Source organism: Pezoporus occidentalis, unplaced genomic scaffold (assembly GCF_034315485.1).
Source record: "Pezoporus occidentalis ecotype Australia unplaced genomic scaffold, CSIRO_AGI_Poc_V1 ctg38, whole genome shotgun sequence".
In the NCBI taxonomy this organism is placed as follows: Eukaryota; Metazoa; Chordata; class Aves; order Psittaciformes; family Psittacidae; genus Pezoporus; species Pezoporus occidentalis.
This window is the reverse complement of record NW_026915702.1, coordinates 84,471-345,269: the sequence shown is the minus strand read 5'-3', so window position 1 is coordinate 345,269 and position 260,799 is coordinate 84,471. Positions and strand designations below refer to the sequence as shown.

Below are 260,799 nucleotides of genomic sequence, written 5' to 3'. Positions count from 1 at the left end.
GTTTTCCAGGACTTTGGGCTGGAGGAGAAAGAGGAGAATGACAGAGGTGAAACAGGACAGTGGAAATTTGGGGACTGTCCTCTTTTCACCACATGCCTCTGTTGTGCTACTTCAGTCACTGGTTAAACTTTTGCAAGGTTTGTGTGTCTCACCAGAGCTGAAGCAGATACTTCAGGTGCTCATCTGCACCCAAAAAAGCACCTTCTGTCCTTAGACTATACAATAGGATTTGATGGGTTTTTTGAAAGTCGATGCTTATAGAGCAAAGTACTGTATAGCATATATATATATAAAAATAATATAATATAAAATCAGTATTTGCTTATAGAGCAAATAAACTGTATAATTTTCTTTTAAATCCCAAGCACTCTTCTGATTTAACAAACCTACCTGGGTAGTTCAGGAAGAACCATATAGTAAAGCACGATTTATGGAGAGCAAACCATGTTAGCAGCTTTCTCTGCTCCTTAACACCCAAACTGTTGAGAAAAGAATGACTTCCATATGTTTGAACAATAATTTAAGGAAATAGCCATGTTACTCTGTTTGGGTTTGAGCAGGAGAGGTTTTCGGACCAGAAGAGCACAGTGGTGTTCAAAGCTGTATCAATAAAGCCCATTTCTAATACTCAAAACTTCTCACCAAGCTAGGTAATCTCTCATTAATGATGCAAAAGACCCCAAATTAATTGTGGAGAGCAGATAAAATTGACAAGGTCTGTCATTCTTTCTCATAATAAATCCAAGTAATTGCCAGGAAAATTCATTTTCCTTCCCATTTAACCCCAATTATTTTCATTTAATCAAAGAAACGTTGCTATTTTCCTCCAGACCAGACCACTTTGTGTGTGAAACATCTTTTCCAACATGCACTTGGTTATACATGTTTCTAATCCCCTCAACCAAACACGGAGAGCAGCACAGCATGTCACAGCATACATGGCACGGATAGGAGGGCTCAGTATCTCTGGCTGCCTCAGCAGGAAACCAGACCAAGTCGTCCCAGCAGGGACTTTCCAAGTGGCATTGGAGCTAATGCCTGGGGAAGCAGGCACAACACAGAGGTAGAGGGGCAGGAGTGATGCTGTCTTTCTGAGGAATCAGCTTTTGGTAGGTCAAGGTTTGCTGTAGATGATACCAAGTTGGGTGGGACCTGGGGATGCTGATTGATGGAGCTGAACATGAGCAGCTTGTGCCCAGGCCAAGAGCATCCTGGCCTGTATCAGCACCAGTGAGGCAGCAGGGCCAGGGCAGTGATTGTGCCCCTGCACTGGGCATTGGTGAGGCCGCACCTCTAATCCTGTGTTCAGTTCTGGGCCCCTCACTGCAAGAGAGACATTGAGGTGGTGGAGCAGGGCCAGAGAAGGGCAACGGAGCTGGTGCAGGGCCTGGAGCACAAGTGTGATGGGGAACGGCTGAGGGACCTGGGGGGTTCAGTATGGAGAAGAGGAGGCTCAGGGGGGACCTCATCGCTCCCTACAACTGCCTGAGAGGAGGATGGAGCCAGGAGGGGGCTGGGCTCTGCTCCCAAGGAACAAGGGATGGGAGAAGAGGAAACGGCCTCGAGTTGTGGTTTACGCTGGATATGAGGAAAACGCCTTCACCACAAGGGTACTGGGACAGGCTGCCCAGGGCAATGGTGGAGTCGCCATCTCTGGAGGTATTTAAAAGACGTGTGGTGCTTGGGGACATGGTTTAGTGGTGGACTTGGCAGTGCTGGGGAATGGACTCAATGATCTTACAGGTCTGTTCCAACCTAAATGATTCTATAATTCTATGACTTGGTTGGTTTTCCATTCGATGGGCTTGGTGGCATCACGCCACTCTCAAGGTGCCTGACTACTTCTGATGAGAGTGTCCTAGCAATCACTTGCTGCTTTGGTTAATGCTAGTTGTCCACCATGGCATCTCTCACTCTGGTTATCTGCCTACGAATAGTGTCTTTTTTTCTTTTTACTGCAGTTTTCCAGAAACAAGGAGCCATTTCTCAGAACAAGGTGGTTGTGCTGAATAATTGTTTAATTGTTTTGCAACACCAAATTTAATCCAGGAAGAGACATTTTCTTTGGCAGGCTCCCACTTTGGAGTCATGACAAATTTGGCAGAAGTCCGCTCACATCCTTATACCCTGCTGCCCCAACAGAAACCAGCAGGAGGCCTTTGAAATGTCTTGGTTTTGCAATGCACACATGCTCAGCAAAGCTTTGCAGTGCTTCATGGCTAAAAACACAGCAAATGCCCTTAATGAAGCTGAGCCTGTCCTGGGTCATCATTCCAAGTGGACAGCCGAGCTGCCACAGACAGCAGCACAGACAGCCCATGCCAGAGCAGATAAACCCAGGTTTTTATTGTATCTCCAGCTCAAGGAGGCCTCTGCAGTGTGCTGGGGCTGGGACCTATGCTGGGGAAGGCAATGGTCTGTGCATGCAGAGAGCTGCCATAAGGACAAGGGTGCTCCAATGAGCTCAGAAAGGTGATCATAGAATCATAGAATGGTTTGGGTTGGAAAGGACCTTAAGATCATCCAGTTCCAAACCCCTGCCATGGGCAGGGACACCTCACACTAAACCATGTCACCCAAGGCTCTGTCTTACCTGGCCTTGAACGCTGCCAGGGATGGAGCATTCACAACCTCCCTGGGCAACCCATTCCAGTGCCTCACCACCCTCACAGTAAAGAACTTCTTCCTTATATCCAATCTAAACTTCCCCTGTTCAAGTTTTAACCTGTTACCCCTTGTCCTATCACTGCAGTCCCTAATGAACAGTCCCTCCCCAGCATCCCTATAGGCCCCCTTCAGATACTGGAAGGCTGCTATGAGGTCTCCACGCAGCCTTCTCTTCTCCAGGCTGAACAGCCCCAACTTTCTCAGCCTGTCTTCATACAGGAGGTGCTCCAGCCCCTGATCATCCTTGTGGTCTCTTCTTCACTTGTTCCAACAGTTCCATGTCCTTTTTATGTTGAGGACACCAGCACTGCACACAGTGCTGCAAGTGAGATAAGGAGTAGCAACAGGAAAGAAACAAACTGGAGCCCTCTTAGGGCCAGAACTTGTCTTACAGAGATGCTCAACAGTGCCTAGATGGGACTCTTGCAAAAAGGAGGGTCATTTGCTGTACACTGTCCATCCAGGGTCTGCATGAGAGAGCCTGAACAAAGGCCACCATTGGCAAGGGCTCAGCTGTGTCATTGGCAGTTCACTGAGGGAAGAGGAGGTATTTGGTTAAAAACCAGACTGGCAGAGGACTGGGGAAGGTCGAGCTCACTGCAGCCCTTTCCAAAGACCCCTTTATCATTACTTGTGTTTTGTATCAGCACACGGCCAGGAGCTGCATAGCTCCAGCTCTAGATCCAGGTAAAGCATGAGCATGGACAGCAATGAATAAGTGGTCACTTCTGTGGTGGGAGCAATCCAGGCAAGCTTGCTGCTGATTTGAAAGGATTGCTTTCAGGTGGCAATTTGGCAGCATGGTGAAGAGTAAAGGTGAGCTCAACCCATGGCTGCCAGCATCCAGAGCACACAAAGTGGCCTGGCTCCTTTTCTCCATTTCTAATTGCTCTTACAGGCTCTTGGGATCTTTTCTGCAAGAAAGGGAGCTGAAAGGAAACCCAAAACCACATGGTTTTGGAGGGCCACCAGCTGCCAAAGCACAGCCCATAGATCACAGTCTGGGAACAAAGGCAACTGTATACTTCACCTTTCCACTGACTACCTCGTCTCCTTAATGTACTTAAAATGCTTTAAGCAAGGCTTTGCATGATCCACTCTAAGTGAAGCAAAGGCACCAAGACACATGTAAATCACTTAACTCATATGGCAGTTCAGTAGCAGACCTACATAAGAAAATTTAGGGATCCTCAACTTTTGCCCTCTGCTCTAGTATCTAAATGCCAACCGCACATCAGCGAGGGGATGCAGCAGCCTGCAGAGGATGAACCAGAGTGGTCTGTGTTAGGTGCCAAAATCTGGATCACTTTTTCAGACAGGATCACATCTAGCTGAACAAAAGCAATGAGACAAATGTGCTCTTGGCTGGAGCAAAGCCCAGGGAGGTCTCTTCTGCTCCTCAGCATCAAGAGCTCTTTCAACGGCCTTCTGCTATTAAAAGTCCCTACACAGAACCCAGGTCTTTCAGGATACTGCCATAGGTTGGCACTTCTGATAGGCCCAGGCTGCCTGGGAGAAGGCAGACTGGGGAATCCGTCATGATAGAAACCATGGGGATGTCATCCCTTTGCTGTGGCCATGCACAGAGGATGACTAGCTCTTGGGCAGGGAAGCCACCGCCTGCAGTCTTCCCAAAGAGCTCTCCAAGCGCTCCCCATACAAGCAGAGGCTGGAAACCCATTGCTTTTTCTCAGTGTTTCCTTGCAGAGGAAACAAGCTCTTTGCAGAGCAGAGCAGAGTTTTGACACTTCTGTTTTCCCTATTCAGTCCTGTTTACCTCAGCAGATACACCTTAATGCAAGCCATAATTTTTACAGGACTCAGTCAAATCCAGTCTCTGATGTTTGTAAGTATCTGTCCTGTCACCAGCTCTGCTCCCTCTGCCCATGCAGACATCCCACAGGCTTCAAAGGGAAACTTTGCTTCTGCCAGGGCTCTGCTCAGCTGAGTCAGTGATGGAGCCTGGATTTTGCTCTCTGCCCACAGCCTCTCTCACAGCCCTGGATCTGCTGATCGCTCAGTAAAGCAAAGCTGCTCTGTGGGTATGAGGCCTTGGGCAGAAAAATGCCATCAGAGAAGTTTCATTGGCTTCCCACAGAGCAACAAGGGGGCTTGTGGGCTGTCTCATGAATTCAGAGAGTAGGAGGGGAGCAGCAGCCTGATTGAAAAGTGTTTCAGGTTATTCATAGAATCACAGACTGGTTTCGGTTGGAAAGGACCTTAAAGCTCATCCAGCTCCAACCCCCTGTCACAGGCAGGGACACCTTCCACTAGAGCAGGTTGCTCCAAGCCCCTTCCAACCTGGCCTTGAACACTGCCAGGGATGGAGCATTCACTGTTTCCCTGGGCAGCCTATGCCAGGGCCTCAGTACCTTCACGGGGAAGAATTTCTTCCTAATACCTAATCTAAATCTACCCTCTTTCAGTTTAAAACCATTACCATCCATCCTATCACTGCACTCCCTGATGAACCGTCCACCCCCATCTTTCATGTAAGCCCTCTTTAAATACTGTAAAGCTGCTATGAGGTTTTCCTGGAGCCTTCTCTTCTCCAGGCTAAACAACCTCTTCTCCAGGCTAAACACTTTCAGCCTGTCCTCACAGGAAGATGCTCCACCCCCCTGATCTTTTTTATGGCCTTCCTTTGGACAGGTTCATGTCTTATACTGGGGGCCCCAGAGCTGCACAAGGTAGTCCAGGTGGGGTGACAGGACATCTGAGTAGAGGGGAAGAATCACCTCCCTCAACCTGGCCACATTTCTTTTAACATTCACAGCACCATTTCTTCACCCAGGAGGAAAAAGTGGGTCTGATGGTTAGAGATGATCCCTTGGGGTCACTGGTAGCTTGCAAAGAGGAGAGAGGGACCCTCATCAGGGCACATGAGGCAAAGGCTGGACCAGCTGAGAACGGAGGAGGAAAGTGCAGATCAGCAAGTTGTCCCAACCACTTATTTATGTCTCAGATGACATTTCTGTTCCACTTCGCCTGCCCAGGGAAAAGCAGAGAGCCTCCAAAGCAAAAATGATTTTATCTGCCATGCCAGTAAAGCTCAGGCAGACGATGGATGGGATGGGATGCCTGATCTCTTCTCACCGTCTGAGGACAAACACGAGTGCATCACAAAGAGGTGCTCCCTTGAACTGTTCCCATGCATTTCCATGGGAACCGGGCAATTGTTTGGGTTTCTTCTTTTTACTATTCCTTTTATGATTATTTCTGACATACCCTGCTAGCTGGAGACTTGGCCTCGAGAGATAAGGAAGAAGAAATGTCACAGACTGTTGTCAATAAATTATTTTTCCCATTTCTTGATGCCAGGAAAAGCAAAGTCCTTTCCTTTGCTGGAGGAAAACAGATCATGGGTCATGCTGTCTTCATATTATTTGTTTCAGAGATGCTAGAAGTTGCAATGCACCAATAGGTACAGCATGTTAGTTGGAAGCTGGCAGCAATGAAAACCTTTTCAGTAGTGAAAGAAAACATCTCATAACTTGATCTCTCTTCTCTTGTGCACATGTAGGTGATTCCGGCTCTGTTTTAGGATTACAGTCTATTCTTCCTCTCCGTCACAAAATGAAGGCTTCAGTTTGCTCCCTACAAACAAAAGACAAAGAGCTAATTCCTTCTTCAAGAAATGAATCCTATAGTTGCAGCTGGAAGCAGAACTGCTTGCCAGGAGAGCGGGACAGCTGTGATTTTACACCACTTCCAGTAGCTGTATTTACACTGTTCAGGTTGAAAGTTTCCATGCTGCTGCCATTCTCAGCCTCCATGCATGGAAAAAGTTGTTTCCAAGCTGTCAACCATTGCTGGGGCTCTCTGCAACTGAAAAACATTTTATTTTCCTCTAAATATTTTTGCTGACTTTTTTGCCATCTCCATCCTTGGAGCAAAATGCTGGAGCCCAATGCGGATATTTTTATGTCAAGTCTGTTATTTCTGTGGAAAATCCACCCCAGTTCAGGCAGGTTATAATGAATGGTAAAGATTTCTTCAACTGCAGACAGCCAAGTCTTACTCTTAACCAGGTTCACTGTCCCACTCTTATGGACCACACTAGCACTGGCCACTGATGGGATTCCAAGCATTGCACCACAGCTCAGAAATACAGTGAAATATGATGGTCCAAGTGGTGCCACTTGCTAAAAGTCTCTGCCAGAGTATTGCTTGTAGATGCATTCTTATACCACTAGGGAAGCCCCTCCTGTGGCCACACACTTGTGTGTGTGGAGATGAAAAGCATCACAGACCTGGAATTGCTCCAAGATGGAGAGTCTGGTCAAAAAAAAACAAAGGTCCTGGCTTCATTTCCATTGAGATCTGAGGGAAAAAGGCTGTTTCTGTGCCAGGAAACCTCATCTCACTCAAAACCCCACCTCCTATTCTCTTTTGTGTCTATGGCACAAGAAGGCATGGCAGTATCAGCTGCTTTTGCTCACAGCCCTGTTGTTTGAGATGCTATCCTAATAATCCATGTGCTTCCTACAACTAGATCATGGTTGCACCAAGCATGACTCTGTGGATGAAGCACTCTATAGACAGATAGGAACAGCTTCATGCTCACAGGCCCTTGTTCTCGTGGGGGACTTCAACCACCCTGACATCTATTGGAGGGACGGTACGGCCTGGCACAAGCAATCCAGGAGGTTCCTCGATTGTGTGGAAGACAACTTCCTTCTGCAAGTAATAGAGGAGCCGACAAGGACAGGGGCCATGCTTGACCTCGTGCTCACCAACAGGGAAGGGCGCGTTGGAAATGTGACGCTCCAGGGCAGCCTTGGATGCAGCGATCATGAGATGGTCGAATTCGAGATCCTCAGGACAGGGAGAAGAGTGTGCAGCAAGCTCACTGCCCTGGACTTCAAGAGAGCAGACTTTGGCCTCTTCAGGAACCTGCTTCAGAAGGTTCCATGGGATATAGCCCTAGAGGGCAGGGGGCCCAAGACTGTTGGTTGATATTCAAGGATCACCTGCTACAAGCTCAGGAGTGTTGCATCCCAACTAGAAGGAAGTGCAGCAGGAGGGCCAGGAGACCTCCTTGGATGGATAAGGAGCTGCTGAGGAAAATTCAGTTGAAAAAAGAGGCTTACAAAAGGTGGAAGCAAGGACAGGTGGCCTGGGAAGAGTACAGGGGTGTTGTCCGGGAAGCTAGGGACCAGGTTAGGAAAGCTAAGGCCCAGTTAGAATTAAAGTTGGCTAGCGATGTTAAGGAGAACAGGAAAGGATTCTATAGGTACATAGCGAATAAAAGACAGACTAGGGACAATGTGGGCCCTCTCTGGAAGCTCTCAGGAGAACTGGCTACCCTGGATTTGGAGAAAGCTGAGGTTCTGAATGACTTCTTTGCCTTGGTCTTCACTGGCAAAGGCTCTGACCACACCACCCAAGTCTTGGAAGACAGACGCAGGGACTGTGAGAATGAAGACCTTGCACCCACTGTAGGAGAGGATCTGGTTCGAGACCATCTTAAAAATCTGAATGTGCACAAGTCTATGGGTCCTGATGAGATCCATCCGCGGGTCCTGAAGGAGCTGAGGAATGAAGTTGCAAAGCCCCTGTCCATCATATGTGAAAAATCATGGCAGTCAGGTGAAGTTCCTGATGACTGGAAAAAGGGAAATATAACCCCCATTTTCAAGAAGGGGAAAATGGATGACCTGGGGAGTTACAGACCAGTCAGGCTCACCTCTGTGCCTGGCAAAATCTTGGAGCAGATTCTCCTGGAAGGCATGCTAAGGCACATGAAAAACAACAAGGTGCTTGGTGACAGCCAGCATGGCTTCACTAAGGGGAAATCCTGCCTGACCAATTTGGTGGCCTTCTATGATGGGGCTGCGGAACCGATGGACAGGGGTAGAGCAGTTGATGTCATCTACCTGAACTTGTGCAAAGCGTTCGACACTGAAGTTTGCCGATGACACCAAGCTGTGTGGTTCGGTTGATATGCTGGAGGGAAGGAATGGCATCCAGAGGGACCTTGACATGCTTGTGAGGTGGACTGATGCCAACCTCATGAAGTTTAACCATGCCAAGTGCAAGGTCCTACACCTGGGTCAGGGCAATCCCAGGCACAGCTACAGGTTGGGCAGAGAAGAGATGCAGAGCAGCCCTGCGGAGAAGGACTTGGGGGTGTTGGTCAATGAGAAAATGAACATGAGCCGGCTTCAGTGTGCGCTTGCAGCCCAGAAAGCCAACCGTATCCTGGGCTGTATCAAAAGGAGCGTGACCAGCGGGTCGAAGGAGGTGATCCTGCCCCTCTACTCTGCTCTTGTGAGACCTCACCTGGAGTATTGTGTGCAGTTCTGGTGTCCTCAACATAAAAAGGACATGGAACTGTTGGAACACGTCCAGAGGAGGCCACGAGGATGATCAGGGGACTGGAGCACCTCCCGTATGAAGATAGGCTGAGAAAGTTGGGGCTGTTCAGCCTGGAGAAGAGAAGGCTGCGTGGAGACCTCAGAGCAGCCTTCCAGTATCTGAAGGGGGCTATAGGGGTGCTAGGGAGGGACTCTTCATTAGGGACTGTAGTGATAGGACCAGGGATAACGGGTTCAAACTTAAACAGGGGAAGTTTAGATTGGATATAAGGAAGAAGTTCTTTACTGTAAGGGTGGTGAAGCATTGGAATGGGTTGCCCAGGGAAGCTGTGAATGCTCCATCCCTGGCGGTGTTCAAGGCCAGGTAGGACAGAGCCTTGGGTGACATGGTTTAGTGTGAGGTGTCCCTGCCCACGGCAGGGGTTTGGAACTGGATGATCTTAAGGTCCTTTCCAACCCAAACCATTCTATGATTCTATGAACCACTGCATACTCAGTGCAGTAATGACACTGCACTTAAATTGCCCGTCATGAAACACAGCTTTGAGCCAGAGAGTGGCTGAGATGAAATAAATTAATCCACCTCCTCCATGAAAGAGAGAGCTACTGGATGGGGCAGCAGGAAGATACATAAAGGTGATGCCAACAAGGCAGACAAATTGGTAAAAGCTGTTTGAGAGAAGAACCTTTAATCCCCCATGACAGATGTCTCCAATAAAGCACATGGATCAGATGTGTCATGACAAGGTCCTGAGCATCAGTCAGACCTCATGAGTATAACAAATCCATCCAAGACCCAGAATTACATGCATCCCGTGTATCAACTCACCTCCACAAGGTAGCTGTGATATTGCGTCTCTGAGCCCTGTTGCAATAGTAGTTGCCATACTGATCACAGGGAATGGCACACAATGAGCTGCTAAGCGCACTAAGGGATGCTTAGCTTATGATATGTTATAATCTCATGTTTCCTTCAGTCCTCCAGTGTGTTTGGTAACTATCACTAAAGCCCAGCCATGCAGGCACATCTGGAACAGGATAGCTGTTTAACAACCACTTCAGCAGCAACAAGGTCATTTAAGACAAGAAATGAGAAAGGATTTCCCATTGATTGAGATCAGGAGCTGGTTATGGGAGCAGATTGCAAACCCCACAGAAAAGATATGGGGACTGATGAAGAGTGTTAGGGTTTTGCCAGGGGCTGGGCAATGTTAGATGGTCAGTGCAGGCACTGAATTGTTGGCAGTAAAGGTCCTCCCAAATTGGGGATTCCCCTTGCAGAAGACAAGACCCTGCAGAGCCAGACTGAGCTGCTGGGCTAAACCCTGCTGTACTTGTGCATTCCAGCAGAGCCTTGGACGGATGATTACCCAGGCATCACCAAGTGCTTTCATAGAGACCATGTAGAGGGCACAGTTGGCATGGGTGGGCCCAAGCAGAGGCAGCTGCCACATGTCGTACCTATAGACAGATGCAGCTCTCTGGGACAAAGGGACATCTGAGATTACTGGGATAACTTCATTTTAGTGGGTTCCCAAGGAAACAAAATGATAAATAAATACTATTAAATAAAAGTAGAATAAATAATAATAAAAGTGAAAAGTAAGATAATAATAAAACAAAATTAAAATCAGCAGTAGTGGCAAAATCAGTTGTAGTAAACTACAAAATTGAAATAGTAGTAGTAGTAAATATATCTGCTTAACACAATCTAATTATATAATAGATACAATAATCTATCTTTTTAAAGTATAAATATTTTAAAATATCTGTAACAATATAGTTGTTTTTAAAAGCCCCCAAGGTTGGGGCCAGCCAATTCTGCCATCTTGGTGACAGGGCCTGCTTATAATACGTGATCTAATATGCAATTTAGCAAATGGCTATGCACACATGAACCATGGGAAGCTAGAAACCATGGTTCAACACCCTCCTCAGCATCCATCCTTCTCACCAAGCTGTCCATTGCAGCTGAAGCCCCAGGCTGGGAAGTAACCATTCACCCAAACCTGGAGTAAAGCTGTGAGAAGCATGGCTTTGAAGCCTGGTGGCACCAACACTGACCAAAGCAAGGGAAACCTTCACAGCAAAGCCCAATTCAGGTGCTCATTTTGTGTTCTTATTAAAGAACAATTTAAGGGGAATGAGCAACATCCAGGGCCAGGACTGGCAGCTTCCAGGTGAGGGCACATATTCAGATGAAAATCCTGAAGGTGCTGGACCTGGAGGATAACATACACTGATGTGCTGCAACACGCATGAATGCTTCAGCAAGTATCTATACTTATGCTGGGCAAGTATAGACAACAAATATCCGACCTGTTGAGATACAGCCTGAGGCAGAAGACATCAGCACCACTAATGAGGTGTTTGACATCTGCCAGGAGCCTTCACAGCCTGTGCACAATTACTTAGGCAAGTGTAAGGAGGAGATAATACATGGATTGACATGGACCTATTGAACCTTAAATGCCAGATGCAGGGGCTGCCCTCCTTGCAGGCGTGCAGGTTGTCAGGTTATCTGGGGAGGGAAATGGTTTTCATACATCCTCTTACACTGGATCCATCTGGTTCATGCTCATCCAGGCAGTGGTCCTTCATACCTCCAGCAAAGCCTCACCAGTGCCTTGGCATGCAGGAGAAAAACCCCAGGTTCAGAGCACCTTCACTGCACAACTGGCCACAGGATGCCAGGCAATAGGTGGCTTTCCAAGACCTCAGACATCTCTTGCCTGGCTCCATCCTTGCAAGTGCAATCTTACATGTCCAGCCTTGCAGCTACATAAGACTCACAAAATACCATATCCCTCCCAGAACATCTCTGGCATGGATGCTGTTTGCTATGAAAAGCCAGCATGTTGTCTCAACTACCTGCTATTGCAGTCATGGAGCAAAAGCAAGCCCATCCTCCCTTCATTTAATCATAGTATCACAGAATGGTTTGGGTTGGGAAGGACCTTAAGATCATCCAGTTCCAACCCCCTGTCATAAGCTTGGACACCTTCCACTAGAGCAGGTTGCTCCAAGCCCTGTCTGACCTGGCCGTGAACACTGCCAGGGACGGGGCAGCCATAGCTTCTGTGGGCAACCTGTGCCAGCACCTCAGCACCCTCACAGTAAAGAACTTCTTCTTTATATCTAACCTGATATAAGGTTATAAATAAACTTCCCCTGTTTAATTTTAAACCTATTGCTCCTTGTCCTACCACTAAAATTTGTTCACACAGCTCCCAAACCACATTGAGTAAGGCCCTCACACAAAGGCAGCAAATATGAAGCCATCATGCAGTGGACACAAAATTTGCCCACTTTGTTTTCCAGGCAAAACTAAATGACCATGCACTGCATTGGCTTTGCAAATATAATGTATCTATCATCTCCTTCTGATCTGGTGGGTCTGACCTGGTAGAAGGCTTTTTAAACCACCTGCAACTGTCTTAAAATGCATATTGTGAATTCAGATGCAGACAGCTGACTTGCACTGAGGCAGCTAAGACTGCACGGCACTACAGTTAGAGCTATGGACAGCCTAGGGACAGGCTATCAGGGTTCCAGATCCAGCCCTGGTCAATGGAGAGAGGTTAGGGCTGTACTCAAGAGCAGCCATGACAGGTACCTTGTTCTGTGCACTGATTCAGGGGCTAAATGGGCTGGAGAAAGGAAAAAGTAATCACACTGTTTTAATTAAAGACAGTGGAAGCTTTCCAGCCCCATCATTACAGCCCATGCAGAGACAAAAATCCCTGTTCTACTAAAGGGATAAAATAGAATGCATTGTCACCCTGGGGATCAAGCTGATCTGAACTTTGTATTCCTCATCTGCTATATGATTACTTCTCATTTTTAATTGACTGCAGATTTACTTTGGTTTCAAAACAGATTCTTTGTGTTCTTTATAGAAATAGGCTTCGGGGTGTATGAGTAGGGCTGGCAGGGGGCTCTGCACTGCTGATAGGTAATGACAGTTTCTCTGCAGCAGGAGCCAGGGTAAGTGAGACACAATGTATGGTCTTCACTGATGAGCAAAGAGTGGGAGGAAGCAGCATATTTACAGCCATAAACCAGGGGGACATTAAGAAGTTACAGGCTGCTTTGGCAACACACAGCTCATTAGCCCAGTGGGTAGGAAATGCATTGCAGATGCAGCAGCCTTGCTGGAAATCCAGTGGGGAAAGAGGTTGTAAGGACCTGTGCAGGCAACAGGCAGGATGCCATGGAAGACAGGAAGGAGAGAATGACCCTTTCCACAGGTACTGCTGAGTCCTCTGCCCAGAATGTTCATCTGGTCACCAGGCTGCTGGGAAAGAAGAGACAAACTTTTTGTGACATGATAAAAGACCTAAAAACCCACAGAGATTTGGGCTACCAGAGCAGGAGGGATTCCCAGAGAGTGCTGTAGCATTGGGCTGAAGTTCATTTTTGGGATCTAAGTAGGTTTTTAGGTTGTCTCCTAAATTACTTGCATGCAAAGTCAAAGGAAACATCAAAGGCAGGAACTGGAACCCGGGTTTTAGTTTCACAGTTTGCTATTTTCTTCCATCCATCCTTTTTCTGTTTTCTGATGTGCTAAGTTTTCTTTTTGTGAGCAATGTATTTGGAGGAAGAACGACACTGCAGATTGATTTTCTGAGTTTCAATCAGACTCCATGATACAAGTGGCAATTCAGTAGGATAAGCTCATTCCCTTTTCACTTTTTTGTGGATTTCATTAAGAAGCATGAACAGGTGAAAATCCCTCTAAGCAATCATATTACCAGCCTAATTTGCTAGACTTTCATTAAAGCAATTAAAGATAGAATGATGCAATGACCCACTTCAGGACCCAATTAAGACTGAATCAATAAATCATTAGGTTTAAATCACCACCATAAGGCCATAGATAATCAAAACAAGTTATGAGGCTGATGCTAAACAGAATTACTGTATTAAAATTGCCACAGGAGAACTTAAAGAATGAAATACTTTCCAATTGACATCCCCAGCTCATCTTATTAGAACCAACTTCGTAGTGATGGGCACAGCCCGATACAGATACATCTGCCTGCTGGTGAGCACTGCTTGGGTGCACAGCAAAATAGCCCTCCAAGGCCATGTGCTAGCTGTATGTAGCCCTGGACATGGTGACTTCCAAGCACAAATGTCAGGACCTTGCCCATCTCTTCAGCCACATTTGGAGCTAAATCATCTCACTGTCTGTCACCACCTTATTTGCACAGGTAAGGAAAGCCCTCCAGTGTCCTGCTAATAGATCCTTCTTAACCCCAGCTTGAAGGTGTTTGTCTTTTTTTCCAGTGGAATTACTGAACATTTGGATCTGTCCATAGCTTTAATGTGAACCATTGGTAAACTCAAAACATGTGGCACCTGATGCATAATGTGACTTCTCTACCCCAAATGATGCTCTAGCAGTGTTGTGGCAAGTTGTCCTTGAGGAAAGCATGTAGACTGCTGACTTTATCAATACGTATTTGCACAGATGGTCATTTTCTCCATAGAAAAAAAGAAGGAAAACAGAGGGTGAAGGTTTAAAGGAAAATCTGAATTCCTCTTTTGTTGCCTGGGATGTTTAATTAACCTGGATTTAACTATTTGGGTTTATTAGCAAAGGCTTGGTAAATGTTGCCCTGGACTGGTGAAGCCCACAACCAGAGAGTAAGTTGATTCAGCAGTGGACTCTGGTGTTGACATGTTTGGTGGCAGTAAAGTTAAACACTGTCTTAAGAATTCAGTCCTAGCCTGATCATAGCTGAATTCCTTCTCTAAATATTGTGACCAGAAAGTACCTGAAAGATTGTCCTCTTTCTTCTTTCCATGCTTGAAATACATGATAAAATCCTACTGTTTTGAGTACTGAAAGACATAGTAGCCTAGTCCCAAATCTTCAGTTTATGCCATGTTACCCCTATGCTTTGGTCTGACAGAGATATTATAATAGTATAATCTAGTATAATATATACTGTATTGGTAAATGGCATTGTATGGTATTACATATATTACAACTGTAGTATGTGTCCATCGCATACCTATGTTCTATCTGTTGAGAACAGGAGTTTATCCATCAACTCCCATCACCAAAGTTACACTTTCCATCCCAGTATCTGATCCACTGCAGCTCAGCACAGCACTTAAAATCCCTGATCCACCGTGGGGAAAAACTGTGCCACCAAAGTTAACCATGACAGACCCATACTGACCTTCACTTAAGTGCTATGCCGAGCTGTGGTTGATCAGAGACTGGGAGAGAAAGTTACACTTCAGATGCTACTTTGAGCTCTGCTACAACTGTGATCTGTGACTTTCCAGTATGGAGGGTACCTGCCTAGCTGGCATCTAGCAGAAAGTGTGTGTTTGAAATGTATTACGCATTTCTGGTCACTGCTAGACTGCAAGCTGAGGCATGGATGTGAACATAGCTCTTCCTTCTGCCCTAAAGGAAGAAAATGAAAAACATACAAAAGCCTACATGGCGCCAAAGAAAGCATAAAGCTCGTGAGTTTGATGGGAACACCAAATTGCCTCTCAGTTCTGTTATTATTATTAGTTTCCTTAAAGAAAACACTTTCATAAAGAAGGTAAACGAACCATTAATTGACCACAACTTTATCAGAGTATTTCAACTATAAAATGAAAAAATGCAAGGATAAAAAGAAAAAAAAAAGAAAGAAAAGAAAGGAAACTTTTGAATTCAGGATAAGTAAACAGAGTTTGGAAGTCAGGAATTTATTCCGATGTAATCCAGAGAGCCCAAATGCCAAACAATCTGGAAATACTCAATTGAATACTTACAGTGCTGATCCAGATGGTCCTTCTTGCCCACCCCCACAGTTATAAGAAACGGTTATCATCACAGTAACTCAGCATTGTTGAGAGGCCCCACCAAAACAGGGACTCAGATGTGCTGGGCAGGCCACATTCACAGCTGTGAAGGTGGACCTTTTCCCTGAGGGTTGTCCAGAGGTGGGAGGAAGAGTAACACAATAGGAACAGCATGTCCCCTTTGTCCCTGTGGTGGCTTACAGTGTCCTGGGATTGTGCTGGGGCAGCGCAGGTCCTTGTTCTCTCCTCATGAATTCTCCAAATGGATCCTCACAAAATCATACTTGAAAATATGGGTTTGTGGCTGCACAGATAAACTTGGGAATAGGCTTTGCTTTAAGGATGAAATTCTGTGTAGGCATAACCAGACAAACTGTAGCACTGTGTCCACTGCAAGGAAACAAGTGGTGTGCAGAATGTCTCCTCTCAGCATCACCTGGCCATGAGGGCCCTAAACCACAGGGGGTCTATCCTTGCTCAGGTTGGATGGCCTTTGAAGTTGGGCACCTGTACATGCTCTGCTTCAACAGCTGTCACTCATGCAAAGCTCTTGACTGTGAAAGAGCTGCCCATAGCCTAATGATGCCCATTGGAGCTCTGGTTCTGCTAAGGGATAGTGCCTAAGAGCAAAGGAGCTGAGAAATGAGCTTGGTATAGCATGAAGAAAGACTGTGGTATGGCATAAGCGACAGCCTCAGTGTATACCAACACCCAGAAAACCTTCAAAATAAGGACGGTCCCCTTCCCTTCATTGCAAACACGTCTGTGGATCTTGGTGAGGTTGTAAGTGTATTTTCTGTAGCTGCATCTTGGTCTTGTCCCTTTGGCTTGTCTGTACTGACGTTTTATCTCATTTGTTGCTGAGCTCATAACAGTGAAAAAAACACAAAGATCAACTAAATACTGAACATGACATCAAGAGCCCATCTTAGAGCACCAGGATTTCAGTGCTCCTGTGGTCTTCTGCCCTGTCTCAATGGAAGCTAGGAAAAGTTTAGTGCACACTGGGTGACCACTGAGCCTACAGAGGAGCTCCTGATTGTAAAATCAGGACAAGAGAAGGTTTTTCTGGCTGAGATCTTAATTTCATAGTGAAATGTGGGATAGACCTTCAGCTACCATAAGTCTGCAGAACTTGAGCCAAACAGGGAGAATTTGAACCAAACTGACTTACACAGGTGAGAGTATAGTCCTGAATATGAAGGGATGGTCAGAATTCAAGTTTGTGTCATATGGGAAAACTGTAGGGTCTTTCTACAGGATCTGCTGCTCCTCCTGACACTGCAAATCATGTGTCTGTGCCTCAGTGTCACACTCCACCTCCAACACACCCCCTGCCAGTCTTTCTGTACAGGGATGTGCTTTTCCAAAGATGTAGCTTCCCATGGATGTGCTTTTCCAGAGCAAAATGAGAGGTCATCTCTCTTCTGATACAGCCCAGCATCTAATCTTAGTTCTGTGGCCACAGTTGCATACCACAGCTCTGAAATAGTAATCAGATTGGTTCTGGTGGTTGTTTCTTCATTTACATTGTAAAAAACTATAGAAGTCATTTACCTTTTTATTGCTGTGAGTTGCCCATTATCACTGTTGCTTGTTTCAGCTCTGTTAGTGAACCAGATTCCTAAAATCACCTGGCTTTGACCTCAAGCATGGGCCCACCTCCCAGCTGTGTGCCCAACGACACTCGTCTGGGTGTAGTGATTTTTCCAGCTATTTTTAAAGGGGAAGGAATTCCTGTGTGTCAGTGAGTGACAGCAAGGAAAGCAGAAATGAAAGTGGGGAAAATTTAAATAAGAGGGAAACATAAAAAAGCAAGTCATAGCACACTGGGAACATGTTTGAAGGAAAACAAAGCCCATGATGGAGCACACACAACAGCATTTGGAGGCCACTGCTGAATGCAAAGGGGCTTGGAAACACTAGCACAAATCCTGCCTCCTTTCATGATTCCCACCACAGGCTGTGTAAGTCACCATGACCAGCTCAAAGGCAAAGGAAGTCTCCAACAACTGCATCTCCTTTCCCTAGCCCCACACAGACACTCTTAATGCCCATGAGACAGCCACATCTCCATATGCTGACACTCAGCATCATTTCCAACAGCAGCTTTACAAAACACCTGAAGGGAAAAATCTGTTTTATCCATTTCCCTATGGAGTGAACTGGGGAGAAAAAGTCTCACCACCCTCCTTTGGGATATGAAGGGACATTGTTGCATAAAATACAATGGAGCAATGGAGCAGCCATAGGAATGATTCACTCCCTTTCTTGCATGTGGATGGAGACTCAGGCACTCAAAAACATCAGACTTCACATCAAGGTGATTTAATTGGATTTATTAGAGGAAAACAATTACTCATCCCTTTAAATTGTCATCATGATAGAAATCTCGATATGTATACATGATTGTCAAGGCAGAGAACCACTTGCAACGTAGCCCCATTAACAATTTGCAGTATTGCAAACTCATTATGCAGATAAAACTTTTGCGATGCCTTAAAACATGCACGGAGTAAATACACATTCTCCCTTCTTTTTGGACATGGATGCTGTTATGAACTTGTATCAATCACAAGACCTGCAATACTAGGCACACTGACATTCCTTGATTAAGATTTAAGCCTTTGTGGAAAACATGCTTGCGTTTTCATTGAGTGAAACCAAGATGTTTTGCTGTTGGGGATATCTGGGGAGTCACTACTCTGGGCAGACCAGGCTTTTATTCATTGTTTGCTGACCCAAATCAACTTATCTGTCTAAAAAACGTCCAAACTGACCAAAATGCTGTTTCTTAACTAGGGGCCAGTGTACGACAGGACACTGACATTGTGTTGACCAGAAACATGAGTCACACTGTATCTCCTACTGAGCTACAACCTTCCACGCTCTTCATTTTGGGGGTCATGCTACAGCTTGATCTAGTAAGACATTGCATGAGTGATGCCATGCTTGCTCAGGGGATGCAGATGACAGATGGAAAAGCTCAGAGCTACTCTGAGCACACCCCTCGAAGCTCCCACCCACCCAGAACCACAGCACACATCCACCTCTTCATGGAGCCCTGCACCACGTGCTGCCTCAGCAACCTGAACTCAGGCTGACTTACAGCCATTAATAACGATGATTTTCCTGCTGCCATGCAGTGCTTCTGCAATGGCACAGCATCCTGGCTGAGCACCAGCCTTGAAGGTGGGCTCAAGGCTTCTTGGTTCTTTCAGCCACCATGGAGCAGTTCTTGCATAATTCCCAAGGACTGATACTTGCTCCCTATGACACCAGTATGATGCTTTCTCTCCAGCCCTTCTGCTTGTCATGTCCTTGCCAAGAATCCAGAGCAATTTTGCAGCCCTTTCAGATGACTCTGCTTTGAGTACTGGGAACTTGAGTATTTCCCGCACTAACACAGCAACCACTTAGGAGCTGGGACCACTGCCCTGCTGATACCCATGAGAGGACTGGACCAGAGCTACTACAAGTAAGTACCATGTGGCCATCCTGTACCCTGCCTTAGGAAGACCAGCACAAATTAAAATGTGTCAATGATCAAGGAAAGAGGAGGCAAGGACATGTGGAAGAAAGAAAAATACCATATCAAACACTTCCATGGATAAATGGTGGTGCTACATGGAGATTCAAGGATCAAATGCTAGTGTGTTAGTGGTGATGCTTTGGAAAGGATGGGATAATTAGCTCAGCTCTCTGCCCTATTTTGTGCAGGCAAAGAATCACAGCATCTTGGTCCCCAAAATGCAGTTCATTCTGCAACAGGTGAGAAAGAACCATCTTGTAGGAAAAGAAAGAATACTAAGAATTGAGTGGACCAGTCTAAATTCTGACTAAGAAAAACAAGACAAAGGAAAAAAGAGAAAACAAAGAGACACACCAACATGCTTCTTGGTAATCCTGAGCATTAGCAGCCCAAGGAAGGAATTTTTGACGCAGATCAAGTTTTTAAGCATTATATTCAAAAAGGGAACCTCCCCTCCCCGACTCCCTGTTTCTAGACGTGTACATGACTGCTGCATAGTTTTAAGCTGCTCTGGATGGTGACTCTTCCTGTACATGCTGCAGAGCATTCAACAGAAAGACAAAATACATTACCAGGCTTTGCACTATCTTGTTTACAAAACATCAGCTTTTGCATTTACTCAAACTTAAAGATGGATTTTGAGTTACAGATACATTGAGTCATTTAAAAGCAAAAAGTAGAAGTAAACCCCTCAAAGAAAAGGTTGGGTTGAAGGTGAATAAAGAAAAGGCTTGGGAAATACAGAAACAGTGAACAGCAGTTTAATACATGCAGTGCAGTATCATGCATTTATTGGACATTTGTGTCATCATTAGTTCAGCAGTGATTTTTTTCACAATGCTTGTGAGCATACATGCCCTGATTCCACTCTGGAGCGTGGAAAAAATGTAAGAGCCACTCTTCTGACCTTATCATTTACGAAGAGGGGCTAAAAAATGGCTACCTGAACAAACCAGTGGCACAGTTCGCGGTGGGAAGGGGTTTTGAAAACCAGAGTCTGGGCTAAAGATCCTTTATCCTGCCCTACAAACTATTTACACAGCTTTGACCCAACCATGCAAAGTCAAGCCAAAAACCCTGAACCAACTCCTGATCTCCCACCAGAGGGATCTGTCATCCCTGGGGCCACAACACGCACACACACACATACATGCACACACGTGCATCACGGAGACCAAACCACCCCAGCGGACAGGATGGGAAGGCAGGACTCAGCTGCAGGGATGCAGGGTAAAATTACAGGGATTGTGTAAAACTTGCTGCTGGGCCGGAAATATGGAATGCCTGATTGACCAGGGGAAGCTGTTCATGCAATGTTTGTGAGCAGGTTGCTGTTTCCTCACTCAGCCGTTGCTGGCAGGGATCTGCCAACTAATCCTCCACGCTTGGTTTTGATGCCGTTTTCCTTGGATACCAACGTCTCTGTGTGTTTCCACTTTTTGCTTGAATGAGTGTAACACTTAGCATCAAGTTTCTGGTGCAAATAAGCATGATAATGAAGGCAAAACTCCCTTCCCATGAATAATTTCTGGGATGCATTCAGGCACCAATTCAGATGGATAAATACGCATGGGATAAAGAACGTAAATAATCCCACTGAATTCTGTACACTGAAAGGAAGCTACTTCTGCACCTCAGGGCTCAGTCTAGAAACTTATTTTGCCAGTAGATGAATCCCTTGGCTCTTTGGAAAGAGCAAAAGCAGCAGGTTACAGTCTGCATGATCTTGTTGGCAAAGTCAGTCTGGTGGTTTTATGCAGTGCTCACCCAGTGCTGCTCAGGCCTGGAACTGTTATCACAGGGGGAAATAACAGCACAGGTTTCCCTATATCTGATCGAGCCAATGCCAAGTTCAGATCAAAGGACAATATTCTCGCTGGCTGCCAATGGCTGGAAGCGATCTGGCTTTCCTTGGGGATTTGTTTCCCTAAAAATATGGTCACACTTAAGGAAGGGGAAGCCTGACGATCAGCTCCACTGCATTTCTAGGGCACCCTGGAGGTCCATGTTCTGGTTTGCAGAGGATTTGGGGAGAAAAGTCAGAGATCAAGGGCTGTGTTGGCTCCTGGGCCTGGGAAAAGCTTTGGACAAGCCTCAAAGTCCCTCAGGGCCAGGCAGGGGAGAAGAAGTGGTTATAATAAGAATGCGGTCAATCACTGTGGAGGTATGGAGGACACATACACAGTGGAAACCACTAATCCCTACTGCAGAACTACGTGGAGGTGTCTACCAGTGGGCTGACACCCTTTCTGTTGTTTTATTCATTTCAAGAACGAACCTCTATCACTGCTTGGTTTTATTTCAGCACCACAACCATAACAGACACACAAGGCAGAGGCAAAATCCTACTTGTTTTTTTCTGTACCCACTACTCTAATGGAACCTCTACAATAGCAACCAGGACAAAAGAAACATCACCAGCAGAGTAACACAGTCTCAGGAAAGCATCACTGACAGGTTTTCCCTATACTCCTACTTCCCCACTTAGCCGTGCCATGGGGCCAATATCCATTCCATGCTGCAGAAGGGGTGATCCAGCAGAAAGTTAGGATGTACTGGGAATGAAGTCACATGCAAAATCAGCAACAGAAGCCCCTGCCACTACAATACTGACTTTCAGCTCGCAGAGTTCACACGGGCAGCCTGTCCTCAACAACTTCTTCTGCAGGCTAAGGGGCCAGCTGGAGGTTTTCTGGATTTTGGTTTGCTTGTTTGCTTTCCCAGCAAGTGCACTGCTGTTGGCATCAGAGATGGCCTCTGTGACTCTGGAGGTAAAAATCAACAATCAAAGCTGCAAGCAAAGAAAAAGAAGGGGAAGGAGCTGAGGAAAATGAGTTACAAAGGAAAAGCACATTGGTACCAGTAAAGTAAAGCAGGGAAGGGTAACAGACAGGTGAGCCCAGGCTGAAGTCCTCATGTGAATCACAGAATGGTTTGGGCTGGAAAGTACCTTAAGATCATCCAGTTCCAACCCCCCTGCCATGGGCAGGAATGCCTCACACTAGACCATGGCACCCAAGCTCTGTCCAACCTGGCCTTGAACACTGCCACGGATGGAGCATTCACAACTTCCTTGGGCAACCCATTTCAGTGCCTCACCACCCTCATAGTAAAGAATTTCTTCCTTCTATGTGAGGTGTAAATCACACACTGTTTAGTAGGATGGTCCATTGGGAAAGAGCCCAGAGGGATTTTTCTACCTACACCTTCATGACAAGGCCAGCTGGGGATTTGATTTAAATCTTCTCCTTTGGGGCTCTTAGCCCCTTCTCCACATGCACACATTACTGACTTCTGGCTTAGCATTTGTGTGTGAGAGTGGCTGAGCAGAGGTGGACTGGAGCAGGGGAAGGACACACAAAGGCACTGGAGCATCCCTGGCAAGCAGTGCTGGAGTTTTTGTTCTGCCCCCTCCATAAATCGGGCCTGGGTGCACTTAACAGATTTACCCAGACTTAAACTAAGAAGTTTTAACCAAGAGATACTTCGGGACTCAGTGGAGAGATCTCTAAGCATTTGGTGAACTCCAGTGAGGATTCCAGCTGTGTTTCACTGATATAAAAGCAGAGCTTCCCAGCACCCAAACTGTAGCAGAAAGAAGTAATTTTGCTTTTAAGTGCTTCTGTTTCTTGTGTTAAGATCCCAGCAGTTGATAGTAAGCCAAAGAGAATGATGATAAATTACACAACTAAGGCAGAATATTACTTGCAGGAGGGAAGAGAAATCACTCTAATTCCAAGTGTGGAAGGAAAGAATACCCTCCTAATAAAAACCAAGGGAAGCATCCAGCAAGGAGAGGCAGCATAGCATACGGGAACAAGCCCTCCGCATCTGCAGGACAGCATGTCTGCCTTTGCTTCCATCACTGCTCTTTGTTTTGCAGATGGAAATCCATTTGCTTTCCTTTTTTCCTGCAAGATACATTTGGAGGCTGTATTTTGATTAGAGGCCTCAGCAACTATGTCAAGTTCAAACCAGACCTCAGGTTTCAGAAGAGAAAGCAAAGAGGAAACGCTTGAACCTGAATCTTTAAAACCACTCTAAAATGACAAATTATTGCCTAACCAAATCCTGCTTTTGGTTGCACATGTGTAAACATGGGGAACTCCACTGATGCTAAACTGTGAGACTGCCTAATCACATCCCTGCAACTGGAGAAGAATAGGGCCAGCCGGGCTTACAAAATCATGGGGTTTCAAAATAACTTCAATTTCTTGGGAGAGGAGACTCTCCTAAACTAAACCTTCCTTACTGAGCCTGCCAAAATAAAGTGGCCTTAGAATGACTTTAAATTGTTTTATATTCTTTTTCAGATACCTTTGCAGCAAAACGTAAAGAGCTCTGACGGTAAATACCAACCAAGCTCCTTGTTAGTGGGCAGGATTATATGATGGCAATGGCCAGGGGATAGGGTCAAGGAGTGGGACTTGCATCAGGAAGATCCCTTGCCCTTCAGTGTGCCCAAATCTCAGTCACAAGTTCTCAACAGAGTTTTGCTGCCAACCCTCAAGAGACCACCATGTGGCATCTTTTCTGAAATCACAGAATCATAGAATCACAGACTGGTTTGGGTTGGAAAGGACCTTAAGATCATCCAGTTCCAACCCCCTGCCATGGGCAGGGACACCTCACACTAAACCATGTCACCCAAGGCTCTGTCCAACCTGGCCTTGAACACTGCCAGGGATGGAGCATTCACAGATTCCCTGGGCAACCCATTCCAGTGCCTCACCACCCTCACAGTAAAGAACTTCTTCCTTATATCTAACCTGAACTTCCCCTGTTTAAATTTAAACCCATCACTGCTTGTCCTATCACTACAGTCACTTGATGGAGAGCCTCTCTCCAGCATCCTTGTACGCCCCCTTCAGATATTGGAAGGCTGCTCTGAGGTGAAGGTGTTGAAGTTGAAACCTTTCTGCAGGAGCATCCATGCCATCTGCAACATGGTGGGGGGCAACCAGGGCTCCCAGGGGCTCACTCAGATTGCCACAGCCCTCTGAAAGTGGGGAGCAGCTGAATACTGTACTTTGGTACAACAGGTGTAAGTGGCATGAAAGGACTGGCTATTTAAAAGAGAATCAGTGCTCACTGCCACCTGCTTTTCCAGCTTTCAGCACTCAAAGTATGATGGATGAAATCCTGGCTCTGCCAGTTGAGGCCAACTGACTGAAGCTGAAGCAGGATTTTGAAGACTCAGTGAAAAATGCTTATCATCTTTTCCCAGCATGGTCACTATTGCCTGATATATTCAGCTGTGTCTGTGTTTGACTTTCTCAATTTCTTGTGCAGGATAAATGAGACAAGCATGGCAGTGGAGCATGCTGCAGGGAATGGCACAGGATGGACCTGTTTGGGGTGCAAGAGGCTCACAGTGGCCAGGGAAAGCTGCCTGCCTCTGCTGCCTGCCTCCCTTCTCTCCTCCTCAAAGGAAAATCACAGCTGGGAATGGTGTAGAAGTAACCTGGAGCTTTTCTGGGCAGATTTTTCTCTCCTTTCTGTTTCATGCTGCTTTAATGCATGGCTGCATGACAGTTACAGTGGCTGTTCCTAACGGATGCACCAGCACATGGAGCTTGGGAAGTGCATGTACCTAGTCATTAACAGGGAAGTTGAGCTTGCTTTTGTCTATGAGCTTCAAGAGAGGAGGAGGAGGCAGTGCCACCACTGCCCCTGCATGTGCCCAAGCCTTTTGGCAGAGGTCCTGCTCAGTGCTCCTTGACAGCCCTCAGACAGCCTTAGGCGTGATGGAGCAATGCTACACCAGATCCTGCACTGTGCATCCAAGAACCTACCAGTGCTTCACAGAAGGGTGCAAGCATCTCCCCTCTCCTGGGGGTGAAACCAGGCACACAGAGATTGAGGTCCAAAGTTTTCTGTTTGGTTTCAATACCCAGTTTTGGCCTCTCTGGGAGGTGCTGAGCATCAGCAATGCCAGGCAAAGCCCTGAGAAGCTGCAGGTGCTCAGCACCTCTGGCACTGAGCCCTGGGACTGGATGTGCCCCATACCAGAGGCCAGGCTGGCAGGAGATTGGTGAATTAAATGTCTTGCCGGAGGGCAAATGAGTCAGTGGCAGGTGATGAAAATGGCTCTAGGCCTTACATCTTCCTTTTCTTTCACCCTGCCCATAACTCACAGTGACTCGGAGGAGATAGGAGCTGTAGGATGAGACTGTGCTCTCTCATTTCTTTTGCTCAGCTCTGGTTGGCTCCTGACTGGTACCATGTATCTGCCTCTCTGCTGAAACAAGGGTGCTGCAGATCCCCAGCACTACAGGAATGAGGCCAAGATGAGCTGGCTCCCAGCTGGTGGCAATTTAACTCTCACCATGGCTTTCAAGAAGGACGAGGGGAGGGAAAGCAGCAGTTCTTTAATCTGAACAGTAACAGCTCTGCTGAAGCCAGACTTACAGCCCAATTTGAGGAGCAAGAAATGGCATGCCATTGAAATACTCCCATGTTGCAAAGGTAACGTCAATTCCTACCTACAGAAATAGCCTATCCTCCAGCAAAGTGGAAGGAGGGACATTACTGGAAGTACTTTTTAAAAGAAAAAAAAAATATAATGCTCAGAAAAGTATCTATTTAAATAATCCAGTTGAGATGTTTGTAGTTAATGGAAAAAAAAATACAACATATACTGTTACCTACACTGAGAAAAAGAGTAAATCAATGGGGAGAAGAATGAGTGTTCATTGGTTAGAACATCGCTAGACTCACATATATATATATTTATATATATATGTATATATATGTACAGCACCAGAGACTGTTAGATCCATTCCCCCTGGAGTCATTGCAGTTTGTGATAAATGAAACATTTCAGAATTTGCAGTATAAAATATGGCCATAAAAAATCTTCTTTCTTCTAGTCCTTCGCAGAGCGAGCACCGCAGGGTGGGATGTGCAGGGGCAACCTGCCAGCCCCGCTGCCTGCCTGCTCCTCGCCGCCCCAGCTCTCACTTGCTCCCTGTGTGCACTGTGGTCACTGTGGTGGGTCTGGGTCTCCGGTCCCCTCCTACCGCAGAAACGCCTGAAGAAGCAGATGAAACAAAACTACAGAGAGTGGATGGAGACATACCTAAAAGGAAAGCCAGAAACACAGTTAGAAATGTTATGGTTGGAGGTGGGAAAGCTGAGTTTCTTTCGTAGCACGCTACAGAGCAGAGGGAACCGCAGCTGGAGACGGCGCTCCTGCTTTTCCTGCAGCGGTGGCTTGGCTGGGTACATCCATGGGGCATCTTCTGCCCTCCTAGCCCAATGGCCATTTGCCTACTGTCACCACCAGCAGTTGTATGCATGTCGCAATGAATACATGTCCAGCTTTGGTATGAGTTCATCCAGACTGATTCCACATTTCTGGGGCTGAAGACAAAGAGTTGTGGGATTCAGCAATCTCTCCGGCATTGTAGTGCTTAGAATAATTCTCCCTGTGGGCATGCTAAAGATGGTTAAACTTCTCATCATGGCCATCTAGCTAAACGAACAGACTGTGCATCTGGACTAAAGAAAGTTCCCCAGGCATCGTGGAAAGCTGCTGATAAAAAGGTACAGTGGGTGAAATTCACCGCTGAGTTCCAGTAAACCTAAAAGGAATGTAAATCTGTGGGATCTGGCCATTACTCTAGTGACAGCTTATGTTGCTCCAGGTTTTGCTGGTAGTTCTCCAGGATTTCCAGCTAAGAGATGTAGGTTGATGTAGGTTGAGTATCTGGACTCATAATTTACCCAGGCAGTTCCTTTTGAACTCATCAAAGACTTCTTACAGATATCTTTCTATGAAAAGAAGGGGTTTTAGCAAAAATAAAACATTCATAGAAAGTGTCCGCTTCCTGTGGACCCCTCACCACAGCTCTAAAAACCAAACCTCTCCAAAGCATAACCCCTGAAAACCCAACGCAAGCTGGGTTTTGAATGATAGATTCAAGATCCTGCTACTCCAGCATGTCAGCATTAATGAAGAGAAATAAAATACATCATTACTAGAGCTTTCTGCAGGTGAGCTGCCCCTCTCCCAGCAGCTGTGGAGACCCCACAGAGATGATCCTTAGACCTTGCTAGCACATGCAGCTCTTCATGCAGTTTGCAGCCTTCAAGGCACTGATGTGCAAAGGTAGCTCTGGTGCATGAAAAGCTGCTGAATGGGAGACCTGGCACAGTCACTTTGCTCTGATAAGATGCAGGCTCACAATGATTAGAAATACAGTTCATTTTTCCTAGTGAATAAAGGGCAGATGAAAAGTACATTAATATATTCTTGGACTGGAGTTTGATATGGCCCCTTGACTACTTAGGATTTTTTGATACTTGTTACGACTTTTAACTACTTTTCCGTGCTTCAAGGTTGCATTTCAACCTCAGGGCTGACTATGTGGTACCTACACTAGTGAACATCCTGCTTCCCAGTAGTTTTGACATTTGACAACTTGGCTTCACGTTGCAATTTATCTATTACCTTAAAAACACAGAGATCTAGGTCCTGTAACTAACCTAGCCAGTCCAGTCATGTCTTAACAGAATAAACCAAGCACAGGCAGAGAATAAGGCAAATACACTTGAGAATTCCTGACTGATTCACTTAGACTTTCTTGACAGGTAGCATAATCCAGCCTAATGCATCATCTTTGCTTTGCCCTAATACAGAGAACAGAATGAGGATGCAGCCTGACATAACCTACTCTCAGGCGAAAGCTGTATTTAATTGTCTTCAGTGATGTGAAATTACTGCATCTGAAATGATTTGGAGAGCTTATTAAATGCCTATTAATAACATTAGGCAGCTTTATATTTTGCAATGGTGGCACAGCTGTTTTGTGTAACTTGCCACATGGGATCTATCTTGTGCAAGAAATCTGTCCCAGAGGAAACCACTGAGAAAGGAAGAGGCAGGACAGAGACCTCAGAATCCTCTCAACAGGAGGTACTTGGTGGACTGCATTGGATATGTCAGCTCCCTCTTAACGTCACTCCTGTATTTCCTGCTAGCTCTTCTCACTAGTTCTCTAAGGCTCCAGCATCTCCTAACTCTGACTACTTTGAGGAAGGGAGGCTCTTCCATATTGTCTGCCAAGCTGGTCTTAACCTGGGATGCTTGGAAATCTTTCGATACTTTTCTGCCTCATGTTTCTGACATGAGAAAACTTATCTTAACACATTTGGTTTTACCCTTTCTATGCTTGCTGATGTCTCCATCAATACAAAATATGGCTGGGTTCTGTACAGAGACCTGCTGGATTCTGTAGTGGTTCAACACACTGTTCTGTTCTCACCCTTCTTGTTCACAGATGTTTTTCCATTACTCTTCATACTACGCAGTGCTATTAATTAACACCATTTGACATTAATCAAATGGAGAGAAATTAATCACCCACTAGTCTAACAGCAAAGCATGCCATCAGATATTCTAGATCTAACGGGGGTCCAGCTTAGCCATACTGCAGCAGGAACTAAAATAAAGTCATGCTTCTCTTCTGTAAAGGGTTTTCTACATTGCTGCATTGCCAGTGCATGGTTTGGAAGTGCTTTGTGGCTGGTCAGCACTTCATCACCCCTTTGCAGGTGCCAGACGTGTGCCAAGAGCACAGTGATGATTTTCTGGCGGTAGCTGTAGGATTTGGCACTGGGCATGAATCCCCATCAGGCCCAGGATGCAGAGGGAAGGGGCTTTCCTCTGGCTCAGCTACAGCCCAGGCTGGCAAAAACATCTTGTGCAGCACCCAGAAGGTAGATCCCACCCCAACTGTACCCATGATAGGAAAGAAACCACAGCTTCCATAAAGAGCTGTGGGGACTGCAGATGGTGGCATGTCCTCATCAAGGAGCATAGACTGGCAAGAGGCAGGGGAGAGGCAGCACTATCCAAACTCCTTTCCAAATAGTAGGTGCTTTCAGCTCCAGAATAGTGCAGGGTATAGTAAAGAAATGACCACTTCAGTCCCCAGTGAAGCAAGTACTGACTTCTAACTCCACAAGCTATTAGGATTCCTTTTTGTTGCTGAACCTTAAAATAATCTCCTCTAATTGTAAAGTCCATATCACTCCATTTTTTGATATAAAAATGTCTACAGATGGATGGAAATAAAAGAAATGCTCAAAAGCCAGAGATTATACAGGCTTCATTGCAAAAGACACATTTCTATTTTCCCTTATGTCTCCTTCCCTGGCATCCAGAAAAGACGTGTATATCCCAAGCATGAGTCCATCGGGCAGCTTGCACATCTCAACTACAGCATATAACAAACAAGGCAGGAGGCCAAGTCCCGCTGTGGTGTACAGAGCCTGAGTCCTGCTCAGACAAATGAGCCTCTTCGTACAGGAGCTTAGGCTGGCTCAGCCTGGCAGGATCAGTCTCCTCCATAGTAAACAGAAACGGAAAATGAGCCAATTTTTACAGAAAAATGTCTTATCATAATACTGGAAACTCAACCATAAACAGTTTGAGTAAACTTTTTCAGTTTTCAGCCAAATACAGAAATTCTTTTTCTGGGTCTTTTTCCCAAATGAAAACCTTTTTTCTTCACAAGAAACAGTGTTTTTCTCTAAAAACTGAAAGCAACCAAAACCTTGTATTTAGTGCATAAACTTCTGGCCAGCTAAAATTGAAGGCCTCTATTCCTTTTCAGCCCTGATTTAAACACCTGCTTGCACAAAGCCAAACCAACTGGCAGCGAGGACTGCAGCCTGGGGGTCAAAGGGGGAAAACGGGTATCCCGTGAATTTCCTTGGGAGCTTTCCTGGGATGTTGGGTACTCACAATCTTTCCGTGTGGCTGCATCGGGAAGCGGCGCAGCGAGGCTGAGGGTGCTGGAGACGCTGGTGCTGGCACTGTCCAGGCTGCTGCCGAGGTGTAACCGCCTCATGTGCCGCACGACGGCTGTGGCATTAAACGCTTGCTGGGGAGAAGAGAACAAGAGAGAAAGGATGACAACATGGGAGGTGGAAGGGCTGCTGCTGCTCCTCTACCGGCTGATCATGGCTGTCAGAAGTGAATGAGCACATCATCTGATTATTCTTCCCCCAGTGCTCAGCTCTAGGACCCCCAACACAAGAGGGATGTGGACCTGTTTGAGGGGGCCATGAAGATACTCTGAGGGCTGGCGCAGCTTTGCTCTGGAGACAGGCTGAGAGCTGGGCTTGATCAGGCTGAAGAAGAGAAGGATCCAGGGAGACCTTGTAACAGTCTTCCAGCTCCTAAAGGGGGCCTACAAGAAACCTGGAGAGGGACTTTTTACAAGCACATGTAGGGACAGGACAAGGGGGAATGGCTTTAACCTGAGAGAGTGAAGATTTAGATTAGAAATTATGAAGTTCTTCCCTGTGAGGGTGCTGAGGCTCTGGCACAGGGTGCCCAGAGAAGCTGTGGCTGCCTCATCCCTGGCAGTGTTCAAGGCCAGGTTGGACACAGGGGCTTGGAGCAACCTGCTCTAGTGGAAGGTGTCTCTGCCTGTGGCAGGGGTTGGAACTGGAGGAGCTTTAAGGTCCCTTCCAACCCAAACCAATCTGTGATTCTATGATTCTACCTTTTAAACTTTTCTTGATTTCTAGTTTCTAAGCTAGAAACAACAATATCAAACCATATACATTTCTGCTCTGGTCCTTCTCTGTGTTGTCCCTTCTAGCACTCGGTTGGGATGCTGCTTCCTACAAGGAAAGTCATATTCAACACATTCTGCTCTGCACCAGCACATGGGGGGTCTGCATTGCATCATGTGTCCTGTGGTGCTGACCCCAACTCCACATATAACAATGAGTGCTTTAGCAGCCCCATTATTTCATTGTCTTTATATAGAATCATAGAACAGTTTAGCTTGGAAGGAACCTTCAAAGGCCATCCAGTCCAACACCCCTGCAATGATCATGGACGTCTTCAACTAGATCAGGTTGCCCAGAACCATGTCCAGCCTGGCCTTGAACTTCTCAGGGATGGTGCATCCATCACCCCTCTGGGCAACATGTGCCAGTGTTTCATCACCCTCATTGTAAAGAATTTCTTCCTCACGTCCAATTTGAATCTCCCCTCTTTCAGTTTAAAACCATCACCCCTCATCCTATCACAACAAACCCTGCTAAAAAGTCTCTCCCCATCTTTCTTACCCCCTGTAGGACCATGCAACTGAAGTCTGGGCTGAGTATTTTGACCAAAATTTTGTGCCACAAACACACTAGCATGCTGAAGGGGTGGTTGTATGGCTGCTGCATTAGCAGAGTTGTGTGTCTAAGTGTCATCCCTGAGGATATGTTACTTACTCTCCATTTGCTTTTTGCAAAGTTCTTCCGGATCTGAGCGCTGACTGACTCATGGATGTTTTTGTTGAGCGCTGTATCCCCAGCAATCCTGAAATGAACAGACCAGACAAATTGTAAGCCATATTTTGCTCTCTTTCTTTTTCTTCTCCTTAACCGAGAAGGCCGGCCATAGGTGTGATTTCTCCTTCAGGGATGATGATTTCATTCACATGAGGGCTCAAACTTCCCACCACTGTCTCTGCTGGCAGCAGTGGTGGAAAATCTGGGGCAATAAAAGCAAATGTAGATAAGGCTTGTAGGTCTGGCAGCTACAAAGAGGTACAACCTTATTCTGTTGGTGCATGGCTGCTTTCTATCACCATTACAGCCCTAGATGAAAACATTCTACCTGTTTTTTTCTTTACATCTGAGGATTTAACATCAACAGGCTGGGACTACTTTTAGCCTCAGCCATGCAGCAGCTTCCAGAGCCACTCCAACCTGTCCGATTTCTGTTTGCACTGGAGATTTTCCTGCACCCTGCAATACACATAGCCATTCATCATGACTGATGTAGATTTACAGTAGAGCAGATACACGGATGGTCACTACAGCAGCAGCACAGGCTGCACAAATAGCTGAAGGTGAACAACACTTAACCTAAAAAATTGACAGATACTGTATAGTTTCTTTAACAGATAAAGACACATTCAAATCTCCACTAACATGATTATTTCAAGGGAATTTTATTGTTTCATTTAACTCCTCAAGGCATGAGATCCACTGGAAGAGTAAGCATCAGAGTGAACTGACTTTGCACCATGTGCTGGGGTAATGCTACCTAACTTGGGTGATGCCAGTAATAAAGATTACATTCTATGTTGCATGTGATGTTTTCAGAAATCAATTTTTTATCCACAGTGTAGAAAACCAATGTCCATTAGCAATAAAAAACTATAAGAAATTGAATAATCCATTAAGAATCTCCCAGCCTGGGGACCTCCAGTAAAATAATCAGAGGATGTGGGGGACACAGTGGTTACCTCATTCTTCCTGTCTCCCCCCAGCTCTGTCAAAATAATTCTGAGATATATATGCCTAACTAGTCCTTGAAGATCTCCAAAAGACGGAGACTCCTCAGGCAACCTATTCCAGTGCCCCACTGTCTCCCAGAAGACATGGAAAATAGTTTATTCTTTGTCTTTGAAGCATCCTTTCACATATTTGAAGACTGTTATCATGTCTTCTGTCCGTCTTCTCTTCTCTAGACTAAACAAACTGAGTCTTTCACTGTTTCTTCATAACTCATATTTCCTAATCCTCTGATCTACTGAGCTCCTCTGGACTTTCTCCAGCTAGTCCACATCTTCCTTAGAGGGCAGTACCTAAACTGTTCGCTGTTTTCCAACTAAGGCAGCAGAATGGTAGCATTGCTTTATGTTTCTTCAAAGATGAAACTTTGCTTACATACCACAGCCTGCCATTTCCATTTATGTGTCCCCTGAATTGGAGACATTCCTTTCATTTTGTGAAGACCATTCCAAACTGTAACACTGTTCTTCAAAGGACATGCAGATTTTTCTACCTTTGTGTCAATGGCACATCTAACAAGTGGTCTCTGGGACCAGTCTTCTCAAATTGCTCTCCTCCTTCCTGCTGGCAAAACTCACCCAGGATGTCAGAGAGATGAGAGGAACTACTTACTCTTGGGAAGAAGAGGGACTAAACTGCTATCTCCCAACAGTGGAGAGCCACTAATCCTATCCTGCTGCAGCTAAGTGTTGAGTTATTCAAGAGTACTGGAGCCTGCAGGATTGTGGGCAGGAAGGAGCAAGGTTTCTCATTCAGGGTAGCCCACCTCCAACTGTTTGTCTAACTGCCACTGCTACATAACCTCTATGTCAAGTAGACAGAAAAACTGGTACCATGAGCAAAGCATGGCTCCCAAATGGCGCTTGACATTCTCTCTTGGGTCCCTATGCTGTTGATGGAGATTAGGGGGTGTTTGACAGAAAATTGGGAGATCTTCAGTTCTTGCTTCAAAAAGGATTCCTTCTGATCTCCTCTCTGACAGTAAGGTAAATTGGTCTGGATTTCCCACTGGAGGAAGGCAGATAAAATCTTGTGAGGCAGCATCTAGGTTAAGCATCATGTTCACTGCAGACAGGCCCTAGCAGAGTTTCCCAGTGGGAATGCAGACTGCGAGTCCAAAATGCCATGAACATTATGCTCTGCCCAAGAACAGCTCCTCAGTGAAGGCAGGTGCCCTCAGCACATACCATCTGGGAGCACTGACCATCATACTACAGATCTGTAGATGAAAGAACATTTTCCCTCCAAAGGAATGAAGCATTTGGCTTTATGAACAAGTTGGTTAACAAGATGTAAAAGCACAGATCAAGTTTCCCACTTGTCAAATTCTATTTTGGAAACAGAGACAGAACAAGTTCTTGGGGCATGATAGCCTTGCCAGCTCTTCCAGAAGATCTTTCCTGTCAGTCTCCATACTTGCAAATGCATTTTTGCTATATGAAAATTTTCACTGGGTGTGTAGCTCAAATACAGGCTAGATGTTTTAGGGATCATTTTTTTAAATGCTGATGGTTTCTATAAGAAACTGCTGGTTCCAGTGGTTCACAAAGTGTCTTCTTCCTCCACTAACTCTATGTTCACTATGCAATTCTCATAATCCCAGAAAAAAAGTCTTGGTGTTTCCCAAATAGGCAGGACAGTACTTGTTTACTTAAGAACGAGATGGACAGACAGTCCATGAAGCCCTCAGATGCTACAGTGGTGGGGACCATCCTACATCTAATACCTCTTCAGCAGCATTAGCACCTTGCAGATGCTAGTTTTTAATACGAGCAAAATAACATCAGTGTTGGGTCTAATTTGGTGTAGCAGGATCCATTCAAACACATGCTGGTATGACAAACAGCATGGCTTAAAGCACAGCCCCAGCTGCCCAAGCTGGCTGTGGGATTGTTCTCCAAGCCACCTTTGAAGAACCGTCCTGTTAATGGTGCAATGTTGTATCAGGAAGACTGTGCTTTTATACTGTATTCTGTACTTGAAGGATCTTGAAACTTACATAAAATACTTGCAGTATTATAGTGTTTATAGTGTAGTTTTGCTTCTAGGAAAACAGAAGAAATGTTAACATTCATTTGCCATTGATGTTCTGCTGGAGATGTGGTGCTTTAAGGACAGAGGCAAGAGAGGTGGAGGTGAGCAGGTATAATTCGTATCTTCTATACATCGACTGGTAGAGTTTGAAAACTGAGATAAGCTTTTGGGCACAGAAACCTACCTCGAGGTGGGTTTCATGAGCGCTATCACATCTATACTGAAGGTATTTAATCATGAACTCCAATTCCCATGCTGAGAAGATAATGCATGAAATTTAATAGAGATACTGGTTTTAGAGCACATCACAATCACCCTTCCACCTTTCTCTAATTCTCCAAGTCCACAGGCTATAATCCATCTTGCTTTTCCTTTTAGGGCAAAAAAAAGTTAGCAACTTTCTTTTTAACTCCCTCCCCTGGACAACATACGCTTCTCCTTCAGGAATCGGCTCCATTTTTCCTGAGAAACAGCCACCACCTTCTGTTTCAGAGATGATCAAACTGATGCATATCTAGTCAAACCCTGAGCAACAGTTCCTGGCTTTCCGCTTAACTTGGAAGATAACTGTCAGCATGGAAGCTTGCTTTTACCAACTATTCCAGTTGGCCAGTAAGAGATACTACTTCTACCTACCACACACATCTACAAACCTAAAATTAAACAGATCAGAATAATGCATGATTCACTATCATGCTGAGCATCATCTAGAATCAAGCAAGGATTGATGAGCCCAACTGGAACATGTTTTTTCTCTCGGTGTTCCCATTTTGCAGCATGTGAAAGCAGCTACATCTTAACAATGGTTAGGGGAACTTCATGTTGAAGCTGGTTTTTCATCCAGTTGTAAATGTATGTGTCTCAACACACAGAATTGGATACCAAGAGCCACAATCTAACAACCCTCTGTCACAAATACTTCCACTGAAGCTAAGAAGAGTATTTCTCATGAATAACAGTAAGAAATCTAGCCCTGCATGCGGGAGGCATCTAATCTAATGATCAAATATTATTTCATAGTATCTAATTTATTATAACTTTCTATCTGGGTTCAAAGCGATCACAGCGATTTATCAATGTATTAGTATTACCATACTAATTCTAAGCTTTGAGAGGAACCTCCAACAAAGTCCCTCATCTACCATTATTTTCTGAACATTCATACTGAAGGCAGCAAACTCAAATGTTGTGCTGGCCAAACAGTACTTGGAAATACTCTTGAGCATGATGACAGGAAACATGGAGTTAGCTGTAATGGATGATGTCGGAGGATCGTAACTCTTCTATACATACACACGCACACATATATATATATACACATACCCCGCATGCATGCGTATAAATATACACACGCACATACTCTATCAGTGATGCTCCAAAATAAATAGAGTGCAGGGACAAGCTTGATAAGAGTTTGATTTAATGTTGTAAACATCAGCAGTTCCCTTCAGGAAGCCCTTTTCACACTTCAAACAACATAGTCTGAGAACTGAGCTCTTTGTAAACCATGTCCTTTCCCTGGGTGGAAATTATTATCTGGCTCACGCTCTCTGGCACATAATAAACACTCGGGGTCATGGTCACAACTTTCAGAGGCTCAGTCCTTCCCAAAGCTTTGTGATTCTTCGGCATAGGCGGGATGGATGTCGGCAGGTCCCAAGCATCTGCTCCCCGCCCTGCACAAGCAGTGGGGAGAGGCGAAGGCCACACTTATACCTGCGGACATAAGTGTCTAATTTAGGTGCCACAATCTCCTTTTCCCCTTTACAGTCTACAGGGAGACAATACATACAACACCCTTTAATTTAGATGTCCCAAGTTGCCTTTGATGCCATAATGAGCTTCAGCACACAGCTCTAAATCCCATTTAAGGTCACTTGGGTAATGTGTGACAGAGACAAATTCATGGAACACCTAATTCCTACACTGGCTTCCTAACTGTTGGACTTTTCTCTTCCCGCCCCCCCCAACTGTTTTCTCTCCCTTTGACCTGAGCCTGGAGGCTGAATTTGGGGCTGTCGAACCCAGCTTGACCTGACAGGGAGCACAGTGTGATCCTATAGCTATGGAAAAAACAGGTCCTCAGCTTCCTGCTGCTTGACCTTAATCACTGCAATCTGAGCAACTGCCCTAAACAGAATGTGGGCTCTGACAAGGCAATATATTTAATAAACTTAATTGCTGCCATTAATACAAGCTAGGGAAACATTAAAATGTATCAAGCTGCAGCAAAATTACCCCACTCTTTTGTTACCTTCATTTTCCACACCCTTTTTGAAAAGTCACAGTGGAACAGCTAGTCAGAACATTGCACCTCTGCAACACACCATAAACAGTGCAAACGTCAGTGAAAGATATGCTATAAAGTAAATAACTTTTCCAATGGAAAGCATAAGTCACCTGTATATTCAACTGGAGAAATCTGTATAAATGGGCAGATTGTACAGACCGGGGTGTAATCATTATACCAATAAGTCTTACACATTGTACTGTTTCCACTACAATACTTCACTGCAATTATTAGCCTCCTTTTCTGCCAACTCCAAGTTTAACATACCGTCCCCCTGCCAAGGTCTTTTGATTATAAATAGCAAAACATCACGTAAATGCAAGCATGTGGGGAGCAGATACAGCCCAGAAAAGTGGGCCATTGGGAAGAAGTATTTACTTTTTTTAGGGTCTGATCCTGTACAAACATTTCGTCATGTGAATAACTGGCTATTCGAGAGCAGTTTCCCAAAATTCAAAGAGATTATTAACCTTAAAAGCACAAAAGTAACATCTTGCAAAATCCAGTTCTTGCAAGCCTTGTTTGGAAGTCTTAATAGAACCATGGTAATTAAAATAAGAGGTATGTTTTGGAATCAGTTTGTTTTTCACAAATGTTACATATTGAAACAACAAATTGTCATGCAGTTAACTACTTTATCACAGTAAGATTGTGATTAACATGCATGTGTTAAGTACTTACAATTTAATAGATTTCTTTCTAATTTGTGGCTGATCCCAATGATCTGATACTGCAGGGGCAGATTTCACAGGAGGAAGGAAAAGGGTAAGCTGGAAAATGTCACTACACAGAGTCAGTTCATCATATACATCCCTGGCAGTGTTTAAGGCCAGGTTGGACGGGGCTTGAACAACCTGCTTTAGTGGAAGGTGTCCCTGCCCATGGCAAGGGGTGGAACTGGATGAGCTTTAAGGTCCCTTCCAACTCAAACTATTCTATGTTTATCTACCATTTGCACAGTACCAATGACTTGGGTAGATGTTCTCTGTTCTGCTGGTGAGACGGGGAGACAATACCCAACTCAGTGGCAAAACTCCCATTAACCTCAGTGGAATCAGGATTTCACTTCCTGCAAACTCTAGGGTTCAAAGATGCTTCTCCAGTTACCTTGATCTACAGAACCAGTTTGTGCAGACACCTCTATGAGATGCCATTAAGTGCTACTTGACACTGTAGCTGACCATTGAGAAGAAGCATAGAGCTGTCTTCCTCCTCTACCAAAAAGGCCTTCCTCTCCTTCAAACAGGAGGATGTCATTGCAACAGATATAATGGCTAGAATAAGACAGAAGCAGTAAAAACCTCATTATTTCCTGGCATAAGCAATCTGGGTAGAAAACGTTTCTTGAGCAATGGCTTGGCAAAAGGAGATCCTATCACTAACTCTAAAATAACAGATAATATCCAGGTGAGTAGCATTGATTATCCAAAAAGGCATTTATCACTGTAGGATCCAAACCCTCCAAAAAATCGCTCTCCAGAGATGTTGATAACTACAACACTAGTGTTACAGGAAGCCTTTCAGAGCAAGGGGGAATGAGACACTGAGTTCTGTTCAAGAGCATACTAGGGAGGACAGAGGCAGATCTGAAGCTTTATCTTTGGAAACCTCCACTTTGCTTTCACTGGACAACTGTCCTGTAATCCAGTGGCACATACTGTCTCTGTGTTGAAGGGAGGCGGATTTGGGATATGAATTGGAGATGTGATGAATATCTTAAGGCTCCCTACTGCAGTGCCATTTGTATGTCTGGCACTTCAAAGGCTGACCCGTGATTTACATGGCTGGGAGGTAGCCCCGAATGTGAACCACTGCCTTGCAAAGTCAGCCCGGCAGAAAACAATCCCCTGCCACAGAAATGGGGTAAACCCCTTTTTGGGTGAGTTGTTTTTAAATGGAAGATTTGATTTTGTAGAAAATATAAAGAATTATGGAGCAGTCTGTGAGTTTCCATTGGCTCCTGGCCATGAAATGCAAATGAAAAGAAAAAAAGGGGAATGAAAATACTTTTTATCATTTTGTTCCTTTAGGAGGGCCCAGAAGCTGTGTGTGTCACAAGTGCCACGTTTCTTTGTTGCACTCCAGCAACCAACACAGATGTAGTGGGGCCAAGAGCTGGATGCTTAATGTTTTGTGTATCTTGGATGTAAGGCTTTGGAAAATCTGCCTCTGAGTTCTACAAATGGTCACCTCATTCTCTGCTGGGAGTTGCATTCCCATTGTTTATTCTGTATTTCTAATACTGACTGTTGTAACTTGTTTAATTTCCTGAGGCTCAGGTCAGTATCATATAGAAATGTCTTCAGTTGTTGGGGTTAGGCTTTCTTTTTGTTTCATCTCATGAAACCTGGATTTCATTTCCCAAATTTCCTTTTTGTCACACAGACAATGGAGTTATTGATGGGACAAGGGAAAAGGGCAGGCCCAGGCCTTGACTTCTCATCTCTCGTTTGTATTGATGCCAGGCAATGATGCCAGCTAAAAAACATCTCTTTTGTTTCTCCTTGTCATTGGCATGGGGGATGGAAACCAAGAACCTTGCTTTTCTTAATGACTTACATTGCATTCTGCATCACAAGCCTTTCCTAAAACTTTTTAATTGTTAAAGGCTGAGGCTAAATCTTACCTTCAGCCTAATTTGTAATCACAGTGACAGTCTGCAGTCAGACAGTGGTACATCATTCCCACTATGAAGAAATCAGTGCCATTTCACTGTATTTCTACCACTTGTGTAGTCATTACTTACTGACCACCTTCATGAGTGTCAAATCATTAATTAATGATGGGGTAATTCATCAGCAAGCCAGAAGGTAAAAACCTGTGAAAGGATTTACATCTAGTCCCAGGACTGAAAACAGCAATGAGACAAGACAAATCAGTGAGTGTCAGAGACAGAAGCATAAACCTCTGAAACCACAACTAAGTACTTGTTCTAGAGCTACAGCCATTAAGTTTTACTCTGCTTTGAAATTTAATACAATTTTAAGCTGGGTACCAAGTTCTGTCCCTTCATGGACAGAAAGGTTGAGGAGTGTATCCAAAACCCATGTCTGTTAAGGAGGCAGAAATGACAAGAGCCCTGCTGATATATCTCCCCAGACTCAAAGGGATGCAGACTCCATCCTCCAAACAAATGTCTCCATATCCCAGCAGAAAGCAGTGCTATCTTAGAACACACTGACAATTTCTATGCCTGCGCTTTTCTTACCATGCACTTTATACTCAACTACACTACTTGAGGCTTATCTCTGTGCTCAAATTGCATCACGAAGATGGTTTTGAGGTCCATCAGGCTGTAGAGCTAGTTATGACTCTGGTCCAGTTGCTTTTCTGAGAGGCTATGGACACTAAAGAAAACCTGTTGCCCTGAAAATGCACAGCCTAATGGTTTTATCCAGCCAGTGCTCCAGAAGCTGCAGAAAGGAAATGGTATTTGTGGTAACTGTGATAACATAAAAACACAGTCTAATGTGCACCTGGGGTGAAAATGTCGTGCCATTGATTCCTTTCTGTTGCCACTATTATAACAACCAAAATAATATCAAGCTTCATATATAATGATCCCTCTCTAAAAGGCTTACATCTAGAGCCCATTTGCAGGTGCAGCTGGTAGTGTGGGGTGATACTCTTGTCACTCAGGGTTGGTCAAAAGTACATGAGCCACTCTTCCTTCAGCTACATAATCCTTGGGTAACTTTGGTGAAGTCATCCACGTGCAAAGGCACCATCTGATTTAAAGCACTTAGCTAAGGTCTAAATTACAAATACAGTCAGACCACGTACTTTTCTGTAGTCCCTGCAGAGAGATAACATTGCTATATTCAATTCAGCCTCAGTTTATCCCCCCTTTAGGGTTTCCTATCTCCCCCATTCGACAAGAGAGAATAACAGCATGTGAAATCAGCCCCCTGCTGCAAGGAGGAGGTGTACTATCACCTGTGAAGCACAGATGAGGACTTTCTACTTCATGGGGTGCTCTTAAGTGCTCTGATACTACTTTAGCAAGGACCTCAGGAGCAGGTTGATACCCAGCTTGCTGCACATCTGCAGACTTTGACCTTTTGCCCCACAATATGATTTCTCGGTTCAACCATTTTGGCATATCCCGCTGCTCCACTATAGTCAACATACATAATTCAGCATTTCACTGAATTGTGGTACAGAGACTCAACAGGTTGGTGCTTGAGGTTAAAATCCATCATGGTTTTCCAGGAAAATCTGGAGGACAAAAGTGGGGGTTGTAAGAATAAAAACCCAGTGTTATTTAGTAGAGGTTAGCATACTACGAGACAGACGTCACTTCCACCCATGAATGTAGAATGATGCTCTCTGCTCTGAAGGGTTTCACACAGCAGACTATAGCTTACCAAGGGTGCCGTGCTGCTTGCTCACAGGTGTATCTTTTATTAGGGTCCTTCTCCATCAAATTTCGAATGAAGTCTTTAGCTGTAAAAAAAACAGAATCATTTAAAGCAGTAGGTTTGGTGCCCAGTTCTGCTGCCATATGACCAGCCAACAGCACTGATCAGGCTACCAACTGCCATCTGGCCACAGCACCAGGAATAGCCCTGAGTCATTTGTCATTTATTAGCATAGATATAACTGAAGTGACTTAGGACAAAATCCAGGCTATTTAGTATGGCAGATGAAACCTGAAGGCATCTATGCCTGCAGGTATATTTAGGAGTGGGATGGATAATACAGAGTCAGCAGAGTACAAGCCTGCCAGCTCCCTGGTCAGCCAACTGCCTCTGACCAACTCTGTGGTCTGAATATGGCCACAGCTGTTGGAGATGCTGATAAAGAGTGGGAAAGGCAAGGAGAACACCACAATAAGAGGCACTTCTCATTGCTCACTCCAAGCTATCACATGCATTGGCAGCTTCAAGGACATGTGGCAGATTTAAAAACAAGTTACTGAGGAAAACGGACTCCCTTGAGCATGAGGTAGTGTGCTTTTAATCGACACTCTAATGGAAGGAAGGGAGATTGCAGCATGGCATGCATCCAGTAGTTTCAGGAGAGAGCTCCTGAAAGAGCCACAGCAAAGCCAAATATGGGAGGAAAATCTTTGTGCTGATTAAGGTGATGGACTTTGCCCCAATATGCAAAGGGGTCTGCCAGCAGACCTTCATACTTTCTCTGAAATCCCTTATGGGCTTAAAAACACTTCTCATCACATATAATTTTAGGCAATCCATCACAGCGATATCTGGACAACAGATGCAAGCAGCATGAAAAGTTGTTCTATGCTGAGATAACAGGATATATAATCTTCAAAATGAAACACTTCTTTTTATATCTCCCCTGCTTTAATCAGTAGTATTAATGCATCAGAAAACTGCATTTTTAGGGTTATTTCTATATGATAAAATATTCCTAGAATTCATTTCTTCTGCATGAAATGACAGACATTCCCACGGGTTGGACAAAGCAAGGACACTGAGCTTGTGTGACCTCTTGGAGACCACACACCACGTCAGTGGCACATGCAGGGTGCAATGCTGAACATGTCCCTGATGCCACATACAGACAGCGATGCTGGTAGACAATGAGCCATGCTGGAGCCAGAAGCTTGTATAGGCATATTTGCCTGTAACAGGTTGGTGTATCTGCCTCTCTGACAGACTAGAGCCAGGGCAGGCGGGCACTATGGGTTCATAGAATCATAGAATGGTTTGTGTTGGAAGGGACCTTAAAGCTCACCCAGTTCCACCCCCTGCCACAGACAGGGACACCTTCTGCTAGAGCAGGTTGCTCCAAGCCCTGTCCAACCTGTCCTTGAACACTGCCAGGGATGGGGCAGCCACAGCTCCTCTGGGCACCCTGTGCCAGAGCCTCAGCACCCTCATTGTTAAGAATTTCTTCCTAATGTCTAATCTAAACCTACCCTCTGTCAGTTTAAAACCTTTGCCCTTGTCCTATCCCTATAGGCCCTTGTAAAATGTCCCTCTCCAGATTTCTTGTTGGCTCCTTTAAGGTATTGGCTACATGTCTTCTGCACTTGGCAAGCACATGGGCAACTATCTGGATCCAACCACGCAGACAGCAACCCCAGTTTCTGAATGTGCTTACCTGCTTCATTTGGAAGCCATTAATTTCTTGGGTTCTTTGCTGTATACACTGCAAACTTGCTTTGGACCTGCAGTGCAGCATCAGTGACAGATCCAAACCAGTTTGCCACCTTATTATTGACACATAAACCTCCTGGTTTTTATTTGGATATGATGAAGAAATTAATCTGCTTTGTCTTCTTGGCAGTCTCCTGCTATCTCCATCTTCTATTCCAGCTATGTTTAGTGCTTTGTGTGGGGCTGGACAAAATGGTACTTAATTTGTTCTCCTGCAAAACTATTTCAGCTGAAAGAAATGTACATTCCCAACAGTTTTCAGTTAAAAGAAGCTCCACAGATGGTGGATGGTGCATTCTCACACCCAGAGGAGGATATCTGCAACAGGCACACATGCATGCATGGCTGTTGCAATTACATGAGCAGTAGCTTCTTACCAGACTCAGAGATGTCATCCCAATACGGAGAGTCAAACTCATACTCCGCCTTAAGGATCTGCTCAAAGAGCTTGGAGTCATTTTCGTCGTAGAAAGGGGGATACCCACAGAGCCTAATGGAGGACAAGAAAAGAGAGATGTGACCCTTGGACCTGTCTCTGCCCAGAATGTGAGAAAGGGGGAGGGAGAAGAAGGAGAAGTTCTTGTTTAAGACTTGTCCCAATAAGTTTTCAAGCAGGCAGGCTCTACCATGACAGAGTTTTGTTCAGGGATGTGTAAACCCACTTCTGAAGAGTGGCCCTATCCTGCACAAATTGGAATTCTGCATGGTAACCTGGTGCTGTTGATCCTACACTGACATGCAGATATCCTGGCCTGCCTCTGCATGCTTTTCGGTGTTTAGTCAGAGGAGCTATTTTACACAGTCAGGAGCCCTTCCGTCCTCTCCTATACATGTGGTAAGAGGAGCTTTCATGAGCTACACCCACAGGGCACCAGTGGCATCAGGCTGGCTTGGAGCACAACCCATGATCTCAACATTGTGCAAGAGACCACAGCTGTATAGGAATGTTTGCTGGGCAACTGGGGAGCCACTGGACAACGCATGGACTTCTTGGGAAGGAATAGCTGGTGAAAAGCAGGACAAGGAGCCACATAGAGCTATCAGACAAAGGGCAGGCTACATCTGCAGGTTTTGCTGGGCTCTGCATCCCCAGGGACAATGAGGATGATGTCTGGGAGTCACTCCACCTCTGCAGAAGAGCCTTCATGGGCTGCACATGGACCTGCTGCTTCTGCTGCTGCAGAAGTACATGGAGAGCCTCTCCCTTTCTCACGTCTGCAAGTGATTTTGTTGCCCACACCTATTTGCCTATCTTGCCTGTGGCTAACCCCAGTCCTGTCCTGGTTTTCAGCATTTATAGTCAGATTTCTCAGGACACCTACCCCAGGACAAGCAGGACATTGAAAATTTGCCAAGTTTGAGCTAAAATACTCAGGATGCATCCTCCCAGTACTGCAGACAGCAGGATAGTCACTGGGACAATATAGGGCTCCTCCAGTCATGGGAAAATCAGCCATAAAACACATGTGTTGGAGATCCCTCATGTCCAGCTGATGCTTCACGCCCCCTCTGTACAGACATGCCAGCAAAGATACCCCTTCCTCAAACTTTAATACCAACCTTGGTTAAGTGCCAGATTTACCTCTGAGGCTTGTTCAAGGTTTTAGCAAACCCATCTTGCTCACAGTTAACAGGCCTTTCTGCCCCTATTGTCTCATATAGAGATGATGCATTTTTTTCTCTTATCTCTAATCCATGGTGCAAATCATTCTTTCACATACTGCACTGATACTGAAATGATTTTCCCCTATAGTTTTCTTAAACCCTGAATTAATCAACCTCAACAAAGCATTTCAGTGGAGAGAGCCAGCCATTATAAACAGACTGAAGATCTAGCTGAAAAACTACACTGTAGCAACAACAGAGCATGGGGGGAGAACTGTAAGAAATGAAATACTTAAGTTATTTATAACCCAAAGCCAGCTGGCTGCCCTGGAGGTTACTTGAACCAACTCAACACTTGAGGGTGAAAGGAGCAATGTTTTGTTAGCCCTGAAGAGCCAGTGTGCTTGATAAATAATTTAAATACGGAGATGTTGATCTGCATCTGGTCCATATTGACCTGGAAGACCTCTACTGAAATCTGCACCATTATAATGAAACTCTGTGATTCAAGTGAATCAGAAATGTCTCTTTTTCTTGCAAAGCAGATGAGCCAGTCCTCGTTTGTGTCACACTGGATGACTGCCATGATCAAAATAAAGTAAGATAACCTCATGCCAGACAACCATTTACATTCAGAGCAGGGCTGCATGCCTGCTTAATGGGCACAAGCTTGTGTATGGGGCTCAATGCAGCAACTCCTACGTGAAGCCCGGTGGTGGAAGTGGCGTATAAGAAGGTCCATTAAAAATGGTGCATTTAAGCAAAAAGCCACTATACATCTGGATAATGAAGGAAAAATCTGGAAACTTAATGAAGATACTGGATCCACAACCAGGATTCAGCTCTGTAGGTAGCTATAAAGAAACTTGCTTCAATGTAATGAGTATCAGCCCTACAGTCTTGTGGGGGAATGCACAAACTGGTTTTCACCTTCCTCCTCTTTTGTCACAACCCTCAAGATTTTGGGTGCTTTACTGAGGGGTTTGGAAATGCTGGAGTTGACAGCACTGCAGCTGAATGGCCACTGGGGTAGAGATGCCAGGGATGGAGGAAAACAGCTCCTCCAAAGGCACTGGGAGCCTGAACCTCTTCCCTGGGGAACTCAAGGGGCTCTGTATGAGAAGCCTGACAGCCCTTCATTAATTCCTTGCCTTCCTCAGCACTTTATTTAAACAAACCCAAACTGCTCTGATAAAGCACTTTACGGCGAGCAGACAGCGCTGTGCATGCCCAGGCACTGGCAGGCTGCTCCAGAGAGAGAAATAACTCTCTTAAAATGTGCACTGTGCTAATTACCTTGGCAAAGGTACAAGAGCACAAGTTAGGGCTGCTGTGATTTATACACACTCGTGGCAGCAAAAGGTAGGCGCAAACCACTGAGCAGCACAGAGCTGCAGGGCTATAACCCTGCTGGAGGGGAGCAGAGAGACATGAACCCCTGCAAAAGCCTCAGCCTCTCCAGAGCCTTTCAATCCTTTTCCTGCAGGCATCCAGCTCTTCCCCTGCTCCTCTGTACGGCCTGAGTATCTACACGTCTGGGGTATCTGAGTTTATTGCAGGTGTGTTTGCCGGGAAGGCTGATACATGAGGAAAGTTAGCGTCATGCAGGAAGGTATCCATACTGCTGGGAGCTGGGCACAGGGCAGAAAACAGCCTCTTTGGGCACAGCTTTTCCCTTGCTAGGGAGAGCTTGAGACGTGTTAGTTGCTATTACAGGTCATGGGCAGGGATATCCTTCCAAACCAGCCCCTGCCTGAGAGCACAGTGGTCCTAGCTTGGTCATGATGGGGTTGAACCTCCTGCATATGGGGACCCAAGGATGTTCCTCCAGGAGGCAAATCTCTGAGGACTTACATCAGAAAGCAAGTGAGAAGTGAGCAAGCTCCCTAGGACAGAGGAGGTGGCACGCAGAAGGGGAACACCAGGGCATCCTGGCATAGGGAGAGGTTGAGAGCCAAAGAATAGGCATTTTTCCCTTAAAACCAGAGTTCAGGGAGAGACTGAAATTTTAATGTTACTTACTTTAATGTTCTAATGTTACTGGCTTTGCAGTAAGGGATGGGAAAGCCCCAGTAAACTACCCTATCATGCAATTTATGGCTGGAGGAAATCTTGTTGGACTTCCAGCAACTGGGCCATGTTCCAAAGTCCATAATAAGCTTTTATTTAATTCTTACAGAATCAAAATCCCACCGACTTCATTTCCATCTGCTGGGACATTTCTGTGTGAAAAAAATGACCTCACTATCAGAGGTTCTGCTGCTTTTCTTCAGATATGCAGAAAGACAAAAATAACCCCTCTGTCTTCAATGTGAAAGAATCCTGCGTTGTCCTGGGGGAGCTTCAGCAGCTCTTGGTTGTCATCATTTTCTCGCAGTTCCTCCAAGTAAAAGCTTTTCAGGATTATTTAGCAACCTTATCGAATCAGCAACAGATTTTCCTTTAACCTTCTATTCCCAGTCCTGCCTTAAAAAGAATGGGATTCAGATAAGAAAAACAGAGGTGGATGTACAAAAGAAAGATATTGCCAGGAGTCATTTCTAGAAGCCATCAATGAGATTACAAGAGGAATACCAGAAATAGCTTCTCCTCATCAGGCAGAGAAATACCCTGCAAGCTCTCATTACATATTGGGGGTGATACTAGAGGCTAGATCACCCATTTGCATGGTCAGTGTACAGCCTGTAATACAAGAGGCATTGGGGTTAATTTTACAAACAATTTTATAGCGATTAAAGAACTCAGTAAGTGCTCAAAAACCTCAGATGTGTGGTGTGGGAAGTCATCCAAGTGCTATTTATAGGGATAAACACATGTATTTCTTCCTATTTTAGAAACAGACCCTCATACTGGCTGACACTGGTGCCCTTATGAAGCTGTGGACAAGGACATATTAGCATGGGGAATATAAAATAAACTAAGAAGCAAGCAATGAGGAGCAATCATTTGGGGTTGTCTTTCCAGCATCTGAGTTATCCTAAGCAATCCAACATGCCCATGTACATTTTACCACCAATAATTCTCCTTCCAGTACCAAACAAGTAAGTTATTCCTCACCTCCCTGCTTAGGCTTGTGTGTGATGCCAAGCAGGCAAGATGACTGATCAGCTTGCTCCAAAGTATGGCTCCAGGATGATGGTGAAAAATTCTGGCATAATACTCTTTGCACTGCCCTTGATTAATCCTTCCATACAAACATCACTGATGATTCATGCACATCTACTTGAAAATCAAAAGCAACTTGGTCACAAAGTGTGAAACTATGGTCCAAGATTTATCTCCAGATAGTCATGATTCATAAATAACAAACCAGCGACTCTCTGGTCCTACCAGTGAGCAAAATCAGGGGAAAACTCAGGGGAAAATGTGTTCAGCGTAGTACAGACGAGACAGGAAATGCTGACAATGAATAACCAGGGACTGAGGAAGAACATTTTGTGTAATGTTCCACATTATAGAATCATAGAATCACAGAATAATTAGGGTTGGAAAGGACCTTAAGGTCATCCAGTTCCACCCCCCCTGCCATGGGCAGGGACACCTCACACTAAACCATGTTACCCAAGGCTCTGTCCTACTTGGCCTTGAGCAGCACCAGGGATGGAGCATTCACAGCTTCCCTGGGCAACCCATATAGTGCCTCACCACCCTCACAGTAAAGAATTTCCTTCTTATATCCAATCTAAACTTCCCCTGTTCAAGTTTGAACCCATTACCCCTTGTCCTATCACTACAGTCCCTAATGAAGAGTCCCTCTCCAGCATCCTTACAAGGCCCCCTTCAGGGTGCTCTGAGGTCTCCACGCAGCCTTCTCTTCTCCAGGCTGAACAGCCCCCAACTTTCTCAGCCTGTCTTCATACGGGAGGTGCTCCAGTCCCCTGATCATCCTCGTGGCCCTTCTCTGGACTTGTTCCAACAGTTCCATGTCCTTTTTATGTTGAGGACACCAGAACTGCACACAATACTCCAAGTGAGGTCTCACAAGAGCAGAGTAGAGGGGCAGGATCACCTCCTTCGACCTGCTGGTCACGCTCCTTTTGATGCAGCCCAGGATACGGTTGGCTTTCTGGGCTGCGAGCACACACTGAAGCTGGCTCATGTTCATTTCCTCATTGACCAACACCCCCAAGTCCTTCTCCACAGGGCTGCTCTGAATCTCTTCTCTGCACAACCTGGAGCTGTGCCTGGGATTGCTCCCACCCAGGTGTAGGACCTTGCACTTGGCATGGTTAAACTTCATGAGGTTGGCATCAGCCCACCTCACAAGCGTGTCGAGGTCCCTCTGGATGCCATTCCTTCCCTCCAGCGTATCAACTGAACCACACAGCTTGGTGTCATCGGCAAACTTGCTGAGGGCGCACTCAATCCCACTGTCCATGTCACTGACAAAGACGTTGAACAAGACCGGTCCCAACACCGATCCCTGAGGGACATCACTCGTTACTGGTCTCCAGCCATTGACCACAACTCTTTGCATGCAGCCATCCAGCCAGTTCTTTATCCACCGAGTGGTCCATCCATCAAATTGATGTCTCTCCAATTTAGAGACAAGGATGTCATGTGGGACAGTGTTGAATGCTTTGCACAAGTTCAGGTAGATGACATCAATCGCTCTACCCCCGTCCATCAGTTCCGTAGCCCCATCACATTCCAGCTTTGGAATATGATTTTCTATTTTTTGCATAAAGTATCAATTTTCTCTGTATCAGGTGTGCATGAGATCAGTATTTAAGCTCCCCCATCATGTGACCCAGACAGATCCAAAATCCATCTGCTGGAAAACCAGTGAAGTTTCTTGCTCTTCTTATGCTTTATGTTTTTAAGCTGAACATGTTATCAGAACTACCTTGTGATAAGTAGTAAACCAAGCCCAGCAGTGAGGCTGTTTCAAATTGAGAAGTACTGCAACTGGAATAACAGGAAATCTGAGGCTGCTAAAATTAGTTTGTGCAAATAATAATTTCTCATGCAAAACAGGCTTTGTTAAAAACTCCACTGGTGCAGCCTCTGCAATCTGGCTGTCATTAACAAGCAGTATTAGAGACTGGCACTGAAACAAAGGTATTTTTTCCTAAGACATCCTTCACCTTGCACATCACAGAAACAAATATTTGTCTAGAAAGTCAGTACCACAGAAACAGTTTGTTCTTCCAGTGTCATAAACTGCAGGCTCTCATGTGAAACTGAGCTTGTGTCTGGAGGCACTGAAACCACCTGCAGTAATAATAGCTCAAAGCATCTTTAATTTATGCCTGGCTTCTGTGTTAGATTCCCTTGAGTTTCCATCTTCTTAAATGACAACAGTTTGTTCAGAGTGGCTGTGAGGATCTGTGGGAGAGGTGAGGAGGTGATGGAGGATGATGTGCTTGGATTGCCCCATGCATAAATAAGTCTCTGACTGTTTTGGGCATGTGCAAGTAGCTCCAACTGTGCTGGCTGTGGAGCTAGAAATGGTATCTCCAGATGGGTATGGTGTTATATTGGAATTAATAACTCCTGCTCAGGTCAGGATTAACCACCACCATTTGCACCAGGATGGCTATGCTGCTGATGCGTATGGCCCCATGCCGCACTATGAGTATGTTGGCTCTCCTACCTCCAGTGTCCTGAGACAGCAAACCTAGATGTTAAACCTGCGCCCATCACTGGTGGTATCAGACACCCCAGCAGGGCTACTTCCTTCTAGATTAGGGAAGGATCCCTCTTCCTCTCTATCTTTACTGTACCCTTGACTTCCACTTTCTTATGAGGCCATGTCTGCAGTTTCTATTCCTGGAAGCAAGGATGAGATCCAGTTCAAGATTAGAGCACATGGGATGCTGGCTGGGATTCTAAGCTCCCATTGCATTCAACAGAGATGGAATCAGTGGAGACTGGAAAGTGATGCAAATGTACCATAAAGCAGATGGAACCATGCTGTGAAGGCAGGGGTCTGAGTATGGAGCAGGATGTGATCCAGTAGCCTCAGCATGGTCATCTGATGCTAATCGACACAGTCCACAGTCTCCCACTTGGCCTCCATCTGCCACTCCAGAAGGAAGGTCTCTGCAATGGGTTACACTTGCCAAACCCATGTGGCTGTCCCGAACACCCCAGTGTGGCACTAAACATGTAATTCTTGGTAACTGAATGGCATTTGCCGGTGAAATGACTGCTTGCATTGACCCAGGCTGGGTTGAGGTGCCCGCATGTAGAGCCCAGTGCCACTGGAAAAGCTGCTGAATGCACAGGACCCCTGTTCCCAGCTGGCAGATATGATATGGGGCTATGCAGGGCTGGACTGCATTGGCCACAGCTTGAGAGCAGGTAGGACACTGTATGTGACTGAAACAGCACTAAGTACCTACATTAGGGTAACCAAAGTGAGCCTTAAGTGCCATTGACTGTTAGAGGAACTGAAGGACGTAGCTCACATGCAGAAATGTTTAGGGAGGTAGTTTGATCTCAGACACAATCCCACCCAAGGAGTAAAAGTCTGGCAAACACATTACCACGTTCCTTGTACAGCAACACATTATTGCCATTCATTTTGAGTGCACATAATACAAATCAAGTCCTTATTACATGAAGCACAGAAACCCTGAAAACCTTTCCTTGTCTTGCAAACAGGAATTCATAGGGACTCATTCTTATTAAACTGCATTAAGCCTTTGGGGTTGGGAATTCCCTGTACAAAATGGGGAATTTAGATTTGAGGAATTGAATTTAGATTTAAGGAGTGAGCATATGCCTTGCTTGACAACCCCAGCACACACTGACTTGGAAAACAGAGAAGGAAAAGACTGAGCTGAACCATGCAGTATGATGAGATTGAAGCCATCCACTGATCAAAGATGTGTTCATAAACTGAGTGTGGAGGACATATTACTTACCACTGTCTCACCCATATTCCTCAGCAAGACACATAAAAGCAACAAATCAAGTAACAAGAAGTCTGCCAGCAAAAAAGACCTTTGTGGCATGAGCCGTGGTTGAATGGGACTGAAAGCTTGGAAGAAAGCAAGGCCAAGTTTATCTCCAGGCAACCAGGATGCAACAGTTCACAGCCCTCCTGCGGGCTGCCAGATGGAGGCAGTTTTTCATGTTGATATTTGACAATAAATGGAACCTAGGCAGCAGTTGAGCCTGGAAGTGAGGCAGCATACTGCTCTCTTCCACCTGCATCCTTCTTCCTCACACTCTCTGAAGCTGGTACTCAGCAAAGTACTACAAAAGCAACACAAATGACTCTATCTGACTGTCCTGCCATGGCTTACAAGAACCAAAAAGTCAAAACCCCAAACCTTTGGCCTTCCATGCTCAGGTCTGCTTGTGGGAAATGGTAAGTTTGGGTTAGCACACACCATCCTACAGAAGAGAACTCAGGAATGTTGTGTGAAGCAGCCTCTGAGGTATTGTGGCATTCCTACTGTCTTCCTCCCAGCTGTAGCATGTCCCGCTGGGCTTTGCCGTAAAGTCAGAATCAGCACTGTTGATTTTTGCTTTATTTAGCAAAAGCTTTTTGCACCCTACTCTTCATGGCTGCTCCAAGATAAATTCATCCCCTTGCAAAGTTTTGTACTCAACGAGTGTCCTGGGTTCAGCAGTAGCAGTCATTTTTACCCTTCTTGGTAGCTGATGCAGTGCTGTGTTTTGACTTTCGGCCTGGGAACAGAGCTGATAGCGATGTTTTGGTTTGGCCAAGGACTTTGTGAGCCTCATGCTCTGCCAGGGAGGAGGGGAAGCCAGGAGGAAGCAGAGACAGGACACCTGACCCAAACTGACCAAAGAGGTATTCCATACCACAGCACGTCATGCCCGGGATGTAACTGGGAGTTAGCCGGAAGGGCTGGGAGACTGCAGGGTTGGAGGAGGTATCGGTCAGTGCTTGGTCGGGGCTGGGGGGGCGAGTTATTGGTCGGCTGGTGGTGAGATGTCGTATTCTCTTCCCTTGTTATTTCCTTTATCATTGTTATTACTGGTGGTAGCAGCAGTGATTTGTGTTATACCTTAGTTACTAAACTGTTCTTATCTCGACCCGTGGGAGTTGCATTCTTTTTGATTCTCCTCTCCGTCCCTCTGGTAGTAGGGGGAGGGAAAGAAGGGGGGGAGTGAGTGAACGAGTTACCTGACTGGGTTTAAACCACGACAACGAGTTTTCAAATATTCATGTAGGTTGGAAAGCCACTCATAAGGCTGATGTTTTTAGGCAGGACTTGGCTTTAAATACACAAACATACATGCAAATAAACGAAGCGTTCCTTTACTATCTTAATATATATATAAAAGCTACTTTGGGTAGCATATAACTTATGATCAAGACTAAATGAAAGTGTAAAGAATAAACATTGCACAGAGTGGATAATAGAGCAATGAAGTTTGTCCTAGCAAAAATAGTTCTACCACACCATCGAAAAGCTATTCATGTTCACAAGCCACTAAATGTTTGCATAAGGAGAAAGGGAACAAAGTAGGAATGCTTTAATGCTGTGCCTCACTGGAGCTGCTTTTTCCTCCAGTCTTGTGTAACTGTGACAGTTGTGTAAAAGGGAAAAACAGAAAAAAAGGGAAAGCACTGGTAACGCTGGCATGAAAAGACATTTGTTTCTGTGGCAGTCAACAGCTACACAGCAGCTCTGTGCTCTCTTGTACAAAAGGAACAGGCTTCTTGTGCACTACGCAGTCAAAAGCCTGACCTCCTCTCAAAGACCCACATGAACAGGTCCTCCTTCAAAGTCTGCTAGGCTATGTAGATGCAACCTATGCAACTGTTATTTGAATGATATGCATGGACTCACAGACCCAACAGCACAGACTACCCCATCCAGACAGGTTCACAGTCAGCAAGTTCTGCATTTCCTTCTCAACCCAAATACTAGCAGTGATTTCATATATTCATGCATATATTTCATATATTCATGCATACAGAGCTGGATTCAGATCATGGTGCCCAGAAATGTTATGGGCACCCTTCTCTGAACAGTACTAATGACCCTTGGTACCAGGGTATCCCTGTTACCACAATAGCCAGGACACATCTCCAGTCCTTCCAAGTTGTTGCTGGTGCAGGAGGTGGCTTACCTGCTTTCACGGCTTAAGTACTGAAGGCTGCCCTTTTCATGGGTATGAGTCTGGTCTTTGAAGGATTTCAAGACCCAACTGGATAAAGCCCTAGAGACAACCTGGTCTGACTTCAAGGCCAGGACTTCCTGAGGTTCCGTTCAATCTGAATTACCCTATTAACCCATTCTGAAGAAGGGTGGCAGGTACTGCATGAGGACAGGCACTAAAATCTCCATAAACACGAGTAGCGAGATCTATCCACCACTCTGGAAAATGCACAGAAGTCCTGGTCCTGTATCTTTCTCAAGCAACCAGTCCCCACTTCTGTAAGCAGCAAATAGCCCCATTAGAGGAGCAAGGCCATACTATTGCACATGGTTTAGTTCAGCTTTTGAAGGGTCCCGGCCATTTCCTACCACTTCTGTCCGAATTTCAGCCTTTGTGTAACTGGAAGGGTTCCTGTTATCTTGGGTCACAATTGCCAGAGATTAACATTTTTGGACCAGACTAAGAGGGGAACAATGTGGTGGAAGAGCATGTTACCCATGATTGAAAACCCAACAGATACTCACAGGATGTATGCGATGACCCCAATGGACCAGCAGTCCACAGCTTTGCTGTAGGGCTTCTGGGCCAGCACTTCAGGAGCTGAAAACACAAAGCCAAGTGAACACATGTTACAACACCAAGCATTGGAAAGTGGTCAAGAGGTAGGACCCTAAAACTTGAAGCTCCCTGAGTTGCCCTCCACATACAGCCCTTGGATTTGTAAATATCCCTAGCTTTTTGAAGTTTTTTTTAAGATATTCACAAGGACAGCTCCTGAAGCGGAGCAAATTCCCCATTTTCTGACTAAGGACAGAAAGCCAACCCAATAAACTACATCTGCAGGAGAGGAAGGAGAGCTGTCACCATACCTCCCAACGGCTGCCTTCCAAAGCCTGATGCATGTCAGACTGAGAGGGAGTAATTTGTCCTCTACCTCTGGGAACACAGACACCTCTCAAAGGAACTGAGCCTTCTGCCGCTATAGATTTCAGCCACCATAGTCTGAATTCTGCTAGAAGTGAGAGCCTGGGCATTTATTGAAACTCTCTGTGGGTCTGCTTTCCTATCTTACACCAGTGAGAGTTAAAAAGATGCATGTTTTTGTTTGGGAGCCTGGAGTATTATGTTTTCCCTGCTGGGACCTTTCAGTGCAAATGCTTAAACCTAAATTTTAAATCCTTGTGAGCCTATAATCTTTTTCATGTAAAGAAGCTTTTGCTTTATCCAAAGCAAAATGTCCACAACAATGCAAGAAATCACTGACTGTGGCATTCCTAATGCAGACGTGCCACACTGGGCTTTAAAAAGCACAGTATTTCCTCTGAGTACATTGGATTTTAAATGGTGCAAAGAAATCATGAAGGGGCAAGTCTCAGCAAAATATTCCTTTGGGGTTACATCTTTCTCTGCTAGGAGTCTTGCCAACATCAAAGCAGTCAGGTACTTGAAGGACTGCAAAACAGAATTGTGAAGCACATAAATGTATCAAAATTTGAGCCTCACATTTAGCTGCTACATATGCTTTGGTGTATTGGTAAGGACTCTTCAAAGAGTTATCTTTTTAAGCTAGACAAGTCAATATAACTAAGGTCAAAACTGCCAGCAAGGGAGGGAACAGGAAAGCAATAATGAGAAACAGAAAAGACTTTCTGGCTCATGGGCATAAGAATTTATAAGACTGAAGGGAAGACAGTGCACATGGAATGGGAATGATGGAAAGGGTGAAGTCACACTGAGCACACATTGTAAAAAGGAAGAAAACACAGGAGAATGTCGGTAAAAATATAACTGGCAGACAGATTATGACGACCTGAAGACTGGGATATGCCCCAATCTGTAACACAGGTTACATATGACCCCAGTTTTCAAATCATCAAGAAAACTGGGACCACTGCAGAAGAAGTTAAAATTATGGTTCTGTTCATATATTAATCCTAAACCACTGTTGTAATGTGTGAATATACTTATCCACTACATGCCAAAGGAGGTTTCTTTCTACTGTACCTTGCATGAAAGTCTCCTCACCTGGCCCTCGGTGGCAGAAACCTGCACCCCAATTCCTAAGAAGCCCCTGATTCCGTCCAGAACATGGGCATGCTGCTGTAATGCGCCAAGATAAAGGTTAAACGATTCTTGCTACAATAGGGGACAGAGTTGTGGAAATACAGAAGGCATCTACAGTTGCACCCAAAGTGCTGGTGCTCAAATGTAACTCCTTTCCTAACGGCTGGGTCAGGGTCTGTGTGTCAGCTTGCTGCTAGTCAGTCTGATGGGGCTGAATTTGAGGACAAACTTGGGATAGAAGAATAAAGCACCAAAGATCCATCCTGTTTGGCCTGCTACTGCCTCCCAGATAACCTGGCAAGCTGGGACAGTCTGCCAAATTTACATTTCTCCTGTATAAAATAGTTGTTGCTCAAAGTTGCTCAAGATGACCTTCCCAGACAGCTTTTGTGTCCCTTAATCTGACTCTTTCCTTCCTGATTCATCAAAATTTGCCTCCAAGTTTTCCTCTAAAAAGAATCCTTTTTTCAAAATGTGCATCAAATGGCGTTTGTGAGACTCTGTTTCCTTTTTGTTCCATTCCTTATGACTGAATTTTGTGACAAAATATGCAGACAAAGGGAGTTAAATTTCCCCCATCCTTAGGTGATCAGATGTTTTCGAACTCTCCACTCTTGCAAAATTCCCAATACTTTATTTACATATCACTTCTCTCTTTGACTGTCCGCTCGTGTTTGCACCATTTTCAAGACTGGTAAACATTATACATCTCCTATCCCCAAAGAAAATATTATGCAAATAGATCCTGAGCACCTCAGATCCTAGTGAGCTCCTGATATTATACAGATAGGGCACATTAACATAACAGAAAACAAATCTGAGACAAGGGGGTGTGAACTATATAAAGATTCTCCTTCTTAAAGCATCAAAGCTGAGCTGGGGCATTTCTCTCAGTTTTAAAGGAATGAAGAGCACTGAAACAGTTGCTGCTGTGGATGGTAGCTGTGAAGCAGGTAAGAACCCCACAGCATCAAGCCTGAAGCAAACATGAGGCTACTACATCCCCTTTGGTAAACTAAAATGGAAAAAAGGCAGGAGGTTTAAATAATTGTTTTAAGGCCAAATGTCTGCTTTTGATTTTTGTTCCAAGCAGCAGACATGCAACAGGAACAGGAGAACATAGCTAAACATCATCTGTCTCTGATATATGAAGACAGAAATATTTAATGAGCTGAAAAACAAGTCAAAGGAGCTCTCAGAAATGATGGCAGATCAGTGCCAAGAGGCAAAAGCAGAAGATGCAGTGAAAAAAATGCATGAGCTGATGACATTAAAGGATCAACACAGATGGCTGAGGAGGCAAAACATCAGTAAGGAGAAGGGGAAAGTCAAAGCTCCCACTTCTGGTGCTGGGGTGATGCCAGCTGAGCAAAGGCTTCCAATATTGCACCTTCCCAGAGAATGGCTGTGGGCTCAAATGCAACCCAATGGTCATCCAGAGACAGAGAAGTCAATGCAGCAAAACTGGACCCTTCCTTCACATTGGGGAACTGTGTTTCAGACCAAATCAGCATTGCTACTAGCAACATGTGGCAGGTAAAGTGTTGGGTAAAAGTCCCAGGGCCTCACCCCACCTGCAGGTACATGAAGATGTGCTTCCCAGGCCAAATGATGTGGTGTTTCACAGTTAGATTTTTTTTTTGTTATTTATATTATTTTTATATTTATTATTATATTATTTTTATATATAACATTTTTATATATTATCATCTTATTTTTATATTTGTTTAGTTATATTTTGCTTTTAACAAAAGAAAAAAATAACAAAAGGCTTGTTTCAAATGGAGGTTTTAAGAAAAGGCACAGAACAGGGACCTTTGGAAAACTTTCAGAGCACTGTGCCAATACCCCTAGTGAGCACAGCTATGCTAATAAGCTCCCTGAAAATGCAGCTGATGGATGCCAAAACCAGCAATCCATGTTCCTGCAAAAAAGCTGAGGTGGTGGGGATTACTCTGATACTTTAAGCCTGATGAACAAACTGTACAAGTCATGAGGGTGCCCATTCTCATACCAGCCTTATAGTTAAAAGTGATTCTCCTTCACTCCCAGGATGATGCTGCTCCCAGCAGATTTTGTTGTCTCATAAGAACTCAGTCTAATGCTATTTTCTGTGGTTTATATGCTTCCCACAAGCTGCATGCCAGAAGGAACCATGAATTTGAACAAAAGGTGAAGGTTTTGATGATCCCCATAGGAGTTACATATCAGCAGGCTGCCATAAACATAGGAGGAATATAAAGACCTAAATAGGGGTAAAATGGGCAGGCACATGGCTCAGTTGGCGACACAAATTGGCCTGGTGCAAGCCACAGCTGATGGTTCAGCTGGTAACTATTTTAGTGCCAGTTTCCATCATGTAGGCACATCCTGTAAGTAAAGAAGGGGAAACATGAGTGGGCTGCACATGTATGAGATGGCCAAGAAATCCAAGAGGGAAGATGAGAAACAGGCTGAGTTTGTAAGGGACAGCAAAGGGAGATAGTGTCAGCCTCGTGGTTTAGGACTCTAAGGTACTGCCTCAAGAAGATGAACAGAGAGGAACAACCATTGAGAAGAAGATTGGATGCATGAAAGGCTAACCCAGCCCCTCTCCTGAAGCCAAAGACGGTGCAAGGGCAGTGTGAGCTCCTCAGCCACAATACAAAGTGTCTTCCTCACAGTCGCAAACAGGTTAAGAAGCATATAAAGCAGCTTCACTGCCAGACCAGAGACCCTCTTTCACTGACTCCTGGGATGAAAACGACTTCTTTCCCTTTTTTCACAAAGTCCTCCAGTGTTCATCCTTTTCTGGTTGGCCAAGACTTTGAAGTTTGGAGCTGTTCCTGAAGGACAGCAGAGTTTCAGTGCAGCCTGAAGTTGCTGGCTTGTGCTTCTGTTGTCCCTGTTTCATGTTGCTGAGTCAGATCCAGATAGGTTTCATGGACCGTAATGCAGCTACAACCACATCAAGCAAACCCTCCTTCAGGATATGGCAATGGAGCTGAGCAATTCCACTGTCACAAGCTTGTGCCTGAGCAAACCCTGGTGACAGCAGTTCCCATGCTTTATTTTTTCTTTATTACTCATGTTACTGCCTAAACAACTCCTGGGGTTGCTTTTTGCTAATAAGGATATTTCAAAGGCTTATTAAATATTTTCAAACCATTGACTCAAAAGTATACTCAGTAAGTCAAAATTCAACATGGGAATCTAAATGCTTTGGTCTTGCACAGGGCTAAGAGAAATGCATGGCTCTGGTATATTCTGAAATTGCTACTGGAGTTCTGTCAGAGCTGACAGTTGTGAAATGACCTCACTCACTGCAGAAAATAAAAGCAGTGAGTGAGGTAGAGTCTGTAGTGATAGGACAAGAGGTAACAGATTAAAACTTAAACAAGGGAAGTTTAGATTGGATACAAGGAAGAAGTTCTTTACCGTAAGGGCGGTGAGGCACTGGAATGGGTTGCCCAGGGAAGCTGTGAATGCTCCATCCCTGGCAGTGTTCAAGGCCAGGCTGGACAGAGCCTTGGGTGACATGGTTTAGTGTGAGGTGTCCCTGCCCATGGCAGGGGGGTTGGAACTGGATGACCTTAAGGTCCTTTCCAACCCTAACTATTCTATGATTCTATGACAAACCACACAGCCTGGGTCCAGCCCAATTTCTACAACAGGGAAATGCAAGAATATTTTACTAGAAGTTGGGTTGGGAGTCAGAGCAAGAATTTTAAATCTCAGTAGGACTAAGATACCAGCCAGCCAAAAACACATAGTTTAGCATTTCTGCAAAGGAGATTAGGCTGCCCAAGACAGGCTTTCTATCGTCTTTTCCTTAGTTTTCAGTGTTCCTAAATGTCTTGCAAGTCTAAGTCCCACCTACAGAAGTAACTGAAGGTTTTAAGAGACCAGCTCTCACAGAAAGTCAGTCAGTGAGACCCAATTCCCAAGCAGCAAAATCTCTTCTGAGGAAGGAATTTGCTGAGTGACTCGATTCGCCTCCTGGTGAGTGCCCAACTTGACACACCTCAAGGATGAACTCACTTTCAGGTAGTTTTGAACACCTTCTTCAGGTTCTTATAAATGGTCTCAAGCTGAGTAGCCCAAATCTATAATGTTTAAACTCATAAATCATTTATGGCTTACACAGATCTTGCCCATAATCACACTCAGGGTTTTGAAAAACACCACTTCTCCAGTGTAAATGATGGGGTGGGATCCAAGCAAGCCACTCCACACACCTAATCTGCAATCAAATGAGCCACAAAAGCTGCCTCATCTTAACGCAATATAGGTGCTATCTAAAAGTTAGGTGTTTAGTCCCAACTTACCACCTAGACTCCTTCCATAAGAAAGAGAGTTAAGAGTGGTAAGCAGGCAAGAAAATGGAAGACCTTTTCAGCATAAGAAGCTGCATTATCAGACCCCTCTTCAGTGAGTAAACATTTAGATTGGCATCTTAACAAAAGTGGCTCAGCTAGTTGTGTTAAATTATCCTAACCATAATGGACCAAAATATCTGACAAAACTCTTGAAGGAATAAGATCCCTGAACTGTTGACAGTAATTTAATCTGTAAGGCAGAGCTTTAAAAGCTAATGTGCTAATGAAGTACAGATTATGCACATTATAGATATACTCTAATTTGATAAGTAATAATTTTGTCTTCAGAAAGTGATATTTATTGAGAAGTTTAATCATAATTACACTCTCCCTTACTCAGTGAATTTCTGAACCACATAAACAGGACTTTAGTGACTTGGGTACCATTATTCTTTGGTGGTGAAACCAAGAAAAGTTGAGTTAAAATCTGAAATAAAGAGTTGAAAGTACATCCTATTTGGGGAAATCGGCTAGAAATGACAGGAGGGTTTACACACTTGGAAATACTTGCCAGCAGACATGAGTTAAGAGCAGGTCTGCTACCAAGCCAGAAGCTTGTCCAGCACTTCACACAGTTGGATCTGACTGGATCCATTTCTGGAGATGAAGTATAAATAGTAGCAGATACTAATGACTTCCTAACAGAGCCCTGGGTGCCTTTGACATGTGATATGTGCCTACTTTTTTCCAAGTCATGGAATCATAGAATAGTTAGGGTTGGAAAGGACCTTACATCATTTAAAAGCAAACTGGTTAAACTGACAAAAATAATTAATTCGTCATGAAATATTAGAAAATGGGTGTTCTACATATCTGTAAAGAAAAGCATCAGGAAATGTGCTGTAAGTGATGAATCCCTGCGTGATACTTCCACCCTATGCAAAATGGCTTGGAAAAAGTCTACACAAAGGTGGCAGACAGGACACTGCATGGGCCAGCACTGTGGCATGTGCCCCAATCCAGATGAGGACACATATTCATGTTGTGTCATTAGGAGGAAGGACTCTTACTTTTACTTGGGGCATTAGGCAGGTGTTGCAAATTGGAGTGATGCTGGAAGGCAGGAAAGCTTTCAGACGTGGACAAACTGCAGGCCACGTATGCAGAAGCCATGTCACCAGGAACCACATCTGTGGGCATCACCACAGTGACCAGCAACAAAATTTTCTGTGTTTGGAAAATGTTGTCTGGGCAATCAATTATATATAATAAAAATAAATAATAAAGGCAGCACTAACAAGGAGCTGTCTCCTGTTCAATAAAGAAACAGAACAAATATTTAAAGAGGTTTTCTTTGTGAGAGAGGGGGAAAACTCCTGTCAGCACTTCAGAAATAAGCATCCATGACCTCTTGAACCATGGTGAATAAAATCCTGTGTTCAGTAAGGTAACAACAGGCCTGGAGCACTTGTGTAGCTATCAGCGACCAGACCATGAGTAATGGGTGCTCTCAAACCTCTCTCAAAGCACTACAATTTGTGTCACATGCTCCGAGAGCTTCCTCTCCAAAATAGCAAGTTTTGTTGAGTAAATGGCTACGCAGAGAGACCATGAGATCACCCAGTGCCCAAGCAGAGTCACGCTCCCTCATTTTCATCAGCAGATATCATCTGAGCTTCCCTGTGTCTGCAGACTTATTCTAGTCAGCGCCCATTTCAGAACAAAATCAAGTGTGTTAATTAAAGACAGAAGAGCTGAGAGCTAAAATTATGAAAACTGCTGCCTCAGCTCAATTCCTTCTAGTGTTTTGGAAGAAGATTTCCAGTCTGGTGTGATTATACATGACAGCTATTCAGGCTCTACAGAGTGCATCCTGACTCACATGGCTTAAAATAAAATGATGAGCTGATGGCTTCATAAAATGGGAAACCAGAGAAAACTGTTCCTTTGCCTGATGCTATAGAGTTTGTCTGTGCAATGTGAAGATAATGCCCAGAAAAAGGTATTCCTCAGACAAATTTGGATCACTGTGTCGTAACTACATAATCTTTTTGAGTTCTCATACCATGGTATCATCAGAGCTGTGAAAACAGGTGAGGTGGCAGCTGAAAAGCAAAAGGAGGCTCTGACTGCTGGAAAACATTAAGTTTTTCCTGCTGGAAAGGTATGAGACAGATCTATCCCCAGGAAAGCCACTGTAATTTTAGTTTCATAGATTTCATGGATACCCCTGAGATTCATTTTACAGCCTCAGCTGACTAGCTCAGTATCGTAGGAGACACAGGCTTTCCAGATGTCTTGTGCACAAAATGAGTCTTTTAAATAGCGTTTGCTCAAACAGACCCTTCTCACATTCATTTACTTCAACTTTTTAAAAGGATGCTGGTAAACACACTACTAATCAGAAGCCTGGTACAACCACTGCTGAGCGAACAAAAGAGCAAAGAATAAATGACAGGAAATAAAACATGTCTGAATAAACTGAAAGAAGGTAGATTTGGATTAGATATTAGGAAGATGTTCTTTACAGTGAGGGTGGTGAGACGCTGGCACAGGTTGCCGAGAGAAGCTGTGGCTGCCCCATCCCTGGCAGTGTTCAAGGCCAGGTTGGACACAGGGGCTTGGAGCAACCTGCTCTAGTGGAAGGTGTCCCTGCCTGTGGCAGGGGGTTGGAACTGGATGAACCAAAACATTTTATGATTCTATGAAATTTAGCTCTTACATTTTAATGCTTTCTATCACAGGAATCTGGATATGCTATCCTTTATGCTTAAAATAATATGTTACACTATGTAAAGCTTTTTGGTCTTCTATGTGCTTGCAGAATCAATACATTTGAGGCTATTCTTCATGTGTCCTGATTTAGTTACAGGGAGTGTCTTTGAGAAGACTCATTCTGCAATGGATAAAAATCATGGAAGTCAACCCTAGAAACGCAGAGCTGGATTGCAGGATTCTCCCCAAGGAGAAAAGACAGAAGACCAGCAACTTTTGGTATCTAATGAACATCTGTAAAACCTCATTTTCGTTATGTAGCGGCATTAGAAAACAAGTATTATTTCTTTTTATTCTGTGTCTGTACTGCAGCTGGGAGGAGTGGACAGACAATATAACCAAACCTCTTACCAACATAGCCAGGAGTCCCACAGGCTGTGGACATCACATCTCCTTTACCCTCCATCTTTGACAATCCGAAGTCACTGATCATGATTTTTGACTCTTCATCCTGGCTATAGTAAAGCAGGTTCTCGGGCTAGAAAGGAGAACAAACAAAATGGGGTTTGAATATTAAAGTTCAGTAATAACATCTGCTGGCTTATGTCCTGCATTTAACAGAATCCTTAGTTACATCATACACTAATAAAAATTGGTTCCCCTAAATCCTAAAAACCTGCTCTTATATGGAGATTCTCTCCAGACTTTTGTATGGCAACTAATGGAAGAAGCTGATTCCTTGGGCTTTGAGTAACTTTCCTGGGATAACAAGCTTCTCCTTTAGCACCTCAAGTAAGAACTAAGGCTTGTGCGTTGCCTGTGAGATGTCTGACAAATTATCATTTCATAATGATAAAATGGATTCATTTGAAGCAGGTAAATCCAGTAAATCCAGGTAGTGTAATGAAACTGGTTTATACAGCATTTAAGTAAAGGAAAACAGTAGCTATTACAGAATTCTTCTATCTTCTCCACTGAAAATAAACTGTTATGAGAGAGGAAATGCCTTTAGAGTTAACAGACTTGCATCAAAGATGTTTGAACTAGAGCCAATTAGGAAAAAATCCTACAGCACTAAGAAGTACAGCAACTTGTTTATGCTGAGAGAAAACAAGAATTAGGCCACAAACCCCTGCGACTTTATAGCAGCGTCAGGCAGGTTGGAGAGCTCAGCCAGCCTCCATTTGCTACACCATAGTCCTCCATCTGTAATACTACTGCTACACTACAAAGCTCTCGCTAGGTGTTGTGAGAGAACACTTCTTCCCCTACTTAATATCCAGGCTCACAAAAAGGTCCAGCATCTGTGGCACTCTGACAGCCTGCTGGTAACGGGGTGCCACTGCACCACCCAGACCTTGCGGTCTTCATCTATAGAAGTAATGGATACCCAGTATTTCAACATAACCCTGGTGTAGAGTTTTGCCCAGAAAATGATAAAAATGCACACTGCCATGCAACACATTTTGTCTATCATCCTGGTGTGTGCTCCAGCTGCAGCCACACAGCATCATCAAACTCCTTGGGACACATCCAAGCCTGGATTTGTAAGGAGGAATAATGGCAGTGCAACAGCACCAGCATCTGTCTTCCCTCCTCCATTGCCACAATCTCCTGCTCTGGGGAAAGGGGAGACGAAGAAGTGTCACGGTTGACACTGCCCCTATTCTACTCTGAGGTTCCCATTCAGCTTCAAGTGGAGGTTCAAGCACTCTCTGGCACCCCAGCCCCCACATGAACCCACGTAGTGATGGTTTTATCCATGTGACACAATGGCCATGAGAGGATCTACGAACTGCACCCACAGCTGTGAGCCAGCTGGGACTGAGGCTAACAGGGAAACAATTCTGTTCATAAAAATTAATATGATGTTGTGCCATTTATGTTTCTTTCTCATGATAGCTCCTGAGTTCAGTGCTTTAACTGGCTGTTACAATGCTGACACTGTTTTCAGGCACTGCATAAATCAGTTTTATGCCATGGTCTGCCTTTGGTTTAAGTTACTCCTGACCTTTACTAGTGCACTTCTGACCTACTGAGGGATCGGCAGAGCTGGTATTAAGTGAAAGACAATTATTTCCTAACAATTTTTTCTAACTCACCTCAGGTTCCCACTTATTCCTATATAGCTAGGCTAAGAAACCTACCCATTGAAAACCTAAACTTGTTTAAAACTGGTTTAAAACCCTCTGGTCTTTCAAGCTCGCTCATTCAAAAAGCATTAATGAAGTGGCTCTGTACCAAGAGTTGTTGCTTGAACCTTTCAGTCGTTTTGTACATTCTGGACTTCCCTGGACCTTATGTGCTTCCATCACTTGTTATCTGATGCTGTGTTACTTAGATTAGAGACTTGGAGCCCAGATCTGCTCTTCCCAGCTACATCAAGTACTATTTTGGTATCTGAATAACACATAATTACAATAAATAATTGTTATGGATGTTTTGTGGGTTGTATTTTTATAGAATGGATTCTTTCCCAGAAATTCGTTTTAGGGATCACAATTTGAAACTTATGCTTATCTTGGTATTTTATCCCTATTTTTGCCATCATGGTATGCTTGTGCTAACAGAAATTCTCTGCAGGTGTTCCTCATATACCATATTTTATGAGCCATTTTAAGAACTGATATGGTACTGACAAAGACTTGCAAACAAAAGAAAGAGAGAGAACAAAAGCAAGTCTTTGCCCCAAAATACCCCTGGAGAAGATTGGTTTGATCTAAATTCAGCATGTCCTTACATAAATTCTGAAAGTAATTTGTGGATGAGTCCACTTCCCAATTACCACACCTCATATTTTATTATAGGAACTTTTTAATAAGATTAATGTTTTAAAGTGGGAGCTACAGCTTCCCTTTAAATTACAAAGACAGGAATGCTATTAAGAGCTTGTACTACAGAACATCTGAAGGCCACAGCATCAACATCCAAGGAAACTCTTGCTTGGAGCATCCCTCCAAAACACAACCAGAAGTATTTTATTCACTGAATTCTGAATTTCTAGCAGTAAGCTTTGGTGGAATTAACTAGCTCAGGAACTGAACCCACAGTTTTCTTCTAACATTTGCATCTTTTTCTAATGTTTTCTGCTAATTAATCATTTAAGACACTAAAGATGGGGAGGCTTAGCTGTGTGTTACGAAATCCAAGCCTTCCTGCTTATCTTAATGGCAGTTTAAGAAGGAAACAATAAAGAAATAATGTTTTGGTTTGGGTTGGGGCTTTTTTATGTAATAACATGGTACAGCTGAAAGGAAAATTATCTAAAAATCACATTGGCACCCAATGATCCTTAGAAGAATCCTTGCTGCTAACAGTGTCTTTAAAAACACTGGTCCAAATAGCACAGTAGGAAATCATTCAACTTTCCCACACTGTTTATTGTTACTAATTATTATTAAGTAAAAGTAAATATAGCCCAGCAGATCTGCAAAATACTTTACAGCAGTAAACACTTACATCCCAGCTGAGTTTCCTGCCTTAATGGAACATTTCAAGTCTTAATGAATGACTTTTTCCCCACACGCATCTGTGCAGAACTCCCATTGTAACAGCATTAATTGCAAAGGCTTCATTAAAACCAATCACATGGGGAGGCTTCAGAGCATCCCTCTTACAGCAAAACCTTCCTGAAACAGCCAGTCCCAGGGGGGCCTGGACTTAATATCTTAGACTCATATAATTCTACAACCTTCATTAATATTTCTCAGAGGACTGAGTCACGCTGTGGTCTTACCTTGAGGTCCCTGTGCACAATGCCCATTCGGTGCAGGTAGTAGACAGCATCCAGGACCTGCCGGATCAGGGTGCTGGCATCCTTCTCAGTGTAGAACCCTTTCTCAACAATGCGGTCAAAAAGCTCTCCCCCAGACACTCTGGAAAACATGATGGGATGCAGAAGTGTGAGGATATGGTTTGCCATATGCTTTTTACCTTTGGAGCACTGAGTACTCCCCACTGTCCCAACAAGGATTTGGGTTTGGTTTTCTCATAGACCAAGGACTGGTCATGCTATAATGGAAAATAAAATCCATTGCACACCAGAGAGTGGGCAAAGACTCACTAGCACTTGCAGAGGGAAATCACAACTCTACTCTAGCAAGAGCCAGTGAAGCACACACTGGTTCCTACACTGTATAGGTGAATTTAGTCTGCCCTGCCCGCTGGTGCTGGCCCATGGAGGTTGTAAGGCTTGCTACTAGTATGATCCTTGGGGTTCACTTTTCACTTCATTGATCAAGGCTTGGGAAGGCTACAGGAGGAAAACCAGGCTGAATGGGGCTTTGAGCAACCTGGTCTAGTTGAAGATGTCCCTGCTCATTGCAGGAGGCTTTGAACTAGATGAGCTTTAAAGTCCCTTCCAACCCAAGCCATTCTATGATTCTCTTTTCCCTCTTTTCACTGGTGAGTGAAATGCATACGGTAGTTGCTGCCAATACCTATAGAGCATTAGCTTATTAAAGGATTCTGCTTCTCTGGCAATTTTGAACGCTTTCAGAGGTGCCCTTCCTTTACTCTTATATCTAAGCTCATCTATCAGCAGCACAGCCTCTGCCTGGCACTGGTAACAGACTGTTACTGAAGAGGGAGCACAGATTATCAGTGCAATTAATCATCAGATGACACAAATGGGGAAAGGATTCCACAACTCAAAAGAGGAAAGAAAATAAAACCTTGACATCCCACTACTTAATGTCGGCTATATTACACTTTTCCTCAGCCCTGCTAGAAATAACACATTCTAAACCCAACCTTAAATAAAGAATGGACACATTAAAACTCCCTGGAGGAGTATCTGGGGAAACAAAAGAGGAAAGAAATGTCTGAGTAATTGAAATAATAAAACTGTCAGCAAAAACCTGTCCTACCAGGGTAAATAAAAGATTTCCATTTTAACAAGCAAAACCTATTAAAAAAAATGAAATGCATGTGACAGGCTTTTTTTCAACAAGTTGCACCACTTAGCATATCATAAATAGCACAGTAAAACTTTCTTTAAAAACAAACCTCATAAAGGGAAAATAATAAATGATTACAGTCATTAAACACACATAAACTGGGACCTTGCAATTATATGAACACTGGGTAACTCAGCCACTCCAAGAAATAATCTGCTTGAATAATGCCATGAAGTCACTTCCTAGGGAAATTTGAAGCCTGAATGGGGGAGAAGGCTACAGCTGAAAATGAACACATTCAACTTCAAAAATTAAAAGCAACCTTGCAAGAAGAAATAATAAACCAGATAATCCTCCCATTATGTGCTAGGCAAACAAACCAAACAGCTTGCTGAAATATTGGCATTAAACTGAAGTTCTGCAGTAAAGGTGAAGTTCACCCAGGGTCTGAAGTCCACCCACGAGACCCCTGGCTGTACCAGCAGCCCTGGGGATTGCTGCTGGCAGAGAGAGGATGGAGCAGAAGCAGTGGGATGATAGTGGAGCAAGAGAAAGCCTCTGGTACCATATTGAACTGGAGAGCCCATGACTTATGGCACAGTGGTGAAGGAGGCATGGCAGAGACTGTAGAAGTGCCATCACACAATAACCTGCTGTGAGATGAACATTGCACAAGAAAACTTGAATTAGAACCCCTTCTTCACTAGCTTCTCACAACAGGAGTTGCATTTCTCACAGATATGCATATGCAGAGGGTATTGCTCCAAGCACATCTCAGCCCTACACCCTTTACCCAACCCATTGCGTGCCTTGCCAACGGCAGAGGCAACAGACACAACTCTGCCTCGCCATTCACTGAAGGCAGATACAGTTTTATTGAATCTGGCTCCTATTAGCTGGCTGTCTTTATAGTTCCCCTGCAGCCCTTTTGTTTCCCATGGATTGATTGCACTGAAAATGGAGCCCACGCAGTCATTAACATGACTGAATGCAACACATTTCCCCGTGAAAATGCAGTGCGTGCTGGTTTGCATTTCATACAGTTACTTTTGTTATAGTCAAGAGACACACTGCTTTAGTAGATACTGATTTACATCACGTGCTTTCCTGCACAAGGACTCCTTCAATGTTTGCAGTGTACGCTTCCACAAATTGCTTTTCATAAAATGACAGAATTTCCCTCCATGCCCGTTCACAACCCCCTTAAGCCTCATTCTTAAATTGAAAGCTTTTCTTAGTCAAATTGAGTCCAGTGCATTTACTGTACCCAGGCTCAATCTGCTTATAATTTTATTTCAAAACACGGAAAATATTTGCAACCACTCAAATGATGCATTGCAAACCAGAGCTTAATCCAAGGACTTGGGAGGAACAGGCGGTCAGTTTGCAGCCACTCGCTTATTCAGATTGAAAACAGAATTCCAGGTACATGCAAAGAGCCGAGGGTCCTGTGCTCGTATTTATTTGTGTTGTGACTTTGTGTTGTGGTACATGGGATTTGCACTGCATGTTTGCGCTCATCTATAGAGTCTTCCTGCTCTGAGCAAGAGAGTCGTGGCTGGGGTTCACCTCCCAGGGATGCTCTGCAACTCAGCACCCAAGGCCATGGCTACTTTCCATATGGAGCTTATGTCCATATGGCTTTTCTACTCCAAAAGAAGGTTAACTCAACCGTAATGTCATTGGGAATACTGCTCCCTGTATGGTGCCCAAGGACTGACGTAAATTAGTGCTGTTCCAGGAGCAAACCAGTGAGGGCAGCTGTGGGAGAGCATTTGAGCTCTAAACTCATGGTGGAGATGTGGCCTGTTTTGTCCAAAGCTGGTTTTAAGCCCAGCCCCCTCTACCCTGCTGAGACAGGACTTGGCATCCTGCTCTGAGCAGTGCAGGGCACTCACAAAGCAATTTGTTCGTTCCAGTCTTTATTATTCTGGAATTTTTTTTTTTTTTTTTTTTAATGGCAGCACAAGTTTTGCTCTCTCTATGGCAAATCTGAGCAGTGCACAGAAGGCAGAGTTGAAACTTCAGTCAGTAAGAGCAGAATTGGGTCTTTGTCTTCAAGAAATTTAAGACAGCATTTTCTGACCATTAAGAGAGGGTAGGAGGAATTTCTCATCAGTGCAAGAGGACTGCTCCTGTCTTGCAGCTGGCACTGGCTCACAGAGCTGGACACACTGCCCCAAACAACAGCACAAGGAACCTTTTTCCCTGCTGATTGTAGTCTTGGTTCCCAGCAAAGGAAAAGCCAAAGGAGGAGTAGCCAAATGCATTTACTTGAAAAGCATTTAGCCCTGGGAACAGCTCAAGTGTCATGCCATGATCCTGAGTTGTACTTGCCCTGCCTAGGGACTCAGAGCTGAGTAAAAATAAGCGAAAAGGCTGCCATTGCATCTTCTGCATGGATGCCTGATGGGATCCCCTGCAAAGTGTGTGTCTCCATCCAGTGGTCATTGCTTGGCCACCAAACAATGGCTATCCCCTGGTTCACCAGGTAGCATGGAGAAAGCCCAGCATTTGGAGAAGGAGCTGAGCTGGCTCAGACAGGATAAAAGGACCCCCAAAGAGCTCACAGTCCTCACTGCAGGTGAAGGAGAAGGCACTCTAACAGTGTCCTAATATTATTCAGTCCTTGTCATTACACAGTTCCTACATTTTTGCAACTCCTAATTTACAGATGTAACTGGGGAGAGATGAGGAAACATTTCATAGAATCACAGAATAGTTAGGGTTGGAAAGGACCTTAAGATCGTCCAGTTCCAACCCCCCTGCCATTGGCAGGGACACCTCACACTAAACCATCTCACCCAAGGCTTTGTCCAGCCTGGTCTTGAACACTGCCAGGGATGAAGCACTCACAACTTCCCTGGGCAACCCATTCCAGTGCCTCACCACCCTCACAGTAAAGAACTTCCTCCTTATATCCAATCTAAACTTCCCCTGTTTAAGTTTTAACCCGTTACCCCTTGTCCTGTCACTACAGTCCCTAATGAAGAGTCCCTCCCCAGCATCCCTATAGCCCCCCTTCAGATACTGGAAGCTGCTATGAGGTCTCCACGCAGCCTTCTCTTCTCCAGGCTGAACAGCCTCAACTTTCTCAGCATTAGTATTACACCTTTACTTTACATTAACCCATTTCCCCATCAAGTTCCTCAGGAAAGAACCAAACTGACAAAGAAAACAACCCCTGTTGCAGGTATGGAGAAAGGACACGATCAGCCTTTTCCTGAAGGAACCAAGTTCATTGCAGTACCATCAGGAAAGCAGAATGTGCAGAGTTTCAGAGGCACACTTTGATGAAAGATGAGCACCAAATAAAAACTCCATTGTAATTTAAGGCTCCTTCATGAAGACAAATCAAGAGCCAGTCTCTCTGGATTTCTGATGTTTTTGCCTGCAGTGAGAAACCTGCACCTGCACATTGCAGGTCACTACCAGGTACCTGCCAGATCACTATCACAGCCGGGCTGCCTGGCAGGGAGCAACCCTATATATGTTACGTTCAGGTAAATAAATATGTGAATGAATAAAAGAACAAATAAATGCTGAAATTAAAAAGATATTAGTCATGTATTGATATTAATGAATTCATGTTATCTTTATTTCTCTTGCTAATGCCACCTGTGTGTACAGAATATATCCTTTTATTTATTCACCTATGCATCCCCCACTGTTATCAAGTGTCGGAACCTTTCTGCTTGTTTTAGGACCTTAAAAAATAGCACCCTCTGAATTATCCTTTTGACTTCTTTGCCATTTGGCAAAACACTGATGCTTTCCTTTTCTCTCTCTCTTGGAGTACAGGCTGGAATTGCTCTCGATGGCTTACTGCTTGACAGTTTAACTGCTTTTTATCAAAAGTCTTCTTGATGAACTCATCAGTGACAGATTCAAGCAAAGAATCCCATTAAAGGTATTCAGCACTCGTAGGCTTTTACCTCCGGAAGTGTGTAAAGAAGCTCACCTGATGCTTTACTGCAGTGCAAGCCATCATCCAGCCTCCACTGGACAAGTCATGAAAGCACCATCACATTGGGTTAGAAGAACCAGCACAGAAGGGCAGAGATGTTTCTAGGGACCCACTAATACTGTTAAAACCAGCAGATGAGGGATGCCTAATGAAAAGAAATTTGGAGCAGGAGGCATCCCAAATCAATATGAAAAATAAGTTGAATATAAGCATTACCCTACAGTCGTGAACAGTCTACTGATCAGGAGTTACACATTCACAGTTTCTTGTAATATAAATCAGAAAAAGCACGTAATTCAGCCACCAGGGCATGAAGCTGTAAGTATGAGGTGATATAAGAAAGTCTGAAGGAACCATTCCTGGGAAGTTTTGGCTTTGAAAATTACTTTACTCTAATGAAGCAATTCCTATTAATAAAAATATCTCCATTTTGTAAATGTATTTTGTTTTCAATGGGGGGCTTTTTTGTTTGGCTTTAGACTTTCTCTGTATTGTGAAAATGCATGAGAACCAGAAAGCAAATCTGGCCAGCTCTCTGTTCAAAAGGAAAGAGAAACTGGCTGCCTTCATCTCACTGTTCAAACAACGTAACACATAAAAATAAAACGAGTAAACAGATTAATAGATTTTAAACCCAGAAAGGAACATTATGATTATTCAGCCTGACTGCTTGCAAATAGAAGTACGTGATTAAAATTCTCCTTGTGCCAATAATCTAAGGTGTTAATCAGGCAGGGACAGATGCTACTATAGAAATACTGCATATCCTACAGAGACTTTCCTTTTCCAGTATACATCTCAGCAAACTGCACTGGCTTTCTCATTTGCAGCACATCATAAAATATACAGCTTGAACAAGGCAAGGACTTTCCTTGTTATTATAGCTTTAAATCACCCAGTTTTAAAACTGATGGTAACAAAAAGCTCTAAGGCCTCCACTGAAGGAGAGCAGGATTTATTCTGGCTTATTTTTACTAGGACACAGGTGTGTGCCTGTGGTGGAGTGGGATGGATGGGTGTTAGCACCTGCTCCTTTGATAGTGCTGTTCAATGCAACATTGCTATGGGATTTATTCTGGGGGGGGATGATGGTTCCTCAGCCCTTCATCACCACTGTGATGGTGGCTGCACCAGCAGGATGCTCCACATCCTGAGGGGTTTTGGAAAAGTTTGGGCACAAATGTTGTGGTCGTCTCTCAGAACCAAATTGGGCAAACCACAATAGCTCCTTCCCTGCATTAGAAGTGCCATATGACATTTGCTGAGCAGCTGTAATGATTTGAAAGCAGCTGTGCTTTGGTGAATGGACCTCTATTTCCACTAGGACAAGACAGTTAAGTCTCTGGTAAACTCAGCTCAGGGATGTTATGGAGTTTGGCACCTAAAATCGTTGGAGGCCACATTTTCCTTCATAGAATCCCTACTGTTGAGGTCTTTCAAGGTCCATGATTTTTTGAGTTTGATGCTGTCTTGTTTTATTCAAAATTTTATTCCATATTCAAATATCTGACATTGTATTCAAAATTCTCCCTGGTTCCATCAGCTATAAATAGTGTGACAGAACTCATAGCAATAAAATGACAAAGGACATGAGGTTTTTAAGCTTTTGTGACTAAATGTTACTGACTGACAGCTTATGACAGCTCTTCAAATGCCAGCAGTCCATTTGCCTCCATCTTGCTTGTTCCCCCTGGCAGCCATGTGTGGAGAAGTCCTAGGACGTGCCAGCTACCAGAACACTCCCACAGTGCTGGCATCACTATTTATGAGGCACATCTCTATAGTAAAGCAACCTCTACTGATAACCCCACCACGCAATCAAATACTAAGGAATACTGTATCAGACTTTCACATCTCCGGCACTGCTGAGGTCTATAAATATAATGATGGGCACATCTTTTCCACTCTTTTGAGCTCTTATAGTTTGATTGGCACCTCCACAGGAGCCAAGGAATCATCTAGTATTAGCAGCTTGATTGCATTCAAGTGTGCTCCTTGCCATTTTAAAAAAGACCTATGGAGTTGGTGAAACAGAGGAACAGGTTGCCAGCAAAGTGGTAGATGCCCCCATCCCTGGCAGTGCTCAAGTTCAGGTTGGAGGGAGCTTTGAGTAACCTGGTCTAGTGAAAGACGTCCCTTCCCATGGCAGGGGCGTTGGAACTGGGTGAACTTTAAGGTCCCTTACAACCCAAACCATTCTCTGATTCTATGACATATATGCTGGCTATTCAGCCTGGTTTTCTTCATTGGTTTGCATTAAATGAAAAGACAGTGCTGAAGCTCAGCAATGGTGACTTTCAACTGTGCCCACTATGTCAGTCAACAGTTTGATGTCACCACATGTGAATCTATCCATACAATGGATTCACCACAGGTTGTACTGTGGAAAAAAAAATCATTAAAAAGGGTAATTGAAATATGCACAGTATCCATTAAACAACTCAAAAGCTTAGTTTTAAAGAAGCAATTGCTCTCTGATTTATTGATTTCCTTATTTGAGATGTCAGCAAATCAGCGCAATCACCCTTGTTCATTGTATGTACACGTTCATTGTATGTACATAAATATACATTTAAATAGATGCAATTTTGTTGCCTCAGTCTTTCTCACTTTGCTTCCAGAAAACAGAGAAGTAGAGCTCTGTAGACAAACCACCACACAAAATACATTTTCCAGTATCTGAAGGCTGGAACAATGTATTTCCTAACTGCTGTCATATTCCTCCAGCTCTCCATAAAGTAAGTGGATAGTTAAAACCTGGAGGAGATTCCTCACCTGACAGCAATTTAAAAGTAGGTCATGTCTCAGGACTAATAGGCTGGGTTTGTTTTCCTTATGACTTGTTTTCCAATGGAAACCAACCTCAATGTCCTGCCAGCATTAACTAGGAAGAACAGACCTAAAACTAATGAGAACCAATGCAATTGTAGGAGGAAACTGTAAATTAGCGTTGTATAGTAAACAACTATGAAATCCAAGATGAATGCAGCACTAAGAATTGACCTAATGCGGAACCCAGGACACCTAAATATCACAAAGGAGCACAGAAAAGGATCATAAAGTCAGTCTCAGATGGAGCTTAAACAGCTCAATTTTTCTTTGAATAACACTTAATAGAAATTTGCTGTTGTGTGCATATTCCTTTCTCTGAGTCTGATTTCCACATGCTTTCTCACAAGTAAGTTTGCAGGCAGATGTCATCACGGAAATAGCCAGTGTTAAGATAATATTGAGTAACGCTTGCCTCAGTGCAGAAAGAGCTCTGAAGTTACAACTGTATATATATTTAAAAAGCCATTAATGTGTTCTTCAACTTTTGAGAAAGTGTGGGGAAACTTCCAGGGAATTGATAAAGAAAAAACAAAATTCTAATTGCTTATAATGAAGTATTCTTAATGTAACTAAAGTAAATACAAGGAAAAGCCCATTTTCTGGTATATACACAATTTTAGAATATACAATATCTATAAAAATTAGGAAATAAGTGTTGGAGTTATCAAGGACAGTTCCCTAAAATGCTCTGTGGCCATGAAAAAGCAAGCAGAAGGTTTGGGAGAAAACTGAGTGCAAAGGAGAAAATAATTTGTCCCCTTAAGCATCCATGGTACACTCACAACTTCAACATTTTTGACAAAGTTCTTCTTACCCAAACTTGCAAGTCAACAGAATAACCACCTGTATGAGAGATAATACCCCCATCTTGTTCAGTCAACACAAGGATGGAAACATTTCTAGGTTGTGATGCTGCTAAGGGCACACTCCAGGGTGTGAGGAACAGAAACAGCCATTTCTGTGTTCATTCAGACAAATCCCAACTTGATGACCCGAAGATGCTCTGGCCAAAAGTACAATCAAACTTGGGAAAGTGGGGAGAAGAAAAGCAAGCAACACCAGAGAGCTTATCCATGAGAAGAGAGATCACATTTACACATAAAAGAATGACAGAGGAGATACAAAAGCACTCTACAAAGTCATAAAAAGGATGGAGCATAGGAAGAGAAATACAAAGAATTATTTCACACCACAGATGAGAAATGGGGGACCTTGTGGAATTAGCAGGTGGTGGATTTAAGACAAAAGCCTTTGTCATCTGAGGAGCAATTCTGGAACAGAGGAATCTTTGGTATGACCCAATGAAACGGTGCTCATGTTCTTATGCTTGTGCTCATCAAATTAATTATTGAATTATTCACTCAACTCTGGTCTGAATGTGCATACCTATAATAAGGGAGTATTTTGATTCATTCACTTAAATCAAATATGACAGATTCATAGATTTTAAAGCCAGTATGATAATCTAATCTGACCCCAGACAAAACAAAGACTGTACAATTTTTGCCTCAGATCCATAGCTCCTGGCTGGACAAAAGGCTATCGCTTAGCAGTGTAGCCAGGCTTGACTTAGTAGATACCACTAATCCCTTGTCTGCTTTGTCCAGTGGTTAATTACACACACCAACTAATTACACTGAGGGTTTTTCTAATGATAATTTCTGATGTCCCACCATTGGATCCCTTTCAACACCACCTGCAGACTCTTTAGCTATATTAAAGCAACCTTACTCTTTTTAGGTTTTGGTAACTTCATTTTTCCTGTTTCTATTTGATGTTTCTCTCTCTAAAAAAAAAAAAAAAAAAAAAAAGATATTCAACAGCTATTTCCACAGCCTCTGTGAAGAGCTAATTAGAAGCCGAGTACATATAGAGTGATGCTCATTTCCAGGTTTCCATTTGGAAACTTAAATTACCATGTTAAGTACCTTCACTTACCTCTGCATCAGTAATGATCTGGCCATTCCTGGACAGGATACGGACCAGTGCTAAGTATCTGAATTTCAATACTGAATCAAATATAATCTAAACAGAATATGGAGTTTCCAATTATCACTCTCTTCTGAACATCATTTGTTCACTCTGCTACCTCTGATGATTTTTATCTCACTGCTGTTCAATCAAGCTATCCCCATCTTCCACAGTAGAGCGTGAATTCCTCCAATTGTGAGCAGCATAGAGAGACATCAAACTGAATTCTTGCAACTTCAATGCAATCACAGCTAAATAAAACATATGTGACTGTTTAGGGCAATACTGTATCTTTAGCTAGTAAACTCAGTTTCAACAGGAGCTGCAAGGGCACTTGTAATGCAATTGCAAGAACCGGGGGAACAAATATTGAATTTGGAAACCTCAGGATTGTACACAACTTGATTAATCTCTTGCTCAGTCATCTTTAAAGAGGGACACTGTCCATGGTGAGTGAGGATGAGCAGCATACACAACCAGACCAAAGCTATTAAAAGCTGTTTATGGTAAACACAGTGGTCTAAATTCCACTGCTCCAACCCCACTGCAATCCATGGTGCTGAGCACATCCTGCTACATCCCACCTGAGAATTTCACTCTATGAAATGCAATTCTGCACACTACCCACCCTTACCTAGTTCCGTGCATGATGCCCGTGAGTGGATGTGATTCATGACGCTGCCTGTGCATTGCTGACAGGCCAGCAACAGCACTCCCAGCTAAAACTTGTGTTTATTTGCAGATCACCAGCTGCCTTCTCCTGTTAGCAACAGCTCATTTCCAAGCTGGCCCTCTGCACAGATAAGGCATGGCAGAGACCAGGAGAACCCTCTGATTTATTGTGGTTTGGCTGGAGGGTGGCAGCACAGATATTCTCTCATGGCCTTGAGGGAAGATTTATGATGTACAAAAGGCATCTGGTCCTAATTTCTGATATTCTCCAAAACACCCAGAAGTTGGGCATGTGAAGCACCAAGGCTCAAGTGATTTTTGCTCTTCAACTACCATGAGATGAGCTCCTTAAGGAGATGCAGTCCATGGCATCCCCATGAGAGACGGGAAGAATGAGGTGCCACCAGCAGCCCATGAAGTGACCAGGCAAAACTGGCCAGCAGAAAATACGGCCTCCAAAAATGCTGGAAAATTATGAGTGAAACAGCTGGGCATGGAGAGAGCAGAAAGAGCGATCCTGATGACACCCTGTGCTTGCTCAGTCCATGTTGGCTGTCCAGCACTAAAACCAGGTACCACAGTCACAGATTTATCGATTTTATTCTATGAAATAGCTGAATTTACTGCCTTTTGAAAGAAAAACCCACCCCTCCTGGAGGGAAAATATTTGTTAAAAGATCTAGTAGGAGCATAGTACACAAAAGAGAAAGTTTCCAGAATGCCCTACAGAAAACAAATGTGCCCCAGGGCTTATTATAGTAATTCTTCAATTATTGCTTTACTGGTGGCTGATTTAGCCCAGGCCATTGAGATGTTTCTAATGGAAATCAACAATTCATCACGGAGACAACTTCCAAGAATCTAATCACACAGATGAAAACAGACACATGTTCATGCTAATAATGAGGACTCCAGCAAAAGGGGGAGATTTTATGCATCTGTTATTTTTAAAGGTAGCTATTTGCTTCTGTATCTTAACAAACCAGGCTGGCCAACTGCCAGGCATTCTATTTTTTTTTACTGGGACCATCCCATAGCCTTGGGAGAGATTTTAAATATCCACTTATATGTTATTGCTCCAAGGCTGCTGTCTGTTCTAGCACTTTACACGGTTGCCTTGACACAAAAAGCCAAAGTCTGCAGCTAATTCTTCGTTAATGAACACAAGTAGCTCCACGGGAATTTTATTTTCAAGGCAGAAGAGCAAATCAATGCCAACAAGCAAACCCTTACAGTTCATGCTCAATATTTTATGAGTTTCTGTTACCATCGCTGTGTCTATTTCTACAATCTTTTAATAGGTAAATTAGTGGCAAACTATAAAAGCTGGTGTTTGAAGAAAGCAAAACCATGATTGATACAACAAATAATCAAAGTTAGCTGGAACAATGGAGAAAGAATGAACCAGACTGTGTCAGATGCTGTAGTCTGTGGGAGCCACATCCAGCACCAAAAGCCCAATACAGCATAGTTCAAAGACTTTTCCCCATCTCACAGCAAACTCCTTGGTCATGTTCTCAAAGTCATACCATCAGTGTGTGGACTGTGGTGGTGCTGGGGAAGGGCACAGTGACACTCCTGTCCATCCCACAGAAACCCCCCTCCCAGCAGTGGCACTGGAAAGGCAGCTCCTGGGAAGGACCACCCCAAAGCAGAATAGGTTAAGAGTGAGGACATGGTCCTCATCTCCCTCAAGCCAAAGCATCCAATAGGTCTATTCTGAAGCCTCAACACAAACTTGTTGCTTCCTACTATTTGCCACACGCTGTGCACAGCTCTTCCTTGAGCTCTACCTCCTGGGGGCCATAAGGAATGTAATTCCCTCATGCTTCACATTTCATACTTAAACTGCCCTATAAAACCCCATTCATGAGCAAGCCCCAAGCAACAGCACAAATACAAGCTGTAAACCTGCTCCAGCTTCAGATTACAGACATCAAACTGGTCCTCACAGCTCAGCCTGGCTGCTCTTGGGGAGGCCCATGGCAGAGATCACCAGAAGAGCATGTTTTCTGCCAGGAACGCTGGTGTAAGGCAGCACACATGGTTTGGGACTGTATCCCAGTCCTGGGGGATGCAAAGAGTTGTGCTGATGGGTGCAATGCTGAGCTGGTCTGAAGTGCCACTGTAATAACTCAGTACATCCCATAGGGAATCCTTGGCATCACCATTTAATTGCTGTCTACTTAATTTTGGCAGTATAGGATGTAATCTGATGGTGGGCATTCCTGATGACAAAACATGACCTCACAATCTCATGCATTCAGCTACGATTAAAAAAAATATGTCTTAATCTTCCTTTTACATTTTATAGGGATACTCCTAATTGCCAATCCTGGCTCTTCAGCATCTGTTCCATATGTTATAAACAGAGTTATGTGAAAACTAAAATCAAATGCTCCTCCTCCATCCCAAACCAAAACTAATGATTAGATCAAACCCAAACAATAATGCAGTAAATGTAACCCTCACCGTACTGCTGGGCTGTGTGATTTATACGCCAAGGATAGCAGGAAGTTTAGAAAACAGCAGACACTTCAGATTTTTGCTAATATGGTAGTCAAAACACATTGCAAAAACTCATGGACAAAAATGAAACGCGGACTTTGGCTACAGGGCTACCCAGACATTCCAAGTGACCTGCATTTGGTGATAGCGTCTGACAAGCAATGGGCAAATACCAAGTGGGACAGACCTGGACATGTCAGTGGTGTGCACTGATTACAGCAGAGAGGATTTTACCCAAATGGAGTTAACTGGGGTTTGACAAGGAAGCAAGGCCACCATCACCTAAGATTATGAAGAAACACTTGGCAAGGTGATGATGCAATTTGTATAGCAGAGCAATTTACTTGAAGTGACTTTTATTCTGGCTAAGACCATATCTATAAAAAACTTATCTATAGTAGCTACTCCAGTTGCCATCCGGTACAGATGAGATGTGAGCAGCACAGAGCCTGCCCAATGCACTTAGCTGAAGAATGCCCTATTTTAGCTTTTAAAGAGTCTGTGCTTTGCATGTGCATATAACACAAGACAGCTTTAGTGTGATCCCTGCTTTTGGCAAGCAGTTGTCTCCCAGCACCTTGCAGTCTGCACACTGATGCACAAATATTAGGGCAAAATTATCTCTACAACTGTTTATCTGCATGGGAATGATTCTGAGATTTTAAATTAGAGGAAATGGTATTAAAACTCAGTGTCCCCCATCCAGGCACTGCCAGGGAGGCACTGAGTCTCCCTAAGCCAATGCATTCAAGTCAGTAAACTGCCATTATGCTGATCCAAAGGAAGAGACCAAAGGAAAGTGCTAAGAGGGTAAACATCCACAGCTAGATAGTCTGACCTCTTTCAGATCTCATCAGGCAATCTTTGGTTGCCTGTATATCCAGCAAGTACTAACACCTGCCCTAGCAAAGAAATTAATATTACTGCAGTAATTGCATCTGATACAAGTGCTGCCACATAACCCCATAGTTCTCCCCAGGACCCTTGTGTCAGTGGGCAGGGAGGTGTGAGACATGCAGGATCATTGCACTCCCCCGCAAACACAAACACTAAGGCAAGAACTTCAACTCTGGGGAGCTGCATTCAACCTTTGCCCCACCAGCAATTTCCTCTGCAACCCTGGGCAAGTCACTGAAGGATGAATCTCAAAAGAGACCTAGGACCCTCAAGGGGGAATTAGGCATCTACGATCAAATGCATGGTTCAGATAACCCAGTACTGCTGCTGCCAAGAAGTCAAGACTCTCCATTCAGCCAACTGCCAGCAGGAAACTTCCCAGGATGTGGGACACAAACTCCAGTCCCCACTCCAGCTGGAAGAGAGGACAGGGGGATTCAAGTCAATAGCTCCAACTCTTGGAAAGTGCCCTAAACCACAGGGTGTTTTCCATACTTCCTTCTGAAAATGTTCCATCTCTCAGAAAATAGTTTTGAGACTCCCTCAGTGCCATAGCACTTACTCAGCACCGTGACTGCCTCATGGATGCTAATGTCATGGACTAGTAAAGGGGTCCATTAAAATGAATGTCAATTGTTCCCTTAACCTTTAGAGGGAGCCAGATTCATCCCTTCAAGAAATATGTTCATCCTGCTTTTAGTAGATGGTAATCTTAGCCTCTATCTTCCATAGCTAACTGGAAAATCACCAAGATGAGTTCATCCGCCCCTCGGGCAGGCAACCAGGTGTATTTACGCAGTGGAAGAAGCCATTCACTTTAGCTGTTTGTTACAGACCAGTATGGAAAATGGATTTCACGCTGAAGATTTATAAACTGCTTTGAGACAGCTCTTAAAGAATGAGTTGTAACCAGGTACAAACATCCAAAACCACTGCTGAAAACGCTCTCCTGCTCTTGCTGTGTTACTTATGCTGCTCCGGTTGCAAGAACTCAGCTCCCTGGTCCGGCTCCTCAGCCCAGCACCAGAGTTGACCCGTCTCAGCACCACACGTCTGTTTTCTATTTGGCTGTGGTATTCCCTGTGCAATATTAACATGTCATCAATTCAGTTTAACAGGCCAAGTAAAGGCCTTAGTCAACCATTTAACAGCTAAGTAAAACACATGGCAAATGCATATCAGTCCAGGGACTGCATTAAAAGTTTAACGGTTCAATTAAGAGGAATCTTGCTGGTGTGTTCTCAGGAGGTTAGGAAAACAGAAATGCCAAATGTTTCCCCCACCCCCCACCCCGTAGCTGTTAAGCACTAGGCTGAAACTGCTGGTTAAAGTGCTTTTTGTTAAAGTGTTATTCCAGTATGTTAAAAGCACCTCTGTATAATACTCTGTTAAAATAAAGTATTTATTGAGAAAATGGAGCTTATATTTTTATGATTTGGGGGTTTTGTTACAATTGTTGTTTTTTGCTGCCATGTCCTGCCTTATGTGCCCAGGTTCATTGCCACCACCTGAACGCTGAAGCTGGAAGTGCCCAACCCTCCTGCAAGGGAATGCCTGATCACAGAATCATACAATCATAGAATTATAGAATAGTTATCCTAGTGCTCCCAAGCTCAGACACAAAACCAGCTGATCTTGACTTTCAAAGCTGATCAAAGCCCTGTTTGAAGATGCAAAACCAAGCCACATTATTATAATTTTTATCATGGTTCAGCTTCCTTAAGGACACAGACCTAAAAGTAACACATCTTACAAACAGCAGTGTCTTCAGATTCAAGCAGGCATTGACAAAACAATGGACTGACAATATTGTTATAGAATGATAAACATAGCCCAAAACACCTCAGTTTGCAAGAACAGGTCCCAGCTCCTCAGGGTCTAGTACAAGAGACTCCAGGTGTTGGATCTCAGACAGTTTGGCATGTCCATTGCATGACCATCATGTGTGTGCCCCATACAGATGATGCAGACTTCACTATAGATGATGCAGACACCACCACAAACCTGCCCCAGCCATGCAGAAGGGGCAATGGCATTGCAGCTGCAATCAGGTTATCCCTCCAAGTGTAGAATCCCCCAGGGATCCACAGCTTTCTGCAGTGTCCCCCTTGGTCACTCTGACACCAGGACCTCCCAGTAGTGCAGGCAGGAGATGAGGTTGATATGAAATATATAGAAATGCCATAAAAGCAGCAGCTCCTTGGTGAGGCAGCTGGACCACAAGACTGGGCTTGCTCCAGAGACAGACGGCACAACAATAGTCACGATTTTTGCTGCCATCGTTATTTATAGGCACAGAAATGTAGATCATTTAGAAACTCAGAGTGAGCTGCCAAAAGAGATACAGCAGCTGAACCCTCTGCCTAACAGTCAGCCATGGTTTAGGATATTCCTTCCTGCAGCAGGAGATGCAAACCCAGCAGGGCAGCAGCGCTGAGGCGGGAGGATACAGTTCTGCTGGCACCTGGTCCACAACCACCAACCAAGGCAAGATGGCAAGTTTCAATATTCACATGGAGAAGAGCACAAGATACTGAATGCTGAATCCCTGCAGCCAATAGGCATTTTCTACCCTGACTACAAAGAGGCTTTGGCCCTAGGGTCCTCAAGCAACAGATGGAACATGGCATAAAGATGTGATCCCACAGATACTCAGCAAAGGACCCCAGCTGCAGGGAAAAATGATAGCAACCACCTAGGAAAAATACATGAGTGATTTCAGCAGGTCCCAGTACAGTGAATCAGGTATGACAGACTTCCCAGGTCTCCTCTCTGCCAAGCTGCTCTCCCCTTTCCACTCTGATAGAGGTTTCCTCCTTCTGGCCTCTCCTGGTTTAGGGTACTGATGATGCTTAGAGTTTACCTCACAACTTTGCTTCTGTACCATGTTCCACCTCTGCTCATAATTTGCTGACTCTGGGAGGTTACCTTGTCCCCTTTCCCTCATCATCCCACCTGGTAAATACCCATCCCACCTCCATCAATGCTGGAGGGGGTTCAGACCACAAACTGCCACTGCTCTCATAACGGACACAACATCGAAACCAAGAACTGGGAGGAATACATTTACTTTTTTACTGTCTGTAATCTGGTACAACTAAACCCAAACACTACAGATGTTATTAAACAAAAGCCATGCTGAGAACAGCTCACGGGGCAGAGCACGAAAGCAAGCAGTGATTCAGACATTAATGCTTTTTATTAAACAAACAAAACACTCCGACAAATGCCTCAGAGTCTACAAATTATTCTCACAACTATGCAAAAACTACTTTATGTTTCAGCTTGGGGGCATTGTTTAAAATTTACTCTAGCGCTGTTTTCGAGAAAAGTCAATTTATTTCACCCAAGTGGAGATTTAAGACATCAGAGAGCCATCTGGTGGCTTGATTGCCTTCTAATTACAATTCGTCTCCTGGGCTATTGACTTCCTCTGATGCTGAGGTAAATTGGCTGGTCCAGAGCATATACGAGGAGAAATTAAGCATCATAAGATGTGTGAAAGCAAAATTTGAGTATATGGAATTCCAGATGAGATTCTGCCATCGCTTTATAAATGTGAGTTGCCCACGAAGCATGAATGATGCATTTACTCTCTGATTTCTTTATTACAAGTTTAGAAGTGGAATAAACTTCCACCAAAAAAAAAAAATCCCTCCCATGATGGAAAAAGATAAGCAAAGTATTAAACAAGTTCATGTTGCATTTCTATGGAATCAATGTTTTGTTTCTTAGGAAGCCTCACCATTTCCCCCCACAACTTCATATATTTGTGGCTTTGGAAATACAGAAAACAAAAAGAAAAGAAGAAAAAAGTAGATGCTGGAACTAAGCATCACTACTGGTTCAGGCATTCCCTTGGCATCTTTTCTAGGAGGGAATCAAAGCCCCATCACCAGTTTCTGAAAAGGTACCCAACTTCAAAGCTGTTACGGAAAGGGTGGAGGTCACAGCCTGACACCATCTCCCAGAGCAGAGATCTGAAATGAGCACAAGCTGCAACTCAAGTTTGCTCTGGGACCTAACCATGTTGGTGCATGTTAAGTGTGCCAAGGTCTGGCTGCCAAACTGAGCTCCTCCAGGGCTCAGCAGAAGAGAAACTTGATAATCTGGCTAATTAGGTTAGTGCTGAGTTGCTGTTCAGAGACTGGAGCAAATATCAACAGGCAATTTAGGAACCTCTTCCCACCTTCAGGGATGGTGTCAGCTGAAAGTCTTCATTATGGCAACTTTGGATTCATATTCGAGATAGGCATAATTCTGGATGTCCAAGTCCCTCTTGACATTTAGCCTTTATCTCTCCATCCCTGCACAGACGTGCCTCTGCAAGTTTCACTGCCAGATCAGAAGCTCAGACAGGGCCAAATTGGCTGTGTAATTCCACTCCCATGATAAATATATTTTCATGATTAATCCCAGTCTGGAGCAGGGTCATCACTGGGTTTATTGGACAAACAAATCCATGTGCTTTTGTTTTTCGGCTACACCAGAACAATTTTGCAGAGTTTCACTGCATAGGTCCCATTAGTAACTATACACACAGCACCTTTGACTACGGAGAAGTCTTAATTAAGAGCAGGGAAAAATCATGACAAGGCAGTATGTCCTCTTCAGAAGGCCAGAGTAGGTGCCGTTCCCAGAAAAGGTGGCAGGAGTTACACTTGACCCCCAGTAAAGTGATACTGTGCTGCTCTCTGGAAGGCAGCAAAGCCTGAACCCTGGATGTCAGGGCTCTCCAAGAACACAAACAGTACCATTAACCTGCCTGAAAAAAAGCCCAAACCACAGGACCCTGATTTCAGGCTGAATTGGTGACACCGCTTCCAACAAAAAGCACAGAGGAGAAAAGTTACGCAGAAACAAACGAGCAATTTCTGAAGCTTCATAGCAAGGGGAGGACAGATACTGGTTTTGGTCTATACTTTTAGCAGGGACGTTATATGATTCATTGCTAAGACTTTCACTCCTCACCAGTCAGTTGGTGATGCTCCTCCTCCTTCCCAGCCACTTTTTCTACTTGCTTCCAGTATTTTCATCTTTTGTATTTCTCTGCGATCCCCACAGGAGGAGCCTCAGTACCACTCTAAGAGGCAGAATCTGAGATCATCAAGGAGCTTTTGCAGTTTCACCCTATATTTACAGCTGTTCTTTCAGTTCTTAGCCAGGAAATGTCCCTTTTAAATGACTCCAAAAGAGCATATTGATCAATCTGCAAGGAGTTTCTAGGGATATTTTTCATGGACTAAAATATTTTTAGTCAGAGGCGCTTGGTGCATTGGGAGCTATAATCTGGGAATGTGATTCTCAGTTCCCTGTATAGGGGATTATTTATGGGGGCAAAGTTACATCAGAGAGTGTTTTCAGGATCATGAGATGAAATATGCCTTTAACAACTTACTTGCCAGTAAACCACAGGAGGTTGCTTATGTGTTGGAGAGTGGCCAGTAAGACAGCTTCATCCTGGAAACAGGCAAAACTTGGTTTTGAAGATACTGCATTCTTTTTTGACACCACCATAGGCTCCTTCTGTGCCCTAAAGCATGTTTTTTTTCTCTGAATGTTTTCATATTGCCTTCTGCTGTTTGTCTCATCCATGAGCTCCAGGGCTTGTGAGATCTCTGAGGCTACAGCAAAATATCTGTGCTATTGCTAACCCAGCACAGAGCATCGCAGCATCCCCCATAGCCAGTCTGTGAGCAGACACAGATCCTTCCCCATCCATGCCCCAAAGGATAGGTTGCATCGCCCCACAAACTAGGATCCACCTGGAGCACAAAGGTGGGTCCAGGATGCTAGGAATTGTTCCCAGGGTTGGCACTTAAATGTGGCCCTTGTGCTAAGCAAAATCTCTGTTGGCCTCTGGTCTCTCTTCCGGCACAGAAAAACAGTTAAACTCTATTTCTGTCACTAAAATTTCCTGCTAGTAGCAACAGTTGCTGGAGGAACTGCTTCTTGCCGCTCTAAGGCTGGTTAATTAGAAATCTATACACTGACATTACATAAGAAATAACAGATCTGTTATTTTTCACGTGTTTAATTATTAATAAATTAATGAGATGGAAACCGATGTGCAAGGAAGAATGGTTCTCAGCCTGAACGAAGTTAATATAAAATCTAAAATGCATTCTCTTCCAGCTTATTAACTTTGAGATTGATGTAATACCCTCAAGAGGTTTGTCTCTTAAGTTTATATTCAAATTTTCACAGAAGTAGTTTCTATATTCAGGCTATATCTTGAAAGAATTTTCTTTTACAGAGTGAATTTTCCTATTTGGGAAAACAGAACAAAGCCATTTATAAAATGTGGTAAAACCTGAAGATAAATGTAACTCAGAAAATTCCTACTCTTCAGAGAAGAATAAACTTGAGACCAGTTTTTCATCACTAAAATATAGAATATGCTCTGCAAAATTTCAGGAGGAAATTCATTATATTGCCCATTACTGATCACAGGTAACCACACCCAAAGCATCTACAATATTGGACAGTTTTCTGTTCTAATTTTCTTGGCACTGGAGGCAATTTCAAATTGTAGAAGACAGAACTGGGGAGAAAAACTCTTGCATCATTTTGTCTATCAACCTTTTGATTGTTTCCTCTGAAGATGCAGCATTGCACCCCTCTTCTCTGTCCTGTTCAGCTTTGAGTGACAGATCTTCTCACACTTCATTCAGAGAATATCTTCAACTATTAGGGAAGTGTGTCCTCACACCCATCATAAAAATCTCCTTTTCTTTCATTCTCTTACTGTCATGCCCATTGCTACCCTCTCTGAGGTAGATGTCTCAACAACAGCGCCACCATAGAAACCTCAGCTTTGACATCCTTTGGATGGCTGTTTTCTAAGGCCTTGCACTCAGGGGAACCCTTCCCAAATTTGCCTGCTCATCCTCTGTGAGCTCTCACTGGAATCAGCAGTGCTGCTGTAACATAAACCCTGTCAGAACCTTCTTCTCCTCCTTCTGAGGGTGTATGGAAACTCCATCACTAGTACCGAAATCACAAACACCTCTTTTCTCTGCCACCGGGAAACACTGAGCTGTTTACAGAGCACATGTTACTCCCTGTTAAAATTCAGAAGAATATGTTAAAATTACCATAACTTAATGTCACAGGAGAGATGAGCTCCAAAGTTTTCTTTGGAATTTCTTGATGAACAGAAGTTTCTGCAGACGGTATTTGCTTTTCCCTGCAAAAAAAGTGGATACCTTCTCCGCACCTCAGCAAGCGCCTGAATCACGGCTCACTAAGCATATGGAAAAACTCACAGTGACTTCAATGGTTCTGAGCAACGTCCTACATGCACATGCCAGCTATTAGCCTAAACATCCTTCCAGAGCATAGTTTATCCTAGACTGAGTTCTCGCTGTTGTGTCTTCTCCAGAAAGAGAGAGGTTACAGAGTTGTACTTGCTGTTGCAGGTTAACAGAGCTGCAGAAATGCAGCTCCTGGCTCTTTTACACCTGCAGTCAGGGCGAGCAATCAGAAAAGGTCTGTCACAGTTTTCAAACAGCAGCCAATCTCCCCGCCCTGGCAGTCTGCATCCACCAGATACTGTGCATAACACAATCAGTATTAATCATCACTTGGTCAAACTAACCTCTTGAGCTCTTTAAGCTCTTCCCAGGCATTTCTGCCAGCCTCTTAAATCATTTCTGTACTCTTGTCACAGATAGTCTCAATATCATAATGCTTTTTCAAACATCGTGGGTGATGCATGAAACTCTACATTCCCCTGTCAAGCCCTCAAAATAACCACTCTATACTTAGAAAAGGAAACACCTCTCTGTTTCAGCCACTGTGAAATGCTGAGCTGTTTATGGGGCACATGATACCACTTTCAAAACTCACAAGATTGTGTATTTCCCTCTGTTGAAGGCACTTGTAGGCTCTCTCTTTATCACAAAGATGTTGTCAGAAAACTCATAGGGATACACATAAATCCAAGAACTCCTCCATCACATAGATCTCAAATTAGCCAATGTTCCAAAAATTATTAGGAAAGATGTGTGGAAGAAACAGAAAAAGCCCCATGTTTCTCTCTGGGAAATCAGCTTGAAATGGATGCCATAAGTAACATATGCAAATACCCTTTTTTGCAGGTGACAATTTAGTTTAGAACCTTAATTGCCTAACTGAATCACTTTCAAACTGCATAGTAAAATAAATGACTGCAGAAGCCTAAATGTATGAGTATAAATACCTTTTTAAACATCTTGAATTTTTAGACAGTAAATCAAAGAGAAACAGAAGGACGCAGTCTTATTTTTAATCACTTTCCTACTACTCATAAGGAACAATGAAATACATAAGAGACATCTTGAGACATTTTGGCACGCTGCTAAACTGAAACTCAATAGCTTGACATGCTATCTTGGCTAATTTAACTTTGAAGTCTTTGCTAATTCTTCTCTGGATTATTGCCGAACATAAGCTGGATTTCAAAGATCACCCTGTTTGGCTTTGCACATCTGAGCCAAGAACGACATAAAACACTTTAAGCAGCTCCTGGAGAACTTTTTAGAAGTGTTACTGATGAGAGCAGTGTTTGTGTGTGCTGGAATGAACATGTGAATGCTGATGAGCCCACAACGCTAGGGCTGAAGGGCAGCAAGGAAGGGAAACTCACTGGATGCTGTAGTGGAGATTGTACCATTTTGCCTGTTTTCTCTCAGTAGCATGAATATGGTGGCTTGGTCCATAGACTCACAGAACAGTTAGGGTTGGAAAGGACCTTAAGATCATCCAGTTCCAACCCTCCTGCCATGGGCAGGGACACCTCACACTAAACCACATCACCCCAGGCTCTGTCCAGCCTGGCCTTGACCACCACCAGGGATGGAGCATTCACAACTTCCTTGGGCAACCCATTCCAGTGCCTCACCACCCTCACAGTAAAGAATTTCCTCCTTACATCCAATCTAAACTTCCCCTGTTTAAGTTTGAACCCATCACCCCTTGTCCTATCACTACAGTCCCTGATGAAGAGCCCCTCCACAGCATCCTTGTAGCCCTTTTCCCATACTGGAAACTGGTCTGAGGTCTCCACACAACTTCTCCAGACTGAACAGCTCCAACTTTCTCAGCCCATGCTGATGGCTGATCTTTCTAATGGCCAACCAAATTCACAGTTCCTGGCGGTGTGGAAGGCACATCAAACCTGCCCACCACAGCCTCTCAGCATAGTCTTCATCACCCTCCTCCACTCTGTAACACCAGGCACAGCCCTTGAAATTCACAGCCCTTAGCCCTGGGTCCTGCTGTCTCTCTCTGCCTCACAAACCTGTTTTTGAGTGAGGACTTCTCCCAGAGACCACCCGCGTGTCTCGCCTTTCCCGCCAGCTCTGACTCAGCCAGCGTAGGACTCTGAGCAGCAATGCAAGGCAGATCCGTGACAGCTTCCTCCCAACATACTCCCTCCTCCCTCCCTCACCACCGAGCAGCAATTCACACCGCCAGGGAAGCACAGGATGCTGCCTTAGCACTGACTCCTACCCACCAGATGCTACACTTCACTTGGGATCAGCAAAGGGCTCTCTGCACGGGTAGGGTAGCAACCAGGACCAGAAGCACCAAGACCAGCCCTAAGACCCCCCCTCCCTGATCTTGACATTGCCTGGGATGGGAGGCATGATGATCATTTTAAGATTTGGATTTGCTTGAGGAGCTGACCATGCAGATACAATTTCAGGTTTTGGGGGTCTCCTGCTGGGAGGAAGATGTAGGACACATCTATAAATGCCAATTAAATTAAGCACTCACTTAAGCATGAAATAACTGAAGTCTATGGATCCCCTCCTAGCTCACACCCCAGCTCTGTTTGTGATCACTGCAAGGAGATCTCACTCTAACACCTGCAGCTTCCCACACTGGTCCCCAGGCCATGCAATCCACGCCCTCAGTGTCACACTATAAAAGCACTGTTGTGGTAGACTGCAACATGGTCCTTCATGTCCCATGAGACACTCTGAACTGAGGAAAGACAAGCAGCACGTTGATCATGTGTGAGGGCCATCATGGCACCATCTATGGCCTCCAGGAGACCAAGAGCCTGTGGTATGGATATACCTGACATGAAGAACACACTGGTCATAAGCAGGGTAACTGTAAATCTGTCCTAAACGCTTGGCCCAGGGGTCATGAACAAGAATTCTTTGCTGTGAACATCAGGTTTGGTCCATTTTCACACTTTAGCTATTTTATCCAGGAATTTTATTTGCGGAAGTTGTTTTTTTTCCCTAGCTCATCACAAGCACTCTACAGTCCCATGCAATGCTCATTTTTTTCAGTTATTAAAGCTCTATCCAGAGGCAAAACCTCATCTTTCAACTATGGCACTGATCCTATCAAAGTTAGCAGAAAAGTTCTAGCTGAACTCATGGACAGCATGTTGTGCCTCTAGATGTGAGCATGCACACATGCTTTCTGCACCCCTCAGGCTAGAGAAAGCCCCAGGGAGTGTCAGAACCAATACCTACTCCTTAGTTGGGCATAGAAAGCAGATCAGTGCTGATCACCCTGTCCTCATCCCGCTAGTCCTGTTTGTTCTCTGTCTTGTTTCTAGTCCTTCCACACAGCCCCTGAAGATGCCTTTGAGACATTCTGTTTGTACAGTAAAAGGAGGAGGGCATTCCTTATTGAATGTGGAATGAGATTATCTAACTGTCCTAGATGGTTTGATGGTTGTTAATTTTCATCAGTTCATTGCTTAGTACAGTTCTGATATGAGAGGCAAGCCTTTGCTCAATGCAGTTGAGCCCAGGAGCTGGATAAGGGCAGAAATCACTGGGACAACAGGGTTTCAAGACATAATTGCAACCCTTCCTCAAACTGGTGGTAAGCACTGGATCATCATAGCCACAGAACAGCCATGCACAAATACCATTCCACATTTTTTGAGGGCAAATTCTGCCATTATGCAGACACATACATGGCGCTTCTCTGCCTTACACATGTGTGATCACTTTTACTGGTCATTTGAGAGATGATCTTCCTAGATGCACTACAGCCTTTAAACCTTGAAGCAATTATTATCAAACTGAAGTTATCTACATACAGCTTTCAACCAATGTGTCCGACCACACATAAGCCATTCAACAAATTGCTTGTAACCCAACTGATTGCAGGGGAAATAAAGTAAGTGCAGCTCAAAATAGCACTCAAAATAGCCAAAGCTGGAATTCACAGTCCTCCAGATCAGTTTTGGGCATAAATGTTTGGTCTGGTGGGCCCCTAGCATCTGTATATACCCTACAACTCTACCAATATGGGGCACCACCAATGTGCAGTACCACTTCTCAGTATCACCTTAATCAATTTTTGTCTTATGACATGACTGTAAGCAACTGCCCTGCAAAAAAAATACATATCCAGGTTATTTCAAATCTTAATAATCTATGATTTATGAGGTTATGGGAGAGGGTCTTTTTTTCCCAGGCAGATATATTTTTACATGTTGTTTTGACTTAATAATTCATACAGTAGAAACAGGTCTATTCATTATGCCTCAGATTTGTAAAGGACTCACTGAAATGATAGGTGAAATGTTTACAAAACTGCTGAAAAAAAAACCAAAGCCATCAAAACCTCAGTTAATTAGCACTAGCTAAGTAACCACAGGAATAACTGAATTAGCCTATTTTCTTGCTGTAGGTAAAGATTAAAAAGTATTCAATTTATGTCAGTTTTCAAGTTGCTAAGGATTATGAGAACAATACACACTATTTTCAGCTCGCCAAGGACAGTGAATCAAATGCAAGAGCCCAATCTTTCAAAAACAGTCTTTTATATGATTCATGTGCAGAAGCCTGGCTGGAACACCCTGTGTGGCCTGACACCATTGCATTGTCCTTTTGTGGGAGCCAAGGCAATGTCCCCACCACACACCCAGACAAATAATTAAGAGACTGGCTTAAAAGGGAAGTCTTGTGTATGTCATGTATGCCAGAGGAACTCCAAGAACAGGCAGATCCCACAGCCCAGCCAGGGTGCAAAGGCTTAGCTCCAGTAAAGGAACTGGTGAAGGAACTTTGGACAAGTCTCATTATGTCAAATTTAGCTGCTGGTGCTGGTTAAACTTTGATTTTTCTGTGTGTGGAATAGGACATTTTTATTGCAAATGGTTTTATCCATTATTTATATATCTAGACAGGCAAGGAAGGAGTGGGAGTGGGGGTGCCCTCTATGTAAAAAAAAACATGGAGTGATTGCACAGAGCTGTCTCTGAAAAACAGTAATGAACAGGCCAAGCCAACAAAGGACATTTCATGGTTGGTGTTTACTACAGACTGACTTATCCAGAGGGGGATGCTGATGTAGCATCCTTATTTCAACTACAGTATATCAAGCTCTGCTCCTCCTGAAGGACTTCAACCACCCTGATATCTGCTGCAAAACCGGCCAGAAAGCTGTGAGCAGTCCAGAAGACTCTTGGAGTGTGCTGAGGATAACTTTTTAATCCAGGTGATAGACAATGCAACCAGAGGAGCAGTGTTACTGGACCTGCTGCTTGCCGACACAGATGGACTTGGGAATACTGGTGGATGAAAAGCACAACATGACCTCACAATGTGTGCTTGCAGTCCAGAAAGCCGACTGTATACTGGGCTGCAACAAAAGAAGCCTGTCCAGCAGGTCAAGGGAGGTGATTCTCCCCCCTCTACTCCACTCTTGTGAGACCCCACCTGGAGTACTGAATCCAGCTCTGGGGTCCTCAGTACAGGAAAGACATGGATCTGTTGGAGCAGGTCAGGGCTTGAACACTTCTGCTATGGAGACAGACAGAGAGAGCTAGGCGTGTTTAGCCTGGAGAGGAGAAAACTTCGAGACAACTTACTGAGCCCTTTCAATACATAAAGAGGGTTTATAAGAAAGGCGGAGAGAGATTTTTTTATTGGGGCCTGTAGTAACAAGGCAAGGGGCAACAGTTTTAAACTGAAAGAAGTTAGATTGGAAATGAGGAAGAAGCTCTTCCCTGTGAGGGTGCTGAGGCACTGGCACAGGGTGCCCAGAGAAGCTGTGACTGCCCCATCCCTGGCAGTGTTCAAGGCCAGGTTGGACGGTGACTTTGAGCAACCTGCTGTAGTGAAATATGTACCTGCCCAATGCCAGGGGGTTGGACTAGATGATCGGTAAAAGGTCTCTTCTGACCCAAACTTTTCTGTGATCCTATGATTTTATCAGAAAATAAAGTCCTAGAATCGTCAAATGAAATTCTAAATATATGGCCAGAAGTAGAACCTGACAAGCCAACGAGTTTTACAAGGCAAAGGCTTCACAGGTTAATTGTACAAGACAGAGCTGCACTGGAATCGCATGATATCTACTGAGTGAGAACTCATTATGAAGGAAAGTAGGATACCTTTTGTTTTAGGAATTTCTCTGAAGAACATAAACAATACCAAATTCTCTAAAATGGGTCATTACATGAGAAGTAATGTATTGGAAAGAAAATATGTTTTATGAAAGCAATGCTAATATTTGCATTCTAAAGGGCACAGGCGTGTTCAGAATGAAAAAAAAATGACTATTTTATGCATTCAAAGTCCAACCAGAATAAAAACAGTACCTATTTCCTTTGCCTTGTGAATGGCTATTTAACAGGACCAGGACCCAGAGGCCAAGAATATCATTTACTACCAAGAGGCTATAGATTATGTAAACAGCAGGAAAGTAGATTTTGCATTAACAGCCCCAGGGCATGGCACATGCATGACTGAGGGTACACAAGAGAGTGTTTTGAAGGCAGCATCAATTCTTCTGCCATAGAGTTAATTCTCCTGCTGCTAGCTCAGTTTACCTCTCCCATTTCTTCTTCTCCTTGTCCTGCATTCAAGAGAGACCTAATCACCATGTACCTGTGGCTAAACAAGCTGGGAAGTCGGTCATAGAATATAACTCTGCAAACTACTTCTAACCTCCTTCGTGTTCATGCCAGTGTGAGACTGAAGTTCAAATTGTGTTAGAAAACTCTGAAAACTCCGAAAAAAAGTGAAGAAGCTTTTGAGCAGTGATTTGTGCTGCAGGGTGATGGACAGTGGTACCATTGGCAGACCAAGAACACTTGATGGATGAACTGATGTGTTCTGCTTTGAAATCTAAAAAGTCAAGCAAGGAGAAGAAATTTTTCAGCTCCTCTGTTTTTCTTCTTTAATGGATTTTGTGATAACAATGTTCATATTTTTGCAGAGGGAGCAGGATTCAGACTAGTTATTTTGAGAAACCCTTTGAAACCAAACTAAACTAGCCTTTAAGCAACATCGCTGTGCCAGAAGTTGTACTTTAAATCACTTGGTGCTTGCTCAATATATTTGTTCAAGGCACTTACATGCCTAAACTGATATCATTATCTCAAAACTTCATAGAATTTAACATGTTCATCCTCACAGCACTCACATATGGCAGAAAGGACTCTTATTCCCACTTCCCAGAGGGGCAGAGGCTCAGAGGCTATGCCTGGTCTGTGCCAGAACAGGAACAGGATCCCCCATGCTGTCAGGGCTGCTGGCATGCTCCCCTGGGTTCACCCTGAGCCACCAATCCTCCTGACCAGCTCAGTGGATAACATTGATACAGATTTTTTATATTTGCTGGTATAGATGTAGTCAGAAAGGTTCTTCATAGAATGAAGGACCCAGAGTGGCAATAAGATGCCCAAGCACACCCAGACAACTTTCCTAGGAGGGTTTGAAGGCTTATAGATCAGGTCTAATGCTCTCATGCTCACAAGAATCCTCCTGCAAAGACCCCTTCTAGTGTTTACTATTGAGGCCAGTAAGTATTTCAAACTTAGAGCTGATTAGCTATTGCAATGCATCCTGGAGCATCCATCACTTTGAGCTTACTCCTTTGCATGTGAACAAGACAGAGATGAGGAAGAGGCCCAGCATGCTTTTCTTTCTGATCTGGAGGGTACCTGAGCACACTGGGGATTCCCAAATCACCCACCCCACCTTGCCCCCATGGAGATCCAGGCACAGTGAACTCTTGCTGCACAGGGGGAGCATGAGTCATGGTCCCAAAGTAGAGGGAGGCGATGGAGCTAGCCTGCTGTACTGTGTGCTTTGGCACATCACTCCTTCATCCACATATTTGCAATAACCATTCCACCTACGTGCAGCATAAAGAAGTGGATATTAAAATCAAGAATACTGCTGTTCATTTTTTATTCAGCCTGGGTTTAAACTGCTGCTTTATAGCTCTCCCATACCAAGCTTTAATTAATGCCTCTTTTTGTTCCACTCCATCGCTGGTATGATGCATTTGGCTTCATCCATATCTACCTGCACAGTAGGTGAAATCCTGGCTTTATGTTAGTGGATATTTAACTTTGGATGCTGCACCTCTGCTGCTTTAGATTTCCACATATTTACCCCATAAGGATAAATAAATGTGTGCAATGATGATGGCCATCACTGGTCATGCTGTTACACCAAGTCACCAAGCAGCCTGGTTTATCTTCTGTATAGGTTTCCGTACAGATATGAATGGCATAGAGGGATAAAACCCCTTCGCAGATACTGCACAGCATGGGGTGCCTAAGGAAACATTGAAGGGGATTAAGGCATACCTGAGTATGTTTTTCAAAATTGGTCAAGACAAACAGACAAGCAGACAAACTTTTACTCATTCCTAGATGCACCACCTCAGTGCTCCTCAGTGGACAATGCTAGAGACCAGACTTCAGTACTCATTTCTTTTAACAACTTACTGCATGAAGAGCAGCACTGACTTGAGAATAAAAACCCAACCAACCAACCAAAACACAACCACTTAATCATACTGAGAATTAATTAGGAAAATATTCTCTTTCTGTGAGCAGAGAAACTACAAGACAGATTCATCTGAGATCACAATGTAAATCAATGGTGAGTAAGACAAAAGCTCAAAATTTTCAGACCTGTGTGCTCTAACTACAATAACATCTTTGCAAGACTCCAGAGAGCAGCAGCCCCTTGTTCCTGTTACACATTGCTAGTAAACAGGCTAGAATATTTTCCCATAAAGAGACTTGTTCCTTACCTACTTTGCAGTGCTACATCTTTTAGCTTACAGAAAAACACTGCCATTCCATTAGCAGAATACACTCAAGTCTCCCTAGCTCAAGAGAGACAGTCTAATGAGCACCTACCACTGAGATACTGTGTCTGCTTCTACTTTTGTACCATATGTCTCAGCTCCTGCTTTTCCCTCCTCCTCTCCCAAGCTCTGAGCTGTCTCCTCTGCCACCGGCCCTGCGGCTGCACCAGGAGCTCCTGCTCCAGGAGCTGTGCCTGCAGTGCACACAGTGGTATACTGAGATTTAGAGCCAGACAATCCTTCTTCACTCGTGAACAGCTGAGAGGGATTTGCAGTGGTCCTTCACAACATCATTTGCTGTGCCAGAGGTTGTCACACACCTGGAAAATCAAACAAGGAACAAAATATACCTGTGCCTGCCTCCCACCAGGATCCAAGGCATTGTAACATACTGGCTTTAGGTGACCTATAGCAGAATATGAGATGAGTATCAAGTACAATCCCCTCTGAAACGTCTCTGTCTCGCTGTGCTGCTGCAGTTTTGGAGAGCAGTATGTCCAACTGTGTGGCATGATATGGGCAAGCGGAGCGGACTGAGAGCACACATGCAGCCAGGAAAGAAGCTTTCACAGGTGATAACCTACTATATGACTATCATCTGGTCACACTTAACAGCATACTCCAAGGAAAAGGATATTCAGGCTAGAGAGCAGCTCTAGACTTCCAATTAAATGTTTTTTTCTTTTTCTTTCATTTCCTCCCCTTTATTTTTAACCTATGCTGTCATGCTAACAGTTGCCTTTTTGCACTGAACTTTTGCATATACACAGCTATGGGTATACTAGCAAATTTCTTGAGTTAATTCTGCTCACATCAGGCCAGGATTAAAGGAGAGAGTGTTCAAAAGACATCTCTCCAACTCCGTGGAAAGTGCTGCGGGCAGCAGCCCTGCCTGCTCACAGCACCCCTCACTGCCACTCCATTATAAAGTAAATGCCCATACACAGCAGAGGAATGGCTCCTCCCCAGAACATTCCCATATGCTTTTTGCAGGAGCTGCTGTGGCTGTCCTAAGAGTGGCCACATCTCAATAGTGAGGAAAGGTACTCCAACTACAACCGTGTTAAGCTCTTGGGAGAAGAGGGTGCAAGATAAAATGCCTTTCCCCGGGAAATCTGCTATAAAACACGTATTTAATCTGGTCTAAATTGACTGACCCAATCTTCAGTAGCAAAAATCTAGGCTGTTTCCCTTGCCACCCTTCAAACTAGGCAAGACAGCACCAGTGTAGAGCAAAACCTCTACGTAACAAGTCCAGCTGCAAAACCACCTGAAGAGAGCAGATTTAAAAGCTTCTGACAGAGAGTTCCCAGCCCCAAGAAGCAAAATGTCAGCAGCACCTTCTGCACTTGGTCCTGCCCCATGCTTCCACGGAAACAAGCATTAATCAATGGAAGAGACCCTGGGCTGTGGTGAGATAAATATCCCCACAGATAAGCCTGGTGAGCAATCAGAGAGGTAATTTCCCTCTGCTCAGTATCACTTAATTATATTTACACTTCTCCTGTCCGCTGGCACCGGGTGTTTTGCAACATGGTGACCGTGATCTTCAGCACTGAGCGTATCTAACACCACAGTCACAACAAGGAGCTTCGTAACAATGGCAGCATGGGTGCTTGGCTTTGCTTTCTCCTAAAGGAATAACCCCTTTTATAGAACTGTAAGAGACTCACAGCAGAGTTTGAACAGCAAAAGCCCTAAGGCAGAAATATACAGTTGCATGAATTTTAGTTTGCTAACTGGCTCTTAATACTAAGAATGCCAACCCCAGTTTTTAGTAGTGCTGCCTCTTTGTCAGCACTCAGCTGTCAGTGCATTTCAAATTATATTTCTGACCTCTGTTTCATTAAAATGCTTTTTGGAGAGGGGTATCTTCCTTCTTCAGGAACACGCAGACATCTAAAGGCTCTACTGTGTCTAAGGATGTCAGTGCTCCTCAGAGTATCACCAATGAGGGATGAAGAAATAGAATTAAAGAGCAGTTAAATGCTACTAACCAACAGAATAATCAGACAGAATAAACACCAAACTCCTCCAAACCATCTCCAGTTCTCTAGCAAAGAAAGCCTTTTACAGCTAAGCCAGGATCACACAGCCCCAAATGGGAATTTTGTGTTGGAGAAGGGAAGGGCTGATGTAAGCATTTGGGTCTCTGAACACACTTTTCCTCCAATCCAAGGGGAAAAATAGCCTTTAGAGGCTAAGATATAACCATGCAGCATGAATCAGAATAAAATGAGCACATGTTCTATAAATGCATCAAAGAAAGGCTTCACCAGCAGCAGTATTTTCTTTTTCTATAAAATGCTTAAAAAAGTAAGTTTGGCTGCAGCAGAGCTAACCACTGCTTCAGAAAAAAAAAAAAAAAAAAAAAAATAAAAAAACCCCAAATCCTCCACATTTCTTTTCCATTGAATAATTTTCCAGGGAGAATGTTTGAAGCCGAAAACTATGGCAAGAACTTCTGCAGTCCTATGAAAACAGTTTCTGTAAGAAGAGGTAACCACAGCACTACAAAAGTCAAAACAGGATTTCAAACAGCAACCTGTATTTCCATTAAACATTCCAGACTTTACCACAATCCTGTTTAAAGCCCTGACCCTCAGCCCAGCCACAGAAAACCGTATGAATCTCCCCAGCTTTAAAAATATGCCCTATGTAGATTTTTGGGGAAATACAAGACAAAATGTAAAATGAGGTCTTTTCTTTAGCATGAATGTGAATGGGACAATAACGTTTCATCATTACCTTTCTTAATAGGTTCTTCTTCTAGAAGCTGTACGCAGAACCTCTGGATAATACAACACAAACATAACTGACTCTGGAGTCACTTACAGACTCTTGACCAGAGAAACCTGCCTGACTATACTACCTAGAACAAAGGCTGGAGCTAAGATATGAGGGTGCTTGGGAAATTGAGCCTACTTTTTCCACAAAATCATAACCTGTCTTCTGTTACACACTGATATGTAACACTTGTGAGCCTACTACTGTCCCCTTCACCACAGTCTGCACAACTTTCCTCCAGAAGAAAATTCCAGAGGGAAAAATCAACTTTTAATAATGGCTTCACCATGTAAAAGAACGGACGTGTGAACGTCAATGTTAATTTTGCATCTTGCTTCACTAACATGTTATTTCACTTCAAAGCTTTCCAGGTTGTTATGAAAGTGCTTTTCTGTTTAAATGAGTGGAACCATTTAATCAGAATGCCTCCACATCATGCCTGAGAGAGATCCTACTGTATCATAATGAATTCTCATGCTGCGGCATATATGGATTTAACATCTATTATCTGCCTTGCTGCAAACCTCCTTCCTCCTGAATTAAACGCCAGCTATTTAATTGATTTCAGTGCACCACAGTGTAAATTACCAGGTACTGAGAGATGTGGAACTAAATGTAAAAGACTCATTCAGTGACTATGCAAACATCAAGTAACCAGCAATGAAACTTCTGAGCAAAGCATAAAAGGAAGGTGATGGTTATCCAAAGCCAATAAAATGGAGAGAAAATTGCTAGGGCTCTAAATAGCCATCTGCCTGCTGTTTGCAGAGAAAGACCTCACTCCTGCTCTGAGGGAAGCAGTGATATTCCACAGGATTACTGGCAGATCTATAGTGCTGCCCTGTGAAATGCCTATACTAGACTGAGCTATACAACAGGGGCACATATGCCCTGTGCCCAGCTGCAACAGGGAGCCCTAACTGAGGACTTAGCAAGAGAACTGGCGGTGGGCTGAAGGAAGAAACTCACATTGATGCTGCCAAAATTTACTGCTGTAAAAAAACAACCAAGGCACATACTCTTACTCTAAGGATTTGGTACTGGCCCTTGCTGGGAACTGGACATTACATCAAATAGAGATATAAGACCAGAAAGTACTTGCTTACTGTACTCAACCAGAATAGGAAAATAATGACATATGCTTGTCTGATTTATGAGACCTTCATTTTTTTTTCTGTAACTTTAAAGAATAATACATTAGAACAAGGATTATTTGGGATTTTGGCAAAACTTCTTGTTTTCCTTACTGACAACAGCAGCTTTGCAATAACAGATACCTTAAAGAAATAATCCATTTTCATCTCAACTGTTCACATTTCTGTAAAAACAAACAACATGATAATGTGTCTGTTCAATGAAAATGTGGAAATGTGTCTCCATTATCTCTTGATTCCCAAGGCTACAGGGGGAAAAAAAAACACTCTGTCAGATGTAGTATAGCACTTTGAAAAAAAACAACCCTCAGTGTTGCCTTGCTAATGAGTCCATACTGGGATACTTCAGACTAAGCTAACAATAATGAGTGCAAGGTTTGGAGCAAGGATGCTGATAATCATCTACACCTGATGAAGGTGACTGCCTATAAGTGGTTTTGGAAATCATCATGAGAAAGTCTTTTATAGTTCCTAAAATGAAGAAGATTCTCACCATTCCTGTGCTGCTGTAGGAAGGCTGGACTGATGCCCACAGACTCTGAAACACCTCCTCCTAGCCAAAGCTGAAGCCCTTACACATGAAACAGCACAAGGAACCATAAGGGCTGCTGTTGGGTGCTGGTCCCAGGAGAAGCTGTTGTGTTTGGAGAGGACACTGGAGTGCGAGCTGCCAGAAGTCCTGCCATAGCCAGAAAAGAAGAAGAAAAACCAAAGTGCTAAGAGCAGGTAGGACCATCTGATGAGCACATTCACACTTTCAGGATCGTACACTATCTACACAATTAAAGATGTCTAAAGTCATGTGGTGATCACTCTGTGGCCTATTCATTTGTTACTAACAAATCTGCCCATGCCCTGATCTCTACCCCAACATTAATCTTTCCAACTCTGCTCATAACCTCTCAGCCACTGAAAAAGTGGAGATACTCCTTCGTATTGAACACTCACCAGTGTAACCCAGCTGATGTAATAATCTTTTCTCCCTAAAGAAATTGATGCTGGATTAATAGCTACTACCCAGTTCCCAGGGGCATGGTGCCAGGGGTCAGTTTATTGTGCGGTCAGCAGCTTGCACAGATCTAGTGCAAAAGTACTGAAGTACAGTGGGATTAACTCCTTTAGCCTTTTAACAGGGCTGTTCAGTCAATATGCCTTCAAAGGTTTTGATAAGGCATGATTTTTTTTAAAGGTATTTTTTCTCTATCAGTTATAGTGACAGACCACACATGCTTGACTGCATTAAGCACTAGAAATGGACTGGAACTAAAACCTGCATTGCACATGCCCAACGTGCAATTTCAAAATCTGACATCCCAGCTCTGCAGTTTGGGCCCACGTCTGCAATATGTTCACATCGAAGGCTGTGATGGGCCCAAGATTAATTTTCCTGAGTGCTTCTCCCACAATCATGGTCTGATGCTCCCTGTCGTGTCACACATATTCAACCCTGTTGCTGCTGTCCCACTTTGCTTTCCACATTCACTAGCTGTGCCTTCTAAAGCACCCTCCCCTCATCTCAAAAATCTCTTGTCCACAGAAGCAGCAAAAGACTTTTTTTTCAGCCACAGGTGTTGTCACTGCTATTTCTTGTTCCATTGCAGATTCACAAAGGTTTCTTTGCCCAAATCACTGTTGTTTCACTCCTCAAGCTGTAAGGAAATGAAGCCTTGCCTAAGTAAAGCCCTTGAGTGTCTGCTCAGCTGCACCAAAACCAAGCAAAGCTCCCTTGACACCTCACAAGCTCCTTCCCGGTGTGGTCAAATGTGCACCAGCCCTCCTGGTACTGTAGTGCTTATGCAACATTTGCTCAGAAAAACAATTCCAAACCCAAGTGAACAATTAATCCAATAACTGATTAATACAAAATTTATGTATATTTTCTTGACCAGGAATTGGGAAACACGTCTTTCCCTGGCCCATCCATTAATGTCCTAGCCGATAAACCCTGTGAGATCCATCTGTCACATACATCTACCACACATTTTAATCCTCTCCAGCATGAGGAGGCTTTTGACATTGACCCAGTGTATTTTCAATGGTTACTGAGCACTGATTCAGGTTGGCCCTCATCCAAGGCAGGAATACTGAAAATAAGGAAGAACAGTCTGTGGGTGTGCAGCTGAGCTCTCATCCTGTACCACAAACCAAACTGAATCCCCTGGCCCATAGTCTTTAGTTCCAGTGTTCTTCATTACTGGAGGTGTTTCTCCTGTTACCATTATTATTATTACTAATAATGATAACAAACACACCATCTGCAGAAAAAGGTGATGCCGGGGGGCTTTTCTCAGATGCTTGAACATAAGTATTTTGTACTGCTGAAGAACCCAGTTTGCTTTTATGATTCATGTAAATCCCATTGTGAATGCAGAGATATTTCCTTGCCTTTTGCATGATGGCAACATTTTGTGCATGAAAGGCACAAACCCCACAAACACATAATAAATCTCACATAAGGAATGCAGTGCAGCAGATCTATGTTTTGCTTTAATTAGCATTCTGAGGTGATAGCGGCTTGGTGTGCAGATCGCTGTTTTGTAACACTGCGCATCCTTGCTAGACTCCTTAAGGAACCTGGCACACACGGCACTTCCCTGCATTGTCTGTTGTTTTTCTTGGAGGCTGAGTATTTTCACTGAAATGTCACTTGCCTGCCCCGTCCATGCTCGGCTGCTCTTGGAGTGTGCTCAGACATTGGGCTTTCAAAAAACAAAGGGAATTCGGCACTTAACCAGCACTTAGCGCTCCACTTACTTGTTTACAAAACATGGAGTTGAAAAACAAAACCATAAGGAAGTAGTTCAGGTAATAAAAGTTGATGAAGATTTTGCTACAGGTTGTAGCTGCTGCTTGAGCTACCTCTCAAGACATTACAGGATTATAAGGCAGATGTGTGTAGTGGTGGATAGTTGATAAATAGCAGGAATGGGGCACTGGGACTCTGAGACTGCAAACTTCTCTCCTTGGTGCATGACTTGCCCCTGGCAGGAAGGAGCCCCCATCATCTTGGCTCTTCTGAGATGGGAATCATCTGTGTAATTCAGCAGAGTTAAGATGCCCAAAACCCCAAGGTCAGGGGTTTAGGCTCATTTTGGGCTGGGTTTTTTTCCAAAGGTAGGGAGAAGCACGTCAGGGTAGGCTGAACTGGGCAGCTCACCCTAAAAGCTTGTTCTCAGCAGAGATGTCAAAGCCTCAAAAGACCTCACACAGGGTAACTACTCTGGTTTGCTTGGAGAATCAGAAACACCAGTTGACAGGATATGGGCAAAGCAACCCTCTTACGAGATGATCAGACCCACTCTTTGGGAGCACACTCCCCAAACAGGTGGAAAGCTATAGTAGACGGGCAGTAGGTTTTCACTTTCTTTAAGTAGATCCTGGTATGAATAGGAATTCCTCTGGATTTGGCACTACCCTTGACTGTGAAAAAAGCAAGTGCAAAGAAACTCAGAGGTGGGTGTTCAAATTCAATCACTAGTTACATAGCTACGTGCTTTCCAGGACTGCTCCTGTAATCTTTCCCCAATTGAATAGTTTTGTCACCTTCAGGAGGAATTACAGAAATAACCAGCACAGCAGGTTAAAATTGCAGCCTGGAAGATTTAGCTATTAGGAAACACTCCATACCCATAAGGATGTTAAGCAATGGTGTCAATTCCCTGGAGAGAGTGTGACTAGAGGTTTTTAACAACAAGTTAGTAAAATATCTGCTAAGGCACAGGCAGCATATCCTGCCCTGAGATAGGCAGATGAGTTCCATAAGTTTTGGAGATGCATTTTAGACCTGTTCTTAGCCTGTTTTCCAAAGGCAGTGAGGCAATGGCTCTCCATCCCAGTTTGCCAGCCCTTAGTAATTTCTGACCCACTGAGTGAACTTCAACCAACTTTGACAGAAGAGTAGAGATAGCAAAAATACTAAGTTCCTACCTATTTTAAGCAACTATGGATAAATAAAAGAGAGCAAGGGAATTAATGTCTTCACTGATTTTGCGGCCCCATATCCTTTCAGAGAGGCAACAACCCCAGTTCTTGCAGCTTTCACTAGCACAGCGTACACACAAATCTGCAGGAACCAAACTTTGCTGCTTCACGCTTCAATGCAGGAGAACAATATGGATGAAGTCAGTGTTGAGCTTTGGAAATCTGCTTTGGCCTGCCCAGACAGCACATTTAGAAAGAGCATTTGCAAATGGTCCTATAACATTCATACAGAAAAGACTACAGGCCTGTCCATGGTGCCAGGGAAGGAGATGGAACAGATCACCTCAGGTGCCATCAAACAGCATGTACAAGACAACCAGGTGATCAGGCCCAGTCGGCATGGGTTGATGAAAGGCAGGTCCTGCTTGACTAACCTGGTCATCTTCTATGACAAGGTGACCTGCTCAGTGGATGAGCAAAAGGCTGTGGATGTTGTCTACCTGGACTTCAGTAAAGCCTTTGACACTGTTTCTCACAGCATTCTCCTGGAGAAGCTGACTGGTCATGGCATGTGGTGCTTGCTGGGTAAAAAACTGGTTGGATGGCTGAGCCCAAAGAGTGGTGGTGAATGGAGTTAAATCCAGTTGGTCACAAGTGGTGTTCCCCAGAGCTCAGAACTGGGGCCAGTTATGTTTAACATCTTTATCAATTATCTGGATGAGGGGATCGAGTGCACCCTCAGTAAAGTTTGCAGATGACACCAAGCTGGGTGGGAGCATTGGCCTGCTGGAAGGTAAGAAGGTTCTGCAGAGGGATCTGGACAGGCTGGAGAGATGGGCTGTGGCCAATGGTATGAGGTTCAACAAGGCAAAGTGCCAGGTCCTTAAATTGGGTCACAACAACTCATGCAACGCTACAGGCTTGGGGAAGAGTGGCTGGAAAGGTGCTCAGCGGAAAAGGACCAGGGAACATTGGTCAAGAACTGGCTGAACATAAGTAGCTTGTGCCCAGGCAGCCAAGAAGGCCAAGAGCATCCTGGCCTGTATCAGCACCAGTGCGGCAGCAGGGCCAGGGCAGTGACTGTGCCCCTGCACTGGGCACTGGTGAGGCTGCACCTCGAATCCTGTGTTCAGCTCTGGGCCCCTCACTGCAAGAGAGACATTGAGGTGCTGGAGCAGGGCCAGAGAAGGGCAACGGAGCTGGTGCAGGGCCTGGAGCACAAGTGTGATGGGGAACGGCTGAGGGACCGGGGGGGTTCAGTATGGAGAAGAGAAGGCTCAGGGGGGACCTCATCGCTCCCTACAACTGCCTGACAGGAGGATGGAGCCAGGAGGGGGTCGGTCACTTCTCCCAAGTAACAAGGGATGGGACAAGAAGAAATGGCCTCAAGTTGTGCCACGGGAGGTTTAGGTTGGATATTGTGTTTTCACCACAAAGGTTGTCAAGCCCTGAATAGGCTGCTCAGGGTGGAGTCACCATCCCTGGAGGTATTTAGAAGATGTGTAGATGTGGTGTTTGGGGACATGGTTTAGTGGTGGTGTTGGCAGTGCTGGGTTAACCGTTGAGCTTGAGGATCTTAAAGATCTTTTTCCAACCTAAACAATTCTATGATTCTATGTGTTTATGTAAATCCAATTTTATGCACCATTTTCCAGCAGGCAGAAAATGAATCATCAATACCCAAGGAGGCTGATTATGCCAATGAAATATTGACATCTGACAATACTAGTCACAAGAAGTTATCAGGATATTTCCCTATACTGATGTCATGAAGCAAGGAAGATAGCTTAGAATATACAGGTGGGTAATTCTTATCAATGGCCACCAAAAATCCTGTAACTGCTCATCAGCAACAAAGCTTACTATCATACCAAGACACAGCTCAACAAAACATCTGTTTCTGGGTAATTCTTATCAATGGCCACCAAAAATCCTGTAACTGCTCATCAGCAACAAAGCTTACTATCATACCAAGACACAGCTCAACAAAACATCTGTTTCTGAAAGCACTTTATTTCCCCCTGTCTTCTACAATATTCTTGTGCAAATTCCACCCAGCATCCACAAAGAATAAAACTTTCAGTATATTCTGTTTGTCTTTGTTGCCTGTGTAGGCCTTCACACAGGAACATAGGAAATCCAAGCTTGGAAAGGAATAGGTGTTTTCTTGGTTTGAAAGCACATCATCCTAATAGAAATATGACAAAATCTAAATGTTCCACAGTACTTTCCCATATTGCCTGTAAAATTTTAGCAGAATCATCATAGGACAGACAAAGATTATCCTACATCTGTGTTCTGCTTTGTAGCTGCACCATTAACTCCACCTCAAACCAAAGCTGAGCAATACTACTTGGAGTGAAAAACCACATGGGGTTGTCCATAACCTTGCCAAACTTAAGAGGCACTGGGTTTCAATATCCTGTATTTTGGGAAAATAAAGAAAAAATGGCCCAGTCATTTCTAAGAAACAGGTTAATGATTTGAGATAGCACATGAAATTATGAGTTGTCAAATCTGGGCATCTCCGAGATAGAGTTCTGGTCTAGCCTGCGGTGAGAGGATTGTCTCAGTTTGAACAGTTTTATGGTGGCTTGTATACAATGTATGTGACAACAAGGTCATGAAACCAAAACCAGAGTTCTGATTTCCCCACGAACGTGGCAAAGGAACACAGGACAGATTCGCCAACCCCTATATATCCCTGGGAAAGCTCCCAGAGGGACTGTCAGCAATAAATTAACTGTCAAGCAGACACGTTCAGCTGCCTCTTCACCTCCTTTCCTACCAGCTCCAGCACAGACACTGGTACCTGTGCTTGTCCATATCTTTGACAGAACAAATGAGGTGCAATATTTATTCTTTAGCTTGGCCTGCTAACAAGCATGTACCAGACGGCAAACATAAATAGGGAGGCTTGGTCTACCCCCAAAAGCCTTCCTCTTGAGAAGCTGAGGGGCTGTAATGTGGATTTTCCACAAGGAGTGTTCTAAAGGCTGGTAATGAAAATGCCATCCATGCAACAAAAAAATCCCCGTAGGGAAACGCTAGTTAGTGCCCACTTAGCAGGCAATGAGCCAGGGAGAAGGGCATATGCCTTTGAGATTTGTTGTGCCCATGATACTGATCTAGGATTAGCAGCCCTAGGATAGGATTATTGGCCCTAATTTTATCCTTCCCCCCCCCCCCCTTTAAAGCTAAATGCTGCTTCCTGAAAGCTGCTTGATCAGAGCCCCTTCCACTTCATATCAAACCCCAGTTTAAAATGTAGGAAACTGCTGTCTCGTTTAGGAGAAATACACAAAAATGAGAAGCTAAAAACCCTATGTGGAATCTAATAATAAATAGGGCAGAGATGTAAGCAAATAGATACCACATGCTGTGTGATGGTTCACAGCTATTGTATCAACAAGTTAGTGTTACCTTGGAAACAAGAGATTATCCATGCATGCCTCCTCCTAGACTGAAACCAGGAAAGGAGGCATGCAGAACTGGTTTTGAGTCTTCTGGACTTCTCAGAGTTGCCACCCAATTGTTGATGCCAATTGATCCCAATCCCAACTACTGATGAAAATTCAAAGACAGTGCAGAGGTTGCACCATCCTTAATGCAACATCCACATCGATGAGGGTGAGTACTTGGTCGATTTGTCCTTTCCACCTTGGGATAACACCACCCTTTTCCAAGAAAGCCCAGAAAGATTGTTCCCTGAAATATTCCATGCAGAACACAGAACAACATTGCCTTGTCTGATTTGCAGCAGCAAGGAGGGCTAACAGCAACAGCTTGGTATAACATCAAATGACTTGAATGAAATAAGTTTCAGCTAATGTGTAGTACCCCATAGCTGAGGCTGATTAAGAGCATTCACACACATGAGGTTCACCACCCAGGCTCTCTACGTGAGTGGGAGTTTGCTACAGTGCTATCACTTGACTGCACTCAAGCCTGTGTCCATTTTAGACTAAAACAAGGATTTTGAGTTTTTTTCCTGTTTTTTTCTTACTATGAATAGTAAAAAAACATTGATCCTGCTCCCTGGCTGACTCAGTTCAATGCAGCTGTACACAGGATGTCTTGGTCTACATCATAACACGAGGCACAGCTGTTTGTCAGAGCTTGGGAGCGCTCAGAGCTGCCACCCTGAACACCGAGGATGGGTTCCTGGCTGCTGACTTCAGCCAGGCATCTCATCCCAGTGGACATCAGTGAAGCTGTGTCCCTTGGGAATAGCTAAATGCCTGGCCCTTGGAAAATCAGTTCGCTGTGTTTACAAATACAACTAGACCAGAAAGGGTAATTCCCTGGTGAGTGTTGGATTGTGAGCATGTAGAAATTCATATTAATATATATTCAGTGTCTCCTATGACCACAGACCTACATTTCAGATAAGCCATTGATCTGGATGTAAGAAATTTAAAAAAATGGGGGTTACACTACATTAAACAACTTAATATGTGTGAATAATAATGATTTTTTATTTTTTTTTTCTAAAGAGATTAAACAAAAATAAGGATTTGTTAATCAACTGATTGTGGAATTGGTACTTCCTACAACCCAGCTGGTTTGATGGAACTTGTACCACACTCATATTCCTGTGCAAGTCCTTTTACAGCACTCTGGCCTGAAATGTAGGCCTACGAAACCAGGGCACTATTCTTCCAACACAGCCAGCAGAACAGCTTCTGATGACATCTCCATGCCTGGGTATTACCAACAACGGACTGGCATAGTCTCCCAAGGTCTTCATGTGGGGTATTTAACCACAGAGCTGCCTCTCTCAGATGCTCCTGGCTTCCTTACGGCACATCTGGTTCTTCCCAGCTGTGATTTGTCCCTCTGCCCTGCCTGTCTACTCTACTCTTGTCTGAGGCGCCCTCATAACTGAAAGAGAAACTAGAGCTAGAGATCTTATTTCGGGGGGGGGGGGGGGGGGGAGAAAAAAGCACTATGAGTATTTGCCTATCCCCCCTCCCTGCCAGCTAGATGAGACCAGGTGAGCCATGAACCTGGTCTCAGGTTCAGAGGGGGAAAACAGGGGAGAAGATGGGCTCTGGTGAGAGAGAGATGTCAAGAACAATGGTATGACAATGAGGCAAGAATGACGCTTTCTTGCAAATCCAGCACCCATGTACCCATGCACATGGTGGCATCTTGGGTCACCTCTTGCTCAGTACAGAGCAGTATCTGTTGAGTCAGAGAACTGGCAACTGCATATGTACAGAGCCAGTTCTGATCCCTTTGCTTTTTCACTCTGATCTGATCTGGGTGAGACTATTCACAAAAAAAATTAATTCCCAATTTCACAACACACCCCTGGAGATTCATTTCTAATCACCTACCAGGGATTATTCAGACAGTTGCACACGAATACCTGCCATGTATTCCATCTTTTGGGTTAAAGAACAAAACCAGAACAAGAAGATTTGTCGATTTTGACACAAAAACTTCATTAGGCTCAGTACTTACAATTGCATGACCAGATATAAATGGTTTGGACTTTCATAGATGTCTTCCAGGGCAACTATATTTTCATGCTTGATCCTGAAAAAAAAACACAAGGTGAAATAATGATTTTTATTTTGTTAAGTGGCTGTAAAACTAAAAGCTATTTTTAGTTAGACACTACTTGTCAGTGCTTTATCCAACATCATAAAATACGATTTTGACCAAAGTAGATAGTGCTTCACAGTCCAGAATGCTGTTATTACACACAGAAAATTCCTTCAGTCCTCTCTGAAGCCAAAATGTTTAAGGGTTAAGTATCTGGGGCATTAAAGGTTTACAGTTCCTCTGTCACATGAATGAAGATGGTGGTTGGAGGTTGAAATCTCAGCAGCAATTGAGGGTGCTAGGGAGTGACAGGGTCAGGGTGCTGGCTGGCAGGGAGAAGGCAGGGATTTGCCCCCATGCAGAAGCTGGCAAAGGGAGGCAGCAGCCATACAACAGCCCCACACTCCTTCACCCTGCTCCAATGTCACTGTTGGTCTGGACGCCTGAATTTCCCTTGAGCAGTGAGGGAATTTGCAGCATTATTAAACACCATGCACTTCCTTTGCAATGGCTCCAAGCCATCACCATTCCCCCCGATCATTCTCACCAAGCCTCTTGTCAAAATGCTAGCTCTGAAGAGAAAGATCATCTCTACAAGCATACATCTAATTGACTACTAGAGCAATGCCTCTCTGGGTTTGCTCCTTAGATGCTTACAAATAATTTTCAATGGATACACTTAACTTATGTAAACCCTAAAGAGATGACCAGTACAACTCCAGGGGCAGAATATTAATTACACCAATTGCAGACAATCATTTCAAGAGTGAGAGAAAGCTGGGAAGTGCTAAGCAAAGACCACTCGTTAAACAACAGATGGACATGTTCAGAAAGAAAGTAAAAGTGCATTGTCAGCAAATGCAAAACTCTACATGTTTCAAGGTTCGAGTAGCTTAATTAAGATCCTCAATCATGTGTCATGACCTCATCCTTAATTGTTCCAAGTGCCATCAAGTCTATGTGATTCGAAGAGCAGAAGGTCCCCTGTGCCTGGCAGGATCTTTCCTGTAAGAATGCAGACTAATCCAATTTCCTCTGAATTCACTGGAAAGCTTATGACTGACCTGAATTAACACCCATAATCACCCATCAAAAGCTGCATTCATATAAGGACCTTCACATACAGGAAATTTAACATCAACAGCAAGTGATCTCAAATATAATGCACTACAGGATGTCAAAGCAACAAATACCTGAGTACACTCCTCACTCTACATCGATACCAGGAAAACTCTGTGATATTTTAGCAAAATTTCCAGGTAGACTGCATCATAAAGTAAGTTCTTATTATTGACAACAGGAAACCAATACATTTCCCACTTGGCTTTACACAGCACATGCTTAAAAACATTCATTTCGTTGTGCAGATTTAGTGCCTGATCCCTTAAGGGTTACAGTTAGGACAAGGGCAGTTTTGCCTTGCTTAAGTTAGTTGAATGGACACTGCAAATCACATATCAATCCATTAGTCACTTTTAATGAAAAATTGTATGTATTTAACCATTTTCCTTTATGCACATTCATTTGTGCACCTCCTACCATCATGATCAAGGCAATTTTAATACAAATAATCTGCCACAGTGTTATCTGTTTAAAGCCTCCAACTTAGCCTACGGTGTGGTTTTTACCATGCACATATTAATGCTTTGCATTTCTACCTCCGAGAACCTCAGAGGTTCTCCAAACTAACCTAACTCCCTCTGAAACAGCTGCCAGCAACACCTAACTGTCACACACATGGCTACTGGGGGTGTTACCCACAAAGACAAGCAGCCAGGGGGGCAGAGGCCAGAAAAGAGCTCATCAGACATGCAATGCTGTTCTGAGAGTTGCCACAAGACCCTCACCCCTTCCTGATTTGCAAACCAAATGGGAACTTTGCCACTGTGCTCTCTGAAGGGCAGTAAACTCGCTCAGTTTTAAAGTGAAAGGGGGAGAAAAGGTTTAGTCCTACCACTGTGGTGTCCTCTGTATTGAGCCAATCTGATTTGAAAACAGACAGATACAGGATGTGAGCACGTGGGAGACAGCCAGTATTAAGTGTAATCTGGAAGAAGACAGCAGAAGAAGAGGAATCACCCCTAAAGCAAAAAGGGAACAATCCCCCATAGGGATGAGGATATTTGGAAGATGATGTGTCCCTTTGGGAGGTGACCCCTGTGCACAATAGCCACCCCAACCGCTGGTGGCTGCTGTGCTTGAGGGGCTTGCTGAGATGGGAATAAGGCATTTTTATGCACTTTCTTTCGTTCTCCCCAGGACTAGCAAGGCCTTAATCATGGAGTCACACAGTGCTCAATATTCCTGGTGAAGTCCCCATCGCGCACCCACAAACAAAGTGTCCCGCGTAGCATTTCTCTACTGAGATGGACTATCAAATGACAAGCTATTTAAAGGAAAATGGAATTCAAGATAAAACTAAAAATAATAGGAATCGGTTGGGGAGAAACCTGTGGTTTCAGATCAAGATGTGGGTTGTGGTGCTGACGTTGGACCAGAGCAGCTATGGGCTTCCCAGCAGAGGTCACTGCAGCCAGCAGGAACCACTCCGCTGCCAAACACGTGTGCTCCTTTCTTCACTTCATAGCATGGTCACTCACCTACAGTCCTAATACATAATAACGGACCCTTCAAGGCTGAATGCTGTTCATTACAATAACACCCCCTGGTTCAGGAAATCACGTGTGGTATTGACACAACATTTATCAATACCACAAAGGCCAGGAGGGGAATGGGACAAGTTTGCCCCTCTCTCCTGCAAGCAGATTGGCAGTGCCAAGCAGGCTGGTACAGCCAAACAGACACTTCTGGCTTGCACAGATGCTCGGGTACATCCAGAGTTGAGGAAATGGTCACGGATCAGGAGGGATTTGGGAATGGCTTAATTAAGTCCACTTTTATCCCCCTCTAGAAACATCAAGTGAATCTCAAAGGTTCAGAGGATTCGTTCTGCTAAGCCTCCAAATGCCTCCACTCAGCCTCACCGGTGATCTTGCTTAGCAGAAATACTCACCGGACTATCTGATCTCCTCAAGACCTGCTGGGATTTACGTTTTTAGAAGGTGCTGCTCTCATTTCACAACAGGGAAAGCAGCATGCAGAAAAGCTAGATGTCCATCTGTAATAACGGGGGGGGGGGGGGGGAACAGAGGTGGCCAAGAAACCAGATCTCCTAACCCCAGAGTATGATCAAAACATGGGCTTGGTTAAAGCAAATTAAATCAAGTTATGCAAATTGTTATGAACAAGGAAACATCCAAATAAGGAAATCTCCCTGACCACTCTTCTAATCACCCCTTCCTCATGTTTGCTGTTTTCCCTGATGTCCTCCCTCCTTCCAGACAAACCCCAGGGGCTGCTCACAACTCCCATACACTGATGTGTCCCCAAAAATTCCCCCATCTGTGACATGGTGCCACCTCCAACCACTGCAGCTTTGTTTGTTTTCAGGAACATTCTGAGGCCATTTGACAGATATAGGACGTTTAGAAATAAATATACAAATAAAGAGAGGCTGATACTTCAACCAGTTTGCTAAGGACTCTTCACCCTACCAGGCCCATGAGATGCTGTAATCCAAGGGACAAAGCAGAGGAAAATATATCTAGAAGTGAGACTCAGGGAAATTCAAATATGCAAAAAATTATGAAGAGTGATTAGTCTTGGTAAGAAACTATGAAAAGAAAGGATGGATTCACCATTTTCAGAGCAGCACTGGTTTTATGCAGGCAGACACAAGCCACAAGGTTTGATGCAATGATGCAAAATTACCAAGTCTCCCCTTCAGCCTTCCAGGTCTATCATTCTGCCCATGAGCTGTTACAAAGGTGTCAACAACACAAATGAACAAAGGCAATGTTGCACCTGAGCAATATTTTAACATATGAGCATTTCTAGCCAAGAATTAAAGGAGCAAACTGAACTGAGCAACTGATTTGAAGTGACTTTTCCAAGCACAGCAGCTGTGCAAACAAGGGCTGACAGGAGAGCATTTGATCTGCTTCAGAGCCAAGCACAGACTGGTCCCCTTTGCTTGCTGTACAGTTGCTGCACAAGAGCATTGATAGGAGAATTGTCATTTTAACCTCCTTGCTGCAGCATTCAGTGCTGCTGAAACACAGAAACGTTTGCCTCTGAAGAATCTGAAACTCATCCCTGAAACAAGACCCAACTTGACCAAGAGTGGCACTTGCCCTGCATGACAGTTTCCCTCATGTCAAACTGGGTGTGCTGTGGTGCTGGAGTAGTGAGGAGTACATGGCGTGGCTCTCCAGTGATGCTAAATCCACCCTCACCACTGGCCTTCACAGAGCTGACACATCCTACTTACTGCCACCAGAAGAGCACAAGCCCTATAGGTCCAGAACTAGCCCTAATGGGCAAAACTCACTTCAATATTCTTAAAATTACAGAGATAAATAGATAAATAAATAAATAAAATTAATATTTTCCATGGGCTTTGGCTTCAGATTGCTTTTACAAAGCAAAGGATTCAAGTTGACATACAATAAGGGAAACTAAATCCTTTAATGACTGAGCTCCCTGCACATTTCTGTTGGCTCCTGACCCTCCCAAAGGCCAAGAGCTGAAAGTAAACTCATTGCATATTGCCATGGATCATTTATTAGAGGGGTAGCATTCTGCAAAGATAAAAGCTGAGGACCAGATTTTGCTATTGCTTTGGCTGCTGAGCTGCCAGGAGAGCATGTTAAGTACCCCAGCTGCAAAGGCATGCTATAAACTACGACTGAATCACTTATATTAACATCTATCGTATTTAATGCTGAAAACTAGAATCAGTTAGAAGAATACTATACAAAAAACCTTGGGTAAACACGAGAGCTATTTAAGTATGGCAGGTTCCCTCTTCAACAACTCTTTCTGAGCCAGAGTGTTACATTTACAAGACATGACATTTAATGCTGCACCTCCATGAACAGCATGTGTCACGAATAAAATGCCACAAGAAAACACAAATAATTTTGTGAGAGCCAGAACTAACAAAGCCTGAGTCTGTAAGGATTTGTGGCTTTGAAAAACCAAATGTCTTTGCGAATAAATGCTCCATTTCCACACATACCCTGCAGAGAGTTTTGCCGGCAGCATGAGGGTTACTAGGCTTGATGAATTCACCAGTTGGCCAAGGGAATTGTTTAACTCGCAGTTCCTGCTCTGGAGGACACTAGAAACTTGCCTCTGCTCAGCTGTCTTAGTTGAAATGAGTCAATAATTTCAACACATATTAGGATAGTCTCACACATGGAGTGCACATCAGATTGCTTTCCACATGAACAAAAACTATCAAAAACTCTTCAGAATGGCTCATAATGATATGAGAACACATGGGAACTTTTGGCCTGCTCCAAGGGGAAAATGTGACAAGTCTCCTAAGAGGGGAACAGGGTGAGATGGTAAGGGATGGTACAGCAAAGGAAATTGATGGCTGTCGTGGAAATGGCTGTCTGACTGCAGCAGAGCTCTTCCCACATCTCCTTGTCTGGAGAAACTTTCAAATGCTGATGCTGCCCATCGGAATTGCATTTCCTTACTTTGATGCAAAGTCTCTTGTAATGTGGACCTTTGAAAAATCAACTGGACATGTATGACATGAGGCACCGTATCTCTAACTCTACCCTCTTACCTTTCTTATCTCACAGCCCTCAAACACAGAATCACAGAATCATAGAATAGTTAGGGTTGGAAAGGACCTTAAGATCATCCAGTTCCAATCCCCCTGCCATGGGCATCCTCCAGAACAGGTATTTTACAGATGGATATTCCTCATATAGCTTCACTGACATTTGCATGAGCGGAGTTCAGCATGACGCTTCTCCCAGCATCCAGGTTGCCCTCCCACATGGACCTTCTAGTTCAAAAAGAAAAGATGTAAGCTCCTGTCCAAACCTTTTCTTTTTGCGCAGTTGGTATTATAGAATCATAGAATGGTTTGGGTTGGAAAGGATCTTAAGATCATCTAGTTCCCCTGGGCAGGGACACCTCACACTAAGCCATGTCACCCAAGGCTCTGTCCAACCTGGCCTTGAACACTGTCAGAGATGGAACATTCACAGCTTCCCTGGGCAACCCATTCCAGTGCCTCACCACCCATACAGGAAATAAATTCCTCCTTATGTCCAATCTAAACTTCCCCTGTTTAAGTTTTAACCCGTTACCCCTTGTCCTGTCACTACAGTCCCTAATGAAGAGTCCCTCCCCAGCATCCCTATAGGCCCCCTTCAGATACTGGAAGGCTGCTATGAGGTCTCCACGCAGCCTTCTCTTCTCCAGGCTGAACAGCCCCAACTTTCTCAGCCTGTCTTCATACAGGAGGTGCTCCAGTTCCCTGATCATCCTCGTGGCCCTCCTCTGGACTTGTTCCAACAGTTCCATGTCCTTTTTATGCTGAGGACACCAGAACTGCACACAATACTCCAGGTGAGGTCTCACAAGAGCAGAGTAGAGGGGCAGGATCACCTCCTTCGACCTGCTGGTCACACTCCTTTTGATGCAGCCCAGGATACAGTTGGCTTTCTGGGCTGCGAGCGCACACTGAAGCCGGCTCATGTTATTTATCAGGTATTTAGGACCTGATATTTATCAGGTCTTTCTCATCCATCTTGTATCTTGTGAAAGGTGACTTTATGGCAGGCCTTTCCCTCACAAACATTGCACAAATTGTCTTGTGGGATTTTTTTATCACATGGAAACCTTTTTCTCTCCTTGATGATTTCAGACCATTCAATAGGAATGCCTTTTATGCCAGCAAATAGTCTACTGACAGCACTGTATGGTGACTCCAAGAAGCCACAAGAAGTGGCTCCAGGCAGTTCACAAGAAGCAAGCAGCTGCATAGGTTAGGGCTGCTTGCAGTAAATTTTGCAGAGGGAAATGAAAGTATGCTGGTTGATTTTCTTTTCTTTTGCACACAAAAGTGAAGTTCCAGCCTGGAAAATCATACATTTTAAAATGCTCGCACCAACATAGGGATTGTACCTTTGGATTAATTTCATCTAGAGGTTTGGCAGCCCATGGTAAATAAAAGGCTACCAGATTTACATCATCAAGTCAACCAACCTCCCTTGAAATAGATACTTTTGGAGGCAGCTTTAGGTGAAAAGAGGAAGGCTTAATGGCACCAAGATTAATTTCTACTATTTCATATCCTACAGATTTTTTCCTCTCCCCTGCAGCCAACAAGTACGTGGTACTGCAGTGGTGACAGCTTCTGTGGCTGCAGAAAGGGCTTTGTATAAAGCATCTTAGATAAGCAGTCTCCCTCTCTCTCACTCACAAACACGCATGCAAATAATGTGAGTTAATGAAACTTCAACTAGACACAGAGCAGAGATGTGAACAAAACCAGGCAGATGTCAGTTGCTCTTAGCACAGGTGGCTCTACAGAGCTTGCAAAGCCAAAACATCTGCTTTTTCTCTCCTCCTGCATTTAGATTGCTGGGGGTTGGTTTGTTTTGTTTTTGAAGTTACTTCCTTAATTTGCTTATTGCAAGGAGCTGGAGGAGGTTTACTGGATTCAGTAGTGAATATTCCCTTGCACTACAAATGAAAGAGAACTTGTACTTATGAGCAGAAAGACAGAAACAGTGCTGTGTCTCCCAGCCAGATGGCGTTTTTGACCTCCTCTGATCTCCTACCACCACGATACGATACCTTTTATGCCCACCCACATGGCCTATCTCGCCTTGTTTGATCTAATGACTGGGCAAGGGAGAGCTAATTCCAGCTGAAAGCCAGATGGTTCAGTGCCCATATATTGATTGTCTGGTCAGATTAGCTAAATCTCTGTGGCTGGAAGGCAAAGGAGTTGAACTTTGGGGTCAGACGGCTCACAACACTTGAAGGAAATTAGTGTCTTTCCTAATATCTTTTAAGATCTCTGTGCTCCTGTCAGGTTAATTGGAGTGGGTAGGAAACGTCATCATACAGTCCTGTCTGCTTTGAAAACCAGTTACAAGAGAAAGACCCAAGATGCCTTAGAAGATGGGATACAAAGGTACATGTGGAGGGATGAATCACTTCATACACAGTCCCTCAGCTGTGACTGAAGTGGAGACTGTGATAAAAAGCCCCAGCACTGGTAGCAAGCAGCAAGTGGCTCAGAGCAGGGCATTCAAAGGAAGCTAGGGCAGCCAAAATTCAGGAGAGAGATTAAGTTGATTTTAAAATTAACAATTTTTGCCAGTTTAGTTATTTCAGGATTTAACACTTCAATTTGGCATGGAATTTTCTATATGTAAAGAAATGAGCCAGAATGGGACCTCTCCTGAGCCAGCGTCCTAGCAGGACGCTATCAATGCAGCTTCCTCCTCTGGGGCTTACATGGTGGCATAACCCACCACATGAAGAAGAAAGGATGGGGAGGTGTCAGGAGACCTTTTCTCATCTGTATACAACTTGACCTCTCTCCATTTCATCTTTCATATCCTACCCATCACCCCTGTGATCTCCTGTTAATCAAGGGTGAATACCTAGAAATCTTCCCAACAATTTCAATGGTCTCTCTTCCCCAGCACTGCATGTATTCCCTCGTGAACGCCAGCCTTACATACCAGTTTATAAAATATCCTCATGAGATTTCACGGTGCTAATATCAAATTGGAGACATTTCACAGCTGGAAACCTGAGCTGTGTAGTTAAGCAGCTGAAACACTAACTGGCTGTGGCAAAACCTACCCACATACACCTCACAACTTCTGATCCATGCCCTACCTCATTTTATACTCCCTAGCAGTGTAATCCTTCTCTTCATCTCTGATTTCTCCATATCCTGTGAACAGAGACTGGTCTGGCTCCTTCACTGCCAGGCGCATCTGTACTCCATGTGGTGGCATGCCTTCTGCACCACACTGCACAGTAGTGCAGCATGAAGAAGGTGGGGGTGTTTGCTCATGTTAAAAGATAGCTTAGTTCCCTATTGGGAAGGGGAAAGAAAAATAGGAACCTAATCTCCTCAAGCCCAGAGCACATGTAATTTTCTCCTGGAGTTACTTTCTAGCCATCAAACATGGTGCAAAAAGGATGCTGGAGGCAGCATCCTGACTGTCTCTGAAACAACAGCTGACTTTAGATGCTGTGCCAAGCATGCTGCTTGGTTCATCAAGCATGCAACAAGTGAGTCTATAGTCTTATTGCTTCACCAGGACACAGGCTGAGGTTATGCCCTCTTCTGCCTTCTACCTGGATCACAACAGAACTCAGAAAAAGGCTGACCATCTCCAGCAGAGATGCCTGTTTTTTCACTAGGCACCACACAAACATAGCAAATTAATACAGGCACTTTGAGAATACAGATGAGAGATTCCTAGACTGCACACCCAGAGTTAGGTGCTGACCTTATGTTCACTTATCTCCAGCATCTTCATGTGAATGCTGCTCAGCAGCCTTTCAAGAAAAAAGAAGTTCAAGTTCCGGGTCTTCTATCACAATAACTCACAGCTCCAGTGGGAAGATTAGGACCAAATAACCTTCTGAAATGCCTGGATTCCTACAGTAGGACCTGCAGCCCATTTAAGGGAACAGGAATATCCATGCGTCAGTGCCAACCCTGATTTCAGGAATATCCCTGATTTCCACCAAAAGCAGATCAAGCCATCAGAACAACTGTTTCCAAGTGGTGGATCCCAACTGGCAGCATTCAAAAAGGCTTGCAAAGCTTGAGCAAAACCCTCCAGACTGTTTAATTTGCAGCACATCAAAACAAAGATTAATGATGAATTAATCATTAAAGGTGAAAAAGATAAAAGCACTGGCTGCAAGGATTTATTTCAGCCAAAAGCAGTGAACCATTTTGCAGCTGCTGGAAGCAGCCCTGTTTTCCCAGTGTGGAGGAGTGTGGATTTACATGCGCAGCCAGTAATTATAGCTGATTCCCACTCCCTGGCCTGGGAGACGTGAGGAGCTACATGCAGTTAAAGGTGGTGATCAGCTCCTGGGCTGAGGTGGGTTGCTCTGAAGGTATTTCATGCAATGACAGATAAACAGAAAAAGGAGGGTCTCTTTGAAAGCATTGCCCTAAAGATGAAGACTGGTAGTCTTGGAAGCATGATCTGGCTGAAACAAAGCAACTATCCTTGTACTTTGCCTCACAAAATAAGAAGCTCTTGTTAGTTTACAGTGAATGAAGAACTGAATAATGAGTATAAATACTCTTTTAGTAGCCTCCTAGTTCTCAGATGAGTGCAGTATGTACACATACATTCAGTTATATCTGAAACCTGGCAGCAGATACTACACTTTTCAAAAGAAAGCTCTTCCATCTGTGAAACACCCATTTGACACAGACACAGAGATGTTGCTGTCTACTATTATCTCCTTCATCGGTTTGAATACATACTAATGAATGGTGAATGCTATACCAGTCATACACCTGTATAAGTAAGTTACACAAAAACATGGATAACTGCCTATTTGGACAAGCACGGGATTGACAGATGTAACAGAACTAGGTATTTCATGGAAATATGGGAAATTAATGCAACTATCACCCAGGAGATGTGATAGAGCTGGTACTCCCTGCTGTGGCTTGTACAGGATCATCAGTTATTGGGTTACCCTAAAAAGCTAGTGCATATGAGTGAGGAGGACCCACGCTGATGATAAGGAGAAGCAGCAGTATGAAGGTGGAGGTTGCTTGTGTACTCAGAAAGCAGCAACGTAACCAAAGCACAAAGCAGGGCTATGCTCTACAGTCATATCCAAAAGGTGTATCCTTCAAACCTGCATTTTCTCCACAAGAGAAGCAGAAAAGCAAATGGGCAACGAACTACAAATGACATCCTGAGCATAAAAGGACATCCTTTTTGCCCCCCGATGAAGTTGATGAGCATGCTCAGCTCTGCAGATCAGGCTACTACATACTGTTGCTGGGCAGCCTAGAAAAGCACAAGCCTTGACTGAGTCATGGAATCACAGAATCCCAAACTGGTTGGAAGGGACCTTAAAGCTCATCCAGTTCCAACCCCTGCCACGGACAGGGACACCTTCCACTAGAGCAGGTTGCTCCAAGCCCCCAGTGTCCAACCTGGCCTTGAACACTGCCAGGGATGGGGCAGCCACAGCTTCTCTGGGCACTCTGTGCCAGCGCCTCAGCACCCTCACAGGGAAGAGCTTCTGTCTAATGTCTAATCTAAATATACCTTCTTTTATCTTAAAGCCATTTCCTCTTGTCCTGTCACTACATGCTATTGTAAGAAGTCCCTCTCCAGATTTTCTTTAGGCCCCCTTCGGCACTGGAAGCTGCTGTAAGATCTCTCTGGAGCATTCTCTTCTCTAGGCTGAGGAACACCAGGGCACCCAGCCTGTCTTCACAGGAGAGGTGCTCCAGCCCTCTGTTCATCTTCATGGTCCTCCTCTGAACTTGCTTAAGCAGGTCCACATCTTTCTAATTGTAAGTATATTGATAATAGTGATAATAATCACTTTGCTTCTCTGAGCACATATGGGTTTGAGTCTTGATCAATTCTCCATGTGTTTGTGCCATTAGGACCACTGTGCATCAGCGGTGCTTGCCTGCACCCTGCCCAGCTGGCTGGCCCAGGGCCACATGCCCAGGAAGCAGTGAAGCCCCGCAGATCAGGATGCTGGAGCACAGCTCTCTCAGAGCTCCTGTGCAATCCTTAGCTGGCATATCGGCAGCAGTCTGACTCAAACACTCGGTCTGCAGGGACAAGCCGCATGACAAACTCATCATCAGCAACCTGCCAGAAAACCCCCTCCTTCCCACCAAGCTGCTGGGAAGCCAATCTATTTTATTTATTGAGAAAGACAGACGGGTAAGGAAGAGGCTAGGCAGGTTTCCACGTTTCATCATCACTGTATTAGGACACTCCTACACAGAAGACTGCTCCCCCAGTTGCCTGTGGGAAGTGTCAATAGCCCTCGTGTGAGTCATGTACACCCTATACCATGAAATAGTAAGTGGAAAGCTCTGCACAGCGGGGGATTGATCTCGGAGGACAACCATAATGCTCCCTGTTCATTATGAGTTACTGTCCCCAGCCACAGAGTACAGAAAGCCAAACTCAAAGGCAGATTCTCTTCTCCCGACACCTGTGTGAAAGCAGTAGGACTGCTGAATGTCCTGGAGCCATTTTTCTGCATGGCTGGTAATGACAGAGAGAAATACAGCTTCAGTCCTCCATAAGTGAACCTGCCACTTTACAGCTTAAGGGAAGGCTACTGATGTTCAAGCTTGCATTATTTTCAATCTTCCCAGATACTGGAGGCAAAAATGCACCTTCTACTTCCACTGCTATCAGGCTTGATTTGCATGTGGTCTTCAGGAAGAGTGAGAAAACTCCCAGCAATGGGCAGAATTAATCATGGCATAATTCAGCTGGGCCAAATCCTGAAATCTTTAATCAGGGAGAACCACTGGGCATCTCACCTGGCTGGGTTCAAATTTGGCAGCATGGCTGTAGAGTCCAAAGTAGACCTGAACTTGACACACCAAGTGGGAGAAAAGTCATTTAACCAGAACAAGATAATTAGCAGAAATTCTTGCTAATAAGCACACATTTGGCTTGTGTATAACAGCTAATTGGTTTTTAACCAGGTGAGAATAAGTTTGAGAAACTTAATCTCCCCAGTTTTACAAAGGATATGATGAAGGGGGTCTAATTAAATAGTATTGAAGTTCACTTATTCCTGCTACTTGTATTACTGTGGAGCACAGGGACCCTATCTATAGGTTTCTATTTTTAGGAAAGAGAAACCTGGATTCACAAATGTCCCCAGAGTACCTTTGAGGAGGTAGCAGAGGAGTTTAAACCAAAAGCCAGGTCTATACTTGCAGCCACTTGCCCAGCAGAGTACTTTAAATTGCAGCTCCCTCTTTTCCCATGTCATGGAAGTATAATTTCTAAAAACACCCACTTAGTAGTCAAGGACAAGACTTCTAACGATTATTAGGTACCTTAGGATGCAAGCAACTTCCTATAGAAACTAAGCATCAAAGCACTTCCAAACATCCTCCCCAGTATCTTCAGATAGCTAAATATCATAAAAATACAACTCTAAATTACTTCTAAGGGGATATAAGCACCAAAGGGCTGGAAGACTGGAATATTTCCATAGTTTTAAACCCCTAATAACCACTGCAGATGGAATTTATGTTTTTTAAATATGTCACTGTTGCACTGTCTTCCTCCAGAGAGACAATGCCAATATTTCAGACAGTAACGAGCAGAATATTAATGTCATAAGCAGCAATTAATGTTAAAAGACAGTAAATCATTGATGTAAAATAAATGCATGTCTAACTGTAGGAACAGGAGGGCAAAAGAGCAGTATTACAACAACATATGGGCTATTTTTCCATCATTCTAGGTTTTACCACTGCTCACCAACTTTTTGCATGTCATGATGAAGCAGAAACAGGTATGAAACAGGTATGAAAATAAATGAATGCATTTCAAAGGACAATGATAGCAAATTTATCTTTGTCAATTCCCTGGTTGCATTCACTCAGCTAAGAAGAAATCACTATGAAAAAGTGGGCTGTTTCATGGCATTTAAGAGAATGTTTTCTAACCAACTGACTTATAAACTACAGTGCTATAGATTTCTAATATTTTATGCAGCCAAGTCACACATACAAATCACACACAGTGACTCATTTTTTCCTAAGCAATACATCTAATTAATTCAAAGGTATTTAGAATGAAAGGTAGCTATTAGATGAAATCTAAAATAAATGGTACTAAGTGCAGCCTTTAGTGCTGATGGACACAGGGCATTCTGGTAACATCGCCCTCTCCTCTGCTGTGCTAAAAGCTGTGTTGCTCACCACAAATAATACTGAATTTAATATATTTAATTTCATACATTTAAGCTATATCTTCTTTAAAGCACAATCTGCCAACAGAGTCTGTCAGAATGGTGCTAGAGAACTCCTAATACAATAAATCTTGCTTCACAAGGGATGCAATGATTTTGAGCTGGGTGGAGCATGTGTTGGGGAAGAAGGTGTTCTCCAGCTCAGCCTTTGAGGCTACTCAATGCTTGGCTTCTCCCACAAAGAAAAAGGAGCTACAAAGCCAGGGGTGTGATTTTATAGCATTCACTCCTGCCTATTGTTTGCTCAACTGGAGCAATGCATTCATGTATGACACATCATGAAACAGCTATCAAACCTACCTCTTTATCATTATCTCAGCTTCATGTGGTATCAATGAATTCAGTGTCTTGTCACAAACTGCAAGTGTATTATTAGCGCTTCATAGATGCTGAGCGCAAGTAAAAACTGCTGGGAAAGTATTCAGTGATGCAATTGGCATCACAAACTTAAGAGGTTAGAATTTCATTTCCAGATGAATGTACACATTCTCATGGGTCTTATCATCTGTGATCTGGTGATCTCTCAAGAGCTGGGTTTGGAATACAATATACAGAACATCTCCATTCCAAATGCAACACAGATACAGGCACAGATGTTCCTATACAATTCCTAATTTGTGCTTAAGCTTAGAACCTAGAATTGCACAGGTCCATGTCAATTATGTGTCTTCCCACATTTCATACTCTACTGCGCAATGCCCCTTGAGGTTTAACTCTAAATTGCATCTTGACAGGCATCCTGTCCTACTCTTTTTGCCCTGTTTTATTGCTGTATCCACCTAGTTACACTTCAACTTGTATATTACTGCATTACCATGTTACTCTGTGCTCTGGTGGGATTTTAAAATAACAACATATTCGATGCAAATAATTACCTCCTCCAGCCAGGAGGACTTCTGTGCATTCTCAATAGAACCATAAGAGAGAGGAAGCTACCTACTGAGCTAATGCTTCTGCTTTGAGTTTCCATTAACCTCCTAACTTCACACTTTTCATCATGAAATTATGACCTTCAAACCAAGCATAAGGAAAAAAGTACATTTCTCCCCACGCACAGAGTTCTGAAGCGGGACTGGAAACACTGTTCTCACACTTTTAAAAAATCCACCTTTGAGCTAGGACCAAAAATGAAAGTTTGCAAAGCCAATGGAATTTGTTTAAGAAGCTATGAGCATTTCAAAGGCAGCCAGACGTGCTCAGGCTTCAGGCTGGCACAAGCTACCAGCAAATGTTATGAAAAATACTTTGGAAATATTTAGGGAGGAAAAAAAAGCCCATGAATCCACATTTCCAAAATACATTGGGCTTCAATGTGTGACTTCACGCCAACTAACAGGCACATTGAGAGGCATAAACTTACTGCCAAGAAACCAGATAGAAACCTCCAGAGACACCAGACACTGAGGAATGTCTTTTTGTCACCTTATGTATCTTTCTGAAATGATAACCAGTCAGTTGGAATGGGCAGAAGAATGGCAGTTCTTACTCCGAGGACATACACTTGCAGATATCTAATAGTAGATGATAAAATAAGCAAACTTTGTGTCCTCATTCACACCTGGCTTGGTCCACACCACGCTGGCGTGGTTCATCTGAGCTGGTTCTGATGAAACCATAACGTACAATGCAAGGGAGAAGCAGAATCCCCAAGGCGTACACAGGTTTGTAATGCCAGTAAAGTCACACAGTCATAATCCCATGTACAAAATCTGCTGAGCACTTAATATTGCATCAGTCATGCATGTGCTTAATTCAGACCAAATTCACTGTTATCATTTTGATTAACACACTGTTGAATAATGGTTCACAAACTCCATACCAGATACAGGTGGGGAAGGTGAGGCTGTGTTTCTAACACATCATTTTGCTTTTGACAGGTATAAATACACTCCTGAGAAGATAATCAGAGTCATCATATCTCACAGCACTTAATCACTCAGCATGAATCGTTAAAACACTTAAAATTAAACTCGCATTAGTCTAATTGTTACTCAGCGTCTCCTGTTTTATTTGTATTTTTGGTTTTGTTTTTACATCTTATTTTCTCCCCTGGTTTCGGCTGCCTCCTCACATCCATTTACTCTTTGTCAGAAGCCCCCCTGAAGATGGAAAGCTCTTTTCTCCTCCAAGGCAGGCTGTCTTGCATATACAAGTAGTCATCTCTGCGGTTGCTATTTGTGCCAGCCATGCCGTGTGATGACAGTAGGTCACACACAGTTTCCAAAGGCTTGTGTTTTCATTTGTGGTGTCTGTAACACCCTGCTCAGGGGAACAATCAGGAATAAGACAAAGGGAAGGGAACAATCCTAAACATGCGTGTTTCAGTAACTGCAATCTCGTCCTCTCTGGCCTTTTCCATTCACTCATACTGCAGCAAAGCACATTTCCTAGTCCATGCTTTCAACTGTGCACAACCATGCACTATCCATTGGCTCTTACACTATCTATTCCCTGAAATATAACACATTAATCTCCATCTTTAAGGACTTAGTCTATCCCCATCTTACCTATCATACTGAACAATCATTTCTCACCTCTAAGAAGGTGGTGATGCTAATCAAGAAAATTAGATTTTCAAACAAGTACCTTTACGTTGCCTGTTGCACACACTCTGGATGCCCACACATTTTGGAGCTGCTCCTTATCTTTGGAGTCACCAACACCAATGCCCTCCACACAACCCTCCTAGGCTCCTGAAAGCCTTTCCTAAAGGTGACAAGATGTATTGGCCAGTCTTGTATGTACCTGTCCACAGCAGGGGGGTGGACTAGATGATGTCCCTTCTAACCCAAACCATGAAGATTATAATGTTCTTCCTGATTCCTTCTGCTCTTTCAAATGCCTGCATCTGTCTCTCATCCAACATGTTCCCCTGTGATGGTGCAAACTCTTTTTGCACCACATTTGAACAGCTTTTAGTTATTAGGAATCTTTCTGCTGGAAATTCAATCTCTGTAAGTCAGAGAACATAGCCATGAAGCAGAGCAGAACAAGGATCTCCTTGCTCCAAGACCCAATGAGGTGATCATACTATGGCCTGATCTCCTTCTGACTCCCGAATCCTGCACTCTAGTGCCACTTTCATTAGGATGGGGTGAAAACACCAGGAGGTTCAGGCAGCAAAGCCATCCAGGACATAGGACTTGCATCTCGTCACCTGCCCAGATGTCCCCATCAGGAAGAGAGCACACAACCACAAGCAGTATGACCCTCTCAGCTGGACACCCACCTCCAGAAAGGGTTGTAGGGTCTGGCTCCAGGATGAACAGAGGCAGATAATGTGCTGCTCAGAGGTAGCTCACCAAGCTCTGGGGAGGTAAAGGAGCTCAGGCACTGCCTTTGCCTATTTCTAGGCAAATCTCCATCCAACATTTTGACTTTCTGAAGGCCTGCTCTCAGGCTCCCAGCTCTCTCCGTGGATCATTTCCGCAGGTTTTGGACCACATTAAGGCAATCTGCATCCTACCCTGGCTCTCAGGGTTTCTTTTTCCTTCCAAATAACAATGCTACAGTTTGAAGGTGGGACTTGGCCAAAGAGCTCTGCAGATAAACAACCGCCATCTCTTTTTTTCTGCCAGAGGAACAGTCCTCTTGGGAGGAAGAGCACAGACATCTAACAGTTCAAAGGAACTTAACTTTCAGTTTATTAAAGTAGAAATGGACCTTGAAAATGGAAATATTCACCAAAGGAGAGGACTGCAGGCCTGGAAATGAACTGAGACCTCTCGCAGCACCCATTGAGAAGGATATGCCAGCTGGGAACAGGGCTGAAGCAGAGCAACCTGAGGATATGCTGACTCCACATAGCGAGCACAGCTCCTTTCAAAACTTCCTTCTCCCTCACAGAAACACCAAGAACTTTCAAACATAGGAAACTAAAACTAGCTACCAAACATCGAGCAGGTATGCATTTTATAGCCCCAAAAGCATTAAGCTTCTCAGAGACCTGGCAATTCCTAGTCTAGCTATTACTCAGACATCATGGTGATGGTTTGCAGTATAAAACAAGAGGACAGATGTCTGTACACCCTCACTGCTGACTGCAGCCCCTTGACTACATTAATCCTCCATTTCAAACAGGATTTACTCTTCAACATTTTACAAACAGGCTGAGTGGTGGTGTGGGTGAAGAGTCCATCCACAGCAGGGAATGAGGCCAGCAGCTGAAATCAAGAGGCCATGTTCTCTATTAAGCTTCAGAATATGGTTCAGAATTGATGCAGAAGTGCCTACTTCCATGTCCCTCAGCATGACCATCTGCTCCCAACTATCTTGAGAAGTCTCACCCACAGCATGATTTCTTTTAGTCAAATACTCATGGATTTCTAAAGCAGAGACCCACAACTTCCAAGTGATTGCCCTGGAAATGGGGACTGTTACACAGTATTAATTCATCTTTTAAGACTAAGACTTACTTTAAATAACTTGTAAGGATTCATTATGATTAAATATGATTCATTATGATTATCAATTATGACAAAAAGGATCCCTCCTATGCATAGTGCCAATCATGATGCTATCTTCATGCAAAGGAAAACCAAGCAATATCCATCTCTTTAAGGATCCATGGCTCATGTGAACCTGATAAGATTGTACAACGGTTACTTTCAGGCATTTGTACATAAAATATGCCATTGCTTCTCATAATCATGAGGTTCCAGATGCTCTGGCTGATCCATATAAAAAGCCTTCAGCATCCTACTGGCCCTGTTTGCAAGCTGCTCATGCTAATAGCTGATTACATCCATCTAGTTTTTAATTCAGAAACAACCTTACTGAAGTAAAAAAATAATTAAACAAATGTAAAGCTAACGTAACTACAAAGAGATTTAGTGCCTGATTCTCCAAACAAACAACTTCTGCTATTAGATAATTTCAAAGGAAGGTGAGCCAGCATTTCCTTGTGGTAGCATTTATTATTTAACTAAAGGTCAGGTGAAGTAATAAAAAATCTGTTGTCTCAGTCAGTAGAAACGCAGATTCAGGGCTGGGAATTTGCTCAATTTTAGAGGAAATAAATTCACGTCAACAGCCAGTGCACTTTGCCAAGCACTCCTTTCCCTACTCCCACCTCTCTCTGGCTTGAAGGCTGTTGGATTATCCCTCTTGCCCCAAAACTCTAATGAGCCATCTCCTTAATTTCCTGGCATCTTCACACAGATGGTCCCTCTACTTCTGCCTTTTTTTCTGTGGCTACTGATTGCAGGAAATACCCTCACTATTTCCCAAAAGTCTGTGGCAAGCAAGAGAAAAGGCTGAAGCCTGACCCTAACCCAACTTGAAAAGCTCCCTCCGAGCATCTCCCTCAGATGGAGATTTCTTGACACCCTTCCTCAACCAACCTGCTCCTTCTGTTCCCAAAGCCAGGATTGTCAGATCTGTAGCAGCTCCTTTGGTTTTCATTTTGAGAAGTCTTAGCTTTATTAATCTACTGAGAGCTAAGAAAACCTGTGTTATCCACAAAAAGCCCCGCCATCCCTTGTGTATTCAAGGACATTTTCTCCCATAGTGCCTTATCTTTGCCATTGTTTATTACTTCCCTTCTGAGAACTTAATTTCATTTATCTCCTTGGAGTCAGACAGGATCGTATCAAATATGTAAACTCAGCTGTGCATGATATTCATGCAAACAACGACTACATCTCTCAGTCTGCACACAATTCATGCTGCATCACAAGCAATCCCACTTAGAAAAGGAAACGTGCATCTGTTCAAGTCACTGTTTATTGCCAATACAGAGGCTGCAACGTTTTACTATGCAAACTCTATTGCTAGCTGAAGCATGTTACAGCTCACCCTGACAAATCTAACATATTTTTGGATGAAGAATTAATAACTATCTCAGAAGAGTCTGAACAAAGAAGCCTTTGACTGAATTCTTATGGGAGGAAATTGTTTAAACATATGTTTCTTTTCTGAAGTTTAAACAGGTTTCTGGCAATGAACTGTACTGATCCATACAGTGCAGAACAGCTGAAAAAAGCCTTAGTTCCCCTTCTCTGTTCTTCGTATTCCTGTGCTTTTTGCTGAGTATCTGTCTGGGTTGTTCTCTTAAGTGCTGGTACATGTGGGCCTTTCCTGGACACACTGCCATGGCAAGCTGTGGCTGCAATCAGTGGTAATACTGCGTGTGTTTTGTTGTCAGATGACAGGAACTTTTGATGAAGTCTTTATTCTCTGTTACTGATACAGACTGCACAGATCTTGAATGCTGGGATGTTTTCTAACACTTTGTTTTTTCCAGGCATGTTGTTTTCCTCTCAGAGTGTGAAGAAGAGGGGTTTATAGTACACAAAATGCATAACAGAAATGACAAAACATTCATACAAATAAGAGGAAAACAACCTTAACCTAGATAACTGGAAGAGGATTTCATTTAGTAATCTAACTGATTTTTAATATAATCATTTCAGATTTTTGAAAGAGTGAAAGCATAAAGGATATTTGATAAATTCTTACAGACACTTAATTAATAATTTAGAGTAATTACATCTCCCATATGCTGTATGGGAGAACTTCTAACTCTGCTAGTCAATACACAGAATAACAAAGTAAGCTCAAATTGAAGCTGTTGTCATTATTATACCTCATGGAGGAGAGCAGAAAATGATGTTGCTCAGGACCCATAACTCACACCAGCCTTCACCGCTGGTGGCACTGTAAAGGTAGGGGATGGCAACTTCAGAAGGACATGCACAGGTCCTTGGCAAATGCCAACTCGTCTGGTGGTCTGTCACTAAAACTGAGTTGGATTAATTCCCTTTCCACTCTGCAGAAATCAAAGCAGCCTATTTGAAAATAAACATGTCATCTTTGACAGCAATTAAATTTTGCAAGCCATGAGCAGGGGGAGAAGAGAGGATCAAAAGTTGGGCTTCGTAATCAAAGTTGACTGCAATCATAATTACTAAGAGATTTTGGCTTGTCTTGATTTCACATTCCTCAAGACACAACTCTTTGCTGGCTGTGTGTTATGGATCCCTCTCTGTACTCTGTGTGTAGTTGCTAAGAGCCTGTTAGAACCATTCGTGCAGAGAGGCGCTCTTCGAACTTAGGCCACAGCATCTTCTGTCTTTACCCTGTTCAGTCCCCAGCTGACATTACAAATGCTCACCTGTTAAAATATACATGGGGAAATGCAAATAATTAAAAGCAAAAATGTAAAGCAGAGGAAAAGTACCTTTTTTTGCAATTTGGACAGACACTGATCCCTAAGACAACTATTTCACCTAGGAAGTATCACCCACAAGATCTTACTAAATTTGAGGCAAGCAAAGCAACATGCCAAGTGTAAAGACAAGTTATTACAACTTCAAGACATTTTTCCATTCCAGTGCCAGTTTGACGTGTCCCACCCTATCCAATTATTTGCTATTGCTTCTTTGTATGTGAGATCACCTTTAAAATAGTAATTAGAGGATGTATTTGTTTAGAGAAACACAAATTACTGCTTTGCTTTGGGGCCTGCTTAGCATGTCAAGTTAGCCTGGAACCACACCTGCCTACCAGAATAAAATCATCAGTGAAAAATAAATAGTCTGTGTACAGTTTCATATGGAATGTAATGCTTCCCTCCAACAGGGCTCATGCATCATTTAGTGCCTAACACATTCCCCAGAAAAGGGAAATATCTCAGACAAGCCTCGGCACTTAAGCATTCAAGGACAGGCATCCTATTGTAATGATGTCTTGTGCGAGGTGGGACCATTTCCAGTTCCCAGAGAGGAAACAAGAAGACTTGATCATAACCTTGACTCCTGGTGAGCATATTTGCCTTGCCTGTCTCTGACCAAAGAGTTCACAAACAAACGGGGCTCACTGCCTGGTTTCATTCTCACCATGGGTTGATTAAACATCCATATGCTGCACCACACTAGAGTATTCCAGTCTGTGCTGGTTCCCTGCTCTCTAAGTTAAGTCTGTGCTATTCCCGGGAGCATCCACCTTTCTACCAACTCAGTTATTTCAGCAATGATAGTCAGACACAACAGGTTTAACAGGTCCAAAGGGAAAGGAGAAAAGATATCTCAATGGCTAACCCAACACTCTGAAAGAGCTTCCTGAAGAAGGGAATATAACATGTGTACAGGCAAATTAATATTTTGGTCTTCTACAGCAATTACTATTAAGAGATTTTTTGTCCAGGACGGATTCCTCAAGCACCAATACAAATCAAATGAGTTCTATCAATACCCATGCCCTTGCCACCATCATATCTGCTGAAAGACCTGTTTTTTCCCACAGACCTTAATAAAATGCTTCCACCTCTTCACAGGCAGAGAAGATTTTTTTTTGTACTTCATTGCCTGCAGTGTTGCAAACACAGTGCCAAAATACCATGGTGAGAGTCAGCTATGAGCCATGATGGTTAAAGATATTCCTCTGGGGCTAAGAGATGCACACAAAAATGGATTTATAATATGTTCCATACCACAATGCACATCACATGAATGACAGCTTGCATGCGGCCTCTCTGCTCATAGAAGATAAGGCAGTTGTGTGAGGAACCCCATTAACCCCAACCAAAGGAAACAGCAAAATCACTGGAGTTCTTGTGGGACAACTATATCCATCCCTACTGAAATAATTTGGTGTAAAGCAGAATTACCAGCCAGAGCCTGGAGAAGAAGGTGTTAAGGTATCTGGTGGGGACTGACAGCACTGAAATGGCTTAGCCTTTCCTAAGCCAAAATATCACACATGAATTACAGGAATCACAGTGTTGGCTACTTGGTGGACTGTGTCTCCTCAGGGCGTTCTTTTCAAGCAGACCGCACCACAGTAAAGGTCAGCATCATTTACAGACAAATCTATTTTGCAATATATGGTGCACACTGTGCTCTGTACAAGACAGCTTACACACAAAACCAGCTTCCTCAGATTGACCCTAATCCTCGTGGGCATCTCCCTGCAGAACCAGGAGGAACAGGAAGTGCTGGTTCAAGCAGCAGATTGACATCCCTGCATCATGCACATCGTGCAAAATGGGTCTGCGTTAGCTTGTAGTACCAGAACCTGAACTCCCATTCCCTGTGTACTTATTCATCCCCATTTGATTTTGACTCAGGCAATAAACACGGAAGGTTTGAGCGTCAACCATAGGGATGCAACTCTGACGACATTTGGAAACTGCTTCCTCAAGTGCAAGAATGATCTGGCACATATTTTCACTTGGCTTTTTATGGCTTTTAGAGCTTACCTCTGAAATTCCACTGTCTATGAAATACTAAAAGCAAATTCGAACAAGCAGCAAGTTTGCAAAGGTGCTCACAGTTCCCATTTGCATTCCCAGCATTTGATAACACTTACAGGTTTTTCCCATTTTCAGTGAGGAGCAGGAAAAATACAGCAGGAATTAACTGTTTGGGAAACTCTTTCAGCACCTAAATTGGTGAAACTTCTTTCTTTAATCTTTTTGCCTTGCTCCCGTATCTCCTCCATTCCCCCCTTCTCCCAGATTACTCAATCATAAAAGCATCCATGTGGCCATGTGTCCTGTTTAAATATATTTTCTATTTAGAGTAATGTGTGTGTGTTATGCTTCCTAGGGAAGGGTGGATTACTACAAATGTAATGGTCCCAAGCAAGGAGCATTTTTGCTTGTTATAGGACAAATAAGTCCTATTGGCAGAGGTATGGAAAAGCTTCTGGCTCCACCATAGAAGACTTCACGCAGCTTTTTTGATCAGCAATGTAATTCCTCAAATCAAAAGCAAAGAGGAGAAAGTGTGGGGAAAACTGTTTACAAAACAGCAAGACCAACTGCTCACGATGCTCCACTTTATTTTTAATACAAGGAAAAGCACAGCACTGCAAAGCAGTTTTTAATTAACTGCTTTCTCCCAGCAATACTTTTGGCTCTGTATAACAGTGCCAAGTACTGATATTTATGTAACTCGGCAACAGTTATGATTTTGCTTCAAAAACATTATTTCAGTGGGTCTCTGCCACCACCCAACAAACCCTGGGGGATGTGTGGCTGCAGGAAGAGGTTTGGGGAAGAAATGCTTTTTTTAGGACCCTCAAATGAAAAGTTTAGTCTGGAATAGGCTCAGAAAAATCCATGTTGGACAAAGGAAACCATGGCCAGGACCAAGAACAAAAACACAGACACCAACACTCTCAGTGACACCAACACTCCTTGACACTATGCTCTCCCTTAAAGAATGGCCACAACAAAGGAATGGGCAAGGACTGGCTGAGATCCTGAGGCCTATTAAAAATGCTGTGAGCTCAAGTAACTACTAGGGAGAAAGGAAAGTTAATATATAGGGATTTCCTGAAAATCATATCTGATACTAACTCCTTCGCAACGTACTGCTACTGGAGGCCCTCAGCATGGCTCCTCTGTATTAGTTTTAACCTGCCACAGTTAGCTTCTGCTTTCTTTTCATTCCTTCCATGCTTCAGAGGGGTGGTTTCCACCCTGGGGAGTGCAGACTTTTGGGAATCTGTTGGCTTCACAGGGTCTGTAAAAGATAGCTAAAAAAGTAAATCCATCATCCGTGAGTTTCAAATTAAACTGCTGCACAGGAGCTGGCCTGGCCACTGGAAAAAATTAAAGTACCTGCCTCCTCAAACGGCTGAAAACCATTACTATAAAGCCATTCCCAGAATAAGCTCTTGGGTTTATGCTCTTTCATTTTCCTAAACACAAGAAACAAACCATCTACAGCAGTCAGAGAGCTGATTTCCCCCCTAAAGCCCCTCCTTTTGCCCCATTTCCAGATATTTTGTGTCCTGCCATGTCTCGCCTCCATGGCATCGGTGTGCTCCTAAAATCAGCTCTTTCTACCTCTCAATTAACCAAACCTCACAAGGGTGCTTACTTAACAAATGAAGATAAAATCTGGATTATCATCAGGACTATTCCCAAATCAAGCACGCTTTCCAGGATTACCCCACTCTGAAAATGCTTTTTTTTCTCTCACCATGCTTCCAATAAATTACTATGTACCATGGGAACATTGCTAGCTACAGAGTACACATAAGGAATGACCCAAATGTTCTCCAAGTGCCAAAGGGTGTCTATAAAGAAGAACCCTACTCATTTTTGCTTATTAATAACAAATTACACAAAACAAGTATCTATATAGGCAGAAAATTAAAGAAACACCAGTTTTTTTGACACATCGAGAAACAAGTAAATAGAAATTAAGTGCAAACAACTTCCCAGACAAATGGGAATAATATAGTATTTTTTTTGAAGGAATGCAGGGGATGATTCTGCAGTTCTAGCGAATAGGGAGGAGACTCCACGAAGTCTGGCTACCTTTCTAACTGCTTTGCATTAGTCAAATCCAGTTATCAAGAACTACATAGCATAAACAGATGAAATAACACAGCCCGCCTGACGCAGAAAGTCAGACCAGGGGAGTGACTTTCTCTTTTCAGAATTGCCTAAACCCCAAGTGTAGTCCAAAATGAGCACAAACTTTTGGGTGGTTCAGGTCCTATTTTTTGCTTGAAAAAGGTATATTGCTTTTTTACAAGAGGATCTTAAAAGACATTTCCAAAACTGTGCAAGACCAAGACCAAGCAGCATATTGAGCTGAGTGCTCCCACTCACACCAGACATGTCTCTCTTGAAAGGACGGGAGATGCATGATGAAGGGGAGGATGGCCACCCTTGCACTGAAGATACACCTTATCCACTGGAGATAAATTGTTCCATTGGGTGAAGAAAACTCAACACCTGGATGCTCCTGAGGCGCATATGGCCATGTGCTGACTAAAGTACCCGCCTGTGCTGTTAACTAAACCAAATTTGCTACCACTATTTTTCAGTTCACCCTTACTCTTACCTCAATCAAAACTGTCCTGACATGTAAATTGTATTAAAAATGTAATCTGTACTAAAGAGAGTGTAAACCCTGTATTTTTATATGCTCCAGGGTATGTGTTATTTCTAACCTGCTGAGCAGAAAGGTGAGCGGAAAGCTGTGGCTGATGCTGAGAGGGATTAAAGTGCTAACGAAGACAGAGCCAGAAACTGGGTCCTAGGAGACAGGACTGACATTTCTTGATTTGTCGTCCAAGATACTGTTGGCATAATCATGATACAGGAAATTATATAGCTGACTAAGAAAACCCATGAGGTCTTCTAACATCACCTGGGTATAGGATTTCAATGGGATCCAGATCCCTCTCCTGTGCAGATGCTCTAAAAATACCACTCAAGTCTACCTGAGACATGGATGTGACAGAGTTTACATAGGATCAAGTCTCTAGAGCTTTTCAAATTTCCCTGTGTGTAAACTGAGGCAAAGCACAACCCTCCATACTCACTGTCATACCCTTTCTGTGATTTACTAAATCTTCCAGAAATCATCCTGCTAGTATGTTTACCTATACCAGCTACTCAAGGAGTATATACAGACTTAAAATAAAACAAATCAAATTATGATAAAATGAAGTGGTGTCAGTGTTCCCAGCTTGAACAGTTATTTAATACTCAACTACAGGGAAAGAAAAATAGTGAAAAATTGCCAGAAATACTGACATCAGTCTTCCATTTCAAGAGCAATTCAGAGTGATTCCAAATATAGTTGGTCCTATTAAGAAAACAGCTCTCGGATAAGAGTGCAAACTATGTCATCATAAGAAAGAAAATCAGAAGCATATGCCTCTAATGAAAGAAGGAATTTTAAATAAAGTCAGCAATTCAAGGCCATAATAGTAAATCAGAGTCAAGATGGGAGAATATCTGAGTGCCAACCCCATCCTTTTGGGGTGTAGTTTGGTGGAGAACTCTGTGCCTGGTCTTTCAATTTCTAGAAGGAAAACCAACTTGATGCCAGCAGCAAGACTTAGCAGCAGAAAACCCAACTTTGAAGATGCAAACCACGCTCCCCATCCTCTCACACAAGTAGCCTTTTGGATCTCCTTGTTGCAGCTCTGCAGCTACATGGAAGGAGCATAGGGGATATGGCCAACTCCTGGCAGATCCCCTCTCTGCAGGGTGAAGTCTCTCCTCAACCACGGCAGCCTAAACGAGGAGTAACACCATAAAACGCCCACTATTTCTACCCATCATCCAGAGATGGCAGAGAGCTATCCCTACAGGAAAGCCAGGATCTTGTGTCAGCTTAGTTGTGCCTGAGTTACAGGGGGGTGAAGATGGAGTAACTACCTTTGGAACTGTAAAGCCATATATATGGGCAATGGCACTACAGTAATTCAGGAGCCGTTGGAAACAAGGAAAGGAGGCTGCGCTATGGATAAAGCCTCAAGTCCACACTCCATAACTGCACAAGACAAAGCCCTGTAACTCTCATGGGTGACCTCAGCTTAGGCTTTCTTTCCACTTTTGCTTTGGGCTGAAATTCTCAAGGGAGCCTCGAAGAGTCATGTAACCGAGTTCAACGACTTTGAATTTTCCTATTGACCAGAATAGCATTAGATCATATTACCCATGTCTATTTGTTAATGACGAGTGCACATCTACCCATGCTGATGCCACATGGCTTGGATGTGTGGTCTGTACACCATAAATGGCAAGGAGATGCCTTCAAGACATCAACACTGTGGGACACGCAGTGGCTCCACTCAACGGCAATTTTCTCATGTGCCCAAAAAACAACAGAAGAAAAGTTTCAAACTTCAACAAAGTTTTCGATTTCCCTCCCACCAACCAACTGCAGTAAATATAAAAGCAGAGAGTACAGCAATGTAGAAAGGGATGAACTGGCGTTTCTATATAAATGCCAATAAAGGCTTTATCTTTGTGGATGGTGCCATATCCACGTATCTGTTGTGACTCATGTAAGAGAGCATTTAAAAAAATAATGGGAAAGCCCTTTCCTCTCTGTTTCCAGTTAGAAACCCCTATTATCATTTTAAGAGCAAAGTTGTGAACAGCCACTGTTTTCTGCTCTACTTGCCAAGTTTACAGCAGACATGGGAGTGACCAGATTGCTTTGCTTTGGAGAGATGCTTCTTGACAAAATGTATTATGCCAAATATTGCTGCGGCATGTGGACTCTTCTGCTTTTTGTGGAGGGGAAAAAAAAGTCTTAAACACTTAAAAAAGGTTTAAACAGCTGAAAACCAACCCCACACTGATGTGTACTTTTCAAACAAGTATTTCAGCATGATTTAACTGTTGCACTCAGTGCCCAGTCCACCAATGTCTGAATCTGTTCCAGTTGCCTGCAGGGATGGCTGCTTAGCTGAGGCTATAAAGATATATATGTATAAGTCCAAAAAGGTCCCAGTTTAATCCCTACTGCGTCAGTCAAGACAGCAGATATCACAAAGGTATGAAGATATCTGAAGCAGGCTGTCGTTCTATTTGGTGTGAACAAAACAAATTATATATAGAAATTTTGGATTAATCTCAGAAGGAGTCAGGGCTGGTGTATACCATTTCTGACACACTTCACTGCTCAGAGTTTGTCAGTTGGTTTTGATTCAGCATGGAAATGTAATACATATTAAATATATGTATTTATATATATATAAAGCTTCTTGCTAATATACCTTCTGAAAAATATTGAACAAACTTTTAAGAAAAATAAATCAATTGTACTATTCATATTTTCAAATGCCTTCCAAAAGAATGTATTGTCTCTAAAAAAGCTTGAATTCAGCCTGCTCTCCTGGAATAAAAAATTAAACAGGGAAGTAAAGGAGGCAATAACATCCCTCTTTAATGGAATGTTCCATAATCTAAATTTGATAAAACATGTGGCAAAGTAAAAGCTAGCTGTCACATATTCTTAGGGAAATGATTTCATAGTCCATTTACAAATATAAATTGTCAATATTAAAACTAACCCCCAGGTGTCTGCACTTACAGTGATTTAAGAACTAGGCAATAGAGTGAGATGTCTCTGGTAGTCAGAGATATAGAACTACGCAATAAAGGAAATAAGGCTTTACTTTGAAAATCGTTTTGATTAATACATTAAAAGTCCTATAGCTGCAGATGCACAGTCCCCTAGTGTGGCCACTCTTAATTCAGAATGAAAACTAGTCTGATTAAGCTCATCCCTTGTAAATAAAAGGCACAATAAAAAATAAAAATTAAAAAAAAAGGATTTCTGATTAAAAAAAATAAAATCAATGTTTAATTTGGAACAAAATTGCCATCACCATTTCCTCAGTCAATCTGAGCACTAGGTCAGCCCACAGATGAAGTGAGTGACTTGCATGTCTGTCTTTGTCAAAAGAGAGAGTCTGTACCTACAGATTTTTTCCTTCAAAACTCCTACTGAACACAAAGTGTTGTATGAGTAAGCATTATCAAAGTGAATCAACATGTATTATGTATGACAGATGATAACTGCAGACTTAGTTGGCCAAATACCAATTAAGGTATGCAGCTCTCAGTACAGGGTATATTGGACATATTCCAAACATAAAGGTCGCTGTTAGGTTTAACCAGTTGTAGTTGAAAGTGGGATAGAGTGCAAAATTTTCCCATTTTATTATGGTCAGATCCAGCCCTGCTCTGCCAAACTGTAGATCAAGACACTTAGAATCATGACGTTAATGAGACAGAAAATGTAATTGCAATTCACTTTCTATAATGATGGTAGAAGTTGCCAATGGAGCTGTTTTAGAATCACACTGGGGTTGCACATCACAAAAACTTGCCCACCAAAAATATTACTAATCTAATTTCATATAAAGGAGTCCAAAAATACTTGTATTCATGAAGCATTTTAGCATGCAAGTGAAAGCAAACAACTGCTTTGGACAAGGAGTGCTCACAAAACCTGTCATTTCTGATAGCATTTCTGTTTCTACCTTCTGGAACTGACATTTTTGGAATACTTGTTTTTTCTCCCCGTACATTCTGATCCACTTAGAAATGCATATTTGATGATTTCCACAGCAAGTGAGGTTGGAGCTCAGATGCAGCTGTGTACCTTCAGGATGCTTCCAGCTGGCCAAACAAATCCTACCTTGCATTTACTTATTTTCCTTTATGCAATGCTACATGAATTATAATTCTCATTCACCACTCAGCTACTCCAGTGTTTTATAAGTTAATGCCATGGATTTTAATAGCATGAAAGTAAGACAAAGGAATATCCATTGAGGTACTTGGACTACGCATTTAAATTACTTACCCGTCATCAAAATATGGTCATCTTGTGGCTAGAAAATAACTAGCTTCCAACAGTCCACCACAACAGCTTAACACAAAACACTGAATTCCTCCAGTTAATATTTCAAGATTAACTTAGAGAAGACAGGGAAAATGCAGTATGTTAATACTATTTTGACAAGGACAGCTTCACTTTGCTAATGCCATGAGACCTTTAAACACCCTTTTATACTTTTTCCAAATGAAGAAATAACTTTCATGGGAAAAAAACAGTTTTGGACAAAATATTCGTAATTACTTATGAAAAATCTTGTGAGAGCAAAACAGAAGAGGAAGTATTTTGCCTAATAAAGACAGTTTCAGCAGCTTTTAGGCACCAACTAATCCTCGAAGATCTGGGCTTCTTGTGAAAATGCTTTCCTACTACAGAAGGCATGTGCTTGCAAATTAGTTAAGCCTTAGCTTTGAACATGTGGGTGTGAGAAAGAGAGACCTTATGCATCCAGATACAAAGCTGAGCTATTTGTCAAACTGTTAGATCTTATTAGTCTTTATGCATCTTAACAATTCTTTCCTCCTAGGTAACAGACAACAGCACATATAATCAAATACTTGCATCACTGAAACACAATTTTAACCATCTTCCTCAGTAATAAATATTGGAAAATAGGGTATATATTCTCATTCTTCAGCTGGGTTCTGAATAGACTCCAAGCTTTATTATTCCAGCTATGCACAGGACAGGGTCCACACAAAATACACGTGGCACAGAAGCAGACTCTGACTAGGGCTGAAAAACCCATCCTGGTAATTTGAAAGCATCTTAGAGCAACTACTTCAGAAAGCAGCTGCTTCTTCCATAACACATCAAATTATTTTCCAAGCTGGAGCATTGAGAAACGATGTATTTCCATCCCCTCTGACCTGAGCCCTCCTCCCCAACATGGATATGCCATTTTTGAGTTGAGTCAGGGAATGAGGTGACCTTGAAGAACAACAGTTATGCAAGGGAGATTTGGTAAACCATCACACCCCAGAAGAGAGGACAGCCACGTTGTCACCCAGCAACGACAGTGAAATGACTCATCACACTATAACCTACTTCAAGGAACACAACCATCAGCATATGCACAGCACAAAGGCAGGCTGAAATACAAATGCCACACACCACTGTTAAACCTGTTATGGAGCACACTGCATGTAAGTGAAACTGTGTAAGACCAGAGTAGATACAAGGGATTTTGTTTGTGTTTACTATTTGAGAGAGGATTTTCTCTCTCATTTAATGTATTTGGGGATTTTTAAGATGCCTTGATCTGCTTCCCTACATCTGTTTACATCTAATCTGGCATGAAATACAATCCAGGCAGTCCTGGCTGCAAAGTCTTCCCCTGCAAAGTTTCCAGCATCTCAGTGATCAAAAACGGTGTCAGCTCTGTTTCAGGTTTCATATTTTTTCACTCACATAAATTCTTTGCAGCGAAATTATTTCTTTAACAAGAAGTCACCTGCTAGTGCAAGGCAGAGCTGTCTTATGCCATTCCCACATATATAGGGTCAGAAATCTGAGAAGGGCAATTCATCCAGTCTGCATCTCCTTGATTCAGGAGATGATCTCATGGTCTAAAGCTGATGTCAGCCTTCAGCAATGTCCAACTGTCCCCCTACCCTGAAGCATTCTGTAGATCCTGTCTCCTTTCCACACCTCCTCCCTAGCAGGGATGCCTGCAGCAGTGCCCAGCAGGAAGGGTGGCTCCAAGGGCAGGCACCAAGGTCCCACTGAACACCCAGGTCAGCCCAGCAGATGCATGGGGGCAATGATGAAGTGCATTCATGTGGGATGCCAAAACATATATATCTGGAAGGGCCCTACTCTTCCACCGCTGACATCAACATCATTAATGGTACCAGTGGGTATCACACCCTGGCTGGTAGCCTCATGCTCAGGCACCCCAGGCCATCCTCAGGGCTGCAGGGCCCCAGTGGGGAGCGGCTTTTGGGATGCCCTGGATTTGCAGTCGGCAGGGCTTGGAGAATGGCTGTATGCGGAGGGCAGAGCCAGCCTCCTGTCACCCCAGCACAACTGCAGTGGCATGAGCAAGCCAGGTTTTAACAAGTAAATCTACATAAAAGCTTTCTCTGGAAGTGATTACTTAATATAACAACCAGCTGTCTCTTCAATTCTTGCTGAGGCAGCCCATCTTCTCACTGTTATTCGGGGGGGGGGGGGGGGGGGGGGGGGGCGGGAAATAGGGAAGAAATTAAAAAGCTAGCCTGTTTTGTCTATATGAGAAGCACAGCTTCAGAGAAATAACGGTACCTGAACTGGAGACCCTAAGTGCTTGCTTTATTCTTTCCTTTCCTAACAATCACATTCATTCCTTTACAGGAAAAAGAGTTCTTACTGCAGGGGTGTAAAGAGGCAATTAGCCATTAACCCTTTAAACCCCAATCTCACAGCTTTTTGTACATCAGCTACACAATCTAATTACCATCACTTTTATGTTAGCACTTATCAGCGCAGGATCTGAGTGTCTCCAACTCACCCAGCCCTGTACTCCAGATGTGTGACTTCACATAGAAAAATAATTACCATAGGAGAGCATTACCAGCAGAGCCTGCAGACTGGGAAACTGGAGTATTGGACCACACAGTGCTGAAAGCTATGTATTTTTTGACCCAGACACAGCTATGGCTTGAATAGATGGGTCTGTCCCCCAGAGTCACTCAGGAACCAAATTAATGAAATGCCCAAATTTATGTTAGGGCACCTTAAACTTCTGCATGGCCAATTTTATTCAGAATTAATATAGCCTTTGATTCTGAGTTAAACTGCACAGAAGAGTTTAATAAGAGATAACTAATGGGGTTTCAAAACTAAATTTGGATTCGTCTTCCTAGAAGCTACTGGGTTAGCCCCAGAGGGATGAGGCTTTACAAAGGCAAGAATCTGGGACAGAGAGGTTTTAGGGGGAGTTTGTCAATGGGCTACTGAAAAGGAGCAGAAAGGTACAATGTTTTAAATGACCGTTTAGCCTTCATGCAGATCTTCAGGAGAGGTGATTTTTCCATATTTGTCATGAAGGGTGTTCCTTTTTAATACCAGGAATGGTGCTACCCCCGGGGATGGAGCAAGGGGACCATTTGGCCATCATTTGATGTATGGGAGAGCAGGAATTCCCACAATTTCACTTGCTTCAGGAACACTTTTCATTGCTCTTTTATGTAGTTTTGAGGTGGGTACAGCCCTGACCTTCCAGACTTTGCAGGAAGATGTCACCCCTTCTCTCTTCCTGCTCTTTATTATAGCAGCAGATCCTGGCTGTAGGTGCAGGCATACAAGGAGCCAGGCAGCTGCCCAGGCATGAATCACTGCCTGGGTGCTCCCAGTGCCCCCCCCCCCCTTCCTCTTCCAAGGAAATGGGAAGGGAAAGCACCAGCAGAATTCTAGCCGACTTGCTAGAAACAGTTCCATCATGATGTTTAACAAAGGCTTCAGACTGCAATTAGCACAGCTCTGATTTGTAAAAAGGAATTGAATGGTGCTTCTCCCATAGGATCTGGGAGAATAAAGAGGAGAGGTAAACATAGGATATAACTAACTAGTTATGAAATGATGTTTAAAATCCCTGTTCAGCAGAAACTAGCTAAAGCACCATATGATTTGCAAGCTGAACAGTATTTGCTTAACAAGGCATTTGCACATGTTACTGCTATTAAGTAATCAATACACCTGGGTGCAGGGCTACACACAGTTTATTGTTCCTCCTTTGCTTTGCTCTGACTCAGCACTGAATCTATATGATTGTGCAGGTATTACCCACGCAGCTAGAAAGTTTCTTGCGATAAACAGTGGTGTAGCCAAGAAAAACAACAGCAAACAGATCAGGCGTATTTTTCCGTCTGACTCTTGCAAGGTTGTTTTATTGTCTTCTTTCTATTTAACTAGAACCTCAGCTTGTTGTTTCTCTGCAGCCCAACTCTTCACATCACCTACTGCCTTCAAGAACCTGTCTAACAGCCAGTTCATCTTTCAGCGTGTTCACACTTGCACAATTACAGTAAGTGGAAGAAATTTCCTCTATTCTACAGCAAACAATGGAAAGGATTGCATTTACCTTTCTGCTTGAAGCCAGAAAAGAATGGCTTCCAGAGCAGGTTATGAAACTCCCTGCTTCCCAGGTCAGGTTTGTGTCACAGGAAGGTGATCATGTGCTGTCACTCTCCACAGCCAGTTACTTATTAGAGCCGCAATAGCCATGTCCTAGAGACCCAGTTTTCTTCCTCAGAGATCTTAAACCATAGCATGTTTTCCACTGCAAAAGAAATAAATTTCAACGCCTAAAAATGCTGCAGCTCAGCTTCTCCACCTGCTTTTATGATGAGATGTAGTATTTTGCCCTGTGTTCACCTACAGGCAGCCAGCACACAACTAGAAGAAAGAGCAACCCTTGTGCACTAGCACATCATCTGGGCTCTAATCAAAGACATTAAGGAAACTGCCCTCCTGATGTGGTACCAAACACAGGTGCCTAGTGGGGCTTTCTGCTCTGAAGCATCCCTTTAGGCCTGAGCTCAGAAAGGTGAGCTAGACCTACTGGAATGAGTAACCATCTAAAATTAGGCATGTGCTTAAGCACTTTGTCAGGCTCAAGGTTCCAGGTTTGGCTGCAGACTTAGTCTCTTCCAGCACTGCTCTCAACAATGAGCTCCTTCCATTCCATCCCCACCCATCCGAGTCTTTGGGGAATGTTGCCATGGATTTCCACGGGACACAAAAGAGTCCATATTGGAAGAACCCTGTTAAGGTTGCTAGGCGTAAATATTGACTTAACGGCTCTTCCGCCTTTTTTCTTTTTTAAGAACAGATTTGTTGGCCATGGCTGGAAAAATAAAATGATGGAGTATGCAGTGATTCACTCTGGCACTCACACAAACATGCAGATCAGTTGGCTGGCAGCTCGCTCCTCTGTTAGCAGAACATCGCTTCTAAAATGTATCACTTTGTTTTGGCAGCAAGAGCATCCAAGCCCACAGACACAGAGATAAAATCTCCTACCTTCCATGTACTCCGCATGGGGACCGCTGACCTTCCCCAACACAGAACATTGGATTAATAGCTCAAACAGCTTTTTAGTTGAGACACACAGAAGGACTGACAATCATTTCACACTGAAAGCTCAGCCCAGAGATCTCCCTTCTTGCACCCACTCTCCTGAGTTTGCTGGCACAAGAAATGACCTCAAAATGAACTGCAGGTAAGACTTTTCATTCAGAAGTCTTTTTATTTGAAAGCAGTGTGAAGGCTGCTTCACAGACAATAAATATTAAAACAGACAGTAACTGCTGTGACAGAAGTTCACACAGGAAGCCAGAAGCAGAAGTGAGAGGGGACCAAGGGTCATTTGATTCATGTTTTCATCATCAGGTGCTACTCCTACAGTACTCCATGCATAAACGTTTAATTCTGACATTAAAAATCATAATTTAAAATATGACTGCAACACACAATGTGATTCAAACCCTTTTCCATATTGGTTCTGCCAGATCTGGATCGTTTGGCAGGACTGGAAGGGGACAAACCTCCACCAAGGCAGCCTTGGTAGACAAAGCATATGTGATACTTGTGTGTACCAGTCCTAGTCATGGCCAATACAATCCCTGACTGTCCCTAAAAACCTGCTCAAGACACACAGGGGCACAAGCAGCTCACTTGAGAGCTGGCAAAGCTGCAGAGAGTATGTTCAAGATCCCACACTCCAGAACCAGAGGAACCTCAAGAGCTGCATTTCACAGCACTTGGCAGGTATCTGCCAGAAAGTCAGTACCTCATCAGCAGGAAGACAAAAACCTAATGACAGAATTTAGGAGGAGAAAGTCCAGTGGCAGACGAGAGATCCTTCCTTAAAGGATCACAAGGAGTTTGCTTGGTGTACTTTGGGGTTTTACCCCTTTGGAGTTTAAGCATTCACCGTAATGCAATACCAGAAAGTGAGAGGAGGATCAACAGACGTGCATATTTGTATTTGCTTTGCATCCCTCCTCTGTGTCTCTACACCTTCCTCTCTGGGAGCAGGGACCTATTCCTCCTGCCAGGCATCCTCTATGCACATTCCCTTCAAAACTGGCAGTCAATGCAAGGCTGCAGCACCTCACAGCCATGCAGAGCAGCCCAGGGCTCTGGCATCCTACCCACTGCTTAGACCAGACACAAACTAGCAACTCAGTATTAAACCACAAGAAGCAAAAGCAAGGACTCTTCGATACCTTTGGAGCTTAGCAACAGCCACTCAGGATTCACTCCACCTCTCCAAAATCTATTTTTACTGACAGCTTTTGAAGCAGAGAATTCATCAAACAGAGAAACAGGTTGATATCCAACCCCTCCTCAACTGCAGGCAGTTATTTTCTAAGTGTTTCCTTGGTGGCACATACACATTCAACACTGTCTACTAGCAAAGATGTCTATTTTCAGAATAAATACAATCACATGCAAAGTTTGTATTAGCAACAACTAATTAGAAGACATCAGGAGATAAAAAAGGATAAATCTCTCTTGGTCACAATGTGCATAGGACAAGAGACCAAGTCGATCTAACTGTAGGAATCCTTACTCCATGCCAGTATTGCTGCGCTTATAACCCACACATGAGCATCAGGGAACAAAGGTTGTTTCAAGCTGTCAGTTATTGGCCATTATTACCTGGCAATGGCAATGGCAACAGTTGAGCTTTACGAGAGGTTCACATTAACACCACACACCAAGTCAACATGCTGCATTTATCACTGGGCTTACATTGTACTGATCTGATACAAGTCCAGCAATGAGCAGGCAACTGCAAGAAATATTTGTAGCTGTTTGGAGTCCCACTTACGTCCCTCCACTGAAAAGGATCCCTTTTGCCTCCTGAGGTGGCTCAGTTTGCCCCTGAACCTGTTCCTTTAGCTTAGGCTGCCTGAGCACTTAGTTCAGAAGTATCTAGTTAAAGATTTAAGGCCAGTTTTGTCACATGCTGCCATCAGCTCCTACATGACCAAGAGCTGGGCCAAGAAGTCCCACTAGAGATAGAGTGCAGTGAGAATCAGAATGCCCCAGTCCATCGTGAACTTCTGTACTACCTTCAATTCAATCAGAAAAGAGGGTACTTTTAGAAGTTTAAAACAAGTTACATGGACCAAGCCTAATGCAACCATTCTCTTTCCATTTCTTGGAAAGAAAGTCAAAGGTGGTGAGTTCAGATCCAGGTATCTCAGGTAAGGTGAGGTGAATCCCTCCTTTAGGGCATAAGATGAAGAAGAGGTAAGGATCAAGCTCCTAATGACTTCACTGAATTCATAGTAAGTGGAATCATGAGCTTACTTTTTCTTATCCAGGCATTCCAAACATGGTCAGGGAAAAATACACACTGTGGACAATCCTTCAAGGATAAGTTCTCCTTCCAGAAGTGACAGAGATTCCTCTCCGTGTTACAGGTTACCACCTATATATCTCCTATAACAACCCATAACAGGCCATAGTTTTAGAGCAATTTGTATAGAGACTGTTTTAAGTACTTGGAGATTATAACCTTGCTCTTGCTCTCCTCAAAGCCAGTGACCCAGCTGCTGAAAAGAGCAGTGGATAAGGTCTTTTTATGGAATCATAGGCTTTACTCCATCCTAAATCCTCTTCCCACTCTGCAGTCATCTGGATGTATTAATACAAAAGATAACCATAGCATTTTCCATTATATTTTCAGCTTCAATCTTGTCTGTGATGCGCTGAGCAATCTGCCAGTCACACTTGTCAATCACTGTTCCTGCTCCTTAAATGCAACAGGCTCATTGAAGTGAAGAAGCAGAAATGAAAGTCTGATACTTACTTTCTCAGGACTGCAATTTCATTCTCTATGCTGCTTTCCTTTCCCTTCAGTGCTTTCTTGGGAATGCACTTGACTGCAAAGAGTTTCCCACTTGCTCTCTCTTCAGCCAAAACAACTTCAGAAAATGCACCCCTGAAAGAAGAAAAGAAAAACCCTGGTTTTAAGTGGCGCCTTTTGTTTGGAAGCCGTTAACTGAAATGGATCATTGAATAAAGTTCTTCTTGTGCCTTTTGGAAGTTGCTCTTATTAACCACATTAATGGAATTACAAGCATCTTTGCCTTTACAAACATACACAGACATTCACATTGACACAAAGCACTAAAGGCTTACCAAGTACAACACTTTTAATAAAGGACCATAGTCCCAGCAGAGGTATGAGAAGAAAGCTTGAAGATCAGAAAGTACCATTTCTGCACACAAAGGCATGGACCATGATCCGGGCTGATTTAATGATGATGGACTTTTTCCCTTCCTGAGATTTTTGGAGAAGCAGCACAAACTCCCTAGGACTCAGTGACACACCAGTGCCAAGAGTACTCCCGGTTCCTCAGTGACCACAAGAGGTCAGGGCCTCCACTTCGGTCCTCACTGACAGCCCAGAGCATCTCCTCACCCTTGGCTCAACCCTGACTCAGACAGGGAAGCAGCGTCAGAACTTCTCTATGTGTACTGAGTTATTCCACAACACAAACTGCTGTGCATAACCGCTAAAGCCAAAGGATTGGATTAAATCACGGGTCCAAACAGCCTCCCTATGGTTACCCCAGAGAGGATTACACAAATAAAGAAACTTCATCACAGCAGCCAGCCACTAATTGCCAAGAGTGGGCAGTGCCTCTCCTCCATTCGATTATTCCATAACAGTGTATTATTTCTTGCACTTTCATCGCTTCCTCCAAAGCATCTGGACCTGACTGAGAGGAGGCCAGGAAAATGTTACAGTCTGTGCTATAAACACATTTTTTTCTGTTCTCACCCTGTTTTCTGAGTATTCAAGCATCATTTAGACACTGCTGGTCTGGACAAACCTTTGTTGTGGCATACTAGGACCATTCGCATGTTCCGGTGCTTGTTACTGATGCAGCAGTGAGGCACTGGGCCAGACAGAGCATTGGCCTGATGAGGAACAGCACATCTTTGCTCCTATTCACCAAAACCTCTTCCTAAAGCACCTGCTTTGTCCAAGAGTGATCAGAGAAAAGGACTTGTCTAACCAGATCACAACTGAAGGATCCACCACCTGAAGGTTCATATTTTATTTATACAAAACAAAGAGGCAGAAAGCTTTCCTTTATTATTTCCCACCCATCAATAGATTATCCTGCTCTACTACATAGCTCTCTGTGAACACCACTCGGGAGCATGCTAAGCAAACCCAACCATACTCCAGCCCACCCTGAAGGTGTTAATGTTTGACCACAGCCTCATTTAGCTACCACAGACTTTCTCTGACTCACTCCCCACAACTGCTTGTGGATAAACAGAAGCATGGCCTTTCCTGACCAGCCACTTCTGTAAGTCATGAACTTCAATGACACAACCAAGCGGCTCAACCAACGGTTCCTGAGTTGCAAAACGACTGAATGAATCATTAAGCCTGTGGATAAGCAAAAGGAAGAGGCTGCTGCGTTGGAAAGCAAGCACCTGCTTACTCAGAAACGCCTTTTTAGCCAGCAGTGATAGGGAAATAGTGACGGGCAGTTTAGGAATGGATGCAAAGAGACTTTTGCAAACTGTTCCGGCGGATGTTTGACAGCTTGTGATGCTCTGAACCAAGAACATTTTGCCTCATTTCTGCTAAAAAAGACAGACTCTGTCTGCATTCACACCACTCTTAACTACAGGAATGATTCGCTGTTTTCTGCTTTGTGTATTATCTACCACGGCACGTCAGAGCATCATGGACTCCAATTTAGAGTCCATGCAACTCATTCTAATGGCTTGTGCAATCAAACCACTCAAACTGTTTTTTTAAGACATATTGTGTGCTTTCTTATTATCAACAGTCCCAATCATTTGGGTCACCAAATGAAATTTGCATCCGGACCCTCATGCTTGGGACAGCCAGACCAGAACTGCAATAAAACCCTTTTACTGGAAAGCCCTAAGACCTCTCAGTGCTTATCAGCTTTGGTTACAGACCAGGGTGCTCAGAAACATACAGGACTGCTCCCAGCTATATTTCATGAACCCTTTAAACCCCAACTGCTTAAGCTTTCAACACCGCACTTCACTCTAGCTGTGTCTTGAACAAGCTTTTTGCCTTCAGTTAAATGCCATTAAAAGCAGCATATTCATACCGACCGTTTACTGATCATACAACCCTCCCAGCATTTACAATATTATAAAAACACAGAGAAATCTCATCCCAATCTGGATTTCACTGGTGTTCTCAGACAACAAAATAAAAGAAATGCCTTTATTTCCCTCTATGCAATAAAGGCAGGTTTGGGAAACACCTCTATTTCAGCTGCCTTCACTGTGTTGCTGGATTTCTTTCTTCACTTATCAGGGCAGCCACGCAGTTCAGTGCTTGGAAACAGCCTCTGTGGATTTAAATGACATTTTTTTCAGGAGCTCCAAGATACTCATAAAACCCAGTTCCATATCTCCTTAACAATATTTCTCATTAAAGCATGAAATAAGCTGAACCTCAGCTAAAGCATTTGCTCACATGTCAACCCTCGGCACTGACAGGGTGCTTTTTCACATCGAATTTTATATGAGGCCATGGCATGAAATTGATGGTGCTGGGAAGAGCCCCCAGGCAACGGCGGGGGAGCATGGGGGCGGATCTGCCAGGAAGGCAGGAGGGAGATGCCAAGCAGTCTGCACTATCCTGTGCAGTATACGTGCTCCTGTGTCCACAGAGCAAGGGGGCTGGGGAGCGCAAGAACTCAATGGACAAAAAGATAAGTGGAGTGCTAGAAGGAAAGGGAAGGGAGGGAACAGATGCAGACAAGGGATCAAAGAGTTAAACACAGATTGAGAGGAACCAATGGTGTAGGGCAAGAAGAAAGAAATCATAGCAGGCAGCATCAGCAAGGAAAAGGCAGCAAAGACATTCCTGGAGTCTGGTGAAGTCAGGGGAGAGTCAGAAATAATAGTGAATACATGGGCAAGCAATTACCATATTTCAAACATACAGCTGAATTCACCCACCCTTAATGAACCTATCCGACCCCCACTAAACCCCTCTTGACTCATGCATGAATAGATAAATACCAAAGACAAAGTCAGAAAGACAAGGCTGCTCATTTTCTTGCGACCAGGAATATTGCTATGAGCAAATTGTCTGCCTCCTCAAAACCCTGGAACTACTGACTCGGCAGGCTTGTTAAAGACGACTTTTTTTCCTCCCAAAGAATTAATGTGGCCTTTAAAATCAAGACATTAATGAAGGAAGCAATTTATCTCTAAGAATTTACTATGACTCTTTATTAGAGATTAAACCTTAATTGCATACAAAGTTCTATAGAGAAGTTTGGATTTGGAAAATGTTGCATTTTACACCATCAAAGTGACAGGACTTCCTGTGAAAAGGATGTGGCTTCCATTAAGCATCATCAAGCCATGTTATATGATAAAAAAGGAAAGAAAACACTATAGCGGAGATGTTGGACAACCAGAATGATACATGTCTGCAGCTCAGACAGGGCTCTGGATTAAAACCCAACCTCTCCTAGGAGGTGCCCTATGTCTGTACAACACATTATGTTCCCAAGACGTGCTATTTGCAACCCATATGCCAGTATCTACATGGTCATCGTGCTGAGCCAGAAAGACATTCAGAAACCTCTTCGTCAATCTTGCATTTTGAACCAGGAGGTTTTGTCTGGAATTTCATGTATGGAGAAAACACCATTTCTGTGAAGGCCACAAGCAAACAGGGATATTTTTTTATTCTGTGAAATACTGAGATACTGAGAAGGTGTTTGTGAAAATATTTGGTGAATTTTATTCTCCTTCCTCCCCCAAAAAATATGGTTGAAAAAAAATATTTTCACACTCTGATACAGAAACAATTTTTTTTTTTTTTAAATAAGGAGAAGAGGTTAAGTGATTAAAAGTTACGATTTTAAAGGCATCTACAATGGTTGAAATGTCTCATTCTCTTCAGCTGGGAGAGAGGTAATTGCAACCTTCCCAAGGTGCCTGTAGACCCCGCCTTTGCCTCTCTAAAGAGAGGCTTCAACACCTTCAGGAGCTCTCCTTGTCCTGGCTGGACATTATAGCAAACAAATAAAAAAACATCACAGTTTTGAGGAAGTAGGACAGCTATGGAAATGGGTGAGAAACTTCTGCAAAATCAAACCACCTTTAGCTGCTGAGATACATGCGTGACAACAACCCATTTTTGCAAGTTTTGACCATGTTACCATTTACTCTACAGGATCCATTCTTTTCAAACTTCTAATTAAGGCATGGAATAATTTTATGATCTAGATCATTCTTAATATGATTAGGAACAATGAGGGGGGGAGAGGTTAAATGACTTGATGAGTGACATTGAGATAACGGCAAATTCTAGAAGGTGATCAAGATGTTAAGACCTCTCACCTTTTTGCATGTATCATGCATCTGGTCCATGCAGATCTTATGAGATGCCAATCTTTTATAGTTTTAATTATTTCTCATCTGGTTATTTTCTTTAATCTAGATTTAAAGGTTAGGACTTTAACATTAGAATCCAAATACCATTCATACCTAAACAGACTGGATTTTCTATTAGAAAACAATGGCTGTAAGGCTAGGCTATCCTGCAGATCAAAGCAAAATAAAGGACAAGTAACTTTTTCCTTCATCTGTTTGAACTATAATTTAATATGAACACTTAATTTCTGAAATACAATGAGCAATATAGACTGTGACAGCAAGTCTGTTCTTATTCTCAAAAAGAATTGCTGTCACAAAAATACTAACAAAGTGAAGACAAAGAGTTGATGGAGGGATAAAACTTAATTTTTCCATTTGCAGAGACCTCCACGTTGAGCAGTTTTCCACTGCATTAGCAGGTGCTTTGCCATACTAAATCAACAGACATAGCTAGGAAACAGATTTTACATCTTCAGGCTGTGTATAGCTAATGATCTTAATTATGATACACTTGGTTTTCTGTGTGGACTTTGCCACAGCCAAACCACAGGGGGAAAAAACAGCAAACACTCATCATCGGAAAAATAAACCATGTCCACAGTGAAGATTAACCTGAGATGGGACACTGACTGAATCAAAGTGAGACTGTCAAAGCAGGTCATTTCTGTAGCATGGCTTTGGCAACCACACACAAACTGTGCTCCTTGGCTCCCCAAAAAAAGGTTACTTTCCACAAACAGAGGCAGGTATGTAAGAAAAAGTCTTCTCTGGCATTTTCACAGCTTTTCCCATGGCCCTCAAGGAGTTAACTGTGGGATGAGCACAGGCTCTGCATAACCGGCACATACCAGGTTGATTCTGGTTATAGAATCATAGAATATTTAGGGTTGGAAAGGATCATCAAGTTCCAACCCCCCTGCCATGGGCAGGGACACCTCACACTAAACCATGTCACCCAAGGCTCTGTCCAACCTGTCCTTGAACACTGTCAGAGATGGAGCATTCACAGCTTCCTTGGGAAACCCATTCCAATGCCTCACCACCCTCACAGTAAAGAACTTCTTCCTTATATCTAACCTGAACTTCCCCTGTTTAAGTCTGAACCCATTATCCCTTGTCCTCTCGCTACAGTCCTTAATGAAGAGTCCTTCCCCAGCATCCTTGTAGGCCCCCTTCAGATACTGGAAGGCTGCTATGAGGTCACCATGCAGCCTTCTCTTCTCCAGACTGGTTTTCTACTAAATCCTTTCTTCTGCACCAGTCATGTTCTATATTTTTTTATTAAATTTTCTACTCAGTCGTTTCTGTCACACATCTTCATTGTACCAGATTCCAGGCTCATCCCAACATAAAGTCAATGAAGTTTTTCTCTCCAAAGTCATGTCCATGAATGTTCGACAGCTGTGTGAAAATGAATTTACAATGAAACTTTTCAATAGGCCAGTGATGTCCGAATTCAAAGTTAACAGAACTGAAGTGTGGAGGGTGTTTTTACCCAGCCAAGCGCAAAGGAGAAGGATTTCAGTACTATTATTTGTGGTACAGAAGTCAAATATCCCTACGCATTCCCAAGAGGTGAATATAAATTTATCGGAAGAGAAACACACACTGCCTAATCGGGTTGAAGCCATCTATTTTTTAGAGGACAAATGCTTTTTCTAGCTATTTTCATTCATCAAACACACAGTCCCAACCATGCAGCCCCTTCTATGGGAATGCTTCCTCTGCCTGGGCAAGAGCAGAGCAATCAGGATCGCTGTATTAACATTGGTATTTTTAGCCTCACCACTCATTTAACTTCCACTAAGCCACCCAGCCACTACTGAAAATGCTGGTTTCCAACTTGGGGCCCAGTGTTTGATGTAACACTAGACAAGGCTCTGCCCTGGGCTCTGTCTGACCCTGGTTCCTTCACCAGGACTGACCCTGATCCCCACCTGCAATGATGTCCCCCGTTCCCACAGAGATGCCCAGGGCTGGGGCTGCTGTTATCCATTGCAGATGATGAACAGCACTTCAACTGTGCCAAAATGCTATAGCCTGATCGACACTCAAACAACAATGGCAAGGGGCAAAAATACTCTTTGATGGTGTTCCCTGTAGCAAGGAGCACTGGACCTTTCTGGACCACCTTTCTGGATCACTGACACGTTTCTCTGTGCCCTGAGCTATTGCCCTGTGCCAATACGCTCAGCATTTTGACCAAGATAGAAGGTGTATTAAGATAAGACCATTGGGGTCTTCCAATGAGCAGCCATGTCCTCACAGTGTGAGAAAAGCCCAGGAATCACTATCCCCAGGGATGGGCAGCACATCCCCAGGTCTAGACTTCATCTCTCCAACCACCTTTGCTGCTCCTTCTCTAATATAATTGTGGGGAGAGAGGAGCCACATTAATACACAGATCTCTGCTGGGACTTACAGCCATGACCATAACAGAGACACCCAACAATATCTTACTGAAGGTAGAGCTTCCTTCTCCTCCTTCCAAACCAGTTTGGTTTTCTCCCTCCATGATGGGGTGACTCACTGTGATAGAATGAGCAGAACAAAGTCTTAATCTTGCATAGTCACCAAAGTGTTTGGGTTTAACTTCCATTTTTTGGGGTACTATTATCTACAATTACAACAGCAGCTTAGTGTTTTGACAGTTTTTGTCACCAGAGTCAGCTGCAAGGATTTTAATGCCAATTAGAGGCTTATAATTTCTTCTGCTTTAGCTACTCAGTGTTTCATACTCTCAGGGAAAAAAAAAAATCAAAATTAAAAAAAACCCAAACATCAAAAAAATAGAATTAAGATTGAAAATCCATGTCAGCTACTTAAAGGAAAGCTACTTAGAGGAGAAAGACTTCTATGAAGCCAGAAAACACCAATTTAAAGTTGCACATGATAAAGCATGACTTTATAACAATATAGTCAAGGTGGTTTCCTTCACACCCGTCTCTTCCCCTGGACCACCTCCATCAGAACACAATCACCTTGTTAATGGCCAACAATCATTTTCACCCAAGTCAAAAATTGCTGGAAACCGTTCAGACCATTCTGTAGTCAAAATCAGTTCTTTACTCCAGGATGAATTTCAAGTTCACAGCAGGGCATGGCACACACCACCAGCATTCCTTGCCACTGAAAAACTCCCATCTCTTCCTTCAAGCACAATGTTGTGAGGCATCAGAAAAGGTGCCACACTGCTCCGTTGCATCCTGAGCACTTCTCTGGCCCATCAACGAGCCAGCTCAGCTCCTCCTTGGAAGGCCGGCAGGGAAAAGCCACATTTGAGACCTGTACTGTAATGCAGGCAGGAGAGCAGAGCATTGTTAGGATGGCTTCCAGCCATGGGGATGGGAAATCCCACAGTGCTTGCAGCACTCCAACTCATACACGAGCAGGGTGAAGGAACCAAAATATTAAGGGCCAAGGAGACTCACAGGCAAGAAAAGCCATTACGTGCAGAGCAGAGCAAGGCATACAGCATTCAGTGCCATAAAACTTAGGTTCAAAGATGAATAAACCACATGAAGCACAGAAATTAAGCCAAAAACAAAAGTTTCTGCAGAAGCTGTTCTCTTTCTGAGATGAACTAATTTGTTTTAGCTGCCTGGTGTATGCTAATTTAATAGGATGCTATGCAGTCTGTTCTGAGACAGTGATGCATGGATACTAAAAAGGGAAACTTGCCCAGCGCAGATCCCCAGTCATGTTTGTTATTACAGTCCTCTTCTTTCCTGAACTGTTTGCTCCTTTCTTATTAATCCTGACCCCTATTACAAAGGAAAGTATTGTCTCTACAGTCCTATTACATTTACATTACATCCCCAGTGGCAATCACAGTAAAGCTATCCAGAATCACAAGTAAAACATACAGCTTTCGGTACAGAGATATTCCTTCCATTATACACCTCACAAAGGAGCTGTTATGCAGTTTATTTTCTCCACCGATGATCCCTTTCTTTCCAAAGTGAATATTTGAATACCTTTTTTCCACTTTCATCTTATAATACCAAAGGAGCTCATTGTCTCCCAGGATTTATCTGATGGCTGCATTCTCACGAGGAAATAACCTTTCTTCTTCTAATAATGACCTCAAACCTTTCTTGAGGCAAAAGTGATCTCCATAATTTTTTTCAAAGCACTTCCCTGTTCTGACACTGATCTATGCAGCGTCTATTACAACACATCTGATTTCTGGAGACCTTATCTGGCCAGTTAAAGCAGATTACACCAAATTGAAAAAGCATGTTTCTTCTTCCACACAGAAGCTTAAGAAAAGCTCTGGCATAGCATGGCACTCTCCAAGAGGCTGGATCAATTAAGGAACAACTAGATGACAGTGCATCTTTTAAAGCAAAGCCAAGCCAGTGCAGACACTATAGTTTTGCTTGCAACAATTCCTATGTTCGTTCTAAAGAGAAGGTTTTAGTTAAGATGAAACTAGAAACTGCCTAAAGATCAAGTAACTTCGACGTTGTGTCTAAACAATGGGAAACTCCCAATTAGTCAGGAGTTTTGCCTAAAGGTGTCTGGACCTTCGCAAATCCGAGTTGCAGAAGTATACACAACACCTCGCTCCTTCGGGTGGTATTTATCTCTCTACAAAGCAAAGCCAAAGATCAGTTCTGGTGATCTTCCTCAGTGATCATAAGCAAACAATTGTATTAATTGACCTATGATTTTCAAACACTAACCCCGTCCTTCATGAGCTGTATTGCCCATTCTACAGATGAGGGACTTGAGGAACAGGAACCACATGGGCCAATTCTTTTTGTTCAACTTTGACATTTTAAAAGCTGAGAGCTTTGCATAATCTAAAAATGACACCCTCATTTTGTACTCGAGAAACATCTCCAACAGATGATTACATACCATTCAAAAATGCATTGAAGGCAGCACACTATGACTCTGTAGGAATCCTTAAACCCTGTCAACCAAAAATCCCCTGCTCCATTTGGCACCCAGCTCCGGTCAAAGAGCGCATCTCAGATGCATAGACATTAGCACCAAGATGCCTGTTAAGCAGCTGCAATTAAGTTAAATCACTTCCAGCCTCAGGATCCAGTCTTACTTCCAGAGAAACCAGAGTGACCACCCAGAAAGAAAGTTCTCTGACCACATCTCAGTGGGTTGTTGACAACTAAGCTATTCCCCCCATGGCCAAGAGATGGCCAATACAGCAGTGCTGGGTTAACTACCTAACATTGGTCAAATGAGTAGCACCCTGAACACTTCTCTTGGTCTTTGCTGAGTGCAAAAGGAGCCTAGGGGAAGAGATGAAGATATCTACAGTGTGGACACTTTGAAAGCTAGGGTAAACAAATCTCCTTGCCAACTCATAGGACTTGAGTATACAGAACAACCACATATTTATAACAGGATTAACAGTTCTATCCTTCTACGCCTATGATCACAGCAAGGCTCCTGCCTATTCTAGGGGCAAATTTAGATTAGTTAATCAGACCATGAAACCAAGGCACATCTCCTGGAATCTGCTTTTTCCAGTTTAATCCTTTAGACCAAATCTACAGCCCCCAGTCAGGAAGTGCTTCCCATGAACATGATGAGCAGCCACTGAAAGAAGAGCCACAGGGTTCAGAGCTGTCACAAGCACTGCTGAACAATTCCCATTGTGTAAGAGCTCTTCTGTGCCACTACGAAACTCTAATTGACTTGTTCTCATCCTGTTGTTACCCAGCCAGCCACTCTCGCATATCTGTTTTAAATATTTGGACTAAAAATGATGTGTACTTTGTATCCTCGCCCACTGCAAGTCATAGCTTAGAGTTCATTAACAAAAAATAAGATACAATTCAGTACAATGGAATATAAACTGTTTCATAGCTCTCGTAAAAAAAGCCACCACAGGATATCCAGAGGTCCATCTGCAGTACTATTTCCAATGGCCACCTCTTAAAACACTAGAAGAGTGTTTACTTTCCTACTTCCCAGCCTTTGCTCATGTATCCACATGCAGTTTCATGTCTGAGCTAAGGAACATTATGAAATCTTAGCAAACTGGTTTGCCTAGTAACTGGCAAGCTTGAAAATAAACATTTTGGCAAAGATGATTTTAGTGTAACTGCACACAGAAGTTACCAGGCACTTCTGAAACTCATGGATACTCCCGCAAAAGAATTGCCACACACCTTCCAGGTGGACAAGCCTCAGTCAATCTCACTCAAATCTCACGGCAAAAAGGGGTTTCCTTTCAGCTTCTGTTAATGAGGAATTTCTCTGTGGCTCCATGTTTAAGGTGCTGTGCTGAGACTACTAAGGTTACTCACAAAATACATGCAGCACCAGCACAATTTTCCTCCCATAATCTTATTGCTCGGGCGAAGAGAAGGCTCCAGGGAGACCTTAGAGCAGCTTCCAGTGCCTAAAGAGGCCAACAAAAAAGCCTGGAGAGGGACTTTGAAAGGGCCTGTAGGGACAAGACAAGGGGAAATGGCTTTAAGTTGAAAGAGGGTAGATTTAGATTAGACATTAGGCAGAAGCTCTTCCCTGTGAGGGTGCTGAGGCACTGGCACAGGGTGCCCAGAGAAGCTGTGGCTGCCCCATTCCTGGCAGTGTTCAAGGCCAGGTTGGACACAGGGGCTTGGAGCAACCTGCTCTAGTGGAAGATGTCCCTGCCCGTGGCAGGGGGTTGGAACTGGAGGAGCTTTAAGGTCCCTTCCAGCCCAAATCATTAGATGATTCTGTTATTGACCATAAGAAAGGCTTTAGGTTCCTGGTTTAATAGCAACCAGTTTAGTCTTCATAGAAAACAATCAGTAATCTATTTACCAACATTGCTGATAAGGAGGTGGAGACTGAAGACCTCCAGATCTGCCTAGGCAAGCTGCTGCTACTGAGCTTCACCTGGCTCACCAGAACTGTGACAGACTGACTGCTTGCAGCTTCAGCACACAGTACCAGCACACCTCAACACTGGGCTACTCATGCCTCAGTATTCCCCTTCCATTCTCCAGTAAGCAACAGCACAGGTGGAATCACTGTCAGTGTCACAAGCAGCTCACAAACACCAACCGAAGTCAAGTGTTGCGCAGGGATGTCCTTCTGTGTTGTAAAACTTCAACAGAAACAATCTGACAGCAACACTGATTCTCTTTATCTGAAATGCAATCATTGTACATTATAGTCTCATAACACAATGAACGAGTTGCCTAGGAGATGACTGCCATGCTCCCTACCTATTTATAAAAATGAAATTTCTCAGAACTCATTTCCATCTCAGGTTGACATGCTACATGCACAGTGACAATCACCACCACTGTGCTCCTCAGCCTTCATGCGGGTCCAGATAACCCAGCCCAAGCCTTGGACAGCAGGGCTGAGTGGTACCATAACATGCCCAAGGAGCTGGATTGAGGGTGGGAAGAGGGGGACGCAGCTCTTCAAACCTGACAGCAATAATTTCTGTGTTTCTTTGGAAGCTGCCACATCATTTCAAACATGAATAAAAACGATGTAGCATATTGTCCTCTCAGGTTGCGCGCACCCCAGAAGATGGAAGACCCCCCAGAAGGATTGCAAAAGAACACTGCCAGAGTGACAAGGAACACTGGATTGCAGGAATCTCTCTCCCAATGGACTATAAAGGTTATCTGACAGCCAGTTCCCAAAAAATACCATTAGCAGCAGGCCACTGGCAGTGAATTGAGAAGCTAAACTGAGCCTGGTCCAGCCAGTAAAAGCTGCCATAAGTTGTGTGTGTTACAGATGTGGTGTGGTTGGAAAGCCAGCCCACAGAAGAGATGGGCTGCAGAGTATCCAAAACAGGTTAAAAGTTGATTAAAGGGAAAAGTTCTGATTCCAGAAATTTGGCTTCCTGGGAGCTTCTGTTCATTGTCACTAAATGGGCTTGGAGGGGAGGAAAGGTTGGACACTTAATCCTGACAGCAAGTGCACAAGTTGATCCCTGGGGTCATTTTAGGAATAGATCAAAATACGATGGTGTCTCTCCCCACCATTATCAGACAGGGAGGTTCACTATGAAGCAATAAGCTTTGAGTCCTTTAAAACATGACAGCTCAAAAAGATGCATACAAAACTGCTGGAACAGCAGAAAAAGCATGATACTTCCTTAGGGAAAAGTTTTGCTTTCTGCTATGAGTAAGAGCCAAATTTGATTAGAAACTTTATGCTGTCTGAAACAAAGCCTTTTCCCCATTAAACTATTTCAATTTCTAAGTGAATAAGAACTCATTCCAAAAGAACAGAGACTTGAGGATACCAAAATGTAAACTCACATGTCTTGCTCACAAAATGTATCCTTTTTACCTGGTTAAAGGAAGACATAAAGAAGGCAAAAAATGCTCAACAGGGTTAAGCAACAGGGTTTCCCCAGTCCAGGGTCCTTTCATAAATCATAGACATTAACAGTTATTTAAAGAAAGAGTGTAAGATATGGAGTTCATGCAGCATATGACTTCCTACTACCCCATTTATCTCCGTAGCCTTCAACAATCAGTGATCCAGAAAAGGGATCTCTACTCAAGAGATTGACCCATCATTTATTAGCTAAATATCCTCTACCAACCTGTGTAATTCATTTTCTTCAAGCCATTTACCCTTTAAATTTCAGTCTCCTGTAGAATTGAGCTCCACTGAGTATAAATTACAGGAGAAAACAGTTCTTGTTCATTTTACATTTGCGGCTTGGTAATTTCATTTCATAACTCTCTGGTAAAACACATTTAAAATATGTTAAGTAACCGCATGCTTTCCCATGTCAAGTAACGGGTTTTAATCACAAATAGAACAAAGGTTTTATAAACCAGTACTAGAGAGTGGTGCTAGAAACAATCAGCAAAAGGAGTCTGCAAGAATAGGATTGCCCTTCGCGCTCCACAGCAAGAAACTCTGGATCTATAGTAGGATATACATGAGACAAACCTAAAATTCTTAGGAAAGGAGATACAGCCTCTCATACTGGGCTAAAACTTCAGTGTTTTTTTAATACTTCTTTTAATTCTGAGAGAAGTATAAAAATGAGGAAGCTTGTTATACAAGAATTGAGAAGGTTGTAGCAGACAGAACCAGGAGAGTTGGAACTTGCAGGAGGCGTAAGGACTGTTTAAAAACATCAATGCTTCAAACCCAGACCAAATATACACCCCATGTAAAGAAGCTCTAGAAAGAGAAGTCTGGTAGGCCAAGGATCTGCATAAGTGAAACTATGAAAAGTAAGACAGCGCCCTCAAAATCAGAAGTTGTGTGTCCAAATCAGGAAACAAAACAGGATTTTAAGTTCTAATGGGTAAAATATAAAGACTCCAACAGGCAGGAAAAAGCATCTAAAGAAAAAAGTTGCACCAGGCAGGAAATTCAATAAAGACTGTTTTGCACGTATCAGAAGCCAGAAGTGAGCTGGATCACTGACAGAGCAGGAACTAATCAAGTACAGAAGCAGCATGAATAAACCAATGGCTATAAAAGACTTTCTGGCATTTGTGCTTGCTGCAGAGAGGTTCAGGGAGGTTCTTACACTGGAAACCTTCTTTACAAGACTGGTAGAAGAGATTATAGACTGGACTGACTCAATCATTCTAGGGGAACTTAGTCATGAAATTACCGAAGCTCTACACACGAGCTGAAATCTCTCTCTTAAAGCTTTATGGGTACCCAAAAATTAGAAGGCAGTTTATGTGACACAGTTTTTAAAAAGTGATTCAAAGGAACAATTCAGGAATTAATTGGAGAGAACTCCGAATGGAGCAGGGAAGGTGATCGCTATCCCTCCCAATGCAAGGATGAGGCAAGAGCACATGAGGGTAGGAAGGACCCACTTCAAAACGCTGCATCCAGCTTCTTTCCATAGGACACAGTAGATATTGACAAGGATTCAGAAAACAACTTGATAAGTACTGGTGATACAATTAATCTCAGACTACTAAAGACACCATTTGTATCACAGCAAACGCCTGCACAAATCTCACTGAATGCAAGGGGAGCGCTCACACTATTATAATAATTACATTATTGTTAAATGCTGATCTGTACTTTCCTCCCCAGACATCTGGCATTGGCTGCAGGGACAGGACACTGGCTGAGCTGCGTTTTCAGTCTGACCCAGTACAGCTGTTGCTATGGTTGATTAATGTGGTGGAGCCAGCAGCAGCCAACAGCAACTGACGGGGAAAAAAATGGGTATGCAAAACGCATGGAGAATCAAGCCCATCACTGAGACAAATGGGAGCTTCTCTAGGGTTAACCCATGGCAGAAAGCAAGGGAAAGTGTACGCAAAATATTGTCCAATTCCAACAAGAGCATTTGCACCTAAGTAACCCAGTCAGGACATCTAGTAGTAAAGGCAACCTCTGACTTCAGAGGAATTAAACCAGCAGACAATTATCATGAGATAATTGTCCAGAGAAAACACAGCTATTAAAGGTGCATCACACACACATGGAGGAAACAGCCTTTGTGATCTTCTTAGACTGATCTCTCTAGAATAAATATAACCCCTGTCTTCCTTTATTCTTGTTTTAAGTGAATCATACAATGGGTCTTCTATTGACACTGCAGGATTAGAAGGTAGCTACTGCTAATTAACTAAAGCTCACATCCCAAGACTTAGTTATAACACCTTAAATGGCATGCAACAATTTTCCTTATGGGATTAGGCAGTGCCATCACATGTATGAAGTATGTGGGAACTAGGGCAGGGAGGGCATAAAACAGACAAACCCCAGGTCTCCCCAGTCCAACACCCAATATTAAACTGGAAAAGAGATTCACGCAAAAGCTGGCATCATTCCCTCCCATCTTGCCGTGAAAATTAAGAATTTCAGAAGTGTTTCCTGCTTTCTACATCATACGCTACTAAATCTGCAATAAAAGAGCAGCATCGTGAACCCTGTGATTCCAACAGTTCCATAAGCTTGTTTATTGGACCCCCATGTTTGACAGTGAACCTGTTTTCCTAACCTTAGCACTGTAAACACATTTTGGTTGAGCTGCCATCAGTCTTTATAAAGAAGCAAATCTTCTCTTTGTTGACCAAAGCCTCAGAGTGGCACACACAAATGTTAGCAGGTGTTCATATTTAACTTGTTTTTGTGGATTTTTTAAGCCTGAGATGCATATAGAGATTGAGAATTACTGTTTATTCATTTCTGTGTAATAGGAGAAGCAGCATTTCATCTGTCTCATCCATATTTAATAGCTTCAGGCACAACAACCCTGAAAGGTCTATTTTTCTCCCACTAGGGAAAATATTATTATTACTACTACCATGACTACATCTGTATTCTGAAATTATTCATCCCTGGCTTTCTATATTACCTCTATGTTATCTGTGGGCCAGGTCCTTTCCTGGTACTTACCTGAGTTACCGTGCTGATGGAGCTATGCTGATTTATGGTACGCTGAGTCACATCAGCTAAGGACTGAGACAATTCAAAGCTTCTTGATGCTATAAACCAGGCCTAATTTTGCTGCCCTGAGGAGGGTACAGAACTACACTCAGGCAGTTCTATAGGAACTACCCATTTGCAACTTCTGCTGTTACCGGGAAAGTGGTTTCAGGACCTCCTTGCCTTTGGGAGGTCCACTCCTGTCCCTTAGCATGTGCTCTACCACATCTGTTTTCACACTTCTCAGTCTTGATGCTCCCACAGTGTAAATGGTGGTGCTAGGGATGGTCTCTGACTGCTGCTTCATAGTGCCTAGAGCAGACCCCTGCTCCCAAGATGGCATGTATATATGAAGGTTGGCACCTAATTTCTCCCACCATAGCAGAGCACCTAAAGGTCTGTTCTGACAGCCCAGGCTGTGCACTGCCCTCTCAATCCCAACCCCAAAATGCAATGTAAACTCAATAAACCAGAGGCATCCATTCATTCATCATCCAGTAAATCACAACAACCGGAATTAATAAATGGTCCAGAGCATCTGGACTATTTATCTGGTTCATTTAGCTAGTTCATTGATCTAGTTCTTCCCTTCTCTATTTAAGCAGAAAATAGAGAGGTATAATCATGCAAGCAGTTTTATCCCTTCCCACTGATAAGGGGGAACTTCAGTGAGCTCCAGGGAAACCTCTTTTTCCTCACCGAGCCTGGACAGCCCCCAGTACACCTAACAAATGTGCAGTGGCAACTCCAACCAGAGAAACAGTCAAGATGTGTGTGCTTCCGAGTATTTGTTCCTGGGAAAAAAGTTCCCTGATAGTCTGCCATTAAAATGTTAATCATAAAACTGCTGAGGGCCCCTTTCCCCAGGAGGTCACTTGCTCAAACGCAGCCAGTGTCAGCAGTCCCTGGCACGCTCCCATGAGGCAGTGTTTACCCAGCAAGAAACAAATTTGATAGATTTGATCCAGTCACACACTGCAAAACCCACGAGCATGGACTGAGACCAGTCCCTTGCAACAGCAGCACTGCCAGCAAGCTGCAAACACCCCAGGGGGCTTCACATGGGAGGTCTGCCTTTTCTGGGGCAGGGCTGATGAGCAGGTAGCCCAAGGGAGAGACCTAGCACAGTCAGCAGCAGGAAGCTTTATGTCTCCAGAGTTGCCTGTTTAGTATTAGTTCCAATTCAAAAAGGGAAAAATAGGCCCCAGTGTCCCCATAATTATTTGTTTCAGCCTCATATGCCTAAAGAAGCTAAAAAAAAAAAACATGTTAAACACATTCATGGGCTGAAGGTCATGATGAGAGCATCAGTGATACAGAGGAGACAGATAGATAGAGACACACATCTTTTTTTCCTATTGTAATTTGGAGATAGAATAAGACTGAAGGGAGGAACACACGTTATCCCCTTTCCTCTGCACGTGTAGTTCTCATTAGGGCTAATCAGGATGATAATCATATCTGAAAGAAGGATACAAGCCAACCTGTGTGATAAAAGCAGAAGCAAACACAACTCTAGAGAGCTCAGGGAGCAAGCTGTTTCCCCCAAGCTCATCAAGCTAGGATCTGACTTGATTCAACTGGAAAGGTTAGCCCTTTGTGAAGTTATCCAGGAAAGATCCCACCTGGAAGGGGATGAGGTGACAGTGTAGGTCTTCAGGGACCCACAAACCTGTCCCCTCCAAGGACTTGCCCAAATAATGGGTCTCAGCATGCAGAAGGAGAGAAATTAATTGCTCTTTCCAGTTTTCTCCATACCTAGCATAAGACATCTAAGATTTCTACATTAAGAATCAATATATTGCTTGGGGTGAAGTCAAACGAGGAAAACCTCATCCAAGTTCAATGAATACAGGCCCTGCACTCAGCTCTCTAATGCCTTTTCCCCCCTCCCTCCCCAGAGCAAACTGACGAGTGAAATCCTAATGGGATCATCTGGGCAAGGTTTCTGCACATCGATGTTTTACCTATGTTATCCTTGTCTCTGATGACTGTGATGCCTTCCCCATCCCAGCTGCCTCTCAGGTGACTTCGTGCAATTACATTCTAATTGTACCACACTGGTGCTCTCTCTGGGATGGTACACCACTGTTTAATTTATAAATGTCAATTTGCAAACACAATACAATGAAAAATTACCCACATCAGACACAGAGCAGCTCCCATTTATGAATAGACAAGAAGGCAACAAAAATAATTAAGTACTTAACAGAGAGAGAAGATGAGGGAATGCAGGCAACCCTTTAAAATAACCCTTCCAAATTTTACACATGCTTGATTTTGAGCCATCTAAATGGAAAAGGACAAGTAACTGAGTGACAGGTTTAATATTGGACATGACACTGCACAGTCTGTGCCTGTTTTGGAACCTATTTAGTACTTAAATTTCAATTAAACACTAGGACCAACTTGACATTTAAAAACCTAAACAAAACACTCAAAGTGTGGCTCTTTGAAAAGCATCTGTAAAAGTACCTCCTTATTCCACGGACCTGCTCATTCTTTGCATCCCAAATAACATCTCCAGGATGGGAAAAATAAAAAAATGAAACATTGGGATTTGTTGATTTTTACTCCATTCTCTTGCATAGTCAGTCCAACTAAGCAAGAGTGAGCTGAGTTTTGTCCCTCTTGTACATCACCAGCAGAGCAACTGCAGAGATACCTGAGCTAGTTCTGAACTAGGAAAAGATTTGTTCTGCAGGAGGAAAAATCAGCTCATACCAAGCTCTGAAACACCAATGCTGCTGCTTTCAAACTATCTTGTCCTTTTATACAGCTGATCCCAAGTGACACAAAACACGAGAAGAGGGCAGATGCCTGGAGCAATGGTTGGGGAAATGGGAAAGGAGGAGATGCATGGAGCATCCTTGGTTCATGCAATAAACACAGATCAACAGGACTTGCCCTTCAGCTATCCCAGTCTACTGCGTTCTAAGTCACAGCACTGGCTGCAGCTGGACCTCGATCAGGGATTCACCTTTTCCTGAGCTGACAATGTCCCTCCAGTATCGACCCGGCAGGCAACATGGGAAAGAATGTGAAGAGCACCAAGGAAAAGCACCAGGTACAAGGCAGATTGCTTTAGGTATCAATATTTTCTCTATGGCTCCAACATTATGGATATTACTGCAGCATGAACATTCTTCTGCTTCCACCTGGTCAGGCTGGTGCGTTCCAAACCCACCCATGCTTCTGCAAGGGCTTCAAAGCTGCAAACCAGGGGTGAACACAAGAAACAACGGAGTCTACCATTTCAAGTCCTTCCAGGTTCTGTTTGTGTGCAAGCAATTTTAATGTGCTCACTAGAAAGTGTGCCCTCCATCCCAAAGTAAGCCAGAGAAACACGTCCTCTGTCACATAAAAGCAGTGTTCTCATTTATGTCACCTATGATCATGGAAGCCAGCTGCAGTCCCCAGCTCTGGTGTGTAAGGTCAGCAGGAGAGCTGTTAAATATTTAGAATGGGAAGTTCCAGCATTAACCAGAAGTATACTTCCATGCTGGCAGGTCTTATTGGATCAGCCAGTACCTATTATACAGCACTATAAACCTGCCCTGGAGCAGGACGCAACAGCAAAATAAAGTGTTTTCCCCAGATCAAATATTCAGGGCAAAGTTCCTACTTTTGTCAGCTGCAGGAGAGCCGAGTTCAAGTTCCCACACTGATCCATGCTGGGCAAGAGGAGAGAAGCAGCTTCTTATTTTTTTCACCCTGTTTCTGTGTGTGACTATAGATGGGCCCATGAGACACGGATTTGCTGTTGAAAATGTCCCCTTTGATCAGTTCAGTGAATTGTGGTTAAAACCTCACAGTCCAGTACATCCAATTAGAGATAATCCTTACATATACTGTTTGCATGAAGATGTGAGCTTTTTCTGGTGCCTGGAAGGGGAAAGGGGGGAGTTTCTTGTTTTAGTACCACTGCTTACCCTGTCATATTTCATACCAACAACCGAGGTCACATGCTGCTTTTCCTTCCCTTATTTTCTGAAGAAGAAAGGACACTTTTAGAACAGAAAAATACCCAAGTAGAACATGGGTCAAATGAAGTTTGGTGCCTATTTTTCCCACAGGAATAACTGCCAAAGAAAAATTAGAGTAAATCCAAGAGGCAAATGTAACACTCTACATGATGAATTTTTTTCCGGCTACTTTCAAGGCCTAATTTCCTCATGCAAAGGGAGAAAGAGAAATAATGCATCTCCCTTTGCTCCATAGGTCTGTCACTAAGGAATGTTTCAGCAAACGTACTCATTTTTCAGGCTCTCTTCCCTGCTCTTTCTTTCTCCCTTCTATTATCTGTGTTGAGACTGCAGTGCCACTCACTCATTGCAGAGCTGCAAAGTTGACTCACTACAAGCTCCTTTTTTCTGCTCACCAATCTCATTGAATTATTGAAAAGGGCACTGTCAAGTTGGGAAGAATGTATCTTCAAAAATAAAATAAATTTCCTTTCCTAAGTTCCAAATGGCACCTTAAAATACATATGTAAGGGGAAAAAAAAAGAAATACTTTGTAAAAGACTCATTTTCTTACCATTAATAATGCCCTTGCTTCTCTTTTGCACATTTCAGTCCAGACAACCTAAGTTCACCATCAATTTCTAGACAACTTCACTCTCCGCTTTTCCTGTACTCGCAGAAATGATATTGCCAAGTCTCATAAGTTTATCTTCAGTCTTTGGGCATTTGTGGGCTTTTTTTTTGTAAAGTTTAAGCTTCTAATGCCGTGAGTAATGCTGTGGCTCGCCTTTCATTTTTATTTCGTTTTATTTTGGTATCTGTTTGCCTTCAGGGTTACAGGGAACAGTTTGACCGTGTGGCTCAAGTACACCCTAAAGGCTCAAAATCAAGAATACAACTGAAATTTTTACATAATCTTGCTATTTTTAGGGAGATTTTGTGACTCCGGGAAGACTGGAAGATGTTGGAGGTTTTTTAACTCCGAGACTTGACTTGTCTGCAGTGTTAGATTTCGCATCTGAATTTCATTTACACTGCAGCTCCTTATAATAAACATGCAAGTGCAAAATGTCCACAGCTCAAGATCTGTTTCCTTCCATTTTCACCTGGAAGCCAACAGCTCCTGGTTCATAGGACACCAGAGCAGCGCAGTCAACACCAATGAGATCCCTCTACTCTTCTACCCCTAACAACGACTGCCTCAGGTCAAGTGAGCAGAGCATCTAGGCACCATCAAATTAGAAAAAATAGGCAAAAGCTAGTATTGCATGTACAGTACTAATTTCTAAGCAATTATACAGGTATAAAATGAGCAAAACCAGAGCACTGGTATCCAACCCATAATCAATAGTTAGCTTGAAATTCAGGGTCTATGGAAGGTGGAAGTCTGCCTCCAACACTTAACTCACTGGTGAATACCCAAGAAAGATGCTAGGCATTAACAAAGAGAGATTCCTAAAAGCTAACATGAATTGATCAGGAATCTTATATATAATACTATTACATGAAAGTGTGTAGTTAAAAGACAGAACCTGAGATGAATTGAAACAAACAAGAAAAACCCCCTCATTCCACATTTATTTTTTTGCTAGAATTCCTGTTGGAGCCTTGATATAAAATCCAGCAGTGCATCACCTCACCAACAAAGACTTTTCTCACAAGACACCAGGAATAAAAAAGTAATACACAGTTCAATCAACCTCCCTCTGGGTGTATTTACAAAAAGGGTTTTATTTCTCTTTCAACTTGACATATTGTTTTCAATACCTGGCTGAAAGGTAAAGGTATTAAATATACATTGCAGTGCAGTTTATTCCAGAAGAGCTCCACGGTGCATCTTGGGCAGCACCCATGAAGACATCTGATTACTGCTTGTGCCAAACCTGACCCTAGCTGTGTGAGCAGGGCTGAACTTTCAAGCACAGAGGACAGGAATTAATTTCTTCATTTTTACTGTAAAATTTATGCAGGAGAAAATATTCAAAGCATGCAAAGTCCTTCATCCAGGCTCAGCTTACCCTGATTTGAGAAACTTTGGTCCAAACTGTCTCTTTAAGTTATGACTTGGGAGTATGCGGCATATATGAAGGAGATTGAAGACAGAAAAGAAAGAAACACCACACTGTTCTCCAGCAGTGGGTTGAGGGCTGTGCTTCCCTACCCCGTGGTATACACTGTATGTTTTGGGGAGTATTCAGAAATGGAACAACACCTTTCAAGATCTTGCTCTCCCTACGAATAGTAGGAGCTTCAGAGGAAGGAAAAAGAAAAAAGAATCTATTTTCTTAAAAACTGGTATTTCAAATTGAGACGCAGCTCCACCAAGGCTCTCCCACAAAGTTCAGTGCAGGTTATGGCATGACAACAAACCCTCAATGGGGATTAGTCACTGTATTATCATACTTGGAGAGCTCAACCAAAACGTCAAGCACATTGGGTCTCACACAAACACACAGCCCCTCCATGAGTCCTTAAGATCTCAACAGTATGGCAAAAAGGGTGAAGACACACAATGGGGTTATTTATCCCAAGAGGTGGTTCACAGAGCAAACTCCAGATGTGGTTGTTACTGATTTAAGGCAGTTAATCCCTGGAATGAATGTGATTCAATCTTTGGGCTTGGGAGATGTTTGTTTCTCTGTATCAGGAGGCAGCGCCCTTCCAGAGGAGCCACAGAACACACATCTATCCTCCAGGCTGCACAGACAAGGATGTCACGGGCAAAATCATCCGCGTAAAAGTGGTAAAGACTGAACTGAAGTAGGGACAAAATACCGAATTTTAAGGATCAAGATTTTCACCCAGTTCATAGTCACAGAATCACAGAATCAACCAGGTTGGGAAAGACCTTTGAGATCATCAAGTCCAACCCTTACCCCAGCACTGCCAAGGTGTTAATATGCACTTAGCCCACTTGATGCCAGCACTGATTGGCTGCAATTGAATGCTCCTAATCCAGGCTTTGGCATAAGACAAACTGTACCTGTTGTAAAAAAATGTTCTCTCCAGAATTACTATCTGTCTCTTCTTGTGCTGTCTCTCTACATAACTCTCCACATAACCTGGTCTGTTGCCAGCTCTCATTATGTATGGTCCTCTCATTTTAATTGCAAGCACTGTACAATAAGGACCTTCAATTTGATTTTTCTGTGGTGGAGAACATGCAGTAAAGTTGCTCACAAATGACGCAGAAACACACGCAAACACGAAGCATTTGAAAACTGGGTAGGCATTCAAAGTGAAATGATTCTTTAGAGAATGACTGGCTACTGACTGGATAAATCCTGCCACTGTTCAAGTTAACAAAACACATCTCTTGACAGGTGTTAGGTAATTTTTAGCAAAGTTACAAGGGTGTCACCACAGCTAATGTTATTAAAAGCTTTGATTAGTTATGAGAACAGGATCATAGGTCTAAATCAAAGCTCCTAACTGAAGCTGGTGGGATAACTGATGTTCACAACTAAAATGTCTTTAATTCCAAGAAAACTCTATAGAAGGAAGAGGGCACACACGCTGAGAAGCTGAGATAAAATATGTGACTTTTTGCATGCTTTCTGGTTCATCTTAAACTGTGACCCCACCTGAGCAGAGTGAACTCCTCAGTGTATGCTCAGGCTGCCAAGAGATGGCACAAGTACTGCTCATCTGGGTGACAGAAGCTGGCGTGTGGTCCTGCCTCATCACACTTGAGGGGATAAATCGTGTCTGCTTAAACGCATTTACTCTGGAGGAGAAAGAGCCGTGTTTTCTAGGTGCTATGGCAGCAGAAATAATGCAGCACATAATAACATAAAACAGCAACAATAAAGAAATACATATGAAATAGGCATTGCCTGAACCACCCGCAGCGCAGAGAAATTTGCACAGCATTTAGATGAGGCTGATTCTCTCTGCTGTATTTACGAGTGAACATTATTTCCTTCTTTTGCATTTCTCCCCTTGGAGAGTCTCTTTGAAATACAGAAAAAAATCTCACTCCCACTCTTCTTAGGCACAGCTCCTGCTATGAACGTGAACACCAAGACCAGGTACTGAGCACATCCTGGTCCAAGGGGATTATCCTTATTCAGCTGCTGACCCAGGCTTCCTTGCCATAGAGCTTGCACATTTGAGCAAAGAAATCAAATCCATATGGAAAAGGGAGTTAGCACTGGCTTGTATTCTCAAAAACATGTGCTGTCAAGTATGTGCTGAAGTCTAACCTGCTGGATCAATCAGCCATGCAACCATACACCTGAGGGACAAATTTGGCCTCAGTTAATTTTATAAGCCACTTTTAGATTAAACAAGTTTCATTAAACCTCAAGCAAGGAGCATTCAACCAAAGGCAAATTCGTGTCAGTGTACTTTCTTATCCTTAATTACATTATTCCCTTCTTTCTGTACAGACGCGTTACTCTCAAATGCAGATGGATAAACATGATGATGTAATATTAATTTGTACTGAGTGATATAATTAGTTACTTCTCGGTAAATGTGAAAAGATTAGGAGAATCACATTGGGTTGTTCAGTTGGCAGATGGAAACTACTGCTTCCTTTTCCATCCCCGAAAAATTACAGCAGCTAGCACAGCTTCCTAAACCCATTTGCCTTGATTCAAATAGACACATTAAATAATTAACCAGAATTAGAAATAACATCAAATATGAGCAGAATAAGGAACTACAGGTGTTCTCTGCAGGCCACGTCTGCTCTGATTTTAGGATGCCCATGACATCCAAAAGCCAAATCCATACATGAGAGTGCACACGGTGTATCTTGAGTTACGTTCTCGTATATGGGAACAAAATTGATGGAAAAGAAAGCAAGTGACTAAGTGACAGGCTGAAGAATAATAATTTTAAGGCTGAAGAAGAGACAGGCAAAGAGTCCATGTTTGTAAGGCTTCTGCAACATGAGGATGCACATATGTTACAGGAACAGGATTTCAAAATTAAATTGCCATAACCTCAGGGTGACTGGACCAACTGTAGAAAGTAACCACTAAATAAACAACAATATATATGCAAACCCCAAATGAACAGACAAGGAACTGAAATTATCAACCTTGCTGTTTTTTCATACTATTTCATAAACAGTTATTTAAGAAAGAGATAGCTGTATTTGAGCTTTTTATCCTAGTGAAAAAAACATACAGATGATTTCTCAGGAACAACAAAAGCCCATCCTTCATATGAAAGATACTATAGGGTCCAGAATTCACCTGTATAAAGGTGATTAGGAAGGAAGGAACATGAGTGTGTGTATTTGCAAGGAACAGAATGAAAGGAGAAGAAAGGAGCTGCAGCCAAGGAACCCCAGATGGGGCAAGTGTGAGACCCCAGAAGGGGGGGCTCACACTTAGAAACACCATCTAGGTGAATGACAGGCTATAAACCAGAAAGCCAGAAAGGAAAATCACAAAACACTTGATGTTCCAATATGCAAGATCACCTCAGCAGAGCAAACCAAAGAGCATTCATTAATAAAGACCAAAAGATGGTCTGTATGGCTGGACATTAAACCTCCTCCTTGAATTAATCACACATTGAAGGAACATACAACTCTCAGGGCATGTCTGATCCAACACATTGTTTATTTGGTTTGTGTCCAGTGATGAATGACCATGTCAAAATCTGTATTTTGCTTCAGGATATGTCTAGCTTCAGTATCACAAGAAATTGTCTATGAGACGTGTCTGACAGACCAAAGAATCTTCAATTATTCCTTGCACACCTCTGAAAAGCTCTCAGCAAGCTCTCCACATCTAGTCTTTCGTTATATGAACAAAGAGCTCAATTAACTTTTAAAGCATATTTTTGAACCCTTTACTTGGAATCATTTTCAAACTACCTACATAGGGTTTGTATACCTGACACTCCAAACAGGGCACAAAGGCACAGTAATGCCATCCTCACATCCCTACTCTAACTTTTTCCTGCCTCAGGAATGACAAGGTCCCAGGACCAGACTAAGCACTCAGATAAGATCTATGAGCCCATCGCAGCACTGGTCAGAGGCAGCAACAGCTTCTTGCAGCCCCTGCAGTGAGTCTCAAACCTCTTTTGGAAGCTGTAAAAGTGATTTTTTTACACCTGCTTAATTCTTATTCCCTTTGCAGAGACCTCCTGCAGAGCTGGCAATTTCTCCTCCTGGAGGTGGTAGCTTTGCACTGTGGGTATTCCCATACCGAAACAAATGCAGTTAACAACTGTGACATGGTGAGGATTTCTCTAGTCACACAATACTAAATGTAAATTGATGTCCTACAACAAGACAGTCAAGGAGACCAGTTAATATAGAAAATTTCAAAGCCATATATTGAAGGCAAAGGGAAAGCAGCCAGATTTGGAATAAAATTGATTCTGTTGTTCTCCCATCCTGCATTCAGAATCAGTGCAACAAAACTATCAACCAAAAGTCCATAAAAAAAACTAAAGCCATAGAATCATAGAATAGCTAGGGCTGGAAAGGACCTTAAGATCATCTAGTTCCAACCCCCCTGCCATGAGCAGAGACACCTCACACTAAACCATGTCACCTAAGGCTCTGTCCAACCTGGCCTTGAACACCGCCAGGGATGGAGCACTCACAACTTCCCTGGACAACACATTCCAGTGCCTCACCACCCTCACAGTAAAGAATTTCCTCCTTATATCCAATCTAAACTTCCCCTGTTTAAGTTTTAACCTGTTACCCCTTGTCCTGTCACTACAGTCCCTAATGAAGAGTCCCTCCCCAGCATCCCTATAGGCCTCCTTCAGATACTGGAAGGCTGCTATGAGGTCTCCACGCAGCCTTCTCTTCTCCAGGCTGAACAGCCCCAGCTTTCTCAGCCTGTCTTCATACGGGAGGTGCTCCAGTCCCCTGATCATCCTCATGGCCCTTCTCTGGACTTGTTCCAATAGTTCCATGTCCTTTTTATGCTGAGGACACCAGAACTGCACACAGTACTCCAAGTGAGGTCTCACGAGAGCAGAGCAGAGGGGCAGGATCACCTCCTTCGACCTACTGGTCACGCTCCTTTTGATCACTATAACAAGATCATTTCATCAGGTCACTCAAATAATGTCTCATCAGATCAGAAGAATTTAGAAATATTTGCACAGGACATTTACTTTCAAAACACACCTTTTTCAAAGGAGAGTGAGAAAAATACTCCTATCGAGAAAGATTCTTGTGTCAAAATCAATGGAAGCCTAATTTGAGAAGCCAGTCTTACTAATGCAACTACAAATGTCAGAAATTGAGGCTGTTGCTTGGCCACAAAAGCAGAAAAGCATTTTCAGCTTTATTATTTTTTTGCAAATGTGTGTGTGTACACACATATATTGATACATGTGCATATAGCAGAGCTTGTGTTTGCAAATTTCAGTCATATTCACACCTCCATTTGCTTCAGTGAAAAATTTAACGCATCCTTTTTCACAGAGGAGTTGGAACTGCCTAGATTTGTCAAAATAATGTTTACTTCAATAAGTGAAACTAAATCACATCTGAATCATAAAAGGATAAACCTAAAGGCTGTTAACAAATAGAATTGCTTTTAACCCATTTGACAATGTATTTGATACCAACAGCTAGCGAGGGATGGTAGCATGATTCATATCTTAGGCATCTCCTTTCTTCCAAACCCTAGAAAAGAGACCAAGTCATGTTCATCCTATGCAGACACCAGCGAGGATACAGATGAAAAGCACAATCTCTTTCACCTTTGACTTAGTTCTTCCATCCGTGAAATGGGACACCCAATAAAGAGTCTCATTGGAGTCAAGTAGAAAAGGAGGTTACTATCACTCTTCTAATGGCATTACCTTCAGATGTGTCCTCTAGGTATGACTTACATTTTGAAATCTATGTAAGAATCTTTACCTTTAGTTAGATCCAATCTCGAACACTTTTTCACACTACTTAGTCCTCTGTGAATTTTCTTCCTCTTGGATACTGAATTTCTAGGAACTCTCTCTGTCAATCTTTGAAGCTAACAGTAAGGCAGCATTAAATCAATAAAACACTAAATAAAAAATCATAATTGACAGTATTTTGTTTTTCTCTCTTTTTCTTTTTTTCATGTCTCAATGTGCTTTTCAAAAGAAGTCAAATGTTATTCCATTAACTGATTGAAAAAGAGGCACTGACAGATCAAACATCCTATATTAGTACGAGACCCGACAGTAAATGCCCAAAACTGCATGGGACAGTGAGGGAAGGAGGTTCCCATGAGGAGGGAAGATAGGTTCATGCCTGAGGTGATGGGGTTGCACAATAAAAATAATAACAGACACCAACTTCACCTTTTTAACCTTTCGCTTTCTCAACACGATTTTTTAAGCTATTCAATAGCTGTTAATAGGTGACAGACTCTTCAAACCATTAAAATTATGTAACTTCCAAATCTGTCATACTGAAGTATTGTTCTTCCCACTACCCCATTACTTTTAGTAACTACTCCCAAATCAGCTGCCTATGTGGGAGCAATCAAGGAGTGACTTCAGTTAAATAACTAAAAGAAAGATTAAGTCAGCAAGACCTGTTGGGTGACCATTTTTTGGTGTTTGTGAGATCCTGGCTGGATTTATACTATGGAATCCATGAACCCATGAGTTCTCAGACAGAGCAATTCACCAATAATATTCAGAACACATCAGACCTCAACCATGTCCAACAACAGGGAAAATGGAGAAAATAATCACAGCATGGTACAAAAATACCAGATCTCAATGCCATCAAGTAGACCAAGATTTCTCTACACCCTGGATAGATGGTATGAATCAAAAAGGGACTTTAATAATCAGGGATGCTGCCAGCATCCACAAAAAGCAACACAACCATTGAACAAGCACGAGGGAGACGCTGACAGCTCCAAAAGGAACAGCTCTATTTCACAACCCTTATCTCATGTAATTAATTTGGAAGCAAGCTATTGCTCCCTGTGACACTTCCGCACATCTCCCCCTCAAAGAATGCAACCTCGGAAGCCTACCAAAGAGAGATGTAAAATAAGCTCTCCCAGGTCAAATTCCTTATAACACATGGCTTGATTACATAGGAAAGATGCCCTGGTCTGCTTATTTCAAACTGGTTTAGCTGTTCAGCCAATTTTAATTGCTGGCTAGATGCTGCCAAATCAACATAAACCCAGATTTGATCATTCTACTCAAAACTAGTAAAGGGACTAATAGCAAAGAAAATCATACTCACAGAGCTCCCTCCAGCCCTGCCATAACACCAATTTCTACACATGATTCTGCATCAGCCTGCTTTTGAAATTGAGTTAGCTTGCATAATGTCATGTGCTAAAAAATATGGAAGGAAAATCTAAAGTCCCACTGTAAACTTTAAACCATGTTCACCATGTTGCTAACACTGTTTTTCTTCAATTTACCACAACTTGCATATAAGCTGAGCAGCTATGTCAGACTTTTCAGGGCAATGAGTCCTGTGAATCGTCTATTGAGCATAAAAATGAGCTTTTACCTATTATGTTATTAATTTTACTGTCTTCCTCTCTATTGGGCATGTTTTGACCCCTGGCAGTGATCAGCCTGCTTCAGGAGCTCAAATATTACTTATGCATAGTAAAGGTCTCTTTCTTTGGATGGTGTGAGAACAACTGTTTCAAAGCATGCAATAGTGAAAGGTGGTGAAGGGAAGATAAAAGCAGGAAGAAAGATAACTCTGAACCTTCACATCACATGCTACATGAGATATGCACAAAGCCCTGTGCCACTATGGCCCCAACAGTCCATCCTCCCAAGAAAGGCCTGAGTGCCCAAAACTGGAATTACCCAATGCTACCAATTTCCTCAGAAGATTCAGGTGGTGAATTTAATCCTGTCTTTCACACACATGGACAAACACAAGCTCCCTTAGCCAATGAATACTCATGGCTGAAGAAGATACCAATATTTCTCTACTACCAGTGGTACAAATGTGCTGAAAACGTGAAGAACGGCTGTAGAAGCTGAGGCTGCAAAAGCTGTCAACTTTTCCTTCCTTTGCTACCAAGCAGTAAATTGTATGGGACTGAACAGGTTTTACAAGGCGATAAACAACGATATAAAGCCTGAAAAAAAAGTTAAGACTTATTTTAAATGCAGCATCTGAGGCACACAGTTTGTGTACCTGCAGCTAGCCATGGAGAAGAAAGAGAACCCAATGTTAACCTGGCAGTTGATGGCCTTTTTTATTTTCTACAACCCTACAGAGCAAACAAGTGCAAGTATGAACATACAGCTTCCTTACTCGTTACCTTAAACAGAGCGTGCTGTCAGAATTAGCAAAGCACCCAGGGCCGCATGCAGCCAGTCCCCCAGAAATACCAAGCAAAATAGATGCAGGGGACATACAGGGCAATGCTTTCTCTTCTGTAGCTACTTGCGCACAGTAGGATGCTTTACACCCTCCTTCTCCCATTTCCTTTAAACAACCATGGACCACAGAACAGAATTCAGATTTTGTATGTATCCTCCCATAAATAAACAAGAAGCAATGTGTTCTTATGCAATACCCATAGTACAAAATAGTTTTCCTGGCCAACTTTCAGGCCTTATCAGTTTGGCAGAACCCTTTGACACACTTGGGACCTGTGTTCCAGCTGAAGTATGCTGTGGGATGCTGATACTTCACTCTGTCCCAGTGTGTAAAATATTCTCCCTACCTCTGACACTCCACCAATGACATCCTCTTGATGACAGATATTTGTCCAGTTGCCCTGGTTAAAAAAAGTCCCATCTTCCAACACATCTCTTTGGTAAACTCAGTGGGACAATTAAATGATTAAAATACACAGTTATTCACTCAAGAAAAAAAAAATATCCCACCAAAAATGACCATGTAAACTTCTGTTAGATTTTATTTTAATTGTATAAAATGGCATGGTAAGAGACTGGACAGGAGATTTGAGACCCACAATGTAGTTCTGAATCACTCTTGTATTGCTGAGTGATTCTGGACCTTCTGGGTGTTTCCCCATCTGCAGAATAAGCATAAATGAACAGTTTCCTTCACAAATCCCTTGGAGCTCAAATAATTGGTGAGAACTGTGCTATTATTTGTTTGCACTGAACTTTCCTGTTTTCCTTGATCTGAAATATCTTTCATTCACAAGTCATTATGTGACATGACTTGGAAGGGAGCACTGTCTGAGAATGTCTGCAGGACACAGCCCGAAGGCACAATATCAGAAATCAGCTTGTAAAAGAAAAAGCGGTTTCTAAGGGGATAGAAGTGCAACAGAAAGATGTACTTCATTAACCAAAAACCACTGACTTGTAGCTGAGAAAGACTGCAGGAAATGATCATTCCAATATCACCAGGAAGGTTATATTCAGCGTGGACTGTTTTTTTCCCCCATTTTTAAAATGAATGACCATGTCGTGCCTCTTCTTATTGGGAACAGCTGGATGCTCAGCACTTATTAAAAACTGGCCTTCTTACATCACCACAGTGAGAAACGAAGGATGGTCTTATGGTTGGAAGACTGATCCCAAGAGACCTGGCTCCAAATTCCACTGTGTTACAGGCTGGCAGTAGGACCTCAACAGTTTATCCTGGGTCTGGCAGGACAAAGACTGGGACAAAGATTCTTTTTTCATAGGTATTTACAGCAATGGGTTTTCATTTCTCATGGCTCTCCATACACTCCTTTAAACTCCTTTTTAGAGTTAAATTTGCAAGCAATGCACAGACCTATGTGAGCACTTACAGTCTTGAAGAAAAATATCTATCTACTATGTATATCAAAATGCCCAGCATGAATTTCTCTATTTCCATCATCCCTCGAAAGATCAAGAGTAATGGTAAGATACTGAATGATAATGATTTGTATTCCTGTTACTGAATTTAATTAAATATAGGGCTAGAAAGGAAGGGAAATGAATGTAACTATGGAATTTATCAGTGGAGCTTCTGAAGTAGACAGATAGGTTATTGCAGGACAGCACTGAAGCAAGCTTAAGAGTGCCTTCTACAAACCTTCATATGAAATAATGGCTACTTCTTGATAGCATTTTGTTTTCTGAACATTTTGACTAAGAAAACCACACTAAACTTTTAACAAACTTTTGTGAGAAAAAAAGTATTAGTTTTCATTTCCAACAAAAACTCACCTAAAACCTGAGAATGTTTTAGAAAACATTCCCTGTCTTTACCACCAAGCCGTTAAAAGTGTTTTCCATCCTAAAGGGCTCATGCCCCAGGGACAAGATTTCTCTTCATATAACCCCAATAAAATCATTAGATTCATGGATAAGTTTGTCTTCACTTTCCTAGTGCTTCTGCTTGCCAGAGAAGTATGGTTTCCCTAAAGGTTGCTGAACAGCTTCTCCCCTGGGACTGTGCTATTTTTACTCAACACAGTCACAAATGCCCATTTCTCCTCTCTGCATGACACCTCTTGCCCTCGCGTGGCCTGACATGCTGGCTGCCATTGCTCATCCCCAGTGGCTTCCCTACATCATTTTCCACACCCAGGACACAACACGGAGGCCGATGAGAAACCAAACTCTGCACAAACACATAGTGCTAAATTCTTCCTCCTGCACAAGCCCAAGTAAGTAGATTTCCTATCGGGAACCACGCTGGGATATGACGCATGCAAGTCACAACAGCACCCAGTGGCATGCAAACCAAGCACCTATCTTATTGTATGTGGCTGTGCGGGTTTGATAGGGCTGCAGTTATGAGACACCAGTTTGCAGCCTCCTGCTCTTTGCAGAAAATGCCACTTTGGTGACACTCACCTCTGCAGAAGTGTCATCTCAAGGGGGACTGAAAGCTCAAAGCAGAGAAATGCCAGAGCACAAGGCTCCAGAGACAGAGCTGCTCCTTATTACCACGCCACAGCAATTCAGACATCCCTGGACTTGACACATCCATACAAAGGAGACAAGATTTGCTATCACAGGTCTCCAAACCCACTGCCAGACATTTATCACAAAAACTTGTGGTCAGGGGAGACTAGAGCTCTGCTTCCTTCTTGAATGCCACATCTCAGAGTTGATGATCCCCACATCTGGGACTCATGCCTCTGCCTACTATGGCAAAGCGCTCACTGCGGTTTTAGTGGTGTTTTTACTGCCCTTTAAAGGCATCATTTCCCATCACTGCAATATCTCAGTCCTCAAACCAAATTACAATAAACCCTCACATAAAGGCCCATGCGTGGGCTGGTTTCTTCAATAGTCCTCCTGAGGAAGGAAGTTCAGCTGGAGCCAAAAGCACGGTCCCAAGCAAAACCCTCACATGCCACTAAGCCACAGTGAAAACACACAGCCTGCATCCAGCAAAGGATGTGACAGTCAAAAGGGAAGCTTTTCCACAGGCTCCACATTTAGACCCAATGCAGACATTCAGGTAAGCCAAAGAGAAACTGAGTCTTGATTTGAGGCTATTACTGCAAAAAGAGGCAGCTGAGTAGATACAGGCTGTGTGAGGAGCAAGTGTATGGGACAACTTGCAAACCAAGTGATCGGACCTCGCCTGCCTCACCTACAGCACAAGTGGGACCAAGCTAGTTGTTATACAGGCAGTGAAGGAGCATCCAAATCAGACTTGATCACTGTGGCTGAAGGGTGCAATGGTTCTGATGATGGCAACTGGTACTGAGTACTGTGTATCCATCCCTGCTCCTGACTGCTCCTTCCAGAAAGCAGAGCCTGGCCCCAAAGATACTGGAAGCAATCAGGTTCAAAATGTGTCAGTAGCTGAATCAAAGGACACTCCACTCAACTCCGTGAGTCAAACACAGACTTAATAGGCATAACTGGAGCTGCAGAAAACTTAGGTCTGAAGCCAAACATTCTTCCAGGTCCCAACTACTGGGGACTCATCCAACACTTCCAAATGCACCTGGAAATATGAGACTTCTAAAGAACAGCCCAAAATGGGAAGCAGAGCATAGGGCACCCCTAGGTCCTGGTCAGGTCTCAGCCAGGGACAGTCATGCTTCCAGAGCCCAGGCACTCTGCATTGTAAGGCCAGTGAAATAAAACATACAAGGCAAGAAAGGGAAGACAACCTCATGTGACAGTGCACTGCAACAGCTAACACTGTCTTATGTTTTCCAAGACAAGGTTATATATATATATACACATGGTTTTATAGACTTGCATGATAACATGCTGTATTTTAAAATACTCAGTATCACCAAAGTAATGATATAAAATGTATATATGGAAGATAATCTAAGTCATTTCAGAAGAATACAAAACTGCCATAGCTACATTTGGCTAGTGACCACTTCAGCCCCATCTGTCGCCTACTGGGCAGGTAGATGGCAAGAGACCTTCATCAGAGATGAACCAAGTCCTCCAGCAATCACTTCACTCTCTGTCCTGATACACGTACTACTTTATTGTGTGGGGCTTTTTGGGTACTCCAGCTTCATCTCCCACACAGTCAACTCCAAAGCTCATATCTCAAAGAAGATTTGAAGGTTGAAAGTGGTCCCTTCCCAAACAGCATCTCTCCTTTGCTCTCTCTCCCTGAAGAAGCTAAAGCTGGAACTGCTGCTGACTACACTGCATCCAGCTGAGATCTGGCACAGCAATAAATCTTTGCAGCCATGGAACTTTCTCTGAGTGACAAGATCAAAATGCCACCATGGGAGCAAACCAATCTCAAGAATAACACCCATAGGCTCCCACACCATTCCTAAATTACCGTATCTTGGGAGATACAGAAGAAACAGATAGATGTAAGTGGACAGCTTACAGCTGCTAATAATCAGGGGTAAGTTTCACCCCTGTAGCAGCTCTGTATTAGGCTATGAGGGATGCTTCATCATTATGAAATAGCAGGACCGGGGCTTTGGTTAAAGATGGATTTTTCTCCACACCATCCTGCTGTGCCGTTGCTTCAGGAAGGAAGGAAAGAAAGCAGAAATTCTCAATTACTCAAGTGTATGTTGAAGAAGCTTTGAAAACCTGAAACTTAAAAGCTCAGAAGTCAAGCAGTGAACAGAAAGAATCCGAGCAGTATTTATTTGCCCAAATTCTTAAGTTTCCTGATGAGTTCTCTGTAAACTAAAATTGATTATTTCTTTTCTTTTTTTCTTCTATACAGAGAATCCCTAAGGGAGGCAGGCAGGGCTCCAAAGTTTGCACTCACTGACACTTTGCAGTGAATCTGCACACACAGAATACCATAGAATCATAGAATGGTTTGGGTTGGAAGGGACCTTAAAGCTCAACCAGTTCTAACCCCCTGCCACAGACAGGGACACCTTCCACTAGAGCAGGTTGCTCCAAGCCCCTGTCTCCAACCTGGCCTTGAACACTGCCAGGGATGGGGCATTCACCATGTCTTTGGGCAACCTGTGCCAGTGCCTCACCACCCCTGAATATGCATGAGGAGAGACATTTGGAGGTGATTCTTTCCAAGCATTAAAATCCCCTTTAAAGAACCCCAAAAGACTCTTTTCTGGAACACTTTCCTTGGACAAGACCCAATTCTTCTTTGCATCAGCATGAAAAAATGCAAACGCTCTCCAAGCAGCTCATGGTGCAAGGCTTTGTAGGGCTGGCACATACAAATCCACTCCGAAGCTGTGCACTTAAAAATCGGCATTCACCCCTAAACACTTCCTGAATGACAGCCCTTTGTGCTTAAAGTGCAACGCAGATAGAACAGCAACAACGAAGTAGCAGAATAGCAGAGATCCAAGAAACACAATCTAACCTCTTTCACTACCTGAAATGCCATCTGAACCTACATTTCCTGGCAAAAACTGTTGCCTTGGTTTTGCCACTGGGCATGTCTAGAGCAGCCACCACCAAAACTGAGTTCTCTGATTTGTGCATACAGAACTGTGTGATTCATGTAAGAGGTGGCTTGAGATAGGTGTTATAAAGGGGCTGCAGACCTTTGGAAATACTTAGATGAAGTACAGGTTCACATGAAGCAGGCTGCCTAAAGAGGCTGGGCAGTCTCCAGATGTTAAGATCCAGCTGGATTAAGCCCTGAGCAGCCTGATCAGAATTGACCCTCTTTGAACAGCAGGTTGGATGAGAGACCTACTGAAGTCCCTTCCCACCTGTTTTACCCATGATACTAATATGGAGGTTGGGATTCAGCTCTCAAATATAGATGTCTGAAGTTGGGCATCTAGTTTATGCCGTGGGAAAAGAGATAATCCACCCTATTTTAAAGAAGGATAGAGGAATTAATCATGGGGAGTACCTCTCTCTCCCCATTGACAACATAAACACAACCTGCTTAGACTTGACAACTAACCAACATGTCTACAGGAGGGGAGTGAAGGCCACCTGACCACTCACACCACCAGTGGAAAACCAATATCCTATTTCCCTAGCTCAAGGGAATCACACCCAGACCTCTCTGGGAAGCTTTTTAATCACCATGAAGGCAGTGCCATAGCAGCAAAATTCTTTATCCCTCTTCCCAAAACTCAGATGCTGAGCATTGGAGATAGAGACGATCTGACAACTTGCGAGGAACTGATGCCGGTCCTGGTTGCTGATATACGGGTTATCTTTTTATTTTGGTTTGACTTGAGCTCAGTGACTATCTCATGCAAAATGCATAAACAGATTTGTTCTTGCTGCATTATACTTCCTCATTTTTTAGAGGTGAACTTTGCCTTTCCTCACATGCCATTCACTTGAGCAGCTCCTCTGAAGGAAGGATTTACATGAAGAATCAGCTTAGCAGGGCCAGGAGCCTGGGGCAGTCACTGCTCAGGTGCTTCCTGAAGCACCACAAGTGCTATAGGAAGAAGCAGATAATCATAATATGCGGCAGCTCCTGGGACACTGGGTGGTGGAGAGGAGGTGGGATAACCAGCATTTCCATTTGCTTTTGCTATTCAATATCTTTGTGAATTAGCATTCATTTATCCATCTTCTGTTTATTTAGACCTTGGGGTGGGGACTGTCTCTTTACTATGAAGCCAAAAAAATAAAGATAAATAAAGCAGGATTCCAGGATGAAAAATAAAACCATAGCAAACAACATCCTCAGCAAGGCTCTTCTCAGCTGCTGCTGACTGACAGCATCACAAGACGAGTTGGCAAGACACGAACCCGAGTTTTACTCTCTAAAGTCCCACATTTCTGTGTCAACAGCATTTTCTAAACAACTGACGCTACCGATTCCCCACTGAAACATAACAACTGCAAGCCCATGCAAATGTTATTGATCTTTTCTTCTCCCTTCCCTCCCCCTTCCCTGTTCAAATATTTGTTCATCAGACATCAGCACTAAAAGCTGGAAGCATGCCATGCTGCCCTTCTAATATTTTATGGAGTGCTGCATTTATTTGCAATTATATCCTCCCAGTCAAAGTCATGCTGCTTCAATAAATCTTCCCCCAGTTAAGTTTTATGTATTCTGGCTAGCTGTTTACTGCAGGATTTCTGTAATAAATTATTCTCACTTGCAGCCTGACCTTTGTGATTTTCATAATGCCAGACAAAAATAAGCATTCTCCTTCTGCAGAAGTACCTTCACATTCTGCTCACCTTTCCTTTCCTCTATACTTTGCAGCAAACAGATGCCATTGAAGACAGCTGCTATATAAGCTCCTTAATAGACTGACCGAGCATCTCAAGTGGTGACACCTGAGCCTCGGGCCTTTTATAGTTGTTTACAGAAAACACTTTTTTTTTGAACACCAACAACATCAACACCAACGCTGCAAGCTTCAATCCAGAGATATCTCTTCATCTACCATTAGGTCCATACTAAAGCTTCAGGCTCACTAAAAGGTGTAACTTGCAGTATATGAAGATACACTGAGAAAGTTGGGGCTGCTCAGCCTGGAGAAGAGAAGCTGCATGGAGACCTCATAGCAGCTTCCAGTATCTGAAGGGGGCCTATAGGGATGCTGGAGAGGGACTCTTCATTAGGGACTGTAGTGACAGGACAAGGGGTAATGGGTTCAAACTTAAACAGAGGAAGTTTAGATTGGATATAAGGGGGTAATTCTTTACTGTAAGGGTGGTGAGGCACTGGAATGGGTTGCCCAGGGAAGTTGTGAATGCTCCACCCCTGGCGGTGTTCAAGGCCAGGCTGGACAGAGCCTTGGGTGACATGGTTTAGTGTGAGGTGTCCCTGCCCATAGCAGGAGGTTTGGAACTGGATGATCTTAAGGTCCTTTCCAATCCTAACTATTCTATGATTCTATGATTTTATATTTAAGATGCCTTCTGTAGCCCAGCAATCACCGAGGCTCTGTGTACCACCCCAGGTACTGCCCAGGCTGGGAGACACAGAGCAGCCCATTTCTTATCATTTCCAGGTAGAAATGGGCAGACGAGGGAAGGACAGAAAGCTGGGAGCTCTAGCAGTAAAGATATTTGCATATTGGTGTCTGAAGATCAAATACACTGATAGTATGTGCAAACACCCCTAGATTTGCACTCAAGAGCCCATTTTTAAAAGCATTCATCTAGGCACTGGTAAATATTGTATTTGCACTATCAAAAGCTATAGGTGGGCAAATGAAGGGTAACCACAAGGGCTTGCTTGCTTCAGCCCCAGTAGTTCAGCTGCGTCTTTTGACAAAATGGGGGAGGTGACATGACTTTGAAACTGTCCTGTGGAGCTAAGTTTTCAAAACTGTAATAATTTATTTATCTGTATAATAATAACTAATGCTTCCTATAACTGTGTCATTTATTTTCCCACCGCCCCCAGAAAAAGCTTTTTCCTTTAGCCAGCCGGTTGGAGCTTGCAAACGAAACGTTTGATGACCCCTCAGCTTTCAGCCAGACACACTGAAATTACAGAGCAGACAAAGACATTTTGTGTTCCCTGGTGAGAAAATGCTTTTTCTTCATTGAAAAAGTCTAAGAAAATTAGAAGGGTTTGTGTTAAAACCATGCAAAGTGGTGACCACAGCGTTTTCATATCCTCTTTCTAATTTCCTTCCTTCAAAGTTTTCCTCATTTCTGTCTGAGATCTTCCTAATACTATTTATTTTCTCCACATTCATTGTCTAGTTGTTCTTCTTGGACCTTGCTACGTGGGAGCAGTCTCTGCATCTAGGAAATACATTGTTATTGTCTTTGTCCCTAAAACCTTGCCTTAGCCAGACCTGAGTATGCTATGACAACAGACCAGGATAAAATATACTGCTTAGCTATATAGACTGTACAGAGAATGTTCCCTGCCCAAGAAGAGACAAAAGGCTGAAGCCTGGCTCAAATCATGCTACCGACACTAATGCTCTCTTCCAGAGCACTTTCCTATGCAAATCAAAGCATTTTATAGCAAAAAAAAGAGGTTTAGATGTAATAGATGGCAAACATAAAGGCTTAGAAACAGGCTTAGAAGATGAAAATCACTTCATAGAGGACATTTAAGATCAATTGTGGGAACAGCATTCAGGGTTTACTAATGCTGCCTTAAATCACACTCCCTTCCAAAAGGCACAGTGACCCCTCAGAAACAAAATAATAAGTTTAACCATTAGGTCGATCCACACTTGTCATTTCTGATACACGAAAGGGCAATTCTCAGGGAAATCTTAGGGTTAATTTGTTGCATGGATCTTCTCTGTCATGTTTTCTTTGGCAAATGATCAGTGAGCTCATTAATTTCTATATCTTAGTTTCCGTTTCAAAGTACTATGAAACAGAAACAACCATATGATAATGCCAAAAGTAAACATTAAAGAGAATGATAATATAAATGATCCCTTTTAAAATTGATTCAGATAAAACAGATAAAAACCAAACGCTCTTAAAATAAAAGATGAAGACCTCTTTACCTTCTGCTTCGAGTAAGTATTTAAGCTAATGAGAGCTAGGAAATCAATGAGTGGGTATTGAATTGCTATCTAGCCAGGCTTCTGATTCTGGGACACAAACACAAGCCTAAAAATAAATGCGTCCAGGAAATTTTTTCAGGAAATTACACATTTATAAGCGGGGGGGGTGGGGTAAGGAGTTGAAAAAGATGCTGTAAAGGTAACTTACATGCAAGAGATTGCACTTAAGATTTTTTCATCTACTGGAAAATCAGCTATGCTTAGATCAGCGTCCAGCTTAATAACTGAGACACATAATTGTCCATGCTGAATCTACAGGCTACATGCCATGCCCCGGCCTCACATCTGCACATTCATCTACAGATGGTATTTAGGACACTAGAGAGGGGAACTCAATTCCCAAGAAAAGCCAACATGGATGCAATTTACCATTAGAGAAAAGTAAATGTAACTAATGCTTCTTGCTCCAAGACCTGCTTAAAGTTTCCTTCTGCTTTATTTTATATGACTGGTGCAATTAAGCTGAGAGTTTAGACATCCCAGAACGTCATTAGTGCCATAGTAACATGCTGCTCTCCTGGGTTTCTGTCCATATATCTCTAACAGAGCAAACCAGTTATTGTTCGTGTTTCCAGATGTTGTCATACATGATGCTCATCTACGCACTTTTGGTACATACAAAGGCACAGAACAGAATTTATCTCATGACCCCTGTGGCAAACAGCAGTCACCTCCTTCCCCTCCAGACTGGACGGTATGTAGGAGGTTTCCTGCTCCCAGCCCTGCTTCTTTGCTCAGCTTTGGACACCTCTCATGGCAGCATGCGCCAAAATGAGCCAAGTCAAAGCATGAAGTTTTAAAATTTATTTGAAAATAGATGAGATCTGATAAAATGCAGCAAAAAAATCCATGCTTTTAATTCACATCCTGGGAAAATCCTATATGCAACGGCCATGACCTCAGAAAAGATTTTCTGCAGCAGATACAGGGCATGAACTGGATGGTACAGTCACTAAGGAGCAGTACAAAAGGCAGAAGCAGAGGCAAAATGTTCACAGGCATAAATTACTAAGTAGGAAACGTGCTGGTTGGCATTGCTAGTGCACATAAAATTTGGTCCTTTTCAGTGATAATCATGCAAAGAGGTGTCCTAAAGCTGCTAAATGACTTTTCATTGTGGATTTTGACAGAAGCTCCCAAACTGCAGCCATAGATCACAGCAGAGAGTACCAAGTTTTGTACCGAGTTTTCTTCCTCTCACACTACTTATTGCACGTGACTCTCAGTTCTCCATAGGCACAACCAAGTATACAACCATGAACTACACACGTCCATCCTGGCACTGCTGCCAGCAAACAGGAAAGAACCCATTAGACTATTTTTATGGAGCAACAAAAAGGCACCTGCACTAACAGTGGTCCCAGCTTCCACATCAGCATTTCAGAGGGTACCAGCTGGGGTAGCACAGCACCCTCTGTGCCTTTCACCTTCTCTTCCAAACAGAAGAAACTCTTGTCTATGGCAGAGATAAGCTTCTGTCTCCAAGTCCTTGCCTGCTGCCAGACTTGCAGCTCTGGTCTTTAATAAACTACTATTCTACAGGCAATTTCAGAGAATCAGAGAACAAAGAGGCCACCAAGCCAATAATAAAAATGCGGATGGAGAAAACATCATAATGAATAATATTAGATTGGCTCTAAATTCAGAATTGGTGTCTCCTCAGCCTATAAAAAGTCCATTACCGTGCACTCCCTTCTGAGATGTGAGACATGCAGTGTAATCCTTTTCATGACAAGAAAAACAAAGCAATAGGCTTCAGTAAACGTCTGCTTTAAATCCAAGCATTTCTACAAAGTATATTTTCTTGAAAGTTGGAAAAGAGCATTTGTATGCTTTTAAGACATCTATATCCTGTTACAGACAAGTGACGTAGACCTTTAAATAATAGCAGTGGATAGAGTTTTCTTTCAAGTGAAAAGGGTGATCCTGTGTAAGCAGATATTTCTTTTGCTCATGTGTGAGAAGAACAGACGATTACATGATTTCTAAATGCAGAGTAATGTAACTTCGAAAAGGGAATCAGATGGTTTTAGGAGATGGAGTTAACTAATTTAGAACTTCCTCAACTGTCCTTCTAGCAACCAGGCAGACATGCAATAAGCTGATGCTGTCATTGCAAAGTTTTACTTCCAGCTTTGCTTTTTCACAGAACTATATGCAATTTAATCGTATGAACCCAAATACACCCTTGATTGCACCATTTCCCTAAAAATTATGAGAGCAATTGTGAGACAGAACCAGGGTTAAGTCACCAACAAACACAAAACTAATACTTTGGGTGTCAGTCCCATGGAGGCTCAACCCTCCATCCAACCCTACAGCTGGAGCATTTACCCAGGACAGTTCACATGGGTGCTGCCAGAAAACCTATCTGTACAGAAGTGGCTGCAGTCTCCCAAACAGTGAGTATGAAACACTGGCCAGGCACAATATTGATTAAAAACAGTGTCAGTAAAGCTAAATGGAAGGGATTAAAAAGCAAGGAAAAAGGAGAATTTGCTCGCAGGACACGAGCTCAGTTTTGTTGCCTGATTTTTGTTTTGGCAGCTGCACATCCCAGGGGTGCCTATTTAGGGACAGATTTTACTTAAAGCTTCTGCAATGTTGTGTATAGAACAAACGGGAACAAAAACATGTCTCACAGACACGTACTTCTTCAGAAACCCAGAGGAAGTGAGCCACTTGTACAGTGCATGTTTGGGTTTGATTTCTTTTTAAGATTGGGCTCATCGTTAGATTCTTATAACTAAATAAACACAATAAAGATCATTTTGCTTGCTTGCTTCTTTTTTTCAAATAAGCAGTAAAAACAAATCACAAAACTATAAGACATTGAAGATGGAAGTCAAGAGATTTTAGTTCAGGAAGAGATAACTATAGGTGAAAGCCACACAAAACAGGCTCTATCCCAGTCTCATCCCTCCACATCCCTGAGCCAGACAAACACTGGGGGAGCACTCCTCATGCAGCCACTGCTATTTACTGGTGGCACCCTGCTCCTGTTGTGGGGACAACTCCTTCATTCATCCTTGGCTTCCTCACTGAGACCACCAGGGATAGTGCCCCATCAGTGCCCCACATGGGTGGGTGACACCATTTGATAAGAAGGGCAGTGAGGCCATTCAGGAAACAGAATGATAGTACGGTTTGGGTTGAAAGGGACCCCAAAGATCAAGTATGCCCAACCCCCTGTCATAGGCAGGGACACCTTCGACTAGACCAGGTTGCTCCAAGCCCTGTCCAGTCTGGCCTTGAACACTTCAATTGTGAAATTGCTATCCCTTCTAAACTGATGTGCTGCCCACTTCAAGAGCTGTAGTTACTGGGTTAAGGACAGCCAAGGACAGGCACACTTTTCTCCAACCAGTCCAATCACCATGAAAAGATCCACCAACCCCCCAAGGCCACGCTCTCACATTGCAGTTACACTCCTGGTCTTCCCCTCCACACTATCTATTTACATTTCTGGTCCTTCAGCAGGCTCACCTTAAACTCCTCCCTTTCCTGGCAACACCAGCCCAAGCAGTAACAGGGCTATGATGAGTAACCAAACCACTAACAAAACTTAAAAACCTCTTAGCCAATGACTTAAGCCCAGATCCTTCAACTAGTTATGAACATGAGTGGCCTTACTGTGCTCAGTGGAAGTGCTTCTGGGCAGAAAATGGCTTCTCCAAGCTTGACTCACCCAGACCCAGGGTTCGGAGCTTACACTCCCAATGACCATTTTGAGAATCAAAGCAGCAGCAAGTCAGAGGGCGTCTGAGCCATACATTGTTTGCTTCATATACTCTTACGTAGCATTAGGTAATACCATTAAGTGGTGTAATTACAGAGTCCAACCATGCATTTTTGTGGTTGAAGTGAAAGTATGCTTAATGGTGTAATTACATCTAAAAAAGAGCTCTCATGGCTAATTACATCCACAGGGCAACAAGCAGAACAAAGCTTCATAGCATAATATTAGGAATGAGTTATGTGTCTGATTGTTTTCCTCCCTTTCCACTGTAAAATACTACTGACAGACACTACATCTCCCTGTGCCTTCCACTGTGCCAGGATTATCATCAACAACAAGCCCATGAACACCAAAATCTTCTTAGCTGAGGCCAACTGACCTTCATGCTGAACAGGAATGATCCTGTTTCACCCCAAATGAGTAGGGATATGACACTGTCAGGGCATGAAGACTGTGAACAACCATCATGATGCCACACAAGCAAATTTATGGGTGACTGATGGGGTCTTCAGCCATGCCCCATGATTCTCCTACCTGTTCAATTTTCCTGTTTGCCATGTACCTATCTGAGGTTGACTGAAGCCATAAGGTGAACCCAAGGTGAAGACCTTGTCAAATGCTTGCCCAAGGCCAACAGCACCTGGACTAGCCAGTGTTATACTGGTTACCAATCCCTCCAGACAACAGTGGGAGGAGAATGATCTTAGCTGTTAACGTCACATCACAGACCATATTACTTAAATCCAGCTTCTGCCAAGCACCCAAACTACCCTTCCATCACTTCAAAACCAAGAACAGGAGAAATCAGCTCTAATACACCTCTCCCTACCAACCTTTCCCACCCCATGTCACTCACTAACTCAGAGCAGAGAGGAGCCTTAGCCTACCCAGAAGCCATCTCCTCCACCCCCATCAGTGAAACACTGGAAAATACAGAACTACCCAAAGCATTGGTCTGAATCCAGGGATGTGTTAAAGTATTCCTCAAATCCATTTGTCTTACTGCCTGAGATGGAGTTTATTACTAAAGTGCTGTGGCACCCTGAGATTTATGGGCGATGGGCTCACACCATCCCAGACAGAGAGAGAATGATCACACTATTCCCTGATCCTATTCCTCTCTCCTTTTGGCTCGTTCTCCTCCACTTTCCTTCTTTATCCTCCCGCTATAGCAATAGTGAAGTACAACCAGCATATTTTTTTTTTTCCAAACAGACTTTAATAAGAGAGCAGGAAGCATTTCTCAGATGGAAACTTGCTGTTCTCAGCTCCAGCCCCAGGCTTCAACACTCACCTTTCAACCGAAATCTGCTGGGTTATACCAGGAAATGCATTTCACTTTGCTAGCATGACTCCAGCAAAGTTCATAAAATCGGGAATCTTTAATGCCTAGCAGAAAGCCTGAGTGCTTTTCTACCAGACCTTTGCTAGCCAGCCCCATCTCTCACTCAAATTGCTTTCCTATGCTCCGCTTAATGTCCACAGCCTCTGCTCCCCTCAGTGCTATGCAGTTCAAATAACCCCCTGCCCTTTTGTTTTGGGAGGGATACTGAACTGCGCATGGTCGGGCTCAGAAAATGCTCTTGCATTTTGGGGAGACCCAGCACATTTTCAGCTGAGCTGTCTGAGAAAAAGTGGGTCCAGCAAATGGGAAAAGCATCATGAAGAAATGAGGGTTAAGTGAAAACCGAGAGCTTCTCAACTGATGAGTTCAGATCAGGGCTGTTTTGCTGAGTAGCAGTTTACCAGTAAGGAAGCTGGGTTTTTTTCTCTCTCTCAGCAAGAGCCAGGGGTGGCCCCCTTCAGGGCTCCAGAGAATTAGTTGGGAATGTGAAAAACTTCCTCTGGTTAGAGGAAGAAATGTGTCCAAAGTCAGGACACTCTACTCCTCGCTGTGCTGGAGCTTTGTGGCAGTGGTCACAAGTACAGGACAGCTAGATTGGAGGATAGGACTTGTATTCTTTGGCGAGCAAGGCAAGACTGGGTTTTGGATTCAAAACAGAGAAGCAAGAAATACAGATGCAGTGGAAAGGGAGGGAAAATGTCAAAACAATTTTTTCCCACTATTTTCTCTGCTGATTTCGATCACAAATAAATGCACAACCTCGACCTAAAGGTACATCTCTTTCCCATCATAAATAAATTTGCTGAGCCTTAACTGCTTGGTGCTCACACTTTAAATAAAGCAGGTTTCAGGACTCCAGAAAGAAAGCATGATGGTAAATACTTTTGCTTTTTAAAAACACTAGCTGTGTATTTCTTCACATCCGCTATGAAGCAGCAAGGGATGAGAATAAAAGTTAGACATAAAGCCGGTAGACACGAACATACATGCCTAGTGTTTTGGAGCACTCAGCTGTGGAGGAGTGGATGGTTAAACACCCAAATGAACTGATCACATCTCCAAAAAGTGAAAATTCAACTTGCGGATATTGGTTTCCAGGCAAGCCTGGTTTGCTTTATTCCCTAGTGCTTAGCTGCCTTTGAAGGTCTTTAAGAGTTTGTCCAGAAGACATCTGCTTACTTCAGTGCCTCTTGAACCACAGGTTATTTCTTTAGTCTGAGAGCAAATTAGCAACACACTGACTCCAAAGAGATGTTCCAGGCTTCATTGAGAGCCTCCCCCATTTCACCTCCAGTATTGTTTTCCTGGTCACATTTAGGGGGACACAGACATATGGGGAGCCTCAAACTGTTGTTTTCTTTTTCCCTATGGCAATCCTAGGGCACAGCTGTACACACAGAAGTGAGGGACTTACTGCTGAGCTGTAGTAACCAGCTGTGTGCAGTCACTTCTCCACAATGGGAAGCGAAACCAGCCAGAGAAACCATGAAGACACCATACAGCTGACACCGGTGAGTCACTGAACAATGGTAACACAGCCACTTCTGGTCACAAGCCAAAAGCTGCACCATCTGGTTTTGGTCCTAAACCTAAAACAGCACTAGACCTCTTGAATAAGGACCAATCTAGGCAAATTTTCCCCCAAAAGCCTTTCTTTCTTTCCCACCTTCAATCTGTAAGCTACCAAAATGAATTATTTTTCTGCCCCTTCTCTGGGGTCTAGGGTTGAATGAATTCCTTGGTTTCCTTTGCTTGCATAGCTTTTGCTTTACCTATTAAACTGTTTTTATCTCAACCCATGAGTGTTTTCATTTATACTCTTCCAATGCTTTTCCCCATCTCACCAGGGGGGAGTGAGTGAGTGGCCGCATGGGGCTTGGTTGCTGGCTTGGGTTAAACCACAACCATGGTGAATGTCGAGAACTAACACCAAGAACTGTGTGTGCCAGGCAATATAAAAACACAATCAGACAAAAGATCTCCTCTGCTCAGAAATTAAGGCCTTAGAGACAGCAACCTGTGGCTATGGAGCCTTCTTCATTCGCTAAAACAGAGAACAGCTGCAGCATCTCTGTAAAGCCTGTTTAGGTCTTCAATGAAAGTTCACACAGCGCATTAGGAATGTCAGGACTCACTACGTCCAGAGGACATGATGAAAGTTGACGGTGCTGCTCTCCAGAAACTAATGCATCTTCATTTGCAGTACAAATGATAAAGGGATGCCACTGTTTGGAATGAATATTCTTTAAGAGCATGATTAACACCGAGTAATTATTTGGAGATATTAGTTGTTTTAATACGGCAAGCATGACAGAGTGGTTGTTGTTCATATAAGGAGAAAGAAGGGTAAGATAACTGTGCTATGCATCATGTAATTACAGCAGCAGGGCTTGGCTTTTTCTCCTGATGAAAAGCTCCACGGTAATTCCAAAATGTGCCAGTTGGGTTTTATTTATTACTGGCTTTAGTGCAGTCTTTCTTAACAATTAGAAAAAAAAAGTGAGAATAATTCACAACGTCACTTACTCTTTCATGTGTGAACATTAATGTGTTTTGAATACTGATTTCTGTTTTCTTTTCCCAATTTTTTATGTATGAGCATATCCAAACATGCTGGATGGAGGCATTGAGAACACTAGGAGAGTACCTGGCTCAAAAGTTATACCAGAGCAACAAAAGTCCTTTCCTAAGTCTTAGAAATGATTAGAAAACAAAAGATAATAGTCTAAGATATATAATATTTATTCTAAGAATAAATATCACTTAATCTTGTTCTGCTCAGACATATGACTTAGGTCATTGATTGTGAGACCATAAGGATCAGTGCAGAGCTGAGCCTAGGACTTGTTGCATGTGCAAAGGCAGGAGGAATAGGTACTTGCTTTTTCACTTTGCTGTTATTTTCTTTGGCTGCTTGCAAAAGCTTCACTGGGCTGGCTATTAACATTCAGTTTCCTTGCTAAAGGCATTCCACCCAGCCCAGATCTCCTCCAAAGCTACTATAAATGGATTTAATTCAGACCGCGATATTGAGCCCTGTGTAATGAGCCAGAGATTTTAGCGGAAAGAAGTTTTTACAAAGCTCAGAGGGTTTAGTTCAATGGCACAATGGCTCTTGGAGCAAGGCCGGGAGCCTCAAAGAAATGTGCTCTTCTCAAGCACTTATTTCCAGCCCTTTGCCCTCTCTTCCGTTCTGGTCCAGTGATGGTGTAAACTGCTATTGCTCTCTACTACAAAGATTTGGCTTTTTTAATCTGTAGGTGGTGTTTACAGTGGCAGCTCTGCCCTGTGTCAACCAGGAAAGTGGTCATTAGACATGTTTGCTGATATTTCTGTGCATCCTGTATAATCTACATAATTTTAATAGAGTTCCTTTGGTCCATCTCTTGTTTTGGTTTTGCATCATTTTCCAAGAAAGAACTGGATGCTGTTTATTTGCCTCCTGCAATTTTCAGTCCGTTGGAAACGACTGATGCGGAGCTAAATCATTGCTGACTCCACATTTAAAAACCTAAGGATCCTCTGAGTTTGTAAAACCCCCTGAGCAGGTGTAAACTTTGCTTTTCTAAACCCATGCTGGGTTTTAAAAGCCCCATCTCCATTTTGCCTAATGTAAAGCTATCAAGTTTCCTAATATAGTTCTTTTCTTTTTACAAGTTATGTCATCATCCAGTGCTACGTAATTAATAAACCCTGATCCTCGGTTAATAAAAAGTAAGAGTACACAGATTTATAGGTGGCTGGCTGTATGCTCCACTAGTTCTGGCTTTGGCAATGAGTTTGCTTTTGCAAACTGTGATCCCTGCTATACCGTCATGGTTTACAAATACCAGAGGTGAGACTCCTTGTTGACCCACACACTGTGCTCCGTGCTATTGCTTCTCCCCATTACTTTGACATATATTCTCATTATTTCATAAGTAACACAAAATTTAAACTGAGTCTGAGACAGCATGAAAATCAATCTTCTCCAGAGAATCATTCCAGTTAAAAAATTCCATAAATCTTTAATCCATTCAGACACTATCAAAAAAAAATGGCAGCAAGAATGCACTTAAAGAGAAGGCAGAAAAAATATATTCCAAATGGCCAACATCCATGCTGCAATACTATTCCTCTTAATAAATTCAGACAAGTGTTTTTAGGAAGACAGATGACGGCTAAATGTTCTTTCTTGATAATTTCTTGTGTGCTTTCAATTTTCTGGAGATAATTACTCATTGTAACAGGAGCATTTAGACTTTTAAACACACATTTTTTCACCAAAAATAAAATAATTCAGTCAGGCTGGTAATGTGATAACCCTGCTCCGATTGATTATATTTTCAGCATGAGGTATTCTATAAAAGTACACCGAGAAACACAGTGCAACACCAAGCAGCCTTGTAGCTAATGCTGCTCCTGAGCCTGCCACATTTTGTGATTCATCAGCTAAAATTTTTCACTTTGTATAATGAGAAATCCACATTCAGGCCTAAATACCCACACAAACACCAGTTATCAACACACCTCACGCCAGGAACACGAATTTGACAGTCCCAATTCATTTTAAAGAGTCAGGTTTGAAGATGGCATCTAACCTGATCAATGATAGGCACGATATCAGACCTTATTCCTGTGCTCCATTCAAAAGTTAATTCAGCAACCCCTGGGATTCTGCTGGAGCCACGGCTTTCAGCAGCTCATTAGCTGACAGCAGAACCTGGGATAATTCATTTATGTCCACCGAAAGAAGCCTGAGTGTCCATGGGATTAAGTGTTAGTTGAACAGTGGTTTTAAGGATAACCACCATGTCCTGAAGATGATGAATCCTCAGCATTTAAACTCAGTAGCAGCTGCAAGACACATCTGTTGTGTGAGAAGCTATGCCCCCTCAGTTCACGTTGCGTTCAACAGAGAACAAGGCACCTATCTGACCCATCCCAACTAGCCCTGATAGGGTGGAAAATCCCACCCATGATGGACCTGCTGCCTCTGACCTTCTCCAAAGGGAACCCAAGATGACTAGTTCTCCCATAGGTATCTACCCATGCTTGGGCAGATGAATCTCATCCTAAGTCTCTACAAGTTCCCTGGCCATCGCACTATGGCCAAAGCTAACACAAAACTCTCTGATTAGGCAGCTGTAACTCCCTCTTTCATGGCTCCATACTTCTTAGAGCAGGAACCAAAGTTATCTGTAGGTTGCATTTATTCTTCCCAAGTGGGATGGAATGGGTTTAATGGAAAAGAGCAATAGCCAGAAACACGCTTGTTGTCTTAGATCCTTGAATGCCCACGGCCACATAACCTCAGCATTGCATATCTTCACAACTGCCACCAGCCCAGTGCCAAAGCATCCTAAAGGATATAGGAATGTGCTTTTATTGCCACTTTTCATAGGGAACTGAGGCTGGAAGGCTATGTCTGTGTCATTAAGACATTTACATGCATCTTTCTTGTAAATTTGCAGCTACATAGAAACCCTTATCTTGCCTGGCAAAAGCAGCACATTTTTAAGAGCCCGCCTAGTGCAGTATGTGGGTATTTTCTCTCTTTCCACCTTGACAGCTGCAAACTATCACCCTTATCCCTGTTCCATTTATCCCACTGCAAACTCTGAGATTAAGTAACTCTTAGATAAGAGTGGGAAATTAGTCATCACAAACACGTGGTCCCACTGAAGAACTCCACCTTTCAAACAGCAAAATAGCTTCTGCTCCAGCACTAATGCTGTGACGAGCTCCACAACTCCTGAAATGATTGCTGGTTTTTGTAGGGTAAAAAGCTTCCAATCAGCAAGTAAGAGGTTCTCCCAACGAAAGAGCTCATGTTCATAAAGCCTGAAGATTTATTTTTGTCTTTCAAGATGACAGGAGGTGCATAAAAAAGCAATCACAGACCCTGTGTGTCCCATGAATTTTGATCTGCGTTGTATTACTATGCGCATAGTCCTGAGGGTTTCGGCAAGTGCCTGGCAGAGTCTCATCCTGGTGAACCATTCAGCATCAAGGACCTGAATTCACAGGTTATCGGGGGCAGCATCAAGGCCCACTGCATTTGGAAGCTAAATTGGCTTCACACCTTTTTAACCCTAGCATTCACTGCACAAAACTGTTTTCTAGCTGGAATCATAAGCCCTTATGAAAAGACTTTGCATCTACCCTCAGAGTACTTCAGAGGTGTTATTCATTCTAGCTCATAATACTGCTGTGAGATAACTGATATTGCGATCCCCATTTCATTGGCATGGAAATAGAGGTGGTGAACAATCATACTTTTTGGAGATGAGAATGTGAGGAATCATTGCGAGAAACAGAAATAAAACTAACATCTTCTAGCACCCAATCCACACCTATCTCCTTTAAACGATGCAGCCAAAAGAAAGAAGATGGGTTGCATTCTAATAAACCTCCTGCCAGAGCCACAGAACCACATCTTGACTTTGTACCCACACAATATGCAAAACTCCCAGTTCCTCAGCTCCCAGCACCTACGTGCCAATGCTAAAGAGCATCTTCTGCCAACTGGAACTGGCATGTTATTGTTATTAATCATCTGTTTATGCCACTGGTTCACAGGAACTATCTGCATCTTTTTATTTATATAAAGCACTACACTGCAAATGCCCCCTATTGTCTGTGGCTGATCATCTCTTCTGCCTATACTTACACTCTATTTTGTTTCCATTAAACAATCAGATTATGCCTTTCATTCCTCTATTCATTACAAGTATGTGGCAGAGAGACAGCCCTTTCTTGCTTCTGCAAATAAATACTTCTATTAGAGAATCTGCCCAGAAAAGACCAGGTTGTGAAACAGCAAGGAGGGATTGCACCACAAAGTAATCCACTGTGGAATCATGTCTTATGGCACTTATCTGCACTCAGACAGTTGGATATGGGAACGCTGTTCAGAGATCTTGGTTATTTAGCTTGAACGGTAAGGAACAGCACAGGTTTATCTTTGAATTGGTGCTACAAATTCCTGGACTCAACCAATCCTTACCCAACACCTCAGTCCCATTGCTGCTATGAAAAAACCACCCACCTGCTTTGAACCTAAAGGCCAAATTTTTACTACTTTTTCTCATGTGAGCTACTGGATACAGCCTGTTCTGCAGGAGAACTGAGGGAGGTCTCCCAAAGGTACCCCAAATTCATTTACTCCAAATGCAATTTAGTTACATCACCTTGGGTGGGTACCCAACCTGGCAAACCCTTCTGGGGGCTGTAAGCCAACCAGTCTGGGTGATGGTGAGACTGGTGGTGGCCCTGCAGCACTTGTGTCTGTCACATGGACAAGCCCTTGGAAGCTACAAATCATCACTGCTCAACTCACCGGTTCTAAATCAAAACCAGGCTGGACAGGGCTCGGAGCAACCTGCTCTAGTAGAACGTTTTCCTGCCCGTGGCAGGGGGTTGGAACTGGATGAGCTTCAAGGTCCTTTCCAACAAAACCAGTCTGAGATTCCATGGTTTTATGAGAATCGTGATCCTGCTCCCTTTGTGTCCCCACAAATGCTGGCACTGTCTTGACAGCATGGGAGTTCCTGGGGGCATCAGCATTCCCACAAGTGTGGTGGGTTTGTGGTTGACTCTTTCCTCTGTTACACACAAATGGATGCAGCTAACGGCCTTGGGAAAACATTGAGGTCTTCACCAGGTGCTCCACTGACCTTGTTCAAGCCAGAAGCACTCTGGTTTGCACTGCTGTTGAGCACTTCCTTCAATAAAGAAAAACATCAGCTGAATCTACAGCACTGCCAATAATTAACAGCAGTGTTTCTGTGAGTCCATTATATCGTATTCTCTTATTTACTATAAATGGGTAATTGCAAAAGTGGAGAGAAGCTTCAGAGCTGAGGCTGCACTGAGACTTCCACTTAAAGCAAGGGTTCAGCCTCTTGGTCGTTTAGTAATTTTATAATAAAACTCAAGAGATTTCATGGTTCCACTGTTAGCTGGGAAACGAGGAAGGGCTTTGCTCCGACAGTCAATTTCTCTGAATTTTGCATGAGTGTAGTCAGAATAATTGGTCTAGAATTCATGATACCATCACAAAAGGCTGTCTGCACTGTACAACAGGCAGCGAGTCTGTCTGCAGGGCACAGGAGAGAGAACCAGCCCTGGTTTTCCCACAGAGGCATGCTGCTGCTAGCCTGTAAAGCAAGGTCCTGTGCTGACCTGGAGTAGAGCATCTTCCATACTGCCTTCTAACAGCTCCAATGGTGAGTGTTTTGCAGCATAGACATCCAACTGCTATAAGGGCAATTGTGACCTCCAAATCGTTGCACAAAAGCCATGGGCTTGGGATGGCTGCCGTCCCCTACAGCCTGGGGCATGCTGCAACTATTTGAGAGGCACAAGTTCGATATCCCAACCCCAGGCTCCCTTTGACTTGGTCCTTTGTCCCGTGGATGTATCGATGAAACAAATGATCCACGCTTCAGTGAATAGGCACAAATGTGCTATGCAAAGAAGCAGCTTGAAGCTCAAAGAGCAAAATTTACAGCTAAGGACACTAATGACTAAGCCTGGGTTTCTCTGAAAGCTGCTTTTGTGGGTGGTAAGAAATGGATGCAGGCATGTAAAGCCTGGCAGTGGCAGCCTGGAAAAATGACCCCATATATTCCAAGTGTTTAAGCTTGATATGTAGAAAAAAAGAACTTTTGCATATTTCTCCCATATTTTTCAGTTATTAAAGAGCCAAACTCTGATGTGAACTGAGGTTTATATTCTTTTGTTACAGGGAATAATTTCATTTTTAAAAGTTGGATTGAGTCAAATGGGGAGCAACTTGTAAAAGATGAATATGGGAAGATTGATCGGGAGTCAGAGGTGGGAATATTGCTAGTGGGAGGCAGCTCCATGGAGGAAGGTAGAGCTAAGACCTGGGGTGTGCAAGCAAGACAAGCAGATTTCAGTAACAAGCTTAAAATAAACCAGCTTTGTCCATGGACATGAGAATCTTCTCCCTCCTCCTAGCACTTGTGCATCAGCATCTTGTAATGGTTGAGAGGGGCTCCTCAGCCTGCACAAAGCTCCGGGATTTCAGTTTAGCTAGGATCTGCTATCAGACAGGAGATCCCCTCAGTGCGCACACAGGCACTGAATAACCTGGCACATCGCTTGTGTGCAGCCTGGAGCTGTTCTGGGCATCTTGGATGGGTCCTTTAGCCATGGTATTGCTGCAGAGGTGAAAACTGTGACCTCTATGTAAAGCTTGCCCAAGGAAAATGACAGAGCGGGGCCTCATTTTATGATCCTTGGCTGTAAATTTACACTTTTCAGAGATGTTCAAATCCCACTGGAAACATAAAGGAAAGGCAGCTGAAAATTTCTGGCTGCTGAGTGATTGCAGTCTGAAGACTCCCCCATGTATATAAGAGGGAAAATATTGCTCACTGCAAGCTCGTGGATCTCACCAACCCAGCGATGAGTTTTGGAGTCAGGCAATTTCATGTTTCACAGATGAGTGCTCAGAAGCCCAGGAAGAAAATGACCACTGTGCAAACCCCACCCCACCCCACCCCCTCCGAAACCACAGGTACCTATTCAGTCAGTGCCAGGAGGGCAGTACGGGCTCGGTGCACTGATGTGTTTAACTGCTGCAGCGAAGCAAGAGCTGGCTCTTGCTAAGTACTGGCAAAAAACATTCTCTGGTATCCACTTGTGCTGCCAGAGCTCAGCACAGAGGTTTCCATTTCCACTCCCAAGGGATGTGAGAGTGAGATGGGTCACACAGCCGGGTCGAAGCGGGGACCTGGCACACAAATCCCTGCCTGAAGACACAGATTATTTTCTTTTCAAACTTATCTATAAAGTCCATTATTTGCAGACTTTCTTTTTTACAACTGCTTTTTATATAAAAAATAAACCTCTCAATGATGTTACAGTACTCGTTAGCAGAGGCTGTTAATAGCTTGCAGCATCTCAGACATGATAAGTTTGAGGGAAGGGTGGGTGTTCCCAGTACCCCTGCCCAGGAGCCTCACCATATGGACACACTGAGATGGTCCAATCCATCTAGCTACCACCAGGTACCTACCACCCACTTACTGCAGCCTGCTCCCATTCAGTAGGAATTTTGCCTTTTTCTTTGACAGGAAACACGACAGGGCTATCAGTCTGGGTCTGTACACCCTATGAAGCAGCAAGTGAGATATTTCAGGGGAATAAAAACATGCCCTGTGGGAGGTCTGTGTCTCAGAGGGAAGGAGGAGATGCAGCCCTGGGATGTAAGGATTGCTATTTTAAACCACCCTTGTGACAGCCCCTGGGCAATTATTTGAGAGCTGGTTACAAACTCATCCCATTACAGGTGGCTGAGCAGCTTGTGCTCAACTCACCGGGTGTCATCTCTTCTTGCGGCGTGCTGGGTACAAACAGCAGGAAGAGCAGGAAGAGTCTTGAGGGCCTGAACTTGGACAGGCAGGTTTAAACAGAGTAGTTAACTTTGGACTGTAGACTGGGGATGAACGAGTCCTCCCTGGCACAAGAGTCCCCCTGGGGAAGCATTAGCATCTCCCTCACTTGAGTGAATTTTGACTGCTTTGGACAAAACGATGGAGAATATTTTGCAGGGAACAATCCTGTGGGTGGAAGGGATGATCACATAGGTCTGTTCCATCAATGATTTCCAGGATTTTTGTGCCTCTGACATAAAAGCCCAAAATAGCAACATTAGTCTAGGTCAAGATAACACTAAAAGAGTGTGTTTAATTTTACATCTGGCCAGGAGCAGATGTGTTGTACAGAGGTTGTATGAGTCATTCCCAGACACTATATACCACCCTCAGAGTAAATCCTAGGATGAACACTTTACATCAGGCTGAGGGGAACCCAGGACATGAAACATGGTGACCATAGGTATAAGTACCAGCACAGACACTGCACAACAAGCAGGAAAACTCCTTGACAAAATGAGGGCTTACAAAGTCTTCATGCTGCCACGCTCTCCCTCAGTAACTGCTCCAACCATTTCTGACAGTTTGGGGAAAGCACAGGCAATGTGCATGGGCTTGAGCCCCAGCCTCACAGACCTGAGCGTGCCACCAGACCAGTTCCTGCATCCAACACCGGAGCCTTAGAAACACTCTTGTTACAAAGAACCTCATAGGCAAAGTCATGGGAAATGTGTGCACAAGTAATCTCACCTATGGCAGCCTAATCACCTCTCCTCTCAGGCTAAGCTCATTTCTCAGCAACTGCCCCCATCAAAAGGACACCCATAGTCCCTACAAGTGCATGCCCGAGGAAAGGTGTCTTGTTGAATGACATACGTACAGTAAATCGCTTTATTTTGCTGCGTCTCTTGTTATTTATCCACCAAACAGTGAATGATTTGGTTTTCTCATCTTGAAGCGAGGGCAGCGGTACTTATTTTTACCACCACTGAAAATTGAGGAAGGCAAAAGCATTCAAGAAATCACCCCAGCATATCACATAACCGTAGTCACTAAAGAGCCGTGCCCCAGTGGATTGTGCATCACAGGTCATTAACTAATCCCACCATATGTACAAATAACACTCATTATTACAGAAGGAATTAGAGACACATCAAGGGAAAAACCAGACCCCTCAGGGATCAGCAACCGCTGTCTCACCGCAGTCTTGTGGCTAATACAGATGACATATTAGAGGGGATTGAGGCAGATCAAACAAACTTAGCTTTCGAGTGCAGCCACTGAGAAAGCCAGGGAAAGCTCAGTGAGTTGTCTCAGACGTGCGAATGCTGCCTCAAATGTATACAAGTGAGAAAAATGTTTATTGAAATCATTAATCCACATAAAACATTATAAAATGCACTTTTACCATCTGGCCTCAGTCGGTGTGTTTATTACCAGGGGATTTGAGGCAGAGCCGGCACTGCCCAGTCCTGTGATTCCTGGTCCTTTTCCAAATGCCCTGACTCCTGGAGTGAGCCATACAGTGAGAATTTATGAACTGGGTGGGGAAAGACGGATGGGGTGCTACTTGCTGCTTTTTTTGTCATATAAGCTTCTGACCTCTACTGAAAGAAAAAAATTAAAGCACAGAAATCTAAGTTCCATAACCTAGGAAATCGATATGAATATTAAAAATTTATATTTTCTTTTTCTACATCTTGCAGTTTTGAAAGCATAAGGTACAATATTGAGGATTGTCATAAAGAACACACTGAGTCCCAGATAAAACATTCTCTTCTTTTCTTTTGCTTTGATAGAGAGAAGTCTTACCAGCAAAATCTTTCACAGTGATCCAAAGTGGCTTGCTCTAGGCTTTTGGGGGGTATCCTAAGCCCAGCAGGGCTGGCAGCTGAGTTTTGCTTGTAGCCCATCCTTTATCATTACATCTAAACATGATCTCACCTCTTGTGGGCAGTGGTGGACTCATTTTCCTATCAGCTGTTTTGCATTCAACAGCCCGCACATACAATACTGGATTTCCACCTAATGCTGACTCACCGGTTGGCTTGTTTGCATCCCCACAGGCTCAATACTAAGCCCTCCGTGTTCTCTACTACCTCCACAGGGCAGAGGCCAGCACCCCCAGCACCCATGGCAGATGAGGGGGACACCCAATGAGACCCAGCATCACTGTCAGCCGGCAGACTTTACGTGCCACTGCAGCTCCTGCCTTTGAGTCATCCCTGTGCTTTACATACAACGTACAGGCTGATGCAAACTTATGTAACTGCACACCCATCAGGTTTAGTCACCCTCTCATCACGGCGTACCCACACACACAACACAAACCCTTCTATCTGCTCCAGAGAATCAATGCAGCTTGGGAAGCCAGGGCAGGAGTCCTGCTTGCCCCGTCCCAGGCACAAGGGCAGCACACTGACTGTTTTTGCTGGGGATGAGAGGGTTAAGTTTGGAAATGGGCTGACCCCAAAAGCATTCCCCAGATTGTTTTGTGGAATGGGAGGAAAACAAGTATTCCTTAGAGAAGGGCTGACAATTTGTCTCACTGTTTGCTAAATGACCTCTGCAAGAGATCTTAATCTGGCTTTTAATAGGTTAGGTAAAGAAATCTCGTCTGTGAGAGCCAAGGCCAAGCTGGAGGGGGAATTAAAACCCACCTCATAAGAACAGGCAGAGGGATCCCTGGAGATCCTCCTGTCTTTGGTGATACTGCAGTCTTTTCATTTCTGAAATACATCCATCCCTGGGGAACTAAGCTTATCAAATACCATTCAGGTGAAGGTCTGCCAGACCTGTGGTTGTGATTCAAGCAAAGGAAACGGGCAGCAGAGCCAAATTCAGAGTGACAGACACCCTGGGACTTTGCTCCATGCTCATCTCCCACTTCAAACTCCAGGTCTGGGGAGCCACCAGCCCCAGCTCTGCTGAGCAAAGCTCAGGCTTGGTATGGCACAACTCGTGATGCACGGAACAGTTGGGTTTCTTTTTCTAAAAACGGCAGAAAACATTTTCCTTCCAAAATCCTATGTAACACTTTCTCTACTGAATGCACATTTCCAGCTTCTGGCTTTGTGTGAATCTGCTCAGCTCCACAGGGAATGGGAGTGCTACCCTCACTGGCACCAGTCTCTTCTGACTTGAGGAAACCAAGTTTAGGTCACTATAATTTGGTTAATTAAACTCTCCTTGTTCTTCCACTGGAAAACCAAGTTTTCATCTCGTGCCACAACCTAAACATAAGCAGGGCAGTGAAAACATCTGCCTCCAGCGCACTGGGCTGATTTCCTGTGCTGGACATAAGTGTAGTGTCTGGGATGAGTGTAGCCATCAGATTTAATTCTAGATCCTATGATCACATTTCCATTTCCATGTCCCTACATATGGTTCCTCCATAGCCTTAAGAGACTACCAATTAATTAAACAGTCCCACTACTCCATCACTGCCCACTGCACCTGGGCCAGAGGTACCACTGCATTTTACACTCTGGGCACCAAGTCAGAAAGAAACTGAGATTTGCTGTATCCCCTACAGGATTTTGGAGTACAAATCCTATGGATTCATGTTGGTGCTTCCAGCTCAGGTGAAATCTTCAGTCCTGTGAGACCTTTTCTCTGTGTCCAAATGAATTCATGGTGGAGCTATTGCCATCCTCTAAGTCAACCAAAACCTGGGCCTGAAATGTAATGACAGAACTGTCTCCAAAAGTGAAGTTAGATGAGTAAGAAGCATCCACAATGGAAGATTCTATATAAATATATACGATGACACATTGCTTTCTGGAGGGTAACAATCTTCCTACATGGTTAGGACATGGTTTGAAGGGGTTATATTATTTGTTGCATTCCTTGCTTTTGAGTCAAAGCCTCCAGCTCTCTGTGGAGCAGCAGTGGGGCGGCCCTTGCAGAAGTGGGGGGCTTTGCATGGGAACAACTCCAAGGATAAGCAAAGGACCCCATCCCCATAGTGAAAAGTAAACCAACCTCCACCTTCCTACCAGAGCCAAACATGTGTCCCAGATTTCATGTACACCACACTCCTCAAACCCTCATCCATACACCTGCTTCCCAAAATAGAGACACCATGACGCATTCTTGAGAGTGGGATCCTGATGTAATTTCCATTGCAGGACAACAGGCATTCACCACAGGGTTCATCCACCTGCGATGCACAGATTGAATCACAGATGCTACATGGGGCAAGCCACAAAGCAGCATTGCTGCTCTATGGTGTATGGAGAGGATAGGTCCATGTGGGAGCCACTAACAGCAGAGCAAATCCCCTCTGCCCCATGGGAGCTGTATTTTTGTGTACATTTCTTGGGGCAGCTCAGAAAAGCACACAAGAATGAAGGTTTCCACAGAAGAAGAAATGCCAGAGCAAACCAGAGCCTTATCAGGTCAAAGATGTGGAGTCTGCTTATGCAACAACCTGTAAAATTCCATACTTGCATGACTCATTAGTTTATTACAAGCAAGCTGACTCTTACAGGAGGGCTTCCACCAAAAGCCAGACAGCCGACAAAGGTCTACAGCCAGTCAGATACTGCAGACCTGGAGTCTGAGGTCAGCCATACCACGCAGGTTCCAGGGAGTCAGGAGGCGTCCTGCCCCCTCAATGGAGATGGAAGCATCAAATTCAGACTCCTACAGGATCTAAGGATATCCCCAGCCTCAGCACCTCAGCCCTTGCAAAGGGTGAGAGTTGCCAACACAAATGGCTGCAAACTGAGAAGAGGAAAGCAAAAACAACAGGGAAGACAAGGGAAAATGCTGAGTTTCCTGGAGCATTTCCATCGCCTGCTGCTTGGCCTGCTGGACTCCCAAGTCCTCTGATCAAACCCAGGGACAGATAAGTGGGAAATGAGATGCCTCGCGCCTGGAAAGGCATTTCAGAACGTTGTAACACTGGTAAAAATGCACCCATACCCATACCTACTCTTTCTCTCTTGCACTGGCTGGCCAAGAACCTCCAAGCTGACCCCTGCCATCACAACAGCAATGGCTATTCTCCTAGTGCTGCTATTCTCCTAGTGCACGTGCTAAGTAACCACTGAGGCCACCGACCATCTCCATAGCCACAAAGCAAATCGGTCTCTTCCATATCTTGGTCTTGGTCATCCTGAAACGCTACCCCTGCTCTAGCTGCTGTGGACAACCCTTCATTACACTGGTCTCCTTTGGCTCCCCAGCCTGGTTGCTAAGCTGCACCAGAGCCCACAGTCTTCTCCTTGCTGTTCTCTATTAGCACACTCTATTAAGAGCTTTCTTGTCAGGAAATTGCTTTCCTATCTGTATTAAAATTAGTTTTAGGGTGGGAGGATTTCTAATGGCTTCAGCATTAGGCAGAATTCATATGTTTACTTTTCAGATTTCACTGATCACCAAAATAGTTTGTTTTAGGAGCCTCTAGAGCACCCAGCCGCATGGTACCAAAACCCTGGTTTATTCAGGAATCAGCTAATGCTTCTTTACTACACAACCACATATGTGCTATATACACACTATAGTCTAGTGTGGGAGTGAATGGCCCTAAATGCACACCATGCTGGCTTCTACAAATGTAGTAGAACTACCTCCATAACACACACCTCTTGCTTTCCCCTGCTCAGCCCCACATCAGGGCTCTCTGACTCCTTCCTCATGAACTTCTTTCACACTGTACCCTTTCCATACACTATCTCCACCATACCCAGTGCATTGCATTTACTTCCACACTATCCTACATGATCTGCCCTTCTCATATGGATAAATAGGGCTCTTTTCACAGCCATTCTCCTCCTCCACTCTCATTTCCTTTCTGTCCTTTAGGGAAATAAGGGAAGCAGTATTTTAATTTGCATGGGATCGTTGTGTAAAGTAAAGCTGATGAGAAGGCAAATCATGCTGCAAGGGATCAGCAGCTGCCATCATTCAGCAGTCTGACTTTTAGATAAAGACTTGGTCGCTGGCTGGTCACACATTACGGAAGCTCCATGCACCTTTAGTACACTAAACACTTCTAGGGTCACAGACCTGTTGTCAATGAGTTGGTCTAATTCCCTTCTGAATCTGCTGATACCAGCAGGCTCACTGCCTCTTGAGGAAACTTACTCCTGAAGCTCACCACCTGCCAAGTACAAAACATTCTTTCAGCTGGATTACTTTCTTTTCTTCCTTACTTTCAGCTGGATACTTTCAGTTGGATTAAAATCACTGGATAGTAATCCAACTGCCTGCTAGTTTCAACATATCCCCAAGCTGCCCTCTCCCTTTGCTTGAATGTCCAGACCCTGCAGTCCCCTCTCATAAGGAGCTCCCCTATCCCTTCAGTTGTTTTAGCCACCCTTCTCTGGACCTTCTCTACCTCCATCTTGACCTGCAAACAGCATTGCCCTGGCATGGGTACACCAAGCCTGACATGGGTACACCAACCCTTCCCACAGTGGCAATGTAACACCCCACATCTTGTGCTCAGTGCCCTCCCTGACCATACACAGGGGGTTGTTTTCTTCTTTGGAAGTCAATGCACTCAGAAAGGGCAATTCCAAACAACTGCCAACCGTGACTCCAAGGCCTCTTCTCCAAGCTATAACTCCCAGTTCTTGAGTTCAGCGTCATGCAAGGCATGGTTTTATTTTCCCTTGATGGATTACCTTACATAAATCTACAGTGAAGCTCATCTGTCCCCTTTCTGACACTCAGCCATTTTTATGAGGTCTTTCTGGAGCTCCTCACCATCCAAGTGGCATCTGACTACCCAAAAGAGCTTGGCTTCATCTGCAAATCCAATTTTCTGTTTACATTTGATCTGCCATATTTTACAGCCTTTCCCATTCTCTTCATTTGAACAAGCTTTCCATTTCTCAGATGCCAGCCATCTCCTGTAACAGGCTGTTTAACTTCTCTACTGAGCCTGCACAGGATCTGGGGGACAACTTTGTTTTTTGATGCAGCACAAGTTTTATCTTAGCTTCTAACACAGTATTATTAACAGCCTCCAGGATGCACGCAGCTTTCTTACTTTTTTGAACTATTCCTTTGGCCTTCCTCATATTTACCTTGTCTCTCTCCTGAAACCAAATATCCACATATGGGATTTATGTGCCCTGCTTTTTCCTTCTGAAATGTTAAACCTAATTGTATTGCACTCGCTACCAGGGAGCTCTGTCTCTAATGCCTCTTGGACCAGGTCCTGTGCACCACTCCAGGCCAAATCCAGAATAGCATCTTTTCTTACAGGATCTGGGATTAATTGTTCTAGGAAGCAACTATTTAATCCATACAAAACTTTCTCACTACATCTCATCCTGTTATGCCATTGACCCAATCTGTGTGTGGAAAGTTGAAATCTCCTGCTATTAATACCTGTCCTAAATTTGCAGCTTCTTTAATCTCACTTAGTATTTCCTGGGTGGGGAAAAAGGGGTGTCAGTAGTACAATCCTAGTACTACACTTACTATTAGATTTAGGATTTCCACCCACAAGGATACTATAGTGCTTCTCTTTTCCCATAACACTTCTACACTGCTGCACTTTGTATTACCCTTCACTTGCACTGTCACTCCTCCGCCTATACATCCTACTCCAGCACTCCTATAAAGCTGGTAGCTTGGCAACACTGCATCCCTTGAATTATCTCCTTTCTACCAGGTCCCTGGGGAACCTGCTATACCATGGTTGTCTCTTGACACCAAGCCCTCTGCTTCCACTACCTTATTTTTATAAGGTTCCAGCACTTGTCTTCAATCCAGCACCTAGTTCTATGCATGTCACTCAACTGTTTTGCAGGCAGTCTGGTTTGTCTTTCCCACTTAGTTTTGCTGTGTGCAGCCCTCTTAGACTTTGCAAATGTGCACTGAGCATCAACCACATCCAGCTCACAGGTTGCACCAGTCCAAGCAAGGCACTTCTCTGCACCTTCTTCCAAGCTGCCAGTTTGAATGCTCCTCTAGAGCCCTTCTATTTTCCAGTGTCAGCAGCCTTGCTCCAAATCCCAATCTGTTTTGACAAAGAAAGACATGAGCCATCTACAGGTTCTTCCTGTCCCCAGAAGTTCTCAGTTCCTAAAGACCCAAGGAGCACCCCTGGCTGCACCATCTCATCCAAGCACTAAGACTGCAGATCTTTGCCCACCTCTCCAGACTCACCTGTGGCATTGGCAGTATCTCAGACAGTGCTACCATGGAGATCCTGGACTTCAGTTCCCCACATAGCAACCTGACTTTATCTCATAGCACATCCTTCTCATGCTGATCCCCAGGACCAGCACTATCTCCTCCTAGCCTGCACCCAGCAGAGCCCAGACACCAGCTCCCTCTACATCTGATAGCTCCATCTGCCACTGCAAAGACTTCCTTCTCCCAACCCTGGTAGATCATCTCTGCTATCAGAGCATTGTTGGTACAAGAAAACACTCACATGGAGGGGAGGTAACACCTGAGAGGTGAAATCACTCCACAGCAGCAAAGCATCCTGCTCTCAGAAGCCTCCTGCAGCAAGACAAAATGCCATACCAACCTCCCCTTTTCACCTCTCTGGCCCTGTAATTACAACACTCTGGGTTTCTCACGCAGCTGCTTCTTCTATTATTATATTCTTTCTTCTCTCAGGAACCATTGTGGTTAGATAGAGGACTGAAGTCCCAAGGCTTAGATCTGGATTCACATTTATATCCAACAGAGGAGCTATACTGTCTAATTCAAAGTCAGTTTTGTATTCATATTCAAATTTCTCTAAAGGTCAGGCAGACTTGAAACCATTATTGCTACTTAATCTACTTATCCAAGAAGGAAGACAATTTACAGTGGGTATATTACTCTACATTTTTAGCTGCCAAATACAGTATAAGACAACAGCTCTGTACTCCATTTTTATCAGTTCTACATCAGTTCAACTTTTTTTCTACTGTCTTTCCAGGATGAGAGGAAAAGTAGACCACACATGACAGAAACTAGCTACGTGATTTGTACTACCATGATACATCCAGCTACAACTTGAATAGATGACACAGAATACACAGAAAAGCTGAATCATCAGTGGAGCCACTTAATCTGAGTATCTAGGCCAGAAAGCAGAGACCTGGCCTTGCTATAGGTTTAAAGAGTTGTAAAATACAGCATAGTAATAGACCACAAGCTGAGTATTTGCTTGCTGAGTCAGATGGTAGGGGAAGCTCTCATCAACTGCCTCCCAGTTTCAACCCGTAAGGACAGCTGAAAGTCTCTCCTTGAAGGCTTGGTCTTAGTAATCAAATTAAGCAGCGTTAACTGGGCAGCAGGACTGTAAGTTACTGTGGCAACAGAGACTGAAAAGAGAGACTCTGCGTAGTAGTCTGCTCATCCATGACAATTTTATGTAGCATCTACCAAGTGCCTGAATTCTGTCTAATGTGAAGGAAACCTCCCTGACAGGCATTCTCCATTTAAAATAAAAGCAAAATCAGCATTATCCATTCAGAAAATCCAGAACATTTAAGGGTGAGGTACTGCATCCTCCAGCTCTTCCCAAGATGCTCTCCCAAACGGCGCATTGTGATGGTTAATGTAAAAGGAAAATGTGACTGAAGGGAAATCATCCAAAAGTCTGGGCATTGTTGACAGACCCTTTAAGAGAAATGCAGTAACACAGGAGCTACAAGACTTACATCATCCGAACTGTCAGCACCTCTCCTCCTCACAGTATTTTTGTCACCCATCACATAATCCGTACAGACTTAAACCCTCACAATACAAGACCTGCTTGGTTCTCTCCTAACAGGGCCCTTGGATATCAGAGGAGCAAGGTTTGTTTTTACTCCTGCTCAACAAGAGGCTCTACAAGGCATGTGTGAGGAGATAAAGAAACACTCTATCAAACTATGCAGAATACTTCATGTTCCATGAAGTGTACCTGCAACTCAAATCTCTATAGCAATCCCAGAGAGACAAGAGGGAGGCTCAGATAAAGGACCTTGACGTGCTGCACGGAGAAAACCAACAACCTGACTACGTAAGTCACCAGAAAGGGACAGACCTCAACAGACAAGTCATTAATGTCCCCACTGAATGTCTCTGCCTATTAGTATAAGCTGCATTAGGGGGAATAGAGCTGCAGGGAAGTCACAGAGATTAACTAAAAATAGTCAAAGAGCCATGGAGGAACAGTCTTGTTCTAAACTCTTTATGCAACTTCAAATAAAACCAGCCCAGATGACTAGGCGACCCATGTGTGAAGTAATTCAGCAGCTCCCCATCACTAGGGAGGACGAATTCTGCTGCTGGTAAAAACACAGTAACTTTCACATGCCACCAGGGTCCAACCACAGTCTGGAGGGGGCTAGCTGATGGAAGAACTCTTGTCTCATTCCACCCCCATGTATATGACAGAAAACCTGTTTATTTAGAGAATCATTCACTGATTTCAGTGGGGAGGAAGGTTAAAGTATTACCTGTGATTTTCTAAAACCACTTGCTTTTAATTCACTGCCTAACCCTCAGGAGGCATGTAAACCAGACATTTTTTTACATAGACATAAAAGAGGCCATTCAATTACATTCAGGCTGTGCTGAAAACAAATTGGAACAGTACGAAAGAGCAGAGACTGCCAAATAAAGGAAATCTCTTCCAAGTGCACTGCTACCATTTAAACACAGCCCAGGGAGCAGCCAAGGCCCACTCTTAAAGGTGCCTCCCATGGGCCGTGCACCCAAAAAGCACATCCGTGTTGTACATGTATGTGTGGACTGCAATATGTTCAATGAGTATAAACACATTTTATTTGCAGTAAGAGAGGGAGACCATGTCCAAGTTAAAACCACTAATCAGCTAACAGCATCTGCTGGATTAAAACTCATTAGATCAAATATAAAGCATAAACTAATTAACTGTATGTCCAAACTGATAGTACTGTATGATACTACTGGGCATTCATACAGATAACAAGACTAAGAGGAGTTATGGCTAATGATTAAACATCTTTTGAATGAATATTAAAGGTCGCACTCAGGGTTTAAGCCAGTCTTTCAAGCATAAGCAATCAAAAGCACCTGCAGTAAGGTAATCTAGGGAGGGATCATAACCCACACATCTGCTTTCTATGCCTCCCTCCACAGCATTTGATGGAGGTCACTGCCAGGAACAAGGAAAGAGGAGAGACAGTGCTACTGAGACTGCAGTGGCAATGTAATTAATACATAAATAGCAAGAGAAATCATTAGGAAATTATGTGTATAGCCAGGTCCTCACCTTCCCCTCCTCTCTCACTTGCTCATGCATACATATACAGCTTCTTTCCTACTACCACTACAAGCACAACTTCATACTTCATTACATCTTTAAACCTCTTTGCTTTGTGTTAAACCCAGCCCCCCTCCACGGCAGAGGGTTGCAACTGGATGATCTTACAGTCCTTTCCAACCCAAACCATTCTATGGTTCTATGAAAAATGGGAAAATTAAGAGGGTGTCACCAGGGAGAAAATCTTATCTTGCCAAAGACCACAGCTACTGCTCTTCTGCCTCTGCTGCTGGAGTCAGAATGTGTCACCATGAGCCAGCAGTCACACTCTGGGCTTTAGCACAGGAATACAGCTTTGTCCATTCCTTCTCATTTGGTCTTTATCATCCTGGATAGAATAAGCATGTGTCTTGTCAAGAAGCGCTTGACAGTGCAGCATATCTTATCACCTCAACGTGCATAGCTCAGGATGGGGAAACGGTTGGTATGACAGCAAGAATGAGAATTGGGAATAAGGCCCCAGACTCTATTTCTACACATGGCCCTGCAGGCTGAGTCCACACTGGGGAGCAATGGCTCCCTTTTAGTTGTCCTGGAAAATGAGAAACCTGGATCTGTAACCGTGGGTTTGGGTATCACAAAATCTGAAATTGCACTGCAGTGGGTTTGCTCCTGCACATTTCACTGGCTCTGTTTGCCAATGCAGAACTATAGTGGCTTCTGGCCAAATTCTGCTCTCACTTACACCATTGTAAAAAAAAAAAAAGAATAAATTCCATTAAAGTCAATAAGCCACAGTGAGATTAGATACTCGTATTTTGGAAACCAGCTGAAGTTCTGCCTGGGCAACCAAGAGCAGGATTTGTCCCTCCTGCAGCAGCAAGGCTGGTGGTGCACAGCTCTCAGTGCTCCTCACAAGTGTTTCCCAGGCGACTCTAAACTCAACACCCTATTATCTCCTTGGTCATGTCTACCCAATCTGAAATGCAGCCATGTTCTGGCATGGGGAGCAGCTGAGACCCCATCATGCACCCCAAATAGCAAGCACAGGCTCATAAAATCCCTTCTGAATCTAACAGGAGATTAAAATTCCTTGGGACCCATTCAGGTCTGGAACTTAGAAAGTGCCAGGGCACACCCTCTTAGCTGGTATGTTTGTACTGCTGACAAAAAGGACTTTACAGATAGTTATATTAATTTGAATTATAGTTCCATTAATTTGAATTATTCCCTCAACATCAAGCTCCTGCACCAACAAGTTTTATCTGCGTCCCACAAAAATAGGAAAACATTACATGGATAAATTGTATTCTTAATATGTGGCTTCCCAAACATGCTAAATTCTTAAAACTAAGCTCAAATTACATTGGGTATGATGAGCTTTTCAGATAAACATAGCCACATGCTCTAAACAACACACGGAAAGAAAATACAATGATGTCATGGTCCCTACATTCCCCCTCGTCTCCTCCTCCATCCCTGCCCCAGATAAGCCCACCCCGCAGTTATCACGATAGGAAACTATGGGCAGCAGACAGCCCTTAGTCATGCAAGAACTCCTTTTTCCACTGTGAACTTTTGAGCTTTTATCTTTAGCTGTCACAACCCTGATGCTGACTCCTGGGCATGTTGTCTTCCCCAGGGAGGTTTGAATGGGGGTGCCAGGAGCAGCCATCAGCACTTCTGGCCTCTGGCAGGGAAGGATTAACCCTCATGTGAGGGGTCTTGATGCTCAGGATGAGAGCCACGTGCTAGGCTGGAGGATGCTTGTGAAAGTCTGGGTGTGCTGGGTGAAGGAAACATCACTGAATAGGGAATAAAAGCTCTCTGCAGCATCCTAAGGTCCTTCGCAACTCTATGCTTCATCTCCCGCCAAAAAGCCAGCCCGGACCAGCCTTCAAAAGGAAACTGTGGAAGACAGCCATGTCCTACAGCTCCTTAATGCTTTCTCTCAGGCTGTAATGGAGGAGTCACACTGAGAGCAGGCAGGGCTCAATAGGTGCTCCATGGGGACATGAGGCTCCAGCAGTGCCACAAAAGGAGACGGTTAGCCATAAACTGCAGTCTGGATTTCAAGTTTACTCATGTGTAGCAGAGGTGTAGACCCTCTAGGTATAGACAAGAGAATAAATTCATCCCTTTATGCCTGGATATATATATCCCTGTCAGTATGGAAACACCTACTTGCCTTGGGCCATTTATGTTAGCTGAGGGTGGCATGAACCACAGAGGGCAGAGACCTGCTTCACTATGCTCACATGTACTAGAAGGGGTAAGTGGTCACACAGGGAAAAGTGGTCTTTGCCAACTTCTCAGGATGGAAGATCATCCCCATAGCACATTCATATTCCTATTGATGCAGGTAACCTCTGTACCCTACCCATGGGAGGACAGAAGTGGATGACATCTCTCAGCCAGCACTCAGATGAACACATCTTTCAGACTCTAACTCCACCTAAATAGCTTAAGTGAGAAAGCATGGCATGAAAAAGCAGATCTGAATACCCAGGCTGGAAAAGCAAGGCAGCAGATTAGCTGAAGACATGGGCAAAGGCCAAACTCTGATTTCTGCAATTAAATGGCCAAGAGGAACTGGGAGAGCTGGCCAGTACGTCTGGCCAATACATTTTATTAATGGCAACACAAGCATCTGTAAGAGGGATTACAGGCAGTTGTAGCTGGCTGTTGCTAGCTCAATGTTGACATAACGTCCACCTGGCTACTTTATTTATTATTCAAAAAATCTTCTAATCATCTACCAACCCTTTGCAAGTTACCTAGAAATGGAAACTTAACACAAAATGCAATCAAATGTCCACAGCAGGCAGATCTCCTGCAGAATCCCTCCTTGCAGTGAACAACTGCACACAGCACTTGCCCAGGATCATTTTAAAGTGGAATTCAGAACAGTTTTGAAAAGAGGAATATTCTGTTCTTTATCCTCAGCTCTCAGATGGAAGAAAATAAACCAGTTGAAGGGTAAAAAAAATAATGAATATTGGATTCTTCAGACCATCGAGTTTGGAGGCCATGAGAATTAGTTTCAGTTTGGAGAAAAAGATCAGTTGTTCAAAAGAATAATCCACAAAACTGTCCCTTTTCAAAACAACATTCTCATTCTGCAGCACTCAAAAAGGTTTAAAAATAAAAAGATTTAGCAAACCAGGTGAAATATTTTACTTTAAACCCAATTTCACCTGTACCAAAACTTAACAAAAACATCCACCTGGCCCAAATTCATTGATCCCCGCTCCGGTTTTTAGGTTATTTCCCCCCTGAGTTTCCCCACAGAGATCCTTTTTTCTCTCTGGAAATTTTGTCTAAGTGCAAGAAGACAGAGCTGGCGATTTGCCCAAGACTTTGGGATATCCAGAATCACAGAAGTTCGCGTGCAAACATTAAATAAAAGAATAAAAATGTACAATTTCATCCACGTGAAACCCCAGCTCCAGACAAGTGTAGGAAATTCATCACATCCCAGGTGCAGGGGATATTCTCGGCACAGCCGAGTGCATGTGCACACATCCCAGATGGAAACAGCAGTGCTTGAACTCGTTTTATTTGGTCTGGTTAGGGCCTTCCAGGGATGGAGCTGTTCTGAGCTGTAGTCATCTCTCTTCATTTACTGGGCTGTAAAGCAAACTTTTATTTCCATTATTGCTTTTCCTTTTGCAGGACATGTCACACTAGGATCATCAAAATGAGGGGACAGTCTATACTACAGCTTCTTAATTCATACCTGATAGACTGGAGGATTTTTAATAAAGATCTAAAAGTGAAAAGCATCTGAATCCACCTAATTTCTCTCTTTTTTTTTTTTTCCCAGCTAGCTAATGAAAACAAAAAGGCAGCAGGGAATTTTATTTTTTCCCACAAAACAATCAATTTAATCTCCTTTGAAGAAAAGATTAATTAAACTGAGCCTACAGCCAGATCCAGATGAAGCAGATCTGACTTCTCAGCACAGGCACCGCAGCTAAGTTGTCTCAGGGTCAGGCAGTCACAGCTGCTCTCTGCACCACAGCTGGAGCACGAAACTGCCTTCTCCTTGAGAAGATAATTCAATCCCTGCTGTTGCTGGTCAGGTTAAACATCAAACCCTCAGAAAAACAGCACATTTCTGGCTCTCATGCTGCAGAGCAACCGCCCTCCGGAGGGCTGCCTCCTGGTTCAAGGGGAGATGCACAGCAAATCACTGCAGAAGCGCTGGCCCCCAACCCACAACAGCTCAGCACAGCTGTGCAGGAAAGAAATACAAAACATGGCAAGAAACAAGCATTGACGGATGGTGGAAATTACTCAGCTGGTGTTTTTCGACAGACTGCCGCACAGGAGATACACACAGATCCCATCTTCTTCCCATGTTGCTCACTAATTTTACGAGAGCCAGAAGCAGGGTGGATTTTGCAGCCTCTAATCCCATCATGTCTGTAAAACCAGTCTGTTCCTTCACGTCTGCCTTGTTAAATGTTGTAGGAGCCTTCAACAGCCTCACTTCACCAACAGCCTCTGCTTCGGACTTAAATCGCTCCAAATTCCCCACGGTATGCAGAATGACACTTGTACTGTGCAAGTTTCCCAGGCTTAAAGGAAATTTTCCAACTTAGGGGAGCAGAAGGTATGGAATGTACTCAGCTGTTACTGTTGAATCTGGAAAACAACTTAATTTCTTTGTTTCAGCTGCTACTGCTTAAAAGATGCACGTGTCTGAGCTGTTCCCATTCCCAGCCCCACGCTATGGGAATTAAACCTCCCCACAGAAGCACTTTGGGGGAGGCCAAGCTTGGCCTATAGAGAGAAAGACCCACAGATCCATGATCACAACCTCTGATATAAGGTTCAAACACTGTTTTGGGAGAGCTTCTCCTCTAATCATTCAGAATGGCTTTTTTTCCTTGCTTACAGAGCAGTCTGTTCTGCAAAGCAAGGAGTGCAGTGCATCTACACAGACAGACAGGAGAGCTGTCAGCCATGCTCTGGCCAGCTGGACATTGGCCAGCCCTGAGCTGGAAAACATCTAATGACATGGTCAGAGCTCGCCCAGCCCTGGAAATGAGGATGCTGACCAGTGCTTCTCACTTTTCTGTAATCCAAGAATGATTAAACTTCTCCTTTTTGATGTTTTGGTTCTTGGGTTGTTTTTTTTTTTTTCTCCTTTTTTATTTCTTTTTTTCTTCTTTTTCTTCCCCCTTTTCCTTTTATTTTTTTTCCTTTCTTCTTTTTAATTTTTTCCTTCTTTTTTCCTTCTTTTTATCCTTCTTTTTTTTTTTTTTCCCCTTTTTTCCTTTTCTTTTTTCAGGCCACAAAACCATTTTGCGCAGTGCTTTTCCTAAGGAGCAATTTAAACTCAGCACATCCAGCTATGACTCGCATTTCCCCTACTCTCCCACTCCCTTCTAATTTTATTTGGCTCAAGTTGGGGGTTTAGGGCATTGTTCTTCCAATTCTTGTATGTTCTCACCCTCTGCCCCTCAATCTTCCACAAACCCCAGGCAGCACAATATCAGCACAGCAAGGCTTCATGCAAGAGACGGACAACAGTAACACAACTTCAAAGACAACAGAGCACCAGGTGACCAAAACCAGGCATCGCTCCCACATTTGTCTATCCCCTCACTGCAGAGGGATGGAGATTTGTTCAGCTGGAGGATGGTTCAGAGAAAACGGGGCTGAAGGCAGCCCCACTACAGAGCTGGAGTTTCCATTTCCCACCCTCCTGTGCCTCTGCCAACAACCCACATTTCCCTAAGGAAACACCCCACTGAAGCCATTTTCCCACTCTTGCCTATCCTACCATGTGAAGGCAGCAAACAGGCTCTTCTACCACCCACTAATCCAGAAGCAAAAAAATTCCTGGTTTTCTGCATAATGACCCAGAAGTCATTCCAAGCAGACTGGCCGCACTGACATGAAATGGCAGGATCCAAATCACCTTTCAGCATAAATGCCGACTGAGATAAAGAATTAGGAATATGTTTTAAAAGCTTATCAGTGTGCGCACAAAAAACATACCTCACAGCTGCAAAGAGTAATGATGACAGCTATTTTCAAGCAAAGGTAGAGTTAATGTTTAATTATGACGTATGCTGCTTTTGCAGAGCAGAAGCAGGGGATCACACAGGTATCCCACTGGGATGCAAAACCAGTATGAGACTCTCACAACGGAGGTTTTTCAGGAAAACAGCCCATTTGGTACAAGTGGGGATGAGTGTGGTTTTACTTTTTCTTTGCAAGAGCTTATTTGCAAATGACCAACATTAAAGGAATGTTTTATTTGTGCCAAATCCAGGGAGGGAGAACAGTGCTACCGGCCACCCTTGGAGGACTGAATAAAGTTGTCTTAGGTTTCCAGAGATAATTGGAAATCTGGCAAATGAAGCAAAGAAAAATGCAGAGAATAAAACCAGACCCAATCAAAATAATTTTCACTTTTGCCAGTGTTATTTAATGGAAAATTTTACATGCAGTAAAAGGACTGAATCTGACAAAGAAGGAGCTGTTACACGCATCCAATCCCTGGGAACAATCCTACACAAGCTAAACTGCCATGAATTTCATAGAATCATAGAATCACAGAATAGTCAGGGTTGGAAAGGACCTTAAAATCATCTCGTTCCAAACCCCCTGCCATGGGCAGGGACACCTCACACTAAACCATTTCACCCAAGGCTCTGTCCAACCTGGCCTTGAACACCGCCAGGACTGGAGCATTCACAGCTTCCCTGGGCAACCCATTCCAGTGCCTCACCACCCTTTACAGTAAAGAATTTCTTCCTTATATCCAATCTAAACTTCCTCTGTTTAAGTTTTAACCTGTTACCCCTTGTCCTTTCACTACAGTCCCTAATGAATACTCCATCCCCAGCATCCCTATAGCCCCCCTTCAGACAGCCTTCTCCTCTCCAGGCTGAACAGCCCAAACTTTCTCAGCCTGTCTTCATACGGGAGGTGCTCCAGTCCCCTGATCATCCTTGTGGCCCTCCTCTGGACTTGTTCCAACGGTTCCATGTCCTTTTTATGTTGAGGACACCAGAACTGCACACAATACTCCAGGTGAGGTCTCACAAGAGCAGAGTAGAGGGGCAGGATCACCTCCTTCGACCTGCTGGTCACGCTCCTTTTGATGCAGCCCAGGATACGGTTGGCTTTCTGGGCTGTGAGCGCACACTGAAGCCGGATCATGTTCATTTTCTCATCAACCAACACCCCCAAGTCCTTCTCCTCAGGGCTGCTCTGAATCTCTTCTCTGCCCAACCTGTACCTGTGCCTGGGATTGCTCCGACCCAGGTGTAGGACCTTGCACTTGGCATGGTTAAACTTCATGAGGTTGGCATCAGCCCACCTTACAATTTAAGTGCCTAGCAATAGTCCCAGCAACGTGCTGCAAGATAAAAACATGAAACACAACCAGTTTTCTCACAGGTGAATACGGACAAATCACATGCCTACATTTTCTGGCTGATGACCAACATGGCCCAGTCTGAGGTACCTTTGCTCTAATTTCAGATCAAATAATCAACTGCAGCTGAGCACTAGAGCTATTAAATGTTTACTCTTGCATGTAAGACGGAGAATCAGCAGGAACAAACCCTTATGGTGGTGTTCATATTACAAACAGCATTCTCCCAGCTCAGTCCTTCTTAAACCAGTAGATCAGCTCCCCCACCCTGATGCAACACCTCTTAGAATCATAGAATGGTTTGGGTTGGAAAGGACTTTAAATCATCCAGTTCCAACCCTCTGCCATGGGCAGGGACATCTCCCACTAAACCAGGTTGCTCAAAGCCCTGTCCAGCATGGCCTTGAGCACCCACTCTTGGTCTATGTCAATCCCAGACTGGTTTCAGATGAGGTGTTTCCACCAGACACCTTGGTCATGCAGGACTCTGCTTTTCCATTTGCCTCAGGACCCAACTGTCAGTGTCCAGGGATGCTATAGAGCTACCTATATGTGTACAATCCCTATGTGCCATTTAATTCCATTTAGGACCTTCTCTGCTGTTCCAGCTTTCGGCTTCCAAAGGACACCTGTCTCCAGCACACCCAGTGTCACCCCTGCTGGCTTCATGTGGCTGTTTCACATACCCTGGAACATCCCAAATGACACTGAATGCCTAAATCTAGGTAAATGCACCCAGACCTTTAGGGGCAGTGAATCCCACCGCATTTTTACTGCCTTCAGAACAACAGTAATTCCTGGGATTTTGTCTGAAAAAGCAGTACTTTTCATCATCTCTGCAGATGCAGCAATGCACAAAGTGAAGAGATAACATGCCCTTTCTTGTATTTCCTCAAGGTTTTGAAAGACCACCAAGTTTTATACAGCCCACCCAAAGCACAGCCTCAGAAGAGAATAAACCCAAATTACATGCAAGAAATCGTTTTTATTCAAGGCCAAATTTATTGTATTGGGTTATTTGTTCTGCTACAGTCCTCTTCCCAGAAAAGCCAGAGCTATCCAAAAATACAAAACAACAGATTTCCTTTGCCTGTGGTGAAGGAGCATTCAGAGTTTATTTTAATTTTAAAGAATTGCTTGATTAAAAAGGAACCTATTAATATACTGAGTTTTCTTACTGCATTTTAAAGGGCATTTCATGAAGGCTGGTGTTTCCTTATTGCAGCTTTTATGGAATCCAGAAAATATTTATGGTGCATCAACAGTGTGCTAAGCTAAATAGTTTTTTCCCTCTCACCCTGCCAAGATACTTGTGTGGTGATGTTTTACAAAACGGCTTAAAAGGGCTCTGATTCATGCTCATTGCAGCTCAGAGCTGGGTGGATGCAGCACACCAATGGCCAGGCAACCCCACCAGATGTGGCTGCTTCTGCAGCACCGTCCCCATGGTTTGGGCTGCCCCGCTGGGGCAAACTGGTGGTGATTCCAGTTGGCATTAATGTCCTGGCAGGGCTGAGGTCTGATCCACAGCTCCCATCCCAGCTGCAGTAGCTAGAGAAGTCTCCCACCCAAAACCATGGGCTCTTATGGCTGCTGCGATGAACTGGGTGGGATTACAAACCTGGACCCTTTCATTATGTGTAAATGTACAGAAATACACAAGAAAATCACTCAGGAGGCCTGTTATTGGTCACCTTTCAGCAGTCCATATCCACCAAGAAAATTATTTTCCCTAAATCACTAAGAAAAATTCACTTCAGGAAAATCTCAATACTCATGTGAAAGCACAGTCATTGTACGCTTCACTAGTGTGGAGCAGTGGAAGTGTCTTGGAAGTAGCATAAAGCTCTGCTAATAAAACCTGAATGGAAAGATCCAAATACTGGGACCCTAATTCATGAAGATGTCAATGGTTTGCTAACTGTCACTTTGTGCAACACATCATTTGAGAATACCCGCACAGTTTCTTGAGCACAGATGCTCTCCTACCCATGGCATGGCCAACCATCCTTTTCCCTCAGGACTCCTTGCTTATAGCAGCCACAGGTTGAAGAGTGAGACCTACAGCTCTTCACCTTCCCTGCAAGCTTATGAGGAATTTGACAGGACATCCATCAGCTGGCACTGTTTTTCAAAGTGGAATAAAACAGAGTTTTTTACCTTCCAACCATATAACTTTGCATAATAAAACTGTTTAGACTTGGAGATTTTTTCTGATGAATGCCAAATGCTCTAGAGCAGCAGCCTTCACCAGCAGATCTAAATCATGCAGCTTAAATGAAAGCCACTTTCTAATTTATGCACTAGCTTTACTTTTTTTCTAGAATCAGAGGAATATGTGAATGCACTCTGCCTACAAAAAAGGCTTCTTAAAACAGTAACACTGCAATGAGTGGAAACACAACTCTATTCCTGTTGCATCTCACTTTTTGCCCCATGTAGACATGGAAATGAAGACACTCTTCCGAGTGCTTTTATGCCGTTTTGAAGGTGTTTCAAAAAGCTTATTGCTTCAGGGTCAGCGTAGCTACTCGCCACGCACAAATATTAGATGGCAAATAAATATAATTACCAGATAACTAGCACATCACTAATGCTACAGATGTATCTTTAAGGCAAGACGATATTGTCTTATCACCGCAGGGCTCTTCAGGGAAGTACAAATCCTTATCCACTGCTCTGCAAATCCCACTCCGTTGGCAGTGTGATGCTAAAACCACTGTTATTTTCTGAGTTCCTCTTATAACCTAGATAGCACAGGAGGGGAAAACTTCCTCACAGCTTTAACATTCCTTGCAGTTGTCTCCCTAATGTTCATCCACTGGTTAACCAATACTGGAGAACCCATCAGCTGGCTGGAGTTGAGAGCTCATAGAAGGTCTTTCTGCCCTGCTGGTATTCCCAGCACACTGAAAGATATAGCAGTTTCAGAAAACAAAATGCATTTCAGTAGGGTTTACTCTCCTGTTCCATTTCTAGTGGTTTTGAGATGGGATTGTCCACATCTTTTTGGGGTCAGTGGTATTTTTAGGAAAGGGAACAGGTTCTGGTAGAAGCATGCCTCACAAAAAGCATCATCTCCAAAATATGAGTATTGCAGTCAAGCTCCAACATACTTAGATCCATCAGGGGAGGTTCTTACCATATTACCATGTCAAAAACACGCCTTATATAGTACATTTTGAACACCTTGCATAGCAAGCTTTTATCAGTTAGATCTCGAAGTGAGTTACAAAGTAGGTCAGTGACTGCTTGACAGATGGGGAAAACAAGCTAGGGATGTGCTGCAACTTTTCCAAGGTCCTAAAAAGGGCCACTGGCACAGTCAGAAGCAAAACTCGGGTCTCCCAAGTAGTTACCTCGGGCTCCCCCACTCAGTAAATGACTCTAACACTAATCCATGTCATCTCCAAAGCTCATGACTTTACAAAGTCCAATTCCTGAGTAGGTGCCAGTATGGGGGTAGCAATACTGGGGATATCAACAGTGGGAGAACAGCAACTACAAGGACACTGGGATAAAGAAACTGCTTGGTAAAGTAAAAGAGGAACCTGTGCTTTTTGCAATTACCTTCACGTGAGCTCTAATACACATGTACAGCCAGAAAGGCTCTCTGTATTTAAGTTTTCCACTAAATCCTGCCCACCATATGAAGTACCACAAAGACAATATTGGTTCAAGGACAACGGTTGGTTCAGCCCTGCTGGGACATCAGGTATTTCAGACCGGTGACCCACTTGTATTAAAAAACTAAGCACATCTATCTCCCTGTCTTCAGTGGTATTTGGAGGAGTCCCATTTCCTGCATGACCCCACTTCTCCTCCCTGTCACCGCTGCATGTGTTTGGTACGGAGAGAGGTAAAAGCTTCATAAGATCTCAAAACTGGTTTAACGCTGTCTCATTGACATCAAAGGCCAACTCTCACTATTTTTATTGGGAGCAGTTAGGCCACTACAAATAAATCGCAACCTAGATACTCTTTGACACTTGCCTGCACTTGTCATGGCCAGAGATGAGAGACAGAGAGTGCCAGGAAATGGAATTTCTATTGAGTTTCACAGTTCAGACATAGACACTGCAACTGCAATAAAATCTACCATGAATGCTGATGCCATCTAACAAAAAGGGCAGAGCTGAGGATGAAGAACTTAATCCAACATAACAATACGCTACATCAAAAGGAGGATTTTGTTCTGGACTGTCAGGAGACAGCACATATTTTCCTAGTTGCATCCTGGCAGGCATCTCATCCAGTGCCTGTCCAGTACTACTTTTGCCACCAGAAGTTTCATATCAGAACACACTTGCTCATGGTAAAAGCTGACAAGAAGTCCATCAACCTTACAGATACAGTAAATGATGCTTAAGATGACTTATCTTGATTGCTCGTTAGACAGAGTTTCATGCCAAAGCTTCAGGCAGATCTAAGTTTATTCCTCATCCCTCCATGATCAAGGGCAGCCAAATATAAACCCAAAGGCTGCTTTTCTCCCAATCTGGGAGCTCTGGTATGTTTGCAGATACACCAACAATAAATTAAGAGAGACCAACATGCACACAGGGCCCTATTCTCGCCTGAAACACGCCTTTTGGAATAGACTGCATTAATCTAGGTATTAAATTATGTAGATATAAGGTCATCCAATGTTCAAACTCTGCTCTCATTCAATACAGAAAAAAATAAATCAACATAATACCTTGCTGAAACTGTAATTTGTCCTTACAGACCACAATACACACAAGTATTCAGCACGAGCCACAGCAGAAACAGATGCCAGCAGATGGTATTATCCTGAACAAAATCAATTAAGGACATTTACAGTATGTCAAAAGTGCAGCTACAAAAACAAAGTGTAGACCTGTACATCTGTTTCTTAATGAAGCCATGAGTACTTGACAGTTAGCCAATAAACCAGAAGATACAGACTGCAGCAACACCAATAATAGACAAGGAAATAGAGTATGTATTTAGATTCTTCAACAGTCACCAGAAAATACAAATGTTGAGCAGAAACTGAGTAACCAGATATTGGAAGTCCATATGTCATGCATAAATGTAGCAAAAATATAAGCATATGAGTTTTCAGTATCACAGATTTTACAAGGACTGTGATTTGCTCAGAAATTATAGTAATGGGAGTCATATGGCAATGATAAGTTAAGAAACACTATTCTCTTCCATGACATATATTTAAAAGGTTGCTGGAAACCCTGTCACCTTGTCTGAAATAAAAAGAATAGTGCTCACAATTCCCTAAAAGCTGTTTATGACATCTCTGCTGAGAACCTAGTAACATGTTAAAGGCATAACGAGATATGCAGCCAGGTACATTGATGGCATCTGGTAGAATATATAAAACATAAATGGACTGAGGGAATCCCGGAGTTATTTGTGCAGGGAACAAAAATCTTACATCCTTGAGTTCCCCATGGAGATGAGAGGTGCTAACACTTCATAGGGGGAAAAAAAGATAATCTCTTCTGTGCCACAGCTTCATTACACCACACTACTTGAGCATATTTAAAGTACTGGAACTCATTTATGGAAGAAAAGGGTCGGACCAGTGAACACCTGCTGCTGAAGATGGCATTTGGTGTCCACTCTGGTGGCCCCTGTATCTTGTTATCAGTAGTTTACTTCAGATATCCATCACCACAAACAGGGATGGGACCGTCCTAGTCACAGTCCACTGCAACATGATGAAATGTCTAGTATTAAAGTAGATGACTCAATCACCTCCCTGTACAATGCTTATTATTTAGCTGCTGGGGAAGTCATACCAAGTTTCTCCTACATTTGCTGCCAAAGGAATAAAATATTCAGGAATATTTACATTAAGTGTTAATAAGGACTGAGGGCCAGGCTTTAAGGACTCTAGAAAAACACAGCCTTAGCACTGAAAAATACTCTGTATATTAGAGCAATTCATCATTCATTTTTACCAAGGTCAAGACGACAGTCTCATTAGACCAGAGATGGATAAATGACAAATGATCTGGTGAATAATGTCACTGCGGGCCATGTAGGACTTCATCCAAGCAGTACCACTGAAAACAGATGACTGGGTAGGGACTGTAAGGATGAAAAACATAAGGCTTTAAGAATGACATTTGTGAGAAAAAAAGCACTGCATATTTACATTTAATCTGCTTTGTAAATCGATTTTGTCATGTTACCTTGTCAAACCATTGAACAAACGGAGTAATTGCTTAAGCAGCATTGATAGAGATGTGACAGATTATTCAAGCATTGTGATTCTTTGTTCTCATATATCTCATTAAGAAATGATGATTGGTTCCATTTACAGCTCTTAAGTTGAATTCAGCAACTGCTGACACACAAATTCAACCTGGCATCCACCAGTTTTTTATTGTTCTCAGTCAGAAATTGTTTCTGGTGAAGTGGCTCTTGCAAAACCATTTCAGTTCAGTGGCTGATGATTTTTTAACGACACAAGATGGTAAAAGAAAAAATGCAACCGACCTCCCTACTGATTTATAGCATCTGTGGAATGAAAAGAATAAAACTTCTTGTACTTTGCAATGCTCCCCTTCCCCCACCTCCTTTTTGGAGGGCTATTTTTAACCTGCATCATTCTATCAAATAAATTCACAGCACATCCCTGCAAACAACTGAGTTGGTAGAAGATGCGAACCGCCCCATGGGACATGCTCAGCCCCTTCCTCTTCTGTCCTGGACTTGCAACCTGTTCCTCCACAGCCTCGTAACTTTATATTGATGTTTGAAACCTGAGCATAAGGAACATAAAATGCTGCTATTCCAGCGTGCTGCTGAGTAGCACAGAATCTTCTTTACTCCAAACTGGGCACATCAAAGGCAGAATTTTACAGTCAATTTCAACTGCTACAAATGATTTAAGAGAAAAACAGAAGAGAAATAGGCCTGGTGGGCTCTTGTGTGCTACCCTGACTTCTGGAAGATCTATTCAGAGTGCAAAGCCAACATACAAGGAGACCTCTAAGAAGACATTTTACAGGCACCTCCTAAAAGCAAACCTTTGAAGTATTTTTGCTACCAATCTCCCTATCTTCCATATTTTGCTTTAGCATTAAAGTACCAGAACATCTAAACCATTGCCATGTCGCAAGGGGTGCTGCTTAAATAACAGCAGAAAAGGGAATTGATTACAGAAGCTTATGTACCACCACCACAATGACATTAGCAAGGTGGGTTTTTAATCGACACAACTTGACAAGCCATAACAGTACAGGACCAGAGGGCAACAAGCAGTTGCCATCACCCTGAAGGCAGTGGTGCAGACCAGAATTAAATGTGGTCAGTGAAGATACTTCGGTCACGCCATTGACAGAGGGGAAACCCCTCACAGGCTATCTGAGACAGAGCTCCTAACACCATGCGCAATGTTAGTAATTCACCCTGCACTTTGCTGTGGTCATGTCTGCACCCAAAAAGCTCTAACAGATTCCATCTGCTCCACAACACCTTCATTTTTCCCACATGAGGGGTGCTTTATCTAAACAAATAAGGGCCTTAACTGACCCAAAGGAATACACTTTGCTGTCTTCTAGCTGTGCTTCCCAGATGTGCACACCTGCAGGATGTGACTATGGAACTGGACAAACTGATGGGTTTGGGCATATTTAGACAGGAGATGGAAAGCAGTGATTCCATGTAGCAAATGTAACATGAATGTGGAGAAGAGGAAAAGAAAGGACCATCAAATTCTTCCTTCTTATTTGACGGCGCTCACCCCCATTAGCTAATTGAACAGCTCCTGTGTAAATATTAGGCAAAGTGAGCATTTTCCTTCTGATATTTGAGTGGACCTACCAGAAGTGTCTCCGAAATGGAGTTAGAGGGACATCACAGAGCCAATACTGCCTCTGAGAGCTTCCCATGATCTCTAGTCACAAACTCAGCAAGGTCAAAAGCTACCTATTTCACCAGCTGTGAAGCACTACCAAAGTCATCCCTGTTAGAGATGACAGGCTGGAGGAAAGCCACTACTCCCCTTCTAAGCACTGAAAGCAACTGACTGGTGAGCAAGAGTAGAAACACAGACCCACGCCTATGAATTCTTGCAGCTGTGTATCTCATGAACAAGCAGACGGACCTCACTGTCTCTAGATTAAATAAAGCTAAAAGCACCCCATTTAGATGGGTTTGTCTTGGCATTTACCTGTAGCTGAATCCCATTGCTCTGCTTTGCCCCAGACCTCCCTCTTGGCTTGCACTCCTCAGTGCAGCTCCATTCAACTGCAGAATGAGTATGCTCTAAGCTTTACTACTGGCTATGTTCTCTGAGGAGTGCCAGAAGGGCACATGTTTGCTTTCTGGACACAAACCATCTCAGCTGTAACTCAGTCATCTTAGAATCACTTTATTTTCTTTCCATGAAAAATGTAAGATTCATCAGAGAAACTCATTCAATGCAGTTGCCTACAAAGCTCTGTAACATTCTTTTTCAGGCTCTCTGAAGAGCACAGGGTTTATATCCATCACATGAATTACATGGCTACAGACAGGAAATTTAGTCAGTAAAATTACCCCAGATACACTTCATCATACCCAAAAGCAGAAGCTTCCCTGCAGCCTGCAGTACCTGTAAGTCCTGTGTCTATGTGCTTTTGAGAACCCTGGGTTTTTTTCAGCTTATTTCTGGTACATTCTCCCCCAGCTAGATGCTGGGGGAGCCTCCTGCTTCCTAAAACACATAAGCCATAAGTCAAATCTGTGACATAAGTCATTTCCCTTTTTTCTAAGTTATTCCTCTTGTACCCCAGTGCCTGGGTCATTCAGCCAACAGAAGTCACACCATTATTCCGCTCCATAAATGTTTTTATCTAAGCACCTTCTCATGGTTCATCAAGCAACTTGGCTAACAAGCCACATGTTGTTTGATTCCTTCTTCTCTCCTTAAAGAAAGGCACACAAGTGCAGCAGTCATCTAGTAGGGCTTTTTGCGCTGCTTTGTGGGCGTTTTTAATGTCTGGGAGCATTTGCTGTTGGGAAGGAGAGCTTGTTTGCTTTGCAATATTCAGGTTGCTATGTAATTATGCTAGAGAAGGTATCTCAAATACCATGGCCTGGACTCAGAGGAGGAGGTGGTGTCTTTATGATGAGCAGCAGCAGCAGCCCATGGAGAAACTCAACAGTGTCAGATCTTCCCCTCAAAAACATTGTGTCTCTTGTACAAATAAATTACACCCCTATGGCAAGAAATACTATTGTTGCAGAGGCATGAGGCTGGCGATGATGGGATGGGATGAGGATCCCAGAGCTTTAGACAGTCTTTCAGCTACCTCAGGCCACCGCTACAAAGTGTCCTGAAGTAAAAGACAAAGCCTTTGAACCTGTTCAGGTATTCTGCAGGAAAACAGGGTAGGGAGCATGAAACAAGTTTAGTTCACAGGATCTTCTGCGCATACCAAGCACTCTGCTGTGCCTGAAATCTCTCAAATCCTGCAGGCTTCATGGCTGGGCACATTGCAGTGATTTACTTATGCTGAGAAGCAGAAGTGGGAGGAAATCTCCAGGCCAACTCAACCTAACAGTGAAGGATTACCCAGGGATGCTCCAGTCTCTCTCAGCTACAGATGAATTTGATTAGCAACCTGTGCCTTTCCCAGGGGAGTCTTCCACATGGCTGCAAATCCTCTAAGTGCTCTTCTTCCTCCCTCCCCCAGCAACTTCCCATGTTGTTTGTGTTTTTCTGTGTCATTTCAGTTTTTCCACTGTTTTTCATCCAATAGTTTCCCTCATGTCAACCCTTGCCCATCACAGGGGGGGTGACAGGGTCACAGCTAATGAGTTTGGTTGGAAAGCTGAAGCCTGGTTGAAAACAGATCCCTTGAATTATTTAAACCAGGCTGAGAGGATGGGATCCCACTGGAGAAATCCCACATTGCCCCAAGAACCACCTGGTCTGCTCCAACTCTTTTCAGCTCTGAAAAGACTGCAATTACTCCAAGCACCTAAGAAACAACACAGTAATAAAGCGTTCGCGCTGTTCCCAACAGCATACAGACAGCACTTTGCATCTTCAAACCTTAACTAGTGAAAACTAATTATATGTGATGACCATGGGTGAATCACATATAAATACGTACTTTTTGAAGACAGCGGTGCTGACACAGTGCCTGCTATTAAAAGAAGCAGGACAATCTACTGCATAACACCGGAGTTAACATTCAGGCTCAGCTCTGGGTTTACAAGTGACACACTTTCTTGTCTTTAACAAAACTGTTAGCATTTTTGCCTCATTTATTTAGAGTATAACTCCTTCTGGGTGCAAACAGTCTTTTACTCTGGTGTTTGTAATAGTCCTAGCTCAACAGCGCCTGATCTCATTTGAGGCCAATAAATGACACAGTCATAAAAGCCCCAAGTATTTTAGACCCTTCACATTTCACTTGCTAGTGTCCAATCCTCAAATACACACCAGCTTTTCAGCCTCTGCAAATCTACATTTAAGCATGAGAAGCTGTGCTGTTTTATTTTGTACTACCCTCAAAAGTCCATCCATTTCTGTGACAAGCAACCATAGCTGGTGGAAGGAGGGTGGCCATATTTCTCAAGTGCACTTGCCACCAGGTCAGCAGGCAGGCTTTAAACACTGCCCAGGCAGAACACACCAATGTCACAGAATGACGCTGCAGCACAGGAGATACTTGTCCTAAGGGAGATACTTGTGACATCTGAGGAACCCTTCCTTTGGAGCTCTGAGGAAGACCTGCAAACCTTCACACCCCACAGCTGACGAATGAGGATGCTACTACTCTCCTTACCCTCCAAACTGCCACACCAACCCTCACCAAAACAAGCACAGAGGTTAAAGGCTCCTGGACCTCAGACTTTCCATGGCTCCTGACCTTGATTTATTCCTGTCTGCCACAGATGAAACTTCTATGTTCTTTATACTCTCACAACTGAGCATCGGATCTAAATCTCAAAGCTTGTGTGCCCAAATTCTGGGCACTCAGGCTTATAAAAACATACCTTCAAATACTCAGCATAAATTAGGGAGATAGGTAAGAGCAGGACAATGACAAGAACACAAGAATCCTTAGTGAACTGAAGTTCAAAGGCAAAGGGTCCAGGAGAGACATGCCATACATAGTGCTGCACCTTATTGCTGCTGATGGCAAATGATTGTGTTAATTTGCATTATTAAAAGCACCTCTCTTTCATTCCTCCTGGAAACTGTAAGAAGATTGAAACTGTTTAGTTTATCTCCATTTGGGAATATAAGAAAATCAACAACAATCCTCAGTAGATGGAAGCCAGCTTGTTTTCTCCCAAGCGCTTCTTCCCCCTGCAGCTCTTGAAAAAGGTATTTTAAGAACTATCTTCATGGCTGTGTAGTCCACTTGTCCAAAATGTTGATATTTTAAATGTGACATTTGACACTGCCCAGGAAGAGAGCAAGCAAAATCAGTGATCTATTATTACAGAGGACCTCCAGCCCTGTGCTCGGCTGTTCTACACACAGATCAGATCCAAAACAGAGCTTCCAAGTAGCTTTCTCTTATAATATCCAGTGTTAAAAAAATAAGAAAATCCCTAAAAAGGCTTTTTACTCAGCAAAAAAAAAAAAAAAAAAAATCTGCTACAGAGTATTATTTTAATTGAACCTCATACAATCTGTCTGGTGAGTAATTCTGGCATAAAACTTAATATACAGATTTCAACATGAAAACATCAGCGAAAGGCCTTGAGAAGTTTATTAACAAACTGTTATTTATAGTTATCTTTTTAAAATACGATTGACACAACATTCAGAGGCAAATTACAGGAACCGCCAAGTCGGGCAACAAAAAAACATCAGTGTTAAGACTTGATAGAAAGTTTTAAGGAACAGTTTGATACCCTCATTCCTAAGCCATTTGTCATTCATGAGCAGCCCAATCGCACACATACGTTTGCAAATTATTGTTATTGTCGTTAATTATTATTCACAGAAAAGCACTGACAAGTAAGATGGTTTGAATTCCAATGAAAGTGATAGATCGCTGCCCCAAGGAACTTTTTATCCCTCCTTCTACTCATTACCTGTTTACTAACAGTACCCATTTAGTTCCAACTTGTTTTCATGCTATCTAAAATGACTAGAAAATTAGGTCCTATTAAGTAATCATGAATATAAACTGTGACTCACAGGTTAAGTGAATACCATTACTGGCAATAAATTCAGAACCCTATTATAAATGTTTGCTGTTGTCAAGTGAACCAAAACAATACAACTTTATTCAATATTAATTGCATCCTTGGATGCTTGAACGGATTAAATAACTCCAACTAATATTCTGCACATAGTCAGGAGAACTGTGGACTGCAACAAATTGAGGTCGATCACCAAGGTAGAGAGAAAAAGAGACAAAAAGGAAGGAAAAAATACAGAAAGAGATATTTCAGCTCCTATGTGAAAGCAGATGGAGGGTGAAGGAAGCAGACAGGCTGTTCCAGATGGCGAGAGCGGCGGCGAAGAAGGCTCTCACACCCACTGTGTTGTGGCTGTGATGGGAAGAATAGACTTTTGGTTAAAGGATTACTATAGGGCTCAAAAGAGTTGGGTTTAATTCCATCCACTACCTCTCCACCAGGTCTTCAGACCCTCTGGGTTTGCCTTGTTGCAATCTTTAGGGTATCAGCTACCTCTGCAGCTGACAAAAAACACTTTTATTCATGCTTTGCCCTCAGCTCACACAAAGAGCAGTTGCAAACTCGATACTGGTTATACTGAGGTCCTGAGTAGTAACACACTGAGTTTTGGCTTAGGCAAGGATCACATTTTTCTCAGCCCTGAGCAAAAAATTAGGGGGGGGGAAAAGCCCAAATTCCCTATTCCAAAAATCTTACTGTCGCCCTGACAGTCAAGCACACTTCTTGGTTGCACAGGCATGCAGGTAACCAGGTATCCTCCAGCAGCAGGGAACTCAGACACTACAAAAATGCACTTGGAAGAGAACAGCCACAGGAAAAAGAGATAAATCAGGGCAAAAAGAGGTAAGGCATCAAAACCAGTAGAAAATAAGGCTCATGAAGAAAGAGTGAGCACTTATGTGAGCTGACAACACAGCAAACTGGGCGTCTCCAAAATGATGTGTTTATCTGAAAGCTTTTGATTGATGAGTATTTTGCAATCTTATTTTCAGACAACGAAAGAAAAATGACCTTTATGTTACACTGTTGCCTCAAATGAGCACTGTCCAAAACACACATAAGCCACACTTGAGAGCTGTCAAAAATCCCTCCTTACCAACGGCTGCAGACTTTTTCCCAATCCTCTCCATCAGCCTTTAAATCCGTTGGCCATCTTGCTTTTCTTTCTTTGTCATTTCAATTCCAGCTGAACACTCAAACCTGTTATTTTCTGTAACTGTTCAAGAAAGACCAACAATCTATGTTACAAGATACTACAATTCATGTTGCAGATAGTAGGGACTCACTATTTTTAAGCCTCCAAGATCATACTGGATAGTAAACTATGTCACATGATAGCAAACTTAGCTTAAAACAAACGTGTCACCTTAAATGAGCCCTAACAGTAATTTCCTCCTTGCCCTATATAAAGTACACAAACTAAAACATCTGAGTTGTTTCACAGTGTTAAGCTAAACATTAACACCCGGACCTCAGCCTTCCCTCCTCCTCCCACAGATGCTAGAAGCGTGCTGTAGGTACCATGAACCCCCTAACATGAATTATCTCTAACTCCACATGGTTTTGATGGTAAGATTCCCCAAGTTAAAGATCTGAAGGTCAGAAATGACCATGAAACATCTCCTTCTGTAAACATGAACAAAAGGCTCTTTCCTGGTGACTCCTGCATGAATCCCAAAAGCTTTCAGATGGCAAAAGGATTTCTCCCAGCAAATCATCCCAGAGGAGATGGGAACCACTCGCCTTCATAGTTTGCTCGAGCGGTTCATCAGCCTTCCCCCTGAAATCACATACCTTAACTTCAGCCCTTTGGCTAAGGTTATATTCTTCCCTGAGGACATTTTTCAATATGATGTTTCTTCAATGCAATTTAAAAAAAAAACACTGAACTGAGGACAGGATGAAACACTCTAACAGAGCCACTGCTGCCACACTGGGGTGTTGTAAAAGAGAGGCAGAAATTGCTGGTAGTGTCAGCAGAAACACAAAAATCAGACAGACTCTTCAATCTTCACAGGGGGTACGGAGCCAGAGGAAGCACACCAACATGTTTCTTTACATCTTGAGAATTTCCAAAATCAAAAGGGAAAAACAATTGAGTAATTTGCATAAAGCCTCAAGCTAAACAGTGATGTTTCACTGTGTCTAACCCAACACAAGTGTTTTTGGCACCCTGTCCATGAGAAGGGAAGATCTCTGACCAGAGACAAACAGATCTTGAGTCTTGTGGTACCTCCCAGCACCTCCTCTCTACACAGCAACTCAAATGCATAGGGTACATCCACCAGGACCTGTCCTACCACAAGCATCTTCTTAGATGGTGGAAGTCAAGGCTGACTGCCTGGCCTGAGGCAGGTCATCTCTAGTAGGCTTGTCCGATGAAGGTCTGAGCAGCTGAGAACAGATGAGAGCATGAGGTGGGCCACCTCATGAAAAGCCTGAGTGTTGGTGTGAGACTGCATGCAGGGGAAGATCCCAGGAAGGATGTGAGAGGACAAGAACACAGGAGACAGCACATAAGAGCTTGTGACAATGTGTGTGTGAGAAAGAAAATAGATGTGAGAGCAGTTCATGGAGTTACTTCATTCCACAGCATGAACAAGCACAGATGGATGTGTAGAAGAGCCATGAACAGTACCAGGAACCCATCAAAGAGTAAGAGTATGGTAGAGACACAGGACATAGATGAACCAAACATTACAGTAGAGCTCCTGAGAAGAACAGAACCACATGTAAGTTTTCTCTGTACTGTATTTTAGTATTTAGTATAAAATACTAAATAAATACTTTGTTTAGTATTTTAGGAAAGTACTGGAGTAGTGTATTTGTCTTCCCACCCAGCTCTTACCACGTTGTGGTACCCATACAACACTGTGTTACCATGACTAAGCTTTCAGGAAACTACCGCATCACTTTTGAGGACAGCACCAATATTTCCATAGTTACTAAGCTTCAGCCTTTCTAAATATTCTAGCTTCATCATAACTCTAATGTCAAGAAGGCCTTATGACAGACACCTTAGAAATGTGGGGCTGATCTGATTAGGCACACCAAACGATTGTAGGCTTTCCTCTTTAGCTGTTCAATGACATGGTGTATCTCGTTACTTCATGAAACGTCAAAAATTGAGGTTTAAAATGCCTTAGACAAAATACCATTTAAATAAGGAGGAAAAAACATATATTTCAGTGGTCACTCCTTGGCACATTCCTGCTATTGTGAAAGTTCACATCTCACAAGGGCTGGGGCAGAAATCCCCCTCTCCAGGCCTGCAGATTGAGTAGAGCTACAACAGGTAAATTTGTGGAAATACAGAAAGAAAAACAGTTAGATAAATCCTATTTTTTCCTCAAGCCCACCTGTCTTGACTTGGATAGGACTATAAATTGCACCAGCTGAGGATATGGCCCACTGCTGTGATTTTATTTTATCCTTGGTTTACTTTGTGAATTCTTCTTAGCTTTTTTTTCAGGATCTGTAATTTCGCTTTCAATGGCTCAGTAGTGAACAGGTTGAGTTTCAAGGAGAGAGACCTTCCAAACCTACACATGTAGAGTTCATCACCATGTTACTGCAGTCCTGCATGGACTGGCACCACCAAAACGCAGCAGCCCAAGAATGGATCATTATATATATTTTATATAAAATAATATGCGAAGTATTTTTAAATTACATTTTCCTGTTTAATATTACCAAAATATTTTGTTGACATGCTGGTATCTGAGAGATTGCAGCCACAAACTAAGATTGCACATGCTTAGAAAATGTGTAAATGCAGAACAGAGTAAATACACGTCCAAGTACTACCTGAACCAGCCACTGCCTTGCTGATAAAGGCTTTAGGAAAACACTACTGCCCAAGGGCATTGAGCAGAGCAAACAACATAGACCTCAGCCATCAAAGGAAGCAATTCTTTGAGTGGAAAAAACTTGTTTTCTTACACATGGAGATGACATCCAATTCAAGATGCCTATTTCAGTATCAGTGTGGCTGGACATGATTTAGAGGCACCTGTGAATAATTATTTCCAGCTCTGGAAGAGAGAGCTGGTACTCATTAGCGGTTCCTTGAAGCCCAGATGATATCATGATTAACTGAACTGGGATCTTTTTAATAATTCCAGCAGTTTCAACTCTCCCTTGTTAAAAATCTGCTGAAAAGTTTTCATTCAGTTTAAAGACTCCTCTCAGAGAGCAAATCATTCATAGATTGTACACACGGATTTAACATTCACAAATCAATGCACTTGAAACAGAGTATGTTTTTAAAGTTTCTCTTTCACTTTCTTCCCTGATTTAATGCTTTTCTTTCTTCTAACCAATTTTACCTCAGGCATTTAAAACTGCTGCATGAAAAAGGGCTGCTTTTCTGTTAGAAATGCTTTTAGCACTTTGGCACCCTAAAATGGAAGGTGGCAGAGAAATGCAAAATACAGCTACAACACTAATCCAGTACATCTCATCTGACACACCAAGGTTTTCACTTCAAGCCCACCCATGCTAGAGAAAAATCTATTAGAGGGTGAGATCAGCCGCCGGCTGTCCAACACGGTTCAGCATTACAGTGCAGGAGGAATCAAAGCCGATTTTATCCCTGCTCCTAAATAATGCCAGAGGAAAACATTTTGATCCAGAGGCTTTGAAGGTATTTAGACTTTTGCTTAGCTCCTATTTAAGTACTTTACTGTCAGTAACTCAGGGTGTGTCCCATCTCCTGCACTCTGTACATCTGCTACTTTAGTCAGTGAACAGACCTTCAATGCCTTCAGTGGGAATGGAACAAGTACTTTAATGATTTGCTCAGTGATGGCCTAAATCTTTAAGCAGTTTCACACCCCAGTAAGTCACACCAGAGCTGGTAGGAACTGCAGGTGCTACGCTGGTGGGTGGCCAAGGACAGAACCAAAACTCAGATTCAAATCTCCTAATTATCAGCCTGCTCTCTGAAACTAAGGAATGCACAACTGATGTGTAGGCTGATAAATGCACATACATTCATAATGAATATGGTTATGTCTGGAAAACAGCTCTGTTTTCTGTACACAGGCCCAGGTCTGTGATCCAGGGAGTTTAATTTTCTAAAACTTTCCAGGTTGACAAAGTCAAGTTTAAGAACTTCACTGCTTCAGATCTAAGGACTTACTAACCCAGTGGTGAGGCTAAGACAATGGTTAATAGTTTGAGACACTAATTGACCATATTTAATGAATTTAATTTGTAACAACCATGCTAATATCCATAACTATTAACTGATCAGCTTTACCTTCCTTGGGACCAACACCTGCTCCCATTAACTTCAGTGGGATACAGATCAAGGCCACATTAATCCTTTCCGGACCTCTTCAGTGGCACAAATTAACCCTTGCAGATGGCTTCATACATAACAACCAGGAAGATGACAGAGTTGAAGAACCACAGCAAACTGTCCTGCTGCTCTAACAAATCTGATCACATTAAGACTTTCCTCCCCAACACTCCTCTCAGGAAGGGAACTGCATGCCTAAGGTGACAAGCAGGGCCACACCTCTCCTGGCATGGAATTCTGACAGCAAAAATTTGATGAAGGTGATGAGAACACACCATAACACTCAGTTCTTCTGCTGCACTTTTCTTCTCCAAAGACCTGGGCAGACGTGCATTTGATTTGCTAAGTCAGTGTTTTTCTATGTGCTTGTCACAACAGAGTTGTGTGACCCACCTCCATATTAAACCACCAGCCTGATTCTTACTCACAGCCTGTTCATAGGAAATCAGTGAGCCCATGAACCAGGAATACTCTGTTTATAGGGAGCCCTCCCTTGGAAGCAGAAAGAAACTAAACTATTACAGTCAAAACTTGTTCTACAGTATTTTGAAAGTGGCACGCAGAGTATGAAAAGCACTACTCGGGATTAACAACGCGTCTGTTTGAGACGCTCTTCAAGTTGCAATTAAGGCAGGAGGGACACAGCAACGAGGGTGATGCCCAAAACAACCGAACTTTAATTACAACATACATATGTACAGAAGCCTATATGCTTACTTCCTTCAGCGCTCCCGGCTCTCTACCTCTACAGTATCCTATAAGGGAAAATTTGTTTTAACAAAAATAAAACTCTCCGTTCAGCCAAAAAAGCACCAGCCAGCACCCTGCTCCCTTGCACCATCTGTGCCTGTTTATTCTCAGCCTCCTGAAAAAAAAAAACCACAACTCTTAACGTTTTACTAATCTTTATGCCCCGTCACTATAAATAACAGAAATAAACCCCAACAACCGTTAAGACATCCAATCCACACCGATTATTTCTGCTTGTCTGTCCACGAATAGATGCAGCCATCGGCTTTGGGGGAGAGCGTGCAAGTCAGACCGCATTTATTTACAATTGCACTACCAAGAAGAAGCCTTTCCCCATCTCCTCGCCCAGTTAATATTTTCAAACACTTTTTTTGCCCTTTTTTTTTCTCTTTTTTTGGGGGGTGAGGAGGGGTGTCAGCCCAGCTCCTGCCTCATTATATATACATATATATATATATATAGTTGTCTGTGTTTCCAGATCACCCAGACTTCTTGCTCGGATGGATGAGCAGTGCGCGGAGCAGCACCAATGCGTGCACACAAGGACATACAGACACACAGACAGACAGACACGCACCCACCCGCAGGGGACCCCGCGCATCCCCGCAGGGAAGGGACACCACCACCACCCTCCACCTCCCGCAGCCGCTCCCCGCCACTTACGTCCCCAGCGTCTCCTTGAACTCGAAGATCTTCTTGATGTCCTCCGCTTGCTTCTTCCAGGAGCCGCCACCGTCCCCGTTCTCCCGGGCCATGGCCACGGCGCGCAACCCCGGGCAGCCCCGCGGATGCTGGCGCGAGCGGCACCGAGCCGTGCGCGGCTTTTGCTTTCTCTTCTGCCGCGGCGGCGGCTGCTGCTGCTGTTGCTGTTGCTGTTTCTTCTTCTTCTTCTTCTTCCTCCTCCTTCTTCTCCCCTTCCTTCCCCTCCTCACACTTCCTGCCCGCCGCCGCTTTTATTTCCTCCGCGCTCCGGCGGGCTCCGCTAGTGCCACTTTTCCTGGGCTATTTCCTACCAACTTTCTCTGCCGCCCCCTCCTCTATCCCCCCTTTCCCCTCCTCCGCACCGCCCCGCGGAGTCACTCGCGGGGTTCCCCCGTCCCTCCCTCTTTCCGCACCCTGCACAGCAGCTGCGCGCAGCCTGTCGGGGTCACTTTGGTTCCTGATAGACCCACCCAGCGAAAAAGTCCCTTTTGTTTTTTTTTTTCTCTTTTTGGGGGGAGGGCTATCACTGTTTTCTTCCCCACCCCCCTTGCGGGGCCCCGGGGGATGCTCAGCCTCCCGGCCGCGGAGCGGTGCGGAGCGGCGCGGAGCGGCGCCGCCGGTACCGCGGGCGCAGCGGCTGTGCGCGGTTGTTATGGCAATGGGAGGAGGAGGAGAAGGAAGAGGAAGAGGAGGAAGAAGGAGGAGGCAGCCCCGCCGCTGCTCTGCTGCCTGGCGCTGCCCCTCCTGACTGAATGACTGAAGATAATTCGCATTGCACCAAAACCGCGCACGTCAAACGGGAGGGGAGGGAAAGCGAAGAGGGGGGGGGAAAGGGAAAGCAAGGGGAAAAAAATTTAAAAAGCCACACCACAAGCGGCCGCGCTGCCTGGATGGGCGCTGCGCAGGGATGCGCCGGGGTGCGCGGAGGTGATGGTGCCAGCCTGCCTCGCGCACACACACGCACACATTCCTGGGATGCAAAAGCTCGCCCCTTCTCACGGACCCCCCCTTACCCAGCACCATCAGAGAAGCAAGGGGCATCCAAACACCAGGGTCACCCCCTTGAGCAGCACCAAGCCCGGAGGCAGGTGTATGGGCACTGTGTAGCCTTGTCAAGAAGCCCAAGTCCCGGCACCGTGTCCTGAGGCAGGCAGGACATCGGCCTGGCACGCACACACTCATGGCCCCGCTGAGGTTATTGCTAAAAGCAGCTTTTTCTCAGCGACACTGAGACCTCTAGTGTTGTCACATCGGGCATCAGCTGAGCTCTGATGCGTGGTGATGGGCAGAATTCATCAGAAACATCAGAGAAAATTGCAGCCTAGGTTAACTGAGATATACATTTATAGTTTATAAATGCTTAGCCTTCAGTTTCAGAATATGTAAGGGCACTAAAAAAAGTGCAATTCTTTTGGGACACAAGCGACTAAAGCACAGGCCTTGCTGCTGGCAGGTGCAGGCACTCCTGTGCCGCAGGGGCAGCTTCAAACCTGTCCATCACATTAGGTACCTGGAAATAAATCCTAATATAAGCGGCTAAATAATATTTACTTAATGTTATTGTATAAATAAAAGCAGATGTGATTGTACACACATACCTGTTTAACATGCATCGCGTCCTTTAACAGACCCCTTAAAATTCTACTTTCAAAGCTGTTTTTCCAAATTTTCCTTAATTTATGGGAAGAATGTAGAAGGTATCAGCCTGTGAGGCTTTCCCTGGGTCTGGGCTGAGCTGTGCCTCCCACTTCAAAGAGGATGTGGCAAAGGTGGGAATTTGGAGGTGCATGAAGGTGTTAAACTTGGAGAGCAGGCTGGGGTGTCTGAGCAATGCTACCCTCTGCTGGGCAGAGCCACTCGGCTTTGCATGTCCCAGCTCCCGCAATTCAGCGCCGCACCTCTCTATTTTGATGTTTTGTGGCTGTGCAGCAACATGGGCAGACCAAAGAGCTTGGGATGTCCTACAGCGGGTGCTTACCTGCGTTTTGAACAGCTTTCCTTCTGCTCCTGACTTATTCCCATTGTATCACTACGCTTTTTATTTTGTTGCTTGATCCTTATGACCTGCTCCATGGTAGTGTCACCAGAAGTCCCCAGGCAGGCTTTCTATGCCACTTCACACCTGGGAAATGAAAGCCATGATTGAGCTAAAAGGATGTCATTGATCACCAAATCCAAGTTTCCCTTCAACCTGCATCCCCTCGATAGTTTCTCGCTTTTTCACACATAAGCCACTCGGTATCAAAAATGCTGCACTGTGATTTGGGCTTACTGAGTGGGGCTAGCCTCCTGTCTTCTGGATAAGATCGAGAGAGTTTGAGGCCAGAAAGGGCAAGTGTGATCATCTGCCCTGCCCTGACCTCCAGAGTGACAGAAGCCAAAGAGCTTCATCATCCAGAAGATGTCTGTACACCAATGCGCGCAGCATGGGAAATAAGCAGGAGGAGTTGGAAACCTGTGTTAAGTCAGGAGACTATGATCTGGTGGCAATTACAGAGACGTGGTGGGACAGCTCACATGACTGGAATACAGTCATGGAGGGCTATGTCCTTTTCAGGAAAGACAGGCCAGCCAGGAGGGGTGGTGGGGTTGCTCTTTATGTGCGGGAGCAACTACAATGCACCGAGTTCTGTCCGGGGACAGATGACGAGCGAGTTGAGAGTCTGTGGGTGAGAATTAAGGGGCAGGCTGGCAGGGGGGATACTGTTGTAGGTGTCTGTTACAGACCACCGGATCAGGGTGAGGAAGTTGACGAGGCCTTCTACAGGCAGCTGAGAGCGGCCTCACAGTCACAGGCCGTGGTCATCATGGGGGATTTTAACTTCCCTGATGTTTGCTGGAAGGACCACTCGGCAACCCAGCCGCAGTCCAGGAGGTTCCTCCAGTGTATGGATGATAACTTCCTCCTGCAAATGGTGGATGAGCCGACCAGGAGAGGAGCGCTGCTGGATCTCATCCTCACTAACAAGGAGGGCCTGGTTGAAGCAGTAAGGGTTGAGGGCTGCCTTGGTTGCAGCGACCACGAGATGGTGAAGTTCAGGATCTTGTGTGGTAGGACTAGTAGAATACCAAGTAGAATTGCAACCCTGGACTTTAGCAGGGCAAACTTTGGCCTTTTCAAACAATTGCTAGGGGAAATCCCATGGGCAAGGCTGCTTGAAGGTATAGGGGCCCAAGATAGTTGGTTGACATTCAAGGACTGCTTTTTCCGTGCTCAAGATCGGAGCATCCCGACACGTAGGAAGTCAAGGAAGAGGGCCAAGAGACCTGCGTGGCTAAATAGGGAATTGCTGGGTATGCTCAAGTGGAAGAGGAGAGTTTACAGGTCATGGAAGGAGGGGCTGGCCACTTGGGAGGAATATAAGGCTGCTGCTAGAGGATGTAGGAAGGCAGCTAGGAGGACTAAGGCATCCTTAGAATTAAACCTGGCAAGAAGGGTCAAGGACAGCAAAAAGAGCTTTTTCAAATACATGGCAGACAAAACTAACACCAGAGGCAATGTAGGCCCACTGATGAACGGGATGGGTGCCCTGGTGACAGAAGATGCAGAAATGGCAGAGTTACTGAATGCCTTCTTTGTCTCTGTCTAGTCCTGAAGAGCCCTGTACCCCTGAGACCTCAGATGAAGTCAGGTCAACGGAGCGGTTTGCCTTAGTCGATGAGGAATGGGTTAGAGACCAGTTGAGCAATCTGGACATCCATAAATCCATGGGTCCAGATGGGATGCACCCGCGGGTGCTGAGGGAACTGGCGGAAGTCATTGCTAGACCACTCGCCATCATCTTTACCAAGTCTTGGGAAACGGGAGAGGTGCCTGAGGACTGGAGGAAGGCAAATGTCACTCCAGTCTTCAAAAAGGGCAAGAAGGAGGACCCGGGTAACTATAGACCAGTCAGCCTCACCTCCATCCCTGGGAAAGTGATGGAACACCTTGTCCTTGGTGCCATCTTAAGGCATATCAAGGATAAGAGGGTTATGTGGGGCAGTCAACATGGCTTCACCAGGGGGAAATCATGTTTGACCAATCTCTTAGCCTTTTATGAGGAAATAACACGGTGGATGGATGATGGCAGAGCGGTGGATGTGGTCTACCTTGACTTCAGCAAAGCATTTGACACAGTCTCCCACAGCATCCTCACAGCTAAATTGAGGAAGTGTGGTCTGGATGATCAGGTAGTGAGGTGGACTGTGAACTGGCTGAAGGAGAGAAGCCAGAGAGTTGTAGTCTATGGGGCTGAGTCTAGTTGGAGGCCTGTAACTAGTGGAGTGCCTCAAGGATCAGTACTGGGACCGGTATTATTTAATATATTCATCAACGATTTAGATGAGGGAATCGAGTGTACTATCAGCAAGTTTGCTGATGACACTAAGCTGGGAGGAGTGGCTGACACGCCAGAAGGCTGTGCTGCCATCCAGCGAGACCTGGACAGGCTGGAGAGTTGGGCAGGGAATAACTGGATGAAATATAACAAGGGAAAGTGTAGAGTCCTGCATCTGGGCAGGAACAACCCCAGGTTCCAGTATAGGTTGGGAAACGACCTGTTAGAGAGCAGTGTAGGGGAGAGGGACCTGGGGGTCCTAGTGGACGACAGGATGACCATGAGCCAACACTGTGCCCTTGTGGCCAAGAAGGCCAATGGCATCCTGGGGTGTATTAGAAGGGCGGTGGTTAGTAGGTCGAGAGAGGTCCTCCTTCCCCTCTACTCTGCCCTGGTGAGACCCCATCTGGAATATTGTGTCCAGTTCTGGGCCCCTCAGTTCAAGAAGGACAGGGAGCTGCTGGAGAGAGTCCAGCGCAGGGCAACCAAGATGATTAAGGGAGTGGAGCATCTCCCTTATGAGGAAAGACTGAGGGAGCTGGGTCTCTATAGTTTGGAGAAGAGGAGACTGAGGGGTGACCTTATTAGTGTCTATAAATATATAAAGGGGGAGTGTCACGAGGATGGAGCCAGGCTCTACTCAGTGGCAAACAATGATAGGACAAGGGGTAATGGGTACAAACTGGAACACAAGAGGTTCCACTTAAACTTGAGAAGAAACTTCTTCTCAGTGAGGGTGACGGAACACTGGAACAGGCTGCCCAGGGAGGTTGTGGAGTCTCCTTCCCTGGAGACATTCAAAACCCGCCTGGACACATTCCTGTGTAACATTATCTAGGTGTTCCTGCTCCGGCAGGGGGATTGGACTAGATGATCTTTTGAGGTCCCTTCCAATCTCTGGCATACTGTGATACTGTGATGAGCACCATAACTTGTCTTGGAGCTATGGCATACCGAAACCACCCACCACTATTATTCATGAAGTCATGTTGGTCCCTACAGTGTCAGGTTAAAACCTCACTGCACAGACAGCATCACCCACTTTCCATCCTCACTTTTAACAGCCAAAAAATTTATTTACAATTGCTCAAATCCTTGCAAATGCTGCAATTTCTCAGCATCAAAATTGCATAAGATAAAGGTACATGTCAGCCTGTAAATCTAAGTTTTCTTTTCCTTATTTAACTTGCATCTTCAGCACCACATGAATATGCCTTTTTTTGTGATAAAATAACTCATGTGATGTAGCAGGTAATACAGAAATCTCTGGAGCCATTACAGTTTTAATGAGAAGTATACGTGATGCTCCTATTAGGCAGGAACCACTAGCACAATAGACCGTAACAGCCCCTTCAGAGTCATTACAATCTGTCATGTCAGGCTGAATTTAGGGAGTCTGTAATCTTGCTTGACTGGCAAGCACCTGTAGAGCTATTGTGGCTATTTGAAGAACAAGTGTTTTTAAAAAATGAAAATCCTACATGAAAAGTTCTCTGCTGCATACAGCAGAGCCTGCTGCGCCTATGGGGCTCTGTATGACTGCATTCAATGCTTCATTACATACAACTAGATTACATGAACATTAATAAAGTGGTAAAATGAAGCACACAGAAGTGCCAGAATTCAGACTGCCAATAAAACATCAATTTGGGCCCTTTCTGTAGCAGCACGGTGGCAATTTCTCATTACCTGGGCATGCTCTGCAGCTCTGCCAAGGGTTAGATCAGAACATTGCTAATAAGCAGATGTGGTTGATGTGCTTTTGAACTAGCTACACATACTGCTCATGCACCCAATCGCTCCATGCAACAAAACCCCAAACCTTTACATTGGAGATGTAAAAGTTCCAACTTTTTTATAAAGCCTCCTGTGGTGTCCTGGGTTCAGCAGTAGCAGTCATATTGGAAATTTAGGGGAGAAATTAAAAACCAGCTTCTAGATGAGATGGTTTATTTCAGAGTAAAGTGATACGATTTTCGGAGTAATATTTAAAACTACATCTCTACCACTTTGCTCCTTCCAGATGATGTTGGGGTTGCTCGTATATGGTACAGCTGCTCTCAGCCACACTCACTGCTAGCCCTTAACATGGGCACTGTGGAAACTACATTACAATGAGCATAAATAAAGGAGTCATGTCTGTTTTTCAAGGTCTTTCACTTGCAACTTGGTTTTCTTCTGCTAAAATACTATACTATTGGATCTCTTTCCCATCACTGTTTCTGAGTCATACAATATAATCTTCCTTTTCAATTACAAATCAACACTATTGATGCTTTTCTGCAAAACTGTCAGAAACATGCCAGTTGCTCATTTGTCCAGGTCCGTGCTCAACAGATGAACACCCACATGTCCATGCCCATGCTTAGGGTTAAAACCCCACATGCAAGCTGTACTTTACAACCATGCAGCAACCTCAGATAGCACCTTTTCCTCTAAAAACTGGGGCCAGCCCCAGAGAGAAGGTGGATTGTTGATTTCACACACATAGGTATGTACATACACTAACTGCAGTGCAGCAGGAGCAAAGTTATTTGGTGCTGGTCTGCTCCCACGGATGCTGATAGCAGCACTGTCATTAGTGAGTGTAGACCTTGGCAAGCAATTCAAGGCAAAATGGTATCTCAGATGCTTCATAGCCTCTAGGATGAGCCCAATATGAAATAAAAACCTGGGGCAAGGCATCTCAATAGAACAAGAGGAAACGGCCTCAAGCTGCACCAGGGGAGGTTTATACTAGATATTAGGAAAAATGTCTTCACTGAAAGGGTGCTCAGGCACTGGAACAGGCTGCCCAGGGCAGTGGTGGAGTTACCATCCCTGGAAGTACTCAAAAAACAGGTAGATGAGGCCCTCAGTGACATGGTTTAGTGGTGGACTTGGCAATGCTGGGGTAAAGGTTGGACTTGATGATCTTGAAGGTCTTTTCAACCTGGTTGCGTCTATGATTCAATGCTTCTGTGATCTTCAAATTCGGCAGCACAGATTACAATCATGCTTTTTAAGGGGCCAGCTCTGACCAGCATGATAAACATTCCCTCCAAACTCAGTTTTTTTTCCATGCATTCACACATCTCTTGGCATTTTCAAGAGTGGGAATATTGTAGCTCCAGCCTTTGATCCAAGGTGACCCCCTTGGAAATTTAGAGGAAATCCTCTTGGGTATTGTGCTGAGTCATGAGAAAATGAATTTATGATAAGAATTGTTTGCTTAAAAAAGAGACAGAAAGTAGCTTATTTTAAATGAGAAATTTAAATGCTTATTTAAATGAGAAAATTGCTTCTCTTAGAAAAATAAAAAAGGTTCACTGCTATTTCTTTCATTGGATGTATTAAAAAGAACCACAGTTTGAAAGGTGCTCTTTGATAGGGGACCACAGGTTTGGGTTTTTTTACCACAGATGAAACTAGTGCTTATGGTTGGGTTTTAATATTTTCCAGGTTAGTTTTGACACCACAATTTCAGTGCAGAAAACTATAAACTCAGCTCTAAAGATGTCCACCACATCAGGCTGAACCTGCTGCAGCTGATGACAACAGCAATGCTCCTTTGAGCTAACTGAAGACTTTCCAAGTGACTTCAGGGGACCTTGACTTGGACTGTGCTTCAAGAGGATGCATATGAAGAAGAGAAAACTCCAAACAAAAGACTTCTACAGATCTTAGATAAACAGTGTTTTGTGTTCGTTTTAGGGTTAAGTATAATCAATGTCCTTACACCACCCTTAAGCACATTAAAGCCTTTGATCAGTTTAAGCTCTTTAAGATGACCTAAGGCCCTTGCTCATGGCAGATAGTTAAGCCACTGTCCAAAAACATACAAAAGCAATGAAGAGGAGGTGATAATGGCTGCTGCCAGTGCTGCTTTTCTCACAGGGAGGAGAGAATTTAAACTACCATAGGGTTTTTAACCATGTCTTTAAAGTGGAATAAGCAAGCACTGATAGATGTGAATGCTCAGCCTGCAATTAGTTGTCTGAAGACCATCTGGTGCTTGGTTAAGATCCCAGGTGTTTTTATTACTCTTGAGGTTCAGAGATGCCAGCCAGCCCCTTGAAGTTGTGACTTTTCTTTGCTGTTTTTATTATCATCTGAATAAACCTAGGCAGTTAGAGGACAAAAGTCTCGACAACATGTTGCAGAGGCCGCTTGTTTCTCTATGGAAAAAATGGGATTTAAGAGAATAATAACCAGGCTGAACACATCATTTGGAGTCTGCCGTGCCATGCGTGCATTGCAATAAATCTTTAAACTCAGGGTTGTAAATCACAGTCACATAAAAGTATGCTGGGAGGAAAAAAATTATCAGTGAGGAATAGATTAACATGGTGGTGAAGATGAATGTGAGCACTGGGAGAGATGGCAGGAGCCAAACATGTCTCATAACTTTAACGAGCTGCATGGCTATTACAAGCCCTGCTCGTTCACCTCCTCTCTCAGTCCCTGAGCTGTGGAGGCCTGGGCTCCAGATCCAACAGGCTGAGGCTCATCAATGAGCCAAGCTTTGGTGAAAATGAGAACTGGGTCCTTCTCTGGTTGGTCTGGCTGATTTGGCTTTGCATGCTTTGTTCTTGTGGGGAGTACTGAGTTGGGACATTACAGCTTCAAATCTCACATTGAAAGAACATCTGGTGATGAGATAAAGGACTCAAAACCTGTGAAAATATTAAAAAGAAAAAAGGGAAGGGAAGGGAAGGCCCAAACACTTCCAATTCAACACCACAGAACCAGAGAATCATTCAGGTTGGAAAAGACCTTTAGGATCATCAAGTCCAAACATTAACACAATTCTGCCAAACCCATCACTAAACCATGTCCCTAATCACCACATGTACATCTAAACACCTCCAGGGATGGTGACTCCACCACTTCCATGGGCAGTCTGTTCCAGTGCTTGACAACTCTTGCAGTGAAGACATTTTTCCTCATCTCCATCTAAACCTGCCCTGGTGCGGCTTGAGGCCGTTTCCTCTTGTCCCATCCCTTGTTCCTTGGGAGCAGAGCCCAGCCCCTCCTGGCTCCATCCTCCTCTCAGGCAGTTGTAGGGAGCGATGAGGTCCCCCCTGAGCCTTCTCTTCTCCAGGCTGAACCCCCCAGGTCCCTCAGTCGTTCCCCATCACACTTGTGCTCCAGGCCCTGCACCAGCTCCGTTGCCCTTCTCTGGCCCAGCTCCAGCACCTCAAAGTCTCTCTTGTAGTGAGGGGCCCAGAGCTGAACACAGGATTTGAGGTGCAGCCTCAACAGTGACCAAGTGCAGGGGAACACCCTGACACACTATTGCTGATATAGGCTAGGATGCTTTCAGGTGCCTTGGCCACCTGGGTACAAGCTGCTCATGTTCAGCCAATACAGGTTTACTTAATTTGTTTCCTTTTTCCCCTGGGATTTCTCCCTTGCAATGAACAGCTCAGCGCAGGGGATTCAGCTGCACAGTGAAGGAGCTGCCCTATGAGTCTCCTTCCTATTCCTGCTGCCCTGTGTAGAGTACTCTGGATGGATTAGCACTGGGAGGCAAGAACAAGTCAATGGGAGTTGTGCTTTTAGGCACACCAACTGCAGTGAGATGCCGAGTGCTGTGGAGGATCAGATCTCAGGTGTTGCAAATTGAGTACCCAAAATTAGCAATTGCCTTTGATCATTTTGGCCTTAATCTCTCTGTGCCCTGGATCACCAGCTGGTGATATCGCAGGAGCACTGTGAAGATAAACACATTAATATTGATCAGATGCTGAAGCATTAAAGGCGCTCGCAAGGAAATTAATGTTGAATTCAGTGTGCGGTTTGAACTACGTGTGTTAATGTGGCCTAGAGCCATTCACTGAATTAAAATAACCCCAAATGATAGGTGATCAGATAATTAAGGGATGCCTTACATTCAATGTGCACAAAGGCCCAAGCTGTGGCTGTGCAGGCTGTTTAATTCTGGTGTTTCCCAGCTCATGAGTTTGATTTCACAACCCACATGGGGTTTATAGACCATACCCCCACGAAAGGAGGTTTATCTGATGACACCGTCTCTCTGCACCATCTTCATGCATGTGCCTGTTGATCTCTCCCACCCCAATAACTTTTGACTGTCATACCTGATTCCAACCACATATAATCCACAATAGGATTTAACTGCCCACCACACTGCTGTTTCATCCAGGGAATATATCCATCAGAGAAGTGGGCTTGTGAACCTCAAAATAACACACAGAGGCCAGATCCTACCTGCTGTGAAGCAGCCAGTAGTCACATCTTTGCTGATTGGCACTGTGGAGGAGCCTCTCTTCCCAATCCAGCCTGGCCCATGCTTGCACTGAGCCCATGTTTGCGCTAAGGAGGTTCACAACTCCTTAGATTCATGCGATTTTACTGTTACAGCCATACATCTACTATGACTTCTCATCTTCCCAAGCTTGATGTGCTCATCTGAGCCACGTGAATGTTGCATCAACACAACTCACTTCCAGCAGTGACAGGCCAGAGCTCTCCTCTCCAAAGGAGGTGACTTATTCTGGCTATCTTATCCATTTGCACTCAGAAGAGATGTCGGTAGCCTCCAGCACCATCCCACTGCACTGATGGAGTCACATAGTAAGTGAAAAGTAGAGGAAAAGAAATAACACAGAGAAGGGGAGAAGATATGGAAAGCTATTCACATGCCTGCAAAGTAATCACTTTTTTCATTTAAGCAAAGCATTCAGCTATCTTTTATATTGCTACTGGTAAAGTCCTCTTAGAAGCTGGAAATTAATTATTTTTTTTTTAATCTATCTCCTCATTTTCTCTCTTTCCTGTTCAGCAAACCTTGTTTGCCAAATGCCCCACGTTTCTCACAGAACTGAAATGAACTTGGCTCATCTTGTTCTTTTCTTCAACAGACATTAATGTTGCTGAATAATGAAGAAAGAAGGAGCTTTGCTAATTAACTGCAGCCACCCAAGAACAGGGACATCAGGACTGCCTGTGGCTGTGCCTGAGCTCAGCTGTTCTTGTGTGGAGGGTAAATACCTGAACAAGAAGCTGCCAGTTAGGCTGATAGAGAGCAATTAATGCAGGAGATAATCCTGTTCGCAAGACCAGGCATTATTTCATAAGACCAGACTTACTAAGTCACCAGAAACTTGGTGTGGGGCACCAAAGTGAGATGCTTTCTTGGATCTAGACTTCAAACTATTTTGCTCTGCACAGTCCCCAGCAGCAAACAAGTGATGGAGTTCAGCTGAAGCTGCCCAAGGTCTGAATCAGTGCTGCCCCTAGAATCATAGAATAGTTAGGGCTGGAAAGGACCTTAAAATCATCCAGTTCCAACCCCACCTGCCATGGGCAGGGACACCTCTCACTGAACCATGACACCCAAGGCTCTGTCCAACCTGGCCTTGAACACTGCCAGGGATGGAGCATTCACAGCTTCCCTGGGCAACCTATTCCAGTGCCTCACCAACCTTACAGTAAAGAACTTCTTCCTTATATCCAATCAAAATCTCCCCTCTTTGCTTCATTTACAACATAATTACCAGATGAGCTGCCAAGCAAAGAAAGAGTCCAATTCTCCAGTTGTAGCCAAAAGTCTCTTTCAGTGCCAGATCTGAAAGCAGAAGATGCCAGTGTTTAGCAAAAGCAGGCATGTTTTGGAAAGTTTTGGTGGAATTCCTGACTTTCAGGACACCAGGGCCAGTGTCAGCCGGTTTAATTCTTCCAGCTGTCCAAAAGCATGTCTGCTGGGATGTGAGCAGACTGTAAAACGATCTCCAGAAGTTGAGTTATGCAGAGTTTGGTGGGGAGGAAAAGGGCTTTAGTAAAAGGCTGAATCTCATTTTTTCCAGAGCTCTGTAACACAGCTGGAAAAACGTGCTTTCATCTAATTGATATGAAAGCTACAGCCCCACAAAGGTTGTTACATGGTGTTTAATCAAATAGTGAAATCAATGGAGGTGGCTCTCTCTGATGGAACTGAAGTTCACTTTGTGCACTTTGAAAACTTGTTTAATTAAATGGCTTGGTTTAGACACTCTCCCTTAATTAAATTTGCATACACATAGAAAGTGAGGAAACCCAGGGTGCTTTACTGAACTCTGCTCCTTTCATTTAGGAATACCCATTTCTTCCTCCACCATCAAGCTGCCAAACTCACTTTTAGGCCAGCTATAGGTTGAACCATGCCTTCCCAGGCTCTTGTTGGCTTGCCCTCCCTCATGTACACATGTACAGAGCTATGAGCAGTGACTGCTGTGGACAGTGTGCTCTGTGGCCACATCAAACCCCAGCAGCTGACAAAAAAAGGCTCCTTACCTCAGCTTTGCAGTAATTTCGACTGGAATACGATGACCCTTGTCCTGTTTGCTTGGCTCTTGTCTTGAGTTCTCCTTCCTGCATGATGTTTGCATCATCATCACCATGGTTGTAGAGGGGGAAACTGAGGTGCAGAGAAGCCATTTGCCTGATCATCTCTATCACTGGCATGTTTTGTGTTGAGTTGCATTGAAACTCATGGACTTTAACACAGCCTTTCACAGACACTTAAACCTCAGCCCCGAAGCGCAGGTCCATGATCTTAAGGTCTCTTCCAACCCTAACTGTTCCATGATTCTATGATTCTATGTCTCCAAGTAAAACAAAAGGCTGGTGTGAGAATCAGCTCAGGAGCTGTGCATCTCTCACCAGCTGCTCCTCCAGTCTCACTCCGCTTTGATAATAGCCTGAACAAAGAGACAAATTAAATAGTGATTACCCACATCTCCACATGGTTTCTGTGACATGCCTGTGAGGCTTCAGCGTTGGGCTGGGACCTGGCTCTGTATAGGAGAAGCAAGCCAGAGCTCAGGAAAATTAGCACAAAACCAACTTGGAAAAAGCCAGGTATGATCAGGCAGGAGAAACCTCCCCACACCCCCCAGGCTACCATTGCCCCAGAAGTATCTACCACATGAAGGATTCAACCTGTGTTCCCACCACTTTGCTATGTCCTTGAGTGACACTGTCTAGCTGCACCATCATACCTTCTTATTCCAAACTGAGCTACAGCTTTTGCCTTTTCTCCTCACTCTGCATCTCCCACAGCCACTGGTTACCCTCCCATTGGAGAGGAATCCAGACATTCTTTGTCCCTATGGGTCACTTTTTGAGCTGGACTGTGCTGTGTTTTGCCATGTTCATGTGTTTCCAGTGCTCGCTGACTGCCAGCTATGGTCAGATAAGATCTAATCAGGGCTCTGCAGGCAGGAAAACACCAGCTAGCATGAGGTTTTACATTGTGCACCCCCGTCTTCCTCGCTGAGCATTTCCATGCAAATTCAATCCCCTTAACAAAAAAGCTTTCTCTCCTCTGTGGATTTGACTTTATCCCTGTTTAACCATACCTTAGAGCTTGGCTGCTGCAGAGCAAGTTACGTCTGGGCTCCATCTCCATGGTAAGGCTTCACGAACCTGAGCGATAGCGTCCCTTCTGAAATGGACCTTGGTAGATATTCACTAAAGCACGAACCTCGCTTGTCCAACTCCCTAGAGCAGCAGAGCCCATAACCTTTGTGATGTTTTGACTTGATTCATTCCCATGTTCAGAAGTCAACGAGCAGGCTGAGTCTGGGATGTTAACAACCCAGTTGTCAGCTCATTAGGGCAAACCTGCCAGGGTTACCTGTGCAAACCCAATGCCATTGCAATGGTTTGTATGGTTAATAATAAAGTGATGGTGTCCATCAGTGTAACTCCCATGTAAGATGTGCTCAAATGCATTTCATTTCAAGACTAATGATACACCAAACTGCAGTGTGCGGACCCTTAATGCCTCTTTATACAGCTGGATTCTGTGCACCACAGGCATGTTAGACAGCTGGTTTTTACAGTCTTAATTAGCCTGAACTAAGAACCCTGGGTCAGAGTCAAGTGGTCAAGAGGTGACAGAAGGGTTCATTTATCTGGCAGAGGTACCTTAGCATGTATAGTCACACATTTATGGCCAGATGACTTCACCACAGTGAGCAAAGCCTTGCAATGAGGCTTTGAGCTTGCAGGCTCATCCTGCCCTTGTACATCTGCTTCCACCTTTCTGCTAACTTGGGAAAACAGACCAGCATCACCAAGCATTGCAGGGTCTGTCTGGAAAGACTCAGAATTCTTGGAGATTGTGCATCCACTGTGTAGGCAAGGCCATTGCTCCCCACCAGGGTGGTTCAACTGGTGAATCATGCTTTGGATGAAGATCTGGAAAAGCCACAATGCACCTGTAATTCCCTCTAGAAGCCCATGACAAAGATCTGGACTCATCTCACCTACCTCCAGCCTTCAGTACACACCACGTCTGAACTTGCTGTCTTCCTTAGGTTCATCCAGTCCACCTCGGACACTTACTAAGAGGATGGAGGTGCCCATTGCTCAGCACTCATTGCAAAGCAAAGCAGGGCTGCTGGCTCAGCATCTCACTTCATTGGACATGACCTCCTTTGCTTTCCATCTCACTGTACATCTGCAAGGCAGAATGGATTCTTGTCCTTTTGCTCTCCGTCACCAGAACAGTTTAGATGGGTGGCTGGTTCCCAGCAGTGCAGTGCTCAGGCAGTTTCAGACTGTTAAAGAAAAGTAGATCTACTAAAGGCAATGAACTGAAAATCACAGCACAAATGAGAAAAGATCTAAACCAGATAACACCTGAACAGTACTGCCTTTTCTTTGAAAAGCTTCATTATGTACATCAAGAGGTGGATGGGAAAAGTCTGTTTGATCCAGCCTATTTGATTCTTAATTTATGTACCAAGTGGGGAAATTAAGATTTCAGTAGTTTGGGTTTTTTCAACAAGAGTTTCTCTAGTTAGTGAAAAGGGTTGTTCCATAAATGCCTGCCATTCTCCTGGAAGGGATAATACTGTTCTTGGTGCTGCATGTCTTATTATAGCACCGTGACATGGGTCTCCTTGTACCCTGGGTTGCTCTCTGTTCGTAACAGGCTAGAGTGCCCAGGGTGGTTGTTCAGACAAACAGCTCTCTTCTAGGAACCCACCGCACCAGGAAGCCTGTAACAGTCACGTCTGTGATGTTTTCGACCCATCACAGGCTCGTTTGTTTTTCCCATTACTTCCCAGCACAACAATCCCATCTGCCCTGCCACACTTCCCGTCACCCAGCTCTGTGCTGCTTCTTCCTCCAAGAGGAGCCTCTGCACTAACACACGTGATGCCTTCCTCTCCTTAAAAATCACCTCCCAGCCAGAAGAAAAGCTCTTGTTTGCCTGAGAATGGCTGTTTTCAGAGTACGTCCTTGAGGGGGGAAGAAAGGGTTGTCTCCTTTCCTCTCTTCTCCTTACTGCTCTTATTATTCCTCTCCGTCTCCATGCTGCCGTAAGAAAAACAGCAACAAAGTCTCCTCACCTTCTCCCTTAAGGAAATTTTGGATTAATTTGGAAATCCAGGCTGATAGCCATGGGCATGTATGGGTATATTTGCCTTCTAGGAACTAATTTTTCTCTAAAAGCCCATAGGGTTGCTGTAGTCAGGGAGGAGGGTGCATAATCTGCTGATGCAGGGGTAGATCTTGTAGGTATCAGTTTGGGACCACTTCTTATGGTATATATTATAAATATAACATAGTCATTATAACAGATATTGGGTTACTGGGTAGGAAAAGAGGCTTTGAGTGAAAAATATGCAAACATTTGCTCCTGATGAGCTATACTGCCAACTTCTCTTTAATTGGATCTACAAGGTTTCTCCATGGGAAGCCCAAGACATTTACTTCCCTAAAGCCAAGGCAGCAACCAGAGTACACAGGCTGGGGACCAAGGCAGTTTTCCTGCCAGTTTAATACTGGGCAACTTCACATCAAATATTCCTGATTTCATCCGGCTTGGATGATGGTGCCCAACTTCAGCGTCCAAAGTGCCAAGTGGCAACTGAGAATCTGAAGGTGGCACATCACCATTATCATCCCTTCTCCAACATCAGTTTGAAGCCAACGTGATGTGATCCTGGTGAAACTCCAATGAATTCAAGACTCAGGGGAAATCCAGCTACTCCCAGTTTGGCATGGGGGAATGTGTAGAAGTGCAAGGACCTAAATAAAGGGAGATTATAGAGGTGTTCAGAGTTGTCACTACTTTTCACTTACTGACATTGCTCAGGAGCAAGGGGCATTTTGTGAATTAAAATCCAGTAAGAAAATACTATTCTTAGGGCAGAATCCAGCATTTCTTCCATCACTGGCTGCTCAGTGCTGGTGAAATGTGGCTGTGTGGACACCCAAAGGCTTTCACCTTCAAAGTCCCACCATTCAGCACTTCAGGAGCAGAAGTGAGACTGCAGCAAGGGGCATTAGCAGAAGGACTTTTCTACCCATTTTCCTCTTCTCAAGCAATGCACTTTTTCACTGATAAGGGTTTCTTTGGTCAGGCTGTTTTCAGCCTTGGCAAAATAAATCTGGAGTCAAGGAAAAATCTTTGCCGCTCAGCAGTGTGGCCTTGCTAAGAATGCTCTCCCACCCTCCTACTTACTGATCTTAAATCAATAGTAACCACAGGAGCTTACAGCAAAGGGCTCTCACACAGCCATTTGTGCACCTGATCTTCCCAGTGCAGACATGAGAAACCAAGCACTTGCTTTCCTTCACCTTACCCTTCCTGCAGAAGGGATGCTCCCAAAAACCATTCCCCATTCAGCAGCCACCTCCAAATCCTGCCTGCAGGCCTCCTTTACTGCAAAAGCTAATAGGAACATCATCCTAATCTCACATCTGAGACAAAGCAGGTATCTCCCACGTGGATTGCTTCAGACATTCTCACTGAACTGGCTGCATGCTCCTGCTGTCCCCTGTCTCAGCCTGGAAACACTATAGGGGACATCACCTTTTTGGTCAGCACATGAAATTCAGACCTTTTCTACAAGGCAGATACCATTGCACATCCATAAGGGGGTTAGGTTGGGGTTTTTTTCAGCTTTACATAGTTAAATCCAAAGCATGAGCAAACAGCTATGGTCCCAGCATCACCCTTGGCACCTAAACACAAGCAACTGGCACCGGCAACAGCAGAGGGGATGGAGGCCCAGCCAAGCACTTAGGTCCTCCTACAAATCTACTGAGCAATCTGAAGCAAAGCAAACCCTGTGCTGCATTCAGACAACCTGCTTAGGGTCCATCCTTCCACATCCCTGTGATGGAGCTTTGCCTAAGGTACATCTTTCTACACAAAAGCCCTGGTTTGCATGGAGCTGCCCCAGGCAGCACAGAGATAAATGCGAGTTGCTTCCCAAAACCACTGCTCCCTGCAACCTCGCCACTCCCCACAGGCCTCCAGCTAACATTAAAAGAGCTGCAGTGCTACTCTTCAGATCACTTGTGCCTGTAAAGTCATGGCCAGCATCTCAGAGAGTATAAATTCGGAGCTGTGCTGATTTCTATCAGCAGAGAACATCGTTCTTTGGGCTTGGGGTTGTTTTTTTTAATCAGAGAAGATATGCACTAAGAAGCACATTTGCTTCCACTTCTGTATCTGAAATGAAAGAGCAACTATTCGTACCTGGGGAGAAAACCTAAAGGCCTGCTAGCTACCCTCTTGCAATGCACAACAATTTACTCTTCTGACCATAAGAAAACATTGGGGTTTCCTCTTTCTTGGCACAACTGAAACGTGATTTAAATTTAATTACTTGCTTCCTACATTCTCAATTGAGAAGTCAAAAGACTATTTTTTGCCGGGGCCTGAGTGCCCAGGTCTCACAGGAAGGGCAATACAATAACCAAACCTCATGACCTGCTCCCCAGCAGCAGCAGCGCTGCCTATGCGCTCAGGCAATGAGTCTTTCTGCTGCCGTTGTGTACCCAGAACTCTGGAAGTGAGATGCCTACAGCCCCAGAGAAGTGTGGTGGGGCTTTGCCCAAAGCAGTATTTCTTTCTAGCTCCCATCAAGCTTTCCAGATGTTTTAGAACATATCTAAGGAATTATGACATTTTAGTAGCTCAAGGACTGTAACTAAGGCAGATTCCAGCAGGACTGATGCAGGAATAGCTCTTATATTAGAAACTACATAACCAAGAGCCTTTATTAAAAAATTTATTAGGTTCTGAGTATCTAAAACCTATGGCTGCTTTAATGATTTAGTCCTTGCTCAGAGAGAAAAGCAGTACAAGTGGTGCAATGATACCACATCATTACATATATATTCATTTATACCAGGAAGACAGAAAAAACACACCCAAGTGAAAACTTTGATACTGCTGTAAAACCTGAGAGCAAGTTTGTGAACTAGAACTGAAATCTCCACTTCCACAGCCTGCTGATGGGACCTTTCTGCCGAGAGTGCCATGCAGTGATTTCTCCCCATGATGAGGATGTGCTGCCAGAACAGAGATGCACAGATGAAGTCCTCTCCATCCCACACCATCATCTCACATGGGACTGTGAGCCCTGGACACACCAGGAAAACACAGTGCAGGTTGTACCCATGCTGGAGATCCTAGACTAAACAGGTTGTGGGTGTGTGGAAGAGGAAGATTGAGGCAGAACTGCCCCAGGAGGGTGTGTGGGGCTATTGCTCACTCTCATGGTTTGGACAGGAGCAGGGGATACTGTGAAGAGAGCTATTCCTTGGAAGCTTCTGCATCAAACCATTATCTCTCTGAGGAGTGTAAACTCATCTTTTGATACAAAGATTGAAGTTTCAGGGAAAAGAAAGTAAGACCCCATAAGGCATTGCATCCCAAGCTGAGCTCTCAGCCAAGTCCTGGTAACTTTCTGCTGCCCCAAACCTAGTTTTCTAGCAAGACACTCCATTGTCATCCCCCTTGGTGTCATGGACTAGCAGATCTCTTAACAGTAAGCAAGGATGTGGCTTTGTAAAGGTGCTTCAAGGAGTTCTGCACGTGACTAGTGCTCAGGACACAATCTATCAGGCCCTATGCACTCAGCACAGCTTCACTAAATGAAGAAGTCTTTCATGTTCAGGCAGGCTGTGCTGCAGCCCATCACAAAGCCTGTGTGCAGGCCTGTGGGTGCCTTTCTTCTTCAGCATTCTGGCTTTAATGGATTTTCACAAGAAATATTGGCTTTGTGTTCCCTTAGATGAATTGGCAGGCCCTAATGAGCTATGAATGCAATTTAATAAAGCTCACATTTGGAGGACGGAAATGTTTCTGTGGAAGGAAATGAACGAAGGCAGGAAGGGGGGAAGGAGGGCAGAGAGGTGTATGGTCTCAGAGGATGAAGATGGAATTGTAAGGACTTCCAGAGTCTTCAAACTTAGAAACAGCCAGAAGGGAATATCTGCTTCTGTTTTGAGGAATCACATGTGTTTATATCATGTTACTGTTTCCCAAATGTGCTCCAGGAGCTGGGACAGGAATGGTAGAGGTGAAAAGGTGGTCTGATACACCAGAGACTTTCACAAACAGGCTTGATGTTGAAGCAGACACAGACAAGTAGACTGTGCCAAGACTGCAGCTTTACTTCAGAATGACTTGGATTGCCTTGCTCTGATGTGAGCAGCCATGCTGCAATGGCCCAGATTGAGGAGTTCAGCCCACACCTGACTCCATAGGAATAACAAACCTATGTGAGATGTCCAAAATGATGGAGTGATCCCACTGTGGAGCCACCTTGGACCTGGACTTCTATTTCTCCCAAAAAAAACCCTGCAGGCAGCCCCCAGGCCAGTCCAAGCCAGGAGCTCTGACACCTGTTGTTGAAAGCCATAAAAACAGGTCCAAAACACATCCCTTTAGTATATTTTCTTTGGCAGCCTCTTCCAGCACAGGACAGACTGATGGGATGTAGCTAATTGCATAGCTGGCCTTCATAACTGTACTGTGAGCATCAGGTATTCTGGCTCCTTCTGCTTCATCTCTCACCTCTCTCCAGAGCAGAAGTTGGCTATGCACACACCTAATTCACCTGATCAAGCACAGATGATGTTTTGAGAGCCAAATCCATCCCTTGGTCTCATCCTATCAA

At 43.7% G+C, this 260,799-nt stretch overlaps 1 protein-coding gene across 4 annotated transcripts; it reads right to left on the bottom strand.

Moving 5' to 3' along the window:
* Positions 1 to 18,126: 18,126 nt before the first annotated feature.
* Positions 18,127 to 241,320, bottom strand: CAMK1D (calcium/calmodulin dependent protein kinase ID). Of its 4 annotated transcripts, none has more exons than XM_062631922.1 (11): positions 240,522 to 241,318; positions 147,890 to 148,021; positions 110,033 to 110,107; positions 66,616 to 66,754; positions 63,291 to 63,417; positions 54,327 to 54,402; positions 43,485 to 43,597; positions 41,344 to 41,422; positions 31,582 to 31,669; positions 30,089 to 30,227; positions 18,127 to 22,126 (listed from the first exon to the last, which is right to left on the bottom strand). In XM_062631922.1, the coding sequence occupies exons 1-11, from the start codon at positions 240,611 to 240,613 to the stop codon at positions 22,080 to 22,082; spliced, it is 1,107 nt and encodes a 368-aa protein (XP_062487906.1). In that variant the 5' UTR covers positions 240,614 to 241,318; the 3' UTR covers positions 18,127 to 22,079. The 4 variants fall into 4 exon arrangements, with proteins under 4 accessions (XP_062487906.1, XP_062487907.1, XP_062487905.1 ...); XM_062631923.1 differs by having other exon boundaries at positions 18,127 to 22,100; positions 240,522 to 241,317; XM_062631921.1 differs by lacking the exon at positions 18,127 to 22,126 and adding an exon at positions 26,047 to 26,416.
* Between the last annotated feature and the right edge of the window lie 19,479 nt (positions 241,321 to 260,799).

What these genes read in the sequence shown, in the direction of transcription:
- CAMK1D (XM_062631921.1), bottom strand. Translation starts at nt 240,613, where the DNA reads ATGGCCCGGGAGAACGGGGACGGTGGCGGCTCCTGGAAGAAGCAAGCG. An exon ending in TTATATCTGGTCATGCAATT is followed by an intron (nt 66,755 to 110,032) that starts GTAAGTACTGAG and finishes CATGTTTTCCAG; the next exon opens with AGTGTCTGGGGGAGAGCTTT. An exon ending in TGCAGCCACACGGAAAGATT is followed by an intron (nt 26,417 to 30,088) that starts GTGAGTACCCAA and finishes CTTTCCTTTTAG; the next exon opens with GTATGTCTCCATCCACTCTC.